The sequence below is a fragment of the Spermophilus citellus genome, assembly GCF_964194105.1.
Source record: "Spermophilus citellus genome assembly, chromosome: 17".
In the NCBI taxonomy this organism is placed as follows: Eukaryota; Metazoa; Chordata; class Mammalia; order Rodentia; family Sciuridae; genus Spermophilus; species Spermophilus citellus.
The window spans coordinates 5,926,350-6,194,586 of NC_138199.1; the positions used below are offsets into that span (position 1 = coordinate 5,926,350).

A 268,237-nucleotide genomic window follows, 5' to 3' on the forward strand; every position below is an offset into this window, starting at 1 on the left:
CACCAGATTGGCTCCTTTGCTTGGTGGCAATCCTATCCCTGGGCCTATGATGATGGTCCTAGTGTGTGCAATGCTCACTGCTAACAGTAAAGCCTCCCATGAGTTAAATTGTGCTTTGGTCACTAGACCACTTTACCAGTGGCTAATTGGAAAGGGGCTTTCCCCAAGCCCTTCTCTAATAATTCTAACCTTATTGATCCTGAGTTATCCATCCAAGAGGTAACCATACCCTGGAATATCAGCATTTCCATACCTACTCTGTCCTTTTGTTTCTCTGTAGAAGATAATGAAACCTACAATCCGGGCAGTCCCCTCTGTTTTGCTCTTGCCAATAAAACTATAGTAGATAACTCTAAGAAGTCATATGTTGGGCTATCTCTCACTGACCTTAGAGTTATAGTTAATGCCACCTATAGTCATAGACTCCCCCATGGCAAATGCAAGAACACCTTGCTGCCAACATGCCCAACAATGCTTTTTGGAAAGCCCCCTCAGATAATGATGGCATCCCATGGAATCAGTGTGTCACTGCCATACCTTATCTCCTTGATAAGAGGAATTTCTCTGGAGAAACAACATTTATGTGCCTGAGTGGGTGCAGCTCCCTGGAATGTAACTGATGTGCCCCAAAACCATATGGGCTACTGTAGTACCTGCTACATGGGACAAGCCATTACCAACTGGTTTGCAGGAAATCAGTATGGGATGATGGATATCACGCCAATGTTGCTAGCTACTAGACCCATCAAATGGCCAGCAGCTGGCTGGATGAATAGTTGTATATTGAGTCCAGTCTCTGACCATGGGTTTGCCTTTGGGCCAAATTATACTCATACCCACTATGCACAAGCTTGTGTTACACCACCCTTTGCCATGCTAACAATCAGTGATACTGATGGCATAAATATCACTCATACAGAGATCCCTTGTGCAGTCAATACATCCTGCTGGCTCACAAATTGTCTAACCCCTGCTGTGAAAGCCAAACATCCTTAGAGTGCCCCCAGCAATCTGGCTTCTAATGAACCTGTCCAGAGAGTGGAGGAGTCCATGGGACATGGAGATGATGAATCTTCTGAATGAGATCCTTCACCAGATAAGGTGTGCAATTAGTCTCATCATTGCTGGGAGTATTGTCCTGTTAGCTGCCATCACTGCCACAGCCACTGCGCTGCTCTTCTCACTCAGAGTATCCAGACTGCTCAGACTGCAAACAATTTGTCTACTGCCATGGCAGAAGCCTTTGCTGTTTAAAATGACTTAAATAAACTACCCTGAGCTGCTATTTTAGTCATTCAGCAAGAACTAGACCTCCACCAGGAATAACTAGATATTCTGTTTATGTTGCAGAGGCCCATTTATTCCATAGTATTTGTGTCACCCAATATGCTGTATCTAAAAATGTAACCTTACACTTCTCCAATTTTTCTCAGTATATTAAGTGTTTTTTGGATGCAAACTATGTTATGACTATGCATAGCCTTACTAAGGCAATTGCCAAAAATCAATGACTAAGGTGTCTATCTTTTTTTTAAAGAGAGAGAGAGAGAGAGAGAGAGAGAGAGAGAGAGAGAGAGAGAGAATTTTAATATTTAATTTTTAGTTTTCGGCAGACACAACATCTTTGTTTGTATGTGGTGCTGAGGATCGAACCCTGGCCGCACGCATGCCAGGCGAGCACGCTACCGCTTGAGCCACATCCCCAGCCCAACTGAGGTGTCTATCTTGACAACCTCTTCTTTCTTCCAGGGATTGACTGACCATTGGAAAAAAATGATATCCAAATTAACTAATCCTTATAATGCTATTACCCTGGTCTTACTGTTTATAATAGTGATAATATTTTCTTGTGTTGTGAGATGCTTATGTAAAGGCCACTGAATGAAAAACAGCAATGCTGGCTGAAGTCCTTGCAGCACAGTCAGAGGGGGGAGATGTGGGAACAAGTGCATGGAGTACTGCATACATCGCATACACTAAGGGTGTCTGAGTGGCAGGCCACTCCCCTTGTGGTAGGCATGTGAGCGGCAAACCACTTACTCCATAGGCACAGCCCTGGGCATGAGGCCATGTGTTGCAGTCCCTGCAATTGCTCCCTGTCCCACTCCTCGATTGGTTGCTGCAAGGGTAATTAGCAGAAATTGCATTGGTGGCTGCCTATAACCTACTTAGCTACTGCCTGAGTATATATACATGGTAGCTGCTCAATAAAATCAGACCTGCTTCCTGCTTGGTCTCCGGAGGTCTTGATTAGCAACTCTGCAGCCACACTCTCCTCTACCCTGGTCCATGGACCTCCTCACTGGATGAGAGCTCACACAGGGAGGCTGAGGCAGGAGGATAACAAGTTCCAGTACAGCCTGAGAAACTCAGCAGGATCCTGTCTTAAAAGAAGAAAAATTGAAAAGGACTGGGAATGTAGCTCAATGGTAAATCACCCATGGTTTCAATTCCCAATAGCACACCCATGCACAAAATCATATAGAATTATAATTTGTACATCATAAAATGTTATCATTTTACATGGAACACTGCCATGCTTTATGAGAAATAGAATTTTTCCATAACTGTGAAAAGTTCTTTCCCTCATTTTCTCAGGTCCCAGGCAAACCATTGATTGGCTTTCTGTCACTGTAGATTGATTTTAATCTTAATTTTATGAGAATCTCACAGAAAGGGTCTCATACAGTGTTGCAGTCTTTCCTGTCTCACATGGTCTTTCCTGTATTCTGTCACTCACACTATTTTCTTTGAATGCTGGCGATCAAATCCCAGGCCTTGAGCTTTCTATGCAAGCACCCACCACTGAACGACATCCCCAATCCAGTCCTCACACAATGTTTTTCAGAAGCATCCACAATCAGGATTTAATTTTATGAATATATCACACTTTGTTTATTCATTCTTTGACCAAGGGACATTTTAAATATTTGAAAATCACCCAAGAGACATATGTGCTATTCCCAATTTTGGAGACTATGTTTAAAGCTGCTATAAACATTCACATACAAGCTTCATGATGTACGTTTGTTTTCATTTCTCTTGGATAAGTATGTAAAAGAGGGATTGCTGGGTTTTAATGTTTGTATGATTTTATAGGAAACCAAGACATAATTTTACAAAGCATTGAACCATTTTAGATCCCTGCTGGCCATGTGTGAGGAGTTCCTCCACAGCCTCACCAACAGGATTGTCAGTCTTTGTGGCAGTCAGCTTTCTGTCACTGTCATAAAATACCTGAGACATAAAGATCACTGAGGTAGAACTTAAAAAGAGGAAAGGTTTGTTTTGGCTCAGGGTTTCAGAGGTTTCAGTGCTTGTCCCTTGGGCCTGTGACTGCACAGCATGTCACAGTGGGAGCACATGGTCAGGAAGCTGTTCACCTCATGGCAGCCAGGAATCCAAGTGACAGACAGGAAGAAAGGGCTGGTTTCCCAATGTCCATTTTTAGGGCACATTCCTGATAACCTAACCTCCTCCCACTTGGGCTCATACACTGAAGATCTCACTCCTCCTAATAGCACCAGGGATTGGAGACCAAGGCTTCAAAACATGGGCCTTCGGGGGAGACTTCAGATCCAAACTACAGCAGTCTTATTTTTAGTCATTCTGTTGCCTAATGGTGTGTCATTGTGCTTTAAACTTATATTTTGCTTAAGGCTACTGACCCTGAGCATCTTTCCAGGTCCTTTTTATTTATTTTTATTTATTTTTTATTTCTTAGAAATATTTTAATAACAGCATGCAAATCCTTGGGCTATACTGGGGCATTAGTACACTACAGGATTAATTTCAACCATTGCTACTGAGCATAAGAAAATTAATCTCTTTTGTGGTCAAGGTCAAAATTTGCTTTCTTGGAAATGTTATTTTTTTTCTAATTGTTTTTTTTATTGGTTGTTCAAAACATTACATAGTTCTTGATATATCATATTTCACACTTTGATTCAAGTGGGTTATGAACTCCCATTTTTACCCCATATACAGATTGCAGAGTCACATCAGTTACACTTCCACTGATTTACATATTGACATACTCATGTCTGTTGTATTCTGCTGCCTTTCCTATCCTCTACTATCCCCCCTCCCCTCCCCTCCCCTCCCCTCTTCTCTCTCTACCCCCTCTACTGAATTCATTTCTCCCCCTTGTATTATTTTTCCCTTTCCCCTCACTTCCTCTTGTATGTAATTTTGTATAACCCTAAGGGTCTCCTTCCATTTCCAAGCAATTTCCCTTCTCTCTCCCTGTCCCTCCCACCTCTCATCCCTGTTTAATGTTATTCATCTTCTCATGCTCTTCTTCCCTACTCTGTTCTTAGTTACTCTCCTTATATCAAAGAAGACATTTGGCATTTGTTTTTTAAGGATTGGCTAGCTTCACTCAGCATAATCTGCTCTAATGCCATCCATTTCCCTCCAAATTCTATGATTTTGTCATTTCTTAATGCAGAGTAATACTCCATTGTGTATAAATGCCACATTTTTTTTTATCCATTCGTCTATTGAAGGGCATCTAGGTTGCTTCCACAGTCTTGCTATTGTGAATTGTACTGCTATGAACATCGATGTAGCAGTGTCCCTGTAGCATGCTGTTTTTAGGTCTTTAGGGAATAGACCCAGAAGGGGAATAGCTGGATCAAATGGTGGTTCCATTCCCAGCCTTCCAAGAAATCTCCATACTGCTTTCCAAATTGGTTGCACCAATTTGCAGTCCCACCAACAATGTACAAGTGTACCCTTTTCCCCACATCCTCGCCAGCACTTGTTGTTGTTTGACTTCATAATGGCTGCCAATTTTACTGGAGTGAGATGATATCTTAGGGTGGTTTTGATTTGCATTTCTCTGACTGCTAGCGATGCTGAGCATTTTTTCATGTACTTGTTGATTGATTGTATATCCTCCTCTGAGAAGTGTCTGTTCAGGTCCTTGGCCCATTTATTGATTGGGTTATTTGTTATCTTATTGTCTAATTTTTTGAGTTCTTTATATACTCTGGATATTAGGGCTCTATCTGAAGTGTGAGGAGTAAAGATTTGTTCCCATGATGTAGGCTCCCTATTTACCTCTCTTATTGTTTCTTTTGCTGAGAAAAAACTTTTTAGTTTGAGCAAGTCCCATTTGTTGATTCTAGATATTAATTCTTGTGCTATGGGTGTCCTATTGAGGAATTTGGAGCCCGACCCCACAGTGTGTAGATCGTAGCCAACTTTTTCTTCTATCAGACGGAGAGTCTCTGATTTGATATCAAGCTCCTTGATCCATTTTGAGTTAACTTTTGTGCATGGCGAGAGAAAGGGATTCAGTTTCATTTTGTTGCATATGGATTTCCAGTTTTCCCAGCACCATTTGTTGAAGATGCTATCCTTCCTCCATTGCATGCTTTTAGCCCCTTTATCAAATATAAGATCCAGGTCCTTTTTAAATATTACAACTCATACATCTTATTTTGTTAAGCCCCCGCTTAAATCTTTTGTTATTTTTGAAGATTGGGCTATTTGCTTTCTTACTATTGATTTTTAAAGGGAAATTCAAATAACTGGTCTTTAGTCATTATCTATTTTATTATTATTTTTCTTTATTTATTCAGAGGTACTCAGGATTGAATCCAGTTGTCCTTTGCCACTGAACTATATCAGCTCATTTTTTTCCATTTTTTAATTTTTTTCTACTTAGTTATATATGACAGAAGAATGCATTTCAATTCATTGTACACAAATATAGTACAACATTTCAATTTTCTGTTTTTACATGATACAGAGTCACACTATTCATGCAATCATACATATACCTAGGGTAATGATGTCCATCTCATTCCACCATCTTTGTTGGCCCATATGTCCTCCCCTCCTCACCTTCCCCCTTGCCCAATCCAAAGTTTCTCCATTCTTCCCATCCCTGCCCCCCATTATGGATTAGCATCAACTAATCAGATAAAACCTTCGGCCTTTGTTTTTTTGGGATTGGCTTACTTAGCATGATATTCTCCAACTCCATCCACTCATCTGCAAATGCCATAATTTTATTCTCACTGAGTAATATTCCACTGTGTATATATATTACAGTTTCTTTACCCATTCATCTATTGATGGGCATCTGTTGTTTCCACCGTTTAGTTATTATGAATTGAGCTGCTATAAACATTGATGTGGCTGCATCATTATAGAATGCTGATTTTAAGTTCTTTGGGTATAGGCCAAGTAGTGGGATAGCCAGTACAGAAGTGGGATAACATGGTCAGGAAGCCATTCACCTCATGGCAGCCAGGAATCCAAGTGAGAGACAGGAAGGGCTGGTTTCCCAATGTCCATTTTTAGCTGGGTCAAATGGTAGTTCCATTCCAAGTTTTCTGAGGAATCTCCAAAGTGCTTTCAAAAACAGTTGCACCAATTTGCTGTTCCACCAGCAATGTACAAGTGTACATTTTTCCCCACATCCTCACCAACACTTATTATTGCTTGTATGCTTGATAATTGTCTTTGTGACTGGAGTGAGATGAAATCTTAAGAGTAGTTTTGACTTGTATGCTTATATATCTTCTTCTGAGAAGTGTCTGTACAGTTCCTCAGTCAATTTATTAATTGCATTGTTCATTTTTTTGGTGTTAAGTTTTTTATATGCCCTGGAGATTAATGCTTTATCTGATATGCATACAGTGAAGATATTCTCCCATTCTGTAGGCTCTCTCTTCACATCATTGATTGTTTCTTTTGCTGAGAAGAAGCTTTTTAGTTTGAATCCATCCCATTTATTGATTCTTAATTTTACTTCTTTCACTTTAGGATCTTGTTAGGAAGCAGGGGCCAAATCCAACATGATAAAGATTTGGGCCTACTTTTTCTTCTATTAGGTGCAGGGTCTTTGGTCTAATTCCTAGGTCCTTTATCCACTTTGAGTTGAGTTTTGTGCATGGTTAGAGATAGGTGTCTAATAACATTTTCCTGTATATAAATTTCCAGTTTTCCCAGCACCATTCGTTGAAGTGGCTCTCTTTTCTCCAATGACTGTACATTTATTGATTTCTGTATGCACTATATTTTTTGGGGCACCTTTGTCTAGTATGAGATAACTGTATTTATGTTGGTTTATCTCTGTGTCTTCTATTTTGTATCATTGGTCTACATGTCTATTTTGGTGCCAATACCATGCCATTTTTGTTACTATTGCTCTGTAGTATAGTTTAAGGTCTGGTATTGTGCTACCTCCTGCTTGACTTTTCTTGCTAAGGATTGTTTTGTCTACTCTGGGTTTCTTATTTTTCAATAGTGCTTGTTATGATATTTTCTTTTTCAACATTAATTTTAGTAATTTGTGTTTTCCCTCTTCTCTTCATTAGCATGATTAAGGGTTTAACAGTTTCATTCACTTTGTCAAGGAACCAACTTTTCATTTTGTCATTTTTTTGAATTGTTTCAAGTTCATCTTTTTTTTAAAGAGAGAGTGAGAGAGGGAGAGAGAGAGAGAGAGAGAGAGAGAGAGAGAGAGAGAGAGAGAGAATTTTTAATATTTATTTATTTATTTATTTTTTAGTTCTCGGCAGACACAACATCTTTGTTTGTATGTGGTGCTGAGGATCGAACCCCGGCCGCACACATGCCAGGCGAGCGCGCTACCGCTTGAGCCACATCCCCAGCCCTCAAAGTTCATCTTTGATTTTAATTATTTCCTGTCTTCTACTACTTTTGGTGTTGATTTTTTTCTTCTTTTTCTAGGGCTTTGAGATGTAATGTTAGATCATTTATTTGTTAATGATCTAATGGTAAGGAGCCCCCACAGGAGGGCAGAGAAGACCGGTGTAACTTCAGGAACCAGATCAAGGAAGGTTCCTTGCCACCACAGATCCATGATGATGTCCGTCCATTCGGCATAGGTAAGTAGGTGTATAATGGGCCCATCAGCATGTGGTGAGGTGTTCTCTAGAAGAGCTGGCTGGTTCATCAGTAACCAGGAGTTGGTAATTCCTGAGGAGAAGCTGGTTAAAAGCTTGATTAGAAATTTTACCCATCTGAGTCTGAATGAACTTTATGATAAAGGGAAGGAATAGGCATATATGGAGGACGACACACAACGGACCCACTACCGACCAGATCCAAGGAAGTGTGGGGGGGGTCTGGCTGGAGGGGACCCTTAGGGTAGCCACCAAGTCAGTGAGTTTGACAATGTTTTCTTTCACAAGGCCTGATTCATTAACATAACAGCATTCTTCCCTAAGAAACATATAGGTTCCTCTTTTTTTCGGCCGTGAGTTTGGAGGTTAACCTGGGCCAGAGAGGTGTTCTTCTTTTGTAGGGAGGCCAGGGATTCAGCAGTATAATGTAAGTGCACCTTCAAGAGTTTTGGGGGATACAGAACAAGCAATGCCATTAATAAAACAACTGGCTTATGAGCAAGCAAATCGTTGCTGCAGAGAGGTCATTAGACCATGGAAACATGAAGATTTAAACACATATATTCAATTATGTAGAGACATTAATGAACAAGGGCAAGTCTTGGCAGCTGCAGTACAACAGGCTTTAGATGCCAGGCCAAAAACATGCTACAATTGTGAACAAATAGGACATTTTAAAAGGAATTGCCCCATAGGAGGAGGGTTTAACAAAACTAGGTATCAAAGCAGTAGAATACTGGGTATTTGCTCACGATGCCATAAAGGGAGACATTGGGCTAATGAATGCCATTCTCAAACCACCATAGAGGGTACTCCATTGTCAAAAAACAGACAAGGACCAGGTGTTTACCCACGATATCATGGAGAAAAGCATCAGGCTCCATTGCCAAAAAATGGACTGGGGGGCCCAATGCTCTGGGGCCCATGACCACAAATATACGGGGCACTGGAAAAATCCAGCAACCCCATCAGGGTAGTGCCCAGGACACATTATCCATCAGATCTCTCATCAGAGGAACCAGAGGGAGCACAGGGTTGGACATCTGCGCCTCCGCCAGAGCAGTACTAACTCCAGAGATGGGAGTTCAAATCATTCCCACAGGAGTAAAAGGACCTCTTCCCCAAGGAACAGTAGGCTTATTATTGGAATGCAGTTCTTCTACTCTAAAAGGACTTATGATAAGTCCTGGGTAATTGATCCTGATTATGAAGGTGAAATAAAAATTATAGCTAGTTCTCCAGAGGGTATATCAGTAATTTATCCCGATTATGAAGGTGAAATAAAAATTATAGCTAGTTCTCCAAAGGGTATATCAGTAATTTCACCAGGAGATAGAATAGCACAGTTATTAATAATACCCAGCCTACATGATAAATTTTCCAGTAGTAGTATAGAAAGAGGTTCCAGGGGATTAGGCTCCACAGGTGTAGATTGGGCTATGCTTTCTTTAAATTTAGATTCTTGCCCAATGCTAAAACTAAATATTCAAGGACATGAATTTAATGGGCTACTGGATACAGGTGCAGACCTTAGCATCATATCTCGTCAAGAATGGCCAAAACATTGGCCATTACAACAAGCCACTCAAACGCTTCGAGGCCTAGGAGTGGTGACTAATCCCCATAGAAGTGCAATGGTATTAGATTGGAAGGATCCTGAAGGATGTGAAGGAACTATACAGCCATATGTATTGGATCATCTTCCTATACATTTATGGGGACGAGATGTCCTAGATCAATTAGGTTTGACATTAACAAATAACATCAATCCAAATGCGCCCACTATTAGGGCTAGACAAGGTTTCAGAAAGAAAAAAGATTAGGAGAGCAATAACAAGGTATAGCAGCACCAATTCAAATAGATCAAGGAATAAATAGACATGGATTGGGTTTTCAGAAGGGGTCACTGAGACAATAAAAATTACTTGGAAATCAGAAAGACCAGTATGGGTTCCTCAGTGGCCCCTGACTAAAGAAAAGATACAAGCAGCCCATGACCTGGTCAAACAACAATTAGCAGAGGGACATATACAACCTTTCATATCTCCCCATAATACCCCCATTTTTGTCATCAAAAAGAAATCTGGTAAATGGAGATTATTGCAAGATTTAAGAGCCATTAATAATGTGATGGTTATTATGGGACCTGCTCAATTGGGGATTCCTCAATTGTCTGCTTTGCCAAAAACCTGGTATGTTTTAGCTATAGATATTAAAGATTGTTTTTTTTTTTCAATTCCAATTCATCCTGAGGATAGTCCACGTTTTGCATTTACTATTCCTGCACTGAATCATGAAGGTCCTTATCAGAGATATGAATGGAAAGTACTCCCTCAAGGGATGGCTAACAGCCCAACTATGTGTCAAATTTATGTTAACAAAGCAATCCAGCCACTTAGAAATCAAAATCCTGAACTACAAATATTTCACTATATGGATGATGTATTATTAGCACACAAAGATAAAAACACATTGCTAGAATGTTATGCCACACTTACAAATTTATTAAAAAATTATAATCTAGAGATAGCAATAGATAAAGTACAATTAAATCTTCCAATTAATTATTTAGGAGTTCTATTATCCTCAACCATGGTCCGTCCACCAAAAATTCAAATACTAGTAGATCAACTCAAATCACTTAACGACTTTCAAAAGTTATTAGGAGACATAAATTGGATAAGGCCTTATCTAGGCATACCAACAGGAGAGTTGGGACCTTTATTTGATATCCTAAAAGGTCCATCAGATCCAAATTCACCCCGAATGTTAACGCCTGAAGCAAGAAAGGCATTAAAAATTATTTTTTTTATTTTTTTTTTAAAGAGAGAGTAATAGAGGGAGAGAGAGAGAGAATTTTTTAAATATTTACTTTTTTTTTTTTTTTTTAGTTATCGGCGGACACAACATTGTCGTCTGTATGTGGTGCTGAGGATCGAACCCGGGCCGCACGCATGCCAGACGAGCGCACCACCACCTGAGCCACATCCCCAGCCCGGCATTAAAAATTATTGAAACATATATGGAAAATATGCATTTGGATAGAATTGATATAAGTTTGCCTTTATAATTTATTGTAATACCAACAAAAAATATTCCTACAGGAGTATTTTGGCAAGAAGGTCCATTATTGTGGATACATTTATCTTATTCTCCTAACACTATTCTTACTAGGTATCCTGAGGCTGTAGGACAATTAATATTCAAAGGAATAAAAGCAGCAAAGGGAGTGTTTGGAATTTCTCCCAATAAAATTATTACTCCATATAGTATGGATCAAATTGATGAGTTAGCTAATGAGTTAAATACTTGGGAAATAATCATGTGTATCACTTACCATCTAATGCTTTGTTGTCTTTTTGGTCTTTGCATCCTGTAGTTTTTCCCAAAATGACAAGAAAAACCCCTATCATGAATGCTCCAAATGTATTCACTGATGGATCAAATAATGGTACAGCAGCAGTAGTTACACCTGATCAAACTTTTACATTTTTAGTACCCAAACAATCAGCTCAAAAGGTAGAGATTAATGCAGTTTTACAAGCTTTCATGATGTTTAAAGATTCTGTATTTAATTTATTTTCTGATAGTCAGTATATAGTTAATGCTATAGTATCCCTTGAGAATGCTGGTAGGATTTCCCCTTCCTCTACTGTTTTCTCTTTGTTTTCCACTATACAAAGTTTAATCTGGGACAGAAAAGATCCATTCTTTATAGGACATATCAGAGCACATACAGGATTGCCTGGAGCCCTTAGTTTGGGCAATGATTTAGCAGATAAAACTACACATGTCATACATATTTTCTCTACACTAGAAGAAGCTACAAATTTTCATAAAATGTTCCATGTCAATGCTAATACTTTACAAAAGCATTTTAAAATAACTAAGGAACAAGCTAGACAAATAATAAAACAATGTCAAAATTGTGTGACATTTTTACCACAAGTTAATCTTGGAGTCAATCCTAGAGGACTGATACCTAACCATATTTGGCAGGTGGACGTCACACACTTGCCAGAATTTGGAAAGTTAAAATATTTCATGTTACAGTTGATACTTCTTCCGGATTTTTGATGGGCTCCCTTCTTGCTGGAGAAAAAACTAAAGATATTATAGCTCATTGCTTACAAAATTTTGCCACTGCGGGTGTTCCAAAACAGTTAAAAACAGATAATGGTCCTGGCTATACCTCTACCTCTTTTAAACAATTTTGCTCATCATTTGGCATTACTCATATAACAGGAATCCCATACAATCCACAGGGACAAGGCATAGTTGAAAGAGCTCATCAAACTATTAAGCAAAAAGAGGGAATTGGGAAGGGGTATATATTCTCCAAAGATAAACTTAAAATAACACTTTTTACTCTAAACTTTTAAAATTTGGATTCATCAGGGCTTAGTGCTGCGAAAAGACATATGTATCCAAAAAACATACATAAGCCTAAGGAACTTTGGAAGGATATTCTAACAGGACAATGGAAAGGTCCTGACCCAGTGATTGTCTGGAGTCGGGGGTCTGTTTGTGTGTTTCCACAGGGAGAACAGCAGCCGATTTGGATTCCAGAGAGACTAACCAAAGCGATTTCTAAAGACCAAAAAGAAGATGATTTGACTCAAATCCATAACCGCTTATATCCAGAGCTCCAGCTTGGCTATTCTTACATCTGCGACAGTAATTAACAAGGATGCTTTTGTCAATATCTATTTTATTTTTGCCTTTTCCCACATCATAAAGTTCTACTTTATTTTTTGAGCTCATACAGACCTAGGTTAATGTTTTTCTGATCAGTTTTATTTTTTGACTGTGGCGTTTTTAAACATTGCAATGGAGATTTCACCTGTGAAAAACTAAAAGGCCTTTACTATTATGTTATGTGTTGTATATATTATGTTATGTGTGCACACTACTATTTGTGTTGTATGTCTGTATGTGCGTATGTTCATATATTCATATATGAGGAGCGCTCATGAAAAAATGGATCTGAATTTTTTTTATTCACGTGATTTAAATGGTTTAATTTAAATTGGGTAAACAGCTGTTGAGGATTGTTTTAATATGTGAACAAGTAAGGAGGTTTACAGATCTGTTTGTCTACTTTCACCTTTCCTTTTCATTATATTTAATAATTCTGTTCAGGATAATGTAAATTTTTCAGAAAATTGTTTTCTTAGTGTCTGGTAGAATGTTACATTTTTTTTTTAGCCATCATTGCCAGAATTCCTATCTTCATCCTAGTGCCAGTGAAGACAAAGATAAAACCAAACTACAGCTTCTTTGATAACTATCACAGTAAACTGTATAAACTGATGCATCAATGAATAATAAGTCAACAAGTAATGCTCAATCAAGGAGTCGGTTTACTTTGGGAGGAAATGGACATATTGATAGATTCCTCCGCTTTGAACTGCTTGCAGAACTTGCCTGGACTATGTATCCCTTGTATATATTGTGAACTATCTGTTGGTGCAGCGAATTGTGGTAATGCTGGAGTATCTTTGCTGATGGTGTCACCGGTGGTACAATTTTTCAAAGGAGCCGTCAATTGGCTTAGTGTCATGGCATTTCTTATATCCTCCTCCCTTCTGCTAGTGATGGTCTAAAATTTGGGGCCAACAGAGGTGAGGCAAAGAACCTCACCCCCCCACTGGCACCAAGGCCAAATTTGGGGGGCAACAGAGGTGAGGCAAAGAACCTCACCCCCCCACTGGTGCAAAGGCCTATCCACAAGTATGGCTGTATGCTGGACCGGTAGTCAGTGATGGGTATGATCCAATTGCAGCGGTACCAACCTAAGACAGGAAGCTGACGCCTAGAGGTCAGCTCATCCGAAGACGGGTAAGGACCATATGTTGTATTGGACAACCTAACAGGCACGGTCCCTAAGCCACATTGCTTGTTGTTTAATTAAACAGAAGGGGGGAGATGCTTAGAGCCACAGCTGAGTCGGAATGGCCCTGGCATTTTGCCAATAGTATTGATTGACAGGTGAGGCATTACTATCCACCTAGGCCGCTACTTTGCAGTTCTCACGCTACTTTGGAGTTCTCCTGGGGATTCCTGGGGATTCCCGGAGAGTTCCCATTGGCTGGGGAAGTGCAGGAGGAGGGATTTCCAGAGGATATTTCTGGCTGCTGGTTTCTGGACGAGCCATGTGGTGTTAGGGAGGAGTTCCCGGGAGCATGTGTGGAGCGTGCTGGTGGAGTTCAGAAATAAAGTTTGTTCCTGCTTTAGTGGCTCGTGATTTGTGCCCAGCCAGAGTGCAGCAGCCACCAGGAAGTTAAAGTTCAGACAGCTGCACTTAGAGCAGTGGGCAACATTGTTACTGGAACTGATGAACAAACACAAATAGTTTTGAACTGTGATGCCCTCTCACACTTCCCAGCACTCCTGACACATCCCAAAGAGAAAATTAATAAATAAGCAGTTTGGTTCCTCTCTAACATCACTGCAGGAAATCAACAGCAGGTACAGGCAGTAATTGATGCCAATCTTGTACCAATGATAATATACCTTTTGGATAAGGGGGATTTTGGCACTCAGAAAGAAGCTGCTTGGGCCATAAGTAACTTAACAATTAGTGGAAGGAAAGATCAAGTGGCCTACCTTATTCAACAAAATGTTATCCCACCCTTTTGGAACTTACTGACTGGAAAAGATGTACAGGTTGTGTAAGTAGTACTCGATGGATTAAGTAATATATTAAAAATGGCTGAAGATGAGGCAGAAACCATAGCCAATCTTAAAGAAGAATGTGGAGGACTGGAGAAAATTGAAAAACTTCAAAATCATGAAAATGAAGACACCTACAAATTGGCCTATGAGATCATTGATCAATTCTTCTCTTCAGATGATATTGATGAAGATCCTAGCCTTGTTCCAGAGGCAATTCAAGGTGGAACATTTGGTTTCAATTCATTAGCCAATGTACCAACAGAAGGGTTCCAGTTTTAGAGAGATATTGTGGAAGTTAGGTACAATGCAGCGCGCGCATGCGCGCGCACACACACACACACACACACACACACACATATATATATATATTTAATCCATTAAGCTTGGCTCATGGGATCTGCTTCTGCATTAAATCGGGAAAGAAAATGTGAAGATTTCATTTTGGAATCACAGGAAATGCCCAAATTAGTTCAAGATGGCGAGTGGGTGCAAGTGAGAATAAGTGGCAAAATGTAATGAAAACTTTACATGGATGCTTATTTAGGTTGTTCAAAGTAAAAAGGGCTACGGGTCACAGATCTTCAGTGCCTGAGAAGGAACATTGACTTACTCTATATCAATTGAGGGGAAAGTGAAATACTGTCATCTTCAAGCCTTGTAAGAATAAAAGAGAATAGAGTGCCCATATAAGTCAAGGAAAATGAGCCCAGGCTTTGCTATAAAGCAATGTGTGAATGGACAATGTTGAATGAATGTCTGGCTCGGTGATGGAGAGCCAGTTTCATCTTTCAGATCTAGGGCTCTTCACTCATGAAGCAGATTCCTAGTCCTGGAGTGACTGTGTATGAGAGTGTGGTTGTGCTGCTGTATGTGAATGCATGCAAGCTTGATTTGCCTTCAGGGGGCTGATAACAAACATAGCAAATCATCAAAGTGAGATCATAAGTGTTAATGTACACTGGACATGAAAACAAAGACTGGTTTAGCAGCAGACATTGGTTTATTCTGCAGCCTGTGTTTTCTATTTCCTCTCTCCCCCAAAACCCCCACCCCCATTTTTTTTGTTTTGTCATCCCCCCACCCATTTTTATTTACTTTATCTAGTATGGCTCTTTTAGTTGCTTTTCAAGTCAGAAAACTTTTCAGGAAGGTTTCCCTATGCATTTGCACCAGATGAATTGTTTGATGCTATGAAAAGCTTTCCATATCATCAAAACTAATTTGTGTAGATAGATTTTTGCATGTAAAAAAATCATAAATTTCCCTCAAAATAGACTGTTGCAGTACACAAGTTACCATAATAGTAAAAAACAATGTGCTTAAAAGGCCATTCTTTTCATTTTCAGAGATAACATAAAGACCTTTGCATGAGGTAAATCTACAGCATAATTCATCTTTAGATTTTGTTGAGTCCTGTAAAGAAGAAGAAGAAAAAAGTTTCAGTTGTGATAGAATACCTTGCTGTGTTTAAATGTTACTTGTTTTCAATGAAAATGATATGGAAACTTCTAAAATGGAATTTGGTGCATATGTACTGCTGAATAAAGATCGATGAAGAGGAAAAAAAAATCTAAGTCAGAAGTTGAGCCCTCTTTTTACCAAGTCCTGAGATGAATTATCATATTGAATTGCAAATTCAGAGGAGCAGCTGGGGCTTCTCCCACCTTTTTTTTTTTTTTTCTGAAGACAGTTGAATTAGACATTTAGCTATTAAGTAGATTTTTATGGGTTAAAATCCCATCAGTCTAGAGAAATGGGTTAATGAAGGGCTTAGCTTAATAAAAGTAATTGATTTGCACTCAGTTGATATAAGATAAAGTCTTGCAGTCCTTAGGGCAGGAATTAAGTATACTTGGAGCTCTGAAGGCTCTTGTTCTAAGTTTAACCTAAATTGCTAGCTTAAGATTGATAATAGAGATGTAAGGGGGAGGGAGAGGGTAGATAGAATTATAGGATGGGTATAAAGGGGGTTGTTTTTGTACTTTCGAATTGTCATTTTATTTTAATATTATTGGAGGGTGGAAATAATATTAGGAATGTTGAGTAAGTAAATTATATGTAGAACTATAGGTTTAGCAGAGCTGTTATTGCTCTTTATGGGTATAATAAAGTTATTATTTGATAAAAGTTCCTAAATAATAACTCATTTTGAGGCGAACCCAGCTAATAGAGGAAGTCCACCTAGGGATATAAGTACAATAAGAATTATGGAAATTTATTTCATATATTGGAGAGTGAGAGGGTGGTGGGTTTTTTATTGTAATGGAATAACATGAATATGTTGCTTAAAGCATAATATAAGTAATTAGATTAAACATATTTAGTGTGGGGTTGAATGTGATGATTGCTATTATTCAGCCTATGTGAGTGAGTGATGAGTGTGCTAAGATGTTTTTGTAGTTGGGTCTGGTTTACTTGTCCTTATCCTCCTAATATAAGGATAGTATCACTATTGTTATTACTAAGGAAAAGTTGATTGAGGGAGCAATTTGAAACATACTAGAAATTGGGACAATATTTTGTCACGTCAGTAGAATTAATCCTGAATGTACATGTTTTTTCCACAGTTTACAAAATAAATTTTAAAATAAGGTAATTTTAGTAAGTAAAGGTCTTAGAACATGGACTTGATCCTGAAAGCTCTGAAGTTTTAGAGTTGACCCAAGTGTTTGGTTTTAGCATAAGCCCATTCTCCATATGCTTAAAAGCTTTGCACCTTGCAACAGTATCTCCTTGTCTTCATGTTCAAAGAGCCACACATCTTCTGAGCTCTGTATTTTGTGGTTGAATTGTGAGGTTTTAGAAACACAGGTGTCATCACTTTCCTTCTTTTGAGAGCCTGCTCCCTTTACCTCCATGTGCAGTCAGAAGCCTCGAGAAGCCAGCAGACATGGAAATCAGGGGCTGCCTGCAGCTCAGATGTTTGTAATGAGAGAGGCTTATGTATATGAAATCATGTCATCTGCAGACAGGGGTAATTAGACCTCCTTCTAACTAGTTATACATGACAGCAGAATGCATTTTGATTCATTATGCACAAATGAAGCACAGCATTGCATTTCTATGGTTGTCCCCGAAGTAGAATCACACCATTTGTGCAGTACACTATTCGTGCACTTGTACATGTACCTAGGATAATGATATCCATCTCATTCCACTATCTTTCCTACCCATGCCCCTTCCCGTCCCCTCACTGTCCTCTGCCCAATCCAAAGTTCCTCAGTTCTTCCTATACCCCCACCCCCAACTGTTATGGATCAGCATCCACATATCAGAGAAAACATTTACCCTTTGGTTTTGGGGGATTGGCTTATGTCGCTTAACATGAAATTCTCCAGCTTCATCCATTTACTTGCAAATGTATGGCCAGTACTTCTAATAGTGTATTGAACAAGAGTTTTGTCTTGTTCCTGATCTTTTTTAAAAATATTTTTTAGTTGTAGTTAGACACAATATCTTTATTTTATTTATTTATCTTTATGTGGTGCTGAGGATCGAACCCAGGGCCTGGCACATGCTAGGCAAGCGCTCTACCACTGAGCCACAACCCCAGCCCTTGTTCCTGATCTTACAGGGAATGGTTTCCCCTCTTCACCTTTCAGTGTGATATTGTTTTGGGTTTGTCATCCATTGCCTTTATTTGGTTGAGACACATTTCTCTTATTTCTAATTTTTGAGGGTTTTCATTATAAAGGGAAGTAGAATTTTACCGAATGGTTATTCTCTAATGATTTAAATGGGAATTGTGATTTTTAGTTTTGATGCCTTTAATTTTTTTTTTTTTTTTTTTGGTGGACACAATATCTTTATTTTATTTTTATGTGGTATAGCCTGTTAGGAAGTCCAGCAAGAAGACTGTTGTCCCTTCAAAGCCTAAGGCAAAATAGTACAGGGAGGAGAAAAACTGGTGCATTTTCCTGAAACAAAATACAGGCCTATGCCAGCCCTCAGAACCTACATCTCCTCAGGTTCCAGGCCTCAGGCACATGAGACAGAGAATTACATCTGGGCTTCTTGCCCTTTCCTTAGCTCCAAACAAGGGCAGCAGTGTAAATGTGGGTGGGAGAGAAGGGATCATGAGACACAGCCATTAGCACCTGAACCACATCTCTTCCTAAACCAGTAATGCCAAGAGCAGTAAGAAATAAGTAAATAAGAGTGAGGGGTTGTCCTTCTGTCACATTAAGTAGGAGACAGTGGGGGTGGGGAAAGGTGTTTTCACATCAGGACATCTATCCCTCAGGCCAAAGAGAGGGGTTATGGTCAGCACAGCTTCACATGTTTTCCCTCTCTTCATTTACCCTGCTTCCGCTTAGGCTTTTCTGGGGTTTCGGGACGACTCTTGGCTTTGCACAGAGGGCATATAGGTGCATTCCGGTGAATTTGCTGATGACAAGCAGGCCTTCATAGGTGGACCGCTGCGGGTGCCCGGAGGTCTCCCGGGGCAGCTACCTCCCTCCGAGTACCTCCGCGGTAACTGGGGCTGACAAGCGGAGACCGCCTTCCAATCAGCGTCTTCCTGCCTGCTGCTCCCGGTGATGCTGCATTTGCCCTCCCACGGGTTCCTGGAGGTTTTTTCCCCTGGCAGCTGCAACCACTTGCTGCAGCCACAGTAGATACCTCTGCCCCGGACCACGTGACCGGGAGATCGCCTGGTGACGCGGTCCCTACAACTGCGCCACCGCTGGAGCCATAGCCGCCTGCAGCTGCTGGCAAGCTGCCTGCTGCGGGGGAGACTCCAGGTTTGGTTCACGTGGCTGCACCAATTTTGGGACACCAAGCAGGGCCTGAGGCCCAAGTGCCCGCATGTTTACCACCACAAGAGCCTCAGGTGTCTATTTTGTCGATATCCCTGAGGCACAGGTGGTTTCAGAGGTGGATGACCCTTGCACGTTATGTGTATTCCAGGCTCCCTCACTGAGGAGCCTGGTGGAGACTCTGGAGACAGCCTTAGTCTCTGACAGCCTCTCTTCTGGGTCTACCATCTCCAGTTTCTCCACCCAACAGGAGACAGACGCAGTGTTGGGAAGGTAAGCCCACCCAGGGTGACAGGGTCCTGTATAGCTCTGAGTCCAGGAACTGGCCCTGGGCCTCTCTGAGCCTCAGCCTGCTCCTCTGAATTGTGGGGTGCCAAGATCACTGGCCTCATAGTAGGAAAGGCCAGGCCTCTCATACTGCTGCCCCCTTCCCTCCTGGGTGGTCTCCTCACTCCCTCACTTGCCTCACTATCCACTTGGTAATATCCACAGCCAGGTCATGGTCACAGGCCCTGATGCGGAGGACCAAGGATACCAGGTCCCAGCCCTGACAGAAAACCCGGAGCTCATGGAGGAACAGGCCGAAGGTGAGGAGGACTGAGGTGGGGTCTGAGTATGTAGGAATGGGATGGGGCTTGAGATGCAGAGCATTCCTTCCAGAAACTGGGGCAGGGCAGGCACAATGAGAAGCAGAGCTGTCACTGTCTGCATGCATTCTGGGGACACTGCCAGGGTTGGGCTCGTGTGTGGAACTGTGTGAAAGGCAGTGGGAAATATTTTTTCGCTGGAAGGTGTAAAGCCAGACATGTGGAACCCCAATAGGCCTCCAGGAGCCAAATCCGATGAAGTCACTCAAGAGTCTTTTCTGCAAGCTCCAGCCTGGACTCACAACTGTTTCTGACACAGCAATCCCAAGGAGTGAGTCCCAACCTTTAGTTCAATGAGGATTTATAGGTTATTTTGGGGTACTATATGCAGCACAACATCACACAGCAAATCATTTCATACCTCAGGAAAATCAAACAACAACTCTTAACATTGATTAGCACATTCACTGGCGGGAACGAGTTGGGTAAGGGTGTTTGGTTAGTTCAAGTGGTGGATACATTTGAACTGATTGGTTTAGGCCACAATGGGTGTACGCGCTAAATTTGCAGGGTTACCCAATCATGTTCTGAATCACCGACCCTGGGAGGGTCACCTGGCATTTCAGATATTTTCCCTGTCTCACTCTGATTGGTTGTTGCTATGGTTCAACATCATGTCTTTGGGTCTTGCATTGCTGAGTCAATGCTACCTGGTCATTGCAGTTAGGGGTATCTGGTTCCACAGGCCATTCCTGGAATTTAAGAAGCTGGGTCATCCCCACTTGGACAGGCCTTGCTCTGAAGTAGAGGCTGGTTTTTTAAAAAATGGAGTCACATCAGTTTCTCAGAAGGAACATGGACAGTTTCTTGACCTTTACTCCTCTTGTAGCTGCAGGGCCACCTCCGGTGCTTGGGGACGCTCCAGCTGAAATTCCACCACCTCCACCACCTGAGATGGAGCTGGAGCTGGAAAGGCCTGTAATGGCAGATCCTGGCCAAGAACTCCTGCTGGACCCTGAGGCAGTGCCTCTTACTGAGAACAATCCAGAGCCTCCATTCCTCGCCCCTAATTTTCTTTTTTTCGTTTTGTTTATTTTAATGTTTTATATTTTATGTATAGTTTGCTTGCTTTAAAATCAAACATTATACTTGTTTGTGAAAAGATCCAGGTTATTGGCATTAAGTGCATTCTCTAAACTGTTCACTAGTCACCACTATGTCATTCCACTGGCCCTTTGGGGAACATTTCAGATTCAAATTATAGCATTCACTGTCCTGATTGTGGTGATGATCTTACAGGTGTGAACACTGTGAATACTTGCCAAGTCATAGGCTTTAAGTGTGTGCAGTGCTTTGTGTGGCAATCTGCTCATTCAGGGGTGTTTACACAAGGAATAAATCAAATAAAAACTCTCAAATGAAAAGCTTTACAAGAGGAAGACGGGGAATTGTATAAGATGCTGGCAATCTGGGCCCTCTTCCAAGTCCAGGTCCAAGACTGGGAAGAGGGATGGACACTGCTGGGCCCTCTGCAGTTTCAGCTCCCTCCCCATGTGTGTCATCCTCAATGAAAAGGAGCACGGTGAGACACTGGGCAGGCCCACCTGTCCAGCCTGGAAAGCACCTGTCCAGCTCAGCACCTCTCCTTCATAAGCATTGCCCAATAAATCTTATGTAAAGATATGAACTTTAGGGGCTGGGGCTGTAGCTCAGTGGTAGAGCACTTGCCTAGCATACGGGAGGCACTGGGTTGGATCCTCAGCACGACATAAAAATAAACAAATAAAATAAAGGCGTTCTGTCCATTTACATTTTTTAAATTATTAAAACAAAGATATGAACTTTATATCTCATACCCCATCTCCAGGTGTCTTCTTGGGTGTCTCAGCAAACTATCCTGCTGCCCTAGCACAACAGGGCCTCCCAAAACTTCAGATCCCTCTGTCAATCTCACACACACAAGTCCCTGAATTAATTCCCCAGCACTGCCATGCGAGGATGAATGGTATAATCTGTTTAGCTCATAGTTTGGGAGGCTGAGAGCCCAAGATTGGATAGCTCCATCTGTCTGGCCTCTCGTGAAGTCCTCCTGGCAGGCAGCATTGCAGGGGTTGGAGCATATTGCAGACGAGATCACAGGACAAGATAGGAAGCTGCCAGCGCTTGATATGTGGCTCAAGTGGTAGCACGCTCTCCTACAATGCGTGAGGCACTGGGTTTGATTCTCAGCACCACATTAAAAAAATAAAATAAAATGATATTATGTCCACCTAAAACTAAAAAAATAAATATTAAAAAAATAGGAAGCTGCCAGAGCTAGCTATATATATTTTTAGTTATACATGAACACAATATCATTATTTTTTTTATTCTTTTATTTCTGTGTGATGCTGAGGATGGAACCTAGGATCTCACACATGCCAGAGAAGCACTCTGCCGCTGAGCCACAATCCCAGCCCAGGCTTGCTCTTTTTATAAGAACCTGTTCTCTGGAAACTAGCGAGTCTCCCACAATACCTACATTAATCTGTGCCCCCAATAACCTAACCACCTTCTACAAGGTGCCAACTCTTAAAGACCCCAGCACATCTCAATGATCACCTTGCTGTGGGCCAAGATTCCAGCACAGAAACTTTTGGTGAGGACGGGCAGAGGAATGAAGCTGCCACACCAGTCTACTAAAGACTCGTGGCACTGATAAGCCAATGCACCCCAACAGTTTGGTTTCCAAGTTTTCTTTGAAAAGCACAGGAAAAGAAAGAAAGAAAGTACAAAAATGTTTTCTTTTTCAGATCCCAGCAGAACGGTGTGGAGAACACTCTTGGAAGCTCCGTTTTTCCTGAGCTCCATGTCCCTTCTCCAGTGCTGACCAGGTTCCTGGGAGCAATAATGACACACAGAACTGTAGTCAGGCCCAGAACCAGGGGTACAGGGCAGGAAGAGGTCTCGGGCGACCTGGGGCTCCCAGCCTGCTGCCAGTTCCCCTCAGCAGCCTCAGGCAGGCAGAGGAGGGGCTTCTGCCCACACCAGCTGCAGCCCCTCACGCCCTGAACCCAGGGCAGGAGATAAAGACAAGGCACCCACAGGGAGGACAGGACAGGAGCCTGTGGGCAGAGAAGCCTGCTCTCCACAGGCACCGCAGACGCAGGTCTCTGCTGTGGTGACGGCTGGGAAATTGCACAGGCACCTTGACTCCTTCAAGCCCACTAACTAGGGATCCTGGGAATCCAGTAAACCTGCCCTTTGTTGGTCCACAGGCAAAGAACTGGGATCACTACATATGAACCTGTACTCTCCAACATGGCACATTATTTGGATGGAGGACTTCTTATGATACACCATCTTTACTACCCTGTAATTCATTTTCAAATAAAGAATGGTCACCTGGTCAGTAGATTTCCCCCCCCCCAAAAAAAAACCCATAAATTTTACACAAACATAGTACCAAGGAGCTAATAAAATCTATGAAATGTTAGAACAATGTTTGGGATCACTCAAGCCAGCTTTCTCTCAATACTCAAATACAGTCAGGGTTGGGAGTTCAAGTGTGAACTCAGCAGGGGAAGAGGCAGGGAGGAACTGGACCAGGACCCTGCCCTGCAAGCTGGTGGAGGAGACGCAACCACCTCTGCACACAGGGAGGTGAGAAATCAGCACAGGGCATCACAGGACAGCAGAAAGGGACCTAATTTGGACTGAGAGAGGGGAAAATACAAGGCAAATTTCACTGAGGAAGGGAGACAAAGTGAGCCTGGAAGGAGGATTGGAAATATGTCCACCCTACAAGGAGAAGATGAGGACACACAGAGGGGTGATGGTTGATTTTAGTGTCTGTGTGGCTGGATGAAGGAATACCTAGAGAAGTGGGAAAGCGTATCTGTGGGTGTGTGTCCCTGAGGATGCTTCCAGAGGAGATGGCCTGTGAGTCAAAGTGGAAGAGGTGGGGAAGTCCACCCTCCATGTGGGTGGGCACCTGACAATTGACTGGGGAAGTTCCACCCTCCACGTGGAACCTTGCAATCGATGGGGGCCCAGACAGAGCAGAAACAGAGAAAAGGGTTTTTGTCTCTCTGCTGGAGCCAAATACTCTCCTCCTGCAGCCTTGGACATCAGAACTCTCTGGCTTTGGGATCCCAGGACTTACACCAGCAGAACCGCAGGCTCTCAGGCCTTCACCTCAGTCTGAGAATTACATCACTGTCTTCCCTGTTTTAAGACCTTTGAACTTGGACTGAGCCACAATACCAGCATCCCAGGGTTTCCAGCCCAAAGACAGCTTGTTGCAGGACACTGTGCCTCCAAAAATCACATGAGCCAATTCCACCAAAAAACTCTCTTTTTTCCCTATCTATCTATCTATCTATCTATCTATCCATCCATCCATACCAAGAGTTCTGTCTCTGATTTATTACAAAAAGAAATAGCCTCAGGGTAAGGATGTGGCTCAGTGGTTAAGCACCCCTGGGTTCAATCTCTGGTACCAAAAAAAAAAAAAAGAAGAAGAAGAAAGAAAGAGCCTGAGACAAGCTTAGAAGACTCTGGATGCTCACATGACAAACAAATGAAGTTACTAATCAAGGGCCCCAGTATGCCATGAAAAGTTCATTTTTTTTTTTGTTGTAGATGGACACAATAAATTTAATTTATATATTTTACAGTTTTAGTTGTAGATGGATACAATACATTTAGTTTATTTATTTATTATATGTGGTGCTGAGGATCAAACCCAGGGCTTCACACAGGCTAGGAAAGCACTCTACCACTGAGCCACAACCCCAGACATTGTTAACTTAACCACATATTTCAGGCAACAGGCAGAGGCACCTCAATGACTGATGCTAATTAAAACATACAGTGGAGGCTCACTTCGCTGCTTTACAGTCTCAGGAAAATGGTATCCTCCTCCTCAGAATAAAGAACTCAGCTGTAGGGGCTGGGATGTGGCTCAGTGGTAGAGTGCTCGCATAGCACACGTGAGGCACTGGGTTCAAACCTCAGCACCACATAAAAATGAAATAAAGATATTGTGTTCACTTACAACTGAAAAAAAATAAATATTAAAAAAAAGAACTCAGCTGTAGATGAGCCAGGACCTCAGGGGGAAAAGCAATATGGTCAATTTCTGAGAAAGAAAGGAAGGACAGTAGCAACCCTGTTTATAAATTAACTCCACAGGCTGTAATCCCAGATGCACAGGAAGATAACAAGTTCAAAGTCAGCCTCAGCAACTCAGAAATTTCTGTCTCAAAATAAAATACAAAAAAGGCAGGGAATGTGATTCAGTGTTAAACACCCCTGGGTTAAAACCCCAGTACCTAAATAAATAAATAACTTCTACAGGTACAGAAACATGGGCATTTATGGTCATGGAAGTGATTTAAAATACTCCATTTATTTTCAGCACTACAGAAACCAGCCAAAAATCCTTTCACGAAAAAGCAAGAAAATGAAAGCGCATTAGGGCAGTTCCATCTACCCAGGCACCCCAGAATTGGGACAGTTACAATGTTTCCCTGGGATCCTTGCACAGGAACCCCATTTTTACAAATCTTTTCACCCCATTCCAACCCTTCCAAATTCTTGTCCTCAGCTTGTGCCAAAATTAATCCCCTTTGCTTTAGGTGAGGTCACAGGGTGCTTCACAGGCTCTGGGATTTCCTCAAAGAGCAATTGAGGGCCAAGCATCTGTGTGAATGTCACACACCTGTGTGGAGACCTGTTGGAATAACTTTCAGTTTACAGCTAGCAGCTAGCAGCTATGAGCGGTTGGGAGTGCTTGAAGAATCTACACTCATTCAGGCCTGATAGGAACGCCTGCAGGATGGGATGCTCTGCTGTAGGGAGCCATTAGTGAAACCAAATCCTTAGCACTTGTGGTTAGCATTGCCAAGCTGCCAGGTCAGGAAACTGAAAGCCAGGTGCTTCAGACATGGAACTCCTAACTTAGAAACCCCCTCCCCTAGGGACAAAGACCCTTCCTGATGATAGCAATATTTAGAGCATCCTCATAGTGCGGTTACATTAGGCATAAGATGATTGGCTTATAGATGTTAAGGTGCTTATGTGTGATTGAGGGGCATGCCCCACTGGAACACTATAACAATTGTATGCATTCCAAAAATAAACGGAGCTACTGGACGATGACCTGGGGTGGGTCTCCAGCCAGTTCTCTCACCAGCTCCTGGAGTCTGTGTGTTGGTTCCCCATCTCTACCCACCCCCCTGCTCCACGACAAGGTAGTGGAGTGACTAATTGACTACATCAGTGACCAGAACCACAGCAATTTGGTGCCACAATGTGTTTGCTCACACCCTCGCACCTCGGGACTGGCCATCCCATTGATTTCATGTAGGATTTCGGGTAGTAGACCCGGTTTGTGTTCTGTGTGCTGTTGGTTCCTTGAAGGTGAGCAAGGAACCCCCTCTTCTATCCCCTTTCCTTGTCCTTGTCATACCGTTGGTACCCCGAGTTGAGGCACACACCATCATAAGCTTTGGTGTCACCTTATGACCCTGATTCACCCAGCGAATTCACATAAGGCATAAGGGACTTACCAGAATTTGGAACCTTGGTTTTCTCTGTTAAAGGGAACTCTGTTCCGGAGACACCATTTGGGCACATGGCCTTGATCTAACAAGTCAAGGAAGTCCCCACTAAGCACAAGACATTGGACCCTACACACATCTTTTGTTTGTCTTAGTCAGGGCCCTCCATGTCAACCTCTTGGGCCCCTATATTAGGCATCTTGTCAAGTCAAATGATAGACCCAACCTGATCTTTTCTTAAAATTGGGAGCCATCTCACCACAAAGCCATGAAAAGATAATTTTGGCTTTACTATAAATTACTTCAAATTCTGAACCTGCTTGGAATGCCTGCCCGTGCCTTGAACTCACGCATGCCTGGCTCTGACCAGATAGCAGCCCTCTCAGAAACTTTAGTGACACCTCATAAATATTGGCCTTCCCTGGCCAGGCAACAACCCTCTCTGAGGCTCTAATGGTCCTCATAAATTCTGATGTTGGGGCCAGCAAAAAATGTAAACTACTATTAGTGTGATGCTTGTCAGAGTTCTGTTATCTGTAACCCCCCTTTGTGTAACTTTCTGGGCTATAAAGCTGGGCTGCAGGAAAGCTGGGGCTGCTGTCTTATTCCGGTGGTTTTGGAAGGGAGAGGCAGCCCGGCCAGTCGAAATAATAAGCTTGCTTTAATTTGATTTTAATTGGAGTCAGTGGTCTTTTCTTTCATTCTGGTCTAACACAAAGACATTGTTTTAAGAACTCTTAAAAAATATGAGGAATTGTTCAGAAAAATGATTCAAGGCCCCCATGAATGGTTTCCTGACTTATCTAGAGTAATCCAGGCACTTGGGAAGCTCATTCAACTGGCCCTACTCAAGGCTCATTAGTTAAACAATTGGCATGGGAAGGAGCCACTGCAGGAGCTAAGGCTGCAATTGCCCCAGTGTGCAGCGAATCCCTTTTGAAATGGATCTCTGCTGAAAAGGAAATAGCCCCCTCTTCAGGGCCCATTCAGGCATTAACAACTTCCTTTAACAAATTATCAGTTAACAAAAATGATGGGTCTTCCCAACCAAGATCTGATCCCATTTGCTAGGGCTGTAATCAGCCAGGCTGATTTAATGTTTTAAAATTGCGGATGTTCCCATGTCTGTTAAAATTGACAAAGGGCCAACCTATACTAACAAGACATTTCAAGCAATTTGCAATGGTTGGCATATACATTACTTAGCTGGAATTCCCTATAGCCCTTAGACTCAAGGCATTATAGAAAGAACACACAAGAAACTATACCAACTCTCCTCATGATGCCTTGAAAAGAATCTTATCTGATTTAAATTTTCTTTCAATTTCAAAATTTTCTATGAAAATAGCAGCCCATAAGCATTGGGCCCCCCTCTCAGGGTCCTCCCATCTACCTATGGTCCCATGAAAGGATCCCATAACAAGTGCATGGGATGGTCTGGAGCTCCTCTTAACCATGGGTGGAGGGTTTACATATGTTAACAGGAGCCTCACCCCATTTGGGTACCAGCAAGAAATGTCAGACCAGCCACCAACATCCAGGCTTTGGAAACCAAGCCAAAAGTAGAAGAAGATATCATTATGACCTCCCCACTGGACGGCTCACAGATAACCTGGGGTGATATCAAAGCCCTATCATATCAGGTTCAGACCATGTCATCTGCCGGAGACCAGAGCCCTGGTACTCTCTTCTTATGTGTGCAATTGTAACCCGCAACCCACAGGTAAGTGCAAAACAGGTAATATGGTGTATGAAAGGCCTCTGCCTAATAGCCTGATAACTCAAGGCCCTCTGCTGGCCTGTCCAAGCAAAACAGACACACTTCAAAGTATGTCCCATGAGGGAAAAATTGCTTTGCAGATAGTTGTCACTCATGAATGGCTGTCTGGGGGACAGTCCTCCTCTAGTGGAGAGCCTCTAGCACCATCTAATAGCAAAAACCCTTCAGTGAGAAAAATACTCATTCCACTGCAATTAAAAAACTTTTAGAGCAATTAATCAATTAATCATGATCAGGATGTGGTACATACTCTCTCTCAAATCTTGCAGAATGCATCCCAAGGGCAAAAATCAGGAGGACAACAGGAGCCTCCTGGATCCATATCATCATAAGGCTCTCGGTCCTCACAGCCACAATTGCAACTGTGACTCTTGCAGCTCCCCTGCACCTGACCAGAAGGACCACACTCAACCGATTGGAAACAACTTATGCTGTTTCTGGGACTTTAATTGGACTTTCCCTTCCTTTGCATCAATGCAGAAAAGGACCCCCTTTATGCTATTGTGCATCATTCTGTCATTTAGCCCTTAAGTATATGCTTGGTGGGTGGGGGCTCCATCTCCTGGGATTCTTTTATCTGTTGGTTTGGATGATACTGTATTGCCTTTCTTGTTTTCTACTAATGTTTCCTCACAATGCCCGGTTACATCTGACCCAATAGCGAGGCACCCTTGGAATATGTCACTCTCACTTGATCATTCATGGGCCTTTACTATATTAAGGGATGTGTCTAGGGCACAGAGGTTGTGTCAGTCTACAATTTGCCTTCACAATGATATTCTTTGGGATCCAGGAATAGGAGGCATTACAGGTTTTCGGCCACTCTCCTTAGAAGGAGAAGCAAAAGTAGTTTCTGTCAGTGATCTGCCTAGTGGCATGACCATGCCCCCTCATGCTAAAGACTCATGTTATTGGCCCCAACCCTTTCTGCAGAGATGTCCATGGAGAAAATTTAAGGACATCAATGAAGGTATACCTCTAAGAGCTATATCTTGGAGAGATTGTCTCTCCCTTTCCAGACCTATTTCACTTCTGATGAGCTTATTAGTTGGTCCAGACCCTATACAAAAGGATAATAGAATTTTTAACAGAAACATTACATTAATATTTAAATATCATACAGATTGGATAACAAATGCTCAAAATACAAAAGAAAGACAGTTAGGAGACTTTTTGCAATTAGGCAAACAATTGTTATGTGGTGCTTACAAAAGTACAGATATCAGTCCTATTGTCACCATGGATGCCATTTGGTTTAAGGGCTTACCAAAAAAAAGTAACATTATTCTGAATCCTGGCTGTCTATGGAAATATCACAGAAGACCAGGACTACCCATATTCAGATTTTTATGTTTAAATGATATAAATTTCTGTCTTGCTTAAGCCACTTCTATTAATTTCCTTTGGCTGCTATAACAAATTACAGTCATCCCTCTGTACCCACAGTTTCCACATCTACCATTTCAACCAACCCTGTATCAAAAATATTTGGGAACAAAGTTACATTGTTGCTGATGTGTATAATATAGTAGGCCTTTGATGGTGGCATCTGCACTAAGTATGTATAGACCTTTTTCTTGTCATTATTCCTTACACAATACAGTATAAGAAATATTTATACATCATTTATACTGTATTAGGTATTATAAGTATTCTAAAGTTGGTTTAAAGTATACTGGACAATGTGTGTAGAAAAAACACCAACTTATAAAAAGAACTTGAGCATTCTTGGACTTTGGTATACATGGGGCAAAACCCATCCCTTGTGGATACCAAGGGATGACTCAACTAAAAATCACTGAATTATATGCTTTCAAATTATGATGTATGAATTATATCTCAATTTTTAAAATAACAAAACCTGTCCTCCCCCACAAAAAGCCCTATGCTGGCCTCTCCAAGCAAAATGGACACACTTCAAAGTATGTCCCATGAGGGAAAAATTGCTTTGCAGATAGCTATCACAGAAGTACTCAGGTGCAAGTAGCCAGAAAGTAAAACACCAAAAACAGAGTGCCTTCAACAAAATCTGCCATAATAATAAAATTAATGTGAACCAATATTTATTGAGCACTTTCTGTGTTCTAGTGAATTTTTAAATAGGGGAGACCTCAGGGAGATTGTTCATTTTTAACACAGATTTGACAAAGATGAGACCCTGGGATATTGGGGGGAAGAATACTCCAAGAAGAGGGTACAGAGGTATAAGGGACAGGGTGCTTGTTGTATTTAAGGCATATGGGAGACATAGAAGAACACGAGGCACACAGGGAGCAGGGCTTAGTCTTCTCCTCTTTGCTGGAACTGTCACCAGACTTACTGCCAAAGTGTCCCTATCATTTTCATTATCTGAGCATATTTCCCAGAACAATGACTTGAGGGTCAAGTTGTAGTGTGCATTCTGATTCTGAAGATCCAGCGCAGGCCCTGAGCATGTGAATTTCTAACAGTCTCCCAGGTGATGCTGATGCTGCCAGTTCTGACCCCACGCTTCCTGCAGCAAGGTGGATCTGGTTACCTACTGCTATGTAACAAGCCTTTCCAAACTTGGAGGCAGGGGCTGGGTGTGTAGCTCAGTGACACACTTTCCTAGCAGTCATTAGGCCCTGGGTCCAGTCTCCTGCACCAGATTGGGAGTGGACATGCCAATTTATAGGCACAAGCCATGACTTAGTGTCATGGTGCTGTGAGTTGACTGAACTCAGCTGGGTGGCTCTCCTGCGGGGCCTCCAGTGCAGTTGCCATCAGATGCTGGCTGTGGCTACCTGACTTGGCTTACCTTGGCACTCCTGGCCTGGGATGGCTGAAACTACTGGAGATGGTCAAGCCTAGATCTATGTCCATGCAGCCTTTCCAGGTGACCAGCTTGGGCTTCCTCAGGGTGGCCTGACACCCGACATTGGTAGTTATCTTTTTTCAGAATGAGCTTTGTAAAAGATAGTGAAAATGCAAGGTGTTTAATGCTGTGCTTAGAAATGGGCTCGTTATCACTTCCTTGGTTTTCTAAGGGGCCCACCAAGATTTAAGGAAAGAACATAACTACTAGATGGGAGAAATTTCAAAAAAAATTGGGGCCATATCAATCCTCAAAAAGATTCTAGTAGATTTCTCTCAGGAAAGGCTCATGGGGACACCACTGCATCCTTGAGCTTTACCTACTTGGGTCCTTGCCATCTGGTTTCCTTGTAGATCTAGTCGGTGGGAGACGGTATGCTACCCTAGTTGCATTTTCTGGGGTGGATGGATGAATGGATGGGTGGATGGGTTTTTTGTTTGTTTAGGGAGTCTCATTATGTTAACCAGGCTGGTCTCAAACTGCTGGGCTCAAGCAATGCTCCCACCTCAACCTCTTGAGTAGCTGGGACTACAGATACACACCACCTTGCCTGGCTCTCTCCATGTTTTTGTGATAGAATCCAGGGATATTCAAGTGCAGTACAACCACTGCCACCATCATCCAGGACTCCTTGCCTCTGGGGTTTAATTTGGATCTATGGCTTTTTGCTTTTTGTTTTAATTCCTGAAGTGATACAAGTAATCACAGTTTGCAAGCCCCTGGGCTCTAGAAACTGAAGGAATGGTCTGCCACTTAGCTGTCATGTGCCTTTTCGCCCTGTGACTTCAAGAGCTTTGAACTTTCTGATGTTTTTCATCTGCAAATCAAAATACTCACTTTGAAGACATGCACTAAGAATAGCAGACAAAGATATTTGGCACATACTAGATGAGTAGGCATGAAAAAAATAAAAATAAACCAGTTGCTGGAAGACAGAAAAGAAAACCAATGTTAGAGTTATAGATGGGATGGTTAGTCAGGTCATTTCTTCTAGAGCAATTGATATTATTTAACAAAAGTTGTATCACTGTTCCTTTTCTTTGTCCTGGAATTTCCCCATCTGAGAATAAATTCCAAGGAAATTATTTCCAAGGGGAAAAGATGCAATTTTTCTGCAGCTGTTTTGAACAGTGCTGTTCATGAGGGAGGTGACTGGAAGTAAAACAAGGAGCTCAACAAAAAGCAGAGGAAGAGATGGAGACAGTGGCAAAAATGGAGTGTACAGGACCTTCAGTTTCTTCACTGAAGCAGCCACCAAACCGTCAAAACCAGACAGAATCAACTCTTTTCTCCTTTTCAATGCTGGGGATTGAACCCAGGGCCTCAGTGCATGCTAGGCAAGTGCTCTACCCCTGAGCCACATCCCCAGCCTCAGAGTCAACTATCTTTGGAACTCTGGAATCTAATCAAGAGTTTCCAGCAACCAGGGAAGAGGATAATGATGAACAACTTCCAAATCTCAGTTAAGAAGGCCTTTTGGTGTTTTTCCTCCCCACCTGCCACCCCTCCATTCCCCAGTATGATGGTGACTGTAGGGATGACAGCCCAGTGTTCCTGGTGTGACTTGCCAGTGCCAAGGGTCAGTATAAACTTTGTTCTTAAAAACTACTTGCACAAGCTGAGGATGTGGCTTAGTGGTAAAGCACTTGCCTAGCATGTTTGAAGCCCTAAGTTCTATCTCCAGCACTGCAAAAAAAATATGTGCTTGTGTGTTTTGTGCTACTGGGGTTGAACCCAAAGACACACTCTACCCCTGAGTCACATCCATTGTTTGTGCATTTTGAATAATCTGGCAGCCCCCTGAGGTCCCTGTGCAGGGCTTGTCTTTGATTTGCTCCCCTTGGGTTCCTTTAGCTTACTAGTCAGCATCTGTTGAGAGCATCTGAAGACAGGAAAAGCAATAGACAAAGAAGCTGCAGACAGACTGAAGAGCCTGAGAAGGAAGAGACAAGGAGACAAATATTGGAGGCAATTTCTCCACCACACACACCAGGGGATATAGAGTAAAACCAGCTTGCCAAGGGCAGATGAACACTCCAAAAGGAACTGGGGGAATCTTAGGCTTGCAACTCCAACCCATCCTCGGGCTCCACACAAGCAGGAGGTGAAGGCTAACCCAGAAGTTTAGGCAAATAACTAAATCAGATATGAAAATAATGACTGTTGAACACCTATCCATAAATAAATAGGAGAATATTATGCACAGCTGCAAGCCAACAAACCAGAAAAACTAGATCAAATGGGAAAATCCTTGAAACACACACTTAACAAAACTGACTCAAGAAGAAGAAAATCTGAACACACCTATAAAAATGAAATAGATGAAGTCCAAAATCAAAAACCTCCCAACAAAGAAAAGTCTAGAACCAGAGGGCTTCACAGGAGAATTGTACCAAATATTTAAGCTTTTCAAACTCTTCCAAAACAAACAAACAAACAAACAAAACAACAACAACAAAACAAAGGGATAGCAAAAGAGGGTATACTTCCTAACTAATTTTATGAAATCAATGTCAATGTGACACCAAAGCCAAAAGAGACATGAAAAGGATAGAAAACTACAGGTCAACAGTCCTTATGAATATAAATGTAAAAGTCCTGGGAAATTCCTAGCAAACTAAACCTTACATCACATTAAAGGATTATACACCAGGATCAAGAGGAATTTACCCCAGGAATTCAAGGGTGATCCAACATAAGTAAATCAGTGTAATACATGGCATTAGTAGAACAGAGTGGGGAAAACGTCTCAATTAGCAAAGAGAAAGCTTTTGACAAAATTAGGATTAAAAAAAAACAGGATATATATATATATTAAAAATATTACTAGGAATGGAAGGGAATTTCTTCAATATGATAAAGATTATTTAAGAAAAACCCACAGCTACTCAAATGTTAAAGACCAAAAGTTTCCCCCTTAAGATCAGGACAAGACCCAAACATCCACTTTCATCACTGTTATTCAATGTCATATTAGGGAGAGCATTTAAATAACTAAAATAAATAAGAAGCACAAAATTGGAAAAGAAGTAAATCTATCTCTGTTTGCAGATGGTATATCACATATAGAAAATCTCAAAGAGCCCATCAATAATTACTGCAGCTAATAAACAAAATCACGAAAGTTGCCGGGCACAAAACCAACTCACAAAAATCAGTTGTAATTGTATTATAGAAAATAATTCCATTTACAACGGTATCCAGAAGAATAATATTCCTTCTCTTAAAATTCCTAGGAGTATAATATAAGAAGTCAGCATTCTTTAGATGTCCCATCAGGGGTGTGTGAAGGTCACAGGTGGACAGGGAAGATCTTTAATATTTTCCTAAGCCCTTGAACACCAGGCTGGCACAACCAAGAACACAGGACTGATTCTCTTTCCGCCATCCCCCACCTCCCAGTCAGCGGGCTGTCTTATCAGGAAAGCAGAAATCCTGAATTTCTCATCATGTCTTCAACTACCAGTTTCTGAGGCTGAGTGCAGTAGGTAGGGCCTCCTTTCCTCCACCCCGTGTCCACTGGTGAGAGCAAGGCTCTACCTTAGGCACAGCACCACTGAGAATACTGGGCCTGACTGACCTTGCCTTGGCTCCTGGAGCTGTGCTTCCATGCTGGCAGAGGCGAGGAGACCCAGGGCTGTGTTCCCCTCCACTTGTAATGCCAGATTCGTGGGACCCCAATAGACCTCCAGGAGCCGAATCCAATGCAATCACACAAGAGTCTTTATTGCAAGCTCGAGCCTGAACTCAAAACCGTCCCCAGTGCAGCAGTCCCAGGGAGTGAGTCCTGACCCTTAGTTCAGTGAAGATTTATAAGTTTTTTGGGGGGCTAATCTATGCATCACAACATCACACAGCAAATCATTTCATACTGCGGGAAAATCAAACAACAACTTTTAACATTAGCACATTTACTGGCGGGAATAAGTTGGGTAAGGGTGATTGGTTAGTTCAAGAGGTGGATACATTTGAACTGATTGGTTTAAGCTGTGAGGGGGGTGTAAGCACTAAACTACAGGGTTTCCTAAAATATTATCAATCCCAGAAATTACTGGGAGGGTCACCTGGCATTTCAGGTATTTTCCCTGTCTCACACTGATTGGTGGTTGCTAGGGGGTTGCTATGGGTCCTCACCTAGCCTGAGTCAGGGACGCCTGACTCCGCGGATCTCTTCTGTTATTTACAAACAACTCAGCAGGGTGGGTATGTGCCTAGGAGTGCTCTGTGGGTTTTTCCAAGGGCAAGGGTCACACCCCCTCCCTCTGGACAGGCCTTGAGGTAGAAGCTGGTTTCTCAAAAATGGAGTCACATCAGTTTCTCATTCCCCTCTTTGTCTGGAAACTTGGGGACTAATCATGGTTCCCTCAGTTGGGGGGTCTATTTGGACAGGCCCTATATCTTAGTAGGATTCTACTTCTGGGTCTAGGGTTTGATAGTGGGTATGCGGAACCATCATCTGAACTGTGTTTACTCTGTCCTTGATGAAAGCCACTAGTAGTCCTACTAAGGTTGACACTAGGGTAATTTTAGAGTAAAGAGTAACCCTCAGGGGACAGTCTTCAACTTCCCAGACTTACTCAAAATTGGCCTCCTAGATCTGACCTGACTTGATTTACCTATCTACACTGACTGCCTGTCTAATTCTAGCTTCAATAATATGTTAGGAAACCATGTAGTTTAGCATGTACACCCCTCACGGCTTAAACCAATCAGTTTAAGTATCCCCCTCTTGTACTAACCAATCACCCCTACCCAAATTGTTCCTACCAGTGAATGTGCTAATCAATGTTAAGAGTTGTTTGATTTTCCCACGGTGTGAAATGATTTGCTGTGTGATGTTGTGATGCATAGAGTATCCCCCCAAAACCTATAAATCCTCACTGAAATAAGGGTCGGGACACACTCCCTGGGACCACTGCATCTGAAACAGTTGTGAGTCCAGGCTTGAGTTTCCAATGAAGACTCTCATGTGATTGCATTGGATTTGGCTCCTGGTGGTCTATTGGGGTCCCATGAATCTGGCATTACATCACTCAGTCAGAAACACACCCATTGTCTCTGCCCTCAGGACAGCTGGAGTCAGAGATTTTGCCCATGGAAAGAGGCAAGCTATAGAAGACAGAGGTCCAAATCTTTCTCCAAAGGATCTACCTTCATTTGCAATGGAGAGAGATTCAAATATAAATAATGTCAAAAACAGTGAAGGTGGGGTGAAAGTCAGTTGGGAAGAGATTGACAGATTTATTGGAGATATAGATAAATTGAAGGACTGCTACATAGCTGGAAGAGACATCTAAGAGGATCACTCCTGGGCAGAAGAAACCTCAAGTGCTTACCATAAGAGTTATCCCTTTAAATCTGGTTGGATCAGCATGTGGAACAATTTATGCCACAGTCCATTGTTGAAAACAACAGAGCAATCAGCCAGCAATTGGTTGAGCTCCATTTCTATAAGTGCTCAGGGAAAGAGAGCCAGAGAGCAATCCTCTAAAACCACTCCCAAGGCTACTATAAGGAAGTCTCCACCCCCATCCCAAGAATCAGCATCAGTGGCTTCACACTGCAAGGGGGTGATGGGGAATAGACTTCCCTAAAATAATCCATCATTCACTAAATAATTAAAAAATGGCCAACAATAGTAAGCCCTGCAAGAGGATAGGTGACCAGTACCTAGGGTTACTACAGTGTATTACACATAATGTCTATTTTCCAAAAAAAAAAAAAAAAAAAAAACCCCACAAAACCCCCCCAAATTCCAACCCATGCAAAGAAGCAGGAAAGAATAACCCAAACACTGAAGACAACTGGGCAACAGAAATTGTCTCAGAGGACCAGATGTCAAATTTCATAGGTCAGAATTTCAAAGGTTTTAGAAATAAGTTTAGGGCTGGGGCTGGGGCTCAGTGGTAGAGCGCTTGCCTAGAATGTTTGAGGCCCTGGGTTCGATTCTCAGCACTGCATATATAAATAAAGTTTTTAAAAAAGTCCATCAACAACTAAAAAATAAAAATAAATAAATAAATGTTTCAAGAACTAAACAAAACCATGATTAAAGGTGTAAAGGAAAGCATAGAATCAATGGTTCATCACATAAAGACAATTAATAAAGTGTGAAGTTGAAGTTCTATAAAGAAGCCATATTTATATTAAAGACCCACTGCCTGATCTCAGTTGGGTAGAACATCCTGATGGTGGAAACATGGAAGCTGCAGGTCTAGAGTCAAAGCTCTTAAAGTATCTTAGGCTCTTTAGAAAAAAGTCTACTTACTTTTGTAAACAACTCATAATGTATTGTTAAGCTGAACAGATCTCTACCTTCCACCAACCCTAAAGCTAAGGATGCTATAGCATCTGAAACCTATAGATTTTCCCACTTTACTATAGCCCACCTAGGTAATACTCACACTAATATATTTGTTGGATGTATTGATTTCTTTCTTTCTTCAGTGCTTTGGAAGTTCATGTGAGATCTAGGGGTGTAGCTCAGTGGTAGAGTACTTGCCTGGCATGTGCAAAGCCCTGGATCTGATCCCCAGTACTGTAAAAATAGCTCATGTAACTTCTTCCACTTTAGAGTAGCTTATTCAAAGTAACTTAAATCTGTGTTCCCAGACCTCAGCCACTCACATTTGGCTCAGAGTAAATTATTTCTTCTTTTCTTTTTTTTTTCTTATTTTCTTTAAATCATAGTTGTTGTTTTACATCAAATAAAGATAATTTATCAAAGAAAGATAAATCATTAGAAAGAACCAAGTGGAAATTCAGTATAATAGCTGAGATGAAAAACTTATTAATGGGGTTCAATAGAACAGTTGAACTGGGTGCAGTGGCACATGCCTGTAATCCCAGATGCTTAGGAGTCTGAGGCAGGAGGATCATGAGTTCAAAGCCAGCCTCAGCAACAGTGAGGTGCTAAGAAACTCAGTGAGACCCTGTCTCTAAATAAAATACAAAATAGGACTGGGGATGGGGCTCAGTGGTTGAGTACTCCTGAGTTCAATTCCTGGTACAAAAAAAAAGAAAAGAAAAGAAAAAGAAATAGTACAGTTGAACTGGTGGAAGAATTAGTGCACTTAACTACAGCTTCACAGCTTGAAAGTATGCAGTCAGTTGCTGAAACATCTTTTCCTTTAAGGAAGAGGAGCAAAGAATGAAGTTCAGGGAGGGAGAAATTTGGTGAATTGTAGGGATAAAAATAACAGGATGGTGTAGAACTAAAAATTAGGTGAGATATGTAAAGATAAGTTTCTCCTAAATCATTTTGTTTTCTTCATTTATTTTATTATTAATTCTTTCCCAGATGATGCTAAAGCCTTTAAGGAAGATTTGTTCTGTCCCTTAAAGTGTTACAGGAGTCTTCATAATTTGCTTATTTGGGTTATAGTCGACTTCTGAGAGCAAATACGAATCTGTAATAGTGTTTTTTCTCTTTAGGAGATTAGGGCTTTGATCAGAGCAAAATTTTAAAACAGAATGTCCAAGTGTCCAGCATCTGTTTTCTTTTCATAAGGTTTACAACATCATTTAGAAGGAAAGTAACCGGCAGAGGGTTGGATTGGAGCTGATCGCCTTGGAGAATTTCACCAGCCGAGCAGTTTTAGAGGCCCTGGGCTCTTGCTTAAATAACAAATACTCTGAGGGGTTCCCAGGCCAGAGGTAAGTGAGTGTTTCCAAGTCCTGTTTCTGACATAGTGATGTGAAGTACTGAATCGGTGTAGAATCTAAACAACATGTAAACTTCATAAAATGGCTTCCCAGCTGGATGGAGTGGCACACACCTGTAATCCCAGTGACTCAGGAGGCTGAGGCAGGAGGACTGCAAGTTCAAACCCAGCCTCAGCAACTTAGTGAGGCCCTAAAGCACTCATATAGACCCTGTCTCTAACAAAATATAAAAACGGGCTGGGGATGTGGCTCGGTGGTTAAGTACCTCTGGGTTCAATTCCTGGTACCAAAGAAAAAGAAAACAGGCTTCCCAATTGTGGAATCTGTTCTCTTCCACTCCTGCCCTCCTGCATAGCTCTTGTATGATTTCTAGCCTGTGATACCACTGCTGTTCCTGGAGCAGGTATATTCAGGGTTGCATTTAACAGTCTCTTTGGTAGCTTTCTAGAATAGGAGGCCAGGCTAATAAGGAGTATCATCCAACCCTGAGAAAAGATTGGTGTCCTTTGAGGGTTGCCACAGAAGATGACTGTGGCTATGATCTGTATCAGAAGTGGCTGAGAAGTGAAAGGGAACTTGTGGTGCAGGCTGAGTGTCTCTTATCTGAAATTCTTGGGATCCAAAGAATTTCAGATTTCAGAGTTTTTTCAGATTTTGGAATATTTGCATAGACTTTACTGGTTCAGTATCCAAAATGCTCCAAATTTGATTTTTTTTTTTTGTGTGTGTGTGTGATGCTGGGTTGGAAGGTAAGTCCTAATGCATTCCAGGCTCTACCAATGAACTATATCCCCCACTCCCTTTGAAACTTTTTTTAAAATGTTCCTTGTGATTTTTCTCAACCATGTTCAAGTTTTCTGAATGCATAAATTATTAGATTTGTGCTTAAGTACTTCAGTTTTGGAGGTGCTATTGTAAATGGTATGTATTTTTTTAAATTTTAAATCCTGATTATTCCTATGTTGCTGATATACGGGACATGAGTAGCCTTTTGTCTATTGGCCATCTACTTTACTTCTTCTATCTCCAACTTTCTTTGTTTTCTGTTTGTATAGCTGAATTGCTGAGACAGAGTAATTTGTAAATTGAGTAACTTATTTTTATAGTTTTGGAGTCTAGGAAGTCCAAGGTCTAGGAACTGCCTCTGATGAGTGCCTTCTTTCCAGTGGGGTCAGTGCAGAGTCCCAGAGCAGTGCTGGGCATCACACGGCGAGACCTTGGAAACTTTTTGGATGCCATGTTGATACACAAGAAGCTTCAGATTTGGGAGCATTTGAGTTTCATATTTTCAGTTAGAGATGCTCAACCTGTATAGGAAATTTATTGTTATAAATGTTGAATTTACATATGCAGTGATTATTTTCTCAACTTTTTTGAACCAGTATAAGCCATATAAATATGTGTATGTGGTTTGTACATCCATATATACTAGGTATACATATATATGAAATACATGTGTGTGTGTGTGTGTGTGTGTGTGTGTGTGTGTATATATATATATATATATATATATATATATATAGAGAGAGAGAGAGAGAGAGAGAGAGAGAGAATCTTTCTATGTTGCTGGACTGAGTGATCCTCCTTCCTCAACCTCCAAAGTACTGGGACTATAGACAGTGCCACTATGTCTAGCTTCATTTTTGTTTTGGAGGGGTGGTTTGTGGTACTGGAAATTGAACTCAAGGATGCTCCACACTGAGTTACAGCCCAAGCTCTTTTTATTTCTTATATTGAGACAGGATCTCTCTAAATCATGCTTCACTCCTAAATTGTTGGGATTACAGGCATGCATCACCACATCTGGCCATCTGTTGTTTGTTTCTTACAGTCATTATCAGACAAAGAATTTACAGAATAAGACATGATCTTCCTGAATGTTAGCATTACTATTCCAATGGACAGAGAAAAACAAGGGTCACCTTTGGAGAATGAACTGTCATTCTATCCTGAGATGCCCCTGAAGTTCTCTGTAGAAGTCTGAGGGTCAAATTGAAGGCTTTGTCTTTCTCCTACTGTAAATAACTACCTTTGCCCTGTACTTTGGTAGATTTACTGAGTACCAACTAATATATCTCATTGGATCCTCCTAGCAACCTTATAGGACAAGATGGTGCAGCTGAGACTTGCTTACTTCTCTTCACTGTATTCTTCCCACTCCTGAGTTTTGGCCTCTGAGTTTTGGCCTGTCCACGATGGAGGTGTTCACATCCCTGTGACCCAGGCACAGAAAATCCCATTGAGGGGTGTGAGACTAAAGATTTTCCTCTTGCCGGGTGGGTTGGCACACACCTGTAATCCCAGCAGCTCTTTCGAGGTTGACACAGGAGAATCATGAATTTAAAGCCAGCCTCGGCAACAGCAAGGCACTAAGAAACTCAGTGAGACCCTATCTCTAAATAAAATACAAACTAGGGGTGGGGATGTGACTCAGTGATCGAGTGCCCCAGAGTTCAATCCCCAGTACCAAAACAAAACAAAACAAAACAAAACAAACAAACAAACAAACAAAAAAGCAACAACAACAAAGATTTCCCTCCTGACCTGGGGAGCATGCTTAACATGCTTGAGGCCCTGGGTTCCATCCCCAACACCAAAATAATAACATTATTGTCTTCATGTTCCAAGACTAAGGTGCAAGATGCAGAAACCAGTGATGTCTTCTCTTCTTGTATCTCCATGAGCCCTCCCCACATTTCCTCTCAACTAATAACTCTAGTTTCTTTTTCACTGAGACCAGCGTTGTTCAGCAGGCAAGAGACAATGGGGATTAGAGTCAATTTTGGAGTATTTCAGGTGTGCAAAGTTCCTCTCTGATTAATGGCTGAGCACAGGCTGAATGCAGGGTGCAGATGCACCTGGTGGTAGGATTCCATGGCAGCTGTCTTTTCACAGAGTACTGGTCTCAGAGATAACTCCAAAGTTACACACTACTCCCCACCCACTCCTGGCTCCTGGAAGATCTTGCTCCAGCAATCCTCCCTCCCTGCTTACACCATCATCTGTCACACTCCCCTGCTCATACTCATCAGCTTGTAAATATTCAGCTCCTTCTTCCATTAAAAATGACAACTCATAACCACTTTCTCTGAAGTCCCATCTCTTTGCTCCCCTTTGCAGAACATCTCAGGAGAGTTGTCTACACTCACTATTTCTGAATCAGACATTCTCATTCTCTCCCAAACATATTCTAAAGAAATTTTGGCCCCCCCAAACACTCCCAAGACTGTTCTCACCAAAGGCCTCTAAGTGGTTAAATGCACCAGTCAACACTCAGTCCTATTTCTCGGCTCCTCAGCAGCATCTGCTGCAGCTGCTCATCCCTGTCCCTTCAGACGCTTAATGCACACCACTTCCAGGGCACCCCTCTCTGGCCTCCCCATGCCTTCCTTGTTTCTTCTGCTGGTTTCCCTTTGCCTGACCTCCACCTAAGACTTTCTTTTGTCTTTTCCTGTCTCCCCTCATCCCTTGAGCTTCCCATCCAATTTTATGGCTTTGTAAATGTTGGTGACTCTCACATTCCTACCTCCAGCCATGCACCTCTGAACTCGGATCTCAAAGGCCCACAGGTGCTTGATGGTTCCACTGGAATGTGTATCAAGGCATCTCAGGACTTAACCTACCTAAGCCACAAATCTCCACCATTGTCGACTTCCTTAACCAGACTCCTAAAGCCTAAGTAGTACAACCAAGAATCAATAAATGGGATAGAATCAAACTTAAAAGCTGCTTCTCAGCAAATGAAACAATCAATAATGTGAAGAGAGAGCCTACAGAATGGGAGAAAATCTTCATCACACGCATGTACCGCAGATAGAGCACTAATCTTGGGATATATAAATAACTCAAAAAACTTAACACCAAAAAAAACCCCAAAACCCAATAACCTAACCAATAAATGGGCTAAAGAACTGAACAGACACTTCACAGAAGAAGAAATACAATTGATCAACAAACATATGAAAAATGTTCATCTCTATCTATTAGAGAAATGGAAATCAAGACTTCTCTAAGATTTTATCTCACTCCAATCAGGGTGGCAATTATCAAATATATAAGCTACAGTGTTAGCAAGGATGTGGGGGAAAAGGTACACTCATACATTGCTGGTGGGACTGCAGATTGGTGCAATCACTATGGAAAGTAGTATGGGATTCCTCAGAGAACTTGGAATGGAACCACCATTTGACCCAGCTATCCCATTCCTCAGTTTATAACCAAAGGACTTAAAATCAGCATACTAGAGTGATGCTGCTACATCAATGTTTATAGCAGCTCAATTAATGACAGCTAAACTTGGAACCAACCTAGATGCCCTCCAACAGAGGAATGGATAAAGAAAATGTAGTATGTAAACACAATGGAATATTACTCAGCCTTAAAGATGAATGAAATTATGGCATTAGCAGGTAAATGGATGGAGTGGAGAATATCATGGTTGGCAAAATAAGCCAATTCCAAAAAACCCAAAGTGAATTGTTTTCTCTGATATTTGGATAGTAATTTAGAATAAGGGGGAAGGGCTAGGGAAGAATAGAGGTACAGTTGATTAGGCAGAGGGGAATGAAGGGAGTGGAGGGAGTATAAGGGTAGTAAGGATAGTAGTGTGAATCAGACATTATTACTCTATGTACATATATGATTACATGACCGGTATGATTCTGCACCATGTGCAACCAGAAGAAAGAGAAGTTTTACTCCGTGTGTGTGTGTGTGTGTGTGTGTGTGTGTGTAAACATGCATTCTACTGTCATGTATAACTAATTAGAAAAAAAAACTATAGCAAAGATCTTTCTCCTTCCACCAGCCCCCTCCCCCAGTACTTGGGATTGAATTCATAGCTTCTTACTTTCTAGGCAACTGCTATACCACCAAGCTGTATAATTCAGCCCTTAATTATTTTTATTGTGTATAATTTTTCAGATAGGGTTGGCTGTGTTGCTCAGGGTGGGCTCAAACTTACAATACTGCCTCAGCTTCTTGACTAGGTGGGATTATAGGCATGCACAACATGCCCTGCTTTCTTCTTGAGTTGAACAAAAGTGTCTTTGATTTGGGCATCTTGATTCATATTCTATAGGTAGCAGTTTGCCCTTGAATGTGAACAATGATGTGCACTGGCAAGCTGGGCATTTCCATGCTATGCATAAGCCCATTGCAAACCCCCAAATGGGCAAAGGATTAACAAGATTAACAACAAATTAACCAAAGATAGCTTCAGCATGTAACTGCCAACTGGCTTTAAATTGGGGTCTTGTTCCTTTCCTGCTTATTACCCATTATGTAACAAAGAGACCCCAAACACAGTGCCTTAACACAAGATTTTATAATTATCTCTCAATTTTCTCTGCATTGACTGGACTTACCTGAATGGTTATTGTTTAGGGCCTACACTGTTGCAGTCATCCTGTGGGTCATCTGGGCTGGACATCCCTCATGGCTCACTCCTGTGTCTTATATCCCCAAAATAAAGAGGTGGGGAGATTTGACATCAGCCTACGAAAGATTTCCAGAAATTTTGGAGAATTGAAAGCAAACAGAGAAGTTGTATCTGCTGTAAGAGATCAAAGGAAACACAAGCTTAGTGCCTGCAGGGAGGGGAACCAATGAGAAAAAAGCCACGTCACTGTGGACCCCTTCGAGCAGTGATAACCTGCAGCCAGCTCAGCATCATTCTTTGCTGCTGCTCATCTCCTTTCCACCAAGCAAAGAGCACTCACTTAACAGACATTTCCTGAGTACCATACTTGTGCCAGGCACACTGCTGGGTACCATCAAACAGCAAGAGAAGCAAAAAGCCTGCCATTGTGGTGCTTACAGTCTTTAAGGGTTGGGTTAGGGATATTTACCAAATCATTAGCCCAAATATAGGTTAAACATTCCTAATTCAAAAATCTGAAACCCAAATTACTCCAAAATATGAAATGTTTTGCCTCTGACACAATGCCATGAGTGGAATATTCCACACCTGTGTCTCATCCACAGCCCAGTTGTGCAAGGGCAGTGGAGTAGGTTGCAGGAAAGACAAAGTGCCCAGAAATGGCATGGGAGACATGGTTTATGGACAAAAGCTTGCAAGAGATCAGTAACTGCTCCAAGAAGAGTTCAGGGATGACAGACCAACAGCACCTCCATCCCTCAAGGTGCTTCACCAAGTAGCACCTCCTCTCCCTCACAGCATTTTGTCCAGTGGAAACTGGCCGGACAAGTGACACACTTTCCACAGTGACTTCAGTTCTGTACCAGTCCCCACTGAGAGAGAAGTTTTATATGTTAGGCTGCAGAAGCAGTGACGTCAGCATTAGCTTGCTTTGTTTATCTGTATGAACAGCAGTCCAAGTAGCAACTGTTCTGAAATGTATGCAAGAAATAGCTTTTGACAGATAACAGTAACTTGCCCCAGTTGCCAGTGTTCACAAGACAAAGCCAATTTCCTTCAAGATAATCTGTCTACTGCCCGGGCTTGCTTTCATTATTCCCTTAACTTGGCTAGGGTTTGGGGAACAGAGAGAAGATATCCAGTAACATGGTGTTTTACTGTTCCCATTTTCTTTAGGAATGATACAAAATGAAAGTTTGCTTTATACACAAAATTGTTTAAAATGTTAGCGAAGCCCTGAACAACTTAGGGAGACCCTGTCTCAAAACAAAACATAAAAAGGGCTGGGGATGTGGCTCAATGGTAAAGCACACTGGGTGTAATCCCTAGTACAAAAATTATTTTAAATGTTTTGTAAAATTATCTTCAGGAAATGTGTATAAGGTGTATGTGAAACAAATGTATCTCATGTTTATAGTTAGTCCCATACCCAAGATATTTCATTATATACATGCAAATATTCCAAAATCCAAGAAAAAATCAGAAATCCAAAACACTTCTGGTCCCAAATATTTCTGATAAGGGATACTCAAAGTGTAAATGCTTAATTAGCAACTGTGATAAGTTCAAGGAAGAAATAGTTTTATTTGGTGAGGGGTGGGTTTAAAGAAGGCTTGGCAGACATAGTTGGCTGAGATATAAAGTTGAAGTCAGAGTTAATGGAAGATGCAGGACAAGCATTGGAGTCAGCAAAGAAAGAACATCAAAGAGACTCTGTAAATGGCAGAAACTCAATCTACACTGCTTTCAGAGGAGGCAAGGGAGGGATTTGGTGGATTCCATCACTAAATAGTCCAGGGACTGACTGACTTCAGGATTCAGCTAAAACTCATTGGTCCTGGTCTATATCGCCGGCTTTCCTTTAGTACCTTCTTTGGGTAGTTTTCCTCCTGGCAGAACAGCAACAATGGTGGCAACAGCAGAGAGAGAGAGAGAGAGAGAGAGAGAGAGAACGAGAACACATAGTGAGTGTAGAACGAAGACCTTCTCTGATTGGCCAGTTCTGACCACAGGTCAACATGCGAAGGGTGGAGTCAACACCACCTGTTGCAGATGGTAGGGCTGTGTAGAGAATTCTGCCAGAGCACAGAAAAGAAGAAAGCCTTACAAAGGTTCTCTGAAAGTGAATCAGTTTTGTCATGAAGATATATCAGTGGGCTCACAGACCTTGCAAAGAGGCACGTCTCAGTAAAGTCAGACAAAGGAAACATCTCAAACAACTACATTCCATGAAGTGTCACAGAATTTATAATCCATAATTTGAGATGCTTGTATCCCTTGTCTGTAAAATAAGATGTTGGATTATAAAGACCAGCTACCTCCAGTTCCCCGTGCAACCTCCAATGAATGATTTCATTCCGCACTGTTGTGAAAAATTCAAAGCAGAATTGGAGAGGTAGTGCGGTGTGGGGATTAGATACATGCAGAATTTCTACAGGGCCTCCAGAGTTAAAATTCGTCCATTACTTTGTTATTGGAAAAGTAAATAATGTCAGTATCTCAGTTACCAGAACTATTAAAATCACAAAATAATAATACCTACTTCATACTCTTGTAAGGATTGAATAAATTTCTGCCAATATATGCAAAATCTTTAAAGAGGACCTGGTCTGACACTTGGTAAGTGCTCTGTATATATTTGTTATGATTGTTTTATATACAAATTATAAAGAATAAACATACTTAAGTTATAAAGAATTGAAGCAATGGATTCCCAATGGATTCTTAATAATAAGAAAAGGGCAGCAAAGCAAATAATAATAATGATAATAACAGCATTGATGAGATGCCAGGAACCTGAGAGCTCTGCAAGAATCTCATTCCTCTAAACAATCCCATGAAATGAGATCATAAGATCATCTGTTTTATCTTTTCTTTTTCTTTCTCTCTTTAATTTTTTTTTTTTTTTTTTTTTTTGTAGTGCTGGGGATTGAACCCAGGGCCTTGAGCATGCAAAGCAAGCACTCTACCGACTCAGTTATATCCCTAGCCCTGTGATCATCTGCTTTTTACAGAAGGAAACTGAGAGTCAGAAAGATGAAGTGGCTTGATTGAGGTTGCAGGCCAGTAAAGACTTGAACTCAGACACCTATAACTCCAAGCCCCACTCTCTCTTCCACATAATCCTTGAGACCCGCACTCTCCCAGGGATAGACAAAGCCCTGCCTTCTGCCACGCCCCTCATGTCAGCTGGACTACACTCTAGCCACGTCCACTGTCTCCTTCTCCCTTGGGAGGGCCACGCCCAGAAAATCAATCCAGCCATCTCATTGGTCCCAGCTCCTGGTGGTCCCACCCCTATAAGCTGGACCCTAAGATCCACTCCTCCCTCTGTGGTTGGCCACGCCCATAGCCCGAGCCGCGTGCTTCCTCTGGCCCCGTCCCGCTACATCCTGGCCCCTCAGGCGCTGCCATTGCGGTTTTTGAGCGCGGATGCGCTGATCTGCCGTTTTGCTTCTAGAGACTGGCCTGGGAGAGCCGAGATTTCTTCTTTCCACAGCGGAGGGTGAATTGGAGTCGGGGCTGGGGTCGGGGGCTGGTAGGCGGGCGGGAGCCAGCGTCGAGGGGCGGTGCGGGTTGGCGGGCTCTGGCGGTACCGGCAGGTGCACGGGGCGGGGCGCACCGCGGCTCCCCGGGTTCGGGTCCCGCGGGGGAGGCTGCAGGTACCGAGGGAGACTCCAGCCTCGCGCCCCCAGGGAGCCCCTCACTCTCTCCCTCCTTCCTTCTCGAGTGGGTGGCGGGGACTGGGACCTACCGCGTGGCCCAGGGGTCCCCCGCCCCCTCTAGGCGCCTTGCGGGGGGCAACTCCTGATCGTGGGACCTGAGGCAGAGCCCTTCAGAGAGCAGGTCCCCAGCCAGCAGGGGATCTCATCTCCCATCCCTAATGTAGCTTAGCTTGAGTTTTAATTTGCTTGGTCTTGCTAGTCGCGGAGGTTTGCCTACAAAAGAGTGGTTTTATTCCACCCCGTACTCAACCCCGCAGAGGATGAGGGAGCACCTAGATGTGCTTTCTAAGCTACTGTTCTACTTGTTTTACCCCCGAATGTTGTATATTGATGATAAGGATTTAATTTTCTTATTTTTTTAAATATTTTTATTTTTTTAGTTTGCGGAGGACACAACATCTTTGTTTGTATGTGGTGCTGAGGATGGAACCCGGGCTGCATGCATGCCAGGTGAGCCTGCTACTGCTTGAGCCACATCCCCAGCCCTAGTTTTCTTATTTTAATGTTGGCTCAATTGGGGTAATTAGGGTGTGTAAGGCATATGGAAATGTGGAGAGGGGCTTTGATGCAATAGGAAGTATGATCTCTAATTATTATTATTATTTTTTAAATTTAAATACCCAAATACATTCAGAGAAATGAAGAGGTGTGCAGCAGTTGTGTACAATGAGTCAAAATGCATTCTGCTGTCATATATACCTAATTAAAACAAATTAATTAATTGAATAATTTGCCGACATTATTGATTCCCCACCCCCCAATACCTTTCTTGTCCATATTCATTCTCTGCCCTGGAATGTACCTTTATTACCCAGTTCTGCCTCATTCCTAAGCAACTTTGCTTATATAGTATTGAACATTTATTTTATCGAAGTATAGTCTCAGTTGTACTTGATAACCCCACTGTGAAACTTTTGCATATCTCTGGAATTTCTGCTCTTAAAAAAAAAATCTTGTAGTTTCCATTATTAAGCGTAATGTTTTGTCTTTCTTTCCTTGGGGTAAATTTCAAGAGTTGAAATAAGGATTCTTTATTTAGCACTCGATATGAATTGTTTTCTAAACAAGGCATGTTTGCAATAGACATTTTTCCAAATCAGGATATTTGTCTAGTTCTGTTTACCATATGTGGTATTCAGCAGGGTGGCAAATCATTTTCTGTGTAAGTTGAGACAGTTTGTGCAGCTAGTACTGTATACTAACAACTCCTAGAAATCAGACCAAGACCAAGTTCTGTCTGCTACTGAGAAACCATGTAGCCTTGAGTAAGGTTTTTCATCTCTAAACTTCCCCATTTCTAAAATTAAATTCTGATATTTATTTATTTGATGCAGTGCTGGGGATGAACCCTAGGACCTCACATATGCCAGACAAGTATACTCCACTGAATTACACCCCAGCCCTTTTCAACATTTTTAATAAAATTTTTTAAACACACATGAAAGTTAAAAAAAATGGTACCCTAAGCACCCACCCATATGTATATCTACAACATAGAGTCAACAGTTAACATTTTGCCATCTGAATATTTATGTGTGAAATCATTTGAAGGTAAATTGTAGACATTGAGACACTTGGTGCTAGATATCTGACCACAAATCTTCTGAGAATAAATTCTTTCTTCTGAATAAATATAATACCATTGTCACATTTAAGGAATTAATGGTATTCCTTTAATCATGTAATATCATTCTATATTCAGATTTCCACAGTTTTCCTAAAGAACCTGGTGCTGAGGATGGAGCTCAGGGTCTCATATCTGCCAGCATGTTCTCTACCACTGATCTACACTACCATCCCAACAGCTGTCATACCCACCACACACCAGGACTCTTAGTTCAAGTGATGTGTTTTATATATCTTTAGTCTCTTCTAATCTAAAATAGTCTCCTCATGTTTTCTTTATTTCTTCCTGTGACATTGTCTGATGAAGAAGTTATAGAGATTTATCCAATTATTCCCTTGCAGCTGATCACAAATGTTTTGATATCAGATCTCATTTCTCTTTGCTGTCACAGTGTACAACATCTTGTTCCTGAGTTCTGAGTTGTTAGGATCAAATGAATGAATGTGTCATTTCCTGTACAAAAAAATATTCTCAGCCTAGCACAGCTCTTATTGCTCATGTGTAAAGGCTGAGAAGCCTAGATTTACTTGTTTCAAGTCAGAAAGGTAATTCCCATTTAAGGCTTTCATGTAGCTGAGCCTGTATAAAAAGTACAATTAATAGCATTCTGTTTATTATCTGGCATAGCTTCTAAAGCCTAGTGAGTTTTATAATAGTTCCAATTTCCATAGATTATAAATAGTGATATGATGGTGGCACTTTTTAAAAAAATTTAAATTTTAATTTATTATATATGACAGTGGCATACATTACAATTCATATTACATATATAGAGCACAGTTTTTCATATTTCTGGTTGTATACAAAGTATATTCACACTATTCATATCTTCATATATGTATTTTGGATAATGACGTCCATCTCATTTTTAACCCCTTACCCCCTCCCTTCCCTCCTACCCCTCTGCCTTATCTATAGTTCATCTATTCCTCCCATGCTCCCCCTCCCTACCCAACTATGAATCAGCCTACTTATACAGAGAAAACATTCCACATTTGTTTTTTTGGGACTGGCTAACTTCACTTAGCATTATCTTCTCCAACTCCATCCATTTACCTGCAAGTGTCATGACTATACTTCTTTATTGCTGAGTAGTGTTCCATTGTGTATATATACACATTTGTTTTTATCCATTCATCTACTGAAGGGCATCTAGGTTGACTCCACAATTTAGTTATTGTGAATTGTGCTGGTATAAACATTGATATGGCTGTGTCCCTGTAGTATGTTTTTAAGTTCTTTGGGTAAAGACCAAAGAGTGGGATAGCTGGGTCAAAGGGGGGTTCCATTCCAAGTTTTCCAAGGAATCTCCATACTACTTTCCATGTTGGCTGCACCATTTTGCAGTCCCACCAGCAGTGTATGAGTGTGCCTTTTCCCCCACATTCTTGTTGCTTGTATTCTTGATAATTGCCATTCTGACAGGAGTGAGGTGAAATCTTCAGAGCATTTTTTGATGTGCATTTCTCTAATTGCTAGTGGTGATGAATATCTTTACATATATTTGTTGATTGATTGTATATCCTCTTCTGAGAAGTGTCTGTTCAGGTCCTTGGCCCATTTATAGATTGGGTTATTTGTGTTTTTTTTGTGTGTTTAGCTTTCTGAGGTCTTTATATACTCTAGAGATTAGTGCTCTACCTGATGTGTGAAGGGTGAAAATTTTTTCCCATTCTGTAGGCTCTCTATTCACCTCACTGATTGTTTCTGTTTCTGAGAAGAAACTTTTTAGTTTAAATTCATCCCATTTATCGGTTCTTGATTTTAATTCTTACACTATAGGAGTCTTATTAAGGAAGTTGGGGCCCAATTCGACATGATGGAGATTAGGGCCTACTGTTTCTTCTATTAGATACAGGATCTCTGGTTTAATTCCTAGGTTCTTGATTCACTTTTAGTTGAGTTTTGTGTATGGTGAGAGATAGAGGCTTAATTTCATTTTGTTGCATGTGGATTTCCAGTTTTCTCAGCACCATTTGTTGAAGAGGCTATCCTTTCCCCAAAATATGTTTTTGGCACCTTTGTCTAACATGAGATAACTGTATTTGTGTGGGTTTGTCTCTGTGTCCTCTATTCTGTACCATTGGTCAACAAGTCTATTTTGGTGTCAATACCATGCTGTCTTTGTTACTATTGCTCTGAGGTATAGTTTAAGGTCTGGTATAGTGATGCCACCTGCTTCACTCTTCTGCTAAAGATTGCTTTGGCTCTTCTGGGTTTCTTATTTTTCCAGGTGAATTTCAGGATTGCTTTTTTTCTATTTCTATGAAGAATGTCATTGGGATTTTGATTGGAATTGCATTAAATTTGCATAGGGCTTTTGGTAGTATAGTCTTTTGGACAATATTAATTCTGCCTATCCAAGAACAAGGTAGATCTTTTCATCTTCTAAGTTCTTTTTAAATTTCTTTCTCTAGTGTCCTGTAATTTTCATTGTATATGTTTTGTTAGGTTGATTCCCAAGTATTTTAAATTTTTTGAGGTATTGTAAATGTGCTAGTTTTTCTTGTTTCCCTTTCAGAGGATTTGTCAGTGATGTACAGAAATGCCTTTGATTTATGGGTGTTGAGTTTATATCCTGCTACTTTGCTGAATTTATTTATTAGTTCTAGAAGTTTTCTGGTGGAATTTTTTGGATCTCCTAAGGTGTAGAATCATATTGTAGGCAAATAGTGATAACTCAAGTTCTTCTTTTCCTATCTGTATCCCTCTAATTTCTTTCATTTGTCTATTTGCTCTGGTTAGAGTTTCAGGGACTATGTTAAATAAAAGTGGTGAAAGAGGGCATCCCTGTCTTGTTCCAGTTTTTAGAGGGAATGCCTCCAATTTTTCTCCATTTAAAATGATGTTGATCTTAGGCCTAGCATAGATAGCCTTTATGATGTTGAGATATGTTCCTGTTATCCCTAGTTTTTCTAGTGTTTTGAACATGAAGTGGTTCTGTATTTTATCGAATACTTTTTCTGCATCTATTGAGATGATCATATGATTCTTATCTTTAAGTCTATTAATGTGATGAATTTATTGATTTCTGTTTTTTTTTCTTTCTTTTTTTTATTGGTTGTTCAAAACATTACAAAGCTCATGGCATATCATCTTCCATACATTTGATTCAAGTGGGTTATGAACTCCCATTTTTTACCCCAAATAGAAGTTGCAGAATCACATCGGTTACACATCCACATTTTTACATAATACCATATTAATGACTGTTGTATTCTGCTACCTTTCCTATCCCCTATTATCCCCCCTCCCCTTCCCTCTCATCTTCCCTCTCTGCCCCATCTGCTGTTGTTTAATTCTCTCCCTTGTTTTTTTTTTCCCCTTTCCCCTCACAAACTCTTATATGTAATTTTGTGTAACAATGAGGGTCTCCTTCCATTTCCATACAGTTTCCCTTCTCTCTCCCAACTTTTTCTTCTATCAGACGCCGTGTCTCTAATTTGATATCAAGCTCCTTGATCCATTTTGAGTTAACTTTTGTGCATGGCGAGAGAAAGGGATTCAGTTTCATTTTGTTGCATATGGACTTTGTTTTCCCAGAAACATTTGTTGAAGATGCTATCCTTCCTCCATTGCATGCTTTTAGCACCTTTATCAACTATAAGATAGTTGTAATTTTGTGGATTGGTCTCTGTGTCCTCATTCTGTACTATTGGTCCACCCGCCTGATAGGTACCAGTACCATGCTGTTTTTGTTATTATTGCTCTGTAGTATAGTTTGAAGTCTGGTATCGCTATACCGCCTGATTCATCTTTCTTGCTTAGAATTGCTTTTGCTATTCTGGGTATTTTGTTTTTCCATATGAATTTCATGATTGCTTTCTCTATTTCTACAAGAAATGCCGTTGGGATTTTGATTGGCATTGCGTTGAACCTGTAGAGAACTTTGGGTAATATCGCCATTTTGATGATGTTGTTTCTGCCTATCCATGAACAGGGTACATTTTTCCATCTTCTAAGATCTTCTTCTATCTCTCTCTTTAGGGTTCTGTAGTTTTCATTGTATAAATCTTTCACCTCTTTTTTTAGGTTGATTCCCAAGTATTTTATTTTTTTTGAGGATATTGTGAATGGGGTGGTTTTCCTCATTTCCGTTTCAGAAGTTTTTTTTTTTTTTAAAAGAGAGAGTGAGAGAAACAGAGAGAATTTTTAATATTTATTTTTCAGTTCTCGGCGGACACAACATCTTTGTTGGTATGTGGTGCTGAGGATCGAACCCGGGCCGCATGCATGCCAGGCGAGCGCGCTACCACTTGAGCCACATCCCCAGCCCCCATTTCAGAAGTTTTGTTGCTGATATACAGGAATGCCTTGATTTTATATGCGTGTTGATTTTATATCCTGCCACTTTGCTGAATTCATTTATTAGTTCTAGTAGTTTCTTTGTAGACCCTTTTGGGTCTTCTAGGTATAGGATCATATCGTCCGCAAATAGTGATATTTTAAGTTCTTCTTTTCCTGTTTTTATGCCTTTAATTTCTTTTGTCTGTCTATTTGCTCTGGCTAGTATTTCAAGGACTAAATTAAATAGAAGTGGTGAGAGAGGGCATCCCTGTTTTGTTCCAGATTTTAGCGGGAATGCCTTCAGTTTTTCTCCATTTAGAATGATGCTAGCCTGAGGCTTAGCATATATAGCTTTTACAATGTTGAGGTAAGTTCCTGTTATCCCCAGTTTTTCTAGTGTTTTGAACATAAAAGGATGCTGTACTTTGTCGAATGCTTTTTCTGCATCTATTGAGACGATCATATGGTTCTTATCTTTAAGTCTATTGATGTGGTGAATAATATTTATTGATTTCCGTATATTGAACCAACCTTGCATCTCAGGGATGAATCCTACTTGATCATGGTGCACAATTTTTTTGATATGCTTTTGTATTCGATTTGCCAGGATTTTATTGAGAATTTTTGCATCTATGTTCATTAGAGATATTGGTCTGTAGTTTTCTTTCTTTGAAGTGTCTTTGTCTAGTTTCGGGATCAGGGTGATGTTGGCCTCATAGAATGAATTTGGAAGCGCTCCTTCTTTTTCTATTTCTTGAAATAGCTTGAAAAGTATTGGTATTAATTCTTCTTTGAAGGTTTTATAAAACTCTGCTGTATACCCATCCAGTCCAGGGCTTTTCTTGGTTGGAAGTCTTTTGATGGCTTCTTCTATTTCTTCCTTTGTTATTGGTTTGTTTAAATTGTGTGTGTCTTCCTGACTCAATCTGGGCAGCTCATATGACTTAAGAAATTTATCGATGTCTTCACTGTCTTTTATTTTATTAGAATATAGGGTTTCAAAATACTTTCTAATTATCTTCTGTATTTCTGTAGTGTCTGCTGTGATATTGCCTTTTTCATCCCGTAATTTAGTAATTTGAGTTCTCTCTCTTCTTCTCTTCGTTAGCATGGCTAAGGGTCTGTCGATCTTATTTATTTTTTCAAAGAACCAACTTTTAGTTTTGTCAATTTTTTCAATGGTTTATTTTGTTTCAATTTCGTTGATTTCCACTCTGATTTTAATTATTTCTTGTCTTCTGCTATATTTGCTGTTGTTTTGCTCTTCCTTTTCTAGGGTTTTGAGATGTAGTGTGAGTTCGTTTATTTGTTGGTTTTTTCTTTTTTTGAGGAAGGAACTCCAGGAAATGAATTTCCCTCTTAAAACTGCTTTCATTGTGTCCCATAGATTCCGGTATGTTGTGTCTGAATTGTCGTTTATCTCTAAGAATTTTTTTATTTCCTCCTTTATGTCTTCTGTAACCCATTGATCATTTAGTAACATATTGTTTATTTTCCATGTGATGCAGGATTTTTCCTTCCTTCTTTTATCATTGATTTCCAGTTTCATTCCATTATGATCAGATATGGTGCATGGTATTATCTCCACACCTTTATATTTATTAAGAGTTGCCCTATGGCATAATATATGATCTATCTTTGAGTAAGATCCATGTGCTGCTGAGAAGAACGTGTATCCACTTGATGATGGTTGATATATTCTATATATGTCGGTTAAGTCTAGGTTATTGATTGTGTCATTGAGTTCTATAGTTTCTTTATTCAGCTTTTGTCTGGAGGATCTGTCTAATGGCGAGAGTGGTGTGTTGAAGTCACCCATAATTATTGTGTGTGGTCAATTTGACTCTTGAACTTGAGGAGAGTTTGTTTTATGAATGTTGCTGCACCATTATTTGGTGCATATAAATTGATAATTGTTATGTCTTGTTGGTGGATAGTTCCTTTTTACAGGATATAGTGTCCTTCTTTATCCCTTTTGATTAACTTAGGTTTGAAGTTGATTTTATTCGATATGAGTATGGCCACTCCTGCTTGCTTCCGAGGGCCATGTGAGTGGTATGATTTTTCCCAACCTTTCACCTTCAGCCTGTGTATGTCTTTTCCTATCATATGAGTCTCCTGAAGGCAGCATATTGTTGGATTTGATTTTTTGATCCAGGTTACTAGCCTGTGTCTCGTGATTGGTGAGTTTAGTCCATTAACACTTAAGGTTACAATTGAAATATGATTTGTACTTCCAGTCATGTTTATTTATTTATTTATATTAGTTTGGCTAGTTTTTACTTTTTTGGTTGTTTTCCTCCCCCTTTACTGAGATACCTCCTGCTGTTGGTTTTGGGAACTATTTTTCCATTCCTCTTCTTGTAGAATTTTGCCCAAAATGCTTTGCAGTGCTGGTTTTCTAGCTGTGAATTCTTTTAGCTTTTGTTTTTCGTGAAAGATTTTAATTTAATTGTCAAATCTGAAGCTTAATTTTGCTGGATACAGTATTCTTGGTTGGAATCCATTATTTTTCAGCGTTTGAAATACATTGTTCCAGGATCTTCTCGCTTTCAAAGTCTGTGATGAAAAATCAGCTGTTAACCTAATTGGTTTACCCCTGAATGTAATCTGCCTCCTTTCTCTCGTAGCTTTTAATATTCTCTCCTTGTTCTGTACGTTGGCTATCTTCATAATTATATGTCTTGGAGTTGGTCTATTACAGTTTTGGATGTTTGGGGTCCTGTAAGCTTCTAGGATTTGGCCATCCATTCCATCTTTCATCTCTGGGAAGTTTTCTAGGATTATTTCATTTAATAGGTTGTCCATTCCTTTGGTTTGAACCTTTGTGCCTTCTTCTATTCCAATAACTCTCAAATTTGGTTTTTTGATGAGATCCCATATCTCTTGGATAGATTGCTCGTGAGAGTTAAGCATCTTTTCAGTGTTGACTATATTCTTTTCAAGTTGATAAACTTTGTCTTCATTATCTGATGTTCTGACTTCTACTTGATCTAGTCTATTTGTAATATTCTCGTTAGTGTTTTTAATCTGGTTTATGGTTTCTTGCATTTCTAAAATTACTGTTTGTTTTTTTTTAACATCTCTATCTCCTGGTAAAGCTCGTTCTTTGCAGTTTGAATTTGTTTAGTTCGTTTTCAAAATATACTTTCAATTCTTGGACTTGATGTCTCATGTCTTCTCTAAAATTCCGTTCCATCTGAGTTAGGTATGCCTTGATTTCTTTCCCTGTCCATGTTTCTGATGCTTCTAGGTCCTCCTGTAGATTTATGTTGTCCTGCATTATCTGTAATCCTTTTTTCCCTTGTTTTTTCATGTTGTTCACGTTACTTTCCAGCTCTGTTTGACTGCTTTGTAATTGCTTTCTCCTATACATTTGTTTTGGCTTTGTTTATTTCTGTTGTCTCTCCTTTGTGGTGGGAGATTATGCCTATAGATGTTGGGCTTTATTGTACTTTAGAGCTGATTCATTCAATTTATAAAGGGCTTCTGGATTTTGTATGCATATAGTGATTTGTTTTTTGTTCTTAGGACTTTAGGTTAGGTGCTATGAAGATATAAGGGTTAGTATGTCTTGGCTACTTTAGAAGATTGCTCTACTGAAGGGGGATACTAACCGTCGATTGGATCAAGGTGTTGGTAGTAGCTAGGTATTTAGGAGCACTATAGATGGCCTCGAAACATTCACCTATTTGCATTTAGACAGTTACACGAAATGGAGGACGTAATGCTTGGGATGAAAGTTGGGGGGAAGGGGAAGGAAGGTGCTCTTGAAAAGAAAGAAGGAGAGGGAGATAGATAGCATAGAGGAGAATGGAAAGAACAATAAAACTTGGAAGGGGAGAGAAAGAGGGAAAAAGAGAGAGAAAAAATAAAATAAAATAAGAAATAAAATTAGGTCTTAGAGATCCATTTTCTTCTCTTCCCGTAGGCAAAGCTGTGCCCTCCGGGCTGAGTTTTGTCCTCAATGTGTCAACAGCAATCCCTGTAAGGCGGTTCCTGGGAGTCTCTCAATCCTGTTGGTCCAGAGCCGTTTCACTTCTACGGCCCCTCCTCCCCTTCCTCCTGCCAGCCAGCCAGGTCCTGCTCACCGGAGGCAGTTCCCCAAGGATTTGGATATACTTTCAGCCCCACTGAGTGCTCTATTTCGCTAACGACTGAGCACTCTCTCTGTCATTCATCTAAGCCCCAGTGCTGTGGAGCTGTGCTCTGGGAGTCAATAGTTTAATTTTTCCGGACCCCTTTGGTGGGCATACCTTCGGAATCTGGCGGCTTAGACTTTTGGTGTCGCCGCTGGTGGTAATGGGAGTTCGGGGTCGAGGATCCCCTCTGCTTCCCTCAGCCCCTACAATCACGACCACTCCGCTGGCGGTAGGAGGAGTTGGGGGTCTGGAGTGTCCTCTGTTTCCCTCCGCCCCTACCGTCACGCCCTCTCAGTTGGCGGTTGGGGGAGTTGGGGGTGGGAAGTCTTCTCTGCTTCCCTCCGCCCGTACAGTCACGCCCTCGTCACTGGCAGTAGGGGGAGTTGGGGGTCGAGAGTCCTTTGGACCTTACGGTCACGCCCACGGAGAGATTTTGAAGTTTCCCGGTTGTATCTGATGCGGGTGGGAGTCACACACCTGCTAAAGTAGATTCCGCTGGGAAGGAATCTCTTTGGCTGAACTTTGGTGACTTCCCCTCTCTGCTATTGCGGGCCCCTGGCTCCTTGCCGGAATGTCCGAAGGGAGGGGTGGAACTGGCTTGTCTCTGGTCTGACACAATCTCTGGTTTTAGTTCCCAGTTCGCTATTTCGTAAAGGGTTGGTTAGATTCCCTTCACGTCGTCTGGGGGGGGGGCCGTTTTCCGTGCGGGCGGGTGCGGGCCCTCTGCTGGGCCGGGCGGGGACCCTTCTCGCCGTGCCGCGCTGCGCCGCTGGGGGCTGCTTGCAGAGCCGGGCGGGCGGTGGCCGCCGGATTGGACCTCTGTGCCCGCGTGGCCGGCCAAGATTCACTTGTCTGGGACAAACTGTCACCTCTAATAAACTTACTAATTCCCGGCAGGTCTCCTTTCAGCGGAATTTTGCTAGAAGTTCCTCAGTAGGTAGAATGTAGCTGTTTTAATGGGTCTTTCTGATCCCGTTAATGTGGAGATACTGAAAGTGCTGCTTCCTCGCCAGCTGCCATGTTGGATCCCCTGATTTCTGTTTGTTGAACCAACCTTGCATCCCTGGAATGAACCCCAGTTGATCGTGGTGCACTCTCTTTTTGATATGTTTCTGTATTTGTTTTGCCAGAATTTTATTGAGAATTTTTGTATCTATTTTCATTAGAGATATTAGTCTGAAGTTTTCTTTCTTTGATGTGTCTTTGTCTTGTTTTTGTATCGAGATGATATTGGTCTCATAGAATGAGTTTGGAAGTATTCCCTCTTTTTCTATTTCATGAATTATTTTGAGTATTATTGGTATTACTACTTTTTTGAAGGTCTTGAAGAACTCTTCTGTGTATCCATCTGGTCCTGGGCTTTTCTTAGTTGGTAGGCTTCTGATGGCATTTTTTTAAGCTTGAAACTGATCTGTTTAACTTGTGTAGATCATCCTGATTCAATGTGGGCAAATATATGACTCAAGAAAATTGTTGATGCCTTCAGTATTTTCTATTTTATTAGAGTGCAAATTTTCAAAACAATTTCTAATTATCTTCTGTATTTCTGTAGTATCTATCGTGATATTTCCTTTTTCATCATTGATGTTAGTAAGTTGAGATTTCTCTCTCCTTTTCTTCATTAGCATGGCTAAGGGCTTACCAATTTTATTTATTTTTTTAAAGAACCAACTTTGTTTTGTCAATTTTTTCAATTGTTTCTTTTGTTTCAATTTCATTGATTTCAGTCAGATTTTAATTATTTCCTGTCTTTTATCTACTGCTTTTGGTATGTTAATTTGTTCTCTTTCTAGGGCTTTGAGATGTACTGTTAGGTCATTTATTTGTTGACTTTTTCCTTCTTTTAAGGAATGAACTCAATGCAATGAAATTTTCTCTTAGTACTGCCTTCATTGTGTCCCAGAGATTTTGATATGTCGTATCAGTGTTCTCATTTACCTCTAAGAATCTTTTAATCTCCTCTTTGATGTCTTTTGCAACCCATTGTTAATTCAGTAGTATATTATTTAGTCTCCAGGTGTTGGAGTAGCTTCTATTCTTTATTTTATCATTGATTTCTAATTTCATTCCATTATGATCTGATAGAATGCAGGGTAGTATCTATTTGTTTGTGTTTAGTCAGAGTTGCTTTGTGGCATAATATATGGTCTGTTTTAGAGAAGGATCCATGTTCTGCTGAGAAGAAAGTGTATTTGCTCATTGATGGATGAAATACTCTATATGTGTCTGTTAAGTCTAAGTTATTGATTTTATTATGGAGTTCTATAGTTTCTTTGTTTAGCATTTGTTTGGAAGATCTATCCAGGGTGAAAGAGGTGTGTTAAAGTCACCCAGAATTATTGTGTTGTGTTTTTTTTGACTCTTGAATTTGAGAAGAGTTTGTTTGATGAACGTAGATGCTCCAAGTGTTTATAACAATTATAAACATATATATTTATAATTGTTATGCCTTGTTGGTGTATGATTCCCTTAAGCAGTGTGAAATGTCCTTTTTTTATCCCTTTTGATTATCTTTGGCTTAAAGCCTACTTTATTTGATCTGAGAATGAAAAACCCCTGCTTGCTTCTGCAGTCCATGTGCGTGGTATGTTTTTTCCCAATATTTTACCTTCAGTCTGTGGATGTCTTTTCCTATGAAATGAGCCTCTTGAAGGCAGCATGTTGTAGGGTATTTTTTAAAATCCTATCTGCCAGTTTATGTCTTTTGATTGGTTTAGGCCATTAAGATTCAGGGTTATTATTGAGACGTGATTAGTATTCCCAGTCATATTTGTTTATTTTTGGTATTTAACTAGATTTGGTTTCTCCTTTGATTAGTATTTCCTTTAGTGCAATACCTCCCTTTGCTGATTTTCATTGTTGTTTTTTGTTTCCTCCTCTTGGAATATTTTGCTGAGGATGTTCTGTAGTGCAGGCTTTCTAGCTGTAAATTCTTTTAACTTTTGCTTATCATGGAAGGTTTTTATTTTGTCATCAAGTCTAAAGCTTAATTTTGCTGGATATAAGATTCCTGGTTGCCATCTATTTTCTTTTGGAGCTTAGTATATGTTATTCAAGGATCTCCTGGCTTTGAGGGTCTGGGTTGAAAAATCTGCAGAGATCCTAATTGGTTCCCCGTATATGTGATCTAATTTCTTTCTTCTGTGGATTTTAAAATTCTCTCCTTATTCTGTATGAACATTAGAGAAACATGCTGAGGCATGCATATAAAGCAGGGTTTATTTAAAAAGGGTTAACATGGACTTCTCCCAGGAGGGGGAAGGGGGCCATAGCTGGTATCCTGGTAAACCAAGAGGCTAGGTATTCTGCCCTTTTTATATGTCCTAGGCTTCCTTTGTTCTCCTGCCTTTCCCCCCTTATCTTTCTCATTCCATGTAGGTGACTAGGCCCAGGAATGTTCTGTGGGAGGGCCCAAAGGTGGGAAACTGTGGGCTGAAGGGGGAAGGGCAGGATGCAGTAGCCAAGAACACAGTAACAACCTTATAGCTCCCTGTAGGGAGGGGCAATTTCTGGGATGGGTTATCTTGGCAACAGGTTAGGGCAGGGGAAGGTTCTTGATGAGGGTGTGGGAAGGGCTCTGAAGGAATTAACATTTCAATCCCTCAGGGTCAGTCTCCAACTTCCCAGACTCACTCAAAATTGGCCTCCTTGATCTGACCTGACTTGATTTACCTATCTACACTGACTGCTTGTCTAATTCTGGCTTCAGTAGGCATTTTCATTATAAAGTGTGTTGGTGTGGATCTGTTGTGACTTTGTACATTGGGTGTTCTGTAAGTCTTTTGTATTTGATTTTCCAGTTAATACTTTGTGTTTGGAAAATTTTTGATTTTCATTAAATTGGTTGTTCTTTCCTTTGGTTTGGAACTCTGTGCCTTCCCCTACCCCAATAATTCTTAAATTTGTTCTTTTTATGTTATCTCATAATTCTTGAATGTTCTGCTCATGGTTTCTTACCATCTTTACTATGTTGTGAACCTTCTTTTCAGGATTGTATATTTTGTCTTCATTGTCTGAGATCCTGTCTTCCAAGTGATGTAATCTGTTGGTGATACTTTCTGTTGAGATTTTTTTAAAGCATTTATTTTTTAGTTTTAAGTATATATCTTTATTTTATATTTATGTTGTGCTGAGGATTGAACCCTGTGCCTCACGCATGTTAGGCAAGCATTCTACCTCTGAGCCACAACCCCAGCCCCTTCTGTTGAGCTTTTAACTTGGTTTATTGTTTCCTTAATTTCAAGAATTTCTGTATTTTTTTCAGAACCTCTATCTCCTTATTGAAGTAGTGTTTTGCTTCTTATATTTGCTTACGTAGCTTTTTATCGAAATGATCTTTTGCTGCTTGTATTTGCTCTTTTATATCATCCTTTAATTCACAGAACATTTTAATTATGTACATCCTGAACTCCTTCTCTGTCATTTCTTCTGTTGTGCTGGCCATGCATTTGAATAATGTAGTATCTTGGTTTGTTTGGGGCACTTTCTTCCTTTTTTTTCCATGTTGTTTGTGTGTCTTCCCTTATAGCTCTGTGGATCTGAGGTGTTATAGTTTTTACCCTACAGCCTTATAGTGTCCCTGCAGTTTTACAATACCTCTCTCCTTTAAGGGGGGGGGGGAACAATGTGAACAGATCCCATTACAAGCAATATACAACCTTAAACCAAATATCTGCTATGAAGACGTTTACGGTTTTGTCACAATATACAGCAATGGAAAGTTCAACTATCATCTACCATATAAACATTTTTGCAAAAGGGTCTGTAGTTTCTGATGGTGGACAAAGATCCTGGGATGAGGTGTAGGATAGATGTTGAGGGGATAGGAAGTGAGGAAATAGAGTTATTAGGTTTAAGAAAGCGTGAAAAAGGAATCTAAAGAAGTTTGTTAGTAGCAGGAGAAGAGAGAGAGAGAGAGTGATTTTGAGGAGGCAAGTTGTAAGACAGTAGATACAGAAAACAAACCAACATATTAAGTAAAAAACGTAAAAAATAGGAGATAAAAGAATGTACAACATCCCTGTAATATACTACTCAGACATCCCTGTCCTCAGAAGCCTAATTCATGAAAATACTTGGTTTCACAAATGTTGAGGATGTGATGGTGGGAAAAGAGAGAGAGAGAAAAAAATCTTGAAGGAAGATGCACGAGATCAGTATCTTTCCAACTCCCCTTCTCATTCAGTAGGTGGGTTGTCTATTGTTTTCTGGCATCTCCACCCTCAGGATGGTGAAGATTATAGGGTGAGAGGGTTGGTCCAAGGATCTCCTTGGGGGCCTGCTCATGTGATGTGGGCGCCTGGTCTTATCTCCTTATATCGCCTTTGACCTCGTAATTTCTGGTCTCTAATTTAGTCTCTAAACAGTGTCTCACTCACCCCCTCCCTTTCTGCTTCCCAATCAGGAACCCTTCACTCTGGAGGTCTTGTGGGCTGCACACTGAGAGCTGTGCACCTGTCATGGAGAGCTGTTTTATATCGGGCAGCTCAGGACGTGGCACTGTGCTGGGTTAGTGGCTGCTGTGGAGAGGAGGGAGCTGGGGCATCCAGGAGTCCTGCACAGGTCTTTTGTTTGCAGAGCCAGTCTTGAAAGTGAAGGAGGAGCTAATCTGTGTGGTGCCAAACTCTCCTGCAGAGGCTGCCGTTGTTTTTGGCTGAACTTTTTTTCTCTTAAGAATTTCTTTTAAAACTGTTTTGAGTGTTTTTGGTAGGAAAATGTTAGGTCAGTTTGAGGTGCTAAGGGAAGAAAGCACCAGGCAACCTGCACGTGGTAAAGAACATCTCATTAGGCACTAACAGACAAACAGTGATGGTGCCTCCTAACCACCTGTCAATCAGTGGGGTCTCCTAACCAATCCTGAAAAGACACTGGATCTCAGCAAGATCCCTCAACCAAACCCAGGAGGACAAGGGACTCTAAAAACCTCCCTTTCCTGTCCCAAGCACTCCCTTCCTGCCCTAAGCCCAGAAAGATTCCAATCTGGCTGAGCCTGGGTGTGATTCTCCCAGACCTGCTCTGTTGGACTGGAGGGTCTTGCCTGGGAGCGAATCTCAATAAAGCCTTGTTCATCTGCTTTTCATCTGCCTCCTTTTGATCACTGGTGCCTGACCTTACAGCTGGTGCTGAAAACCCACAGGGAGGGACTTAAACCCATCATAGATCGGTTACTTGCCCAGGGACTCCTCATCCCTATTGACTCTCCCTGCAAACTCCCATATTGCCAGTCCACAAACCCTCAAGAGCCTATAGCTTAATCCAGGATCTCTGCCTAATTAATGAGGCAGTTATTCCCATCCACTGGATAGTTCCCAATCCTTACACTCTTTCTCATATTCCCCATTTGACCACTCACTTAACTGACCTGGATCTTAAAGGTGCCTTCTTTATAGTGTCTCTCCATCCTGACCCTTATTACCTCTTTACCTTCACATGGGAATACCTTACATCCTTTACGTCTCAACAGCTGACATGGACAGTCCTACCCCAAGGCTTCAGGGACAGTCCCTACCTCTTTGAGCAAGCCTTGGCACAGGATCTAACTGCTCGTGACTTGGGGGATTGCACTCTCTTGTAGTATGTGGATGACCTTCTCCTATATAGTTCATCCCTCAAGACTTCCCAGACTCAAAGTGTTCAGCTTCTCAATTTCCTGGGGGTTCTGGGGCTATCAGGTCTCTCCAGCCAGGGCCCAGCTTACTACCCCTTCAGTCACCTATTTAGGTATACTCCTCACTCCAACCTCTAAAAGCCTGACAACAGACAGAATTCAAGCTCTCCGTGACTTATAGCCACCTGAAACTGCGTTCTAAATCCTCTTCTTCCTGGGTCTGCCTGGGCTTTTTTAGGCATTGGGCCCCCAACTTTGCATTCCTTGCCAAGTCCTTATACCAGGAAGCTAAGGAGACCCCTTATGGGCTCCTCACCTCCCCTAACCTAGTAGCCAACTCCTTTTACAAGTTCAGGGATGCTCTTAAATCTTCTCCCACTCTCTGTCCTCCTAACCCTAACCATCCTTTCCACCTCTTTACGGATGAAAGACAAGGTATCTCCACTGGCCTCCTTGCTCAACCAACTGGGCCCTCCTATAAGCAGCTGGCACACCTCTCCAAGCAGCTTGATTCTGTGGTTCGTGGATGGCTACCATGTCTCTGAGCACTGGCAGCAGCAGCAGAACTAACTAAGGAAGCCCTAAAACTTACCTTGGTCCAACCAGTAACTGTATTCTCTACCCATTGACTACAAGACCTCTTAAATAATGAATCTCTTCCCCTTCTGAGCCCTTTAAGAATTCAACAATTCCACCTTCTCTTTATGGAAAATTCCACTATTACCCCCTGTTCTTTTTCTTCCCTCAATCCTGCCACACTCCTCCCACTATCCCCACCCCCTTTGAGTGCTAACCATTCCTGTCCACAGGTGCTGGAGGCCCTGTGATCACCCTGCGAGGACCTCTTTGATTACCCACTTCCTCACCTGACTTAACCATTTTTGTGGATGGCAGTTCAGTGATGGATTGTGACAGACCCTGTAGAGCTGCATATGTGGTAGTCACCACTGCCTCAGTTCTAGAAGCCAGCAGCCTTCCTGAAGGAACCACCTTCCAGTAGGCTGAAGTTTTTGTGATTATCAGAGCTCTCACTCTATCCAAAGACAAACAGGTTAACATCCACACAGACTCCAAATATGCCTTCCTAATTGCTCATTCATATTCGGGTATTTGGAAGGAATTTGGATTCTTGACCAGAAAAGGATCACCAGTGGTCAATGCCAAACTCTTAGCGGCACAACTGCCATCATGAGTGGCCATCATACACTGCAGACGACATCAAAATTCCTCTGACCATATAGCTATGGGCAACAACAAAGCAGACTAGCACAAGAACGAATGGCAAAATTCTCAGCAGCCCCTATCCTATTTCTATCCACCACAATTAAACCTAACTATTCCCCACAGGAACGATGGGACCTAGTGACCCAGGATGACCATTTCGGGGATGATGGCTGGATCTTCCTGAGGGATCAAATTGCCCTCCCTAAACAGCAAACTTACAGTTTATTGATGGACATTCATAAATATCTTTATATTGGCCCCAAACCACTTTTTCAGTTTTTACAACCCCGCTTTTACTTCCCAGGAATGAGAACTATTCTCCAGCAGGTCCATGCCACTTGTTCTGTCTGCTCTACAGTATTCCCACAAGAAGGGCATGCATCAGATGAGTGGCCACCAGCCAGCTGAAGACTAGAAGATGGGATTCACTCACATGCCTAGGCACAAAAAGCTTTACTACCTACTTACTTTGGCTGATACTTTTTCAGGTTGGAAAGAAGCCTTCCCTACCGCCAGGCAAACTGCCGACACCAGTTGTCTCCATCCTCATCGAGCAGATCGTTCCCAGGTTTGGACTTCCCACCTCCATTTAGTCAGAAAACAGTTCCGGTCTTTACTTCTCAGATTGTTCAACTAGACTCCAAAGGCCTCAACATCACTTGGAGCTCCACATCCCCTACCGACCCCAATCCTTGGGTAAGATTGAGAGGGCTAATGGTATTCTCAAGGATCATTTCACTTAACTTGCTGTTGAACTCAGGCTGTCCTGGCCCAATCTCCTGCCATTGGCACTCACCTGAATTCAGGCACCCCCTGGAACTCCCTCAGGCATTAGCCCCTGTGAGCTACTCTGTGGGCACCCTTTCTTAATCAACCAAAGCTTTCCAATCACTCCTTCTCCCCTTGTGTCCTTTCTGCCCTATCTCACACTTCTACACAAACTCCTAAGGGAACACAGAGACCGGTGCTTTCTTGTGTCATCCGTTGCCTCAATCCCAGCACAACTACAAACCGAATTGGATCCTCTTCAACTGGGTGACACATCCTTACTTTGGGAACTGCATCCTCAATTGTTGGAACCTCACAGGACGGGACACCATACAGTCATACTTACTACCCCACGATGGCCAAGCTCTTGGGCCACTCCCCCTGGTACCATGTCTCCCACCTTAAAAAGGTGCCTGTTCCAAATGTCCAGTCCTGGACTTTCACCACACTGGGGCTCACCAAACTCAAGATTACTAGCCAACCCTCTTTTTCTTTTATTAATTATTAATTTCTCTCAAGCTTCTCTTCCAACTCACAGATGGCGCTTCTACATCCAAGTGACATCACACGAAGATGGCACCACTGACTCTCAGTTTATGGATCTCAGTTTATGGATCCACTGGCTGCAATCGAGCAGTCACCATTACCATTACTGGATTCAACCAAGCCACCTCTCCCACCTGTGTTCAGCAATGCTATGCTTCATATCAGACCAAACTGAGGAATCTTGTAAGTGCTGGCCTAACACCTATGGCGGGTGCCCTTACAGTTCATGGAAGAAATGCTTTTCAGACAAGCCTTGCTATGAGAAACGCACATACACCAAGTTAACTATTTGGGGCCCATGGGACCCAAAATGGGCTTCTGGTGTTGATGATAAATTTTATTTTTGGGGTTTTGCCAAGCTCCCCTCAGCCTCTATGAGAATCTGAAGAACTTATGTACAAGTATTCCCTCAAATTCTCATAACCATCCAGCAGCAAGAGAAAGAACTCCAACACCAGCTGGATGCCGCTGCCCATCCTAAAGCTGACCCTTTCTCATGGGTGGCTCTAATATGTCAGGGACTTCAGCTTCTCAATTTATCCAAAGTTTTAACATTTCAGACTGTTTCCTCTGTGCAGGTTTGGATTGTACTCCTTTAACTGCAATTCTCATTGACCTTCTTCTCAATACCTCAACCATACTCCAAGGGCCCTCCTCTCCATCCTTTGAGGAAGTACTTCTTTTTTTGTAACTCATCAGGGAATTTCCCCTGCTGCTACACTGCCTCTGGCTCAGCACTATTCAAAACTCTTCCTTAACCTTTGCGCCCTGGGGTTCTTTTTCTGGTGCAATGGTTCCCTATCAAAAAATCTAAGCTTCAGCATGCTGTTCACTTTTTGTGTTCCTTCCACCTTGGTTCCTCAATGAACTCTGTACAGTGAGGCTGAGTTAACATGGCTTATTACCACCTCCCTTTCCAGGGCAACACAGGCCGTCTTTCTACAAGTAGTAGTTGGACTCTATCTGTCCTCCTCACTTGCTGCCTCCAGGCTGGGGGAAGGAGGACTTGGTTATATAGTAACTGCTACTCAGAAGCTTGAACAACAACTTCAGGAAGTGGTAGAGGCATCGGCTACCTCTGTCACTTCCCTACAGAGGCAAATAACATCTCTTGCCCAAGTTTCATCAGAGAACTTTGAGTCCTAGATCTCCTGATGGCAGACAAAGGAGGAACCTCTCTGTTCCTGAAAGAAGAATGTTGCTACTATATCAATGAAACTGGATTCATCAAAAAGAATGTTGACGCCCTCTGTCGTTTGGGCGAAAGACTTAAACAGCAACAATCAAATGCCCCTTGGCCAGGCTGGCTAAACTCTGCCCTCATTATGTGGCTGACTTGCATTCTAACTCCTGTTAGTAATAGGACTTCTATTAATGATTGCTCCCTGCCTCCTCAGGTTCACCCGAAAGTGCATGGGTGAAATTTCCAGAGTGACTTACAACCAGATGCTCCTATACCCCTATAGTCGCCTCCCTACTGAACCGGACACCGGAGCTATCCCATTCCCCCAGTACCCCTAGCCAGCAGGAAATAGCCAGATGGAATTCAGACCCTATATCTCATCAAAAAGGCCGGGATGTTAGGTTGGTTTGAGGTGGCTAAGGGAACAAAGCACCAGGCAACCTGCCTGTGCGAAAGAACAACCCATCAGGTGCTGACAGACAAGCAGTGATGGTGCCTCCTAACCACCTGTCAATCATTGGGGTCTTCTGACTAATCCTGGAAGGACATGGATCTCAGCAAGATCCCCCCGACCAAACCCAGGAGGACAAGGGACTCTAAAAGCCTCCCTTTCCTGCCCCAACCCCTCCCTTGCCTGGGCAAGATTCTCCTGGACCTGCTCTGTTGGACTGGAGGGTCTTGTACGGGAGTGAATCTCAATAAAACCTTGTTTAGCTGCTTTTCACCTGTCTCCTTTGATCACTGGAGCCTGATCTTATAGTTTCAGCTCTTCTCCATTCAGTGTGATGTTGTTTTGCATTTTTCATCCATTGCCTTTATTTGGTTGAGGCACAGTTCTCCAATTTCTAATTTTTGAGGGTTTTCATATAAAGTAATGTAAAATTTTACCCAATGATTTTTCTGTAATGATTTAAATGGAGCTGTGAGTTTTGTTTTTGATTTCTTTACTGCAGCATAACATCTTTATGTATTTACACAGCTTGAAACATGGATGAATCTCATTTGATAGTGGTGAATGATATCTTTGGTGTGCTATTGGATTAGGTTCAGTAGCATTTTGTAAATATATGCATCTGTGTTCATCAGGTATATTGGTCTGTAGTAGTTTTTTGTTTGCTTTTGTAGTGTCTCTGCATGGCTGTGGCATCAGAATAGTTCTGTCCTTAGAAGATGAATTTGGAAGGATTTCCTCTTCTTCAGTATTTTAGAAGAATTTGAGAAGGATTGATGCTCTTTGTTTAATTTTTCTTTTTTCTCCCCCCACCCCCAGATGTAGGAATTGAACCTTGGCCTTAGCCATGCAAGGCAAGCACATTACCACTGAGCTACTGCCGTTGCCCTGAGAACTCCTTTAAAGGTTTGGTAGAATTCAGGTCAGAAGCCATCAAGTCTTGACCTCCTTTTTACTAGGAGACTCTTCATTATTTGTTCAGCATCTTTACTCACTGTTACACTAAGGTATTCCATTTTTTTCACAATTTCCTCTTGGTAGATTGCATGTGTCAAGGTATGTGTCCTGCTAGATTATTGACCTTGCTGGCATATGGTAGCGGTCTCTTCATAAGAGTTTCTTATGATTCTCTGTATTTCTGTTGTGTCAGTTGCAGTGTCTCTTTTTCCATTTCTGATTTCATTTGAGTCTCCCTTTTTTTTCATCTAGCTAAATGTTTGCTAATTTTTTTCTAAACACCTGCTTTTTGTTTTGTTGATTTTTTTCTGTTGTCTCCATAGATTTTATTCCATTTATTTTTGCTCTGATATTTATTATTTGCTTCCTTTAATCAACTTTTGATTTAGTTTGTTCTTCTTTTTCTAGTTCCTTGAGGTGTGGCATTAGCTTTTTATCTTTGATCTGTTCTGATGTGGGTGTTCACTGCTATAAACAGTCTCTCTTTGACTTTTTTTTGCTGCATATCATAGGTTTTCATGCAGGGCCAAGGATCCAGGTAGGAGGCTGAGTACTGGGGCCTGCCCTTCCTTGGTGGATTTCTCAATTGGTGGATCTTTTGTGGGAACCAGCAGGTTGGGTGAGGCCAAACCCACAGAAAGGTATTATACTGAGTTTTCTGATAAGGTTTCTGTTTCCAGTCTGAGAAATAGCATTCTGTACCCATTTTGGCTCAGCTTTGAACAGCCCAGGCTTAAATATTTTTGAATTAATTGAAGGTTGGAATCTAGTTCTGTGGTCCTACATGTAGACCAGCAGAAACTTGAGAATGCCTTCCTCCATCATGGGTACAACTGGACCCATGTGAGAGGTTCATGTTTTCCCTTGGTCAATTCTAAGTAGGAGTGTCATTAAAATAAAGATCCTCCTGTTGGTGTTAGAAGGTAGGACTTTCAAAATATTAGAATCTATGGAGGTAAAGTGTAATGACAGGATATAATTTACAAAACAGCATTGACATTGACAATAGGAAATGGTTGTATGTCTCTCCTTTTCTGTTTCTTTTTTGAGAAAAGGTCTCACTAATGTCCTCAGGTCTTCCTAAGTTGCCCAGTTTGACTTTGAAGTTGTGATCCTCCTATCTCAGCCTCCTGAGTCACTGGGATTACAGGTGTGCACCACCATATTGAAATGTATGGCTATATCTTAGTGGTACTATTTTCACCAAAGATTTTGTATTAAAGTAAAATGACCTGAAATAATTATGTTTTCCAGAAAAATGAGCATACTTGGTTAATATTATCCTTTTCATGAGATGTAATCAAAATCTTGATCTTCTTGAAGATAGAAAATAAGTTATATACTTAAATAAGAGATGTAAACGTAGATTAGCTGATAATTCTGAAAACTGTGATTCTTTTATTTTGCTATACTGGAATAAGCAGGTGTAGCTATTTGTCTTTCAAAATTTCCTTTACTTTGGAAAAGATGGTATGTGTTTCAAAAGGTGGTATATGTTATCTGTATACATTCTGAAATGATTACATAATCAGACTAATTTATATACACATCCCCTCAAATACCTACCACTTTTTGTATGCGTTAGGAAAATTGCGGACATTCTCTTTTAGCCATGTCAGTTGCACTCTACATTAATATTAACTATAATAACTTCTCTGTTTGATCTGTTATTGAATTGTATAAGTTGCTTATATATATGTTTGGTATTATAGGCTTTGCAGTGCCTCTCCCACTGTATATGTGGCTTTTTCATTTTATTGCTTGTTTTCCGTGTTGTGCAGAAGCTTTTGGTGTGATGTCGTATCACTTGGTTTTTCTTGCTTTTCTGCATGTGCTTTCAGAATCACAGTTTTAAACTCATTGCAAAGAGCAATATTATGGAGCTTTCCCCTAATTTTCTCTTAGGATTTTTAAACTTATAGGTTGTATGCTTAGTGTCTCATTTACTATTTATTTATTCATTTATTTTTGAATTGATGCATTATAATTACATATGAAATTGAAATACATTATGATATATTCATAAATGCATGTCAGCTTATCCCCTAGTTCTTCCTGTTTGCCTCCTGTCCTCCCTGATCCTCGATTTCCTGCTTCAACTCTTCCACTCTCCATTCTCTTTTTGCAAGTTTCCCTCCCTTTTTCCTTCTTTTCTCTCTAGATTCCACTTATGAGAGAAAACATTTGATGTTTGACCTTCTGAGACTGGCTTATTTTACTTGGCATGACGTTCTCCAGTTCCATCCCTTTACCAGCAAATGACAAAACTTCATTTTTCTTCATGGCTTACCAGAACTACATTGTGTTTATATACCACATCTTCTTTATCCTTTCATCTGTTGGTGGGCACCTAGGTGGTTCCATAACTTGTCTGTTGTGTATTGTGCTAATATATACTTTGTTATGCATGTATCACTTTAGTATGTTGATTTTAAATCTTAGTCATAACTACCAAAGAGTGGGATAGCTGGGCCATATAGTGGATCCATTTGTAGTCTTTTGAGGAATCACCATACTGCTTTCCAAGTAGTAGTAGTAGTAATTTGCAGTCCAATCAACAATGTATAAATGTACATTTCCCCCCATAACTTCATCAAAAATTATCATTTGTATTCTTGATGATTGTCATTCTGACCAGGGTGAGATGAAATCTCAATGCAGGGTTTTGTTTGTTTTTGTACTAGAGATTAAACCCAGGAGTTCTTAACCACTTAGCTACATACCCAGCCTCTTTTTAAATTTTTTATTTTGTGACAGTGTCTCACCATGTTTCTGAGGCTGGCCTTGAACTTGCAATCCTCCTGTCAACTTGGGAGGCAACTGGGATTATAGGTGTGTGGTTCTGTGCCTGGTTTCTATTTGGTTTGATTTGCATATCTCCGAAGGCTAAGGATGTTTTTTTTTTTTCTTTTTTTTTATTGGTTGTTCGGCTAAGGATGTTGAACAAGTTTTTGTTTGTTGGCCTTTGAATTTTGTTTGTGAAAAGTCTCCCGTTAGATTTTTTTTGTCCATTTACTGGGTTCATTGAGATTTTTTAATTGTCAATAAATAATATTTACATAATATTTCTGCTTATGAATCCCCTGTTGGAAGGATATTTGACAAACATTTTCTCCCATTCTGTAGGCTCTCTTAAACTCTTAATTGTTTTCTTTGCTGTGCAGAATCTTTTTAATTGGATGCTGGCACATTTATTAATTCTCACTTTTATTTTTTGAGTTTTAGAATCTTTTTAAGGAAGTCAGTACCTCTGCCAATGTGTTGGAGTGTTTCACTATTTTCTTGTATTAGTTTGGTGTTTTTGGACTAATTCCTCAGACTTTGATCCACTTTGAGGTGATTTTTTTTTTGTTGTTGTTCAGAGTAAAAGGTAGGGATCTAGTTTCATTCTTCTTTATATAACTATTCAGTTTTCTCTGCAGCATTTGTTAAAGAGGGTGTTGTTTGTCTAGTATGTGTTTTGGCACCTTTGTCAGGAATCAGATTTATGTGGATTTGGTCTCTGTGTCTTTAGTTCATTTTTAGTTCACTTTTATATACTGTTTAAGGTCCAGGTCCAGCTTCATCCCTTTGCATGTAAATGTCTTCCTTTCTCAGCACCATACATGGATGAGACTGTTCCTTCTCTATTGTAAGCTCCTTGGTGCCTTTTTGGTAATTGACTCTGTGTGTGTGGGTTTGTATCTGAGCTCTCTCCTTGTTCCACATACATGTGGTATCCTCTTTCTCTTATTTGTGACAGCTTTCATGTCAGTATCTGAGTGGAGTTTGTTAAGTCCTACAGTATACTCATAATCACGTACTGTGATGCCTCTCATTTGTCCTTTTTCATCAGGAGAAGATGACTATTCATGATCTTTTGTGGTCTTATTGAATTAAAGGGCTTTCTTTCTATATCAAGTAAGATTGTCATTGATCGATCGACAGGCTATGTCACTGAATCTCTTGCTTTGGGTAATCTGGACATTTTAACAATATTTATTCTTCAGTCCATAAGCACACTATATCTTTCCTTGCACGTATGTCTTCATTTTCTTTCATCTGATTTTAATAATTTTCAGTATGCAGATGAATTTGCTTTCTTTGAATACATTTAGCTCAGTGTGATCCTAAGTATTTTGTTCTTTGTGATGCCATCATAAATGGAATATTATTATTAGTGTTCTTTTTGTTAGATGATTATTAAGGATATAGAAATGCATCTGATTTTCTCAGGTGGATTTTGTCTCCTGATCCTTGAATGAACTTGATAGTTAGTTCTAACAGTTTTTATTGGAGAAGGTTGTAGCATGTTCTGTGAAGAGGACTTGTCCTCTGCCAACGGAGGCAGCCCTTCCTTCTTCCTTCCTGGTATGGGTGCCTGTGATTTCTTTTTCCTTGCTGATTGCTGTGGCTGGGACCTCCAGTACTACGTGGAATACTGATGTGTGGGCAACCTCATCTTGGTCCTGATCTTAAAGGAAAAAGCTTTCCATTTTTTAGCCACTGCATACAATGTTTCACGTGGCAGATCCTGTATGACCTTTATTGTCTGTGGTGCATTCCTTTTGTACCTAATTTTTGGAGGACATCGTTGACTTTTTTCAGAACCAATCTTCTGTACCTATTGAGATAATGACTTTATCTTTCATTCTATCACTATGGTTTATCACGTTGAATTATTTGTGTGTTTTGAAGCATTCTTGCACCCTGGGATAAATCTCACTTGGTCCTAGTGTATGGTTTAGTGAATGTTCTGTTGAATTTGTTCTACCAGCATTTGTTAAGGATTTTTTTTTTTTGTCTATGTACGTGAGATACATTGCCCTGTACCTATAGGTTTTGCTGTGGTTTTTATAATATTATAGTAACTTTACAGTGTGGCCTATTCGAAGCTTATCCAAGTTGTGTTTAGAATGCTGCTTCTCAGACAAGAAAGAGAAAGCTAAATAGAAACCCAGCATAATTCCTTTCTGTGAACCTGAACTCACACTTCTTTGTGGCTACAGGGATGGACCCCACACATTGAGCAATCACTGTGGGAGAGCAGGCCTTAGCACTCAGCCTGTCACCTGGTGCCTTTAGTCCTGCACCAAATCCTGTGGAAAAAAGCCAAAGCAGTTCTCACTTGCATTCATTTATCTATGTGTTCATGCAGATTTTATATCACTGATGTGTCCTTTAACAAATGAGGTCCTCTTTAGAGAACATGTCAATGTGTTTCTTCATGTAACAGCTTCCTTGACTTCTTGTGGGCACAGACTGACCCACTTCCACAGCCACAGTATTTCCTGGTGCGTGGGGAGAAGATTTGGCCATCCACCCCCTCTACATGGCATTGCTGAAGGCCCCAGTTCTGAATGTGAGAATGTACGTAATGCCAATAAACAAAATCTTTTAGAAATGAATAAAACTTTTAATTGGTTAATTTTAAAAGTAACCAATTATACAAAAAAATCACATAAAATAAAGGAAGGAATAAAGTAAGAGCAGTGCAGAGGCATGGAGGCTGTGGGTTGGTCTCAGTAAGAGGTGCTGGCTGAATGGCCTCCAGTGGTGGTTGACCCGGCGCTGCCTCCTCAGGCCTCACCAGGTCCAGCTCTCTCTCAGATGGTGGATCTCCTCAAGCACTAGAGGTGGCCCTGCAGCTGCAAGCAGAGTAAAGGTCAAAAATCTATCCATGTTCCTTTCAGGGACAAAATATTTCCCACTGCCTTTCACAGAGCTCCACACAAACCCAACCCTGGCAGTGTCCCTAGAATGCATGCAAACGGTGACAGCTCCGCTTCTCATTGTGCCTGCCCTGCCCCAGTTTCTGGAAGGTATGCTCTGCATTTCAAGCCCCATCCCATTCCTACATACTCATACCCCCACCTCAGTCCTCCTCACCTTCGGCCTCTTCCTGCTGGGCTCTGGGCTTTGTATCCAGTCTAGGATCTGGTGGCTTTGGTCATCCATGTTGGGGCCTGTTATAGTTTCTGCCCATTTTTAGTTTGTTTTGTTTTTTGGCACTGGTGATTGAACCCTGGAGTACTGTACCAAAGAGCCAAATTGCCAGCACCTTTTCTTTGTAATTTTGAGTCAGGGTCTCACTGAGTTGCTTTTGGCCTAGGTACTTTCCTGGGGCTGGTCCTGAACCAGCCATCCTCTTGCCTCAGCCTCTGGAGTTGCTGGGATCACAGGTGTGCAACACCAATACAGGCCTGCAGTTTACTCTTGAGAAATATTACTTTTTTTTTGAGTAAATGCCCTTAACTCTGAAACCCCAGAACTTATCGTGTTTGTGGGTGGAAAGGGATAAAATTTAACGAATGCAGTTTAATTTAATTAAATATTATTTTATTGTATAATTATTTATCAATTAATTAAGAAATAAAAAATTCCCCACTTTTTGCCCATGAGAGCATCATTGATGACTGGGCAGATCACTCAAGGTCTCTGTCATGAGTCTCTCTGTGGCCCTTTCAGTCTGTCTCACATTCTCCCACACAGGTTCATTTACATATGTTTCTGTGGATGTTTACACCATAGAAAAATGGTGACCTGGGCACAGACATCATGAATGCATTTTTCCCCACACGTAACAGTTCCTTAACCCCTTTGCTTGTGGGCACAGACAGACCCACCTCAGCTGCTGCACAGCATGTCTGCAGCAGATTTCTCCACATGGATGATAGTGAGGACTCTAATTCCTTGCTGCCAGAGTCTCTGCCTCCACATTTTCACTAGTTTTGGATATCAACCAGTCAGTCTGAAGGAGGCAACTGCTACATCTGTATCATGTATTTTGTATGGGTTCACTGGGAGATTGAATGTGTCTGACATTCTCTGCCCAATGTGGTGATTTTGTTTTGAATTGCAGGAGTTTGTTTTTGTCCTAGAAGGAAAGTTGACTCAGGAGGTTTGGGTATCCCTAGGAGCAGTAGTCATTTCCTTTGTGGCATGTGACACTTATGTCACAGAAAGGCAGTTCCCCCCCAATGTTATCAAAGCATTTACTCTGGGGCTTTACTTTTTATATAACTTTGACATATCTGGTTTTTCCACTTCTAACAGAACAAAAATGTACCCAATCCCTCAATAGTATGTGGCCAATAGAAATCTTAGTGCACTGATGTGAAAAATTCAGAATAGGCATCTCACAGGGACAGAAGGATGAATGATCACCCAGGACCAGAGGAGGGGAAGGGAGAGGGACTGCTTATGGGTAGAGGATGAGGAAATGAATGTGGACCTAGACAGGGGTGATGGCTGCTTGACATTGAAAATGGACTTCTCGGCACTGAACTAAGCATTTCAAAGTGAGTAAAATGTCAAATTTTGTTTAAAATTAATGATAAAATGAAAAGAAACTAGTCAAATAAAAAGAAAAAGGAATAAAAGGTCAAGGGAGGTGAAGCGTCACTGTGAGATGGGAGCAGGTTCAAGATGCAGCTCAGAAACTGGCACTAGCTTCTGGAGGGTCTGCACTAGTTGGCCAGGTCTAGTCCATCACCCAATCTCAGGCCCCCATCTTCCTCACCTTCGGGCTCTGCCTCAGTGGTTTCTAGATACTCCAGCAGGTGTGGGAATCAGTGGCCTCCGTGTTGCTCATGTGGGCCTGGCATGGGGACCAGGCTGTTGACTCTGCTGCTGGACAGTGATCCAGAAGGAACCAGGAGGATGTGGGTGGGCCACAGCAGGAGAGGCCTCAAAAGAGGCAACAGCTCCCTGCATTAGGAGAGTTATCCCAGGAGTAACTGAAACCGTCCATTCTAGAGGAGTAGATGGAAGTTTACCTTCAGCAAGAGGGTCCTGTGTGAGTCACCCAGGCTGTCATCACACAGCCCTGAGCGTCTGGATGATGGTGGTAACTGGTTCCCTTCTGGAATGTGGGGCAGCTCAGGGAGGCCAGCCCCTGTCCACCCAGCCTGCGGTGTGTTCTTATTGGACAGAGTAGCAAGAGTCCCCTGATGTTTTGGCTCAATACAGCTAACCTTGTAATATTTGGAGAGAATGTGGCAGGACAGCCAGGCCACTGCCACGTGGACAACTGGCACTGGAGTTAAAATGAAGTGGAATGTCAGAATGGAGAGGAAGTGAAGTGAAACGATGACAATGTGGCTTTCCGGAGGTTTCCACCAATATGTGGACAGTGACCTTGCACTTGGTGAAGGCCAGGGCTGGGCACAGAGTATGGGGATGGATGATGAGTTGAAGCCTAGTTCCAGAGGGTACAGGTTGTGGTCCTTCCATCCCTCAAGCACTGTAGGGAGGTGGCCTTTTGGCTCCAGATACCCCTCTGTTCTTCTGTGCCCTGCATGTGGAGTCCCATTTGTACCCATTGTCACCCTGAGGTTAAGCTGGTGCCTCCTCCTCACTGAGCCAAACTTGCACTCTACATCTCCTCAGTGGTAATCTGCAGTCCCTTCCCTGTGAGTGCTTGAGTGTGGACTGGCTTTAGTGACACACTTGTAACCTGTAGAATATGACAAATGGCACGTGGTATCATTTCAGCATGATTTACTTGAGCTTTTGTGCTCTGTCTCTGTTATTTTCTTCATTTTCCCCCCTCTGCCTCCCTTGGATCTCTGGCTCTGGGGAAGCTGCTGTTCTTTCATGGTGCCCTAAGAGAGGCTTATGAGTCCTAGGACAGAGTCCTAAGATAGTGCCTGGCAGCTGGCAGGAAGCCCCCAGCCCTACCTGAATGTTGTTCAGGCCATTTCTGCCCCTGATGAACTCTGCTCCCCACATCAGTACAGACCCTCTATCACACAGGCTTCTGTCCTGGGAGAACAGTGGATGACACTGGGGGCCTAGGCTTCACCTGTATACTCCCTTTCCCCACCTGTCACCTTTGTCCTTGGGTGACCATGACAAGACACCAGGCTCATAATCTCCCACCACCTATTCCTGCCTCATGTTGCCCACACTCAAAAGGAAAGGTGTGGGGCTACTCAGGGGCCTTTACTGTGTGGATTGGCCTGGATGGACCTGCCCTTGGCTGATTGGCATCATCCATTGGTTCCTCCTCATAGATACCCTGATGTCTAGAGCAGAGTCAGAACCAGCATAGGACCCTTTGTGGAATCTGTCTTTGTGATCATCCTGAGTCTGGTCCTTGAGAGGTGGGATACAGCCCCCAATGCAGCTCTCATTCTGGGGCCTCCTGAAGACACCCATGACTATGGGAAGTCAGGATACAACAGAGCATGTCACTCCCTTCACTATATGTTGGTTTCTTTCTATTAAAACCCTGATGTTTCCTGGGTAGCTGCTGAACCAGGGTAGTACTTTGTGCCTTAGGTTGTGGCTTTGAGACGTCCTGAGGCTGAGTCCTGGGATAGGGGAATGTAGCACCAGAGACTGCTTGGCTATGGGGTATCCTGAGGCTTTGGCCTTAGAAATTGAGAGGTAACATCCTTCTGCATCCCCGATGTCTGGCTGAGTGAGCTAGGGAGAGGACTGTTGCTGTAATGTATGTGCCTGGATACTGGGGTTTCTTGTGCTACTTGGATCTGTCACCATTGAAGTGAAGTCATGTCTTTGGGACCCTAACCTGACTCCCGCTTCTGATGAGACCACATATGTCCCTCTGGGCCACTGTCTGCTCTTCTCATGCCCCTGTATATTTTTGTATGCACACACAGTATCTCCATCCTTGGCCCTTGAATTTCTGTGACAGACCTGGGTACCTGCAGTGTCCCAGCTCCAAGGAATAGACCTGGATTAGCTCCACCTTCTCTTCCTGACCTCTCCTGTGACCCTGGACAAGGCATCATATCTTTAGGGCTTCCCTAGTCTCCCTGTACACTGGTGGTCATCTTAGCATCTGTTTCCTAGTGACATCATCAGACATGTGTGAGAAACACTGTGGGCTGCTGTCACATGTAGGTAATGCACAACGTTGGAGATGAAATAGTGGAAGGTTTTGGATGTGGCATAGAATATAGCTAAAAATAAGTCTGGGCTCCTACCTTGTGACCTTGGAAATGTTGCTTCCCTTCTTGGCCTTCCCCTGTTTGCATCATGAGAGGGTTGAAATTCAGTTAATTCGGATATCTTCATGGTCCATAAGCCTTCTGAATGCTTCCCATTATAGTTAGATTCAGACCTAAGGGCTTCAACTTGGCCTTTGTGGCTTGACCTTGTGCTTAACAGCTCCCAGTTACCCTCACCCCTGGTGTGCACATCCTAAGCAATCCCCTCCCTTTGAGTGCTTGAGGGTGGACTGGATTTAGTTGTTCAGTCCTTAGCTATGGGACATGACCAGTGGCATATGGTGTCACTTCACCATGATTTACTTAACATTTTTGCTCTGTCTCTATTATTTTCTTCTCTGCGTCCCTTGGAACTCTGGCTCTGGGGAAGCTGCTGTTCTCTCGTGGTGCCCAAAGAGAGGCTTATGAGTCTTAGGACAGAGAGAGCAACCCATGAGGAGATATTAGGTCTCTGTCTTGAGTCCTTCCAGTAACCGTGGGACTCAGTGTGGAAGCAGATCTTGCAATAACTGAACCTCAGGTGAGTCCATAGACCAGGCCTCCTGAGAGACATCAGGAGCCTCCAGCTGAGTCCTAAATTTCTGTTTCGTAGAACTGTGAGACCATAAATGTTTGTTGCATCCTTTAAGTTTGGGGTAGCATTTTCCCAGAGTAGTGGGTCAACGGTAGAGTCTAGAAGGCCCTAGAATGTGTCCTTCCATCCGCTCCTCCTGGGCTTTGTCCAGCCCCACTGGTTGCCCTTGTAACTTCCTCTTTGTCTGAACTCACTTTTGACTTTGATTCCTGAACAGTTGATCCTTCCCTCTGACACACTGTGCCCAGGGTTGTGCAGGGCTGCATCCCTCTCAAGTCTATGCTTGAGTGATTTCAATGCCTCAGTTTTATGAAGGAGCCAAGGGCACAAAGGAGCAGGACATCAGTGTCCTGGGGCATTAGGAGGGACTGCAGGAGCTCCCCGTTCCCCTGCTTATAAGTCTTTTTTACTATGGCCACTTCCAGGGTCTTACCCTCCAACAAGGTGGTCCTTGACTTGTCCAAGGATGAGTGGGTCAGTGCTCTGCTACCTTGTGTCCTTGCCAAGTTTTTGGCTGGCTCTGAAGGACTTCCAGGAGGCTGACAGCATATTTCAAGGACCTGAGTGCACCAGGGGCTAGAGGTTGGTGAGTCTTGTGATTCTTGGAGTGAACAACGGCAAACTCCATGTTATGTCAGGAAGGAAACTGTGGCTTCTCATGAATCCCCTCCACAATAAGCAGGTGTTCCTACAGAAACATTCCCATACTGGTGGTAGAGGAGCCAGGAATAGGCATACCCCTTGTTTTCCTTAGGGATTTCCCAGCCCTGAAATCCTGCCATCTCTCCTCCTTCCACACTGTGGATCCTGGATATGCTACCTGGATATGGCTGGTCATGTCCCCTGGAGGAACTGCCTTCAGTGTCTTTCTCCTTTTCCTTTGTTACTTCCCAGGGTCCATCCCCACTGTTGAATGCCACTCTGACCCCTACTTGTGGTGTTATTGTGTGTGTGTGTGTGTGTGTGTGTGTGTATGTGTGCTTGTGAGTGTGCATACACATTTGTTCACACATCCTTGGAATGTTAGCAGTTCTCTTGATAAAGCGAATCCTGTAGAAGATGGAAGAGCCCTGGTCTAGAGGTCAGAACCCTCCTTACTGTCATTTGGGGTTTTAAATTTTGCTCTTTGGTTTGTTTTTTAAAGTTTGATCTTCATTTACTTGAGACTACTCATTGAGTTTATCAATATTACACTTTAAAATGCAAAAATGTTAATCAGTGGTTAGAGCTGAGGATGGTGGGTGGGTAGGGGTTACATGAGGTGATTTCTTTTTGGTCAGAGGAGGCAGATTGACATACAATGCACTGCACATATTTAAAATATAAAAATGTACAAATATATAAAGAGCCTGGAAACCATCACCTGAACATGAACTCATACATGCATAATAATGAACTCACGTTTATATCCCCTTAAGTTTCCTTGTGGCCACTTGTCATCACTTTCTGTGCTCCCATCCCTTGCAACCACTCATCTGGTTGATGTTCTGGCCCTGTAGTCATTCAGTGTGTGCTTCTTGTAGGGCTTATTCATTCAGTGTAATGAGTTTCAGTTTCGTGTGTGGTGTCCTTTGTATGTACCACAGATTGATTCTCCATTCTTCTGCTGGTGGACATTTGTGTTGACTGCAGTTTTTGACCTTTACAAATAAAGCTGTTGTGATCATTTTTGTACAAGTCCTTGTGTGCATATATGCTTTCATTTTCTTGGGGAAAACATAAGTATGAATTGCTGGATCATACAGTCGATGTGTTCAAAGTGGAGTTTCAGGTTTTTTGAGTGAATTCTTAATCCCTATTCTTGTATATTCACCATTTTCTCATTTGGTTTTGGACAGAGAGCCTGAGGCAAGGCTATTTCTTTTTCATAAACCTCAAGTTCTTTTACCTAGGAGTTAATTTAACAGAAAAAAAATCAACTCTAATCATACCACGCTAAAGTTTTGCAGTTTTTTTTTTTTTGCATGTAGGTTAAGTCCGTGTATCACACAGAATTTTACCATAATTCAGCCATTACTGTACTGTGAGATATTTGTGTTGTTTTCATTTTTTTATGTTAGCTTACAAAATGAGATGACTTCCAATATATAGCTGAATGTATTCCTTTAGGAATTGAGTGTTTTAGTACTGGGGAATTGGAAAATTATTCTTTTCCTTCAATGTATTTACTTACTTTTTAATTGACAGTATTTTAGTAACATTTATGGCACACAATGTAGTTTTGGACCTCTGTATACATTGTAAATGATGCAGTTCATTTACATACCCACTACTTCCATGATTTAACTTTTTGTCTGTGTGGTGAGAACATTTAAATCCCTTAGAAATTTTTACATATACAATTTTGACATCATAGAGCACAGTTGGTCAATAAATTTTCTTCCTCATTCTGAGACCTTGAACTCTTTGACTGACCTTCTTTCTCTCTCTGCTTCCTGGAAGTAGGTGTCTAATTTTGTTTGTTTCTTTCTCTCTCTCTTTTTTTCAGTATCTAGGGTTTTAAATATGCTCAGCAAACATCCACCACTAATTACACACCCAGATTTTATGTTTTGAGGCATGTTTGCACTAAGTTGCCCGAACTTGCCATCCTTCTCCCTTAGTCACCCAGGTAGCTGGTATATGTTCCAGTGACTGCCTAGAAGCAGATATTGTTGAATTTGCCCATAAAGGGTTCAAGTCCCTTGGACTACAGTGCCACATTAATTTTCCTGAAAATCAGGGCAACCTGTTCACCCACTAGCAAAATATGCTGCTTATAAATATGTCGTAGGCAAAAATGGGCCCTGGACACAATGGTGAGGAGCTGTTCCATAGCCTGCAGCCCCTGCTGATCTCTGTGCTTAGTGACAGCTCAGCTAGCTGAGCTCCACTGTGTTTCCACTCTCGGCTTGGGTTGCTGTGTGGCTGCTGCTGATGTCCAGGAGGACATCGTTTATGAGGACATGGAGACACTCTGTGGTACCCCGCGCACTCTGGCCACTGACAGCAACAAGTACCATGCTAAGGCCAATGCTCTACTTTCCGTGCTGTGCTGAACTTTGTTGAGGGCAGTGAATGCCAGGAAGAGACAATCCGCTTTGGACTGAAGTGCTCTATGTGGACAGCTGGGCTTGGCACCAGATCTATGCTGCCTTCAAGGATGTGCTGGGTTCTGGCATGCACCACCACCTTCAGAACAGTGAGCTTCTTCATGACATCTTTGGCCTGGGCCCAGTGCTGGTGCTGGATGACACTGCCCTGAAGGCCTGCAAAATTTCATGCTTTTGAGAAGCACCTGTACAATGCTGCCGCCTTCAAAGGCCTGACCAAGGCTCGTAGCCGTGTAAGGGACAAGTGGGCAGACATTCTGTGAGGCGGACCAGCTGAAGAGAAGACTTTCCACATTGTTGCCCATATTTTTAACAGAAGAGAGTGCAAGAACTGGTCTCTGCCAGTGATTGTCACTTTATTTTTTTAATGGCAAAACCAAAAACAGATATAGGGCGGATGAATGAAGAGTCAGGACTTTTGGGACCCTGACCTTTGTCCCTGCACTCAACCCTATGGCCTCTTCCTGCCCTTTCTCAGGTAAGGCCAAATGTGTGCCTCTCCCAGGGTAGTCAGTAGGGAAGCTACTGTTTGGCCCCTCTGTGATTATGTAATGATATAATGTGAGAGTGTATTGGCACCAATTTGTGTAGTGCATTGTGACTCTGGTAGTAGCAATAACAGTGAGCTGAGGCTCCACAAGTCGAAGGGCAGAGTCCCCAGCAAGGCTACCTTTACTTCAGATGCTGGCTGCATTACAGGGATACTCAGGAGCCCTACATTTCTGACCAACTGATACTAATTTGGGGATTCATGTGACTCCTGCATAGAACTCATGGAATACTGGTGATTAAAGTGCTGCTATAAAGGGTGTAAACAAGGACAAACCAAATAATGAGATATACAAAGTGAAGTCTAGGAGAGTCTGAGCAAGGACCTTCTCCCTGTGGGATCCAGTACACCTTTCTCTTGGCCCATCACTGTATTCACCAAAAGCAGGAATATCCACTGAGATTCAGTGTCCAGAACTTTTTTTTTGGGTTTCATTATGTAGATGTGATTGATTAAATCAATGGATGTGGGATTGAATTCAGTCTCCATCTCCCTTCACTGCCCTGAGGTTGGGCTGGCTCAAAGCCCTAACCCTCTATTCACAGAAGTGGTGAACAACCTTCCCTCTCTTGCATCAGATCCAACCTGTTAGCAGAATCACAATTATGATACAAATAATGATAGTTGTATTATTTGTGAAATTTTAAGGATTTAGACTCATCCCAGAATCCAGGAGCAAAAGCCATTCATTTCTGCTTATTTAACACTTGTCATTTGAGATTGATTCATCTTTTCACTCAGGTGCTTACGATCATTCCAGTGGACACATGTGTCAGCAGTGCATTCCTTTTTATTGCTGTGTGGTATTCTGTGGTATAGAGATACCACAGTTTGTTCCACCATTCAACATTCCTTCAGGAACATAAGTATTCCATAAAAATCCCTTCTGGACCTTAGATAAGGTGCATGTCAGTGGTTGAAGTACTAGTTGAAATATAATATAAGCTTATCTGCATTCTTCATGTTCTTTGGGGAGAGTCTGTCCCCTGCCTTAGCCTAACTGAGAAAATCACTATACATGGTCATAATCAGAAGGGGGAAAGCAACACAATAGACTGGTCATGACTAAAAAGAAAGACTTTTTTTTTGCATTAAATTTACTAAATTGCTCTAGTATGTAAAAACTTGTGCACAATCTGGTTTAAAGGAACTGACAGAACATTCTGTTCTGCTTGGGAATGTGGCTACTGACCTAAAGTTCTAACTTATGGATAGGACGACGATGAAGGCAGTAAATGAGGGAGTCAATTTAATAAGGTGTGTTAGGATCTGAATAAATTACTCCCTATGATTTCATGAGAAGCTTGTGATAGATAAATTGTGCTCCACGATTCCTATTCCTCTATCCTGAGTTCTGGCCTTTCTTTGTGAACACATACTAATAATGTCCTGTGAATTTCTCAGGAGAAAAAATTTTAAGTTATGTTCGGTAGAGAAGTGTAAGAAGCCATGGAAATGTTGGGAGGTAGAGGTGGGAAGTGCTAGTTTACACACCTTCATTTGTGTGTGTTCTCATTCAACATGAGGGGGCCAAGCAGTGGTTCCACTGAGGGGGTCTTATATGGGAGATTCAGTGAGGAGTGTTTGGGGAATAATTTCATATGCATATGGGATTTTTTCATGAGGAGATTCTGGTAAAATGAGTCATTCTTTCCATGTGGAGACCAAGGTGGTCTCATTGTACTTATATTCTATTGATTTTTAAACCTTGACGTTACAATTTCATAGGGTCTGATCCAGTGGGTTTTGCTTTCACCCTATCTGGAAAAATTGGGGTTTGTAGTCAATATGGTGGTTACATAGTGGCTGAGCTAGCCCACTTGCTTTGCTCCCACATATTCCCACACTGAATAAACGGCTGAACTAGAATTCTGATGCTAGGAATAGAGGCCAGCAAAGTGTTTTCCCTTTACATCTCTCACAAGGATGGAAAATTTTTTATTTAATGTGGTGGAGAATATCTAATAGCTGAGAGCAAAGGGATGAATGAGTGGGTTATACCATCCGAGAGATCCAATATTATGTTAACATTTTGAATAAATCTCAAAGCAAGATATACTGTTGTCTCTTAGTTGAGTCATACCAGTTACCCAAAATGTGAGGCCACATATGGCTGGACAACTTCTATTTTAAAACCCAAATCCAGTGGAAGCCAGAAAATCTGGTGGTCTTGCCCTGGGAGACATTTTATACATTTGATGTGATAATGAACTGGACTGATCAGTAATGACCAAGTGGGAGCCTATAATGTGCCCATGTCTTCTGACTCTTATTATCAGGCCACCCCTGCCATACTGAGAGGTACCATAGCCCTGGCCATGTTTGTGACGTCTTAATATACTGATAATGCAATCATGTTTACAGGGTGGTAGAGTTGAAAGCCTCTTGGCACAGTTCCCAACCTCTTCCCTGCAGTGTTTGACAAGAAAAAGAAACATAGCCAAAGGCCTGTTGTATTCAAAAGAATTAAGTGGACTTTTCCCAACTGCTAGGGGATGTTCTCTACATACTTGAACTTTCCCTAATGATGGGGTGTCACTGTGATTCAGCATGGTTGCTCTGAGCACTCGACTCTATGCTAGTGGAATGACTCAGGATGGTGTTGTGGGAGGATGACCAACTTATTTTAAAATTAATTGTTAAAACCAGGTATGCTGTTCACCCCTGTAACCCCAGTAGTTTGGAAGACTAAACTTGAGGTCAGCCTGAGCAACACAGAGAAACCCATCCCCAAAATAAATGAATAAATAAATATATGAATAAATTTTCAGTGTAAAGAAAATCATTAAATAACCATTATTTGTGCTACTGTTAGAGGTGTATACTGAGGGTGTGTGTGTGTGTGTGTGTGTATGTGTGTGTTGAGATGGGGTCTTGTTATGTTGCCTAGTCTCTTACTCTTAGGTCTTAATAATCCTCAAATTTCAGCATTCTGAGTATCTGGGATTACAGACATCCCTTACCTCATTTGACTCTCATTGTGATTTTTTAAAAAATTTTAATATATTTTTTAGTTGTAGATGGATACAATACCTTTATTTTGTTTATTTATTTTTATGTGGTGCTGAGGATCCAACCCAGTGCCTCACAGGTGCAAAGCAGTTGCTCTACCACTGAGGCCCAGCCCCAGCCCCTCTCATTGGGATTTTAAGTTGCATTGTTATAATGGCTAAAGATGTTGTGCATCTTTACCTTTGCATGTTGGACTCTGCATTTTCTTCATGACCTAGAAAAATTCCAAACTAAACACTATCTTAGAAGAAGGAAGAAAACAAAAAAGATTATAACTGGAAATAATGTCCAGGTGCAGTGGCATATACTTGAAATCTCAGAAGCTTAGGGGACTGAGGCAGAAGGATTGTGGGTTCAAAGCCACTCTCAGCAATTTAGTGAGGTCCTAAGAAATTTAGCAAAACCCTGCCTCTAAATAAAAATATTAAAAAAGGGATGAGGATGTGTCTAGGTTTAATGTTTAGTACCAAAAAAAGAAAAAAGAAAATAGAAAAGAATAATGAAATAGAGAATAGGAAAACATTGATAGAATCCATGAAATCCAAATTTGATTTTTTTAAAAGATCAGCAAAATTAACCAACCTTCACCTTGAAGCAACAAGAACAAAAGGTATGACCCAAAATATAAGATTTGAACATGGGGTCATTCTGCCTATCAGAAAGAAAAGGCATCCCAATAGAGGACTGTGAATAATTTAGATGAAAACATTCAATTTTCTGCCAGTTAATCAGCAGGATGCCACAAGGGAGCACAAGGTCACCTTGCACAATGAAGGCAATGATTCTGCCCTGAGCTCCTATGGCCACTAGAGGGTGCTGAATCCAAATTTCTGCCCTCCAGGTGGTGCACAGGCCTGTGGAACCCAACCCTGGAAGCTTGTCCTCCACTTGGGTGGAGGGAACCTCATCTTTGCCAAGGAGGTGGTATTTTGGAGGTCTGATGCCCGAGGAAGGCGCTTTTGTTCGCTGCTGCTCGTGGATGATTTCTTAAGTTGGCCTTTCCCAAAGGTTTGTTCTTTTCTTCCTCACATTGCATTTCAGCAGGATTTGGGCGAAATGACCCATTTATTGCAGGTGGAGGCTTGTCATAGCAGAGGAGGGAGGTGAGGTGGTTTTTGGGGAGAAATCTCCAGGACACAAACAGAAAAAGGGACACCTTCAATTGGGGACAGAATGGACCTATTCTCCTAGCTGTATCTGGCGAGCTGGGGACATAGGACTTTCCAGGGCCAGGGGTGAGGAAGGCCAGGGAGAAGTGTCAGTGGGTGGTGACCCACTTATTTTTATAATTAATTAGAGTTTATCTTGTCCCCCAGGTGAAAGCAGTTGAAAAACAAGTGGCGAATTTAAAGGGGGTCAAGTAAATCTCATGACATTTTTTTTTGTTTCAATATTGCATTTATATCAAAACTATAATTCAATACAATTTTACTTTCCTGGCTTTTATGAAAGTAAATAATATGTTTTAAAAGGATACTTATTAGTTCTTCTCCTTTTCTTCTTCTTTTTTTTTTACTTGGCATTCATTACTTTATTTTTTTTAAATTTTTATTGATGGTCGTTCAAAACATTACATAGTTCTTAATATATCATATTTCACAGTTTGATTCAAGTGGGTTATGAACTCCCATTTTTACCCCATATACAGATTGCTGTATCACATCAGTTACACTTCCATTGATTTACATATTGCCATTCTAGTGTCTGATGTATTCTGCTGTCTATCCTATTCTCTACTATCCACCCTCCCCTCCTCTTCCCTCCCCTCCCCTTTTCTCTCTCTACCCCCTCTACTGTAAATCATTTATTCCACTTGTATTATTCTTCTCTTACCCCTCATTTCCTCTTATATGTAATTTTGTAAAACCCTGAGGATCACCTTCCATTTCCACGCGATTTCCCTTCTCACTCCCTTTCCCTCCCACCTCTCATCCCTGTTTAATGTTAATCTTCTTCTCAAGCTCATCGTCCCTACCCTGTCCTTGGTTACTCCCCTTATATCAAAGCAGTCATTTGGCATTTGTTTTTTAAGGATTGGCTAGCTTCACTTAGCATAATCTGCTCTAATGCCATCCATTTCCCTCCAAATTCTATGATTTTGTCCTTTTTTAATGCAGAGTAATACTCCATTGTGTATAAATGCCACATATTTTTATCCATTCATCTATTGAAGGGCATCTAGGTTGGTTCCACAATCTTGCTATCGTGAATTGTGCTGCTATGAACATCGATGTAGCAGTGTCCCTGTAGCATGCTCTTATTAGGTCTTTAGGGAATAGACCAAGAAGGGTAATAGCTGGGTCAAATGGTGGTTCCATTCCCAGCTTTCCAAGAAATCTCCATACTGCTTTCCAAATTGGCTGCACCAATTTGCAGTTTCACCAACGATGAACAAGTGTACCCTTTTCCCTGCATCCTCTCCAGCACTTGTTGTTGTTGGACTTCATAATGGCTGCCAATCTTACTGGAGTGAGATGGTATCTTAGGGTGGTTTTGATTTGCATTTCTCTGACTGCTAGCGATGGTGAGCATTTTTTCATGTACTTGTTGATTGATTGTATGTCCTCTTCTGAGAAGTGTCTGTTCAGGTCCTTGGCCCATTTGTTGATTGGGTTATTTGTTATCTTATTCTCTAATTTTTTGAGTTCTTTGTATACTCTGGATATTAGGGCTCTATCTGAAGTGTGTGGAGTAAAGATCTGTTCCCAGGATGTAGGCTCCCTGTTTACCTCTCTTATTGTTTCTTTTGCTGAGAAAAAACTTTTTAGTTTGAGTAAGTCCCATTTGTTGATTCTAGTTGTTAACTCTTGCGCTATGGCTGTCCTATTGAGGAATTTGGAGCCCGACCCCACAGTATGTAGATCATAGCCAACTTTTTCTTCTATCAGACGCCATGTCTCTGATTTAATATCAAGCTCCTTGATCCATTTTGAGTTAACTTTTGTGCATGGCGAGAGAAAGGGATTCAGTTTCATTTTGATGCAAATGGATTTCCAGTTTTCCCAGCACCATTTGTTGAAGATGCTATCCTTCCTCCATTCCATGCTTTTAGCCCCTTTATCAAATATAAGATAGTTGTAGTTTTGTGGATTGGTTACTGTGTCCTCTATTCTGTACCATTGGTCTACCCGCCTGTTTTGGTACCAGTACCATGCTGTTTTTGTTACTATTGCTCTGTAGTATAGTTTGAAGTCTGGTATCGCTATACCGCCTGATTCACACTTCCTGCTTAGCATTGTTTTTGCTATTCTAGGTCTTTTATTATTCCATATGAATTTCATGATTGTTTTATCTATTTCTACAAGAAATGCTGTTGAGATTTTGATTGGCATTGCATTAAACCTATAGAGAACTTTTGGTAATATCGCCATTTTGATGATGTTAGTTCTGCCTATCCATGAACAGGGTATATATTTCCATCTTCTAAGGTCTTCTTCTACTTCTCTCTTTAGGGTTCTGTAGTTTTCATTCTATAAGTCTTTCACCTCTTTTGTTAAGTTGATTCCCAAGTATTTTATTTTTGGGGGGGATATTGTGAATGGAGTAGTTGTCCTCATTTCCGTTTCAGAGGATTTGTCGCTGATATACAGGAATGCATTTGATTTATGCGTGTTGATTTTATATCCTGCCACTTTGCTGAATTCATTTATTAGCTCTAATAGTTTCTTTGTAGACCCTTTTGGGTCTGCTAGGTATAGAATCATGTCATTCGCAAATAGTGATAATTTAAGTTCTTCTTTTCCTATTTTTATGCCTTTAATTTCTTTCGTCTGTCTAATTGCTCTGGCCAGTGTTTCGAGGACTATGTTGAACAGAAGTGGTGAGAGAGGGCATCCCTGTCTTGTACCAGATCTTAGAGGGAATGCCTTCAATTTTTCTCCATTCAGAATGATGCTGGCCTGTGGCTTATCATAGATTGCTTTTACAATGTTGAGGTATGATCCTGTTATCCCTACTTTTTCTAGAGTTTTGAACATAAAGGGATGCTGTACTTTGTCTAATGCTTTTTCTGCATCTATCGAGATGATCATATGGTTCTTATTTTTAAGTTTATTGATGTGGTGAATAACATTTATTGATTTCCGTATATTGAACCAGCCTTGCATCCCAGGGATGAATCCTACCTGATCATGGTGTATAATTTTTTTGATATGTTTTTGAATCTGATTCGCCAGAATTTTATTGAGGATTTTTGCATCTAGGTTCATTAGAGATATTGGTCTGTAGTTTTCTTTCTTTGAAGTGTCTTTGTCTGGTTTAGGCATCAGGGTGATGTTGGCCTCGTAGAATGTATTTGGAAGTTCTCCCTCTTTTTCTATTTCCTGAAATAGCTTGAAAAGTATTGGTGTTAGTTCCTCTTTAAAGGTTTTGTAAAACTCTGCTGTATACCCATTCGGTCCTGGGCTTTTCTTAGTTGGTAGTCTTTGATGGTTTCTTCTATTTCCTCTATTGTTATTGGTCTGTTTAGGTTGTCTATATCCTCCTGGCTCAATCTGGGCAGATTATATGACTTAAGAAATTTATCTATGCCTTCACTATCTTCTATTTTATTGGAGTATAAGGATTCAAAATAATTTCTGATTATCTTCTGTATTTCTGAAGTGTCTGTTGTGATGTTGCCTTTTTCATCCCGTCTGCTAGTAATTTGAGTTCTCTCTCTTCTTCTCTTCGTTAGCATGGCTAAGGGTCTGTCGATTTTATTTATTTTTTCAAAGAACCAACTTTTAGTTTTGTCAATTTTTTCAATTGTTTCTTTTGTTTCCATTTCATTAATTTCAGCTCTGATTTTAATTATTTCTTGCCTTCTACTTCTTTTGCTGTTGTTTTCTTCTTCTTTTCCTAGGATTTTGAGATGAAGTATGAGATCATTTATTTGTTGGTTTTTTCTTTTTTTAAGGAATGAACTCCAAGCAATGAATTTTCCTCTTAGAACTGCTTTCAATGTGTCCCATAGATTTCGATATGTTGTGTCTGTGTTTTCATTTAACTCTAAGAATTTTTTAATTTCCTCCTTGATGTCTTCTAAAACCCATTGATCATTCAGTAACCTATTGTTCATTCTCCAAGTGATGCATGATTTTTCCTTCCTTCTTTTATCGTTGATTTTCAGTTTCATTCCATTATGATCAGATAAGATGCATGGTATTATCTCTACTCCTTTATATTGTCTAAGAGTTGCCCTGTGACATAATATATGATCTATTTTTGAGAAGGATCCATGTGCTGCTGAGAAAAAAGTGTAACAGCTTGATGTTGGGTGGTATATTCTATATATGTCAATTAAGTCTAGGTTGTTAATTGTTTTATTGAGTTCTATAGTTTCCTTATTTAACTTTTGTTTGGAAGATCTGTCCAGTGGTGAGAGAGGTGTGTTGAAGTCTCCCATGATTTTTGTATGGTGGTCTATTAGACTCTTGAACTTGAGGAGAGTTTGCTTGAGGAACATAGCTGCACCATTGTTTGGGGCATATATATTTATGGTTGTTATGTCTTGTTGGTGTATGGTTCCCTTGAGCAGTATGTAATGTCCCTCTTTATCCATTATGATTAACTTTGGCTTGAAATATATTTTATTAGATAGCAGTATGGACACTCCTGCTTGTTTCCGCAGTCCATATGAGTGGTATGATTTTTCCCAACCTTTCACCTTCAGTCTATGTATATCTTTTCCTATCAAATGCGTCTCCTGTAGGCAGCATATTGTTGGGTCTTGTTTTGTGATCCATTCAACTAGCCTGTGTCTCTTAATTGGTGAGTTTAAGCCATTAACATTTAGGGTTATTATTGGGATATGGTTTGTTCTTCCAGCCATATTTGTTTATTAATGTTACTAAACCTGATTTGTTTTCCTCTTTGATTACTTTCCCCGCTTTACTGTCCTACCTCCCACTGTTGGTTTTCATTGTTATTTTCCATTTCCTCTTCCTGTAATGTTTTGCCAAGGATTTTTTGAAGAGATGGTTTTCTAGCTGCAAATTCTTTTAACTTTTGTTTATCGTGGAAGGTATGAATTTCATCTTCCATCCTGAAGGTTAATTTCGCCGGATACACGATTCTTGGTTGGAACCCATTTTCTTTCAGTGTTTGAAATATGTTATTCCAGGATCTTCTAGCTTTCAGAGTCTGTGTTGAGAGATCAGCTGTTATCCTGATTGGTTTACCCCTAAATGTAATCTGCTTCCTTTCTCTTGTCCCTTTTAAAATTCTCTCCTTATTCTGTATGTTGGGCATCTTCATTATAATGTGTCTAGGTGTGGATCTCTTATGGTTTTGCACATTCGGCGTCCTGTAGGCTTCTAGGATTTGGGATTCTGTCTCATTCTTCAAGTCTGGGAAGTTTTCTCGTATTATTTCATTGAATAGATTGTTTATTCCTTTGGTTTGGAGCTCTGTGCCTTCCTGTATCCCAATGACTCTTAAGTTTGGTCTTTTAATGTTATCCCATATTTCTTGGATGTTCTGCTCATGGTTTCTTAGCAGACTTGCTGAGCTGTCTATGTTCTTTTCAAGTTGAAATACTTTGTCTTCATTGTCTGATGTTCTATCTTCTAAGTGATCTACTCTGCTGGTAGTATTGTCAATTGAGGTTTTAAGTTGGTTTATTGCTTCCTGCATTTCTAGGATTTCTATTTGTTTGTTTTTTATTACCTCTATCTCCCTGTGAAATTGATCTTTTACTTCCTGGATTTGTTTATGTAGTTCCTTGTCAAAGTGATCTTTCATTGTCTGATTTTGCTGTCTCATGTCTTCCTTGAGACTCCAGATCATCTGAAGCATGTATATCCTGAACTCTTTATCTGACATTCCATCTGTTGCAGCTATTACCTCTTCTAAAGTTGAGTTGACCTGCATTGCTTGTGGTCCTTTCTTTCCTTGTCTTTTCATACTGCTCGCGTTTCTTTCTGCTTGGTGAAACTGTTGTGTTTTTGAAATTTTCCCCCTATTTATTTATATTGCTCTTGTATAGTTGGAAAATCTCCCTTGCAGGGCGGGTAGTGGCTGTGCTCCTCCTCTAATTAGGGTGATCTGTCTACCACGCTGGTCGGTCACAGGTCTGCCCATCCTGCGGGCGCGGGTGGCAGCTCTGCTCTGCCGGCACTCCAATTGTGGTGACGTAACTACCACGCCCTCGGGTCGTTGGTCCTGATCCGGATGTGGGCGGCGGCTCTGCTTGGCCCCTACTCCAATTGGTGTGACATGTCTACCACGCTGGCAGGCCTCTAGGCCTGTTCCGCCGGTGGGTCGCAGGTCTGCCTACCTTGCGGGCTCGGGCGGCAGTTCTGTTCAGCCCCCACTCCCAATGGGGGTACCTGAATGCCTCTCCAATGGGTCGCTGGGCCTTTTCCGGACACAGGCGGTGGCTCTGCTCCACCCCCACTCCAACCAGTATGACGTGACTGCCTCAGTGCTACGTGTCCACCACGCTGGCAGGCTACCGGGCCTGTCCTGCCCGTGGGTCGCAGGTCTGCCTACCTTGCAGGCTCAGACAGCGGCTCTGCACAGCCCCTACTCCAAATGGGGTGACTTGGCTACCATGCCATCGGGTCGCTGGTCCTGTTCTAGGCGTGGGCGGCTACTCTCTTCAGCCCGAGCTGCAGTTGGGGTGTCGTGATACCACGCCGGCGGGTCACTTGGCCTGCTCTGGGCGCAGGCGGCAGCTCCACTCTGCCCCCCTGGCCCCCACAGCACCCAGCAGGACCCGGACCGAGAAGCAGTCACCCAGGTTCCCCAACCCTGGGCCAAAGCAGCTTCAGGAGCCAGAACCCGGCCTCTCCGATCCTGGCTCACGCTCCGCTAGGAGCAGGCTCCAACGAGCGACCCCTGCGGGTTCCCCTGCCCCAGGCCAAAGCAGCTCCGGGAGCCAGAGCCCGGCCGCTCCAAGCTCTCCGAGCTCGGTGCACGCTCTGCTGGGAGCAGGCTCAAAGGCCCAGTCCCCGCGGGCTCCCCAGCCCCAGGCCAAAACTGTTCCGGGAGTCAGAACCCAGCCGCCCCGAGCTCAGCGCACACTCCACTTGGAACTGGCCTTAACACGCAGTCTCCACAGGTTCCCCAGCCCTGGGCCAAAGCAGCCCCGGGAACCAGAATCTGGCTGCTCAGAGCCCGGCGCACGCCTTGCCAGGAGCGAGCCCCTAGGAGTATTCTCCGCTGGTTCTCCAGCCCCGAGCCTGAGCGATCTTCTGCGAGATGCAGGCAAATACCAGCCTGAAATCACCTGTTCCGTAGCTGAATGAGCTGAGATCAGTAGAAAACAGGGATGATTACATCAGCTCTCCAAGATGACGGCTGCTGTCTTCCTCTGTGGTCCGACCGGTGTCGAGAACCGAACTGGACCGCTTCTCTCCTCTGTCTCAAAGCCGGAACTCAGCACTAAGCACGGCCATTGCACCACTGGCAGGAGCCCCCAGAATCCACATTGCTGCACCCCCGCTCTGGCACCTCACCGCTTCCCAGTGCGCGCCGCAGACTCCAGCTGCGGGGCAATCCGCCGATCAGGCAATGCGACCCTCCGTGCGGAGAAATCGCCTGCGTCCGAGCCCCCGCAGCCGATCCTCGCGCGATGGAAATCCGTCCACTAGATTCTGGAGCACCTCAATTTCACTGGAAATTCCCAACAAGATAGCCTTCAGCTGTTTCACCTCGTCTTTCTCCCGCACAATGACGTGGCGCACTGGGGTGATGCACTCCCTTCGCCGCCATCTTCCTGGATCGCAGTTCTTCTCCTTTTCAATGGAGAGAATTATCATGTTTGACAATTGCTCATGACCCTGTGATGACCTTAAATAATTTTATATTAATTGGAATTGGCTAAAAAGCATCTTTCTCAGGACACTGCTGTGACTGTGATGCTCAAAAATAATATGTCAAAGTGACTTCCAAGTGTGAAATGTATTGCACTAAGCAAAATTTGTCAATCACTTTTAGAAGATTCCCAAAATGATGGTGACACTTTAATAACAACTATTGATATTTTGTGTCAATAAAGGCCATTCATATGAAATGCCTACAGAATTTAATACAAAATCCAGTGATGGAGTATTTTGCATGAGATATTTTTTGAATTAATTTTTTAATTATTCAATATCTGAAGATACTTTAATTTTATGTATCTCCAATGCAATGGGGGAAATTAGGATGCCTTAACATTCTTTAAAAATTTTCCGTATGCAAAAAAAAATTGTTAGCTGTGGTTGTGGCTCAGGGATAGAATGCTTCCTAGCATGTGTGAGGCACTGGGTTCTATCCTTGCACTACATTAAAAATAAATAAGTAAATAAATAAAGTTATTGTGTCCATCAACAACTGACAGACCACCCCAATTGGAGGAGGGAAGGGGCCCAGCAGCCCGCCTTCACGATGGACAGACCACCCCAATTGGAGGAGGGGCCCAGCCGCCGCCTGCAGAGTAGGCAGACCACTGGACCTGGAGAAGGGGCCCAGCGGCTCGCCTGCGCGGTAGATAGACCACCCCAATTGGAGGAGCGGCCCAGCCGCCGCCTGCAGAGTAGGCAGACCACTGGACCTGGAGAAGGGGCCCAGCGGCCCGCCGGAGTGGTAGGCAGACAACCCCAGCTGGAGGAGGAGCCTAGCCTCCCGCCTCCTGTCTGCATGGTAGGCAGACCACGCGACCCGGAGAAGGGGCTCAGTGGCCCGCCTGTGCGGTAGACAGATCTCCCTAGTTGAAGGAGCCCAGCCTCCCGCCTGTGCGGTAGACAGACCACCTCAACTGGAGGAGGGGCCCTGCCGCCCATCCGTACGGTCACCTGACTGAGCTCTTGACAAACATAAGGTTTCCCCAACACCCTCACTCATCAAACACCTTACGAGAAAAACTGATGGAACTCATCTTGGAAAATCCCACCAACCCTTAAAACCACCAACCGGTTGGCCTGGCTAACAGCGTGGTTCTGCAGCGGATCAGGTACCTGGTTTACATCTCAGTGAATAAGAGCAGAGAGGCCACAGGTGCAAGCTCAAGTCCTCTCACACTGACGACCACCACCACCCTGAACCCAGAGACTCAAGCTAGGAATAGACAATGCCACCAACTGGAAAAATAAAAACAGAGTTCGGAGAGACATTTTTTCTTTGTATTTTTCTCTTCTCTCTCTCTTTTCATCCATTCATCCAGTCTCCTCTACCCTTCCCCCTCTGGTCCTCGCAACCTCAACATATGTGAAACCAAAAATTGTGCATGAAAAAGGTCTTTTAACAACTGAATCACCAGAATAATATACTATAGAGTAATTGCATATGGCCCACCTCCCTCCCCCCTTTTTATTTCTTTTCTTTTTTTCTCTTATTTTCTTTTCCCTCTCTCTTTTTTCTCTTCCTTTCCTTGTTATTTGTTTTCCTCCCTCTTACTCCCTCTATCCCACTTGCAACCCCCTAAATTTTACTATTCATAAGTAGGGTAATCTTATAAATACAGATAGGAATTTGAATCTACACATTCTTCCATAAATTACCCATCTATTGGTTAGAGCTTTCCAAAGTTAGTAAGTTAGATTAACCCCATACCCTCACTCCTTCCCCCCTAAACATAACATCCTACACCTGAAATTCAGTTTTCTTCAAGCTAACAGAAATGGTATGCCTTTCATGAAACTAATGACTATATTTGTAAACGATAATCGAAACCAACATTTGTAGACATATAGTCTAGCTATAAATGTAGTAATAAGGCAAACGTGTGCTTAGATGATGTACTATTGATATTGAGAACTGTTAACATTGTGTTTCTCCACAAAAGGGAGACTTTGCAACTATACAAGAGCAATATAAATATATAGGGGGAAAATTCAATAACACAACAGTTTCACAACGCAGAAAGAAACGTGAGCAGTATGAAAAGACAAGGAAAGAAAGGACCACAAGCAATGCAGGTCGACTCAAATTTAGAAGCGATAATATCTGCAGAAGATGGAATATCAGATAAAGAATTCAGGATATACATGCTTCAGATGATCTGGAGTCTCAAGGAAGACATTAGACATCAAAATCAGACAATGAAAGATCACTTTGACAGTGAATTACATAAACAAATCCAAGAAGCAAAAGATCAACTATACAAGGAGATAGAGGTTATAAAAAACAAACAGAAATCCTAGAAATGCAGGAAGCAAAAAACCAAATTAAAAACTCAAATGAGAGTACTACCAGCAGAGTAGAACACTTAGAAGATAGAACATCAGACAATGAAAACAAAGTATTTCAACTTGAAAAGAACATAGACAGCTCAGTGAGACTGTTAAGAAACCATGAGCAGAACATCCAAGAAATATGGGATAACATAAAGAGACCAAACTTAAGAGTTATTGGGATACAGGAAGGTATAGAGGTCCAAACCAAAGGAAGGAGCAATCTGTTCAACGAAATAATACGAGAAAACTTCACAGACTTGAAGAATGAAACAGAATTCCAAATCCTAGAAGCCTCCAGGACGCCGAATGTGCAAAACCATAAGAGATCCACACCTAGACACACCATAACGAAGATGCCCAACATACAGAATAAGGAGAGAATTTTAAAAGCTACAAGAGAAAGGAAGCAGATTACATTTAGAGGTAAACTAATGAGGATAACAGCTGATCTTTCAATATAGACTCTGAAAGCTAGAAGATCCTGGAACAACACATTTCAAACGCTGAAAGAAAATGGGTTCCAACCAAGAATTGTGTATCCAGCGAAATTAAGCTTCAGGATGGAAGATGAAATTAAAACCTTCCACGATAAACAAAAGTTAAAAGAATTTACAGCTAGAAAACTAGCTCTTCAAAACATCCTCGGCAAAACATTACAGGAAGAGGAAATGGAAAACAACAATGAAAACCAACAGGGGGAGGTAGTACAGTAAAGGGAAAAAATAATCAAAGAGGAAAAACAAACCATGTTAAGTATCATAAATAAACAAATATGGCTTGAAGTACAATCCATATCTCAATAATAACCCTAAATGTTAATGGCTTAAACTCACCAATCAAGAGACACAGGCTAGTAGAATGGATCAAAAGAAAAAAAGATCCAACAATATGCTGCCTACAGGAGACACATTTGATAGGAAAAGACATACATACACTGAAGGTGAACCGTTGGGAAAAATCATATCACTCATATGGACTGCTGAAACAAGCAGGACTGTCCATACTCATATCAAATAAAATAGACTTCAAGCCAAAGTTAATCAAAAGGGATAAAGAATGACACTACATACTGCTCAAGGGAAGCATACACCAACAAGACATAACAATCATAAATATATATGCCCTAAACAATGGTGCAGCTATGTTCATCAAGCAAACTCTTCTCAAGTTCAAGAGTCTAATAGACCACTGTACAATAATTATGGGAGACTTCAACACACCTCTATCACCACTGGACAGATCTTCCAAACAAAGGTTGAATAAAGAAACTATAGAACTCAATAATACAATTAATAACCTAGACTTAATCGACATATATATAATCTACCACCCAACATCAAGCAGTTACATTTTTTTCTCAGCAGCACATGGATCCTTCTCAAAAACAGATCATATATTATGTCACAGGGCAACTCTTAGAAATTATAAAGGAGTAGAGATAATACCATGCATCCTATCTGATCATAATGGAACAAAACTGGAAATCAACGATAAAAGGAGGAAGGAAAAATCATGCATCACTTGGAGAATGAACAGTAGGTTACTGAATGATCAGTGGGTTACAGAAGACATTAAGGAGGAAATTAAAAAATTCTTAGAGACAAATGAAAACACAGACACATCATATTGGAATCTATGGGACACATTGAAAGCAGTTCTAAGAGGAAAATTGATTGCTTGGAGTTCATTCCTTAAAAAAAGAAAAAAACCAACAGATAAATAATCTCACAGTTCATCTCAAAACCCTAGAAAAAGAAGAGCCAAACAACAGCAAAAGAAGTAGAGGGCAAGAAATAATTAAAATCAGAGCTGAAATCAATGAAATTGAAACAAAAGAAACAATTGAAAAAATTGACAAAACTAAAAGTTGGTTCTTTGAAAAAATAAATAAAATCAACAGACCCTTAGCCATGCAAATGAAGAGAAGAGAGAGAACTCAAATTACTAGCAGACGGGATGAAAAAGGCAATATCACAACAGACACTTCAGAAATACAGAAGATAATTAGAAATTATTTTGAATCCTTATACTCCAATAAAATAGAAGATACTGAAGGCATCGATAAATTTCTTAAGTCATATGATCTGCCCAGATTGAGTCAGGAGGATATAGACAACCTAAACAGACCAATATCAATTGAGGAAATAGAAGAAGCCATCAAAAGACTACCAACTAAGAAAATCCCAGGACCGAATGGGTATATAGCAGAGTTTTACAAAACCTTTAAAGAAGAACTAATACCAATAATTTTCAAGCTATTTCAGGAAATAGAAAAAGAGGGAGAACTTTCAGATTCATTCTATTAGGCCAACATCACCCTGATTCCTAAACCAGACAAAGACACGTCAAAGAAAGTAAACTACAGACCAATATCTCTAATGAACATAGATGCAAAAATCCTCAATAAAATTTCGGCAAATTGGATACAGAAATGTATCAAAAAGATCGTGCATCATGATCAAGTAGGATTCATCCCTGGGATGCAAGGCTGGTTCAATATACGGAAATCAATAAATGTTATTCACCACACAAATAGACTTAAAGATAAGAACCATATGATCATCTCGATAGATGCAGAAAAAGCATTAGACAAAGTACAGCATCCCTTTATGTTCAAAACTCTAGAAAAACTAGGGATAACAGGAACATACCTCAATATTGTAAAAGCTATCTATGCTAAGCCTCATGCTAGCATCATTCTGAATGGAGAAAAGTTGAAGGCATTCCCTCTAAAATCTGGAACAAGACAGGGATGCCCTCTCTCACCACTTCTGTTCAACATAGTTCTCGAAACACTGTCCAGAGCAATTAGACGAAAGAAATTAAAGGCATAAAAATAGGAAAAGAAGAACTTAAATTATCACTATTTGCGAATGACATGATTCTATACCTAGCAGACCCAAAAGGGTCTACAAAAAACTACTAGAACTAATAAATGAATTCAGCAAAGTGGCAGGATATAAAATCAACATGCATAAATCAAAGGCATTCCTGTATATCAGCGACAAATCTTCTGAAATGGAAATGAGGACAACCACTCCATTCACAATATCCTCAAAAATAATAAAATACTTGGGAATCAACCTAACAAAAGAGGTGAAAGATTTATACAATGAAAACTACAGAACTGTAAAGAGAGAAATAGAAGAAGATCTTAGAAGATAAAAAAATATACCCTCTTCATGGATAGGCAGAACTAACATCATCAAAATGGCAATATTACCAAAAGTTCTCTATAGGTTTAATGCAATGCCAATCAAAATCCCAATGGCATTTCTTGTAGAAATAGATAAAGCAATCATGAAATTCATATGGAAAACCAAAATAACCAGAATAGCAAAAGCAATTCTAATCAGGAAAGATGAATCCAGTGGTATAGCGATACCAGACTTCAAACTATACTACAGAGCAATAGTAACAAAAACAGCATGGTACTGGTACCTATCAGGCGGGTGGACCAATAGTACAGAATGAGGACACAGAGACCAATCCACAAAATTACAACTATCTTATAGTTGATAAAGGTGCTAAAAGCATGCAATGAAGGAAGGATAGCATCTTCAACAAACAGTGCTGGGAAAACTGGAAATCCATTTGCATCAAAATGAAACTGAATCCCTTTCTCTCGCCATGCACAAAAGTTAACTCAAAATGGATCAAGGAGCTTGATATCAAAACAGAGACATGGCATCTGATAGAAGAAAACGTTGGCTATGATCTACATACTGTGGGGTCGGGCTCCAAATTCATCAATAGGACACCCATAGCACAAGAGTTAATAACTAGAATCAACAAATGGGACTTACTCAAACTAAAAAGTTTTTTTCTCAGCAAAAGAAACAATAAGAGAGGTAAATAGGGAGCCTACATCCTGGGAACAAATCTTTACTCCTCACACTTCAGATAGAGCCCTAATATCCAGAGTATACAAAGAACTCAAAAAATTAGAGAATAAGATAACAAATAACCCAATCAACAAATGGGCCAAGGACCTGAACAGACACTTCTCAGAGGAGGACATACAATCAATCAACAAGTACATGAAAAAATGCTCAGCATCGCTAGCAGTCAGAGAAATGCAAATCAAAACCACCCTAAGATACCATCTCACTCCATTAAGATTGGCAGCCCTTATGAAGTCAAACAACAACAAGTGGTGGCAAGGTTGTGGGGAAAAGGGTACACTTGTACATTGCTGGTGGGACTGCAAATTGGTGCAGCCAACTTGGAAAGCAGTATGGAGATTCCTTGGAAAGCTGGGAATGGAACCACCATTTGACCCAGCTATTCCCCTTCTCGGTCTATTCCCTAAAGACCTAAAAAGAGCATGCTACAGGGACACTGCTACATCGATGTTCATAGCAGCACAATTCACAATAGCTAGACTGGAACCAACCTAGATGCCCTTCAATAGATGAATGGATAAAAAAATGTGGCATTTATACACAATGGAGTGTTACTCTGCATTAAAAAATGACAAAATCATGGAATTTGCAGGGAAATGGATGGCATCAGAGCAGAATGTGCTAAGTGAAGCTAGCCAATCCCTAAAAAACAAATGCCAAATGTCTTCTTTGATATAAGGAGAGTAACTAAGAACAGAGTAGGGATGAAGAGCATGAGAAGAAGATTAACATTAAACAGGGATGAGAGGTGGGAGGGAAAGGGAGAGAGAAGGGCATTGCATGGAAATGGAAGGAGACCCTCAGGGTTATACAAAATTACATACAAGAGGAAGTGAGGGGAAAGGAAAAAATAATCCAAGGGGGAGAAATGAATTACAGTAGAGGGGGTAGAGAGAGAAGAGGGGAGGGGAGGGGAGGGGAGGGGAGGGGAGGGGGGATAGTAGAGGATAGAAAAGGCAGCAGAATACAACAGACACTAGTATGGCAATATGTAAATCAATGGAAGTGTAACTGATATGATTCTGCAATCTGTATACAGGGTAAAAATGGGAGTTCATAACCCACTTGAATCAAAGTGTGAAATATGATATATCAAGCACTATGTAATATTTTGAACAACCAACAATAAAACAAAAAGAAATGGCAGGAAGCTCAATAAAAACACATCAACAGGGAGGTGCTTCAGTTTGTGTCTTGAGCATTAGATCAAGTTAAAAACAAGAATCAACAAATGGGACTTACTCAAACTAAAAATTTTTTTCTCAGCAAGAGAAACAATAAGAGAGGTAAATAGGGAGCCTACATCTTGGGAACAAATTTTTACTCCTCACACTTCAGATAGAGCCCTAATATCCAGAGTATACAAAGACCTCACAAAATTAAACAATAAGATAACAAATAACCCAATCAACAAATGGGCCAAGGACCTGAACAGACACTTCTCAGAGGAGGACATACAATCAATCAATAAGTACATGAACAAAATGCTCACCATCGCTAGCAGTCAGAGAAATGCAAATCAAAACCACCCTAAGATACCATCTCACTCCATTAAGATTGGCAGCCCTTATGAAGTCAAACAACAACAAGTTCTGGCAAGGTTGTGGGGAAAAGGGTACACTTGTACATTGCTGGTGGGACTGCAAATTGGTGCAGCCAACTTGGAAAGCAGTATGGAGATTCCTTGGAAAGCTGGGAATGGAACCACCATTTGACCCAGCTATTCCCCTTCTCGGTCTATTCCCTAAAGACCTAAAAAGAGCATGCTACAGGGACACTGCTACATCGATGTTCATAGCAGCACAATTCACAATAGCTAGACTGGAACCAACCTAGATGCCCTTCAATAGATGAATGGATAAAAAAATGTGGCATTTATACACAATGGAGTGTTACTCTGCATTAAAAAATGACAAAATCATGGAATTTGCAGGGAAATGGATGGCATCAGAGCAGAATGTGCTAAGTGAAGCTAGCCAATTCCTAAAAAACAAATGTCAAATGTCTTCTTTGATATAAGGAGAACAACTAAGAATAGAGCAGGGATGAAGAGCATGAGAAGAAGATTAACATTAAACAGGGATGAGAGGTTGGAGGGAAAGGGAGAGAGAAGGGAAATTGCATGGAAATGGAAGGAGAACCCTCAGGGTTATACAAAATTACATATGAGAGGATGTGAGGGGAAAGGGAAAAAAACAAAGGGGAGAAATGAATTACAGTAGATGGGGTAGAGAGAGAAGATGGGAGGGGACGGAGGGCAGGGGAGGGGGGATAGTAGAGGATAGGAAAGGCAGCAGAACACATCAGACACTAGTATGGCAATATGTAAAACAGTGGATGTGTAACCGATGTGATTCTGCAATCTGTATATGGGGTAAAAATGGGAGTTCATAATCCACTTGAATCAAATGTATGAAATATGATATGTCAAGAACTATGTAATGTTTTGAACAACGAATAATAAAAATTAAAAAAAATTAAGTTTATCTAATTTCACCATCTTTCCTGTCCCCATGCCCCCTCCCATCATTACCCTAGGTACATGTATGACTGAACATATGGTGCGACTCTATGTTGTGTACAATGAATCAAAAATTCATTCTGTGTCATGTATAACTAAATAGAACAAATTTTTGAAAAGAAAAAATCATGTTTATCTCCCTAAATAATTGGAACTTTGAGCCTTGGATCCTACATTATCAATTTTTATTTGCATTTGTCTTTGTTCATTTTCTAATTTGGAAAGTATATTTATGTCTTGTAAGTTCTTCTTCAAACATTCTTGAAGATACTTTCTTTTCCTGTTAGCAAAAGCCTTCTAATAGGAATGCAGATTTATTTTTTGGAAATTATTTTGTTGTTATTAGAAAGCCTATTTGACTTTCTCTACTTTTCCCCTAAAATACCAGCCCATATTGATGAATCACAGAAATTATTAATTTTCCCAAAGAAGGATTGGATTTAGTGTAGGGAATTTCTTCAATTGATATGTCTAATGTTATTCCATACAATTAGATGGGATTTAATATATATTTCAGATGTTTAATATATATTTCATGTATATGAGCATGGATCAGTGTTGTTAATTTTGGGGAAAACGTTTTGATTACAGTGACTGTCTCCTGGTGCCACACAGTTGGGTAAATCCCATCCTCTCATAATCCCTGAGCACTCTCCATCCTGTAAATCTCTGCCAGATCAAGTGATTTCCTTGCACCTCCAGTCACTAAAACATGCCAGTAGAATCCCATAGAGCAGAGATCTGAGAATGAACACACAAACTCTGTCCAGTTATCATCTCTGCTGTCCTCTGATGAACACAGGTGTGAAGAGTCTCAATCAAATGAAGCCCAGGATGAAAGTCAGAACCGATGCTGAGCCATCTTCTGGGGTCATGGACAGGGAACTGAAGGAGACATTCCAGTGTGGTGTGCAGCTCATCAGGAAGAGGGAGAGATGTGAGTGAATGCCCTTCTCCACAGAGTTGGGAATGGGGCAAAAGGCAGACAGTGTCAGGGTACCCAGAAGAAGTGGTTTATGTGGAAAAGTAGAAATGAGATAACCCTGTGTCTCCACAGCTGAGAAATCAGGGAAGTATAGGGAAAAAAATTTCCTCCAAGAAAGTCATGTTCCAATATTGTTTTTGTTCCAAAAGAAAAACTTCAAATACTAATTAAAGTATGAAGAGGTCATTGTTAATTTTAGGAACACAGTCACCCCTTATGCTGGAGGATCTGTTCCAACAACCTCAGTGGATGCATGAAACAGTGTAATTCCCCCCAGTTTATCTCATGGCCTAATGGTTGTCAAGGTACTGATGGGTGGGTAGCCTATAGAGCATGAATCCATTGGGCAAACGTATGATTCACTTCATGGTCAGGATGGAGAGTGATATTGCCTGATTTCATCATATTCTATTCAGAATGGTGAGTAATTTTAAAAGTATACATTGTTTATTTCTACAATCTTGAATTACATAGGTAATTCATGGATAAGTGAAAGAATAGAAAGTGAAATCACTTTTTATTTTATTTGATCTTAGGTATACATGATGGTAGCTTATATTTTAATATATTGTATGCTCATGGAAAAGCAAAATCTTTGATAAGAGGGAACTGGTGCATTTTAGGCTTTTCCTTGCTATGACCAAAAGACATGACATGAAAAATTAAAAAGGACCAGGGATATGGCTCAGTGGTAAAAAGTACCCCTGGGTTCAACACCCAGCAACAGAAAATAAAAAATCCAATAAACATAGACCTGTATGGAATTTACCCTGCTAAATAAAATTCATCAGTCCCTTCCAACATTATGTGACCAAAGAGAAATGAGACTGCATTGATTTGAAAAATGCCGACTAGACATATCCCAGGGCTAGAATGATGAGGGGTTGCTGGAGGGGAGATGGGAGTGGTTGTGGATACCAGATTCAGGAAAATGTTCTGGAACTACATAGTGGAGATAGGTACAGTGTTCTGAAAATGTACTTCATGCCAATAAATTGAATCTTTAACAAATAAATATTTAATTTTAAAAAGCTAATATTAATAAAAATATAAGTAAATACATACAATAAAAAGAATTAGAAAATAAATGCCAGGAGAGGGCAAGAGCACCTCTGGTGTGGGAATAGGTATAAGGGAGAGCTCAGTGGGTTTCACTGGCTGAGGGGCCACCAGGAGCTGCTGGCCTGGAGATGACATTTCAGGCGTTTCCAGATGTAGTGCTCTCCCAGATGGTGGAAATTGGCCCGTTGTCTCCTCAGTCACCAGAAGTGGCCCTGCATGTGCAAGCAGAGTAAAAGTCGCCAACTATCCATGTTCCTTCCAGGGACAAAATGCTTTCCACTGCCTTCCTCAGAGATCCACACACAAACCCAGTCCTTGAGAGTGTCCCCAGAATGCATGCAGAGAATGACAGCTGTGCTTCTCATTGTTTCTGCCCCGCCCATGTTTCTGGAAGATGTGCTCTGCATGTCCAGCCCCGTCCCATCCCCATATGCTCACAGCCACCACCCAGACCTTCTCACATTTGGCCTCTTTCTCCATGGGCTCTGGGTTTTCTATAAAGCCCAGGATGTGGTGGTCTTCATCCTCCAAGTCAGGGCCTGTCACATAGACATGACAATGGATGTTCTCAGCAGGATTATGAAGCCGCTGTAACCCAATGAGTGAGGACACCACCCTAGAGGAATGGGGGGAGAACAGCAGCCTGAGAGGCCTGGCCTTTCTGACCATGAGGTTGATACTCTTGTCACCCCACTGTTCAAAGGAGCAGGCTGGGCTCAGAGAGGTGCAGGGCCAGTTCCAGGACTCAGAGCTGTATATGACCGTGTCACCCTGCGCAGGGCCTACCTTCTCCACATTACGTCCGTCTCCTCTTTGGTGGAGGATCTGGAACATGTGCTGGATTGAAAGAGGAGTCATCACCTAGGCAGTCTGTCTCTAGGGTGTCCTCCAAGCTCTCTGGGGACTGTGCCTGGAACATATATAACATGCTGCTATCATCCACCTCTGTAGCCACCTCTCCCTTCTGGAATGGGACATGGAGGAGATGGAGAGTCAATGGCTGAAGTGTGACCCACCAGATGTATCTGGGGATGGTGTTCAGTGCAAAATCCAAAGCCCTAAGGGATTTGTCCCAGAGGGGGACAGGAGAGCCCCAGCACCACAATGGCTGGCAGAGTTCAAGTGGAATTGCTGAGGGCATAGTTGGCTACCTCAGCAGCTTCAGGCCAGTTTGTTATATGACAAGAGGTGGCAGCTCTGTGCATTAGGAGCATTATCCCCTGAGTCCCACCAGCACATCACCTTCTGGAGGTGAGAAAACAGGCTCATCCCAGACAGTTCTGTGTGAGGACACCCAGGACATCATTCTCTGAGGTGCTGTCAAAGTGGCTCAGGAGGGAATGAGGTCAGGTCCCAATGCTGGGAAAGGCTGAATGGCTGTGGAAACTGAGTCCACCTGGAAGGTGGTAAAGAGCTGGGGCCCCCAACACCTCTTCTGAGACTGTGGGGTGTGTTCCTTGAGACAGCAAGTGACATAGAAATGGACCAAGTAGCAAAGTTCCCTGGATATTTTGGCTAAATGTCCCCCTACTAAACCTGTTAATGTGTAAGACTTGGAGAGTGTGTGGAAGACAGGCAGTCCACTGCCTCCCGGACACCTGGGTCTAGGAGTTATAATCAGCTGAAGGGTGGAATGCAAAATCTTCAGAGAAAGGAAGTGAGAGTGTCAGTGTTGCTGTTGTGATGTTGTCTCTAATATGGGGACAGTGACCTTGCATGTGGCCAAGGCCAAGGCTGGCAGAGAAGGTGGGGATGGGTGAGGAGTTGGTGCTCAGATTCCTTCTGGTTCAGGACTCTGCCCCTCCACCTTCCAGCCCCACAAGGAATGTGTTCAGGGTGGTGTCTGGGCTCAGTGTTGCCTTCTGTTCTTCTCTAGGCCTGGGCTGTGGAGGCCTCCCTGCTCCCACACTCACCCTGAGGCCAAGCTCGTTCCCACAGGTGCTTGGCCCTGGCACTTCCAGCACAGCTCTTGATTGGAAGCCCCTCTTGCTGTCCTCCATGAGAACCTGTGGAGAGCAGGTAAACAGAGAGCCTGGTAGCTGGCAGGGAGGCCCTGGTCCTGCCTAGCCTCTGTTCCGGGTGTTTCTGCCCTAGTGGTGATCTCCCCAAATCTCACGTAGACCCTGTGACCCAGAGTTCTACCCTAGGAAGACAGGAGATGGCACTGGGGGCCAGAATGAGGCCTAGGCACTCCCAATCCCCACCTCCAGCCCTGTCCTGGGGATGACCATGACAGGACACCTGGCTCACAATCTCCCAGTAGCTGCTCCTGCCTCAGCTCCCTGTTCCCCCAAACTCAGGAGGAAGGCATTTCAGGGTTACTCACGGTGGTGGATGATCTCTGCTTCAGTGGCCCTCGATTGTTGCGTGTGGGCCTGCCTTGTCTCAAGGAAGGGCAGAGGTGGTGGGAGCAGGATTCCCACCAGCACCCCATTCTCACCATGATGTTTTGTCTGTGGGGTGTCCTGGGGTTGGAGTCTGGGAAAGGGGCTGTGCAGCCATAGGGAGAGCTCTGGCAGCGTGGCCTCTTAAATAGTTGGCCTCCACAGGGGAAGCAAGAACACATGCTTTGGCACCCAAAGTATTTCACCAAATAAGCTGGGGAGGAGGCTGTTGCTAGAATGTGGGTGCCTGGTTACTAGGTTCCATGTTCTGTTTGCATCTGTCACCAAGGAAGGGAGGACATGTCTTGGGGTCTGTGGTCTGACCCCTCCTCCAGAGAAGCCCACATGTGTCCCCCTGGGCTATCGTTGTCCCTCCTCCAGCCCCATGACATTTCCATATGTGTCCATAGCCATCCCCAATACTGTCCCCCACATCCCTTGGAAGTTTTACTCCCACCACTCCCGCCAGCCCCTGCTTTTCACTCCCCTCTGCCATGGACCAGCATCCATTTAACAGACAAAAGATTCAGACTTTGTTTTTTTTGGGATTGGTTTGGTTTACTTAGCGTGATATTCTCCAACTCTAACCATTTACTTGCAAATGCCATGATTTTATTCTCTTTTAATGCTGAGTATTATTTCATTGTGTATATTTACCACAATTTTTTTATCCATTTATCTATTAAAGGGCATTTAAGTTGGTTTTGTGAATTGTGCTGCTATAAACCTTAATGTGATTGCTGTTTTTAAGTCCTTTTCATATAAACCAAGCATTGTGATAGCTGGGTCAAATGGTGGTTCCATTCCAAGTTTTCTAAGGAATCTCCATATTGCTTTCCAGATTGTTTGCACTAATTTGCAGTCTTACCTGCAATGTAAGAGTGTGCCTTTTCCCCCACACCCTCAGCAACACTTATTTTTGTTTGTCTCCTTAATAACTGCCATTCTGATTGGAGATGAAATCTTAAAGACTAGTTTTGATTTGCATTTCTCTATTTGCTAGAGATGTTGAACATTTTTTTCATGTATTTATTGATAGATTACATATATTCTTCTGGGAAGTGTCTGTTCAGCTCAATAAAGAGAACATTTATTGGTCGGTTTATTTGTTTGTTTGTTTTTTTTTTTAGTGTTTTTTGAATTCTTTATATGTCCTGGAGATTAGTGCTCTATCTGATGTGCATGTGGTAAAATTTTTCTCCCATTCTTAAGGCTCTATTTACCTTAGTGATTGTTTATTTTGTTGAGAAGAAGTTTTTCAGTTTGAAACCATCTCATTTATTGATTCTTGATTTTATTTCTTGAACTTTAGGAGTCTTGTTAAGGTAGTAGGGGCCTAATCTAACATGATGAAGATTTGGGCCTATTTTTTTTTCTAGTAGGCGTAGGGTCTCTTGTCTAATACCTAGGTTCTTGATCCACTTTGAGTAGAGTTTTGTGCATGGTGAGAGATAGGGGCTAATTTCATTTTGATGCATGTGGATTTCCAGTTTTCTCAGCACCATTTGTTGAAGAAGCTGTCTTTTCTCCAATACATGTTTTTGGCTCTTTTGTCTACTATGAGGTAACTGTGTTAATGTGTGTTTATCTCTGTATCCTCTACTCTGTACTATTGTGTACAAGCCTATTTTGATGCCAATACTATGGCATTACTGTTACTATTGTTATGTAGTATACATAGTTTAAGGTCTGGTATTATGAAGGAACCAGCTTCAGTCTTCTTTCTAAGGATTGCTTTGGCTATTCTGGGTCCCTCATTTTTCCAGATGAATTTTCTAACAGCTTTTTCTATTTCTATGAGGAATGTCATTGGTATTTTGATTGGAATTGCATTAAATCTGTATAGTGCTTTTGGTAGTATGGTCATTTTGACAATATTAATTCTGTCTAAAGAACAAGGGAGATCTTTCTATCTTCTAAGATCTTCTTTAATTTCTTTCTTTAGTGTTCTTTAGTTTTCATTGTAGAGGTCTTTCACCTCTTTCATTAAGTTGATTTCCAAGTATTTTATTTTTTTTGAAGCTATTATAAATGGGATAGTTCTCATTAGTGATATACAGAAATGCATTTGATTTATGGGTATTGATTTTATACTTTGCTAATTTGCTGAATTTATTTATTAGTTCTAGAAGTTTTCTCGTGGAACTTTTCAAATTGTCTAATTATAAAATCATGTAAATAGCAAATAGTGATTTAATTTTAATTTTAATTTACTTTTTAGTTTAATTTTAATTTCTTTTATCTGTCTAATTGCTCTGGCTAGCGTTTCAAGGGCTATATTAAATAGAAGTGGTGGATGAGGGCATCCCTGTCTTTTTCCAATTTTTAGAGAGAATGCTTTCAATTTTTTTTCCATTTGGAATGGTGTTGACCTTAAGCCTATTATAGGCTAATAGTGTCCCTGCAGGTTTCCAATACCTCTCATTTAAGGGGGAGAACAATATTAACAGATCCCAATACAAACAATATATAGACTTAAATAGCTCCTATCAAGATTTTTATGGTTTTGTCACAATATACAGAAATGGTGAGTTCAATTATTAGCTAGAATATAAACAGTAGGTTTGCAAAAAGATCTACAGTTTCTGATGCTGGGCAGAGAGAGAACTGGGGGTGAGGTGTAGGATCAGATGTTAAGGGGGTAGGAGATGAGGATACAGAGTTATTTATTAGTTATTTTTAAAGCATTATTAGTTATTTATTAGATCTTAGAAAGAGGAATCGAAAGAAGTTGGTTAATAGCAGAAGAGAGAGAAAGTGATTTGGGGGAGACAAGTAAGTGGGAAGACAATAGAGAGAGTAAAAAAACCAAACATAAATGTTAGAAAAAATAAAAAATGTAAAAATAAAAAATAAACATATATAACCCAACTGTAATATACTATTCAGACATCTCAGTCCTCAGTAACCTAATCCATGAAAAATAACTGGTTTTGCAAGTGTTGGGGATGTGAGGGCAGGAGAAGAGAGAAAAAGAAAAGAACAAACAAAAAAAAGAAAAGAAAAGAAATGAAAGAAAGAAAACAAAAAACATCTAGAAAGGAAATCTCAGGACTGTTTCTGTTGGAGTTCACTATCTTTCTTGCTTCCCTTCTCATCCACTAGGTGGGGTTGTCTGTTGTTTGCTGGTATCTCCACCCTCAGGGTGGTGAAGGTTACTAGGGTGGGAGGGTTAGTTTTGGTGGTGGAACTCCTGGAGGTGGAGTACAGCACTTGCTGGTCCTCATTGGGAGACTGATGTGGGCGCCTGGTCTGACCTCTTTATATCACCTGTGGACCTCACAATTCCTGGCCTTTACTTTACCCTCTAAACTGTAACACTCACCCTCTCCCTATCTACTTCCCAATCAGGAGCTGATCTTTCCAGAGGTCTTGTGGGCTGTGCTCTGAGGCCTTCACACCTGTCGCACTAGTCACAGAGAGCTGTCTTATATTGGACATATCTGGACCAGTCTTTGGGAGCTACTGACCAGCCACATAGCTGCAAGCACTGTTCCCAATTAGTGGCTGCAGGGGAGCGGGAGAGTTGGGGACTAGAGTTAACTTGATATTGCTTCTACCACCCTGCCAGTGTTCCAAGCTGAGTGTTGCCCCTATTAAATATCGTGACAAAGGTGTCCCAAGTTGGAGGTGGCTGGTTTCAGAGATGGGGTGTCAGGTTGGGCTGGGTGGTGGCATTGAGTGGCATTGAAGATGCAGCTCCGGGTGTGCAGTGTTGTGGCTGGAAGCTATTTCCAGACCCTGTCCAGTGTCCCCAAGTGCAGGGAACTATGGCAGCAGTTGCTGTGTCCCAAAATGGAGGCTATTGGGGGAGCCCCATGCTAGTAGATGGGGTCCATGCAGAAGTGGCTGCCAGGGGTCCTGCGTGAGAGTGGCAGAGGGGGTCCTGAATGGGAGAGGTGGCCAAATGTATTCTCTAATATGCAGATGCTAATTCACAATAAGTGGTTGGGGGCTCTAGAGAAGAATACCATACCTTAGGTTAGGTAGAGGGAAGTGAAGGGAGGGGAGGGGAGAGAACGTGGGGATAGGAAAGATAGTAGAACAAAACTCACATTTTTACTGTATGCATATATGTGGCCGCATGACAAATATGATTCTACAACATGTACACTGAGAAAAATGAGAAATTGTATCACATCTATGTATGATATATCAAGTGCATAAATGCATTCTACTCTCATGTATAACTAGTTAAAACAAATTTAAAAACCTTGGAAATCAATATAACCAAAGAAGTGAAAGACCTCTACAATGTAAACTATAGAACACTAAGAAAAAGTATTGAATAATACCTTAGAAGATGGAAAGACCTCTCATGTTCTTGGACAGAAAGAATTAATATTGTCAAAATAGCCATACTTCCCAAAGCTTTATACAGATTCAGTGTAATTTCCATCAAAATTCCAATGATGTTCTTCATACAACTGGAAATATCAGTTATGAAATTCATTTAGAAAAATAAGAAACCCAGAATAGCCAAAGTAATCCTTAGTGAGAACAGCATAGCAGGAAGCATCACAATACAGGACCTCAAATTATGCTACAGAGCTATTATGGTACAGAGTGAGAAAGAGAGACTGTCACCAAAAAAGGCACGAAGACCAATGGAGTAATGAGAAACCCACATAAATACTATTATCGCATACTAGACAAAGATGCCAAAAACATACATTGGAAAAAAGATAGCCTTTTTAACGAAAGGTACTGGAAACCCTGGAAATCCATATGTAGTGGAATGAAATCTAACCCCTGTCCTTCACCCTGCACAAAACTCAAAGTGGATCAAAGACCTAGGATTTTGACCACAAATCCTGCAACTCCTTGAAGATATTATAGTCCCAATACTCCAAAATGTATGTTTGTTCAGGAACCGAGTTCCCTAAAAGACTCTTAAAGTGAAAAAAGTAAAATAAATAAATAAACAAATGGGATGTCATCAAATGAAATTTTTTTTTCATGGAGTTGCCAGTGTAGCTCAGTGGTAGAGTGCTTTCCTAGCCCATATGAAGCACTGGGTTCAATCCCCAGCACCACAAGGTCTTGTGGCCAGCTATTCAGACATGTCAGTCCTCAGTAACCTAATCCATGAAACACCTAAGTGTGTGAAAAGAGAGCCAACTGGATGGGAGAAAAATTGTGCCACCTGCTCCTCAGATGGAGCAATAATATTTAGTTCATACAAAGAACTCAAAAAAGTTAACACCAAAATAAAACAACAGCAGCAGCAGCAACAGGCAAATAATCCAATCAATAAATGGGCAAAGGAAGAAATGCAAAGGTCAACAAATTTATGAAAAAGTGTTCAACTTTTGTAGTAATTAGAGCATTGAAAATTAAAACTACACTGAGATACCATCTCACTCCAGTCAGAATGGCAATTATCAAGAAAACAAACAACAACAAATGTTGGCGAATATGTGGGGAAAATGGTACACATTGTTCATGGGGACTGCAAAGTAGCACAATCTCTCGAAAGCAGTAAGAAAAAAAAATGGAACCCCTCATATGACCCAGTTACCCTACTCCTCAGTATATATATATATATGCAAAAATTTAAAATCAGCATCCTACAGGGAGGCAGCCACACTAATGTTTATAGCAACACAATTTACAACAGCCAAGGTATGGAGCCAACCTAGGTGCCCTTCAACAGATGAATGGATAAAGAAAACATGGCGTATACACACAATGGAGTTTTATTCAGACATAAAGAAAAATGACTTTGTGGTCTTTGCCAAGTTAATTGATGGAACTGGAGACTATCATACCAAGGGAAATAAGTCAGTCCCCAAAAATAAGAGGTAAAATATTTTTTTCTGATATGCAGAAGCTAATCCAAAATAAGGAGGGCTGAAGAAAAAAAAAGAATAGAAGAAAGAGCAGTGGAGTAGACAAAGGGGACTGAAGGGGAGGGCTGGGATAGGGAAAGACAGTGCAGTGAATCTGACCTAGCTTTCCTGTGTACATGTGTGACTGTACCACAGTGAACCTCATTATCATGCACATGCACAGGACACTAATTTAAAAACTATAAATAAATAGCAGAAATATCAGTCAAGTAGAAGGAAGGGAACATGGGGAGGGAGGAGGAGAGGAGAAGAGGAAGTACTGGGGACTGAATTAGAACAAATTATATTCCATTGCTTTTGTTATTATGTCAAAATGAATTCTATAATCACAGATAACTGAAAATAACTAAGAAAAAAGTAATATGTATTTTGAACATTTTTGGGGTATTATATTAACACTTCCAGTGAGATTTGGCATAGCACCCATAGTCAAATTGATTTTATAGTAAAATATCTTAAATATGTTTATACAAAGCTGTCAGTTTAGGTTAGGTTTTGCTGCCAAGTCAATTCAGACCACGTCAATGTTTTCCATCAAATGAGTCCCGCCCACAATTCACCCCACAAATGGATTTTAACACTTCTGAGATTTCAAATTAGAATTTAGAGTGTATGGGTCTGCAGTTAGTCACTCCACATCATGTGAAAGAATCATCTTAGGCTCTGCTGACACTGAGTCCTGGGAAGAGAATTCAGCATCACCTGTTTTAGGCCTCAGAGTTAGCCGGTTTGTTGAAATTCAAGTTAGGGAGAACCAGAACCAAGGATTTGGCCTTGGAGCAGAAGCGTGTGGGAGCAAAGAGAAAGAAGAGGAAAGTGTGTCTGCCACAGAGATGCAGGAGTGGGCCTCCTTGAGCCATGGCTCTGAGCACTTCAACACTGGCGCTTCAGCCACAGAGGAGAAGCTGGAAGATGCAGGTCCTCTTTCAAATATGTTAGCTCCAAATGAGGCAGCTTAGAGTGAGTCTTGCTTCTCTGACTGTGAAATTTCTTCAAGAAGAGAAAGTGCCATTCTGCAGTTATCAGCAAGTCCCTGATTTGAAGTTATTAGTGGAGATTCAGACTCGAGCTCTAGCTTTCAGTCCCAGAATTGTGCAGTGGGTGCCGCAGTCTCTGCATGCATCTCTTTTCTAAAAAGTGATTTTCTCAGTCAGTCATATTGGTGCTGCTGACAGAAAGACCCTTCCCAGCTTCATGGGGTTGAAGTGGTTTCCAGAGCTCTATCCTGGTTCTCTTGGACTAGGGGTGTTGCCGGGGAAGCCTAAGTATTGGAATTCAGTAGTCCACAGGCCTCAGCTCTCCAGTCCTCAGGGGCAAAGCCTCTCACAAGTTCCTTTGTTAGGAAAAAGTTTGACTGGTTTAAGCAATTTGTAACCCCTGGTCATGTTTACCACCTCCATCTTTCCTCTGAGGAGACTCTTGGGAGCTGTGTGCAGAGGCTGGATTTGGTGCAACACCACGGTGAGGCAGAGCCGGGTTGATGGCATTACCATGCTCTTCACAGGTACTTCACCCTCTGCTGTAGCCGAAGCTTCTGGCCTCTGAAGGTGCAGCACTGGCATAAGTAAACTTGGCCTGGATACCACTGAAGCCAAAGCTTTGGAGCCTTGGGACCCAGGGTGATGCCTGCACAGATGGGAGAGGGACTCAAAGAATCCTGTTAGTTACTGAAATCTTAAAAAAAAGTCATTTCCCTTGCCCACCTTCCACCAAAGCACAAATAAAAATCATATCAGAAACATTTTATTCTCATTAAAGATCATATATTGATATTTGGAGGAGTGTTGGGGACTGGACCAGCATTTCATGCTCTGTCACTGGGCTACACTCCCATCCCTGAAACTGCCTTTTAAGTTTTCTGTAAAATTTCATTGCATTACTACAAATGAAGATCGTTTGTTTGAATTTTCTTCAAAGAATCTTATCCCTTGTGGGGGTTTTCTAATATAACCTATTATTCAAGACAGCTGTCCCAATGATATCTTTTCCCCCTATAAAATGCATTTTAAAAAGAAGAATAAAGTACACACACTATACTAATCTATACAACAGTCTTTTAGGTTTAACAGTAAGATTCTATTTCAAACTCAAAAATGAGGGGAAGAACACAGAGATAGTAGTGAATTTTAGATAGGATAGAGCACCGGCTCCTAGGGGAATTGCTATTCCTATTCCTGGCTCTAGTGAAGAGTCAATTTAATTTTCGGGGGGGGGGGGAGGTATCTGGATTTTTTATTGACTTTTTCTATAATAAAATTATGTATTCTTAGTTTTCTCAGTATTTCTAGTTGTAATTTTTAAAAATGTTTTGTAGTGCTGGTGATGGAATGTGAAGACTTATGCTTTCTAACCAAGCACTCTAGCCCAGTGATGGAAAAAATATCTGCTATAAACGTATTTAGCATGGTCTAAGATGTATTCTCTCAGCTGGTTTAATGATTTGAAAAACAAAATCTCATGAATGATCATAAATTATGAATAATTTAGGAATAGTCATTAAGGAAGTCTTGTAGATAGTATTTCATGAAAGAATCACTAAAAGAAGTATTCAATTATTAGAAATAGTTTCAAAATGTTGTGTTTACAATAATTATAATCATTAGTGCATATTAATTATGCCAAATAATGAGATTCACTATGAGATTTCCACATATGCATATAACATGCTTTGATCACATCCTCCTTCCCTATTATCTTCTGTAACCCCTTCACTATAACCGTGGTCCTCTTCCCCTTCCCTGAAGGTCCACCTACTACTTTCATATTGTCTTCCCCGGTGCTCAGAGTCCACATGAGAGAACATCAACACTTGACTTTCTGAGTGTGACTTCGTTTGACCTGATGATGACCAGTTCCATTCACTTTCCTGCAAATGACCTTTCATCTTCTTAATGGATGGGGCTGGGGATATAGCTCAGTTGGTAGAGTGCTTGCCTTGCATTCACAAGGCCCTGGGTTTGATTCCCAGCACCAAACCCACAACAAAATAAAATCAAAAACACACAAAACAACTTACAAAATCCAGCCAGGCATAACCTTGGTTCCAGCTCCAGGTCCCACCTCTGCCCCAAGTGTCTTTCCTGACAGTTCCTCTATGTGACCCCTATGTGCTGGACCAGAAGATCTGGCTCCTCCCTTACGCCCAGGCCACGCCCAAAGCCCCAGCTATGTGCCTCTAGCCCCGCCTCCCCATCCAGGCCTCTGTGTTGCTGCAAATGTGGTTCTTGTGATTCTGCCTGTGGAACTGCTGTTTTGCTGTTGGAGACACCGCCTGGAGAGCTGGGAGTTTCTTCCTTCGACAGCTGAGGGTGAGTTGGGGCCGGGGCCTGGGCTGGGGCCATGGTTGGAGTCAGGGGCAGGTAGGCGGGCAGGTGAGTCAGCCATGACTCACCAGTGCAGACTTGGGGGTTCTGGCCTTAGGGAGCGCAGGTGTACCTGGCAGGGAGCTGCAGGTACCAAGGGAGACTCCAGTCTCCTGCTGCCAGTCAGCATGAGGCTTGCTCCCTCCTTCCTTCTCCACTGGGTTGGCAGGGACCAGGGTCTACCACTCGGGCCTCTCTAGGAGCCTTATGGGAGGCAATTCCTCATTATGGGACCTGTAGCAGAGCAGGTCCCAAGCCAGCATGGGATCCAAACTAATCTCCCATCCCTAATGTATGAACTGGCTCCTAGGGGAATTGCTATTCCTAGATGTATTGAGAGTTGGGTGATGGGTGTAAAAGAGTGAGGCAATAGTCCAAGTAAGTTTGTTGGTCCAGTGAATATAATTAATGAGATGACTATTAAATTAGGCACATCCCTTTGGATTATGTATCATCATCATTTGCCTTAGTAAGAGCTGAATTAATCATTGCTGAAATGAGACTAGTTGATTATTGACAAGGCAATTAGGTAAAGGCAGTAAAATATTGGCGAGTAAGCTAATGAGGATATCAATATATAATTTTATTATTGTAGGGGTAATGAAAGAGGCAAAAAAATTTTGTTCATTTTTTTCCTCAAGGGGTCTTATGTTTAATCAATTTCAAATCTTTGGTGAGGGGTTAAACTAGGGGTATGAATGGTTTGAGATTTTAGGTTGAAATAAGATAAATAGGGTGAAAATTATAGAAATAATGGTAATAAGTCATGTTGATGTATTTAAGAGATTTAAGCTTCTAATCTTGAAATTAAAAGGTTAATGGTTTATGAAGAATTTAGAATATTGATGAAGATCTGTTTTCAATGTGTTTCAGTGGAAGTAATACAAAGACAATTGGCATGAAGCTGAGATTAGGTTCACAGATCTCTGAGCCTTGTCTGTAATGTAATCTGGGTCATGTTGATGTTAGGGAAGCTTGGGTAAGTCAATCTGGAAGGTTTTTAGTCCAAGGGATGGAACTGCTCAAGAGTGAAGAACATCTTCTGATGAAATTAACATGCGAATTGGTAATTCTATAGGTAGAACTATTTGATTATCAACTGCTCGAAGTTGTAGTTCTTCAGGTTTTAAGTAAGAGGTGGAACCCAGGTAAGAATCAAAATTTAAGTCTTTGTAATCTGTATACTCATAGCTTCAATATCATTGGTGGCCTGTTGTTTTTACTGTTAAGGAAAGGTCATTCATTTCATCCATTCTACATAAAATTTGTAATGAGGGAAGCACAATTATAATGAGGCTAATGTGAGTGTAATAGTTCAGATGGTCTCAACTTCTTGAGCATCCATGGTGCCTGTGTGAGTGAGTTTTGAGGTAAGTATAAGGGAGATAATATCAGGAACTACGGAGCTGATCGAGAATAGGATTATAAGTGTCTGGTTGTGAAAGTGTAATAGTTCTTCTATAATAGATGATGTAGCATCTTGAAATCCTAGTTCAATTTGGTAAGCCATGAAGATAAAAAGGATTCTAACCTATAAATTAACTTTGACAAAGTTATGTAAAATTTCACTAACATCTTATAAAGAAAGTTATAATGGTTATGGGGCTGGCTTGAAACTAGTCATAGGAGTTTGGATTCTTCTCTTTCTTGAATTATGTTTTAACATAGGTTGGTTCTTCAAATGTGGTAAGGTGGAGGGATCCATGTAGTCACTCCGGGTTAGTTGTTGTCAGTCTACAATTAGGACTTCTCGTTTTGATGTGATGCCCCTCACATTATAACAATTATAATTATTACAGCTGTAAGAGAATATTTAAGGCTTCATAAACCAGACCAAAGTAACATTTATACTATTAGGACTTTCCATTTTCATTTAAGGAGTTTGTTTTTTATTAAACTGATGGTTGGGGAAATAAGTGGAATAAGAGTGAAATAGAAGACAGATGCTAGTTGACCCAGAATGATAAATGGATGTTCTACTGGTTGGCCTCCAGTCCAAGTCAGAGTAAAGAGGTTGGCAACTAGGACTCAGAAGAAATGTTGACTTAAGGGTCGGAATATTATGCTTTGTTGTTTAGATACACGGAGGACGAGAAATAGTATGAGGATTAGGACAGAGAATACTAGTGCCAGGACTCTGCCTGGTTTATTAGAATAGATCCGAGGATAGCATCAGCAAATAGGAAACATCACTGTGGCTTAATGTGGGGAGGAGCATTTAGGGAATTAGCAGGGGTATAATTGTCAGGGTCTCCCAGGAGGTCGGGGGAGAACACGACTAGGACTGTGAAGACTAATCCTAGAGTGAGTAGGCCTGGGGCATCTGTAATTGTGTAATATGGGTGGAAGGGATTTTATCGGAGTCAGAGATGAGTCCAGATGGGTTGTTGGATCCTGCTTCAAGGAGAAAGAGTAAGTGGATTCTTGCTAGGAATTTGATAAGAAATGGTGGAACAAAGTGGAATGTAAGAGTCGTGTAGAGTGGCTTTGTCAACTGAGAATCCCCCTCAGATTCATTGGACTAAGCTGGTTCCAGTATAGGGGATAGATGGGAGGTTTGAGTGGCACCTCAGAAAGTTGTTTGTCTGTAGTGTAAAATGTAGCCATGAACACTGCAGCTGTGACTGCAAACAGGAGAGGGACTCCAGTAGTCCATGTTTCAAAGTAAGCGTATGATCCAGAGTAAAGACCTTGGCCTGCAGGAAGGAATAAGCAAATGAAGAATGTGCCATTTGCATGTATGTATTGAATTAGCCTCTCCAGTTATGAGTTGCAGAGGAAAAAGCTGTTATTGTGTCCGATGTAGAGTGTATGGCTAGAAAATGTCCAGTGAGAATTTGGATAATAAGGAAGAGCCTTGAAGGAAGCCAAAATTTCATCATGCTGAGATGTTGGATGGTGTTGGGAGATTGATGAATGAGTGGTTAACAGTTTTGATTAAGGGATGCGTTTTGTGGATATTCTTTTTATAGCTGAATTCCAACGATGATTTTTCATGTTATTTGTCATGGTTAAATTCCATGTAAAAATAATGACACATATTACATATTTATTAAGTATACTATTTGTTTTGGGATTGTTATCCCTAATAAAGTAATAATCCTTTGTTTTTTGATGCCTTTTTGTTGACAGACTACTTAAGTTCCATATGTCAATCATTACAACTCAGTGAGGTGAGGGTTTATTCAATGCACTTTAAAATATATATATATACACACATATATATGTGTATATATATATTAGTTATATATTATATATATATATATTAGTTATTTTATTTTTTATGTGGTGCAGAGTATTGAACAAGTGCCTCACGCCTGCTAGATGAGTGCTCTACCACTGAGCCACAGCCCAGCCCTTCAACGCACTTTTGATGAGCCTCTGTCAAGTGCTAGGTGCTGTTCTAGGCACTGAGTATATTGCAGAAAATAGTAAAAACTCTTCTGTCTGGAGTTTAGATTCTGATGGGGGAGCTTTATACCAGGTTTCTCTCCCTGTTTTCTGGAAGATAAAGACTTTGACCTAGGGATATGCCACAGGCCTGTCAGCTAGTAATAGTGGAAGGCAATCCCAAGCCTTCATCCACCTTCACTAATCATCTGCAGATAGAAGAGTATTACACAGTAGGAAAATGATATAATTCTGTGCCAGTCTTGTTCATCTCCAATATGAATCATCACACAGGGTCACCAATTTTTTAATAAAGGTAGTTTTTAAATTATTTTCCTGTGATTCTAGGGATCTAACCCAGAGCCTCACATGTGCTAAGCAAGCATTCTACCACTGAGTTACACCCCTGGGCTTTCGGATGGTTGGTGTTGAAATGACTGCTAGTCTGTCCATGGCAGATGATCTCTTGTAATGTGGTTTAATTCAGGAAACTTAGCAGATTGTCAAAGCTTATTCAGAGAGGAGTGTGATTTGTACTTTAAAAGGTGCAAAGATTCTCTGGAAAGGATGGTTTTTCACACATGTTATAAATAATTATTATACATTCTAGAGTAGATTTAGGATAAATGTAAAAGGAACTGTAGCTTATGGGGAAAAGTGGGAATGTTTTTATAATCTCCATTTCACACTAAAACCTGTGCTGATAAGTCTCCTACCAGCCCGTACTGTCATGTTTTTGAGGATATCCTTTAAAACTCACTTTTCTTGAGAGGTGGTAAAGAACACAACTTGAATTTTCAATAGGAGAAAGGAGAATTAAAACTAGAAAATGAATTATTCTATGTGAGTAATTTGTGCAATGAATAGTCACAGTGTGTGACTGTATTGATAGTCATTTCCAAATGGATGCCTCACCCCCACACTGTGCCATTTTGAAAATGGTTTTACATTAGGATTTTTTTTAAAGTACTGCCCCAACCCAGAGTGGTACATACTCTCTCTACTAGGTAGCAACTCCCCCAACCCTTACATTAGAATTTGATTATAGTCTAAAAGTTGAAGACTGGAACTTAAGGGACCATAGTTGAGATGATATAGGGCATTTGAGCCATTGAGCTGAGGAAACGCTTCAGGAAATATCCCAAAGAAGGGAATACACAGGGCCAAGAGAACTGTCTTGAGTAGGGTGAGGGCTGTCCTGTGAAAAAGGAATCTGATGTTTTCTATAAATTTTTCGAAGGACAAGAAGCAATGGATAGAGGGTGCAGGGAAAGGAGTCTCAGCATGTTCTAAGGAAGAATTTGAAATGATGAGCCCTTGATGTGGGCTTCAGACTGTTCAAGCGCCTTGTGTAGCAGTTCCTTGGCAAGAATCTTGCAGGTAGGCGGGAGTAAGGAAAGATGGGCTGAATGATTTCTATGGTATTTTTATATCTAGGAAATATTTTCATTCTGTTCCAAATACTCTTGAGAACTCTGTTGTACTATTAGGAGCTTATTTGAAGGTGAGAGGGTACAGAAAGATGGCTGCCCCATAACTATTACTGTATTTAATAGATATCCAAGGTGTTGGAAGTGGATTTGCATATGAATGTGTCCAATGTCCATGTGTTAAATGCTTGGCAGAAATTTTACAGTAACCTTGTGGGACCAGTTTTCCAATTTGCATGGATGAGGGAACTCAAGCTAAGAGATCTTAAAAAACTTAGGAAGGCCTTGCTGTTAATTAAGGGGAAGTGGAAGTGAAGATGCAAACAAGAGTTTTGACTCAGAAGCCTAAATTTTTTTTTAAAGTTTTTTTTTTAAGAGAGAGAGAGAGAGAGAGAATTTTTAATATTTATTTCTTAGTTCTCGGCAGACACAACATCTTTGTTGGTATGTGGTGCTGAGGATCGAACCCGGGCTGCACGCATGCCAGGCGAGCGCGCTACCACTTGAGCCACATTCCCAGCCCCACAGAAGCCTAAATTTGTGACTTTTGAAGAAAGTCTGCTTTCTTCCTGAACCTCTACCCTTTTTGTAAACACATTGATAGATGGTGTTATATCCCTTCCCACCCAGTGTTGGTGATGATGCAGTATTTCTTTCATTTATACTGACCTGTCTACCAGATTCTCCTCCTTTGCAGATGCTGTGCTCTCTTGTAAAGCAGGGGTCAACACCCTTTTGTGTAAAAGGCCAGGTAATATTTTTGGCTTTGTGGTAATGCCCAGTCTGCAGTTGCATCCAGGATCAATTTTTAAACAAAGGAGCGTGGCTGCAATTTTATAAAATGTGGCTTTGGAGGGACTTGATTTGGCTTGTGGCTGTATTTGCTGATCCCTGCTTCAAAGCCATGGTAGACATCAGTGTTCCTCCTTGGTCTCTTCAGGACTTTGATCGTCCCATATACATTTCTGTTTAGGGTCAAGGTTAATTGCATTGTAGTTCCACATGTTTTCTGGTTTGAAATCATGGACTGTCCTAATTGGAAAGCCTCTTGAGGCACTTGGCTGGAGGTGTACTTTCCTAGCCCTCTGGTGGGACTATCCACTGAGCTACCTGAGACCAGATGGTTCCATGGCATGTGTGCACTTTGAGAACTCTTGCAGATAGTGACCTGTCTAAAAGTGGCGTGTTCACAGAATGTAAGACTTGGCAGCAGCTAGGAAGAACTTAGTAACTTAGCAAGGCTGTGTTTTCTAACCCTGCTTGTCAAAATATATTGTTTGGTGAAAAAACAAAGGATGGATTTGTGAAGTGATACCTTTTTGTGATGGAAACATTGAACGTATGTTTTGTCTATATATTTTGTAAGGGTCAGGCCTGTGAGTGCATGGAGAAGGCCTGAGGTATCCAGGAGCCCTCACTTCTGGGGGAAAAGTATGGTGTTGGGGCTGGTGATTTTTGCCTAACTATGGTGTTGAAGATCTTGACAAGGAGGATGTGTTTGCATGTTACTTGCTTAATTAAAATTTAAGAATATCAAAAAGGATCAGCTGAGTTTCAGCCTGTTTATAATCACTATGGGCCCCAAGCAAACATTGAATGGAAGAAGTGCAATAGGCTTTCTGGGAGAGGGTCCCCTCATGGCCTGCTGGATTATTGATAACTGCATGCAATGCGGCATCCTCATTACATAATAGGGACACGAGCCCAGAGTAAATGGGATGAGAAGCTCAGCTCTAATGACCTCTATCTAGTCTTTTGTCCTGCTGCCTGTCAGTTGGGTGGTCAAGTAACATTCCTTAAGGTTATTTTCTATTCAGCCTCATGTTCCAGATGAGGAAAAGGAAGATGACAAGATCAGTTTTATGCTTGACTCAGGCATCTGTGAGGCAGCTGAAAGGTCACAGGGAGGTTTATGGGAAACAGTTTTTACAGGAAAAGCTGGGTGTAGATGCGTCATTTATTTTTTTGTTCAAGGATCGATGAGTGCACATCCTTGCTCATGGCTTGGCCATTTTTCTGTGTGTTAATCCAAGATAAATTTGATGTCAGAGAATAAAAGGAGGTCTTTTCCACAATTGACTTTAAGCAGCAAACAGTAAAGCATTGGGCTCTTGAGCTCCCCCTTTCTTGTAAGTTCATCATTATTTTCCCAGTGATTGTGACAATTAATTTAACTCCTTTGACTTATTTCCATCAATTTGGAACCCTAAAACCCAATGAACTTTCTGTTTACCCACATAAGTATGTATCCCCCTCTAACATAAAAGACACCATTGTGGTGAAAACTGATTTCCTTCAGCTGAAGTTATTTACTATTTATAAAAAATTCTTTGAGGTATATTTTATATCATTGGCAATTCTTAACATATATTGTCCTTCTAGGCTCTGAGAATTGGAAAACCAAAAGGTTTTGAAGTTTTGTGTGATGCTACCTGAATTGGAAACCAAGATGAACATAACTGAAGGAGGTGTGTTGCTGTTTTCAGCAAATTCTAATTCATCATGTATGGAGTTTTCAAAGAAAATTGCCGAGTGAGTTATAACTTTATTCATTAAATTCTAGATGGATTATGTGATATAAATTTGACAATCAGATATGCAGTGATTGTCAAGCTTGAACACAGTTAAGTTGTAGTTCATTTCTGTATGATTCACATAAATTAAAGGCTAACCTTTAGATAAACTGTCCCACCTCCCTACATATTCATCCAGCACACATTGATAAGTGCCAGAGATTGTGTTAGGTGCTGTGTGTTCATAGAATGATTTTAGTATGATGAAAAGTGAAGTGTATTAGTAAAAAGAAGAGTTCACAGTTTGCACTTCAGCATAATTTTAGATATCTATTAAATGAATATTAAACCTCTGCTCTGTACAAGACCTTGATCTAGACATTGGGGGTTAGCAGGGAGCAGGCCAATCAACTTTCTTCTTTCTTACAAAGTTTACATTTACATTTTAGCTGCCTCCCAGATGCCTGAGTTATGCATAAAACATAAGTGTACAGTTTTTTTACATCTTTTTTATTGGTTGTTCACAACATTACAAAGCTCTTGACATATCATATTTCATACATTAGATTGAAGTGGGTTATGAACTCCCAATTTTACCCCAAATGCAGATTACAGAATCACGTCGGTTACACATCCACAATTTTACATAATGCCTTATTAGTAATTGTTGTATTCTGTTACCTTTCCTATCCCCTACTATCCCCCCTCCCCTTCCCTCACATCTTCTCTCTCTACCCCATCTACTGTAATTCATTTCTCTCCTTGTTAATTTTCCCATTCCCCTCACAACCTCTTATATGTAATTTTGTATAGCAATGAGGGTCTCCCTTCATTTCCATGCAATTTCCCTTTTCTCTCTCTTTCCCTCCCATCTCATGTCTCTGTTTAAAGTTAATCTTTTCTTCCTGCTCTTCCTCCCTACTCTGTTCATAGTTGCTCTCATTATATCAAAGAAGACATTTGGTATTTGTTTTTTAGGGATTGGCTAGCTTCACTAAGCATAATCTGCTCTAGTGCCATCCATTTCCCTGCAAATTCCATGATTTTGTCATTTTTTAGTGCTGCGTAATAGTCCATGGTATATAAATGCCACATTTTTTTTATCCATTCATCTATTGAAGGGCATCTGGGTTGGTTCCACAGTCTAGCTATTGTGAATTGTGCTGCTATGAACATCGATGTGGCAGTATCTCTGTAGCATGCTCTTTTAAGATCTTCAGGGAATAGTCTGAGAAGGGCAATAGCAGGGTCAAATGGTGGTTCCATTCCCAGCGTTCCCAGGAATCTCGAAACTGCTTTCCAAATTGGCCGCACCAATTTGCAGTCCCACCAGCAATGTACAAGTGTACCCTTTTCTCCACATCCTCGCCAGCACTTGTTGTTTGACTTCATAGTGGCTGCCAATCTTACTGGAGTGAGATGGTATCTTAGGGTGGTTTTGATTTGCATTTCTCTGACTGCTAGAGATGGTGAGCATTTTTTCATGTACTTGTTGATTGATTGTATATCCTCCTCTGAGAAGTGTCTGTTCAGGTCCTTGGCCCATTTGTTGATTGGGTTATTTGTTATCTTATTGTCTAATTTTTTGAGTTCTTTGTATACTCTGGATACTAGGGCTCTATCTGAAGTGTGAGGAGTAAAAATTTGTTCCCATGATATAGGCTCCCTATTTACCTCTCTTATTGTTTCTCTTGCTGAGAAAAAACTTTTTAGTTTACGTAAGTCCCATTTGTTGATTCTTGTTATTAACTCTTGTGCTATGGGTGTCCTATTAAGGAATTTGGAGCCCGACCCCACAATATGTAGATCGGAGCCAACTTTTTCTTCTATCAGGTGCAGAGTCTCTGATTTGATATCTAGCTCCTTGATCCATTTTGAGTTAACTTTTGTGCATGGCGAGAGAAAGGGATTCAGTTTCATTTTGTTACATATGGATTTCCAGTTTTCCCAACACCATTTGTTGAAGATGCTATCCTTCCTCCATTGCATGCTTTTAGCCCCTTTATCAAATATAAGATAGTTGTAACTTTGTGGATTAGTCTCTGTGTCCTCTATTCTATACCATTGGTCTACCCGCCTGTTTTGGTACCAGTACCATGCTGTTTTTGTCACTATTGCTCTGTAATATAGTTTGAAATCTGGTATCGCTATACTGCCTGATTCACACTTCCTGCTTAGAATTGCTTTTGCTATTCTGGGTCTTTTATTTTTCCATATGAATTTCATGATTGCTTTCTCTATTTCCACAAGAAATGCCGTTGGGATTTTGATTGGCATTGCATTAAACCTATAGAGAACTTTTGGTAATATCGCCATTTTGATAATGTTAGTTCTGCCTATCCATGAACAGGGTATATTTTTCCATCTTCTAAGATCTTCTACTTCTCTCTTTATGGTTCTGTAGTTTTCATTGTATAAATCTTTCACCTCTTTTGTTAGGTTGATTCCCAAGTATTTTATTTTTTTTGAGGATATTGTGAATGGAGTGTTTTTCCTCATTTCCGTTTCAGAAGTTTTGTAGCTGATATACAGGAATGCCTTTGATTTATGCGTGTTGATTTTATATCCTGCCACTTTGCTGAATTCATTTATTAGTTCTAGTAGTTTCTTTGTAGATCTTTTTGGGTCTTCTAGGTATAGAATCATGTCATCTGCAAATAATGATAATTTAAGTTCTTCTTTTCCTATTTTTATGCCTTTAATTTCTTTTGTCTGTCTAATTGCTCTGGCCAGTATTTCAAGGACTAAATTAAATAGAAGTGGTGAGAGAGGGCATCCCTGTCTTGTTCCGGATTTTAGAGGGAATGCCTTCAACTTTTGTCCATTCAGAATGATGCTAGCCTGAGGCTTAGCATAGATAGCTTTTACAATGTCAAGGTAAGTTCCTGTTATCCCTAGTTTTTCTAATGTTTTGAACATAAAGGGATGCTGTACTTTGTCGAATGCTTTCTCTGCGTCTATCGAGATGATCATATGGTTCTTATCTTTAAGTCTATTGATGTGGTGAATAACATTTATTGATTTCCGTATATTGAACCATCCTCGCATCCCAGGGATGAATCCTACTTGATCATGGTGCACAATTTTTTTTGATGTGTTTTTGTATTCGATTCGCCAGAATTTTATTGAGGATTTTTGCATCTAGGTTCATTAGAGATATTGGTCTGTAGTTTTCTTTCTTTGAGGTGTCTTTGTCTGGTTTCGGAATCAGGGTGATGTTGGCCTCATAGAATGAATTTGGAAGAGCTCCCTCTTTTTCTATTTCCTGAAATAACTTGAAAAGTATTGGTATTAATTCTTCTTTAAAGGTTTTGTAAAACTCCGCTGTATACCCATCCGGTCCTGGGCTTTTCTTGGTTGGTAGTCTTTTGATGGCTTCTTCAATTTCATCCATTGATATTGGTCTGTTCAAGTTGTGTGTATCCTCCTGACTCAGTCTGGGCAAATCATATACTTAAGAAATTTATCGATGTCTTCACTATCTTCTATTTTATTGGAATATAGGTTTTCAAAATAATTTCTAATTGTCTTCTGTATTTCTGTAGCATCTGTTGTGATATTGCCTTTTTCGTCCCATATGTTAGTAATTTGAGTTCTCTCTCTTCTTCTCTTCATTAGCACGGCTAAAGGTCTGTCGATCTTATTTATTTTTTCGAAGAACCAACTTTTAGTTTTGTTAATTTTTTTCAATAGTTTCTTTTGTTTCAATTTCATTGATTTCCACTCTGATTTTAATTATTTCTTGCCTTCTGCTACATTTGCTGTTGTTTTGCTCTTCCTTTTCTAGGGCTTTGAGATGAAGTGTGAGCTCATTTATTTGTTGGTTTTTTCTTTCTTTGAGGAATGACCACCAGGTGATGAATTTCCCTCTTAAAACTGCTTTTATTGTGTCCCATAGATTCCAAAATGTTGTGTCTGTATTTTCATTTATCTCTAAGAATTTTTTGATTTCCTCCTTTATGTCTTCTGTAACCCATTGATCATTCAGTAACATATTGTTCATTTTCCATGTGATGTAGGATTTTTCCTTCCTTCTTTTATCATTGATTTCCAGTTTCATTCCATTATGATCAGATAAAATGCATGGTATTATCTCCACCCCTTTATATTTACTGAGGGTTGCCCTATGGCATAATATATGGTCTATTTTTGAGAAGGATCCATGTGCTGCTGAGAAAAAAGTATATCCATTTGATGATGGTTGATATATTCTATATATGTCAGTTAAGTCTAGGTTATTGATTGTGGTATTGAGTTCTATAGTTTCTTTATTCAACTTTTGTTTGGAGGATCTGTCCAATGGTGAGAGAGGTGTGTTGAAGTCACCCATAATTATTGTGTTGTGGTCTATTTGATTCTTGAACTTGAGGAGAATTTGTTTTATGAATGTCGCAGCACCATTATTTGGTGCATAAATATTGATAATTGTTATGTCTTGTTGGTGAATGGTTCCTTTTATCAGTATATAATGACCTTCTTTATCCCTTTTGATTAACTTAGTCTTGAAGTCGATTTTATTCGATATGAGGATGGCCACCCCTGCTTGCTTACGAGGACCGTGTGCGTGGTATATTTTTTCCCATCCTTTCACCTTCAGCCTGTGTATGTCTTTTCCAATCAGATGTGTCTCCTGGAGGCAGCATATTGTTGGAATTGTTTTTTTAATCCATGATACCAGCCTATGTCGTTTTATTGGAGAGTTTAAGCCATTAACATTCAGAGTTACTATTGATATATGGTTTGTACTTCCATCCATGTTTGATTATTTATCCTTTTTTAAAAAAATTTATTTTGTTTCTCCATGATTATCTTTCCCCTCGCCCTCTGTCTTTACCGAGGCACTTCCCACTGATGGTTTTGGTTATTGTTTTTCATTTCTTCCTCGTGTAGTGTTTTGCTCAAAATGCTTTGCAATGCTGGTTTTCTGGGTGAAAATTCTTTTAACTTTTGTTTATCATGAAATATTTTTATTTCGTTGTCATACCTGAAGCTTAATTTTGCTGGATACAGAATTCTTGGTTGGTATCCATTGTCTTTCAGTGTTTGAAATACGTTGTTCCAGGATCTTCTCGCTTTCAGCGTCTGTGATAAAAAATCCGTTGTTAACCTTATTGGTTTACCCCTGAATGTAATCTGTCTCCTTTCTCTTGTAGCTTTTAATATTTTCTCTTTGTTCTGTATATTGGATATCTTCATAACAATGTGTCTTGGCGTTGGTCTACTGTGATTTTGTGTGCTTGGTGTCCTGTGTGCATCTTCAATTTGTATATCTGTTTCCTTTTTTATTTCTGGAAAGTTTTCTGTAATTATTTCATTCAGCAGGTTACTCATTCCCTTGATTTGAATCTCTGTACCTTCTTCTATCCCGATGACTCGTAAGTTTGTTTTTTTTATGTTATCCCATAACTCTTGGATGTTTTTCTCATGATTTTTTACCAGCCTTTCTGAGTTGGCTAGACTCTTTTCAAGATGATATATTTTGTCTTCATTATCTGATGTTCTGGCTTCTACTTGCTCCACTCTGTTAGTGATACTCTCAATTGAGTTTTTAATTTGGTTTATCGTTTCCTTCATTTCTAGAATTATTGTTTGATTATTTTTTATAATCTCTATCTCCTGATAAAGATGCTTAACTTCTTCTTTTATCTGTTTATGTAATTCATTCTCAATGTGTTCTTTCGCTGCTTGAATTTGCTGTCTCATATCCTCTTTAAGGTTCCATTCCATCTGTCTAAGGTGTTCCTTGAGTTCTTTATATGACCATTTTTCTGATGACTCTAGGTCCTCCTGAATATTTAGGCTGTCCTGCATTGTTTGTACTCCTTTTCTTACTTGCTTTTTCAAGTTGCTCATGTTACTTCTTGTTCTGTTTGACTGGTGAATTACTGTTTACTCCTATAAATTTATTTGATCCTGTAGCCGCAGGTTTCAATGAAGTTATCTCCTCCGCCGCAGTCTGGTGACGTCAGTTCTCTCAAGTGTACAGTTTTGAGAATGCACTTAATGCCTATAAACGGAATCTTTTAAAATTGAAGAAAATCTTCAGTTTTAAAAGAAGCTCATTTTAACAAAATATAAATTTTAAGATAAAAAGAAAAATAAAAGAAATGTCAGTAGAGGGTAAAAGCAGCTCTGGGGTGCAAACAATTGTAAAGGTGTGCTTTACGGTTGTTGCTGGAGAGGGGCCCCTAGGAGCTGCTGGCCTGGAGCTGCCATTGGAGGTGTTTCCAGCTCTAGCTCTCTCTCAGGTGGTGGAGGTGGTGGAAGTGGAGTAAGAGTCTCCAGAAGCACCAGAGGTGGCCCTGCTCGTGCCACAGTAAAGGTCGCCAACTATCCCTGTTCCTCCCAGGGACAAAATACTTCCCACTGCCTTTCACAGAGCTCCACCTAGGAACCCAATCTTGGAAGTGTTCCCAGAATGCATGCAGACAATTCTAGCTCTGCTTCTCATTGTTCTTGCCCTCCTGTGTTTCTGGAAGATCTGCTCTGCAAGTCCAGCCCTGTTCCATCCCTATATGCTCATATCCCCCAACTGCAGACCTCCTCACCTTTGACCTCTTCCTCCTTCACTCTGGTTTTTCTGGTGGGACCCCCTGGCCTTTGTTGTTCATGTGGGGGCCTGTGACACTGACTTGGCTGTGGATATTACCAGATGAATGTTGAAGCAAATGCATATCAAGGAGGGAGGAGACCACCCTAGAAGGAGGGGTACAGTAGCATGAGAGGTCTGGTCTTTTCTATCATGAGTTCGGTTTTCTTGGCACCCCACTGTTCAGACTGACGCTCAGAGTGGTACAGGGCTGGTTCCAGGACTCACAGCTGTATGTAACTCAGAGTTACATACAGGTAGGCATGGCTAACCTACCCAACACTAGGTCCAGCTCCTGTTGGGTGGAGGATCTCGAGATGGTAGACATGGAAGAGGGGGAGTCATAGAGGAAGGATAACTCGAGGGTCTCTAGCACGCTGTCTAGTGAGTTTACTTGGCACACAAATTACTGGTATCATCCTCCTGTGTAGCCACCTCTCCCTTCTTGGGTACGATACTGAGGAGATACAGAGTCAGTGCCAAACTGTGACCCACCTGAAGTGTCTCGGGATGGAATCCTGGGCAATATTGACAGCTCACAGGGGCTTGTCCCACAGAGGGACAGGAGAGGCCAGCAGAACAACCTTGGGCAAGTCATTATGTCTCTCAAGTCTTCCCCATTCTCCATTACACAGTGTGGTCATCCTAGCCTTTGTTTCCTAGTGATGTCACCAGGCGAATGTGAGACAGCACTTAGAAAACCTGCTGCCTTGTGTGTGTAATGCACAGAAGTAGAGATCAAATATAGGAACAGTTGGGATGTCACATGGTAGAGCTAAAAACAGACCTAACCTCCTTCCTTATGACACGAGTTCTCTTCATGATCTCTTAACATCTTTTCTTCATTTTGCTTTTACCTTTAGCATCAGGAATTTTTAACATGTCATGGAATGATGTGAAAGAAAAACTCCATTAAATGTATATTTGGGCATTCATTTCAAAGTATATCTGGAGAGCAGATGTAAAGGAATTATAATTTATTTCATTTTGATGTATGGATATAGTGCCACAGTCTATAGCACATAAATATTTCCAGGGGGCTTGGTTCACATTTGGAATTTCTATGCTAGTATATGCTATTCCTGTATTTTATGATGACATAAGGGACAAATTAATGTATTTATATTCTGCCAGGATTCCTAGAATTTTATTAGAGCCTAGCACTTTTAAAATACCATGTCTCGATCATGGTGCACAATTTTTTTGATGTGCCTTTGTATCCGATTCGCCAGAATTTTATTGAGGATTTTTGCATCTAGGTTCATTAGAGATATTGGTCTGTAGTTTTCTTTCTTTGAGGTGTCTTTGTCTGGTTTCGGAATCAGGGTGATGTTGGCCTCATAGAATGAATTTGGAAGAGCTCCCTCTTTTTCTATTTCCTGAAATAATTTGAAAAGTATTGGTATTAATTCTTCTTTAAAGGTTTTGTAGAACTCCGCTGTATACCCATCCGGTCCTGGGCTTTTCTTGGTAGGAAGTCTTTTGATTGCTTCTTCTATTTCGTCTATTGATATTGGTCTGTTTAAGTTGTGAGTTTTCTCCTGACTCAGTCTGGGCAAATCATATGACTTAAGGAATTTATCGATGTCTTCACTATCTTCTATTTTATTGGAATATAGGTTTTCAAAATAATTTCTAATTGTTTTCTGTATTTATGAAGCGTCTGTTGTAATATTGCCTTTTTCATCCCGTATATTAGTAATTTGAGTTCTCTCTCTTCTTCTCTTCGTTAGTATGGCTAGGGGTCTGTCGATCTTATTTATTTTTTCAAAGAACCAACTTTTTGTTTTGTTAATTTTTTCAGTAGTTTCTTTTGTTTCAATTTCATTGATTTCTGCTCTGATTTTAATTAATTCTTGCCTTCTGCTACATTTGCTATTGTTTTGCTCTTCCTTTTCTGGGATGCAAGGATGGTTCAATATACGGAAATCAATAAATGTTATTCACCACATCAATAGACTTAAAGATAAGAACCATATGATCATCTCAATAGATGCAGAAAAAGCATTTGACAAAGTACAGCATCCCTTTATGTTCAAAACATTAGAAAAACTAGGGATAACAGGAACTTACCTTGACATTGTAAAAGCTATCTATGCTAAGCCTCAGGCTAGCATCATTCTGAATGGAGAAAAATTGAAGGCATTCCCTCTAAAATCTGGAACAAGACAGGGATGCCCCCTGTCACCACTTCTATTCAATATAGTTCTCGAAACACTGGCCAGAGCAATTAGACAGACGAAAGAAATTAAAGGCATAAAAATAGGAAAAGAAGAACTTAAATTATCACTATTTGCAGATGACATGATTCTATACCTAGAAGACCCAAAAGGGTCTACAAAAAAAATACTAGAACTAATAAATGAATTCAGCAAAGTGGCAGGATATAAAATCAACATGCATAAATCAAAGGCATTCCTGTATATCAGCGACAAATCTTCTGAAATGGAAATGAGGACAACCACTCCATTCACAATATCCTCAAAAAAAAAAAATACTTGGGAATCAACCTAACAAAAGAGGTGAAAGACCTATACAATGAAAACTACAGAACCCTAAAGAACGAAATAGAAGAGGATCTTAGAAGATGGAAAAATATACCTTGTTCATGGATAGGCAGAACTAACATCATGAAAATGGCGATATTACCAAAAGTTCTCTATAGGTTCAATGCAATGCCAATCAAAATCCCAACGGCATTTCTTGTAGAAATAGAGAAAGCAATCATGAAATTCATATGGAAAAATAAAAGACCCAGAATAGCAAAAACAATTCTAAGCAGGAAGTGTGAATCAGGTGGTATAGCGATACCAGATTTCAAACTATATTACAGAGCAATAGTAATAAAAACAGCATGGTACTGGTACCAGAACAGGCGGGTGGACCAATGGTACAGAATAGAGGACACAGAGACTAATCCACAAAGCTACAACTATCTTATATTTGATAAAGGAGCTAAAAACATGCAATGGAGAAAGGATAGCATCTTCAACAAATGGTGTTGGGAAAACTGGAAATCCATATGCAACAAAATGAAACTGAATCCCCTACTCTCGCCATGCACAAAAGTCAACTCAAAGTGGATAAAGGAGCTAGATATCAAATCAGAGACTCTCCGTCTGATAGAAGAAAAAGTTGGCTCCGATCTGCAGATTGTGGGGACGGGCTCAAAATTCCTTAACAGGACACCCATAGCACAAGAGTTAATAACAAGAATCAACAAATGGGACTTTCTTAAACTGAAAAGTTTTTTCTCAGCAAGAGAAACAATAAGAGAGGTAAATAGGGAGCCCACAGCATGGGAACAAATTTTTACTCCTCACACTTCAGATAGAGCCCTAATATCCAGAGTATACAAAGAACTCAAAAAATTAGACAATAAGAAAACAAACAACCCAATAAACAAATGGGCCAAGGACATGAACAAACACTTCACAGAGGAGGACATACAATCAATCAACAAGTACATGAAAAAATGCTCACCATCTCTAGCAGTCAAGGAAATGCAAATCAAAACCACCCTAAGATACCACCTCACCCCAGTAAGATTGGCAGCCATGACGAAGTCAAACAACAACGAGTGCTGGCGAGGATGTGGGGAAAAGGGTACTCTTGTACACTGCTGGTGGGACTGCAAACAGGTGCGGCCAATTTGGAATGCAGTTTGGAGATTCCTGGGAAAGCTGGGAATGGAACCACCATTTGACCCAGCTATTGCCCTTCTCGGACTATTTCCTGAAGACCTTAAAAGAGCACACTACAGGGATACTGCCACATCGATGTTCATAGCAGCACAATTCACAATTGCCAGACTGTGGAATCAACCCAGATGCCCTTCAATAGATGAATGGATAAAAAAAAAGGTGGCATTTATACACCATAGAGTATTACGCAGCACTAAAAAATGACAAAATCACGGAATTTGCAGGGAAATGGATGGCACTAGAGCAGATTATTCTTAGTGAAGCTAGCCAATCCCTAAAAAACAAATACCAAATGTCTTCTTTGATATAATGAGAGCAACTAAGAACAGAACAGGGAGGAAGAGCAGGAAGAAAAGTTTAACATTAAACAGAGACATGAGGCGGGAGGGAAAGGGAGAAAAAAAGGGAAATCACATGGAAATGGAGGGAGACCCTCATTGTTTTACAAAATTATATATAAGAGGTTATGAGGGGAATGGGATAACAAACATGGAGGGAAATGAATTACAGTAGATGGGGTAGAGAGAGAAGATGGGAGGGGAGGGGAGGGGGGATAGTAGAGGATAGGAAAGGTAGCAGAATACAACAGTCACTAGTATGGCAGTATGTAAAAATGTGATGCGTAACCGATGTGATTCTGCAATCTGTATTTGGGGTAAAAATGGGAGTTCATAACCCACTTGATTCTAATGTATGAAATATGATTTGTCAAGAGCTTTGTAATGTTGTGAACATCCAATAAAAAAAAAAGAAAAATAGTCGCAATAGTTCAGGAGGCATTCCTCCCTGTGATATTCTCTACTGCAAAGCACATTCAGACCTCAGGCATTAAGCTGAATATTTAGCAAGGGCTAAGAATAAACTCCAGAGCCAGCAACCACAAGGAAAATTCCAACAACCTCAGTGGCTGACACTAATTTATTGAGATGTATCAGGAACTCTTGGGAATGAAGTGTCTGCTAATTAGGCCACCACAAACAGGCTCCCAAACCTTGACAAAGTTTTTCCAAACATCTGATGAAGAACTGTGATTTATGGGCTGCCTAGGTTAAACCTGAACAGATGGTATCTTTTAATAATAATTGACACATGAGTTTGTTAAGGGTTTCAATCTCTTGCAAACATGCATCTCCATAGAGGAAAACAAAGAGCAACATTTTTAGAATCATCTACCTTATCTTTGTCTTCAACAACATCTGCCAAGACATCATCTGGATCCAGGATGCCTCCATCTGTGTATTCTAAGTGATGAATCTTCACCCAGTAACCAGGATCCTATGGTAGAAAAAAAATGTTTCATGACTCCATCTTCTTTTAAAAAATGATACAATGTAATTTTAAGAGAAATAAATTGACTCATTAATAATAAAAAAAATAAAATAAAATAAAATACCATGTCTCTTTGAGTACATAATAATATGTGTAAATAAAGCTACTTCAAAGAGATAAACAAAATTGAAATTTTGTTATCTGGGTGAATAATAAAAAAGACTCAGATTACTAAAATCAGAAATGAAAATATTAATTTTAATGTAAATATTAATGTAAAGCTGTCAGTTTTACATCAATCATAAAATGTAATCAGGCACAATGGTGCACACCTGTAGTCATGGTCACTCCAGAATCAAAGGCAGGAAGATCAGTTGAGCCAGGAGTTCAAGGTCAGTGTATTTAATATCACTGAACTGCACCCTTAGAAATGGTAATGCTGGTTAAATTTTCAAATAAGAAAATTTTGGTAAGAAAAAGTCTTGGAACATAGACTTGATCCTGAAAGCGCTGCAGTTTTAGAGTCGACCCCAAGTGTTTGGTTTTAGCATAAGCCCATTCTCCATATGCTTAAAAGCTTTGCACCTTGCAATAGTGTCCCCTTGTCATCATGTTGAAAGAGCCACACATCTTCTGAGCTCTGTATTTTGTGGTTGAATTGTGAGGTTTTAGAAACACAGGTGTCATCACTTTCCTTCTTTTGAGAGCCTGTTCCCTGTCGTCCATGTGCAGTCAGCTTGATGGGAGCCTGGAGAAGCCAGCAGACATGGAAATGTTGTAATGAGAGAGGCTTATGTATATGAAATCATGTCATCTGCAGACACGGGTAATTAGACCTCCTTCTAACTAGTTATACATGACAAGAGAATGCATTTTGATTCATTGTGCACAAATGAAGCACAGCAGTGCATTTCTCTGGTTGTCCATGAAGTAGAATCACACCATTTGTGCAGTACACCATTCCTGAACTTGTACATGTACCTAGGATAGTTATATCCATCTCTTTCCACTATCTTTCCTACCATGCCCCTTCCCGTCCCCTCACTGTCCTCTGCCCAATCCAAAGTTCCTCAGTTCTTCCCATATCCACCCCCACCATTATGGATCAGCATCCACATATCAGAGAAAACATTTACCCTTTGGTTTTGGGGGGTTGGCTTATTTTGCTTAACATGAAATTCTCCAGCTTCATCCATTAGCTGTAGATGTATGGCCAGTACTTCTAATAGTATATTGAGCAAGAGTTTTTTTCTTGTTCCTGATCTTACAGAAAATGGTCTCACCTCTTCACCTTTCAGTGTGATGTTGTTTGGGGTTTGTGATCCATTGCCTTTATTTGGTTGAGGCACATTTCTCTTGTTTCTAATTTTTGAGGGTTTTCATTATAAAGGGAAGTTTAATTTTACCGAATGATTATTCTCTAATGATTTAAATGGAGATGTGATTTTTAGTTTGGATTCCTTTACTGCAGCATATCACCTTTTTGTATTTACAAAGGTTGAAACATCGTTGCCTCCCTGGGATGAATCTCCTTTGATGGTGGTGAATGATCTTTTTGGTGTGCTATTGGATTAGGTTTGGGAGCGTTCCGTTGAATATTTATGCAACTGTGTTCATCAGGTATATTAGGTCTGTTGTAGTTTTTGCCTGTGGCATCAGAATAGTTCTGTGCTCAGAAGATGAATTTGGATAGATTTCCTCTTCTTCAGTATTTTAGAAGAATTTGAAAAGGCTTTGTGCTCTTTGTTTCCTTTTTAGTTTTTTTCACACATAGGGATTAAACCTTGGCCTTAGCCATGCAAGGCCAGCACATTACCACTGAGCACTGCCCCTGCCCTGAATACTTCTTTAAAGGGTTGTTAGAATTCAGCACAGAAACCACCAAGTCTTGACTTCCTCTTTACTAGGAGACTCTTCATCATTTATTCAGCATCTTTACTCACCATTGCACTAAGATTTTCCATTTCTTCATAATTTCTTCTTGGTAGATTGCATGTGTCAAGGTATGTATCCTGCTAGATTATTGAACTTGCTGGCATATGGTAGTGGTCTCTTCATAGGAGTTTCTTATGATTCTATTTCTTTTGTGTCAGTTGCAGTGTCTCCTATTTCAATTCTCATGTCATTTGAGTCTTCCTCTTTTCCCCTTTATTTAGCTAAGCATTTGCTGATTTTACTTCTAACCACCTGGTCTGAGTTTTGTTGATCTTTTTTTATTATTCCTGTAGTTTAATTTCACTTATTTCTGCTCTGATATTTACTATTATTGTTTAAAATCAATCTTGGTTTAGTTTGTTCCTCTTTAGTTCCTAGAGGTATTGCTTTAGCTTTTGTCATCTTTGATCTGTTCTTATGTGGGTGCTCACTGCTATAAACATCTCTCATTGAATTTCTTTTGCTGCACACTACAGGTTTTCATGCAGGGCAAAGGCACCAGATAGGAGGCTAAGTGCTGGAGCCTGCCCTTCCTTGGTGGGTTTCTCAATTGTTGGGGCTTTTGGGGGGACCAACAGGTTGGGTGAGGCCAGGGCCACAGAAAGGAATTATGTTGAGCTTTCTGACAATGTTTCTGTTTTCTGTCTGAGAAATAACATTCTGAACCCATCTTGGCCTGGCTTTGAACAGCCCAGGATTTAATATTTTGAATTAATTGAAGGTGGAATCTAGATCTGTTTTTCAACATATGCACCAGCAGAAACTCCAGAATGCCTTCCTCTATCACCAGAGCAGCTGGCCCCAGATGGTCTCAGGTGTTCATGTTTCCTCTTGATCAATTCTAAGTATTAGAGTTATTAACTTAAAGACTCTAACATGGATGTTAGGAAGTAGGACTTTCAAAATATTAGAATCTATTTAAGTAAAGCTTAATGACAGAAAATAGTTTGCAAAACACTTACATCGACAAGTACAATAACAAATGCCTGTCTGTCTGTCTTGTTTGAGATGAGGTCTCACTAAGTTCCTCAGGTCTTGCTAAGTTGTCCAGGTTGACTTTGAGCTTGTGATTCTTCTATCTCAGCCTCCTGAGTCCCTGGTATTACAGGTGTGTACAAGCATATCTAAATATATGTCTATGTCTTAGTGGTACTATTTTCATTGAACAATTTGTTTTAAATTAAAATGTCCTGAAATAATTACATTCTCCAGAAAATTGGGCATGCTTGGTGAATTTTATCCTTTTTTTGAGGTGTAATCAAAACCTTGATCTTGTAGAAGAAGAGAAATGAGTTGTAAAATTATATATTAGTTAATAGAGGTGAACATAGATTACCTGATAATTCTGAAAACTGATTATCTTATTTTGCTATACTGAAATAAGAAGGTCAATCTATTTGTCTTACAATTTCTTTTACTTAGGAAAAGATGGTGTATGTTTAAAATGTACAACTTAATATTCTGTTATCCATGTACATTGTGAAATGATTACACTGTCAGTCTAATTTACATACATATCCCCTCTGATACCTAAACAGTTTTTTGTGTGTTATGAAAATTGCAGATACACACTTTTAGCAATGTTAGTTGCACCGTACATCATTCTTAAGCATATTAACTTCATACTTATGATCTGTTATTGAATTGTATGAGCTCCTTATATAGTTTTGGTGTTAGCCCCTGTTATATACATGCTTTGCAGATGTGACTCCCACTGTATCTGTGGCCTTCTCATCTTGGTGCTTGTTTTCCTTGCTGTGCAGAAGCTTGTCAGTGTGATGTCCTGTCACTTGGTTATTCTTGCTCTCCTGCATGTGCTTTCAGAGTCACAGTCATAAAGTCATTGCTAAGAGCTATATTATGGAGCTTTCCCCTAGTGTTTCTCTTAGGATTTTTATACTTACAGGTTATATGCTTGGTGTCTCATCCATCTATTTGTTTATACATTTATTATTGAATTGATGCCTTATAATTAAATATATAATTAAAATACATTGTGGTATATTCATAAATGTGTGTCAATTTATTCCCCAGTTCTTCCCATTTGCCTCTTGCCCTCCATGTTCCTTGATTTCCTGCTTCTACTCTATTCCTCTCCATTGTAGTTTTGCAAGATTCCCCCCCATTTTTTCCTTTTTTTTCCTTTAGATTCCAGTTATGAAAGAAACCATTTCACCCTTGACCTTCTGAGACAGGCTGATTTCACTTGGCGTGATGTTCTCTAGTTCAATCCATGGAACCAGCAAAATGACAAAATTTCATTTTTCTTCATGGCTGAGTAGAACTGCATTGTGTTTATAAACCACATCTTCTTTATCTTTTCATCTATTGGTGGGCACCTAGGCTGGTTCCATAACTTGTCTGTTGTGTACTGTGATACTTTATACTTTGCTATGCATATATCACTTTAGTATGTTGGATTTTAAATCTTTGGCATATTACCAAGGAGTGGGATAGCTGGGCCACATAGTGGATCCATTTGTAGTTTTTTGAGGAATCCCCATAGTGCTTTTTAAAGTGGTAGTAGTAATTTGCAGTCCCATCAACAATGTATAAGTGTACATTTTTCTGTATATCTTCACCAACAATTATCATTTGTATTTTTTAAAAAAATTTTTAGTTGTCAGTGAACCTTTATTTTTATTTATTTATATGCTGTGCTGAGGATCGGACCCAGTACCTCATACATCCTATGTAAGTGCTCTACCACTGAGCTGTAATCCCAATGCATCATTGTATTCTTGATAATTGTCATTCTGACCAGGAGGAGATGAATCTCAGTGTATGTTTTTATTTGTTTGTTTTTGTCCCAGAGATTAAACCCATGGGTTCTTAACCACTTAGCTACAAACCCAGCCTCTTTTTTCATTTTTTAATTTTGAGACAGTATCTCACCAAGTTTCTGAGGCTGGTGTTGAACTTGCAATCCTCTTGTCAGCCTCTAAAGCTGGGATTATAAGTGTGTGCCTCTGTGCCTGGTATCAATTTGGATAGATTTGCATCTCCCTGATGGCTACGGATGCTTAACGTGTTTTTATATGTTTTATGGCCATTTGATTTTTTTGGAGAAATATCCCTTTAGATTTTTAGCCCATTTATTGGGCTCCTTAAGATTTTCCAATTTTCAATGTATAATATTTAATTAATATTTCTGGCTATTAATTCCTTTTTGGAAGGGTATATGACAAACATTTTCTTTCATCCATGTAGGCTCCTTTTACACTCTTAATTGTTTTCTTTCCTGTTCAGAATTTTTTAGTTTGATGCTTTCACGCTTACTAATTCTCACTTTTATTTCATGAGTTTTAAGAATCTTATCAAGGAAGTCAATACCCTTGTGTTGGAATGTTCCCTATATTCCTGTAGCAATTTGGTGTTTCTGGCCTAATTCCTAGGACTTTCATCCACTTTGAGTTGATTTTTTTTGTGTTCTCTTCTTTGTGTTAGCTTTCATGTCAGTATCTGAGTGGATTTTATTAGAGTCCTACAGTATACTCATAATCACATACTGTGATGCCTCTCGTTTGTCCTTTTTTTGTCAGGACGAGATGACTATTCATGACCTTTTGTGGTTTTATTGAATTTAAGGATTTTCTTTCTATATCAAGTAAGATTTTCATTGCTAGATCGACAGGAATGTCACTGAATCTCTTGCTTTGAGTAAGCTGGACATTTTAACAATATTTATTCTTCTACCCATAAGTGCACTATATCTTTCCATCCATGTCTGAGTTCATTTTCTTTCATCAGTGTTTAAAAATTTTCAGTATGTAGATCAATTTGCTTTCTTTGAATAATTTGGCTCAGTTTGTTCCTAAGTATTTTATTCCTTTGGATGCCATTGTAAATGGATTATTATTATTATTATTATTATCTTGTATTTATTTTTATTTATTTCTTACATACATGACGATAGTGGAATGCATTACATTCATTATTATCCATTTACAGCACAATTTTTGTAACTCTGTATATAAAGTATGTTCATGCCAAATTATGCCATTATACGTGTACTCTCTTTTTTTGCATTACAATTCTTAATATCCATTTATACCACAGTTTATCATGTCTCTCTTTGTATATAAGTTATATTGACACCAAATTCACATCTTCATACATGTATTTTGTATAATGATGACCATCACCTTCCACCATCCTTGCTATTCTTATCCCTCCCTTTCCCTCCCACCCCTCTTCCCTATCTAGAGGTAATCTTCCTCCCATGTTCTCCCTCCCTACCCCACTTTGAGTCACCCCCTTAAATCAGAGAAATATATTTTTTGGGGGATTGGCTAACTTAGCATAATCTTCTCTAATGCCATCCATTTACTTGTAAATGGCATGATCTTGTTCTTTTTTAGTGCTGAGTAAAATTCCATTGTGTATAAATGCCACATTTTTTTTAAACCATTCATCCACTGAAGGACATCTAGGTTGGCTCCACAGGTTAGCTATTGTGAATTGTGCTTCTATAAACATTGATGTGGCTGTGTCCCTGTAGTATGCTGTTTTTAGGTCCTTTGGGTACAGTCCGAGAAGAGGAATAATTGGGTCAAATGGTGGTTCCATTCCCAGCTTTCCAAGGAATCTCGATACTGCTTTCCAAATTGGCTGCACCATTTTGCAGTCCCACCAGCAATGTATGAGTGTACCTTTTTCCCCACATCCTCGCCAACACTTGTTTTTTTTTTTTTGTCTTCATAATAGCTGCCGTTCTTAATGGAGTGAGATGGTATCTTAGAGTAGTTTTGATTTGCATTTCTCTGATTGCTAGAGATGATGAGCATTTTTTCGTACATTTGTTGATTGATTGTATATCCTCTTCTGAGAAGTGTCTGTTCAGGTCCTTGGCCCATTTATTGATTGGATTATTTGTGGGGGTTTTTTTTTGGTGCTTATCTTGTTGACCTCTTTATATACCCTAGAGATTAGAGCTCTGTCTAACATGTGAGGGGTAAAAATTTGCTCCCAGGATGTAGGCTCCCTGTTCACCTCACAGATTATTTCTTTTGCTGAGAAAAAACTTTTTAGTTTGAATCCATCCCATTTGTTAATTCTTGGTTTTAATTCTTGTGCTAAGGAAGTTGGGGCCTAGCCCCATGTGATGAAGATTAGGGCCTACTTTTTCTTCTATTAGACACAGAGTCTCTGGTTTGATTCCTAGATCCTTGATCCATTTTGAATTAACTTTTGTGCATGGTGAGAGATAGGGATTCAATTTCATTTTGTTGCATATGGATTTTCAGTTTTTCCAGTACCATTTGTTGAAGATGCTATCTTTTCTCCAGTGCATGCTTTTGGCACCTTTCTCTAATATAAGATAGTTGTAATTTTGTGGGTTAGTCTCTATGTCCTCTATTCTGTACCATTGGTCTACCAGCCTGGTTTGGTGCCAGTACCATGCTGGTTTTGTTACTATTGCTCTGGGTAGTATAGTTTAAGGTCTGGTGTAGTGATACCACCTGTTTTACTCTTCCTGCTTAGAGTTGCTTTAGCTATTCTGGGTCTCTTATTTTTCCAGACGAATTTCATAATTGCTTTTTCTATTTCTATGAGGAATGCCATTGGGATTTTGATTAGAATTGCATTGAACCTATATAGTACTTTTGGTAGTTTGGTCATTTTAATAATATTAATTCTGCCTATCCATGAGCAAGGTAGATCTTTCCATCTTCTAAGGTCTTCTTCTATTTCTCTATTTAGGGTTCTGTAGTTTTCATTGTATAGATCTTTCACCTCTTTTGTTAAGTTGATCCCCAAGTATTTTATTTTTTTGAGGATATTGTGAATGGGGTAGTTTCCTCATTTCCTTTTCAGAGGATTTGTTACTGATATACAGAAATGCCTTTGATTTATGGGTGTTGATTTTATATCCTGCCATTTTGCTGAATTCCTATACTAATTCTAGAAGTTTTCTGGTGGAGTTTTTTGGGTCTTCTTTGTATCGAATCATATTGTTAGCAAATAGTGCTAGTTTAAGTTCTTCTTTTCCTATAGTTATTCCTTTAATTTCTTGCATCTGTCTAATTTCTCTGGCCAGAGTTTCAAGAACTATGTGGAATAGAAGTGGTGGGAGAGGGCATCCCTGTCTTATTCCAGATTTTAAAAGGAATGCCTTCAGTTTTTGTCCATTTAGAATGATATTGGCCTGAGGCTTAGCATAGACTTTACAATGTTGAGATAAGTTCCTGTTTTCCCTAATTTTAAAAATTAGGGATAACAGGAACTTATTTAACTTGACTTGATTTTCCTCTTTGATTAGTTATTCTTTTAGTGTACTACCTCCTACTGTTGGTTTTCATTGTTATTTTTCATTTCCTCTTCATGAAATGTTTTGCCAAGGATGTTTTTTTTTTTTAAAGAGAGAGTGAGAGAGGAGAGAGAGAGAGAGAGAGAGAGAGAGAGAGAGAGAGAGAGAGAGAATTTTTAATATTTATTTTTTACTTCTCGGCGGACACAACATCTTTTTTGTTGGTATGTGGTGCTGAGGATCGAACCCGGGCCGCACGCATGCCAGGCGAGCGCGCTACCGCTTGAGCCACATCCCCAGCCCGCCAAGGATGTTTTGATGTGCCAGTTTTCTAGCTGCAAATTCTTTTACCTTTTGTTTACCATGGAAGGTTTTTATTTCATCTTCAAACCTGAAGCTTAATATTGTGGATACAAGATTCTTGGTTTGAACTCATTGTCTTTGTGTTTTAAACATAAAGTGGTGTTGTATTTTGTAAAATGCTTTTTCTGCATCTATCGAGATGATCATATGGTTCTTTTCTTTAAGTCTATTGATGTGATGAATTATATTTATTGATTTCCATATGTTGAACCAACCTGGCATCCCTGGGATGAATCTCACTGGGTCATGGTGATTCATCTTTTTGATATGTTTTTGTATTCAATTTGCCCAGAATTAGAATTGCTATAGTATATTATGTAAAAAAATGTCTGGTTTCCAATATTATCCCCCCCCAAAAAAAGAAAAAGAAAAAAAAACCCCAGGAAAACATGACCTATACCCTGGGGGTCGGGGGTGGGGAGAAGGTAATAGAAACTGCCTTTGAGAGAGACTAAAGATTTAGCAGGAAAAGACTTTAGTAGCCCATTATCCAGGTACAGTGGCATGGGACTATCATCCAGCTACTCAGGAGGCTGGGAATCTCAAGTTCAAAGCCAACCTGGGAAACATAGTGAGATCTTGTCTCAACAAAATAAAATACAAGCAAGTAGCCATCGTATGCATGATCTCAGAACTAAACCTATAAATAAATAAGTAAAGGAATTTACAATGACAATGTTGCACTGAATAGCAAAGAGACATATATGAAAGCTAAGCCGTTGAGATGTGCAACAACTAAAATTTAAAAATTCACCAGGAGGGCCAAGCGTGCTGGCACATGCCTATAATCCCAGCAATTTAGCAAGTAGGGGGACAAAGGTAGAAGAAACACAAATTCAAGGCCAGACTCAGCAACTTAGCAAGAACTTACCTCAAAATAAAAGATAAAGATAAAGTAGTTCAATGGAGCATCCCTGGGTTCAATCCCCAGTACAAGAAAAAAAAAAAAAAAATATATATATATATATATATTTTCTTTCCCTATAAGGGTTGGAAAGTAAATTTGTCAGGCAGGAGAAAGAATAAGTAGACTGAAGGCAGATTGATGAGCCAGGTGCACACATCTATAGTCCCAGCATGGAGGGGAAGGCTGAGGCAGGAGGATTCCTTGATCCCAAGGATTCAAGACCCCTAGCAAGATCTTGCAAGAAAGAAAGGGGGAAAAAAAAGAGCAAAGAAGGAAGGAAGAAAGAAAAAATGTAGAGATCATGTAAGTTGAAAAACAGAAAAACATGATCAAAAATAAAAAGAGCTTCAGAGCAATATGGGACACCAAAACACAACATAGGATTTCTAATAGAACTCCTAGACGGAGAAAGGGGGGGGGGAATTCAAAGAAATGATGGCAGAAAACTGTTGGAAAAACTGTAACTTCCACATCCAGGAAGATCAACAAACTCCAAATAAGATAAACAGGAAGCAAGCCCCAAACAGACATGACAATCAAAATGTGCAAAGAAAAAATTGAAAGTAGCAAGAGGAAAAAAAAGGCTTCTTACTAACCAAGGAACCTGAGTAAGACAAACATTTGACTTTTCCACCGAAACTCTGAAGGAGAATGCAGTGACATGACATATTTCAAGTGCTAATCTGGTGGGTGGCAAATGGCTGTGGGAGATGGGGGGACATCAAGAAGCCTATGTCCGATGAAGCTGTCCCTTGGGAATGAAGATGAAATAAAGACATTTACAGACAAACAAAAAGCGAGAGAATCTGCTGCTTTCAGACTGACTCTACAGGAAATACCGAAGGAAGCACTTCAGGCTCAAAGCAAGTGATCTTAAATGTGAGGGTGAATTCACATCAAAAAGTTAAGAAGAAGCAAAGAACACTGGTAAAGGAAATTGTACAATTATAAAATGCAATGGAAGTGTATATTTTTCTTCCTTCTTCTACTGATTCACACAGCAAATATGTAAAATTAAATACATATCTTATTATCTATCATACTTATTTATATTCATACACACTCACATTGTTGGGCCTTTAACAGGTAAAACTGTAATACATTTGCCAATAACGGCACAAAGGAAATAGGAGAAAGCAAATAGGGCTAAGAAAATGAATGCGGAGGGGAAATAACAATTATCACAATGTCTTGTTAGGTTTGTAACAATGTACTTGTTGGTTTCTATCTATCTGTAGACAGAACAATGCATGCAATAATACCACAAAAAGAAGTAGAAGGGACACAGCTACACAGAAGAGTGATTTCTTTGTGTCACTGGAGTTGGGCTAATACAAATCAGAAGCTGTTTCAAGGGCTGGGGTTGTGGCTCAGTAGTAGAGTGCTTGCTTAGTATATGTGAGGTACTGAGTTCAACCCTCAGTACCACATTAAAATAATAATAATAATAATAATAAATAAAAAGTTATTTTTTAAAAAAACTAACATTAAAAAAGAGGTGTTTCAGGGGCTGGGGATGTGGCTCAAGCGGTAGCGCGCTCGCCTGGCATGCGTGCGGCCCGGGTTCGATCCTCAGCACCACATACCAACAAAGATGTTGTGTCCTCCGAGAACTAAAAAATAAATATTAAAAAAAAAAATTCTCTCTCTCTCTCTCTCTCTCTCCCTCTCTCACTCTCTCTTTAAAAAAAAAAAAAAAGAGGTGTTTCAGATAAGATATAAAAGCAACCAGAGCAGGAGTTTAAAAAAAGAAAAAGTAATAATAAAAAAAAAAAACTAACAGAGTCAAAATGCTACATTGAAAAATATTCACTTAAGAAGTTAGCGGGGGGGGGGGGGGGATAGTAGAGGATAGGAAAGGTAGCAGAATACAACAGTTACTAATAGGGCATTATGTAAAAATGTGGATGTGTAACCGATGTGATTCTGCAATCTGCATTTGGGGCAAAATTGGGAGTTCATAACCAACTTGAATCTAATGTATGAAATATGATATGTCAAGAGCGTTGTAATGTTTTGAACAACCAATAAAAAAAAATAAAAAATAAATAAAGTTAGCCGGGCTGGGATTGTGGCTCAGCAGTAGAGCGCTCGCCTAGCGCGGGCGGGACCCGGGTTCAATCCTCAGCACCACATAAAAATAAAGGCATTGTGTTGTGTCCATCTACACCTAAAATCAAACAAACAAACAAGTAAACAAACTATATATATATATATATATATATATATATATATATATATATATATATTTAACTGTGGATTTAAGTAAAAAATATTTAAAAAATAAAGAAGAAGCTAGCCAATCCCAAATACCAAATATTTTCTCTGATATAAGGAGGCTGATTCATAGTGGGGTAAGGAGTGGAAGCATGGGAGGAATAGACGAACTCTAGATAGGGCAGAGGGGTGGGAAGGAAAGGGAGGGGGCAGGGGATTAGCAAGGATGGTGGAATGTGATGGACATCATTATCCAAAGTACATGTATGAAGACACGAATTGGTGTCAACATACTTTATATATATGAAAAATTGTGCTGTATATGTGTAATAAGAATTGTAATGCATTCCGCTGCCATTTTTTTTAAAAAAATCAATTAAAAAATTAAAGAAAAACACTATACTTTTTAATTGCTGCACAAAATAGAAAAAAATTGATCTTAATAAATATTATAGAATTAAAAAAAGAAAAGAGGGCTGGGGATGTGGCTCAAGTGGTATTGCGCTCGCCTGGCATGCGTGCGGCCCGGGTTCGATCCTCAGCACCACATACCAACAAAGATGTTGTGTCCGCCGAGAACTAATAAATAAATATTAAAAATCCTCTCTCTCTCTCTCTCTCTCTCTCTCTCTCTCTCTCTCTCTCTCTCTCCCCCCCCCCTCTCGCTCTCTCTTTAAAAAAAAAATATTCACTTAATGCAAAACAAAGCCATAAAGGAAGAATCGAAAAACAAAAAGGACATGAGACATTGAAAGAAGGAAGTAAAGTGCTAACTACATCAATAATAACATTAAATGTTAATGGATTAAGTAATACATTCAAAAGGCAGAAACTATTCAGACTAGATTTTTTTTTTTTTTTGTACCAGGGATTGAACTCAGTGACTCAGGGGTACTTAACCACTGAGTCACATCCCAAATCCTTTTTTGTATTTTATTCAGAGACAGAGTCTCACTAAGTTGCTTAGTGCCTTGATAAGTTGCTGAAGCTGGCTTTGAACTTTAGATCCTCTTGCCTCAGTTTCCTAAGCCACTGGGATGACAGTCATGTGCCACTGTGCTCGGCTCAGACTGGAATTTTTAAAAAGATCAAACTGTTCTCTATGTGAGATACACGTTAGATTCAAGGATACAAATAAATGGAATATTACAACACCACAAGAGAACTGGACTGGCAATAGTGATATCACACAAAATAGATATTCAACAACAACAAAAAATGTTTCTCATGATAAGTAGGGATAGTTTATAATGATTAAAGGGCCAGTCTGTTATGAATACATACAATTTTAAATAAATATCCACCTAAGAGCAGAGCACAAATATTCATGAAGTAAAACTGAAAAGAATGAAGGAAGAAATAAGACAATTCAACAAAAAGAGTTGGAGACATCAGTAACTCATTTACAACATGGTTAGGACAATTATATCAAAAATCAATTAAGAGATAGAAGACTTAACACTGTAAACCAATTAGATTTAACAGACTCTATGGAACTTCCAACAATAGCAGAATTCTTCTCAAGGGCACATGGAACATTTTCTACAATAGATAATATGCTAGTCCATAAAACAAATCTTTACCAAAAAATTCAGGGGTACCATATCATTGAGCTTCCCCTCACCACCACCACTACCCTGCAATTTTTTTTTTAAATTCTGAGACAGTGTCTTGCTAAATTGCTGAGACTAGTCTTAGACTTATGATCCTTGTATCTCAGCCTCCAGAGTAGATGGGATTACGGGCATGCACCACTCTGTCTATAAAACCTTAACAAACTAAAAAGACAAAAATAATACAAAATGCGTTCTCCAATCACAATGAAATGAAATAAAAAATCAATGGCGGGTCTGGGGATGTGGCTCAAGCGGTAGCGCGCTCATCTGGCATGTGCGGGGTGCTGGGTTCCATCCTCAGCACCACACAAAAATAAAGATGTGTCCACCAAAAACTGAAAAATAAATATTAAAAAATTCTCTCTCTCTCTTCTCTCTCTCTCTCTCTCTCTCTCTCTTTTAAAAAAAATAAAAAATCAATGGCAGGAAAACATTTAGGAAACTCACAAATACATGGAAATTAAATAACACAGTCCTAGATAATCAATATATCATAGAAGAAATTAAAAGAGAAATCATACAAGACTTGGAGGTAAATAAAAATGAAGATAGAAGAAGCCCAAAATGATTGGATGCAGTTAAAGTGGTACTTGGAGGGCAATTCATATCTGTGAATGCCTACATTAGGAAAAAAGAAAACAATCAAATCAATAACCTAGTTTTCCACTAGGAAAAGAGCAAGCAAAAAAATAAAAGCAAGAAGAATAAAAGAAAGAGTAAAGAGTAGGCCAGAAATTAAGAAGTCGAGAGTAGAAAATAAAGAAAATAATTAAGCAGGGCACGGTAGCACACGCCTGTAATCCCAGTGGCTCTGGAGGCTGAGGTAGGAGGTTCAGGAATTCAGAGTCAGTGGTCTCAGCAAAAGAGAGGTGCTAAGCAACTCAGTGAAATCCTGTCTCTAAATAAAATACAAAATAGGGGCTGGGGTTGTAGCTCAGCGATAGAGCACTTGCCTAGAATGTGCGAGGCCCTGGGTTCGATCCTCAGCACCACATAAAAAAAATAAGTAAATACGACAAAGGTATTGTGTCCAACTACAATTTTAAAAAATAAATATTAAAAAATAAAATACAAAATAGAGGTGGGGGATGTGGCTCCATGGTTGAGTGTCCCTGAGTTCAATCCCTAGCACACACCCCCTCCAAAAAAAGAAAAAATAATAATTGAAACAAAAAATCAGTTTTTTGAAAGGATCGACAAAAATGTATCTGCATTAATCAAGGAAAAAAATAAAGAAAAAGATTAAATATGGAGAATCAGATTCTTCCAGGGCTGAGAGAGCCTGCTAGAAGAGCCCCACCCTGTCCCAGACCTAAGGTCCTGAGTGCTGCCCAGGTAAGTGTCCTGAGCAAAAGCAGAAGAGGCCACTTGTACCCAAGCCTGCTATTTTGGGGGTGTGGGTTGGGGACATGGTAAAGCTCAGGAACCACCTCCACTGTCCTGACAGCCACGGACACCCCTACAAATCTGCTGTAGAGCTTCCTAGGAGGCACCCCCTGGACAGTCCTCAGATCTACTGAAGCCCAGATAAAATTCACTCTCCCTCCATCTCCTTAAGGGTTCCTCACCTGTCCAGTTGCTCCAGCAGGGTCCTGGCCCATCTCTGCAATCCCTGCAACTGCTACTTCATGTGATTGCTAAAACCTGAAATCTCCCCTAACTGAACACAATTTGGGCTATGTTTTCTTTTCAACACTCTGACACTCTTAACTTAAGAAGGGCCTTAGCCTAAGTAACTCCATTTTAAAATAAAACTGCAGTCCCCACCAGGCACGCCTATGGAGCCCTCCGATATTGTCATCAGGCTTAGCCTGAAAAAAATAAGTCATTTTCCACAACCCTGATAAAACTCAGAGTGAAGTCACTGCCACTTGCCTTCATCCTGATAAAGGCAGAGGTGACGGATCAGGGCGGAAACCACCAGACCAGATGTCCTGACCCCAGAATTAAAGACGTCACTGAGAAACCCAGAAACGGCTGATAGGGATTGAAAGGGTGAGTAGAAGATCCAAGATTAAGCATAAATGATAGAGCCAATGAACGGACATTCAGCCAGCCGACACTGATGGCCACGTGCCGGAGAGCCTGATGAGGACCTAGATTGACCTTCCAGCTCTTCTCATCATCCGCCTGATCCTCTGCGTGATCCTCACCACTCTCAAACTCTAGAGTCACATCTTGACCCTAGTGAGAACGGTGACGTTTCTCTCTCCTCCACTGGCCGTCAGCTCCACCCCAGGAGAAGCCTCCGTTGGTCCCTGACCTGATCACCAGGGTCTGAGTGAATGTGCATCTGCTGGCCTTAGAACCCAAGGCTTGAGACTTGAGATTGACACTTGAGCTTCGCACGCAGGGGGAATGTCTGTCATGAGCCCGTCATGATGAAGAGTGTTTGCAGTGCTTAGAATTAACTTAGAATTGTTTGCTGTGGATTGATGATGTCTATGGCAGTGCCTAGCATTAAGGATTGTCATTTTCTTGATGAAGAACCTATAGAGTGAAATTGTATTGGGTGATTTGAGTGAATAAAGCATTGAAAAGGGCAGAAGCACGTGGACATTCTTTATTTCTCCCCCTCGACTGCATAAGTCGCACGTTTGCCCATCGAAACACTTCCCAGAGGGAAGCCAGTCCCTTTGAATCCCCTCAGGGAAGTTTCCGAGGCTCAAAGCTAGAAGGGACGCTCTGATTGACCTATGAATCTCGTGTAGGAGCTTATGATAGGAATCTACAGGGGACGAAGGTCGGGGCTCACTATATTTGGATCTGGAATATTCCAAAGGCCCATGTGTTAAAAGCTTTGTCCCCAGAGTGGTGCTATGGGGAGGTATGGAATCTTTTAAGAGATGGGGGCTTAGTGGCAGATCTTCAGGTCCCTGGAGGTATGCTTGTTGGAACCCCAGCCCCTTCCTCTTTCTCTCTTTTGTTTCCTGGTCATGGGGTAAGAGGTTTTGCTCTACCCCACACTCTCTGCCATGATACCACACCACAGATGGAAACCAATGGGCCTTGAACTGAAACCTCTAGAACTGGGAGCCAAAAAACCTTTTCTCTTTATAAGTTTATTATCTTAGGTATTTGTTACAGTGACGAACGGCTAAATAACCCAGGATTTCAGGGGCATAAATGGGAGAAGTGGGGGAGAGAGAGAGGAAGACTTCCTATATGAGGGAGGCACAGAAGTTTGAGGTTCCATGAGGAAGCAGGATTACAGCCGTCCCTCTCAGGGCTCAAGATGCTGAAAGAATCTCCCCCTCATGTGGAAGGAAAGGGGATGTGGCAGGAGGCCCCAGGAGAGATGAATTGGAAAATTGGCCAAAGTAACTTAGAGCAAGATAAAGAGAAATGGCTCAGCCACACAGTCCCGGGGCTTGTGTATGATTAGGCTCAAACCTCAAAATTCAAACAAACAAAACAAACACAAAACCTACTTGTTCTGGAAGAAAAACCAATGAAGAGCAGAAAATTCCCCAAAAGTGCTCTGACTAGAAAAAAGCCAGGCACAGTGGCCCATACCTCTGACCCCAGTGACTCAGGAGGCTAAGGCAGGAGGATCAGAAGTTCAAAGCCAGCCTCAGCAACTTAGGGAGACTGTGTCTCAAAATAAAAAGGGCTGTGCTCAGTGACGTATTGAGGCTGAGGCAAGAGGATCACAAGTTCAAAACGAGCCTCAGCATTTTAGCAATAACTTCAGCAATTTAGGAAGATCCTGTCTCAAAATAAAAAATAAAAAGGATTGGGGATGTAGCTCAATGGCAAAGTGCCCTTGGGTTCAATTTGCAGTACCAATAAATAAACAAACAAACAAACAAACAAACAAACTTAATTTAATTTTAAAAAGGACTGTGGATATAGTTCAATGATATAGGGTACTTGTCTAGCACGTGCCAAGCCCTGGTTCCATTCCCAGTAAGTATAAATAAATAAATGAGGGCTGGGGATGTAGCTCAGTTGGTAGAGTGTCTGCCTCACATGCACAAAGCCCTGGGTTCAATCCCCAGCATTGCCAAAAAATAAATAAATTTTAAAAATAAAAAGAGAATATGACAAGGGATCAAGTGACAGGAAGAACAGAAAAGGAGATGAATGGATATAATTGACATCCAAAGAACTCCATTACAGTCAGTCACAGTGGTACATACCTGTAATCTCAGCAACTCAGGAAGCTGAGATAGAAAGAGTGCAAGTTCAAGGCCAGCCTCAGCAATTTAGTAAGGCCTTAAGCAACTTAGTGAGACCCCCATGTCAAAAATAAAAAGTAAAAATGGCTGGGGACATGGCTCAGTGGTTAAGCACCTCTGAGTTCAATCCCTGATAGAGAGAGAGAGAGAGAGAGAGAGAGAGAGAGAGAGAGAAGAAAAAGAACTCCACTGTAGTCCTGATAAATGACCAAGAAATAGGATGAACAAGTGTAGAATAAAAATAGAATTAAAAACGTGAAGGAATGACTTGAAAATATCACAATGAATGCAAAGGTTTTAAAAAAAAGATATTAATGAAACCTGCAAGAAGTGATAGGTAAGGAATAAAGATAAGGATGATCTAAATAAGGACAATTGGTGTCTCTGAAAAAGAGAAGCTCCAGTGGGTATGAAAAATTATTTTTCCATGAAAAAGTCCTCGAAACAAATGAATTATGGATGGGAAGGGCAGACCACACACCAGAAAGATTTAGAATAGAAAATTTGTACATAACAACAGGAACAGAGCCTGGTAAAATTTCTTCACCTATTGTTATGATTTGGATATGAGGTGTCCCCTGCATGCTCCTGTGTTAATGTGGGAATGTTTGGAAGTGAAATGATTAAATCCCGGAAGCTGGGACCTAATCAGTCCACCCTGGTTTGATGGACTGACTGGGTAGTAACTGCAGGCAAGTGAACATGGCTGTAGGGTGTGTCACTAGAGGCCTGCCCTAGAAGGATTCATCTTCCCAGCAGAGCCTTCCCCTCTCAGCCTCTGCTTCAGAGTCACCATGAACCAAGCCCCTTCCCTCTGCCACACCTTTCCTCCATGATGTTCTGCCTCACCTTGGGCCCAAAGTCAGCCCCGGGGACAAGTGTGAAAATGTGTGCCAAAATAAACTTTTCCTCCTCCGAGTGGCTCTTGTCAGGTATTTTGATCACAGGAATAAAAAAAGCTGACAACACACCTCTCCAAACTAAACATTCAGTACAAAGGGAGGAAAAAAACAGGCTTCTCTTGGCCCTCTTCATAGCCACATTTCATGTCACGAGGTCCTACCACAAAGCCAGAGTGTTCTGAGGACTAGGGTGGACCAAGAATGTTAGGGTGAGAAACTCAGCTGAGCTGGGAGAGACGTGAGCTGCTAGGTGTCCGAGTTCCTGATTTAAAGCAGCAAACCACAAACAGGAGAGGGAAGCCCATAATCCGTTGCTCCAACCGTGTAAACAAGTGGCTAAAACCAGAGAAAGCTTTGGCTCCCACTTCTTCCATGTCCTTAAAGGAATGATACGTGATCAAGGGTCAGGTAGATCAAAATGGTCGTGGGGTGTCTCGCTGGGGAAGGAGCCCTAACCAAAGGCTCCAGTAGTTTTATGAACCCAGGGATGCAGAGTATAGGAAGGAAAACTCAAGAGTGAAAAAGTCCTGGGTAGTAAGTCAGAGAAGGGAATGTGTTTCCAAAGTTTCTTCCTCCTCTCCTCAATAAAGAGGAAGAGACCAAGGAATGATGCTCTTGTGTAGAGAGCATGGCTGACCAAGTGGGGCACCTGAGTCCTGACCACAAGTGTGTATGCAGAGGGCAGAACGCCCTTGAGGTCCCCCAGGGAAAGCCTGCCATTGGCCATGGTCAGGGATCAAAGGTCACACATAGGTTTTTAACCGGAAGCCATACTCCTCAGTTATAACCAGAGGTTATATTCCAAAGGCCAATGAAGCATTCACATGGCACCCAAGGTCCCAAACATGAAGGAACCTCCTGTGGTTTGGATATTGAATAGCCCCCAAAGGCTCATGGGCTAAAAACTTGATCCCCAGAATTGGTAGAACCCTGAAGAGGTAAGGCCTAGGGGGAGGTCTTCAGGTCATTGGGAACGTGTCCTCAAAGGGCACAACAGGACTTGAACACCTTCTTCTTTCTCTCTTTGCTTCCTGGCCATAAGGTGAGCAGTTTACTCCACCATGTGCTCCTCCATCATTGCCACCCAGCACCCCACCCAGGTCTAAAAGCAATGGGTCTACCTGATCATGAACTGGACCCTCCAAAACCATGAGTCAAAATATACCTTCTCTCTTTATAAGTTGACTGTCTCAAGTATAGTGACAGAAAACGGACTAACAGAATCTCCGTGTGTGACTCCATTTATTGAGTCACATCTCCAAATACACCCTTCATTCAATACAGGCTCTCTGAGAACCAAAAGAATTCTTTTAAGCATTTTTTTTCTCCTTTGAAATGACGGCAATACTAAGCCTTCCCAGGAGGGAGGTCTGAAGGGGCACTGCCGAAGGTAGAAGTTTCTTGCAATTTCTGGCACAAGAAAAAGAGCTATGTGGGTATGAGGACTTGCTATGGAACTTGCCCAGAACACAATCTTGCTGTGACCCTACTGTAGCTTCATCCTGGTGAACTCTCTGCAGCATCTCAAACATGGAAACTAAAGCCCCTTTGCTGGTCTGTACTTGGTTGCCTGTGGCCTGGAGGGTCACACACATCAAGAAGCCATGTCCTCCCCACAGGAGAACCACATCCTGTGAGGGAGATCATCTGCCTTTCACTTGCAATTACTAATCACCTGACCCTGACCTGCCCTTGGAACATCGGCCCCCGCAGTTTGATGCCAGCTCCCGCCTGGCTAAACTAGAGAATTTCTAGAGAACTAGAACTTCCAACACTTTCCCCAAAGAGATCTGAACATGTTCCAGGTTTGCCCTTCCTTGGGTTCTCTCCTTCAGCACCATAGAGAATTCCCTTATATCTTTTGCTCCTTTTATTTTTTTGGCTTTTAAACAGTATCTTGCTAAGTTGCCCAGGCTGGCCTTCAATTTGCAATCCTCCTGCCTCAGCCTCCTGAGTCTCCAGGATTACAGGCATGTACCACGAGAGTTCTCTTATGTCTTATAGCTAGTCACTCTTTTACCATAGCTGGTCATTCTCAGCCCCTACCACCACCAGGGGAATGGCAGGGTGCTAGGAACTGAACCCAGGTCTCACACATACGGACATGCTCTACCAGTGAGCTACACAGGCAGTCGGTCATTCTTTTTTTTTTAATATTTATTTTTTAGTTCTAGGTGGACACAATGTCTTTATTTATGTGGTGTTGAGGATCAAACCCAGTGCCTCATGCATGCCAGGTGAGCACTCTACCTCTGAGCCACAACCCCAGCCCCATTCTTAATAATAATATATAATTATTCCCATTAACATATTGTGCTCCATCTAGACCAGCCAATAGCTGGAGGCACTGGGCAGTCCTGAAAGCAGAAAAATAAAGCCTTTCTTTTGCACCCACTTTCCCAATAATTAAAGAATATCGATCCACCTCCTTTCTTTTGCAGGTTCTTCAGTTTGTTAAAGGGTGATGCCTACTACTAAGGACTCCAACTGAGGCCTGCCTGGGCACAAGTGGGGCCACTTGGGCCCACAACAGCATGCTCTGTCAGGGGCATTTGGTGACCAGAAAGAGAAGCTGTTCTTTGAATGGGTCGCCCACTGCAGACTTGACAACACAGCCTTGTGCTGAACTCAGTTCAATTTGTTCCTCTTTTTTCTATTATCAAATGTGCTTTGGTGAAGCAGTCCAGAGACCCCCACCCAGAAGACTCTTACCATAATTAAGCAGAAACCCACATCATATTTGTCACATGAAAGTCTCTCTTCTTATCAGAGAGCTTTTTGCATAGCACATTAGCTATCTGCAAAAAATCTGCAGAAGACTTGTAATTTCCTCTTTTTGTTAATTGCCAGTTTTGCAGGAAAACAAACACACGTGTGAAACCTCTATTTAGAGGATGGAAAGAAAGGCACTTGTTATGTGAACCCCCTAGCTCCCCCACCCACTCCCCACACTGGATATAAAATTCAAAGAATTTCTCTACTCATGGTCCAGGGGAGAATTTTTAGGCAAGAGCTCCTATGGACCCTGCAATTAATAAACGTGCTTCTTGAAAATTCCTCAGATGTCCAGCCTCTTCTGTCCTATTTCACTGAGTACTCATGAAGGATCTGGCTACACCCAGCCCCACCCTCTGAACTTGCTGGCAGATGTGACTAATGTTGCTTCCTGGTGGTGTCTCAGGCTGGGAACCCAAGATCCAAAAGGGTACCCACCGCAGCTCAGGGGGCCCAAGGGAACTAGGAGTGGACTTCCTGGGGGCTGATTTGAGCTGAACCTTCAAAGGTTAAAGGAGCACTTGGGTTTCCTGGAGCATTCAGTCCATCCTGACTCCAAGTGCTCCTCTTCCTGCCCTTCCTCAGCCTTCTTAAAATTCCAGTTGGCAGATGATTCTCCATCTTCTCTCTTTTCAACTCCAGGGCCCAGGGTTCCTAGGACCCCTGGAACCAGCTCAGAAGACCCTCTCTCCCCCCATGCACCTGGTTCAGGAGACAGTGATCTATGGAACCTTGCTCAGAAAGACTCTCCAAAGAATCAGGCCCAACCAGATCTTGTGAGGCTGAAGAGAATGTGGAGCTTTGAACTAATGGGAAGGGAGCTGGGTTTAAATGGGTCTTTGTAGAACTCCACAGGTCTCTGGGGAGGCTCATAGCTGCTCAAGCACATGCAAATCCCTGCCCTGAGAGGAGGGTATTGCAGACCTGCTTATTTCTGGCACTCAGGCAGTCACTTCCAGACATCCTGGGAAGACAAGAGCTCTGGCCAATTACTCAAGGCAGAGGGGAACAATGCATTTAAAAATTGAACCTCAGCCTTCTATAGTCATTTGAGGGGATTAGGGATCAATTTTTTTTTTTTTTTAGTGGTCAGTGGACTTTTGTTTTTTTTATTATATGCGGTGCTGAGAATCGAACCCAGTACCTCAAACATGCGAGGCAAATGCACTACCACTGAGCCACAGCCCCATAGGGATCAGTTTTTAAATGCATTATCAAATAGTTAAGGTGTACAGAGAGCACAAAAATAATAAATTAATCACTCATGTATCACGAGTAGTTTATAAATCATTGCTGTGAGCTATGTGAAAACCTGGAATTTGGTGCTGCTTCTTGGAACCCTTCTGGGTACCTTGCAAATGGGGCATGACTCATTCAATGGGTCATCAATGAAAGATGACTCCTGTTCCTAGGGGAAATTTCATGCTTGTCATAGAATTCACGAGTTCTTTTAGCCATGATTTTAAATCTCAGGTGCCCAGAGATGGGTGTAACCTGATAAGTCCCAACCGTGTAAGTTTTCCCCTTTTTGTTATTCACACTGAAACCCTGTGATGTTCCTACTTATAAAATAAACACGCAGGATTTTGTTCCTTTGTTACATCCAGTTTCTACCAGAACTGGTCACCCACCAGACCTCCCTATTTCATCTATGTTTGTGTCTTTTGTCCTATTACTTAATAATACTCTGGGGGCTAGGGCAGCGGTACAGTGAATGCCTAGCACGTGTGAGATGCTGTGTTCCAACCTCAGCACCACATAAAAATAAATAAAATAAAGGTATTGTGCCCAACTACAACTAAAAAAAACCCCTCTGGACTTTCATTTTCTCAGCCAGCCCACAGCCTGTGTTTGGAGGACTGTTTGGTGCTGTGTGGGTCATAGCACCCAGGCATTCCCTATTCAGCTTAAACAAGAAAACCTTAGCAATACATTTGTGTCTACCCTGCTGGTCTCAGATCCTCATCCCCCACTGTCCTCCGCTCACTATAATCACTGCAGCGTTCCAAATTTGAACTTTCTGTTCTCATGCAGTTCTTTGTACTTTTAGTATATGTGTACCTGTTCCTCATCGATACACAACTTTGTTTCACACATTTAAATATATTTAAATGGTAAATAGTACCATGTATGTAGTCAATAGAACTTGCTCCTGTTCCTTAACATTTTGCTTCTAAGATTTATTTGTGTATGTAGATAATTTTTTGGCACTATTGTATGAGCTGGGTCCTTCCTGCTCATCATCCCCTTGGATTCCCAGAGTATCCAGGTCTCCCAGATTCTCTGCAAAAGAATAGTAGCTTCCAGGTCACCAGTGGGCCAATATAACATTTCTGTTTCCATCCTCAATCCTACTCTCCTGCACCCTCTTCCTGTAGTGGCACCCCCTTTCTCCACAGAAAAGTCTTAATTAGGCTTCTCCAGAAATCTTCACCATGGCTGATTTTAGGACTGTCAGCAAAAAGAGTCTCTGCAAAAGAGTTCAATGTAGATAAACTTCCTATTTTTGTGTGGTACTGTCTTAATTGGCCACTGGCTGGGAAGATATCAGCACTTCAGGTGCTAGACACCCTCTTACTAGTTTTTCAAAAATGTATTCAGTATAGTAGTTTGTGGAAATGTTCAAACAAGGCCTCTGGCCTTGAGCTGGGCTTCACAGAGATGTCTACATTTTTAAGAGAAGTTACCAATTGGGCTCCATGGTAACAGCTGGCAGGGGGAGGAAAGAAAGGGGAGAAGAAGCTCTCCCCTTCTTAGGTGTTGTCCTTGAAGAGTTAATTTGCCCAGAACGGTGAAAGAAAAAGCTGCTTTTATGTGAACTTCTGCAGACTGTGAACTTCTGAGCCCCTCCCCTGACATGCTGGGTATAAAATTCTGAAACTCCCTGAACTCGGGGTTCAGGGGATTGATTGATTACAGCAAAAGCTGTGCCCTCTGAACCTGGCTGTGTTATGCCAGATTCGTGGGACCCCAATAGACCTCTAGGAGCCGAATCCGATGCAATCACACAAGAGTCTTTATTGCAAGCTCGAGCCTGGACTCACAACTGTTCCCGACGCAGCGGTCCCAGGGAGTGAGCCCTGGTCCTTTGTTCAGTGAGATTTTATAGGTTTTGGGGAGATACTCTATGCGTCACAACATCACACAGCAAATCATTCCATACCGAGGGAAAATCAAACAACTCTTAACATTGATTAGCACATTCACTGGCGGGAACAAGTTGGGTAGGGGAGATTGGTTAGTACAATAGGGGAATTCATTTGAACTGATTGGTTTAGGCCATGAGGGGTGTACGTGCTAAACTACATGGTTTCCCAACATGTCATCAACCACCATAAACTACTGGGGGGTCATCTGGCATTCCAGGTATTTCCCTGTCTCATGCTGATTGGAGGTTGCTAGGGGGTTGCTATGGGTCCCCACCTAGCCTGACTGAGTCAGGGACACCTGGCGCCACAGACCTTTCCTGTTATTTACAGACAAACAACTCAGCAGGGTGGGGATGTGCTTAGGAGTGCTCTGTGGGTTTTTCCAAGGACAAGGGTCATGCCCCCTTCCTTGGACAGGCTTTGCTCTGAGATAGAGGCTGGTTTCTCAAAAATGGAGTTACATTAGTTTCTCAGCTGCAAAACTGTTTCCTGCTATGTTCCGTGCCTTGCCTCATCTGTCCCTACAACATTTTTGGTGATCCAGATGGGATGGAGGAGGCAAGGATGGCTGTTCTGTCTCTCTTGTCTCTGGGGACCGGCTTCCCCCCGGCAGTGGGGGACAGTGTTTCCCCTTAGCACACACAGTCAAATCTTGGCCTGAAGGAGAGGCCACTCACCCAGTGCCCTGGAGCTGCCACCTTGGAGCACAACGGAACCCACAGGCAGCAGGAACCAGAATTAGGTTTTTGGAGCACCACCCAGCTGAACAGGTAGGATCCGGGTCCATTTGGTCTTGTAGCCCACCTGACTTCCCCTTTGAGGCCTAAGCGGGTGGAAGAAAGGCTTGATCACCCTCTGTTGGGTCCCGAGTACCCTCCAAAGTGGTTGGAGCTGAAACGGACCCGGACCCGGGGAGTCGCCCGAGTAGTGTCTGTTCGGGGTCAGCGAGCAGAGGGGAAACCGTGACTCCCTTTTTGTTTGGTTTGCAATTGTTGGAATTTGGGCGGTATAGAAATTCTGTCCTGGCCATGTCTGTGTGAAAGTGTGTGAAAGTGTGTGAATGAGACGGACAAAGGGAAGGGTTCTGACCCAGCCCGAGGGCCGAAGCGAGTGCAGAGTCCTGATCCGCGGTTCCCTGGCATCTCATACAGTCTGTGGCGGAATTTCACCAACCAACGTCTAGGTGAAAGCTGCAGGTCGGGGGGTTGATACCGACCCGCAAGACTAAGAGGGCCCTAAATCCCCGCGAGGGGAGGGGCCAGAGTAGACTAAGTGGGAGATTTGTCCCAAGACCAGAGCCACAACCCAGATGAGGGCTCTCCAGATGCCCCTGCAAGGGACTAAAGGACCTGCCCATATGGACAGAGGGAAACACCTGAGGGATACAAGGCAGTTTTGTGTGCCAGCCTTTCCCCACCACTGAGCTCATAAGCTGGAAGAAATCATACTCCCTCCCCTACATGGAGAAACCCTGCAGCCCATTATCCAGACCTAGGATGGGGTCCCAATGAAGAAGAAGGTCTAAAGATCAAGAGATATCAAGAAGCCTTTGTAGGAAACCTAAGAGAAGGGAAAAGAGAGCAAAATTTCCCTCCACATGCATATGAGCGAAGGTTCCCAGCAATGTTGTGTGTGCTGACTGTTTCCCTCCCAGGTTGTAAATACGACATGCCATTTCCCACTGTGTCCCTCCTGGTCCTTTGGAGGGAATAACAAATGGTAAACAGGAAAGAGAAAACAAAATGAACTGTCTGTGCCCAAGAGCTAGAAAGAATCGGAGCCAGCCCTAAGCCTGAGCCTAAGCCGGAGCCCATCTGCAGACAAACAGAGCAGAGCTAAGCCCCCCACTGCTCCAGCATCTCCCCTCTCACACCCTCAATAGCCCTGAACATTTCTCTCAGCCCCACCTCTGTCTGAGGCCCCTCTGCCCTATGAAATGGGCAACAATGATCAAAAGAGATGTGCCCAACTGACTCAGAGCTAAGTGTCTGGTCCACCACCGCTGCTGTCCCTCTCCCTGCTCAGAGGTGCTGGGGAGAGGAGGGGTACCTATAAGCAGAGCAGCCACAATGCAAATTTGTCAGCGAGGAGATGCAGAGGCTCAAGCAACAGGTGATCAATGCAGCCTTTGTGGGAAAAACTCAGAGTGACATTGGCCCAAAATTACAAAAACTAGAGGGCTTTACTGAGAAGTGTGCCAGACAGCTGATTAAGGTGGCCACCACAGTTATCATCAATGAAGACCCAGAGGCTCAAAGATGGACAGACCAAAAAGATAAAAAGGAGGATGGATCTCCTTACAGCTGCTCTCACCACAAAACCAGAGGTCACTCAAAGCGGGGGTCTTACTAGAACAAAGCCAATGGCCCAAATGTTTATAAGGGGGAAAAAACATGGTCAGACAAAAAGGGAAGCCTCCAGTGCCCTGCTGGGCAAGCACCCACTGCCACGCTCAAAAGCTGAGCCCTGAACAGAGAAGGAGCAAATGTTTCCCCCAGCCTTTGGCCCCAGCCCCTCCTTTTAGTTCTCCCCACCTGCTTGGAAGGTGATGATTGATGAAAATGACAGGGGTCTGATAGACACACAGCTGTACCTGATGCATGGGCCCCAGGGCCCCAGGAGGGCTCAGCTGCTGCAAGCCCAAGAATATACTGGGGATAAGTTCATGTTAACAGGCAATAGTGGGCCATAGGGTGCGCACTCCAAAAGGACATGCCACCCCAGCTCCGAGCCACATGCTGTGAGCCACCAGCAGGAAGGGCCACAGAGCCCCATGCACCCAGGCATATGGAACAAAAACACAAGAGGGGCAGCTACTATATACAATTAGAGCAGGCCCCTACCTGGCAGCAGGAGGAAGCCAAGAAGACAAAGAGCAACACCTAGGTGGGCACAATGTGGCTGCCACACCAGGACCTGCACCGGACCTGCCCTCCAACCTCAGCAAACAGCCCACAGTGAGATTTACATAGGTGCCTTTTATACAAATGATGTCCCAGGTCATTCAATCTCTGCTGAGATTTACATTAGATTTAAGAGTTGGAGAATTTCAGAAGTCAAGATCCTGCACCTGAAGATAACAAAAAAATAAAAAAATAAAAAAAAATCCTGCATCTAAAAGCGCCAGAGGCTCTGTGTATGCTTCCCTTCCCTAAATGACAGTTCCTCCTAGGTGCTTGAGTACACCATCTTTGGGACAGCCCTGGTCTCTGAATTATCAAGAAAAAGTCACATAACTTGGTTACCATCTGACCCGGCAATAGAACAGACAACAGCAACTGGTGGTTCTCAGGAGTAAACACACATTCCAGATGTGTTTGGAGAGCAGCAACACGGCCACCTGCCAACCAGCACGTTCTCCACCCACCAGGTGTCGCTTGCCTCGGGTGTGTGTTCAGAACGGCCAATTGCTGTTTTATCAAGAATATTCAGCGAATTTAATCTTCATGGAGTCTGAGAGGATTTGAAACAACAGATGGTCACAAATGCCATCCAGACGAGAGAAAATTCGAGTCCCTGGGTGAGGGGAACCCAGCTGGCCGCAGCTGGCGAAATTGAATGCTGCAGAGTTCTGGCAGCGCAGAGAAGCAGAGTTTCAGATCCTGTGGACATCTGCCACCCGCGCCTCCACAGGGCACCAGACGGAGGACTGAAGTTGGGACTTAGTAAAGAAACGGTGCAGGTCCCTCCTTCTCACTGGACATCCCACTCGGAAATGGGCGGTCACCATCTTGGAGCATCGACTTCATCAGCTTTGGGGGGATCGCACAGCAGTGAGTGTGGCGACAGATCAGGTATGTGACCCCCAGCCCCCCCTCCACCCAGCTGGGATAACTCAAAACCTTTCTTGCCAGCTCTGGATGGGTGTGGCTATCAGAGGGAATAAGTCAGAACCAGTTGCCGGTTTCCAGCTCCCTCTCTCCACAGCCATGATGACTGGGTGACTAACAAACAAAGAGAGCGCCCAGGTGTTCAAGGGTGCAGGGCGGCCAGGGCACCGCATTGCCCAGAGTGAAACTAGAGCTGTGGAGAGGAGGCCCAGTAAGTGGGGCCTGGCGCCAGAAATGAGGGGGCTAGAGACCAGAAGCAACCCAAAGAGACTGGGATTGGAGAGACACCCAGCAGGGGAGGGAGAGCCACCCCACACAGATTGCTTCCTACATCCTGAGGGCACCTCCTGGAAGAGAAGAGAACTCTAATAAGAGTGCATTTTTATCTTCCCTTTTTCTTTTCTCTTTCTTCTTTTCTTTGTACTTTTCTCCCTCCTTCTCTTCCCCTCCCAACCTCCCAAGCATTACTACTTGTACTACATATAATTTACTAAATGCAAATAGGTGAATGTTTCTAGGCTTATCATAGTCCTCCTAAGTACTTACCTACCCCCCAATACTCCTGTCTACTCTCCTGTTAATATTAGAGCTCTCCTCCAAAGTAGCTAAGGTATACTAACCGCCAGATCCTCACATCTTTCCCCCTAAACACAAAGTCCTACTACCAAATGTAAATGTTCTTTCCCTATTCATAAAGCTTCTGCTACTATCACCACTCATGGACGCATAGGATGCCTTGTTTATTGCCATAAAACTTTAGCTCCAAATAAGAGACTCTTCTTACTGCAATGGTACACCAAGATGCAGGTCGCTAGGGTTGACAAGGGACTCCAGGAGAGTGGGGAGTGGAAGCTCCAAACCTCAATGCTTGTGTTCCAAAGAAAGAAAGATCACAGACTCAAAAAGCCATGCAGGAGAGCTTCACTATAAGTAGAGTAAGGCTCAAACAAAGAGCACTCCTGAGAGAGTGGGTCCTCTCCCAGCCAAGAACGACAAATGGAACAGTGCTGTCTCCAAATGGATTGGTGTTTTAGGGCTGCCCTGAGAACTGGGGCCCACCTTCAGCACTCTTTGCCAATCAGGGTTCAACTCCTTCATGTCAGGTGGTAGAGTTTTGGGCCCTAGTTGGTCCTTTCCAGAACTGTCATGGTGTCCACCTAGGGAGGGGAGTGTTATTTACAAGTCAGTCCTATGCTAATGTGAGAATTGGGACACCTGTGGCCATCAATTCTAGCTTTACAATACCTCAACTGACCCTGTCAAGAGTTAGGAATAGCCCCCATTAAACCTTTGATGTATTTCTTAATTGGCTCCTTTTGTTCTCTTTATTTGTATACTTGTTTTCCTGCATTATCTGAGTACCTACTTGCCTTAAAATTAATTTAAAGAAAACCTTAAAAGTAACTTAAGGACAACCCATGACCTTGCCCTGATATTGGTTTGCATTTCATTTCTCACTACTCACTGCTACCTAACATCTCCAGCTCTTTGAAACTGGCAGGCTGCATGGCAGATGAACAGCAGTCCCCCCTGCCTTCCACAGGGACCACACAGGAAAGCAGGTAGAGGGTGGGGGCAGTCACATAGGCAGCTTTGGCAGGGTGCCCCACTCCTCAGCTATAGACCAGCCATACTTAGTTAAACTTCATAAATTTCATCACAGATCTTCAATAGCCCCATGGCACATTGGGCAAATATTCTCACAGATGAGAGATTAAAGCAGAGCACAGCAGTCAAGGTGCCCCAGTATGAGCAAGTAAGGGGGCTGGAATGCAGGTCCCACCCCCCTGGGTCAGGGCTCCTATCTACTGGGTGGCAAAGAACCAGGCACACATTGGCACTTCCCTGGTCAGGCACCATTCTGTGGCTTCACCAGACTGAGGTTCTAATGGAGTTGATGTCTGCTGCAAAGCTTTAATTCAACATGTGAACTTTTAAAAACAGGAAAGCATGAATTCTAATCACCAAAATATCCCCTTTACTAACAATGTTACTGTACAAAATTCTGATGTCTTTTTCAGATTTTAAAAAAAATCATTAAATATTATTACAGCATAATATTAGAAACAACCCCAAATGCAAACATGACATTCAATTTCTCACAAAACATGTTTATTCAGATGTATCATTTCTATATCTTTACAGGGTATATCATAGCAATTCAATATATGTATACAAGTTTCATCGTGCAACACTGAATCTCCCCCCAGGAGGTCACTATAGTGTAATCTCCCTTTAGTTTTTTTGTGATTAATATTTTTGGATAGAATTCATACTGTGGCAGAGTCAGAGAGACCATCTCTGAGTGTCCTTCAAGAATGGGGACATTCTAGCATTTCAAGCAGGTATTGATGTAGGACAGAGGAGGCTGGACACTTGAGAAATGTGCAGGAACAAGGTTTATTTAAGCTGGTGTAATCCAGAGGGGCTAATGCCAAAAAATCCCTGGACCCCAGGTATGGAAGTTATCTGGGATTTATATTCAGTGAGTGGTTACACAACACAATGGTTAACATAATAGTTACTTTTTATTCCATGTTTTTAGATTGGACAGAGGTTTCACAAGATTTTACTAAGAAAAGAGAAAGAGTAACTTTTGTACATCAACAAGCTTGATTGCAGACATAACCTTTTTTTTTTTTTTTAGTTGTAGATGGGCACAATACCTTATTTTATTTTTATGTGGTGTAAGAATCAAACCCAGTGCCTCACACCTGCTAGGTAAGTGTTCTACCACTGAGCCACAACCCCAGCCCTGCAGACCTAACTTTTACAAGAAACCTGACCTTTACAATAAAGAGGAGCTAAACCACAATGAGCTCCTTAGAAATCCTGTTGACTTAAAAAAAAATCTTGTTAACTAGGAGAAAGGCTTATATGTTACAATTAAGGTGGGGATCTTTTGGACACTACATCATTTGGAGTATTTATGGTACATAAATATGTACATAAATATATGCTCATTATTTAACCCTTTAAATCAAAAAACATCATCTTCTAGGCTTAAAATTTTATATAATGCCATAATCTTAATTTCTCCTTCCGTGTTTCCCTCCCCCTGCGCCTCTCTCTTTCTCTCTCTCTCTCTCTAACAGCTTCTTCTATAGTTGACACAATAGTTTCATTGTAAAGGGGAGACAAACATGAAAGCAATAAACAATAGCATAATCCATACTATGTCAATTAAACTTTTGAATCCACCAAGAATAGAAAAACCATCCTCCAAATAGTGAACTTGGTTCCCAAGCCTTAATGCCCTTTCAGGTTTGAACTAGTACATGTGCTAGCTGTTTTTTTTAAATTTAATTAATAAGTTTAAATTTTATATAAGAAAAGTGTACATATTTTTATGACCATTAAAGTGTCTAAACTTCCTTTTAAGCCTTAGACCTTTATGAATTTTTTTCAATTAGTTATATATAACAGCAGAATGCATTTTGACTATTAAACACAAATGGAGGCAACTTTTCATTTCTCTGGTTAGACACAATGCACAGTCACCCCATTCCTGCAATCATACATGTACATAGATTAATAGAATCCACCTCATTCCACCATCCTTCCCACTCCCATATGCCCTCCCCTCCCACACTCCCCTGTGCCCAATCCAAAGTCCCTCCAATCTTCCCTTGCCCCCCCCCCCCATTATGGGTCAGCTGTGTGTCTGGTTGTTGTCAGTCCTGTAGGAAAGACCAGAAGGAAGGGGTGGCAATGCACCACAGTATGAGAGCCCTCTTACAGGATGAAACGCTCCATTTGTCCTGTTGCTTAGTTTATTTTCCTCCTTGCATTGATCAGCCAGCCCTCAAGTGGCTGAAGCAGGGCTGCTGTTTCCTCAACTTTGGTGTGTGCAGGCTAGCCAGCTTCCAGAGTGACCAGAGCAGGGCTGGTGTCCTTCTGATCCTCAAGCTTCTCTGGTGTTTCCTTCTTCCTGATGGTCAGCTGAAGGGAGCAAAAGAATGTATATGAGATTCTATTTCAGACAGTCTAAAAACAAACCAAAAAGAACAAAATATTGAATAATACATGACGTATATGTGTGCAAGTATATGTGTGTGTGTGTGTGTGTGTGTGTGTACACACACACACACATACATACCTTTGGTGATACTGTAAAGAGGAGTAAAAAAATTGTGGACACTGCTCCCTGTGTGTGCAACAGAGGTGGGGGATATCCTGGAAGGTTTGAACTACATAGATTTATCTCAATGTAACTTTAAACAAATTTGAAAACAGCTTTTAATTCCATGAGCCGGACCCAACATTTCATGCTTTGGTTTATGATCTTCCATATATTATTACTTCATCTAAAAACATGATGTAAATTTCAACTCCCTACCTCACAGGTCAGTTGCCATCCAAAGGTGCACTTCTAGGTGTGTCACCTTTAGTCTGAGAATATATTTCTGCATGGAAATATTGCTGAATGCCTACCTGGCTCCCAAGGTGAGGTAGTGCAGAACAACTTGATTTGCCCATGGCTTATTGTCGGGAGCTACCTTGGATGAGGACGCCTTTAAGTCCTGATGCACTGGGTTCTGAACAATTATTGCATTCAGTCTGGCAGGGCATTGCCAGGTTGCAGTAATGTGGGCGTCACCCCAGCTCAGGTAACAAGGCTTGGCTCCAGGTGTAGGCATCACCCACTGGGGTTGAGTTACACTCATCTGTTCCCTTGTATTCCCACCCCTTTGCCCTTTTTGGGATAAAATGTTCTATGGAAACTCCCCTTGTGTGTCTCCTATGTAAGAATAAAGAATTCCAGTGGCTCTATGTCTTTCCATGGGACCTTACGTTCACAGAGCCACCCTTCTGTGTGGTTGTGTGCCTTCTTTGTCATTTTCTTAAGTTATTGGAATAGTCAGATTTATGAACCACGCATTAGGTCTCCAGCTACGACAGATGGTGATAGCTTATCATCCTCACCATCTTTGTTTTACCAGATGCAAAACCAAGGTTGTACCTAGTTCTGGACCCTGGACAAGGTCACCCAGTTAAAAGGGATGTGAATTCAGCTCTACCAACTCTGATGCCTTTGCCTCTCCCCACACTACCCTTTGCAAGACAAAACTAGGCAACTTACTTTTCCTTTCTTGATAATCTCATGGAAGAAGCCAATGTCAGGCTAAGTTTGGTAGATCTAGGAGGGTATTTTCCCAAGAGGGGGCTTTTCCCCAAGTCCAGGTGGGTGGAGTCTGTCCAGTCTGGCTCATACCACTGCCCAGAGCCCAAGAGCCCAGATGGCTTTCTCTGGAATCCAGAGTCCCCTTCAGAGAGGAGTGTGAGGGTGAGGTAGGAAGCTGCTTCCAGGCTGGGCTCCCAGAGCAGCCAGAGATCCCTCTCCAGCTTGCCCCACAGGGTCAAGGTCCAGAGGAGGCCAGTAGCTCCACCCCTGCCCCCTCACCAGCAGGCTGGACCCACCTAGCCCCGCCCACTGCCTGCTCTGAGGACTGTAGCCTTTGTTTAAAGTACTCACTTGTTTTCCTTGGATGAGTTCCCTGAGTTAGCACAACTCCTGCTCAAGGGCCCAGAAGGACTGGTGGGAGGTCCTGGGGGAGGAAAGGCAGGCGGCAAGCGGTGGGCACTGATGAGGCGACTGGGATGGAGACTGCTCAACTTCCCAGCTTCTGTGGTCTTGGGCAGCACAGCAGCATCTTTGGGATGGAGTCGCTGAGAGGCATCATGGAGTGGTAGCATCTGGTGGAAGCAGCAGCAACATGTAGCTGCTTCAGGCGTAGGGCATCAGGCGAGGGAGGTCCGGAGTTGACAGCTGGCGTGGGGGTGGCATATGCCGAGGTGTTGGCATCCAGCTGCAGTTTGGGAGATCCCTTGCTGCATACTCACAGTGGCGGTGGCAGCAGAAGAGTCCAGAAGCAGCTGTGGTGACAACAGAGGGATGTTGCCATGATCATTTCTGTCCTGCAGTGCCACAGGAGTCTGGCTGCAGTGGGTGAAGTGGGCATCCAGTGCCGAGTATCGCTGTCTTGCGTCCATGATGGAGTCTGGTGGTGGCGGCAGCAACATGCAGCTTCATCCGGGATCGGGCATGGGGCACTGGAGTCAGGCATCACGGCGGGGGGTGAAGGGCATTGACCTTGGGCCCTTGGTGGGCAGCACCACAGTCCAGCTGGGGTTTGACAGTTTGGTTGCTGGACTGTGGCGGAGGCACCAGTAGAGTCCGGAAGCGGGGCTGAGGACACAGAGGCGTCCTGTGGAGAGCATCTTCATCTTGCTGGGGTAACAGGAATCCTGCTGCAGTGGCATCTGGCGACCATGAGGGGAGTCCGGTGGCTACAGTGAAGAGCTCCAGGCCGGGGCGGCAGCGAGGGCGCAGGGCAGTGAGCCTCAGAGTGGAAGGGCGACGAGAGGCTGGAATGGCCTCTGCAGTGGCCGCTCCAGGCCCTGGGTCTTGGTCCAGGCTGAGCGGCCTGTTCAGGAAGCAGCAGGTGGGAGGTGGCAATACCCAGGCAGCTGCTGAGGACCTTAGGCTGCCCACACCTGCCTCGCCTGGCACTGGCCATGAGCCCACAGGGTGGCTGCTCGCCCCATCCCCGATGTGGCCTCTGCAGGGGAACTAGGCCATCTGGCAGGTGGGGCAGCCTTGGGAGAGGACCCCCACCTTCCCAAGAGACATCCCACCTGGGCTGTGGGGGGAGAGAGCAGAGGAACTAGGACCTCTTCATCCTCAAAGTGCATTTCTGATTGGAAGCGTTTCCTCTCAGAACTGGAACAGGACAAGGATGCCCTCTCTCACCTTCTACTCTACATAGTCCCTGAAACTCTAGCCAGAGTTTAAACTGTACTGCTGTCTAAACTCCACTGCAGCTTAGACTGCACGACAGAGCTGTAGATGAAAGAAATTAAAGGGATAGCAATAGGGGAAGAAGAACTCAAACTATCCCTATTTGCTGATGACGTGATTCTACACATAGAGGATGCCAAAAAACTCCACCAGAAAACTTCTAATATTAACAAATTCAGCAATGTCACAGGATATGAAATCAAGATCCATAAATCAAATGCATTTCTATATATTAGTGATGAACCCTCTGAAAGAGAATTAGGAAAACTATCCAATTCACAATAGCCTCAAAAATGAAATATTTGGGAATCAATTTAACAAAAGAGATGAAAGACCTATACAATGAAAACTAAAGAAATTGAAAAGAGTTTCAGGATGGCGGACCAGAGGGAAGCAGCATCTGTGTTGCTCTGTGATCCAGATCTCTCCAGTAGGAATTCTGCATCTCTGAGAGTGTTAGAGGCCCCTGTACACTTCTCTCTACAGAAATGACCAGCGCTGTGACCCCGCACAGGGCTCCGAGCCTCAGTGTCCCAGCAGGACCCAAAGCCAAAGTTGCAGTTCACTTAAGACGCGGCCAGAGCCTTAGCAGAACCACCTACCAACACATCTGCAGACCGCTGAGACTCCGCTCCCCTCCCCCGCAGGTCACTCAGGCTACCTCCCCACAGCACAAGGCCATCGGTTCCCCCGACATCACCAGACACCCCGACTCTGGAAGCACACCGACTACATCTAGGAAAGCATTCCTCACCATTTTGGGTGGGCATGGCTATCGGATCCGTCGCCTTTTGAGCAGGTACCTGATTTCCAATTCCTCCGTCATGGAATAAATATTGTCAAAATGGCCACACTACCAAAAGCCTTATACAGATTTAATGCGATTCCAATTAAAATCCCAATAACCTTCCTCATTGAAATAGAAAAAGTAATCATGAAATTCATTTGGTAAAATAGACACAGAGAAATCCTTATTGACAAAGCAATCCTTAGCAAGAAGACTGAAGTAGGAGACATCACAATAGCAAACCTTAAACTCTACTGCAGATCTGTAGTAACAAAAACGGCATGCTATTGGCACCAAAACAGACACGTAGAGCAATGGTACAAAATAGAAGATAGAGAAAAACCCACATAAATGTAGTTTCTCATTCTTGACAAAGGTGCCGAAAACATACATTAGCTAAACGATAGCCTCTTCAACAAATGGTGCTGGGGAAACTGTAAATCCATATGAAGCAGACTGAAATTAAACCATGACCTCTCACCTTGCACAAAACTCAAAGTAGATCAAGGACCGAGGAATTAGACCAGAGACCCTGTACTCAATAGAAGAAAAAGCAGGCCCAAATCTTCATGTTGGATTGGGTCTTGACTTCCTTAACAAGACTCGTAAAGAGCAAGAAATAAAATAAAGAATTAATAATGGGATGGATTCAAACTTAAAAGCTTCTTCTCAGCAAAGGAAACAATAATATGAAGAGAGAGCTCACAGAGTGGGAGACTATCTTTACTACACGCACACTAGATAAAACACTAATTTCCAGGATATATAAAAAACTCAAAAACTTCAACACCCAAAGAATAAAGAACCCAATCAATAAATGGGCTAAGGAACTGAACAGACACTTCACAGAAGAAGATACACAGTCGATCAACAAATATATGAAAATATGTTCAACTTCACCAGAAATTAGATAAATGCAAATCAAAACTACTCTAAGACCATCTTACTCCAGCCAGAATGGCAGTTAACAAGAATACAACAACAATAAATGTTGGTGAGGATGTGGGGGGAAGAGGTATACTCATACATTGCTAGTGGCATTGCAAATTGGTGCAACCACTCTGGAAAGCAGTATGGAGCTTCCTCAAAAAACATGCAATGGAACCTCCATTTGACCCAGCAATTCCACTCCTCAGTCTATACCCAAAAGACTTAAAATCAGCACAGAGTGATGCAGCCACATTGATGGTTATAGCAGCTCATGTCACAGTAGGTAAACTGTGGAACCAACCTAGAAGTCCTTCAAGAGCTAAGTCGATAAAGAAAATGTGGTATATGTACACAATGGAATCTTAGCTTTAAAAGAGAATAAAATTATGACACTTGCAGGTAAGTGGATGGAATTGGAGAATATTATGTAAGTGAAAAAAGCTAATCCCCCCAAACAAGAGGCTGAATGTTCTCCCTGATAAGTGGATGCTGATCCATAATAGAGGGGGCAAGGGAAGAATGGAGGAACTTGGGGTGAAGGGGAAGGATAGGAGGGACCAGCATGGGGAAGGAAAGAGGGTGGAATGAGACGGATATCATTACCCTGGGTACGTGCAGGACTGCACATAGGGTGCAGCTCTACCTCCTGTCCTACCAGAGAAATGAAAAGCTGTGCTCCATTTCTGTACAATGAACCCAAGTGAATTCTGCTGTTATGTACAACTAATTAGAGCTGATTAATTTTTTTTAAAGTACATTTCTGTGTCTAAGGGCGGCAGAAGACCAAGACCAAGGGCGGCACGTCTTGGGGTTCCTCTGCCATCTCTGCCCTCCACCCTTGTCCCGCCCCAGGGGTGCGCTTTGAGGGGGAGGATTTGTAGCCCCACCCCCACCGCCTCTGCTCTCAGTGGCCACAGCCCGGGGGCGATGTGGCTGGGGAGGGTGGGTGTCCTCTCCAAAGGCTGCCCCCGCTGGCAGCGGGCCTACCCCCCGCAGAGGCCGCAGCCCAGGGAGGGGCAGGGCGAACCCGGGGCGGGGCGAGCAGCCGCCCGGTGGGCCCAGGGCGCGTGCCAGGCGCCGCCTGCGTGGGCACCGTAAGGTCCTCAGGGGCTGTGTGGGCACCGCCGCCTGCCACGTCCTGCATCCCGAGCAGACAGGCCCTGCCAGGAGCAAGACCAGTGGCCGGGGACAGCCACAGCACAGGGCACCCCAGCCTCTGTCGCCCTCTGACTCTGAGGCCCGCTACCCTACGCCGTCGCCGTCGCCACAGCCAGGGCTCCACACTGTGGCCACTGGAGTCCCGACCTGGCCACCAGAAATGCTGGCAACACCTCCACTGCCCTGGAAGCAGAGTCCCGCCACCGCCCAGGGATGAGGATGCTCCTATTTGGACGCCGCTTTCCCTGCAGCCTCCGATTCATCTGGACTCCACAAAGTGCCTCAGGGCGCCTGGGCTCCACGACCAACGCCCTGCCCGCAGCCGGATGCCGCTGGTTGCTGGGAACCTCCAATGTGGAACCCTCATGTGGAACGTGGAGGATGGCTGCTGCTGGCTTCCACCCTGCACCTGGACTCCTCCCCAGGTGCGGCCTACACCTCCAGGCTTGGGGAGGGTGTGGGCACCCCATTTTATCTGTGCCCCCTGTTCATCCTGCCAGGGGATTAATTCACTCATTGGCTTTAGCTCTCCTAACAGGATCATTCCCCTCTAAACCTTCTTGCATTATTGTCTCACCCATGAGCTTTTGGGGGACACCAAGAAACTCAACCAAATCACTTCTTCATCAGATAGCTTAGCAAGATCTTCTTCATGACTTGCTGTAGCTTCTACATCAGCACTTGCTGCTTCACCTTGCACCTGTCATATGGAGATGGGCCTCTTGCCTCGAACATCATGAACCAAATTCTGGCACCTTCAGACTTCTTCTGGAGCTTTCTCCCTTCTCTTGGCATCAGAAAAATCTAATGTTGTGGCCTTATCTGGATGCGGTTTTGGCTTAAGGGAAAGTGGCTCCTTTCATCTGTTCTCCAGACTATGAAAACTTTATCCCTCCCTCTCAGCTGTTTTGCTTTCTTATCATTCACGTATGCCCTGGAGCAGCACTTTCATTTTCTTTATGAACATTTCCCTTGCATTCTCATTGGGACTAACTATTCAAGAAGCACAGCTTTTTTTTTTTTTTTTCTTTTCTTAATAGTTTTAGATCAACAGCATGCCTTTCTTAGTTGTTTTTTTTTTTTTTTTTTTTTTTTTTTTTTTTTTTTTTAGCTCTAGGGATTGAACTCAGTGCCTCATACATTCTAGGCAAGCACTCTGCCACTGAGCTACAGCCCAGCCCAAGGCACAGCTTTCTATTTGGAATGCAAAACATGGGACTCAACTGTTCAGTCCATTACAGAGTTATTATCTGGTCTAACTTCAATATTGTTTCTTAGGGAATAAGAAGAAGGTGAGACATGATCTGTGGAGCAATAAGAAGACACATATTAAGTTTGCTGTCTTATATGAACAGGGTTTGTAGTGTCACATGACATCTAACCTAGTTAACGTCAGAACAGTAGGGGATAAAATGCCCTGAAATCCTCACCACCTTTAGGCAGTCATCTCTGCTCCGTGCACAGGGGACTCTATCTCACCTCCTCTAAGATGGCCTGTGTGTGTCCTCCCCCCAGGACCCATGTGCTCTAAGGGGGCTCCATCTTCAGCTACTCAGTGCTGGGGGTGGCACAGCCTGGTGAATGGATGGAGCACTATTGTGTCAACATAAATGTTTGTTACTAAAATACTTACAATGCCATCCCAGACATTTAAAAAAAAAACACCATCACAAAAAATAAAATAGACAGTATTAGTGGGAGGAGGAGGATCGCTGTGGTGGGGCATCTGGCACAAGTGCAGGTGCTCACATGTGGGAGGCGCCCTCAAGGACTTTAGAACTAGGGCAGCGAGAAAACATTCTGGGAGAAGTGGAGGCTTCTGGTCTAATCGTTTGTTGACCCCCTGCCTCTGGCATTTGTGTGTGTGTGAATTTTATGTAGCTGCCCGGGAAGGTGGCTGACTTTGAAAGAACGGGATGGCAGCTTGGCTCACCACCTGTACCAACTGGAAGATAATGTTGTGAAGGGCCTCTCCTTCAGCTGGAACCTCCCAAGGCCCCCTGCATGGGGGGCTTCCCAGAGAGTGTCCAAGCAGGTCACAAGCAGCAGAGCAAAGGGGCAAAACTGCGAGGCACATGTGTAGGTAGGAGTCTCCCCTTCACTTGCTGTCCAGTCTCTATACAAAAAAGCATGGGCAATCCAGGCTGGGATTGGCTGTGCTGGACAGGGATCCTCACAGGGCCTGGCTCTGAGGCTCCAGCCATGCCTCTCTTCCTTGGGTACCCAGAATCCCACCCACAGCTTGCTTTGTTCCTTCTAGAGAGTCAGCCCCAGACCTCTGTCCTCTGCTGGGACACAACAGGGTAGACCCTGAGGTCTGCCCAGCCATCCTCGACAACAGCCCCCCAAGTGACCACTCTCGAGACAGGAGCCCTCCCTCTTGGCCCAAAGACCACTCACTTCTTGTCTTGAAGGTACTTCTCCTCAACATCTGGCTGGAGGCATCCATACCTAGAGAAGACCAGGAGGCTGTGACCTCTAATATCCTGTGTCCCTCATCTGTCAAGATGCCTGGTGGACTTGACTAACTTCCTGACAATAACGGGAGCTCAGGAGGGCTGGGGGAGTTTGTCTGCACTGATTCCTAAATGATAGGCCAATGCCTGCCAAAGGTAGGTGCTTCATATATGTTTGAGCCATGAATGAACCCAACCACCTGCTGCCTGGCTACCTCAGGGCCAGGACCCTCTCAGTTGACCCCAGGGGTCCCTGTTCTGTCTACAGGCAGGTGGGAACCCTCCCAGATGCAACCCACAGACTCCTTCCCAAATGTGGAAACTGCTTTACCTGAGGCCTCAGAAGAGTGAGGTCTGAGGCAGAGAACTTCCTCTCAGGGAGGGGACAGGCCCCCAGGGAAAGGCCAGAGCCATCACCAGCCTGTGTCCCAGGACCACTCTGAGGCAAACACTCCTAGGGCTCATCCTACTTGGATTTCTAAACACCCAGGCAGAGTTCTCCTCCGAAAAAGCTCTGTGGAAAGTAGGGAGGTTCAGAGTGATGCCCGGCATTCCCAACAGCAGGCCAGGAGATGGCCATGGGCCAGGGCTTGGAGGTGATACACACCTTTTAGACAGCAGCTCCAGAGCCTTCTGGGTACTGGCCAAATCTTGGTACAAATACAAACCCCCATGGACATAGGGGGTGTTCCCCTGCTGCAGTGCAGGCACCAGGCCTTCCTCGAGCTCCCAGAGAAGTGCTGTGAGGGTTTCCACAAGACAGGACGCATCCACTGATGAACCTCGGTCATCTTCTCCCTAGGATGGGCAATCAAAGAGGGACAGTTCAACAGGAAATCGGTAGCCATTTGCAAAAGGAATCACTGCCATACGTCAGGGGAAAACAAAATATTTTCCCACCATATTCTCAGGAGACATCACACACACACACACACACACACACACACACACACACACACACACACACACACGAACCTGGTGAGATCTGGCACTATTGAAAGGGGAATCTGAATGTGGGTTAAACTGTGGACACCTGTGGTGCCCTGTCCTGTCACTTCTGGTCTCCTTGGGAAAAATTGCCAGAGTCTTGGGACACAGCGCTGACCCAGCACCTCCACACTCAGGAAAAGCCCTGAGGCTTAAGCACCCACAGATCTGTAGACAACAAGAACTCATGGCTCTGGGCTTGCTGTCTCAACACCAGTGAGCAGACTGGGACCGTTTGTGGACTGTGGGTGCCTAGCTACCAGGTAGGTTCCAACTTCTGTGAGTTCCAAGGAAGTGAGGTCACTGTCCCAGGAAGTCCTTTCCTGAGCCCCTTTCTCACACAAGATGGTTCCAATGGCCCACTGGGCTGCAGTCTTCCCATGACATAGGCACAGGTGGACCCAGTTACATCAACACACCCTGGATCAGGCCCTCAGACAGGCCCGGGTGTAGCCAGCTCCCTTGGTTTGGGGAGACAGAGCTTGGTTGAGACCCTTCCCCTTCTGGTGGGTATGTGTGTGGCCCTGAGAAAGTCATTGTGCCTTGCAGGGCCTCCATAGTTTGTCAACATGTTCCCCAGGGGTCATTCTAACATCGGCTTTAGAGGTTGCCATGCATCTCTAATGCACAAACATACAGAGTACATGACATAGGAAGGTAAGGGACAAAGGATGACCTTACCATGACCTGAGTCCCACAGTGACAGAGGGAAAGTCAGCTCCTCTCTTGGCCATGGTCCCCACTCTCACCACTGGAGGGTTATTTTCAGAGATAGCCTCCCCTTTGCCATAGAATTCTAATTCCTGTGAGAAATCAAATTGCCCCAATGTCTCTTCTGATCGTATGATGGGGTACACTACAGGGGATTTCAAACACCACAGCATCCTGTGCCCAAAGCCTGTAGCTCCCTCCTCTCTCAGTGGATCCACATCAGCATCTGGTTTCTAAGAAACAGAAATCAACAAGCCTCATGGGGTATCACTTCCAAGTTTGAGTCGCGGGAAGTCTAACTTAGTCTGGCTCCAGAGGCCCACAGCAGAGGGCACTGCTGAAATTCCAGAGGTTTGTGGGGAAAGTTGGTGGGGCAGCAGGCAGAGACCTGAGGACCCCATGAAATGGCAAGGAGCTGGCATCTCTGTGCCTCCGTTTCTACATGCCTCCCATAGGTGAAAATGCTAGCTAAAAAATTCACTGATGCACAAAACATATAAGAAGCAAGGATGGTGTGGAGTGGCCAAGAATTTGTTCCATAGCATGGCCACGACCACGGGAACAGACTTCTCTTTCTCCATGTCTTTAGGGAAAGGCGAAGCCACTTCCTTTTGTTTTGTGTGCAGTTTAAAGCAACAGTTTCCTCCTATTCTTCCAACTAAACTTTGGAGGCAAGATCCCAGTAGTATGAACAAAGAAGCATCTCAGAGGCAATAGTACTCAATAGCTGAGGCTACTGGAGCAGAGAGAAGGACAGACAATTCAGCTTTGAGGTCTGGAAAGGGAATAGGAGACCAGTCCCTGCAGGGGACACTCACTATCCTAATGCATGTTCACTGAGCGCCCTGTGCTCACTGTTGAATGGAACACGAGGAGCTGATGTCTTTCCATCTCCTAAGGAACTTCCAGATTTAGCTAGCCATCCCAGGAGACTCAGGACCATCGTCCTGGTGCACACAGAGCTAAGTGGCTGCTCATTGCCTTCCCACCAAAGGTGAGAGGCAGGTGATGCTAAGTTCTTTGAACTGATACTGAATTTAAAAATATTTTAATTGTATATGCTCTCCTGAGAATACCAGTAAATTCATCAGCTTCAAATTACTGTAAGAAAGAACTAAAGGGGAGAAGATATGTTAAGCACAGTAAAGATATGACAAGAATTCAACTTCCAAATGACCTAAATGCACGTGCAGCTTCTGTGCTATTTCCTGTTGCTTATAATACACAGCAGGTTTCACATGTGCTGATGGTGCCTTACAGGCTCCTGGCCTAACAGGAGAGGCTTGCCTCACACCACAGCAGCTTCACCAAGCATCTGGATTTGCACAGCTGCAAATTTTGAAAAAGTAACACTGAATGATATCTCTCAAGATAAAGATGTCTGCTCAAAAACAAATATTAAAACTAGATAAAATTCTACTAGAATACAAAAATGTAGAAACTACGATGACATAACAAAATATTTATTAAACTCTAAGCATGTTATTTATTGACCCCCAAACAAATATTCCTATAGCATTTTTTTTAGAGAGAGTGAGAGAGGGGGGGACACACACAGAGAGAGAATTTTAATATTTATTTATTTTTTCTTAGTTCTTGGCAGACACAACATCTTCGTTTGTATGTGGTGCTGAGGATCGAACCCGGGCCGCACGCACGCTAGGCGAGCGTGCTACCGCTTGAGCCACATCCCCAGCCCCCTATAGCATTTCTAAAAGACATCATCCTTATTCTTCCTTGAATTGCTTCTATCCATCAGAAAGATGTCATTTTAAGGCTGGTTGATTTATTCCCTTCAAATGTGCATTTATTCAAATAGAAATGAAATGTCTTAAAATAAAAACCCATATCTCAAAATTCCACAAAACCATTTATAAGAAGGGAAAATGTCCTCCTTCATCCAATTCACAATGCAGCTGAAAAAAAAAAATCCCAATAAAACCAGAAACAGCCTATGAGAAAGTTTCATAAGAATTGCAATTGGCTATACAATGATATACAAAACCCAGCTTTTTAAACACTTGAAAGTGCTCCTCAGCCACATCAGAAGCAACTAAGATATTTATTTACCACCTATTAACTCAATTTCCACAAGGAAAAAAAAAACATCTTCCTCATGCTAAACACGATAGATGAAGGAAATGCAGTGTCAAAGAACAGCTCTCTTTGGTCATCAGCTCTGCGCTTCCCAGTTCACACTGAGGTTGACTTTCATCCTGCCCACATGGACCAGGACACTTAATTAACACACAGTCAGGGAGCCTGCCCTAGAAGGCTACTACTCCCCAGAGACTAGTACAGGTGCTCCTTTGGCTTTCCTGACACTAACAGGTTATGAACATCCTTTCTTCTTAAAGAATAGGCTGATGGGGCTGGGGTGTGGGTCACTGGTAGAGTGCTTGCCTAGCATGTGTGAGGCACTGGGCTCAATTTTCAGCACCACATATAAATAAATAAAATAAAGGTCCATTGACAACTAAAAAACAGTATTAAAAACAAAAAAGGATAGAGTGGTGAACACAGCACATTAGCTGTTTCATGTGAGTACTGATACCTGTTAGTTCTTGATCGCTGTCCCATTCCCAGGGTTTCCTGCTGTTAAAAGGCAAGCTCACTGGGGAAGCACTGAGGACTCCTATCATAGCCTCCTGCTGAAAACCTCAACTGAACTCCTGCTTCAATCCTAAGCCTGCTGCTTCCCCAAACACAGTCTATTGCATGATTTTACAAAGAGGGGGAACTGATGGAAATCACTGAAGGGCTGGAACACCTGAAGAAGGTCAGCCTGGCAAGTGACTAGGTCCTCTTCCAGTCTGACCTCTTTGGAACATTGGAAGAAAATGATTTCTAGACAAGTCACTTGATAACAAATTTATAGTTTCCTATTTGAAAGCACCACCAAGGAAAGCTTTAGTTACCAGTCAAGGTGTGCAGTTCCTGGGTGTGTCATCATGAGAAGTAACCAAGAAAAGGGTTGAGGCTGAACTTGGACCACAGAGAACCCTCGGTGATCCACAGTGGCATTGGGCAGGGGGAGAGGTAGGGTCAATATGGGTAAATTAAATGCTCAGGACAATATTAAGAAGACTGTTACGTTATTTCAAACTATAATCCCCAGCCCTTTACAATAACAAACCATCCATTTAAGATCCACTCTCCCTCCTCCTGGCCATTTCCTAACAAAAGTACTAAGAGGCTCAGATCTGGCCAAAATGAAAGGCCCAGTAGGGCTTGGAGGCACACACCCATAGTCCAAGCATTGGGGAAGATGGGACAGGAAAATATGGAGTTCAAAACTAGCCTCAGCAAATTAGAGAGGTCTTAAGCAACTTAGCTAGACTCTGTCTCTAAATAAACATATTTTTTAAAAAAAGTCTGAGGATGTGTCTTAGTTGTTAAGATCCCCCAGGTTCAATATCTGGTATAAAAATAAATAAATGAATGACTCATCAAATTTTCAGTCCTCCAGATGGTTCTGTATTTTCAGCAGTGCCCATCAGGAACCATGGCAATGAGGTTACCTTCTAGAAAGCCAGTCACATTATATATCTCCACATCCAATACTGCTCAAAAACCTGCTCCCCTGGTTTGGATTCATCTCAATGAAATGCCTGACTGTGCCAGCAATGCTCCTGGGAAATGACTGTGAAGCACTTGACAACTACTACCCTCAAGGCAGGCAAGGCTGGCATCCGGCACCTTTGGGTTCAAAGGCTGGAGAGTCCAGGTTCTGGCAGGGACTGCCCTGGCTTACTCTCCCCTGTGGGTCTTTCCAGGCCTTGGGCACCGTGGGTCCAGCTTTGGACCTGCTATGACACCCTGGCTATGGGTGCTTCTAATTTCAGTGCCATCTCCAAAGTCATCCCAAGCAGAAACCCCTCAGATCAATGCAGGGGACCAACACCATCTCCAGAAAGGCCACCTGCACTTGAAAGTCCATGCTGTGGCATCACTGGCTTCTAGGACTGCAGACCTCCCTCCAGATGTGATACTGGCCTTTGGAGCACTGAGCATCTGCTCCAAAAGAAGAGGGACCCCAAGCACCAGACAGCAAGCCTGGAGCATGAAAACCTGCAGCACCTCTAACCAGAGCACCTCCAGTGACCAAGGGACAAAAGACAAGCAGCAAACATGAGCAGGGGGTCACCGGTGCCCCTCCATTTAGTGCTTGACACAAAGGCCACCCAAGCAGAAATCCCCAAGTTCAACTCAGGGGCCAGCACCACCCCAGAAAGACCAACTTGCATGACTAAGCCCTTGGCAATGTCCTCAGTGGAACCTGGGAGCAGAGAACCTGGGAGCAGCCTGTGGGTAATGAGCATCTCCTTTCTGAGAGGAGGGACCCTCGAGCCCCAGACAGACCTATGAGGCAAGCTTGGGCCTGACTCTCTGTGGCCCCCACCACCAGAGTATTTCCATGGTGACCGAGTTACACAGGACAAACAGCAACCATGATCTTGGAGCCACCTAGGCCTCTCCTTTCAGTGCCATCCCCAAAGGGCCCACCCAAGCAGAAATGCCCAAGTTCGCCTCTGGGCACCAGCATGAGCAAGGCTGCGTCTAGGTGCACATCTGTGCTGGCCTCTCACCCTGGCAGCTCTGCTGGACCAGCCACCAGACCATCCTCTTCCAGGGCAGGACCCACTCCTGTGGCTCCAAGAGAAAACTCTTTTGCTAAGATGACATCCACCTTCTCCCACATGGACCTGGTGGCAGCCTGTTTAGATGCACAGCACAGGTCTCACCTTGATCTCCATAATCCTGGGGCAAAGTGGAGTCTCAGAGACAGGACGTCCCCTTCCCTCCCACTCCCTGGCAGCTTTGCCCTCAGAGTTGGGTAGCAGGAGGCTCTCATTTTACTTGGCTCTCTGCTCAGGTCCTCACTACCACAGAGGCCCTGGCCTGCTCTCTTTGGTTTCCTTGTTGTTTGAGCACCTTGGAGTTCTCTGTCCTTAGGCCATTTGCTTGGATGGGGAAACTGGAAATTGACCTGTGGTCCAGATAATGAGAAGGGATATGCGGTGCACAGAGGAACCACAATGTTTGGAAGGTCTCCTTCGTAATTTGTTAAGTATGGGGAATATTAAGCCCAGACTACTCACTGGAAAGAATTTTCACGGAGTGCTGTGCTTGTAGCTATAAACCTGTGACCAAGAAAAAATTAATTTCCCACTCTAACAGAGCATGGCCTCTGTATGGGCCAGAATCAAGAGAAAAATGGCCTTTAAGGAGGTCACTGAATTATTACAGTCTTATGCAAATAGAAAATGGGATGAAATACATAATTTTTCTATTCTACATAAATAAGCCTGTTCTAGACTCCTGGTGGGAAGACCTCCAGCCACCTGGTGAGGGAGAGTGGAGAGCCACAGGGTGGGGTGGGTGAGCTGAGCCAGTGAGGTGCATGGGCTGCAGCCCTCCAGGGACCCTGAGTGGACCTTCACAAGAGAATCACACAGGACAGGGTGGCTGAATCAGGAAGGCTGGAGGGATTTTTGGGTGACTTAAAAATAAATCTCACTGTGGGGAAGTGGGGCAAAGAGGAGGTGAGTCAGATGCCCCTGGGCTACCACTGGACAAAGGGGAGTGAGCAGAGGAAGGGCATGCCACCCTGCCTGCCTCAAGGTCACCTGGGGTTATGGAGCTCGGGGCAGAGGCCTTCACAGGCCCACATTCCCAGCTACCTAGACCACTGGACCTTGAACCCAGATTTCTGAAGGTGACAGGAGCCAGGGGCTCACCTCCTGCCAGGTACCATTCTGCATGTTCCAGCTGATACCAGCAACTCAGGTTTCAAGCTCCAACCAGGTCATCACCCCTTATAGAAGCTTCCTAGAAGTATTATACCCCAAGTGAGGACCATGTGGTGCCCCATCCACATTCTACCAACACCTCTTCTTGTTACTTGTCACAAGAACCCAAACTGTCATTCAGTCGCTCAGTGTCTCTCCAGTGTCTCCTGCATGCCAAGTGAGATAGAAAGACTAACTAATCCATGTGGAGGAATAGACAGTGGCAACCTGAGGCCAGTTCTCTACAGCAAAGATCCTTGGTCCTCTGAGAACAAATAACCCAAAACCAGGCCTGACAGGGCAGTAGAGAGTGCAGGGAGGGCTTCGTGGAGGTGGTGATGCCCAGGATCTGAAATAGAAGTAGAAATTACTTCTCTGGGCCTCAGTTTCTCCAGCTCTAAAGCAGGGAGATCCTGTGTGTCACCCACCACTGCCCCTACAGAGCCACCTGGAGTTCAAGTTAAGACAGATGAGGGGACAAGGTGCAGGGAAAAGAGCTACATGGAAATGGCCTGCAGCTTTGAGCTTTTTGACTTGTTATGGGCGAGGCTGGGAGGAGGTGAGAGCTGGGAGGGGTGGAATAGGGCCAGTGGAGGCGGTGAGAAGGGAGGATTTGGGGAAGTTCAAGACAGAGACTCAAAGACAGTTGGAGGATGGAACAGGGAGGTGTCTGCAGGTGGGTGGAGTCAGTCCTGGGCTGAGCCTGAGCTCAGCCTGAGTCTCCCTGCCAGACCTGGCTCTTTCCATGGTGTGGCCCAACCTTTTTTTCTTCTGAATCCCGTCCCCCTCTGTCTCTGCACCCCCAGCTGCTCACAGGTCATTCCTCTGCCTGACCCACAGACTCCCGCTGCCTGGCCTTGCTCCTACAGTCCCCTCACTTGATCCCCTCCCTCTCCTATTGGTCTCCCCCTCTGGATGGATTCCCCAGCCACACCCATCTCTTCATTCTTCTCTGAGACCCCCACCCCAACTTGATGGGTCCCCCCCTTCCAAGTTCCCGGCATCAGGCCTCCACTGCAGGGTGATGCACATGAGGCTCTGGAGCCAGATTTCCAGAATTCCATTCCCAGCTCTTCCAGGCAGGACCTTGGCTAACTCATAATTCATGTCCTTTCCCAGAGCCTCACCTTTACCACCAGGGAAATGGGAGATATGATTCCCTCTGTAAATATATGCAGCCTGGTCCATGGAGGTATTGATGCTCCCAGGTGGAATTCAGGGTTTCTGTAAGGGGGTGCCTTTTGGCACTTAAAGGAGTGGCCCTCAAGGCTCCAAGAACAGAGTTGGTTTTTGTCCCCTGTAAAGTGATCACTCTAGGGATGGTCTAGTTAGTGGCGCTGAATATGTCGAAGCCCCAGTTACCCTGTAAGTGCTGTCTCATGCTTCTCTTTCCTTCACTTGGGGAGGAGATGAACAGAACCCCACAGACAGATATGAGATCCGGGAGCTAGTTGGGGCTCCCAGGTTCCTGGATTACATGGGGACCAACTTACACGTTGAGGTGGCCTTTCCGAAGGTGGTGATGGTTTCCCCCAGGAGAGCTTCAGGGGTTCTGCATGGTCAGGCTTTGGGGGATGGCATGAATTGCACAAACATCAGTGGTTGCTTGCCCTGGTTTGATTTTTCCCTTCTCTCCCTTGGTCCTCATGGTGGTGCTCTGCTTAGGGGCAGGCCCTGGAGCTGTTCTGTCCCAAGCTTGCTCCATGGTGTCTCTGGTTTTGGGGGTCCCTCTACTTCTTTAGCAGATTCCCATTTCTGCCATGGGAGATGAAAGAACTGGGGACAAATCTGTCCTCCAAGTTGCCATTGAGGCAACTGACACTGGCAGCATTAAGGGGATGAAACTTGGTTGTCCCATGCTGACTGGGGCTGCCTGTTCTTGGGACAAACACTGATCGCAGGCCCTGGCCTCTGAGTAGCAGCTGCAGAGGCTGAAGGACTAGATGCTGCAGTGGGCCTTGCAGCCTGGCTGCCAGCAGAATGTGTACAGGTGCTGGCACAGGCCCCCACGGTGGGATTTCTACGTCTGTCACCACCAAGGGCTGAGTGGCTTGGGCTGCCCCAGGCTGGGGGGGCCTGATATCAATGGTGGGAATGCAACTACCCCTGGACCTGGAGCTCCCAGGTGTCCAAACTACTGACAGCTGGTGGGGGGGGGCGCTCTGGGCTTCCTCCTGTCAGAAACCCCAGGTGGGATGGTGGCTCCAGGAGTGAGGGGCTGCTTCCCACGGGGAGCGTGTTTCTGCACCTTTCAAGATGGCAGACTGAGGAACAGGACCAGAGACTCTGCGTCTAATAGAAGATAAAAGTTGGCCCTCCTCTTCATCTCCTGGGGGCAGGCCACAAATTCCTTAATGAGACACCTAGAGCACAAGAGTTAAAACCAAGAATCAACAAATGGGACGAATTCAAACTGAAAAATGTTTTCTCACCAAGAGAAATAATATGCGAGGTGAATAGGGAGCCTACATCCTGGGAACAAATTTTTACCCCTTACACATCAGATAGAGCTCTGATCTCTAGAGTATACAAAGAACTCAAAAAGTTAAACAACAAAAAAGCAAATAACACAATCAACAAATGGGCCAAGGACTTGAACAGAAACTTCTCTGAAGAGGATATACAATCAATTAACAAATACATGAAAAAATGCTCACCATCTCTAGCAATCAGAGAAATGCAAATTAAAACCACCCTCAGATACCATCTCACTCCAGTCAGAAAGGCAGCCATGATGAAATCAAATAACAATAAGTGCTGGCGAGGATGGGGGGGTGGGGGGAAAAGGTACACTCATACATTGCTGGTGGGACTGCAAATTGGTGCAGTCAATTTGGAAAGCAGTATGGAGATTCCTTGGAGAGCTGGGAATGGAACCACCATTTGATCCAGCTATTCCCCTTCTCGGACTATACCCAAAAGACCTAAGGGACACAGCCACATCAATGTTTATAGCAGCACAATTCACAATAGCTTAGAATGTGGAACCAACCTAGATGCCCTTCAATAGACGAATGGATTAAAAAATGTGGCATGTATACACAATGAAATATTACTCAGCACTAAAAAATAACAAGATCATGGCATTTGCAGGGAAATGGATGGCAAAGAAGGCCCAGTGTGAGAAGGTGGCTGTAGGCAGAGCGGGACAGCCATTGCCAAGGAAGAAATGCTCATCCATGGGGAATAGGGGTAGGCCACAGAAATGAAAGTTTCCTTTGCTGTCACATCAATAGGGGGACCTCTGAGGCTGCCACCACTTCTAGAACTGGCCTGTCCAGTCACCACTGAGGACCTCAACTGGGAGAAAGAGAAAGCTCCGCAGCACATCAACTGCCTTCTGATGGGTGAGTCCCAGGCCAAATGGGACAGCTATACCATGCCCCCCAACCCCAGCCCATGTGTGGGCCCCCTCTACCTGGGGAGGGGCCAGGCCTCTGCCATCAGTGGGCCTCAGCCAGACCTTGCCTTACCACCCCAGCACTGCCTCCCCGCCCAACGTGGGTGGGCGCTGCTCTCTCCTCCCAGAGACACCCTCTCACCTCCAAACTCTGTGTCCCCTTCTTCCACAGCCTACCAACTGCTGCTTGGCCCTTCCTCCTAGGCCCTCTCCCAGAACCTTGGCAGCTTGGCTCTGCAGCCAGTGGCTCCCTTGGGGGCCATCCTCATGACCACCATTATGACTTCACAGTCCCCCTTCCCCCACATCTGGGGCCTGCATCTGACTCCAGTAGGAACTTCCTACTCTCTCACCAGGGCCCAAAGCCCAACAGTACTCACAGACCTCACCTGTAGAAAGCTCCAGTCTGCCATCTTTTTTTTAATTTTTATTTATTTTTTTAGAATAAATAAAATGACAGTAGAATGCAATTTGATATATAATACATACATGGAATGTACATACATCAATCATATTGTCTAGTCTACTCTGTTGCTCTTCCTATCCCCCCTTCTCCTCCCCTCCTCTCCCATCCTTTCTCTCTATCCAATCTAATGTGACACACTTTTTTTTCTTTTTCTCATCACAACATCAGATATGTATTCTGTATAACAATGAGGTTCTCCTTCCCTCTTCTGTGCAACTCCCCTTCTCCCTCTTTTTCCCTCCCACCTCTCTTCCCTATTTAGTGGTAGTCTTCTTCTCATGCTCTTCCTCCCTATCCCATTTTGAGTCACCCCCCTTATATCAGAGAAGACATTCAGCATTTGTTTTTTAGGGATTGGCTAACTTCACTTAGCATCATCTGCTCTAATGCCATCCATTTGCCTGTGAATGCCATGATTTTATTATTTTTTAGTGCTGAGTAATATTTCATTGAGTGTACCTTTTTCCCCGCCTCCTCGGCAGCACTTATTGTTGTTTGACTTCATAATGGCTGCCATCCCTGGGGATGAAGAGTACCCTGGGGCAGCTTGCTGTTGGGTGGGCCTGGAGCCCTCCTCTCCAGGGCTTGGAGACCTCTAGTGGAGCTCTAGGAGCTCTGGTGGCCTTTCTCTTGGAGCAGGAGCTCACACAGAAGGCCCAGGATATCTCAGCTCTGACTTGGGAACTCTGGGTGCGGAGGATTCCCTGCCTGGGCACAAAGGCAGGCAGGCGGCTATGGGCCACCAGGAGCCTAAAGTCCTATTGTGCTCCTCCAGTGATATGGGCTCCCCCTCTGATGTTCTCCATATGCAGGGCCTTCCACTTGCTCGTCCACCCTTGGCCACTGTCTCCGAGGGCACTGAGCACAATCTTCCCTGGGCAGGGCTCTCGGCTATACCACGGTGCTACAAGCTGGCAAGGAGTGGCTCTCTGCTCCTGTGCCATACAAGGCATCTGTTTGCTGAGTGGGTGGTCTAGGCTGCAGGAGTTAGTGAAAGGTGCAGCTGACAACATCATCTTCAGGAGACCAGGCATGTGGAGGGGGGAGGTAATGTCCAGGTCTCCCAGGACCTGGGACCAGCAGCCAGGAGGCACTTTGCTCAACTGCTGAGGTGCAGTTCCAGGATGATCTTGACATATCATACATTTGAATCAAATGGGGTATAATTTTTAATTTTTCTGATTGTACAGGTTGCAGAATCACATTGGTCATACAGTCACCTATATACATACAGCAATACTAGTGTCTATTTTATTCTGCTGCCCTTCCTATCCCCCCTTCCCCCCCTCCCCTCCCATAACTTCTCTCTACCCAATCTAATGTGACACATTTCTGTTTTCTTTTTTTCCCCCTCACATCATCCTACATGTATTCCGTATAATGATGAGGGTCTCCTTCCATCTTCCGTGCAATTCCCCTTCTCCTCCCTTTCCCTCCCACCTCTCTTCCCTATCTAGAGGTAATCTTCTTCTCATGTTCTTCCTCCGTATCCCATTTTGAGTCACCCCCCTTATAACAGAGAAGACAGTCAGCATTTGTTTTTTAGGGATTGGCTAACTTAACTTAGCATCATCTGCTCTAATGCCATCCATTTCTCTGCAAATGCCATGATCTTGTTTTTTTTAGTGCTGCCATGCTCCCCCTTCTTACCCCACTATGAGTCAGCCTTCTTATATCAGAGAAAACATTTGGCATTTTTTTGGGGGGGTTGGCTAACTTCACCTAGCATTATCTTTTGAATGCCATTCATTTACCTGAAAATGCCATGATTTTATTCTCTTTTATTGCTGAATGAGCAGTATACACACACACACACACACACACACACACACACACACACACAGCGTTTTACAAGTCTCCTAGCTAATGTATGAGGGTTCTGATTTCTCCACATCCATGCCAACACTAGTTATCTTATGGTTTTTATTTTTTAAAATTACATCCATCTTATTGGGTGAGAGGTGATATTTCATGGTGATTTTGATGAGCATTTCTATACTAACTTATGTTACCGAACATCCTTTCATGTGTTGTTGGCCATTGTATATCTTGTTTGCAAAATGACCACTACAGTCATTTTCCACTTTTAGTTATTTGTCTCTTGTTTGTTGAGTTATGAGTTTTCAATATCTCTGAATACTAGACCCTGAGAAATATGATTTGTAGTATTTTCACCCATACTGTAGGTTGTCTCCTCACATTCTCGTCTGTTTCACTTAGGTTCTCTAATTTCTTGCACACCGTTCACAGTTTGGTCTTATCACCCTTTCTATATTGGTAAGGTTGGTAGTAATGCTCACTCTTTCTCCTAACAGGCTAGCAAACACCTTTTCAACTTTTGATCCTACTGACAGGAGTTTTAATTCTCTACTTCTTTTACCTCTGCTTTAACTTTTACTACATTCATTCTTCCTCGTGGTTTGGGGTTTAGTTCACTTTCTCTTTTTGAGTTCCTTAATGTGTAAAGTTAAATTGTTGACTTAAGACCGTTCTAAAATAAGGGCTGGAGTCGTGAATACCCCAGCTCTCAATAATTGGTGAAACAGCATGAAGACACGAGGTGTGACTCTACCTTCTCCACAACCAGAGATATGAACCGTAATCATTCTGCTATCATACATGACAAATTGTTAGAGTTAAAAAAAAAAGAGTGAAAAAAAAGTGGTGGAACAACTAGACGAAATGTCAAAACAGAAATAGAGGACTCGGCACAGAGCCGCTGCCAGTGCCCAGAGGTCTCCCGGCCATGGAAACCTCCGGCTCCCCCCGCGGTAACTGCGCTGAGCAGCCCAGACCTCCTGTCCCATCAGCACCCTGCTGTCCCTCTGCTCTGCTCTGATGTCGCATCCTGGATCTCCCCCCCACGCCCCAGCAACCACTGGCTGCAGCCACAGAAGATACCGCTATCCCGGACCCCGTGACTGCAGACGCCTGCTGCTGACCGCAGGAGATGCCTGGTGACAGGGTCCCTACAGCTGCGCCACCGCGGTAGCCAGGCCGTGTGCTGCTGCCACCGCTGCTGGCCAGCTGCCTGCTGCAGGGGAGGCTCCAGGTTTGGTACCCCGTGGCTGCACCTATTTTGGGCAGGGCCTGGGGCAGGGGTGCCAGCATGTTTACCACCACAAGAACCTCAGGTGTCTATTTTGTCGATATCCCTGAGGCACAGGTGGTTTCAGAGGTGGATGACACTAGCATGTTATGTGTGTTCCAGGCACACTCCCTGAGGAGCCTGGTGGAGACAGCCTTCATCTCTGATACCCTCTCTTCCCTGTCTACCATCTCCAGTTTTTCCATCCAACAGGAGATGCACCTAATGTCAGAAAGGTAAGCCCACCCAGGGTGACAGGGTCCTGTATAGCTCTGAATCCAGGAACTGGCCCTGTGCCTCTCAGCCTCAGCCCTCTCCTCTGAACTGTGCGGTGCCAAGATCACTGACCTCATGGTAGGAAAGGCCAGGCCTCTCATACTGCTGCCCCCTTCCCTCCTGGGTGGTCTCCTCACTCCCTCACTTGCCTCACTACCCACTTGGTAATGTCCACAGCCAGGTCATGGTCACAGGTGCTGAAATGGAGGACCAAGGCCACCATGTCCCAGCCCTGACAGAAAACCCGGAGCTCATGGAGGAAAGGCTGAAGGTGAGGAGGACTGAGGTGGGGGTATGAGTATGTAGGAATGGGATGGGGCTTGAGATGCAGAGCATTTCTTCCAGAAACTGGGGTTGGGCAGGCACAATGAGAAGCAGAGCTGTCACTGTCTGCATGCATTCTGGGGACACTGCCAGGGTTGGGTTTGTGTGTGGAACCGTGTGAAAGGCAGTGAGAAATATTTTGTCCCATGGAAGGAACATGGACAGTTTCTTGACCTTTGCTCCTCTTGCAGCTGCAGGGCCACCTCCGGTGCTTGGGGACACTCCAGCTCAAATTCCACCACCTCTACCACCTGAGAGAGAGCTGGACCTGGAAAGGCCTGCAATGGCAGATCCTGACCAAGAACTCCTGCTGGACCCTCAGGCAGCGCCTCTTACCGAGACCAATCCAGAGCCTCCATTCCTTGCCCCTACTTTTGTTTTCTTCCTTCTTTTTATTTTATGTTTTTATTTTTTATGTATGCTTTGCTTCTTTTAAAATGAAACATTCTATTTGTTTTTGAAAAGATTCAGTTAATTGGCATTAAGGGCATTCTCTAAACTGTGCACTAGTCACCACTATGTCCTTCCAGAACATTTTTCTGAATTTGGTGGATATTGAACCACTCCCTCCCCCACCCTCCTGCTAGTCCCCAGCAACCCCTCAGCTTTCTAGTCCCGTGATACGCCTAGTCTGCATTTTTCAAACCAGCGCAGCCTCATTTCTCCTGGGGCACATAATGTGGAAAGAGACTATTTAATAAAGTTTCTTTAGAATGGTAAACGCCATACAGGTCTAAGTTTTCTTTCTTTCTTTTTCTTTTTCTTTTTTTTTTTTTGTGTGTGTGTATGCTGGGGGTTGAACCCAGGAGTACTTTACCAATGAGCTACATCCATAGTCATTTTCCTTTTTCATTTTGAGACAGGGTCTCCTCAATTACTGAGGCTGGCCTCCAACTTGAACCCTTTTGCTCAAGGCAGTGTAATTTGGAAATAGGAAAAAAACTCTTATGTTCAAATTTTTGGAGTACAAATAAATCACCTGTGTAACAGCTGCACCAGGCAATGCCATCCAGCAGGGAATACAACAATGTCCACCTCCTTGTCATTAGGCAAGTAAATCTCCACCCAGTGCTGAACAAAAGAGTATGCAGAGATGTCATTTATGGTAATATCAACAACAAGTCAAACAAATTAATAAAGCACATAGAAACATACATACTCAGAGTAGAGTGTAAGGATATGTAAGTTAAGATACAGGAAAAGGTAAGAAACCCCAGCTCAACTTCCATTACCACCTCTGCCACCTGAGAGAGCACCAGGGTCAGAAACACCTTCAACAGCAGCTTCAGGCCTGTGGCTCCTAGAGGCCCCACAGCCAGCCCCACCCACTGAGGGCCCCATGCACCTGCTCCCACCCCAGAGCTCCCTTTCCCCCTTCTCTCATTTTTTCTCCTTTTCATTTTATGTATTTATTTTTTTTACAACTAGTTTATTTCATAATTTAAGGTTGTATTTTTTAAAACATTCAGCTTATTGGCTTCAAGTGCATCCCATTGTCCTGTACCTGGTACCCGCACCCACTCCTTCCCCCTCTTTCTCTTGCTAGTCTCCAAGGAACACTCATTATTCTCTCCCTTTGATTTGCCTCTACTGGGTTTTTTTCACATCAGTGCAGGGTGACTTCTGTTTGGCCACATAATATTGGAAGGGACTGTTTAAGTTTGAATTTTCTTTGAATGGTAGATCCCATATTGGTCTAAAAGGTTTTATTTTTCATTATTTGATTTTTGTTTGTTTATTTATTTATTTATTGGTACTAGGGATTGAACCCAGGGGTGCTTTACCACTGAGCCACATCCCCCGTTCTTTTTCTTTCTAATTTTGATATGAAGTCTCACCAAGTTGTTGAGGCTCTCCCTAAGTTGGGGAAACCGGCCTCCAATTGGCAATTGTCCTGCCTCATCCTCCCGAGTCACTGGGATACAAGTATGCACTACCTGCAGCAGGCCTATGTTTATATGTAAAAAAGTAAAGCTCCTTAGAAAATACTTTCATCATATTGAAGTTGAAAATGTTTTTCTGTGACTGAAGAGTCAGAAGTCACAAAGGAAATACTGGCTTCTTGTGGAAAAACAAAAAGAAGATAGATACTTATAAAGACCAACCATAACCAGCAAAGTGTTCCTTTAAAACCCAGGCTGAAAAAAAAAAAAAACACAACAAAGCCTAGACGGATAAAATATTAGTTATTAGGTGTCCCCCAAAAGCTCATGTGTGAGACAATGCAAGAAGGTTTAGAGGTAAACTGATGATTAGTAAATTAGTCACCTGTCAGGGGTGTGTGTGAGTGTGTGTGTGTGTGTGTATGCTGGGGTTAAACCTAGGGACACTATGGACTGGTAAGGTGTGAATGGAGGAGGTGGGTCAGTGGGGGCTGTGCCTTTGGAGTCTATATTGTTGTTTGTATTCTTGATAATTGCCATTCTGACTGGAGTGAGATGAAATAGTTTTGATTTGCATTTCTCTAATTGCTAGACATGAAAGATTAACATTTTTTCATATATTTGTCCTCTTCTGAGAAGTGTCTGTTCAGGTCCTTGGCCCATTTACTGATTGGGTTATTTGGTTTTTTCCGGTGCTTAGCTTTTTGAGTTCTTTATATACCCTAGAGACCCTATCTGATGTGTGAGGGGAAAAGATTTGCTCCCAGCATGTAGGCTGCCTGTTCACCTCACAGATTGTTTCTTTTGCTGAGAAGAAACTTGTTAGTTTAAATCCATCCCATTTATTGATTCTTTTTACCAAAAAATTCCACCAGAAAACTTCTAGAACTAGTAAATGAATTCAGGAAAGTAGCAGGATATAAAATCAACACCCATAAATCAAAGGCATTTCTGTATATCAGTGCCAAATCCTCTGAGAGGGAAATGAGAAAAACTACCCCATTTTCAATATCCTGAAAAAAAAATACTTGGGAATCAACTTAACAAAAGAGGTGAAAGATCTATACAATGAAAACTAAAGAACCCTAAAGAAAGAAATCAAAGAAGACTTTAGAAGATGGAAAGATCTCCCTTGCTCTTGGATACACAGAATTAATATTGTCAAAATGACCATACTACCAAAGGCCCTTTACAAATTTAATGCAATTCCAATCAAAACCCCAATGGCATTCCTCATAATAGAAAAAGCAATCATGAAATTCATCTGGAAAAATAAAAGACCCAGAATAGCTAAAGCAATCCTTAGCAGGAAGAGTGAAGCAGGTGGCATACCAGACCTTAAAACTATACTATAGTAACAAAACCAGAATGGTATTGACATCAAAACAGACTGGCAGACCAATGGTACAAATAGAGGACACAGAGAGTAACCCACAAAATTACAATTATCTTATATTAGACAAAGATGCCAAAAACATGCATTGGAAAAAAGATAGCCTCTTCAACAAATGGTGCTGGGAAAACTAGAAATCCATATGCAACAAAATGAAATTAAACCCCTATCTTTCCCCATACAAAAAACTCAACTCAAAGTGGATCAAGAATCTAGGAATAAAACCAGAGACTCTGCATCTAACAGAAGAAAAAGTAGGGGGGCTGGGGTTTGGCTCAGCAGTAGAGCACTTGCCTAGTGCGTGTGAGGCCCTGGGTTTGATCCTCAGCACCCCATATAAAAATAAATAGATAAAGATATTGTGTCCAACTAGAACTAAAAAAATAATTTTTTAAAAAATAAAGAAGAAAAAGTAGGCCCTAATCTCCATCACGTGGGATTAGGCCCCAACTTCCTTAATAAGACTCCTATAGCACAAGAATTGAAACCAAGAATGTTCCTTTTTTTTCCTTGATCTCTCTAGGTGATGTTTTGTTAGTTTTGATGATCTTTTCAAAGAAACAACTTTAGATTTTATGGAAATTCTATCTACAGTATTTTTTGTTCTCTCACTTATCCTCATCTTTAATCTGTGTTATTTCCTTCCTTCATTTAACTTGGGTTTAGATCATAATTATTTTTCTAGGCTGTTAATATGTAAATTAAGGTATGGAAATTAAATTAAGTCAACAGACAGTTGCCTTGAAGACAATACACAGAGTTCAACTTAAACCACAATGAAATATCACTGCACAGCTATTAACATAAAAAATAGTCACCACACCAAAAGCTGTAAAGAGGCAGGGAAGCTGGTTCACTCACATGTTGCTGGTAGGAATTTAAAATAGCATAGCCACTGTGGAAAACAGTTTTTTAAAAAACAAATATCATTTGATGTATCAAATGTATGTCTGAGAATTTATGCAGAGCCATGAGGATATTAATATTCACACCTCTCAAAATACCCTTATATTCAATCTTTTCTAGCTTTGTTATTTGTAAGAGCCCAAACTGGAATCAACCCAAATGTCCATTTCTAGATGACTGTACACCCAAACTGTGCTACATCCATAACACGGAAAACTGCTCAGCAGTAAAGAGGAATAAAAGCAGATACATGCAATGACCTGTATGAATCTAAGGAAAATTGTCCTGAATGAATTAAAAAAACAATCACAAAAGAACACATACGGAGGGTCTATTTGATCTATGTAAAATTCATAAAATGATAAAATCATAGAAATGGGAGAAATGGAGGGTGGGGACAGGATAAAAACATGGTGTGGCTTTAAAGGACAAGGTGTGGGCTGTCTGCAGAGATGGAGATGCTCTGCATCCTGACTGTATCTGTGTTATCCTTGGTAATATTGAACTATAATTTTTCAAGCTATTACCTCTGGGCAAAAGTGAATAAAAGGTACACAGGATCTGTTATTTTTATGCTTATAAATGAAAATGTTTATTTAAAAACAGAAACAACCCAGGGACTGGGGGTGTGACTGTGGGAGAGCACTTGCTTAGCACACATAAGGCCGTGGGTTCATCCCCAGCACCCATTGGCCCAACAGTAGAGTATTTTTTTTTTAAAGAGAGAGTGAGGAGAGAGAGAGAGAGAGAGAGAGAGAGAGAGAGAGAGAGAGAGAGAGAGAGAGAGAGAATTTTAATATTTATTTTTTAGTTCTCGGCGGACACAACATCTTTGTTGTTATGTGGTGCTGAGGATCGAACCCGGGCCGCACGCATGCCAAGCGAGCGCGCTACCGCTTGAGCCACATCCCCAGCCCCGAGTATTTGTTTTTAATGGTATCTCCTAAAGTCAGGTGTTTGCAGTTTTGTGCACATGTCTGATATTTTCTGAAAAAAAAATTGGGTGATATGATTATAGATGATGTTAAGCTTTTATTTCACATTTTAAAAGATCAGTGCAAGCTTCATTAGTTTTATGTAATGCAAACAGCCTTTATTCATTGTGATTCTGCAAAAACAAATAAAAGGCTGAAAACCAAACAGCAGAAAGTAGGAATCCCAACTGGAGGAACTAGAAATCTCCTACATTATGAAATGAAAATTTTACAGATGGGAATGTAAAGTGATTTGACCACTTTGGAAAACAGATTGAAAATGTCTTTACAAGTTGGATATACAGGGGAAGATACCAGGGTGGGGATGTAGCTCAATGTTGGAACGATTTCCTCACACACACAAGTCCTGAATTCAATCCCCAGCACTTTTTTTTTTTTAAGTTGGATATAAGCTATCACATAATCTAAACCAAGTGCAGTAAAACTGTAAGTCCATAAAGTGACTTTTGGAGGAAGGTACATATGAACGTGTTTCTAGTAATTCCTGAAGACTTGGAAACAATGCAGATGTCCATTAGCAGATGAAGGTCGGAACAAACCACAAGTATCTACACACTGCCATGCGAGGATGAACGGTGGACACAAGAATACCATAGACAAATCTGAAAATTATTATGTTGAAAGAGGCTAGACACACTAGAGGCTAGGCACATTTATTTTTTAAAAAACTGTAGAGAATGCAAACTAATCAAGAGAGTGACAGAAAGCAGATGAGTGACTGCTTGGGTTAGAGGGAGTAGGAATAGCAGGCAGAAAGTGACTGCAGAGGACCAGTACATGTCAAGATGATGAATGCATATGTTCACTTTGATGGTTAGTTTTCCATTACTGCAGCAAACTACCTGAGATAATCAACATATAAAGAGGAAAAGTTTATTGTGGCTTACAGGTGTGGAGGTTTCAATCCATAGCTGAGTGGACCCTTTGCTTTTAGGGCTGTGGTGAGGCAGCTTATCCTGGCAAGAGGAGTTAGGAGATCAAACCATTTGCCCCTAGGCCCCAATTCCTAAAGGTCCCATCACCTAATTGTGCCATAGGTGGGAACCAAGCCTGTAAATGGCCCTTTGGGGAACATTTCAGATTCAAATTATTGCATTCACTGTCCTAATTGTGGTGATGGTCTTACAGGTGTGCACACATGTGAATGCTTGCCAAGTTGTAGGCTTTAAGTGTGTGCAGTGCTTTGTGTGGCGATCTGCTCATGCAGATGTGTTTACATAGGAATAAATCAAATAAAAACTCTCATATGAAAAGCTTTACAAGAGGAAGAGGGGGAATTGTATAAGATGCTGGCAGTCTGGGCCCTCTTCCATGCCCAGGTCCAAGCTTGGGAAGAGGGACAAACACTGCCGGGCCCTCTGCAGTTTCAGCTCCCTCCACGTGAGTGTCATCCTCAATGAAAAGGAGCACAGTGAAACACTGGGCAGGCCCACCTGTCCAGCCAGTCACCCTAGGCCTTCTGGAAAGCACCTGTCCAGCACAGCACCTCTCCTTCATAAGCATTGCCCAATAAATCTTATGTAAAGATATGAACTTTAGGGGCTGGGGCTGTAGCTCAGTGGTAGAGCACTTGCCTAGCATACGGGAGGCACTGGGTCGGATCCTCAGCACCACATAAAAATAAACAAATAAAATAAAGGCATTCTGTCCATCTACAACTACAAAACTTTTTAGTTATTTAAAAAAGAAGATATATCTCATCCATCTCCAGGTGTCTTCTTGGGTGTCTCAGCAACCTATCCTGCTGCCCTAGCACAACAGGGCCTCCCAAAACTTCAGATCCCTCTTCACCAGAGTGTGTGCTCTGAGGCATTCTGTAAAGTACATGTGACTGGGGACCTGCACTTTTTTTAATATTTATTTTTTAGTTTTAGGTGGACACAATATCTTTATTTTGTTTTTATGTGGTGCTGAGAATGAAACCCAGTGCCTCATGCATGCTAGGCGAGCGTGCTATCACTTAAGTCACATCCCCAGCCCCAGGACTGTGCTTTTATAACGAAGCCTAACATGACTTATCAGAGCAAAGGAAAGTGCACTGCAGCCCCAGAGGCCAGCTGCGGTGCTCCAGGTGGTATTAGGACTGATGACATTTCCACCTCTCTCCCTTATCTGTAAAGGTGGACTGTGTTAGCCCGGGTCCTGGTGATGCAGAACCCAGCAGAGGCTGCACATGGCCACCCATCCTCAAGCTCTCACAGCAAGTGTGGAGCATGAATGTCTGCCTGAATTAGTCAGTTTTCTGTTGCTCTAAGATAATATGTGAGCACTGTCAATCTCACACACACAAGTCCCTGAATTCAATCCGCAGCACTGCCATGCGAGGATGAATGGTATAATCTGTTTAACTCACAGTTTGGGAGGCTGAGAGCCCAAGATTGGACAGCCCATCTATTTGGCCTCTCCTGAAGTCCTCCTGGCAGGCAGCATTGCAGGGTCGGAGCATATTGCAGACGAGATCACAGGACAAGATAGGAAGCTGCCAGAGCTAGGCTTGCTCTTTTTATAAGAACCTGTTCTCTGGAAACTAGCGAGTCTCCCACAATACCTACATTAATCTGTGCCCCCAATAACCTAACCACCTTCTACAAGGTGCCAACTCTTAAAGACCCCAGCACATCTCAATGATCACCTTGCGGTGGGCCAAGATTCCAGCACAGAAACTTTTGGTGAGGACGGGCAGAGGAATGAAGCTGCCACACCAGTCTACTAAAGACTCGTGGCACTGATAAGCCAATGCACCCCAACAGTTTGGTTTCCAAGTTTTCTTTGAAAAGCACAGGAAAAGAAAGAAAGAAAGTACAAAAATGTTTTCTTTTCCAGATCCCAGCAGAACGGTGTGGAGAACACTCTTGGAAGCTCCGTTTTTCCTGAGCTCCATGTCCCTTCTCCAGCGCTGACCAGGTTCCTGGGAGCAATAATGACACACAGAACTGTAGTCAGGCCCAGAACCAGGGGTACAGGGCAGGAAGAGGTCTCGGGCGACCTGGGGCTCCCAGCCTGCTGCCAGTTCCCCTCAGCAGCCTCAGGCAGGCAGAGGAGGGGCTTCTGCCCACACCAGCTGCAGCCCCTCACGCCCTGAACCCAGGGCAGGAGATAAAGACAAGGCACCCACAGGGAGGACAGGACAGGAGCCTGTGGGCAGAGAAGCCTGCTCTCCACAGGCACCGCAGACGCAGGTCTCTGCTGTGGTGACGGCTGGGAAATTGCACAGGCACCTTGACTCCTTCAAGCCCACTAACTAGGGATCCTGGGAATCCAGTAAACCTGCCCTTTGTTGGTCCACAGGCAAAGAACTGGGATCTCTACATATGAACCTGTACTCTCCAACATGGCACATTATTTGGATGGAGGACTTCTTATGATACACCATCTTTACTACCCTGTAATTCATTTCCAAATAAAGAATGGTCACCTGGTCAGTAGATTTCCCCCCCCCCCCAAAAAAAAACCCATAAATTTTACACAAACATAGTACCAAGGAGCTAATAAAATCTATGAAATGTTAGAACAATGTTTGGGATCACTCAAGCCAGCTTTCTCTCAATACTCAAATACAGTCAGGGTTGGGAGTTCAAGTGTGAACTCAGCAGGGGAAGAGGCAGGGAGGAACTGGACCAGGACCCTGCCCTGCAAGCTGGTGGAGGAGACGTGAACTCCTCTGCACACAGGGAGGTGAGGATTGTAGAAATCAGCACAGGGCATCACAGGACAGCAGAAAGGGACCTAATTTGGACTGAGAGAGGGGAAAATACAAGGAAAATTTCACTGAGGAAGGGAGACAAAGTGAGCCTGGAAGGAGGATTGGAAATATGTCCACCCTACAAGGAGAAGATGAGGACACACAGAGGGGTGATGGTTAATTTTAGTGTCTGTGTGGGTGGATTAAGGAATACCTAGAGAAGTGGGAAAGCGTATCTGTGGGTGTGTGTCCCCGAGGAGATGGCCTGCGAGTCAAAGTGGAAGAGGTGGGGAAGTCCACCCTCCATGTGGGTGGGCACCTGACAATTGACTGGGGAAGTTCCACCCTCCACGTGGAACCATGCAATCGATGGGGGCCCAGACAGAGCAGAAACAGAGAAAAGGGTTTTTGTCTCTCTGCTGGAGCCAAACACTCTCCTCCTGCAGCCTTGGACATCAGAACTCTCTGGCTTTGGGATCCCAGGATTACACCAGCAGAACCGCAGGCTCTCAGGCCTTCACCTCAGTCTGAGAATTACATCACTGTCTTCCCTGGTTTTAAGACCTTTGAACTTGGACTGAGCCACACTACCAGCATCCCAGGGTTTCCAGCCCAAAGACAGCTTGTCGCAGGACACTGTGCCTCCAAAAATCACATGAGCCAATTCCACCAAAAAAACTCTCTCTCTCTTTTTCCCCTCTGTCTGTCTGTCTATCTATCTATCCATTCATACCATGAGTTCTGTCTCTGATTTATACAAAAAGAAATAGCCTCAGAGTGGGGATGTGGCTCAGTGGGTAAGCACCTCTGGGTTCAATCCCTGGTGGCAAAAAAATAAAAATAAAATTTAAAAAGTAAAGGAGGAAAGACAGAAAGAGCCTGAGACAAGCTTAAAACACTCTGGATGCTCGCATGACAAACAAATGAAGTGATTAATAGCGAACCAGCAGGCCAAGGGCCCTTATGCCATGAAAAGGTCAATTTTTTTTAACATTTTTACTGTAAGTGGACACAATAAACTTATTTTACTTATTTATTTTACACTTTTAGTTGTAGATGGACACGATACGTTTAGTTTATTTATTTACTTTATGTGGTGCTGAGGATCAAACCCAGGGCCTCACACGGGCTAGGACAGTTACAATGTTTTCCTGGGTTTCTTGCACAGGAACCCCATTTTTACAAATCTTTTCACCCCATCCCAATCCTTACCAAGTTCTGCAGCCCTTATCTGTCAGCTTGTGCCCAAATTAAACTCCTTTGCTTTAGGTGAGCTACAGGGTGCTTCACAGGCCCTGGGATTTCCTCAAAGGGCAATAGAGGGCCAAGCATCTATGTGAATGTCACATACCTGTGTGGAGGCCCAGGCAGAGGCAGCTTTCAGACTGTGACAAGGCAACTGACACTCAGCAGGTAGTAAACACAGGTTGGTGGAGGGATGGACACACACACACATTCCATAAAAGCTGTGAGGGCTCCAGCAGCAGCCATGTGCACAGCACTCAGGAGAGAAACTCCCACCTGCACCATGTGCAGGTCCAAGACAGCCCCAGCTGGAGCAAAAGAGGAGGCTGAAGAAGAACAGGGGCAGCCCCCAACCAAGCAGCTGACACCCCAAATCTGGTCCTGGACCATTATAGTGGCCTCTTCCCTCTAACAGTTTCCCAAATTTTCTTTCCTGGGTAAATGGATTCCTTCAGGATGCTCCAACCAATGACATAATTCATAAATATGTAAATAGTGTATGGACTCAAGACTTTGTTTTTATGTGGTGGTAGCATCTTACCCAGTGCCTCAAGGTGCTCTACCCTGAGCCATAACTCCAGCCAACATAATTCTTAAGCTAATTAAGCTTCTGTCTCAACCAGTTACCTGGGCCAGAGACTTTCCACCCTTTTCTTTCCACTTAACCACTTTCTCAGGAGTCATCATTCAAGTCCTGACCATATGATATTCCAGGAAGAGGAAATCAGCCTCTGACCTCCAGCAGCTGGCCTGGGTCTACTCCACAGTGGCCTCATTTTAACTAATTACATCTGCCAAGACATCATTTCCAAATCAGGTCATATTTTGGAATTCTAGGTGGACTTGAGATTTTGGCGGATGCTTGCCAAACCTGTATCAGTGCTCACCAGGAGATTGCTGGACAGTACCCCCTACAGCTCCCCACGCCCTGAGCTGGTGCTCACCCTGGGGCCTGCTGCCACCTTTGTGCAACAGTCACTTTGATTACCTGGGAGTGCTGGGGGGGGGGGAGGATGGAGTGGGAGGTTCTTGAAGGTCTGTTAATCATGTCTGCTGCTCACAATGGTCTCCTGGGTGTTTGGACTGGGATTTCTCCTAGAATCATCTTCCCTTGGAGCCCTTCTAGACCAGCTTTCCGGAAAGGGCCAGGCCCTGACAAGCAAACTACTACATTTCAGTGTTGCTCTCCTTTTCATTTCATTTCATTTTTTTTTTGTGCCAGTGCCTGTGCACAGTAGGCAAGTGATCTACCATCAAAGTACATCCCCCAGACCTTAAGTTGATTTGTGTGTTTATTTTTTGATTATTACATTTGTTTGTTTGTTTGTTTGTTTATGTTGGAGGTTGAACCCAGCGCCCACACATGCAAATCACATGTTTTACCACTTAGCTACAACCTCAGGACCACAAACATTGTTTCTACAAATACATGAATAATACATGGTGAATTTTATAAAATTTTAGAAAGGTTTTTTTTTTCCTTTTCATTTCAAGCATTTAAAAATATACCAGTAATGCACAGTGATTTATTTTGTTATGTTTATATACTGAAGACCCTAAGGCTTTGTGCATACTAAGTCAGTGCTGTTCCACTGAGCTATATCCCTAGCCACTGCTGGTGAATTTTTGAAAGCATTTTTCAAATGTGTAAAATGAAGACAAGCCCAAGGAGGGTTAGGGATGTGGCTTAGTGGTAGGGTGCTTTCCTAGCAATAGCTGGGCCCTGGGTTGAATCTCTACCATTACAAAAAAAAAAAAAAAAAAAGAATTAAAGCCCAAGAAAATATAATAATAATAACCCTGATAATCCATTCTCTCCATCTTGAATCCTCTGATTTTTAGCAAGTCATGTGGGCACCTGGATAGAGACTATAATAATGTCCATTTCCCAGTTTCCCTTGTGAAGAGGTGACCAGGTAGGATTAAAGAAAAGTGTCAAATGACAATTTCTAGGCAATGACTCGAGAGAGAGCTCACCGATATCCTTTGTCCTTTCTTCCTTTTTGTTCATTCTGTTACTTATAAATGGGATGCTGTGTTGGAGCAGGAGAGCAGGGCCACACCCTACAGATAGGAGAGAGGAAAAAAGTGAAATTAAGCCACCAGGGTGGTGCACATCTGGAATCCCAGAGGCTTGGGAGGCTGAGGCAGGAGATCTTGTCTCTAAATAAAATACAAAATAGGGCTGGGGATGTGGCTCAGTGGTTGACTGCCCCTGAGTTCAATCCCTAGTACCCCCTACCAAAAAAAAGTGAATTTATTCTGAATCCTGGCTGTCTATGGAAATATCAGAGAAGACCAGGACTACCCACATTCACATTTTTATGTGAAAACTATATAAATTTCTGTCTTGCTTAAGCCACTTCTATTAATTTTCTTTGGCTGCTATAACAAATTACAATCATCTCTCTGTATCCACAGTTTCCACATCCACCATTTCAACCAACCCTGTATCAAAAATATTTGGGAAAAAGGTTATATTTTTGCTGATGTGTACCATATAGTAGGCCTTTCATGGTGGTGTCTGCACTAAATATGTATAGACCTTTTTCTTGTCATTATTCCTTACACAATACAGTATAAGAAATATTAATACAACATTTATACTGTATTAGGTATTATAAGTATTCTAAAGATAGTTTAAAGTATACTGGACAATGTGTGTAGAAAAAAAACCAACTTATAAAAAGAACTTGAGCATTCTTGGACTTTGGTATACATGGGGCAAAACCCATCCCTTGTGGATACCAAGGGATGACTCTAATAAAATTCACTGAATTATATGCTTTCAAATTGTGATGTATGAGTTATATCTCAATTTTTAAAATAACAAAATCTGTCAACCCAAATGTAGCAACCAGGAAGTACTCCGGTGCCAAACAACAGAGTGCCTTCCACAAAACCCACTATAATAATAAAATTAATGTGAACCATTAGTTATTGAGCACTTTCTGGGTTCTAGTGAATTTTTAAATAGGGGAGACCTCAGGGAGATTGTTAATTTTTAACACAGATTTGACACAGATGAGACCCTGGGATATTGGGGGGAAGAATATTCCAAGAAGAGGGTGCAGGGGCATAAGGGACAGAGTGCTTGTTGTATTTAAGGCATATGGGAGACATAGAGGAACAGGAGGCACACAGGGAGCAGGGCCTAGTCCTCTCCTCTTTGCTGGGACTGTCACCAGACCTACTGCCAAAGTGTCCCCATCATTTTCATTATCTGAGCATATTTCCCAGAACAATGACTTGAGGGTCAAGTTGTAGTGTGCATTCTGATTCTGAAGATCCAGCGCAGGCCCTGAGCATGTGAATTTCTAACAGTCTCCCAGGTGATGCTGATGCTGCCAGTTCTGACCCCACGCTTCCTGCAGCAAGGTGGATCTGGTTACCCACTGCTATGTAACAAGCCTTTCCAAACTTGGAGGCAGGGGCTGGGTGTGTAGCTCAGTGACACACTTTCCTAGCAGTCATTAGGCCCTGGGTCCAGTCCCCTGCACCAGATTGGGAGTGGACATGCCAATTTATAGGCACAAGCCATGACTTAGTGTCATGGTGCTGTGAGTTGACTGAACTCAGCTGGGTGGCTCTCCTGCGGGGCCTCCAGTGCAGTTGCCATCAGATGCTGGCTGTGGCTACCTGACTTGGCTTACCTTGGCACTCCTGGCCTGGGATGGCTGAAACTACTGGAGATGGTCAAGCCTAGATCTATGTCCATGCAGCCTTTCCAGGTGACCAGCTTGGGCTTCTTCAGGGTGGCCTGACACCCGACATTGGTAGTTATCTTTTTTCAGAATGAGCTTTGTAAAAGATAGTGAAAACTGCAAGGTGTTTAACACTGTGCTTAGAAATGGGCTCGTTATCACTTCCTTGGTCTTCTAAGGGGCCCACCAAGATTTAAGGAAAGAGCATAACTTCTAGATGGGAGAAATTTCAAAAAAATTGGGGCCATATTTAATCCTTGAAAAAGATTCTAGTAGATTTCTCTCAGGAAAGGCTCATGGGGACACCACTGCATTCTTGAGCTTTACCTACTTGGGTCCTTGCCATCTGGTTTCCTTGTAGATCTAGTCTGTGGGAGACAGTATGCTACCCTAGTTGCATTTTCTGGGGTGGATGGATGAATGGATGGGTAGATGGTTTTTTTGTTTGTTTAGGGAGTCTCATTATGTTAACCAGGCTGGTCTCAAACTGCTGGGCTCAAGCAATACTCCCACCTCAACCTCTTGAGTAGCTGGGACTACAGATACACACCACCTTGCCTGGCTCTCTCCATGTTTTTGTGATAGATTCCAGGGATATTCAAGTGCAGTACAACCACTGCCACCATCATCCAGGACTCCTTGCCTCTGGGGTTTAATTTGGATCTATGTTTTTTTGCTTTTTGTTTTAATTCCTGAAGTGATACAAGTAATCACAGTTTGCAAGTCCCTGGGCTCTGGAAACTGAAGGAATGGTCTGCCACTTAGCTGTCATCTGCCTTTTCGCCCTGTGACTTCAAGAGCTTTGAACTTTCTGATGTTCTTCATCTACAAATCAAAATACTCAGTTTGAAGAGATGCACTAAGGAATAGCAGACAGAGACATCTGGCACATACTAGATGAGTAGGCATGAAAAAAATAAAAATATATCAGTTGTCGGCAGACAGAAAAGAAAAGAAATATTATAGAAGGGATGGTTAGTCAGGTCATTTCTTCTAGAGCAACTGATATGATTTAACAAGAGTTGTGTCACTGTTCCTTTTCTTTGTCCTGGAATTTCCCCATCTGAGTATGAATTCCAAGGAAATCACCTGTCTCAGCTTCTCGAGCCACTGGGATTGCAAGTCCAAAGCCAGCCTTGGCAAAGGTGAAGCGCTAAGCAACTCAGTGAGACCCTGCCTCTAAATAAAATAGAAAATAGGGCTGGGGTGTGGCTCAGTGGTCGAGTGCCCCTGAGTTCAATCCTTGGTATCCCCCCCCTCAAAAAAAAAAAAAAACCTTCTCATTGTCTGATTGGCACCAGGAAGAAAGACCAAACTTTCAGTATCATGATGACCAAGGATGCTGAGCTTCTTTTCATGTGCTGTTGGCTATTTCTATACATTCTTTGGAGAAATGACTTCTTAACACATTTGCCCATTTTCTTTTTTTAAACATTTTTTATTTTTTAGTTGTCAGTGGACCTTTATTTGTGCCTCACACATGCTAGGCAATGCTCTGCCACTGAGCCACTGCCCAGCCCCAGGCCTGTTTTCTAATTCAATTATTTTTTCTTGTTTGTTTTTGAGTTATAGAAGATCTTTAAGTCTTCTAAGATACAACTCATTTATTAGATTAGGTATTGAAAATATTTTCTCTCATTCTATTGTTAGTCTTTTCATTTTCTTCAAGGGAGACCCCAGAGAGAGAGAGAGAGAGAGAGAGAGAGAGAGAGAGAGGGAAGAAGGGGCCACAGGGAAAATGAACCCATGCCAGGGCACATCCCCAGTGAACCACTTCCTCCAGCCGTGTTCCACCTGGCTCCAGTGACCCCCTGGTCAGTCCATTCAAACTAGGATGGACCGGTCAGGTTAAAAGTAGAAAACTAAACCTTTTTCATCAATATACAATATTCGGGGGTAAAACATTTTAAAGTGGAAGAGTAGCTTGGAAAGCTCATCTCGGTGCTCCCTCAACCTCCGCGGGGCTGAAGACGGAGTGGAATAAAACCACGTCCACGACTAGCAAGACCAAGCAAACTCAAACTCAGGGCTGCGCGTACCTTAGGGATGCGAGATGAGATCCCCTGCTGCCTCGGGACCTGCTTTCGGAACGGTTCGGCCGCAGGTCTCAGATCAGGAATTGCCCCCCTCCCCCAAGGCGCCTAGAGCGGGCGGGGGACCCCGGGGTCAGGCGGTAGGTCCCAGTCCCCGCCACCCACCCACTCGAGAAGGAGGGAGAGAGCGGGGGGCTCTCTGGGGGCGCGAGGCTGGAGTCTCCCTCGGTACCCGCAGCCTCCCCCGCGGGACCCGACCCTTCAAGCCGCGGCGCTCCCCGCCCCGGGCACCTGCCGGTACCGCCAGAGCCCGCCAACCCGCACCGCCCCTCACGCTGGCTCCCGCCCGCCTACCAGCCCCCGACCCCGGCCCCAACCCCAACTCACCCTCCGTTGGGGAAAGAAGAAGAAATAGCGGCTCTCCGGGGGCGGCGTCTCTAGGAGCAAAACCACGGATCCGCGCTCAAAAACCGCAACCGCCGCGCCTCAGAGGCCAGGATGGCGCGGGGCGGGGCCAGAGGACGCACGTGGCTGGGGCTTGGGGCGTGGCCTACCCCGAGGGAGGAGGATCTTAGGGTCCTAGGGGTGGGACCAGGGGGCGGGGACCAAGAACTATGATCTGAGCTGGGACCAATGAGATGGCTGGCTTGATTTTGTGGGCGTGGCCCTCCCCAAGGGAGAAGAGGCAGTGGGCGTGGCCAGAGTGGAGGGGCGTGGCGAAAGACAGGGCTATGCCTGTTTGACCCTGGGAGAGAGTTTCTCAAGGATTATGTGGGAAGAGAGAGTGGGGCTTGGAGTTATAGGTGTCTGAGTTCAAGTCTTTACTGGCCTGCAACCTCAAGCAAGCCACTTCATCTCTCTGACCCTCAGTTTCCTTCTGTGAAAAGCAGATGATCACAGGGCTAGGGATATAACTGAGTTGGTAGAGTGCTTGCCTTGCATGCTCAAGGCCCTGGGTTCAATCCCCAGCACTACAAAAAAAATAAATAAATAAATAAATAAATAAAAATTAAAGAGAGAGAAAGAAAAAAACAGATGATCTTATGATCTCATTTCATGGGATTGTTTAGAGGAATGAGATACTCGCAGAGCTCTCAGCAAGGTTCCTGGCATATCATAAATGCTAAGTTATTATCATTATTATTATTTGCTTTGCTGCCCTCTTCTTATTATTAAGAATCCATTGGGAATCCATTGCTTCAATTCTTTATAACTTAAGTATGTTTATTCTTTATCATATGTATATCAAAGAATCATAACAAATATATACATAGCACTTACCAGGTCCTCTTTAAAGGTTTTGCATATTTTTGCAGCAATTTCTTCATGATTAAAGTGTCTGGTAGCTGAGACACTGACATTATTTACTTTTCCAATAACAGAGTAATGGATGAATTTTAACTCGGGAGGCCCTGTAAAACTTCTGCATGTAGCTAATCCCCACACAACATTACCTCTCCAATTCGACTTTGAATTTTTCACAACAGTATGACATGAAATCATTCATTGGAAGTTGCATGGGGAACTGGAGGTAGCTGGTCTTTATAATCCAACATCTTATTTTACAGACAAAGGATACAAGCATCTCAAATTATGGATTATAAATTCCGTGACAATTCATGGAATGTGGTTGTTTGAGATGTTTCCTTTGTCTGACTTTACTGAGACGTGCCTCTTTGCAAGGTCTGTGAGCCCACTGATATATCTTCATGAAAAAACTGATTCTCTTTCAGAGAACCTTTGTAGGGCTTTCTTCTTTTCTGTGCTCTGACAGAATTCTCTACACAGCCCTACCATCTGCAACAGGTGGTGTTGACTCCACCCTTCGCATGTTGACCTCTGGTCAGAACTGGCCAATCAGAGAAGGTCTTCGTTCTGCACTCACTGTGTTCTCTCTCTGTCTCTCTCTCTCTCTCTCTCTATCTATCTATCTCTCTGCTGTTGCCACCATTGTTGCTGTTCTGCCAGGAGGAAAACTACCCAAAGAAGGTACTAAAGGAAAGCAGGCGATATAGACCAGGACCAATGAGTTTTAGCTGAATCCTGAAGTCAGTCAGTCCCTGGATTATTTAGTGATGGAATCCACCAAATCCCTCCCTTACCTCCTCTGAAAGCAGTGTAGATTGAGTTTCTGCCATTTACAGAGTCTCTTTGATGTTCTTTCTTTGCTGACTCCAATGCTTGTCCTGCATCTTCCATTAACTCTGACTTCAACTTTATATCTCAGCCAACTATGTCTGCCAAGCCTTCTTTAAACCCACCCCTCACCAAATAACACTATTTCTGCCTTGAACTTATCACAGTTGCTAATTAAGCTTTTACACTTTGAGTATCCCTTATCAGAAATATTTGGGACCAGAAGTGTTTTGGATTTCTGATTTTTTTCTTGGATTTTGGAATATTCACATGTATATAATTAAATATCTTGGGTATGGGACCAACTATAAACATGAAATATGTTTGTTCCACATACACCTTATACACATATCCTGAAGATAATTTTACAAAACATTTTAAATATTTTTTGTACCAGGGATTAAACCCAGGGGTGCTTTACCATTGAGCCACACTCCAGCCCTTTTCATGTTTTGTTTTGAGACAGGGTCTCCCTAAGTTGTTTAGGGCTTCGCTAACATTTTAAACAATTCTGTGCATAAAGCAAAGTATCATTCCTAAAGATAATGGGGACAGTAAAACACCATGTTACTGGATATCTTCTCTCTGTTCCCCAAACCCTAGTCAAGTTAAGGGAATGATGAAAGCAAGCCTGGGCAGTAGATTATCTTGAAGGAAATTGTCTTTGTCTTGTGAACACCGGCAACTGGGGCAAGTTACTGTTATCTGTCAAAAGATATTTCAGAACAGTTGCTACTTGAACTGCTGCTTATACAGGTAATCAAAGTAAGCTAATTCTGGTGTCACTGCTTCTGCAGCCTAACATATAAAACTTCTCTCTCAGTGGGGACTGGTACAGAACTGAAGTCACTGTGGAAAGTGTGTCACTCATCCGGCCAGTTTCCACTGGACAAAATGCTGTGAGGGAGAGGAGGTGCTACTTGGTAAAGCACCTTGATGGATGGAGGTGCTGTTGGTCTGTAATCCCTGAACTCTTCTTGGAGCAGTTACTGATCTCTTGCAGGCTTTTGGCCGTAAACCACGTCTCTCATGCCATTTCTGGGTACTTTCTTTGTCTTTGCTGCAACCTACTCCACTGCCGCCCAGGGAATCAGTGTCAACTGTGGTCTGTGGCATGTTCCGGGTCCTCCGGGGAGAGGGAACCCTGGAGGGCTCCCTGGAGGCAGCATCCTAAGCACTCAGAGCACTTGATAAATATCCGATGGGAAAAGGGCCTAAGCCCCTGGGAACCACCATTCTTATTTTCTTCCCATCCCCCTCCCCTCCCTTTGTCTAATCCAGTGAACTTCTACCCCTACCCTGGCCATTGTGAGTCAGTATCCACTTATCAGAGACAACATTCGGCCTTTGGTTTTTTGGGGATTGGCTTATTTTGCTTAGCTTGATAGTCTCCAGCTCTGTCCATTTGCCTGCAAATGCATGATTCCCTTCATCTTCATGGCTGAGTAATATTCCATTGAATATATATACCACATTTTCTTTATCCATTCATCTATGGAGGGGCACCTAGGTCGCTTCCATAGCTTAGCTGTTGTGAATTGAGCTACTATAGACATTGACGTGGCTGCCTCACTGTAGTGTGCTGATTGTAAGTCCTTTGGGTGTAGACCAAGGACCGGGATAGCTGGGTCAAACAGAACCACCTTTCTTTTTGTGGCCATGACCTCCATCACTCCCGGGGCCTCCTGCACGCGGACCCCTAACAGCGGTCATGTCCTGTGGCCGGCTCTCTCCGCTGAGGCCCATCTGTGTGGTGACAGGCGTCCGGTTGCTCCTTCCTCAGTGCCATTCTGTGTGTGGGGGGGGGCACGGCTGGGTCAGGCACTCACCCCTCAAGGGACGCTTGGTCCTTTCCACATGTGGCCCTTGTAGTAATGGCTGCCACAAACGTGGGCACGCCCGTGTGGCCTCGCTCAGCGCACCTTGGTCCTGAGGATGGGGACGCTTGGTGGATTTGGGGCACTCTTGGGGAGCAGGAGGTTTGGGGCAATAGATTTCGAGGCCACCGAGGACAGAGGAGGCACCTGCCAGGGGCAGGGCGGGGAGCGGGGAGGACCGGGCCAGGGATCCAGGGGCTCCTCGGAGTCGCCTGGCGGAGGAGGCCGTGGGAGACCCTGCCACGGAGCAGGCGTCCGTCCAGCAGGACAGCGTGCCTGTCGGCTGCCCCGGAGGGGACGGTCACTGCAGCTTTCCTGGGGGTGACGGCGCCAGCAGCCAGGCACCTCCCACAGCCTCAGCCATGGCACCAGGGCCACCCTCTGCCCATGAGGACCCTGGGGCAGAGAGGATGTCCGTGGCAGGGCCAGGCCCCTTTGTCCACCGCCACCCGTGGACAGCAGGTGGGTTGCTGCCCTCCCGCCGCAGCCTGAAGGGGCTCTGTGGGTCCCGCAGGTCAGCCGCCCCGTGATGGAGAAGGTGTCCTACGCGCTCAAGATGGAGGTGCCCGAGTGCTGCCTGCTGCTGTCGGCCAGGTAGGGGCGGGGCTGCGGGAGGGGCGGGGCCTTGAGGGAGGGGCGGGGCTATGGGGTGGGTGGGGCCTAAAGGTATGGAGTGGGCCAGGGAGGGGCGTGGCCTCGAGGTACAGGGTGGGGCTGCTGGAGGGGCGGGGCCTCAGAGGAGGGCAGGAACACGGGAGGGGTGTGGCCTCGACCTGGGGCAGGGCTGTGGGGTGGGCGGGGCCCCAAGGTATGGGGCGGGGCTGGGTAGGGGTGTGGCCTTCAGGGACAGGGTGGGGCTGCAGGAGGGGCGGGGCGTCGGGGTCTGGGCAGGAACACAGGAGGGGTGTGGCCTCGAGGTGTGGGGCCAGGCTGTGGGATGGACCGGGCCTCAAGGTATGGGTCATGGGACTCAGGGCAGGACTTCAGGGGGTGGGAGTGTCTGGAATGTCACAGTCTATATCCTGGGTCCCTTTGGATCAAAGGACCTTTGGCCATCTCAGTGCTTCTTGACTGTCCTGTGGTCACAGCCCCTGGGGAATCTCATATTTAAAACAAACAAACAACCCCCCCCCCAAACCCGAGGCTTCACTCCCCAGAAAGACGCCATACTCATAAAATAGAGGACCTCGGGGGACAGTGACAATGTGTTCACAAGGCCCTTTGTGAAGGGTGGGTCGCACAGTGTTGCCGCCTCGCACTGGGGGCCGGGAGAAGGCGGAGAGTGAGGGTCCCCAGGTCCTCTCCTCCCATCCAGGGTGTCCCCTCGGGGCGGCTCATGGACAGGAGCCTGTCTCCCGGGTCTCGAGGCCAGGAAATGCAGCGTTCGACTGCTGCTGGCGCCAGGGTCTGGCGGTCCCCTTCATCGGGACCAGGGCTGCTCTCTAGGACCTGGAGGGGGGAGGGCCGGGTCCCTCTGGGGCCTCTGGTAAGGACACCGATCTGGTCCCTGAGGGCTCCGCCCTCCTGACCTGGCCATCTCCCATCACGTGGGCGGGGATCTCAGCATATGACTTTCCGATGGCAGCAGGCCACGTGGCCTGTCCCGCAGGAGACCTGGGTTGATCCCCTGGGGACTTAAGGGGTGGCTGTCCCTTCTGGGGGAGGAGGGGAAGGAGGGGGGGTGCCTGGGCAGGGATCCGTGCCCCCCTTGATCAAATCAGTGACGGGGGGGGGTAGTCTGTGGTCCAGCCTTGGCTGAGGGTGCTGATAGGCCGCGCTGGGGCCTCAGGTGGGGACGCCCATCTCCCCCAGGGCTGGGCCCTGCGCTCTGGCCTGTGGCATCCAGGAGCCTGCCAGTGACAGGCCCGTCCCCTCCTGCCAGCCCAGACTCTCCACACTGGATCAGTGGGGGCGGAGGGGCCGTGGAACCCGTGGATTTCCTCCTACCCACACGGCAGCTGGCTGCCCCCCACGCCCACACCCAGCGCCCGGTCCCTCCCAGCCAGGGCGTCCCTTCCGCCTGCTCGGGAGCGGGCTTTCTGCGCGGGCCGTGCGCGCCACCTGGTGGGCACTGTGGGAACCCCACCCTGCGCTGGTTCCGAGGGACCCTAGCCCTGGGGTGGCCCTGTCCACTCAGGACGCGGTGCTCCGCAGAGAGGGGGCTGGCGAAGTCTGTCTGTGGGGTGCGTGAGCCTCTAGGGAGCCCTGTAGGACATCAGGGGAAAGATGGAAAGATGGGGTGCTCACCCGTGCCAGCTTCCACCCACCTTCCACGAGGACCCTGGCCTTCTGTGCCCTCCTAAATCGTGGGACCCTCTAGGCTTCCCTGGGGCCTCTTGCTTTGGAAAGGTGTTTTGCCAGGGACAGAGGGACAGGACAGAGGACACCCCCTATTTCATTTCACCCTCACAACGGCCCTGGGAGCTGGAGTTGGAGAAGCAGACCCAGAGGCACCCCAGCAGCCATGGCCCCTGGTACAGGCCAGGAGCTAAACTGACTGATTCCTTCCTCCACACACACACCCCAGGGCTAGAACCAGGGGCGCTCAACCTGACCCCAGCCCCAGCCCCAGCCCTTGTTGTATTCTGTTGAGAGAAGGGTCTCCCTCAGTGACTTAGGGCCTGGCTAAATTGCTGAGGCTGGCCTCCAATTTGCAATCCTCCTGCCTCAGCCTCCCAAGCTTCTGGGATGACAGGGGTGCACCATGGTCCCATGAGGAACTGGGATCTAACCCTAGTCTGGGGGGACTATCCAAATAAACAAATGACAAACGTAGCCCTGCAGGCCGAGGCTGCTCTGGTGGTGGGTGAGGGGCTCTGGTGTAGTGCCGCGCAGCCGCGTGGATCCCCAGAGAGGGGCGGGAGGTGGAGGCCGCAGCTGCCCGGCTCACCGAGGCCGGTGCCCGCAGCTCCTGCGCGAGAGGGACGAGTGGTACAGCTGCCTGAGCAGAGCTCTCCCTGACGACTACAAGGCCCAGGCGCTGGCCGCCTTCCACCACAGCGTGGAGGTGAGTGGGGAGCAGCTCCCAGCCTCAGCGGGTACCAGGGAGGTGCCCCCGCCCTGACCTGGGGACACTGGCCTTCCACGCCCCTACCCTGCTGTGACCCCCGACCTGCGCCCCAGGGACACAGTACCCCCTGCCCACGCCTCAGGGTCCAGCTGTTCCCAGCCCAGGCCAGCAGTCCCCTGCGCCCCACACCCTGGGAGGGGAGGGCAGGGGAGGGACCGCCTGACCCGCTGCTGGCCGCTTCTGTCCCCGCAGATTCGGGAGCGGCTGGGCGTCAGCCTGGGGAGAGGCCCCCCACCCTGGTGCCCGTCACCCACGTCATGATGGGCATGAACTGCGGCTGCGACTTCTCCCTCACCCTGAGGCGACATCACTGCCACGCCTGCGGCAAGGTGAGTGCCACAGGGTGGGGACAGGGCCTCCCTGCCCAGCCAGGGTCCAGGGCCCAGAGCAAGGCACGTCCACCTGGCCGGGGGGGGGGGGGCAGTCTTATTTTATTTTTAATGTTACTTTATAATTTTTATTTGTTCGTTTTAGACACACATGACCCAGAGTGCATTTTGACATATGAAACACACGGGGAGTGGGACGTCCCTTTCTTGAACATGATGTGGCCTGTCACTGGTCGCGTGTCCATGTGTGAACGCAGGAAAGTCATATCCGATTCATCCCCCCCCTTTGGTTCCCTTTGTGTAATGCAGTGAACTTCTACACACACACACACACACACACACACACACACACACATATCAGAGAGAACGCTCGGCCTTTGTTTTGGGGGATTGGCTTATTTTACTCGGCATGATAGTCTTGAGTTCCATCCGTTTACCAGCAAACACCGTAATTTCACTCTTCTTTATGGGTGAGTAATATTCCATTGTGTCTATAGACCACATTTTCTTTATCTGTTCATCTGTTGAAGAGCATCTGGGTTGGTTCCACGTTTAGCTGTTGTGAATTGTGCTGCTGTAAATATTGATGTGGCCGCGTCCCTGTCGGGTGCTGACTTTAAGTCCTCCGGGTATCAGCCAAGGAGTGGGACAGGTGGGTCACAGGGTGGTTCCATTCCCAGTTTCCTGAGGAGTCTCCATCCTGCTTTCCCCTGAGGCTGGCCTTGCAGTGTCACCGGCCGTGCAGGGGGGTGCCTTTCCCCACGTCCTCGCCAACACTTAGGGTCACTCGTAACCATGCTCCAAATCCCGAGGTGGCTCCATACTTACCATGTTTAGTCTTTCAGTTACTTTTGGGGTGCATTGTGACCCCACACGACGGTGGGGCTGGTTCCCCAGTTGTGTGTGCGTCACAGACCTGAGTCAGCAGCACTCCGCGGTGACCTGCCCCCTGCCTCCCCCTGGTCCCCTCCTGTCCCGGTGTCCCCTCTGTTTCCAGGAGATACCCCAAAACACAGTTGTGAAGGACACATGGCAGGTCCCTGGAGGAGGGAGGAGTAGATCCCCCCCCACCCCGGGGACAGGCTCCTCAGGAGGCCTGAGGGGACTTGCTCAGGAGCAGTAGCACGTGGCCCGGGAAGCAGGGGTCGCGACACCTGGGGACAGTCAGCATTCAGGGCTCCCTGGAGGAGAGGCCAGCGGGGCCAGCCGGGCAGGGGCCCTGGTCAGCCTCACTGGTGCGTGTCCCCACGTGTCCCGCAGATCGTGTGGCGGAACTGCTCGCGGAACAAGTACCCGCTGAGGCACCTCGAAGAGCGCGTGGCCAAGGTGTGCGACGGCTGCTACGGGGAGCTCAAGAAGAGGGGCAGCGCCGGCCCCGGCCCCGTGAGAGGTGGGTGGCCCGGGTCTCCTCCTCTGCCTCACTGTCCCCGCCTGAAACCACGTCCCCCACCAGGGAGCGAGTGGACGAAAGTGGCCCTGGGGGACCCGGAGGTCCAAGCTCACCCCAGGGCACCCGGGAGCCACAGAGGCCACCAGAGGGGGTAGCCCAGCCCCTGCCCCATGGCCTCTGTCTGTTCTGGTGGGAGGGACTGTGCCCGCCTTCCTGGTGCCACCTCACCGGGGGAGGGACAGCCTGAGCCATCGGTGGCCTCTGTCCCCTGCAGAGCGGCCCCTGAGCATGAGCTTCCCCCTGACCTCTGCCCGCTTCTCCTCCGGGAGCGCCCTCGCCGCCGTCTTCCCCTCCACCTTCAAGAAGCAAAAGAAGGTCCCTTCAGCCCTCACGGAGGTCAGGCGGGACGGGCCGCCTCGCAGGAGATGGGGACTTGGAGTGTCCACTGTCCCCTGGGAGACAGGCCTCCCTGCCCAGCCTGACTGGTCCCCACTCTCCCTCCGCGGCGCAGACCCAGTGCCCACCACAGTGCAGACGGGGCCTTGGGTCTGCGCGAGCCCCAGTCTAGGACAGCCCGTCCCAAAGCCACACACCCCAAGAAAGTGTCACCCGTGGATTCCACGTTGCTCCTTGAATATTCGTCTCAGGTAGCAGGTGGCAGGTGGCAGGATTTAGGGTGTCAGAGGATGACGTTTAGAAACAGGCAACGTTCTGCCCACTGACCCGCTCCTTCTGCAAGTCACAAATGTGGGCAACAGGGCTGGCTGTCCCTCAGCGGTCAGAGTCCTGCTGGCCGTGCCCGAGGCCCGGGCTCCACCCCCAGCACCGTGACACTCATGTTAACAAACGTGGAAAGAGGAGATGTGAAAAGTGAGCTCCTCTCCATCCCCAGCCTCTTTCTGTCCCCAGAGAGGACAACCAGCCCGTTACTTTCTTTTCTTGGTCGAGAGCAGAGGGTATCAGAGACGGACCTCGGGGACACTTGGTCACTGAGCCCCGTCCCCAGCCCTGTTTGGTACTTTATCTAGAGACAGGGTCTCCCTGAGCTGCTTAGGGCCTCGCTGTGGCTGAGGCTGGCCTTGAACTGGAGATCCTCCTGCCTCAGCCTCCGGTGAGCACCACTACGCACGGCTCCAAGGCAGGTTTTGACGGCAGGTCCCCTGGGTCCCCTAAATCCTGTCTGTCACACCCTGAAGTCTGCTGTGCTGACCTTGATGCTAACTAGATCCCGATCTCGGGTTTCAGGCAGGCAGGCGGCTTGCTGCAGCTTCTCCCCTTGGTGTTTGAACTGTGTCCCCCCCGCCTGTCGCCCTGACTGCTGTGGTCCCTTCTGCCAGGTGACGGCCTCTGGAGAGGGCTCTGCCATCAGCGGCTACCTGAGCCGGTGTAAGAGGGGCAAGCGGCACTGGAAGAAGCTCTGGTTTGTCATCAAAGGCAAGGTGCTCTACACCTACGTGGCCAGCGAGGTAACGGTGGCATTTCGAGGCCCCCCTGGGGTCTGCCCACGCGATTTCCCCCGCAGGGCCCTGTGGATCCCTGTGTAGGGGCCACTCCTCCCGGCAGGGAGCCTTTGTAGAGCAGTGGCCTGCTGGGTGTGGACGTCCAGTTCCCCCTGGTCCCCACCAAAGGGACCTGCAGTCTCTCTGCAGAGACAAGAGGGTCCTGTATGTGGAAGGACACAAGGAAGTCTTCAGTTGTCACAGGCCCTGCATCAGGGTACGCCAGCCGTGCCCCAGGAGAAAACTCCTTTGTGCCCTCTGTGGGGGTGATTTGGGACAAAATTCTGCAGCTTAGAAGCCACCCCCTTTTGTCCATCCATTTCTTTTACTGGGGTATCTGATGGCTGCAGGATATCAGACGCCCCAGTAAAAAGTGAAACAGCTGGACGCGGTGGCTCGCTCCTGTCATCCCAGCGGCTCAGGAGGCTGAGGCAGGAGGATCTCCAGTTCAAAGCCATCCTCAGCCAAAACGAGGCCCTGAGGCACTCAGGGAGACCCTGTCTCTGAATAAAATGCAAAATAGGGCTGGGGAGGGGGCTCAGGGGTCAAGTGCCCCTGAGTTCAATCCCTGGTACCAAAAAGAAAAAAAAGAGTGTGACATTTTTAAAGCTCGTCTTACATCCTCTACAATAGAGGCTAGAGAACCCTCAAAACCGGCAGCCAGCTCCCAAGGTGGACAGCTGTGGGGCTGTGGTCACAGGCTGGGGACTGCTCCAAGGGAAACCTGTTGGATCATGTGAAAGGGTCACACCCTCCGGTTGGCAGCCTCCTCAGGCCAAGCCCCCTTTCAACACGGGTCTTCGCTGCGTTCTGTCCCCCTCAGGAAGAGCACAACGCTGGCCACTCCCTGGTGACCACAGCGGGGCTCGGCTGATGTCCCCAGGTCACTTCCTTAGGGTGCAATGCTTTCCTCTCAGGCCCCTCCTCGGGGTCACGGGGGCCTGCAGGGAAGCAGGCAGACAGGTGGGGGGCTCTTCCAGAGCCTGAGGGCCCAGGCACCGGGGACCGAGGTGACCTTTACTCACGGTCACCCAGGTGGGGCTTTCTGTGCTGGGGGCAGTTTTGATCCCACAACAAACTGAAATGTGGCCCAGCAGCCTTCCAGGGCCCAGAGAGGCCTCCGGCTAAGGAGGCACACCAGGGGACACTCACAGAGTGTCTGTCACCACTGACCGGCTGGCTGGACTTCCTCTCCACGGCCTCTCGGAGGCTCCACTGTCCTGTAAGGTGTGTGAGGAGCTTTCCAGATGTGGTGGCTCCCCACACCACCCTGCCACAGCCGGGTCCTCAAGCAACGTCGCAGGACACGCGTGGGGGACATTAGCAGTTTAGATGGGTGAAGGGGGTGGCATGACAATGGACTCCCTAGAGTCCTGAGGACACAAGGCCCAGCCTCTATAGGTGCTACCTGTTCCTTCTCTTGGTGAAGAGCAGTTCATAACTTTGCTGAAGTCTATTTATCAATATTTTCTTTTTTTGGTACCAGGGATTGAACCCAAGGGCACTTACCCACTGAGCCCCGTCCCCAGCCCTTTTTATATTTTATTTAGAGATAGGGTCTCCCTGAGTTGCTCAGGGCCTCACTAAGTGGCTGAGGCTGACCTTGAACTCGTGATCCTCCTGCCTCAGCCCCCAGAGCCACTGGGATTCCAGGAAATAGTTTGACTTCTGTGTGACCTTCATCATTTCTCATCTTTTTGTTTATTTTTCCTGCCCTAGTGCAGTGGCCAGCACCTCTAGTGCGTATCAGGTTAGGCTCATGAGTGAGCACCCTCTTTCCCTGTTCCCAATTTTAGGGGAAAAGCACTTAGGATTTTACTTCTGAGTACGATGTTGGCTGTTGATTTTTTATAGATGTCCTGGGTCAGGTTAAGGCCATTCCCTTCAACTCCTACTTTACTGAGAGTTCAAATCACGGATGAATGTTGCATCTTGTCAAACACTTTTCCTAATCTAGAGATTTTTAAAGATTGGTTCAAAATATTTTTTTTTTTTTTTTTTGTGCTGGGGATTGAACCCAGGGGCACTTAACCACTGAGCCACATCCCCAGCCCATATATATATATTTGATTAGAGACAGGGTCTCACTGAGTTGCTGAGGCTGGCCTTGAACTCACGATACTCCTGCCTCAGCCTCCCAAGCTGCTGGGATAACAGGCATGACCACTGCTCCTGGCCAAAGATACTTATATTTCCTGTGTGGATGGGGCTGTGGCTCGGTGGCTGGGTGCTGGCCTAACATGGAAAGCAGCCCTGGGTTCAGTCCCCAGTAGATTAAAAAAAAAAAAATCTATACAGAGATTTTCCTCGGAGCCTTGTTTTTAAGATCCATCTGCGCCCTCTGGGTATATCTCATGGAATTGCTAGCGACTTCTTAGCAGGGACATCCGAGGTCTTCATCCTGGAAATGAGGGTGTGGAGGGATGAACACATCAGAGGTTGTCATTAGCCACCTGGGCACCGAGTCTTTGGTCAGGCGCTGACGGAGGCCGGGTCAGAAGGCATGGCAGGTCCAGATCCACAGTCCGGGTGACCCTGGGAGACTCTCTGAGCCTCAGTTTCTTCTTTTGAATGGGGACAGCATTCAAAATGATCCTAGTGACGACTGAACAAGGGAATGAAGGAGAAAATGCTTGGCTCCTCCTGATCGGCTGTTCTAGAATGTTCCTTCCCCCTTGGGGTGCCCCGGGTGGAGGCGAGGGTGGGAGGTGAGTGTGGGTGGCCCCCAGACGCCCCTCCTTGTCCACCCCCCATGGTCCCCACAGGACAAGGTGGCCCTGGAGAGCATGCCGCTGCTGGGCTTCACCATCGCCCCCGAAAAGGAGGAGGGCGGCGAGGCGGGCCCCGTGTTCCACCTTTACCACAAGAAAACCCTGTTCTACAGCTTCAAGGCGGAGAGCGCGGGTGTCGCTCAGAGGGACCAGGAACGTCCTTCCCCAGTCCCCCGCCTGTCCCCCAGGTGCCACCCGGAGCCCAGGCGTGTTGGCCTGCTCCTTGCCCGGGGCCACCCCTGTCCTCCTGGGGAGGGGCTCAGCCCTCGGATCCAGGTGGACCTCTGCACCTCCCCAGGCCCTGGGTGCGACATGGCCCCTTGCCTGGGGTGACAGTGATCTGTGCGGTCACCCGGGGTTTCTGTGGCAGGGCCGTGGGGACAGTGCTGTCTTGTTCGCAGGTGGATGCAGGCCATGGAGGACGCCAGCGTGCTATAGCAGTGGCCACTGGGACTCGGGACTCGAGAGACTCTTGGGGGACACTGAGCCCTTGTGCAGGCCACCTGGGTTGCGACTGGTCATGAGCACGTCTCGACCTTCCCGCTGGGGCCCACCCCACCCAGCACCTCTGCAAGTGGAATATTTATGGCCCCCATGTCCCCTGTGTCCCAGCCCCAGCCACGAGCCACTCCCTCATCCGGCAGTGAGGTGACAACTTGGCGCCTGAAGATGGTGAGCCACGTGCTCAAGCGGGGGCTCGGCGCCCGCGTGTCGCTTTGGGATCCTGGAAGCAGCAACCGGTCCCTCCTGTCCCGGGGGCCTTGGTGGGAAGAGAACCCGCAGGAGAGCTTGTCACCTCCAAAGCACTTTATTTGGCTGAGTCGCCACCGCCATCTCCAAGTGACTAAGGGAAGTCACTTCAGAGTCCTGGGGACTCATTGGCCACCAGCCAGGTGTCCCCTGGATGCGGGCACAGGCACCTGACCCCTGCAGCTGGCCGCAACCGTGTCCTGCTGTGAGCCCCAAAGGCCTCCTCCTCTCCAGGCAAATCTGGAAACACAGCGGGTGACAGACCCCCACCCTGGGGACCAGCTCGGACCCTCGGGAGACTAATTTATTGTGCGCCTTCCCGTGTCCACCCCCCAGGGGCCACCTGTTCACGGGAGCCTGACCGTAGACACACGGTGGCCCTGGGATCCCTGGGTCCCACCACCGAAGCCTTTTTCATGTTTCAAAAGAAGCTAAACAGAAAGAAGAGGAGGTGGGTCAGCAGGTGGATCCCTGATCCTGGCGGGTGGCCCTGGTCCCGCAAGGGTGCGGGAAGTCGGGGCTTGAAGATCTCTCACCTCCTGGGACCGTCCACGTTGCTCATGATGCTGGAAATTTCTTCTTTTTTTTTTTTTCTTGATGGAAAGCAGAGAGGGGCTGAGGGGCAGGGCTCCTTGTTGCTTAGAGTCAGGATCAGCCTTGTCATTTCCTGCTCTCCTGCCCCCTTCTCCTGCTGCCCTGCCCCCTAGGGAAGGGCCTTGGTGACAAACCGTTTGTAAAAAGCACCCTCATCTCCAGGACCTTATTTACATTAAATATTTTCAGGGAATTTCTTTTCCTAGGTGGCAGTTTTTCCTTTTAAATGTTTGCATTAAACGGGATGGAGGGTTCCAACCGGGTTACGGGGCAGACCTGTTTGCTCATGGTGGAAGGATTCACTCCAGTGGAATCATTTTAGTGGCAAGATGCACATAAATGGGCTTCCTAATAACCCGCTGAGCCAGGCACCGTGACGCATGTCTGTCATCCCAGCGGCTCGGGAGGCTGAGGCAGGAGGATCGAAAGTTGGAGGCTGGCCTCAGCAACTTAGTGAGGCCCTGTCTGAAAATAAAAAGGGGGCTGGGGGTGTGGCTCAGCGGTTAAGCACCCCTGAGTTCAATCCCTGGTACCAAAAAATGAAAAAGGCTCAGAGTTTTTCTGGTCATGCTGATGAAGTAACTGGGGACACCCTGTGGCCCAGCTTGGCATTGGGTGGGGGTGTAGAGGAAGAGGACCATGCTCCGTGTCCCCTTTGGGAATGTGCCGAGGGCAGGCAGCTGCTGCGGTCACCAGGGTGGTTGCTTTGTCTGCACCTAGTGCAACTTCTTCCTCTGATCCTCAGTGTAAAAGTTGTCCCCAAACAGAAGCCTGACATGGGGACTCTGGCCACCAAGGCCAAGGGAGGTAGGAAGAGGCCCAGATGCTACAGAAACACGGTGGAATCTTCTGTTAATTGATTCAGGCTGCGTTCAGTGGCTTCTGCGATCATGGAACATTCTCTGCCTCCTGCACTCCGTTGGTGGCGAGGCCAGATGTGCCCACACTGAGAAGATGCCTCTTTTTAGCAGCGAGTAAGAGGAAGCTGACAGAATGGAGCAGTGAGGAGGTCGGTTCTGCAGGAGGAGGCCCAAGAGCAGAGGATCTGGTAAACCCCAAATCGGTGGGCTTTTCCGACCTGCTGTCCCAGGGTCAGCTGAATTCCAGGGGCGCTTCCCGAGGCTGCTGGCTGCCACTGAGAGCCAGGGCTCCTGTCCCTGTCCACAGCCCCCAGGGAAGGATGGCTGGGCTTCCTGGGGCTACTTCTTGCTTAGAAGCTGCCTACAGGCCCTCTGCCCTCTGGTCCATGCTAATGTGCCTTCCTGCTCCAGAGCTGGTCATGGAGGGCGGCCACCAGGACTGGTGCAGACAGTCAGTGGTCCTCCAAGGCCCGAGTACTAAAGGCTTGGTCACCAGGGGCGTGCTCTTGTGGCAATGGTGGGACCTTGAAGACGGGAGGCCTGGTGGGAGGACATTAGGTCCTCTAAGAGAATGTGACCTCCTCCTTGCTCTCTCTTGCCTCCTGCCTTTCGAGGTGAACAGTCTGCTCTGCCATGTGCCCCCCACCATTGCCATCTGGCGCCCCCACCAGAGGCCCAAAGCAACAGGTTCCCCCCAGTCTTGGACTAGAACCTCTGGGACTGTGAGTTCAGCAAACCTTTTCTCTTTTTAAGTTAACTATGTCAGGTATTTTGTTGTAGTGACAGAAAGCTGATTAATATGTCAGCAGCAGGCTGGGAGGGGTGGCCGCTGTGGATTCATGCAGGGCCCACTCTCTGGACCAAATCTTCTAGAAGAAAACTAGGGTTTGGATTAGTGACATGCAAGGGCTTCACCTTGCCATGGATTTTGGGGATGATCTGTGATAGAATACTCAGAGGGCCATTATTTGTGCCATCCATCATCCATGTTTTGCTAGGTATTCGAGTCAGTGGTATTGGGGAAGGTGATTTGACATTATTGATCTTGGAAGTTCCCAGACAGAATTGTTAATCAGTAGCTAAACAGTACCAACCTCTACGAGCTCCTAAGAAACTCTTTCCATGGTTCTTAGCAACAACTAAGCACTGAGCACTCCGTAACCTTATTATTAAATTGAATTCTCCCCCAGAGGCCTGCCCAGATGAGTTCTGTCGTTATGCCCATTTTGCAGATGAGGAAGCTGGGGACGAGAAGCATTAGGTCATTTTTCTGGGGTCACAATTGGCAAAGCTGGGCCTAGCTAAGAGCAACGCCGACATGGGGGCTGCTCCCCAGGGTGTCTCTTGAGCTGCTCACGTGAGCAGTCTTCGTATTCTAAGCAATTTTCTGACACCTACAATGTGAATTCCTTCCCCGGAGTGAGAGACCTGTGGCTGCCAAGGACCACGCATCAGGACCTTCCCCTCCAAAGTCATGATAAACATGGCCCTAGGCCTAAATTGTGCATTTATTTCATTACCAACCCCAAACCATAGTACATTTTATTGTGTAATATATAATTAGTGCAATGCTACTTGAATATATTATGAAATATAATACTATTTTGGGCTGGGGTTGGGGGTCAGTGGTAGAACACTTGCCTCGCATGTGTGAGGCCCTGGGTTCGATCCTCAGCACCACATAAAAATAAACAGAATAAAGGTGTTGTGTCCATCTACAACTAAAAATATATACATAATACTATTTCAATATATTATAAAAAAATAAAGCTCTATTTTTACATATTTATATATGCCAGACCTACCTGCATTGCTCCTGGGCAGCTGGAAATTTAAAACCCGAAGCACATATATTTTATTTATTTATTTTTAAAGAGATGGGGTCCCGCTGGGTATGGTGGTGCTCGGTGGTGTAATCCCAGCAACTGAGCCCCGTCCCCAGCCCTATCTTGCTGAGTTGCTTAGGGCCTCGCTGTTGCTGAGGCCGGTCTTGAACTCACGATCCTCCTGCCTCAGCCTCCAGAGCCCCAGCGGCTCAGGAGCTTCTGAAGGATGGGCACAGGGGTGGGGGAGTATCTACAGTGCTCTCTGCTTGTCACCAAATGGATCCGGGAGTTGTACTGCCTGTCAGCAGTACCTGGGGACGGTGTGGATGTGTCAAGACAGCCATGGTCCCCGCCACACAGCTGCCACCCTCCTTGTCTGAAAGGCTATTCATGGTCAGGTATTCCAGGAACTGACTCCCCCAGCTGACACAGACACACGGTGACATAAACACTGAGTTTCCTGGTCCCAGGCAGCGCTGATTACCTAAGCCCAAGCTGAAACCTCTGTGTAGGAATCACCTTGATGTGGGAACCCGGATGCTGCCCTCCAGGAGGGCCAGGGGCCTGCCTCCTGGGCTGGGAGTCCCTGGGCAGCTCTGCAGGAAGAGGGTGGCCGGTGGCTGAGTGCCGCGTGCCTACTCTGAGAATTCTAGGGCACCGTGGGACACTGTGTAACCAGGTGCATTCTAACAGTGACGCCAGGCTCCACGTCGTGCCAAGCACCGGCTTGTGATCGGTGGCCTGCAGCAGCTTTCGTGGGAAGTCTGGTCTGCACACTGTCACGGCTGGAAGCTCAGGGAGAGGGCAGGGGGACAGTGACTGGGGGGACCTGAGGCAGGTCAGGAGCAGTCCTCAGGGTGACTTCTGAGCTGGGCCTGAACTCACAGCGAAAGGGGACTGCAGTGGTTCAGAATGGCCAGACGCAGATGTCACGACAGTGGTGACACCGGAAAGGCCATCTGGGGCCACTGACCTTATCCTCCAGTTAATAGCAGTCTCCGGGGGCCTTAAGATGCTTTCAAGTTGGGGACAAGATCAGGTCTGAGTGTTAGGAAGCCCCTTGCTCTTCCATTTACAGACTGTCCCCGGGTACAGGCTGTCAACGCTGCCACTCAGATGCCCTCCTGCATGTTCCGTGTGGCACTGTCACTCCTGCTTAGTGTGGCATATACATTCCCTTCCCTTGGGCCCCGCCAAGCGGGGGTCTTACTAGAACAAAGCCAATGGCCCAAATGTTTATAAGGGGGAAAAAACATGGCCAGACAAAAAGGGGCTTCCCTTTCCAGTGCCCTGCTGGGCAAGCACCCACTGCCACGCTCAAAAGCTGAGCCCTGAACAGAGAAGGAGCAAATGTTTCCCCCAGCCTTTGGCCCCAGCCCCTCCTTTTAGTTCTCCCCACCTGCTTGGAAGGTGATGATTGATGAAAATGACAGGGGTCTGATAGACACACAGCTGTACCTGATGCATGGGCCCCAGGGCCCCAGGAGGGCTCAGCTGCTGCAAGCCCAAGAATATACTGGGGATAAGTTCATGTTAACAGGCAATAGTGGGCCATAGGGTGCGCACTCCAAAAGGACATGCCACCCCAGCTCCGAGCCACATGCTGTGAGCCACCAGCAGGAAGGGCCACAGAGCCCCATGCACCCAGGCATATGGAACAAAAACACAAGAGGGGCAGCTACTATATACAATTAGAGCAGGCCCCTACCTGGCAGCAGGAGGAAGCCAAGAAGACAAAGAGCAACACCTAGGTGGGCACAATGTGGCTGCCACACCAGGACCTGCACCGGACCTGCCCTCCAACCTCAGCAAACAGCCCACAGTGAGATTTACATAGGTGCCTTTTATACAAATGATGTCCCAGGTCATTCAATCTCTGCTGAGATTTACATTAGATTTAAGAGTTGGAGAATTTCAGAAGTCAAGATCCTGCACCTGAAGATAACAAAAAAATAAAAAAATAAAAAAAAATCCTGCATCTAAAAGCGCCAGAGGCTCTGTGTATGCTTCCCTTCCCTAAATGACAGTTCCTCCTAGGTGCTTGAGTACACCATCTTTGGGACAGCCCTGGTCTCTGAATTATCAAGAAAAAGTCACATAACTTGGTTACCATCTGACCCGGCAATAGAACAGACAACAGCAACTGGTGGTTCTCAGGAGTAAACACACATTCCAGATGTAAGTGTTTGGAGAGCAGCAACACGGCCACCTGCCAACCAGCACGTTCTCCACCCACCAGGTGTCGCTTGCCTCGGGTGTGTGTTCAGAACGGCCAATTGCTGTTTTATCAAGAATATTCAGCGAATTTAATCTTCATGGAGTCTGAGAGGATTTGAAACAACAGATGGTCACAAATGCCATCCAGACGAGAGAAAATTCGAGTCCCTGGGTGAGGGGAACCCAGCTGGCCGCAGCTGGCGAAATTGAATGCTGCAGAGTTCTGGCAGCGCAGAGAAGCAGAGTTTCAGATCCTGTGGACATCTGCCACCCGCGCCTCCACAGGGCACCAGACGGAGGACTGAAGTTGGGACTTAGTAAAGAAACGGTGCAGGTCCCTCCTTCTCACTGGACATCCCACTCGGAAATGGGCGGTCACCATCTTGGAGCATCGACTTCATCAGCTTTGGGGGGATCGCACAGCAGTGAGTGTGGCGACAGATCAGGTATGTGACCCCCAGCCCCCCCTCCACCCAGCTGGGATAACTCAAAACCTTTCTTGCCAGCTCTGGATGGGTGTGGCTATCAGAGGGAATAAGTCAGAACCAGTTGCCGGTTTCCAGCTCCCTCTCTCCACAGCCATGATGACTGGGTGACTAACAAACAAAGAGAGCGCCCAGGTGTTCAAGGGTGCAGGGCGGCCAGGGCACCGCATTGCCCAGAGTGAAACTAGAGCTGTGGAGAGGAGGCCCAGTAAGTGGGGCCTGGCGCCAGAAATGAGGGGGCTAGAGACCAGAAGCAACCCAAAGAGACTGGGATTGGAGAGACACCCAGCAGGGGAGGGAGAGCCACCCCACACAGATTGCTTCCTACATCCTGAGGGCACCTCCTGGAAGAGAAGAGAACTCTAATAAGAGTGCATTTTTATCTTCCCTTTTTCTTTTCTCTTTCTTCTTTTCTTTGTACTTTTCTCCCTCCTTCTCTTCCCCTCCCAACCTCCCAAGCATTACTACTTGTACTACATATAATTTACTAAATGCAAATAGGTGAATGTTTCTAGGCTTATCATAGTCCTCCTAAGTACTTACCTACCCCCCAATACTCCTGTCTACTCTCCTGTTAATATTAGAGCTCTCCTCCAAAGTAGCTAAGGTATACTAACCGCCAGATCCTCACATCTTTCCCCCTAAACACAAAGTCCTACTACCAAATGTAAATGTTCTTTCCCTATTCATAAAGCTTCTGCTACTATCACCACTCATGGACGCATAGGATGCCTTGTTTATTGCCATAAAACTTTAGCTCCAAATAAGAGACTCTTCTTACTGCAATGGTACACCAAGATGCAGGTCGCTAGGGTTGACAAGGGACTCCAGGAGAGTGGGGAGTGGAAGCTCCAAACCTCAATGCTTGTGTTCCAAAGAAAGAAAGATCACAGACTCAAAAAGCCATGCAGGAGAGCTTCACTATAAGTAGAGTAAGGCTCAAACAAAGAGCACTCCTGAGAGAGTGGGTCCTCTCCCAGCCAAGAACGACAAATGGAACAGTGCTGTCTCCAAATGGATTGGTGTTTTAGGGCTGCCCTGAGAACTGGGGCCCACCTTCAGCACTCTTTGCCAATCAGGGTTCAACTCCTTCATGTCAGGTGGTAGAGTTTTGGGCCCTAGTTGGTCCTTTCCAGAACTGTCATGGTGTCCACCTAGGGAGGGGAGTGTTATTTACAAGTCAGTCCTATGCTAATGTGAGAATTGGGACACCTGTGGCCATCAATTCTAGCTTTACAATACCTCAACTGACCCTGTCAAGAGTTAGGAATAGCCCCCATTAAACCTTTGATGTATTTCTTAATTGGCTCCTTTTGTTCTCTTTATTTGTATACTTGTTTTCCTGCATTATCTGAGTACCTACTTGCCTTAAAATTAATTTAAAGAAAACCTTAAAAGTAACTTAAGGACAACCCATGACCTTGCCCTGATATTGGTTTGCATTTCATTTCTCACTACTCACTGCTACCTAATATCTCCAGCTCTTTGAAACTGGCAGGCTGCATGGCAGATGAACAGCAGTCCCCCCTGCCTTCCACAGGGACCACACAGGAAAGCAGGTAGAGGGTGGGGGCAGTCACATAGGCAGCTTTGGCAGGGTGCCCCACTCCTCAGCTATAGACCAGCCATACTTAGTTAAACTTCATAAATTTCATCACAGATCTTCAATAGCCCCATGGCACATTGGGCAAATATTCTCACAGATGAGAGATTAAAGCAGAGCACAGCAGTCAAGGTGCCCCAGTATGAGCAAGTAAGGGGGCTGGAATGCAGGTCCCACCCCCCTGGGTCAGGGCTCCTATCTACTGGGTATCAAAGAACCAGGCACACATGGGCACTTCCCTGGTCAGGCACCATTCTGTGGCTTCACCAGACTGAGGTTCTAATGGAGTTGATGTCTGCTGCAAAGCTTTAATTCAACATGTGAACTTTTAAAAACAGGAAAGCATGAATTCTAATCACCAAAATATCCCCTTTACTAACAATGTTACTGTACAAAATTCTGATGTCTTTTTCAGATTTTAAAAAAAATCATTAAATATTATTACAGCATAATATTAGAAACAACCCCAAATGCAAACATGACATTCAATTTCTCACAAAACATGTTTATTCAGATGTATCATTTCTATATCTTTACAGGGTATATCATAGCAATTCAATATATGTATACAAGTTTCATCGTGCAACACTGAATCTCCCCCCAGGAGGTCACTATAGTGTAATCTCCCTTTAGTTTTTTTGTGATTAATATTTTTGGATAGAATTCATACTGTGGCAGAGTCAGAGAGACCATCTCTGAGTGTCCTTCAAGAATGGGGACATTCTAGCATTTCAAGCAGGTATTGATGTAGGACAGAGGAGGCTGGACACTTGAGAAATGTGCAGGAACAAGGTTTATTTAAGCTGGTGTAATCCAGAGGGGCTAATGCCAAAAAATCCCTGGACCCCAGGTATGGAAGTTATCTGGGATTTATATTCAGTGAGTGGTTACACAACACAATGGTTAACATAATAGTTACTTTTTATTCCATGTTTTTAGATTGGACAGAGGTTTCACAAGATTTTACTAAGAAAAGAGAAAGAGTAACTTTTGTACATCAACAAGCTTGATTGCAGACATAACCTTTTTTTTTTTTTTTTAGTTGTAGATGGGCACAATACCTTATTTTATTTTTATGTGGTGTAAGAATCAAACCCAGTGCCTCACACCTGCTAGGTAAGTGTTCTACCACTGAGCCACAACCCCAGCCCTGCAGACCTAACTTTTACAAGAAACCTGACCTTTACAATAAAGAGGAGCTAAACCACAATGAGCTCCTTAGAAATCCTGTTGACTTAAAAAAAAATCTTGTTAACTAGGAGAAAGGCTTATATGTTACAATTAAGGTGGGGATCTTTTGGACACTACATCATTTGGAGTATTTATGGTACATAAATATGTACATAAATATATGCTCATTATTTAACCCTTTAAATCAAAAAACATCATCTTCTAGGCTTAAAATTTTATATAATGCCATAATCTTAATTTCTCCTTCCGTGTTTCCCTCCCCCTGCGCCTCTCTCTTTCTCTCTCTCTCTCTCTAACAGCTTCTTCTATAGTTGACACAATAGTTTCATTGTAAAGGGGAGACAAACATGAAAGCAATAAACAATAGCATAATCCATACAATGTCAATTAAACTTTTGAATCCACCAAGAATAGAAAAACCATCCTCCAAATAGTGAACTTGGTTCCCAAGCCTTAATGCCCTTTCAGGTTTGAACTAGTACATGTGCTAGCTGTTTTTTTTAAATTTAATTAATAAGTTTAAATTTTATATAAGAAAAGTGTACATATTTTTATGACCATTAAAGTGTCTAAACTTCCTTTTAAGCCTTAGACCTTTATGAATTTTTTTCAATTAGTTATATATAACAGCAGAATGCATTTTGACTATTAAACACAAATGGAGGCAACTTTTCATTTCTCTGGTTAGACACAATGCACAGTCACCCCATTCCTGCAATCATACATGTACATAGATTAATAGAATCCACCTCATTCCACCATCCTTCCCACTCCCATATGCCCTCCCCTCCCACACTCCCCTGTGCCCAATCCAAAGTCCCTCCAATCTTCCCTTGCCCCCCCCCATTATGGGTTAGCTGTGTGTCTGGTTGTTGTCAGTCCTGTAGGAAAGACCAGAAGGAAGGGGTGGCAATGCACCACAGTATGAGAGCCCTCTTACAGGATGAAACGCTCCATTTGTCCTGTTGCTTAGTTTATTTTCCTCCTTGCATTGATCAGCCAGCCCTCAAGTGGCTGAAGCAGGGCTGCTGTTTCCTCAACTTTGGTGTGTGCAGGCTAGCCAGCTTCCAGAGTGACCAGAGCAGGGCTGGTGTCCTTCTGATCCTCAAGCTTCTCTGGTGTTTCCTTCTTCCTGATGGTCAGCTGAAGGGAGCAAAAGAATGTATATGAGATTCTATTTCAGACAGTCTAAAAACAAACCAAAAAGAACAAAATATTGAATAATACACGACGTATATGTGTGCAAGTATATGTGTGTGTGTGTGTGTGTGTGTGTGTACACACACACACACATACATACCTTTGGTGATACTGTAAAGAGGAGTAAAAAAATTGTGGACACTGCTCCCTGTGTGTGCAACAGAGGTGGGGGATATCCTGGAAGGTTTGAACTACATAGATTTATCTCAATGTAACTTTAAACAAATTTGAAAACAGCTTTTAATTCCATGAGCCGGACCCAACATTTCATGCTTTGGTTTATGATCTTCCATATATTATTACTTCATCTAAAAACATGATGTAAATTTCAACTCCCTACCTCACAGGTCAGTTGCCATCCAAAGGTGCACTTCTAGGTGTGTCACCTTTAGTCTGAGAATATATTTCTGCATGGAAATATTGCTGAATGCCTACCTGGCTCCCAAGGTGAGGTAGTGCAGAACAACTTGATTTGCCCATGGCTTATTGTCGGGAGCTACCTTGGATGAGGACGCCTTTAAGTCCTGATGCACTGGGTTCTGAACAATTATTGCATTCAGTCTGGCAGGGCATTGCCAGGTTGCAGTAATGTGGGCGTCACCCCAGCTCAGGTAACAAGGCTTGGCTCCAGGTGTAGGCATCACCCACTGGGGTTGAGTTACACTCATCTGTTCCCTTGTATTCCCACCCCTTTGCCCTTTTTGGGATAAAATGTTCTATGGAAACTCCCCTTGTGTGTCTCCTATGTAAGAATAAAGAATTCCAGTGGCTCTATGTCTTTCCATGGGACCTTACATTCACAGAGCCACCCTTCTGTGTGGTTGTGTGCCTTCTTTGTCATTTTCTTAAGTTATTGGAATAGTCAGATTTATGAACCACGCATTAGGTCTCCAGCTACGACAGATGGTGATAGCTTATCATCCTCACCATCTTTGTTTTACCAGATGCAAAACCAAGGTTGTACCTAGTTCTGGACCCTGGACAAGGTCACCCAGTTAAAAGGGATGTGAATTCAGCTCTACCAACTCTGATGCCTTTGCCTCTCCCCACACTACCCTTTGCAAGACAAAACTAGGCAACTTACTTTTCCTTTCTTGATAATCTCATGGAAGAAGCCAATGTCAGGCTAAGTTTGGTAGATCTAGGAGGGTATTTTCCCAAGAGGGGGCTTTTCCCCAAGTCCAGGTGGGTGGAGTCTGTCCAGTCTGGCTCATACCACTGCCCAGAGCCCAAGAGCCCAGATGGCTTTCTCTGGAATCCAGAGTCCCCTTCAGAGAGGAGTGTGAGGGTGAGGTAGGAAGCTGCTTCCAGGCTGGGCTCCCAGAGCAGCCAGAGATCCCTCTCCAGCTTGCCCCACAGGGTCAAGGTCCAGAGGAGGCCAGTAGCTCCACCCCTGCCCCCTCACCAGCAGGCTGGACCCACCTAGCCCCGCCCACTGCCTGCTCTGAGGACTGTAGCCTTTGTTTAAAGTACTCACTTGTTTTCCTTGGATGAGTTCCCTGAGTTAGCACAACTCCTGCTCAAGGGCCCAGAAGGACTGGTGGGAGGTCCTGGGGGAGGAAAGGCAGGCGGCAAGCGGTGGGCACTGATGAGGCGACTGGGATGGAGACTGCTCAACTTCCCAGCTTCTGTGGTCTTGGGCAGCACAGCAGCATCTTTGGGATGGAGTCGCTGAGAGGCATCATGGAGTGGTAGCATCTGGTGGAAGCAGCAGCAACATGTAGCTGCTTCAGGCGTAGGGCATCAGGCGAGGGAGGTCCGGAGTTGACAGCTGGCGTGGGGGTGGCATATGCCGAGGTGTTGGCATCCAGCTGCAGTTTGGGAGATCCCTTGCTGCATACTCACAGTGGCGGTGGCAGCAGAAGAGTCCAGAAGCAGCTGTGGTGACAACAGAGGGATGTTGCCATGATCATTTCTGTCCTGCAGTGCCACAGGAGTCTGGCTGCAGTGGGTGAAGTGGGCATCCAGTGCCGAGTATCGCTGTCTTGCGTCCATGATGGAGTCTGGTGGTGGCGGCAGCAACATGCAGCTTCATCCGGGATCGGGCATGGGGCACTGGAGTCAGGCATCACGGCGGGGGGTGAAGGGCATTGACCTTGGGCCCTTGGTGGGCAGCACCACAGTCCAGCTGGGGTTTGACAGTTTGGTTGCTGGACTGTGGCGGAGGCACCAGTAGAGTCCGGAAGCGGGGCTGAGGACACAGAGGCGTCCTGTGGAGAGCATCTTCATCTTGCTGGGGTAACAGGAATCCTGCTGCAGTGGCATCTGGCGACCATGAGGGGAGTCCGGTGGCTACAGTGAAGAGCTCCAGGCCGGGGCGGCAGCGAGGGCGCAGGGCAGTGAGCCTCAGAGTGGAAGGGCGACGAGAGGCTGGAATGGCCTCTGCAGTGGCCGCTCCAGGCCCTGGGTCTTGGTCCAGGCTGAGCGGCCTGTTCAGGAAGCAGCAGGTGGGAGGTGGCAATACCCAGGCAGCTGCTGAGGACCTTAGGCTGCCCACACCTGCCTCGCCTGGCACTGGCCATGAGCCCGCTGGGTGGCTGCTCACCCCATCCCCGATGTGGCCTCTGCAGGGGAACTAGGCCATCTGGCAGGTGGGGCAGCCTTGGGAGAGGACCCCCACCTTCCCAAGAGACATCCCACCTGGGCTGTGGGGGAGAGAGCAGAGGAACTAGGACCTCTTCATCCTCAAAGTGCATTTCTGATTGGAAGCGTTTCCTCTCAGAACTGGAACAGGACAAGGATGCCCTCTCTCACCTTCTACTCTACATAGTCCCTGAAACTCTAGCCAGAGTTTAAACTGTACTGCTGTCTAAACTCCACTGCAGCTTAGACTGCACGACAGAGCTGTAGATGAAAGAAATTAAAGGGATAGCAATAGGGGAAGAAGAACTCAAACTATCCCTATTTGCTGATGACGTGATTCTACACATAGAGGATGCCAAAAAACTCCACCAGAAAACTTCTAATATTAACAAATTCAGCAATGTCACAGGATATGAAATCAAGATCCATAAATCAAATGCATTTCTATATATTAGTGATGAACCCTCTGAAAGAGAATTAGGAAAACTATCCAATTCACAATAGCCTCAAAAATGAAATATTTGGGAATCAATTTAACAAAAGAGATGAAAGACCTATACAATGAAAACTAAAGAAATTGAAAAGAGTTTCAGGATGGCGGACCAGAGGGAAGCAGCATCTGTGTTGCTCTGTGATCCAGATCTCTCCAGTAGGAATTCTGCATCTCTGAGAGTGTTAGAGGCCCCTGTACACTTCTCTCTACAGAAATGACCAGCGCTGTGACCCCGCACAGGGCTCCGAGCCTCAGTGTCCCAGCAGGACCCAAAGCCAAAGTTGCAGTTCACTTAAGACGCGGCCAGAGCCTTAGCAGAACCACCTACCAACACATCTGCAGACCGCTGAGACTCCGCTCCCCTCCCCCGCAGGTCACTCAGGCTACCTCCCCACAGAACAAGGCCATCGGTTCCCCCGACATCACCAGACACCCCGACTCTGGAAGCACACCGACTACATCTAGGAAAGCATTCCTCACCATTTTGGGTGGGCATGGCTATCGGATCCGTCGCCTTTTGAGCAGGTACCTGATTTCCAATTCCTCCGTCATGGAATAAATATTGTCAAAATGGCCACACTACCAAAAGCCTTATACAGATTTAATGCGATTCCAATTAAAATCCCAATAACCTTCCTCATTGAAATAGAAAAAGTAATCATGAAATTCATTTGGTAAAATAGACACAGAGAAATCCTTATTGACAAAGCAATCCTTAGCAAGAAGACTGAAGTAGGAGACATCACAATAGCAAACCTTAAACTCTACTGCAGATCTGTAGTAACAAAAACGGCATGCTATTGGCACCAAAACAGACACGTAGAGCAATGGTACAAAATAGAAGATAGAGAAAAACCCACATAAATGTAGTTTCTCATTCTTGACAAAGGTGCCGAAAACATACATTAGCTAAACGATAGCCTCTTCAACAAATGGTGCTGGGGAAACTGTAAATCCATATGAAGCAGACTGAAATTAAACCATGACCTCTCACCTTGCACAAAACTCAAAGTAGATCAAGGACCGAGGAATTAGACCAGAGACCCTGTACTCAATAGAAGAAAAAGCAGGCCCAAATCTTCATGTTGGATTGGGTCTTGACTTCCTTAACAAGACTCGTAAAGAGCAAGAAATAAAATAAAGAATTAATAATGGGATGGATTCAAACTTAAAAGCTTCTTCTCAGCAAAGGAAACAATAATATGAAGAGAGAGCTCACAGAGTGGGAGACTATCTTTACTACACGCACACTAGATAAAACACTAATTTCCAGGATATATAAAAAACTCAAAAACTTCAACACCCAAAGAATAAAGAACCCAATCAATAAATGGGCTAAGGAACTGAACAGACACTTCACAGAAGAAGATACACAGTCGATCAACAAATATATGAAAATATGTTCAACTTCACCAGAAATTAGATAAATGCAAATCAAAACTACTCTAAGACCATCTTACTCCAGCCAGAATGGCAGTTAACAAGAATACAACAACAATAAATGTTGGTGAGGATGTGGGGGGAAGAGGTATACTCATACATTGCTAGTGGCATTGCAAATTGGTGCAACCACTCTGGAAAGCAGTATGGAGCTTCCTCAAAAAACATGCAATGGAACCTCCATTTGACCCAGCAATTCCACTCCTCAGTCTATACCCAAAAGACTTAAAATCAGCACAGAGTGATGCAGCCACATTGATGGTTATAGCAGCTCATGTCACAGTAGGTAAACTGTGGAACCAACCTAGAAGTCCTTCAAGAGCTAAGTCGATAAAGAAAATGTGGTATATGTACACAATGGAATCTTAGCTTTAAAAGAGAATAAAATTATGACACTTGCAGGTAAGTGGATGGAATTGGAGAATATTATGTAAGTGAAAAAAGCTAATCCCCCCAAACAAGAGGCTGAATGTTCTCCCTGATAAGTGGATGCTGATCCATAATAGAGGGGGCAAGGGAAGAATGGAGGAACTTGGGGTGAAGGGGAAGGATAGGAGGGACCAGCATGGGGAAGGAAAGAGGGTGGAATGAGACGGATATCATTACCCTGGGTACGTGCAGGACTGCACATAGGGTGCAGCTCTACCTCCTGTCCTACCAGAGAAATGAAAAGCTGTGCTCCATTTCTGTACAATGAACCCAAGTGAATTCTGCTGTTATGTACAACTAATTAGAGCTGATTAATTTTTTTTAAAGTACATTTCTGTGTCTAAGGGCGGCAGAAGACCAAGACCAAGGGCGGCACGTCTTGGGGTTCCTCTGCCATCTCTGCCCTCCACCCTTGTCCCGCCCCAGGGGTGCGCTTTGAGGGGGAGGATTTGTAGCCCCACCCCCACCGCCTCTGCTCTCAGTGGCCACAGCCCGGGGGCGATGTGGCTGGGGAGGGTGGGTGTCCTCTCCAAAGGCTGCCCCCGCTGGCAGCGGGCCTACCCCCCGCAGAGGCCGCAGCCCAGGGAGGGGCAGGGCGAACCCGGGGCGGGGCGAGCAGCCGCCCGGTGGGCCCAGGGCGCGTGCCAGGCGCCGCCTGCGTGGGCACCGTAAGGTCCTCAGGGGCTGTGTGGGCACCGCCGCCTGCCACGTCCTGCATCCCGAGCAGACAGGCCCTGCCAGGAGCAAGACCAGTGGCCGGGGACAGCCACAGCACAGGGCACCCCAGCCTCTGTCGCCCTCTGACTCTGAGGCCCGCTACCCTACGCCGTCGCCGTCGCCACAGCCAGGGCTCCACACTGTGGCCACTGGAGTCCCGACCTGGCCACCAGAAATGCTGGCAACACCTCCACTGCCCTGGAAGCAGAGTCCCGCCACCGCCCAGGGATGAGGATGCTCCTATTTGGACGCCGCTTTCCCTGCAGCCTCCGATTCATCTGGACTCCACAAAGTGCCTCAGGGCGCCTGGGCTCCACGACCAACGCCCTGCCCGCAGCCGGATGCCGCTGGTTGCTGGGAACCTCCAATGTGGAACCCTCATGTGGAACGTGGAGGATGGCTGCTGCTGGCTTCCACCCTGCACCTGGACTCCTCCCCAGGTGCGGCCTACACCTCCAGGCTTGGGGAGGGTGTGGGCACCCCATTTTATCTGTGCCCCCTGTTCATCCTGCCAGGGGATTAATTCACTCATTGGCTTTAGCTCTCCTAACAGGATCATTCCCCTCTAAACCTTCTTGCATTATTGTCTCACCCATGAGCTTTTGGGGGACACCAAGAAACTCAACCAAATCACTTCTTCATCAGATAGCTTAGCAAGATCTTCTTCATGACTTGCTGTAGCTTCTACATCAGCACTTGCTGCTTCACCTTGCACCTGTCATATGGAGATGGGCCTCTTGCCTCGAACATCATGAACCAAATTCTGGCACCTTCAGACTTCTTCTGGAGCTTTCTCCCTTCTCTTGGCATCAGAAAAATCTAATGTTGTGGCCTTATCTGGATGCGGTTTTGGCTTAAGGGAAAGTGGCTCCTTTCATCTGTTCTCCAGACTATGAAAACTTTATCCCTCCCTCTCAGCTGTTTTGCTTTCTTATCATTCACGTATGCCCTGGAGCAGCACTTTCATTTTCTTTATGAACATTTCCCTTGCATTCTCATTGGGACTAACTATTCAAGAAGCACAGCTTTTTTTTTTTTTTTCTTTTCTTAATAGTTTTAGATCAACAGCATGCCTTTCTTAGTTGTTTTTTTTTTTTTTTTTTTTTTTTTTTTTTTAGCTCTAGGGATTGAACTCAGTGCCTCATACATTCTAGGCAAGCACTCTGCCACTGAGCTACAGCCCAGCCCAAGGCACAGCTTTCTATTTGGAATGCAAAACATGGGACTCAACTGTTCAGTCCATTACAGAGTTATTATCTGGTCTAACTTCAATATTGTTTCTTAGGGAATAAGAAGAAGGTGAGACATGATCTGTGGAGCAATAAGAAGACACATATTAAGTTTGCTGTCTTATATGAACAGGGTTTGTAGTGTCACATGACATCTAACCTAGTTAACGTCAGAACAGTAGGGGATAAAATGCCCTGAAATCCTCACCACCTTTAGGCAGTCATCTCTGCTCCGTGCACAGGGGACTCTATCTCACCTCCTCTAAGATGGCCTGTGTGTGTCCTCCCCCCAGGACCCATGTGCTCTAAGGGGGCTCCATCTTCAGCTACTCAGTGCTGGGGGTGGCACAGCCTGGTGAATGGATGGAGCACTATTGTGTCAACATAAATGTTTGTTACTAAAATACTTACAATGCCATCCCAGACATTTAAAAAAAAAACACCATCACAAAAAATAAAATAGACAGTATTAGTGGGAGGAGGAGGATCGCTGTGGTGGGGCATCTGGCACAAGTGCAGGTGCTCACATGTGGGAGGCACCCTCAAGGACTTTAGAACTAGGGCAGCGAGAAAACATTCTGGGAGAAGTGGAGGCTTCTGGTCTAATCGTTTGTTGACCCCCTGCCTCTGGCATTTGTGTGTGTGTGAATTTTATGTAGCTGCCCGGGAAGGTGGCTGACTTTGAAAGAACGGGATGGCAGCTTGGCTCACCACCTGTACCAACTGGAAGATAATGTTGTGAAGGGCCTCTCCTTCAGCTGGAACCTCCCAAGGCCCCCTGCATGGGGGGCTTCCCAGAGAGTGTCCAAGCAGGTCACAAGCAGCAGAGCAAAGGGGCAAAACTGCGAGGCACATGTGTAGGTAGGAGTCTCCCCTTCACTTGCTGTCCAGTCTCTATACAAAAAAGCATGGGCAATCCAGGCTGGGATTGGCTGTGCTGGACAGGGATCCTCACAGGGCCTGGCTCTGAGGCTCCAGCCATGCCTCTCTTCCTTGGGTACCCAGAATCCCACCACAGCTTGCTTTGTTCCTTCTAGAGAGTCAGCCCCAGACCTCTGTCCTCTGCTGGGACACAACAGGGTAGACCCTGAGGTCTGCCCAGCCATCCTCGACAACAGCCCCCCAAGTGACCACTCTCGAGACAGGAGCCCTCCCTCTTGGCCCAAAGACCACTCACTTCTTGTCTTGAAGGTACTTCTCCTCAACATCTGGCTGGAGGCATCCATACCTAGAGAAGACCAGGAGGCTGTGACCTCTAATATCCTGTGTCCCTCATCTGTCAAGATGCCTGGTGGACTTGACTAACTTCCTGACAACAACGGGAGCTCGGGAGGGCTGGGGGAGTTTGTCTGCACTGATTCCTAAATGATAGGCCAATGCCTGCCAAAGGTAGGTGCTTCATATATGTTTGAGCCATGAATGAACCCAACCACCTGCTGCCTGGCTACCTCAGGGCCAGGACCCTCTCAGTTGACCCCAGGGGTCCCTGTTCTGTCTACAGGCAGGTGGGAACCCTCCCAGATGCAACCCACAGACTCCTTCCCAAATGTGGAAACTGCTTTACCTGAGGCCTCAGAAGAGTGAGGTCTGAGGCAGAGAACTTCCTCTCAGGGAGGGGACAGGCCCCCAGGGAAAGGCCAGAGCCATCACCAGCCTGTGTCCCAGGACCACTCTGAGGCAAACACTCCTAGGGCTCATCCTACTTGGATTTCTAAACACCCAGGCAGAGTTCTCCTCCGAAAAAGCTCTGTGGAAAGTAGGGAGGTTCAGAGTGATGCCCGGCATTCCCAACAGCAGGCCAGGAGATGGCCATGGGCCAGGGCTTGGAGGTGATACACACCTTTTAGACAGCAGCTCCAGAGCCTTCTGGGTACTGGCCAAATCTTGGTACAAATACAAACCCCCATGGACATAGGGGGTGTTCCCCTGCTGCAGTGCAGGCACCAGGCCTTCCTCGAGCTCCCAGAGAAGTGCTGTGAGGGTTTCCACAAGACAGGACGCATCCACTGATGAACCTCGGTCATCTTCTCCCTAGGATGGGCAATCAAAGAGGGACAGTTCAACAGGAAATCGGTAGCCATTTGCAAAAGGAATCACTGCCATACGTCAGGGGAAAACAAAATATTTTCCCACCATATTCTCAGGAGACATCACACACACACACACACACACACACACACACACACACACACACACACACGAACCTGGTGAGATCTGGCACTATTGAAAGGGGAATCTGAATGTGGGTTAAACTGTGGACACCTGTGGTGCCCTGTCCTGTCACTTCTGGTCTCCTTGGGAAAAATTGCCAGAGTCTTGGGACACAGCGCTGACCCAGCACCTCCACACTCAGGAAAAGCCCTGAGGCTTAAGCACCCACAGATCTGTAGACAACAAGAACTCATGGCTCTGGGCTTGCTGTCTCAACACCAGTGAGCAGACTGGGACCGTTTGTGGACTGTGGGTGCCTAGCTACCAGGTAGGTTCCAACTTCTGTGAGTTCCAAGGAAGTGAGGTCACTGTCCCAGGAAGTCCTTTCCTGAGCCCCTTTCTCACACAAGATGGTTCCAATGGCCCACTGGGCTGCAGTCTTCCCATGACATAGGCACAGGTGGACCCAGTTACATCAACACACCCTGGATCAGGCCCTCAGACAGGCCCGGGTGTAGCCAGCTCCCTTGGTTTGGGGAGACAGAGCTTGGTTGAGACCCTTCCCCTTCTGGTGGGTATGTGTGTGGCCCTGAGAAAGTCATTGTGCCTTGCAGGGCCTCCATAGTTTGTCAACATGTTCCCCAGGGGTCATTCTAACATCGGCTTTAGAGGTTGCCATGCATCTCTAATGCACAAACATACAGAGTACATGACATAGGAAGGTAAGGGACAAAGGATGACCTTACCATGACCTGAGTCCCACAGTGACAGAGGGAAAGTCAGCTCCTCTCTTGGCCATGGTCCCCACTCTCACCACTGGAGGGTTATTTTCAGAGATAGCCTCCCCTTTGCCATAGAATTCTAATTCCTGTGAGAAATCAAATTGCCCCAATGTCTCTTCTGATCGTATGATGGGGTACACTACAGGGGATTTCAAACACCACAGCATCCTGTGCCCAAAGCCTGTAGCTCCCTCCTCTCTCAGTGGATCCACATCAGCATCTGGTTTCTAAGAAACAGAAATCAACAAGCCTCATGGGGTATCACTTCCAAGTTTGAGTCGCGGGAAGTCTAACTTAGTCTGGCTCCAGAGGCCCACAGCAGAGGGCACTGCTGAAATTCCAGAGGTTTGTGGGGAAAGTTGGTGGGGCAGCAGGCAGAGACCTGAGGACCCCATGAAATGGCAAGGAGCTGGCATCTCTGTGCCTCCGTTTCTACATGCCTCCCATAGGTGAAAATGCTAGCTAAAAAATTCACTGATGCACAAAACATATAAGAAGCAAGGATGGTGTGGAGTGGCCAAGAATTTGTTCCATAGCATGGCCACGACCACGGGAACAGACTTCTCTTTCTCCATGTCTTTAGGGAAAGGCGAAGCCACTTCCTTTTGTTTTGTGTGCAGTTTAAAGCAACAGTTTCCTCCTATTCTTCCAACTAAACTTTGGAGGCAAGATCCCAGTAGTATGAACAAAGAAGCATCTCAGAGGCAATAGTACTCAATAGCTGAGGCTACTGGAGCAGAGAGAAGGACAGACAATTCAGCTTTGAGGTCTGGAAAGGGAATAGGAGACCAGTCCCTGCAGGGGACACTCACTATCCTAATGCATGTTCACTGAGCGCCCTGTGCTCACTGTTGAATGGAACACGAGGAGCTGATGTCTTTCCATCTCCTAAGGAACTTCCAGATTTAGCTAGCCATCCCAGGAGACTCAGGACCATCGTCCTGGTGCACACAGAGCTAAGTGGCTGCTCATTGCCTTCCCACCAAAGGTGAGAGGCAGGTGATGCTAAGTTCTTTGAACTGATACTGAATTTAAAAATATTTTAATTGTATATGCTCTCCTGAGAATACCAGTAAATTCATCAGCTTCAAATTACTGTAAGAAAGAACTAAAGGGGAGAAGATATGTTAAGCACAGTAAAGATATGACAAGAATTCAACTTCCAAATGACCTAAATGCACGTGCAGCTTCTGTGCTATTTCCTGTTGCTTATAATACACAGCAGGTTTCACATGTGCTGATGGTGCCTTACAGGCTCCTGGCCTAACAGGAGAGGCTTGCCTCACACCACAGCAGCTTCACCAAGCATCTGGATTTGCACAGCTGCAAATTTTGAAAAAGTAACACTGAATGATATCTCTCAAGATAAAGATGTCTGCTCAAAAACAAATATTAAAACTAGATAAAATTCTACTAGAATACAAAAATGTAGAAACTACGATGACATAACAAAATATTTATTAAACTCTAAGCATGTTATTTATTGACCCCCAAACAAATATTCCTATAGCATTTTTTTTAGAGAGAGTGAGAGAGGGGGGGACACACACAGAGAGAGAATTTTAATATTTATTTATTTTTTCTTAGTTCTTGGCAGACACAACATCTTCGTTTGTATGTGGTGCTGAGGATCGAACCCGGGCCGCACGCACGCTAGGCGAGCGTGCTACCGCTTGAGCCACATCCCCAGCCCCCTATAGCATTTCTAAAAGACATCATCCTTATTCTTCCTTGAATTGCTTCTATCCATCAGAAAGATGTCATTTTAAGGCTGGTTGATTTATTCCCTTCAAATGTGCATTTATTCAAATAGAAATGAAATGTCTTAAAATAAAAACCCATATCTCAAAATTCCACAAAACCATTTATAAGAAGGGAAAATGTCCTCCTTCATCCAATTCACAATGCAGCTGAAAAAAAAAAATCCCAATAAAACCAGAAACAGCCTATGAGAAAGTTTCATAAGAATTGCAATTGGCTATACAATGATATACAAAAACCAGCTTTTTAAACACTTGAAAGTGCTCCTCAGCCACATCAGAAGCAACTAAGATATTTATTTACCACCTATTAACTCAATTTCCACAAGGAAAAAAAAAACATCTTCCTCATGCTAAACACGATAGATGAAGGAAATGCAGTGTCAAAGAACAGCTCTCTTTGGTCATCAGCTCTGCGCTTCCCAGTTCACACTGAGGTTGACTTTCATCCTGCCCACATGGACCAGGACACTTAATTAACACACAGTCAGGGAGCCTGCCCTAGAAGGCTACTACTCCCCAGAGACTAGTACAGGTGCTCCTTTGGCTTTCCTGACACTAACAGGTTATGAACATCCTTTCTTCTTAAAGAATAGGCTGATGGGGCTGGGGTGTGGGTCACTGGTAGAGTGCTTGCCTAGCATGTGTGAGGCACTGGGCTCAATTTTCAGCACCACATATAAATAAATAAAATAAAGGTCCATTGACAACTAAAAAACAGTATTAAAAACAAAAAAGGATAGAGTGGTGAACACAGCACATCAGCTGTTTCATGTGAGTACTGATACCTGTTAGTTCTTGATCGCTGTCCCATTCCCAGGGTTTCCTGCTGTTAAAAGGCAAGCTCACTGGGGAAGCACTGAGGACTCCTATCATAGCCTCCTGCTGAAAACCTCAACTGAACTCCTGCTTCAATCCTAAGCCTGCTGCTTCCCCAAACACAGTCTATTGCATGATTTTACAAAGAGGGGGAACTGATGGAAATCACTGAAGGGCTGGAACACCTGAAGAAGGTCAGCCTGGCAAGTGACTAGGTCCTCTTCCAGTCTGACCTCTTTGGAACATTGGAAGAAAATGATTTCTAGACAAGTCACTTGATAACAAATTTATAGTTTCCTATTTGAAAGCACCACCAAGGAAAGCTTTAGTTACCAGTCAAGGTGTGCAGTTCCTGGGTGTGTCATCATGAGAAGTAACCAAGAAAAGGGTTGAGGCTGAACTTGGACCACAGAGAACCCTCGGTGATCCACAGTGGCATTGGGCAGGGGGAGAGGTAGGGTCAATATGGGTAAATTAAATGCTCAGGACAATATTAAGAAGACTGTTACGTTATTTCAAACTATAATCCCCAGCCCTTTACAATAACAAACCATCCATTTAAGATCCACTCTCCCTCCTCCTGGCCATTTCCTAACAAAAGTACTAAGAGGCTCAGATCTGGCCAAAATGAAAGGCCCAGTAGGGCTTGGAGGCACACACCCATAGTCCAAGCATTGGGGAAGATGGGACAGGAAAATATGGAGTTCAAAACTAGCCTCAGCAAATTAGAGAGGTCTTAAGCAACTTAGCTAGACTCTGTCTCTAAATAAACATATTTTTTAAAAAAAGTCTGAGGATGTGTCTTAGTTGTTAAGATCCCCCAGGTTCAATATCTGGTATAAAAATAAATAAATGAATGACTCATCAAATTTTCAGTCCTCCAGATGGTTCTGTATTTTCAGCAGTGCCCATCAGGAACCATGGCAATGAGGTTACCTTCTAGAAAGCCAGTCACATTATATATCTCCACATCCAATACTGCTCAAAAACCTGCTCCCCTGGTTTGGATTCATCTCAATGAAATGCCTGACTGTGCCAGCAATGCTCCTGGGAAATGACTGTGAAGCACTTGACAACTACTACCCTCAAGGCAGGCAAGGCTGGCATCCGGCACCTTTGGGTTCAAAGGCTGGAGAGTCCAGGTTCTGGCAGGGACTGCCCTGGCTTACTCTCCCCTGTGGGTCTTTCCAGGCCTTGGGCACCGTGGGTCCAGCTTTGGACCTGCTATGACACCCTGGCTATGGGTGCTTCTAATTTCAGTGCCATCTCCAAAGTCATCCCAAGCAGAAACCCCTCAGATCAATGCAGGGGACCAACACCATCTCCAGAAAGGCCACCTGCACTTGAAAGTCCATGCTGTGGCATCACTGGCTTCTAGGACTGCAGACCTCCCTCCAGATGTGATACTGGCCTTTGGAGCACTGAGCATCTGCTCCAAAAGAAGAGGGACCCCAAGCACCAGACAGCAAGCCTGGAGCATGAAAACCTGCAGCACCTCTAACCAGAGCACCTCCAGTGACCAAGGGACAAAAGACAAGCAGCAAACATGAGCAGGGGGTCACCGGTGCCCCTCCATTTAGTGCTTGACACAAAGGCCACCCAAGCAGAAATCCCCAAGTTCAACTCAGGGGCCAGCACCACCCCAGAAAGACCAACTTGCATGACTAAGCCCTTGGCAATGTCCTCAGTGGAACCTGGGAGCAGAGAACCTGGGAGCAGCCTGTGGGTAATGAGCATCTCCTTTCTGAGAGGAGGGACCCTCGAGCCCCAGACAGACCTATGAGGCAAGCTTGGGCCTGACTCTCTGTGGCCCCCACCACCAGAGTATTTCCATGGTGACCGAGTTACACAGGACAAACAGCAACCATGATCTTGGAGCCACCTAGGCCTCTCCTTTCAGTGCCATCCCCAAAGGGCCCACCCAAGCAGAAATGCCCAAGTTCGCCTCTGGGCACCAGCATGAGCAAGGCTGCGTCTAGGTGCACATCTGTGCTGGCCTCTCACCCTGGCAGCTCTGCTGGACCAGCCACCAGACCATCCTCTTCCAGGGCAGGACCCACTCCTGTGGCTCCAAGAGAAAACTCTTTTGCTAAGATGACATCCACCTTCTCCCACATGGACCTGGTGGCAGCCTGTTTAGATGCACAGCACAGGTCTCACCTTGATCTCCATAATCCTGGGGCAAAGTGGAGTCTCAGAGACAGGACGTCCCCTTCCCTCCCACTCCCTGGCAGCTTTGCCCTCAGAGTTGGGTAGCAGGAGGCTCTCATTTTACTTGGCTCTCTGCTCAGGTCCTCACTACCACAGAGGCCCTGGCCTGCTCTCTTTGGTTTCCTTGTTGTTTGAGCACCTTGGAGTTCTCTGTCCTTAGGCCATTTGCTTGGATGGGGAAACTGGAAATTGACCTGTGGTCCAGATAATGAGAAGGGATATGCGGTGCACAGAGGAACCACAATGTTTGGAAGGTCTCCTTCGTAATTTGTTAAGTATGGGGAATATTAAGCCCAGACTACTCACTGGAAAGAATTTTCACGGAGTGCTGTGCTTGTAGCTATAAACCTGTGACCAAGAAAAAATTAATTTCCCACTCTAACAGAGCATGGCCTCTGTATGGGCCAGAATCAAGAGAAAAATGGCCTTTAAGGAGGTCACTGAATTATTACAGTCTTATGCAAATAGAAAATGGGATGAAATACATAATTTTTCTATTCTACATAAATAAGCCTGTTCTAGACTCCTGGTGGGAAGACCTCCAGCCACCTGGTGAGGGAGAGTGGAGAGCCACAGGGTGGGGTGGGTGAGCTGAGCCAGTGAGGTGCATGGGCTGCAGCCCTCCAGGGACCCTGAGTGGACCTTCACAAGAGAATCACACAGGACAGGGTGGCTGAATCAGGAAGGCTGGAGGGATTTTTGGGTGACTTAAAAATAAATCTCACTGTGGGGAAGTGGGGCAAAGAGGAGGTGAGTCAGATGCCCCTGGGCTACCACTGGACAAAGGGGAGTGAGCAGAGGAAGGGCATGCCACCCTGCCTGCCTCAAGGTCACCTGGGGTTATGGAGCTCGGGGCAGAGGCCTTCACAGGCCCACATTCCCAGCTACCTAGACCACTGGACCTTGAACCCAGATTTCTGAAGGTGACAGGAGCCAGGGGCTCACCTCCTGCCAGGTACCATTCTGCATGTTCCAGCTGATACCAGCAACTCAGGTTTCAAGCTCCAACCAGGTCATCACCCCTTATAGAAGCTTCCTAGAAGTATTATACCCCAAGTGAGGACCATGTGGTGCCCCATCCACATTCTACCAACACCTCTTCTTGTTACTTGTCACAAGAACCCAAACTGTCATTCAGTCGCTCAGTGTCTCTCCAGTGTCTCCTGCATGCCAAGTGAGATAGAAAGACTAACTAATCCATGTGGAGGAATAGACAGTGGCAACCTGAGGCCAGTTCTCTACAGCAAAGATCCTTGGTCCTCTGAGAACAAATAACCCAAAACCAGGCCTGACAGGGCAGTAGAGAGTGCAGGGAGGGCTTCGTGGAGGTGGTGATGCCCAGGATCTGAAATAGAAGTAGAAATTACTTCTCTGGGCCTCAGTTTCTCCAGCTCTAAAGCAGGGAGATCCTGTGTGTCACCCACCACTGCCCCTACAGAGCCACCTGGAGTTCAAGTTAAGACAGATGAGGGGACAAGGTGCAGGGAAAAGAGCTACATGGAAATGGCCTGCAGCTTTGAGCTTTTTGACTTGTTATGGGCGAGGCTGGGAGGAGGTGAGAGCTGGGAGGGGTGGAATAGGGCCAGTGGAGGCGGTGAGAAGGGAGGATTTGGGGAAGTTCAAGACAGAGACTCAAAGACAGTTGGAGGATGGAACAGGGAGGTGTCTGCAGGTGGGTGGAGTCAGTCCTGGGCTGAGCCTGAGCTCAGCCTGAGTCTCCCTGCCAGACCTGGCTCTTTCCATGGTGTGGCCCAACCTTTTTTTCTTCTGAATCCCGTCCCCCTCTGTCTCTGCACCCCCAGCTGCTCACAGGTCATTCCTCTGCCTGACCCACAGACTCCCGCTGCCTGGCCTTGCTCCTACAGTCCCCTCACTTGATCCCCTCCCTCTCCTATTGGTCTCCCCCTCTGGATGGATTCCCCAGCCACACCCATCTCTTCATTCTTCTCTGAGACCCCCACCCCAACTTGATGGGTCCCCCCCTTCCAAGTTCCCGGCATCAGGCCTCCACTGCAGGGTGATGCACATGAGGCTCTGGAGCCAGATTTCCAGAATTCCATTCCCAGCTCTTCCAGGCAGGACCTTGGCTAACTCATAATTCATGTCCTTTCCCAGAGCCTCACCTTTACCACCAGGGAAATGGGAGATATGATTCCCTCTGTAAATATATGCAGCCTGGTCCATGGAGGTATTGATGCTCCCAGGTGGAATTCAGGGTTTCTGTAAGGGGGTGCCTTTTGGCACTTAAAGGAGTGGCCCTCAAGGCTCCAAGAACAGAGTTGGTTTTTGTCCCCTGTAAAGTGATCACTCTAGGGATGGTCTAGTTAGTGGCGCTGAATATGTCGAAGCCCCAGTTACCCTGTAAGTGCTGTCTCATGCTTCTCTTTCCTTCACTTGGGGAGGAGATGAACAGAACCCCACAGACAGATATGAGATCCGGGAGCTAGTTGGGGCTCCCAGGTTCCTGGATTACATGGGGACCAACTTACACGTTGAGGTGGCCTTTCCGAAGGTGGTGATGGTTTCCCCCAGGAGAGCTTCAGGGGTTCTGCATGGTCAGGCTTTGGGGGATGGCATGAATTGCACAAACATCAGTGGTTGCTTGCCCTGGTTTGATTTTTCCCTTCTCTCCCTTGGTCCTCATGGTGGTGCTCTGCTTAGGGGCAGGCCCTGGAGCTGTTCTGTCCCAAGCTTGCTCCATGGTGTCTCTGGTTTTGGGGGTCCCTCTACTTCTTTAGCAGATTCCCATTTCTGCCATGGGAGATGAAAGAACTGGGGACAAATCTGTCCTCCAAGTTGCCATTGAGGCAACTGACACTGGCAGCATTAAGGGGATGAAACTTGGTTGTCCCATGCTGACTGGGGCTGCCTGTTCTTGGGACAAACACTGATCGCAGGCCCTGGCCTCTGAGTAGCAGCTGCAGAGGCTGAAGGACTAGATGCTGCAGTGGGCCTTGCAGCCTGGCTGCCAGCAGAATGTGTACAGGTGCTGGCACAGGCCCCCACGGTGGGATTTCTACGTCTGTCACCACCAAGGGCTGAGTGGCTTGGGCTGCCCCAGGCTGGGGGGCCTGATATCAATGGTGGGAATGCAACTACCCCTGGACCTGGAGCTCCCAGGTGTCCAAACTACTGACAGCTGGTGGGGGGGGGGCGCTCTGGGCTTCCTCCTGTCAGAAACCCCAGGTGGGATGGTGGCTCCAGGAGTGAGGGGCTGCTTCCCACGGGGAGCGTGTTTCTGCACCTTTCAAGATGGCAGACTGAGGAACAGGACCAGAGACTCTGCGTCTAATAGAAGATAAAAGTTGGCCCTCCTCTTCATCTCCTGGGGGCAGGCCACAAATTCCTTAATGAGACACCTAGAGCACAAGAGTTAAAACCAAGAATCAACAAATGGGACGAATTCAAACTGAAAAATGTTTTCTCACCAAGAGAAATAATATGCGAGGTGAATAGGGAGCCTACATCCTGGGAACAAATTTTTACCCCTTACACATCAGATAGAGCTCTGATCTCTAGAGTATACAAAGAACTCAAAAAGTTAAACAACAAAAAAGCAAATAACACAATCAACAAATGGGCCAAGGACTTGAACAGAAACTTCTCTGAAGAGGATATACAATCAATTAACAAATACATGAAAAAATGCTCACCATCTCTAGCAATCAGAGAAATGCAAATTAAAACCACCCTCAGATACCATCTCACTCCAGTCAGAAAGGCAGCCATGATGAAATCAAATAACAATAAGTGCTGGCGAGGATGGGGGGGTGGGGGGAAAAGGTACACTCATACATTGCTGGTGGGACTGCAAATTGGTGCAGTCAATTTGGAAAGCAGTATGGAGATTCCTTGGAGAGCTGGGAATGGAACCACCATTTGATCCAGCTATTCCCCTTCTCGGACTATACCCAAAAGACCTAAGGGACACAGCCACATCAATGTTTATAGCAGCACAATTCACAATAGCTTAGAATGTGGAACCAACCTAGATGCCCTTCAATAGACGAATGGATTAAAAAATGTGGCATGTATACACAATGAAATATTACTCAGCACTAAAAAATAACAAGATCATGGCATTTGCAGGGAAATGGATGGCAAAGAAGGCCCAGTGTGAGAAGGTGGCTGTAGGCAGAGCGGGACAGCCATTGCCAAGGAAGAAATGCTCATCCATGGGGAATAGGGGTAGGCCACAGAAATGAAAGTTTCCTTTGCTGTCACATCAATAGGGGGACCTCTGAGGCTGCCACCACTTCTAGAACTGGCCTGTCCAGTCACCACTGAGGACCTCAACTGGGAGAAAGAGAAAGCTCCGCAGCACATCAACTGCCTTCTGATGGGTGAGTCCCAGGCCAAATGGGACAGCTATACCATGCCCCCCAACCCCAGCCCATGTGTGGGCCCCCTCTACCTGGGGAGGGGCCAGGCCTCTGCCATCAGTGGGCCTCAGCCAGACCTTGCCTTACCACCCCAGCACTGCCTCCCCGCCCAACGTGGGTGGGCGCTGCTCTCTCCTCCCAGAGACACCCTCTCACCTCCAAACTCTGTGTCCCCTTCTTCCACAGCCTACCAACTGCTGCTTGGCCCTTCCTCCTAGGCCCTCTCCCAGAACCTTGGCAGCTTGGCTCTGCAGCCAGTGGCTCCCTTGGGGGCCATCCTCATGACCACCATTATGACTTCACAGTCCCCCTTCCCCCACATCTGGGGCCTGCATCTGACTCCAGTAGGAACTTCCTACTCTCTCACCAGGGCCCAAAGCCCAACAGTACTCACAGACCTCACCTGTAGAAAGCTCCAGTCTGCCATCTTTTTTTTAATTTTTATTTATTTTTTTAGAATAAATAAAATGACAGTAGAATGCAATTTGATATATAATACATACATGGAATGTACATACATCAATCATATTGTCTAGTCTACTCTGTTGCTCTTCCTATCCCCCCTTCTCCTCCCCTCCTCTCCCATCCTTTCTCTCTATCCAATCTAATGTGACACACTTTTTTTTCTTTTTCTCATCACAACATCAGATATGTATTCTGTATAACAATGAGGTTCTCCTTCCCTCTTCTGTGCAACTCCCCTTCTCCCTCTTTTTCCCTCCCACCTCTCTTCCCTATTTAGTGGTAGTCTTCTTCTCATGCTCTTCCTCCCTATCCCATTTTGAGTCACCCCCCTTATATCAGAGAAGACATTCAGCATTTGTTTTTTAGGGATTGGCTAACTTCACTTAGCATCATCTGCTCTAATGCCATCCATTTGCCTGTGAATGCCATGATTTTATTATTTTTTAGTGCTGAGTAATATTTCATTGAGTGTACCTTTTTCCCCGCCTCCTCGGCAGCACTTATTGTTGTTTGACTTCATAATGGCTGCCATCCCTGGGGATGAAGAGTACCCTGGGGCAGCTTGCTGTTGGGTGGGCCTGGAGCCCTCCTCTCCAGGGCTTGGAGACCTCTAGTGGAGCTCTAGGAGCTCTGGTGGCCTTTCTCTTGGAGCAGGAGCTCACACAGAAGGCCCAGGATATCTCAGCTCTGACTTGGGAACTCTGGGTGCGGAGGATTCCCTGCCTGGGCACAAAGGCAGGCAGGCGGCTATGGGCCACCAGGAGCCTAAAGTCCTATTGTGCTCCTCCAGTGATATGGGCTCCCCCTCTGATGTTCTCCATATGCAGGGCCTTCCACTTGCTCGTCCACCCTTGGCCACTGTCTCCGAGGGCACTGAGCACAATCTTCCCTGGGCAGGGCTCTCGGCTATACCACGGTGCTACAAGCTGGCAAGGAGTGGCTCTCTGCTCCTGTGCCATACAAGGCATCTGTTTGCTGAGTGGGTGGTCTAGGCTGCAGGAGTTAGTGAAAGGTGCAGCTGACAACATCATCTTCAGGAGACCAGGCATGTGGAGGGGGGAGGTAATGTCCAGGTCTCCCAGGACCTGGGACCAGCAGCCAGGAGGCACTTTGCTCAACTGCTGAGGTGCAGTTCCAGGATGATCTTGACATATCATACATTTGAATCAAATGGGGTATAATTTTTAATTTTTCTGATTGTACAGGTTGCAGAATCACATTGGTCATACAGTCACCTATATACATACAGCAATACTAGTGTCTATTTTATTCTGCTGCCCTTCCTATCCCCCCTTCCCCCCCTCCCCTCCCATAACTTCTCTCTACCCAATCTAATGTGACACATTTCTGTTTTCTTTTTTTCCCCCTCACATCATCCTACATGTATTCCGTATAATGATGAGGGTCTCCTTCCATCTTCCGTGCAATTCCCCTTCTCCTCCCTTTCCCTCCCACCTCTCTTCCCTATCTAGAGGTAATCTTCTTCTCATGTTCTTCCTCCGTATCCCATTTTGAGTCACCCCCCTTATAACAGAGAAGACAGTCAGCATTTGTTTTTTAGGGATTGGCTAACTTAACTTAGCATCATCTGCTCTAATGCCATCCATTTCTCTGCAAATGCCATGATCTTGTTTTTTTTAGTGCTGCCATGCTCCCCCTTCTTACCCCACTATGAGTCAGCCTTCTTATATCAGAGAAAACATTTGGCATTTTTTTGGGGGGGTTGGCTAACTTCACCTAGCATTATCTTTTGAATGCCATTCATTTACCTGAAAATGCCATGATTTTATTCTCTTTTATTGCTGAATGAGCAGTATACACACACACACACACACACACACACACACACACACAGCGTTTTACAAGTCTCCTAGCTAATGTATGAGGGTTCTGATTTCTCCACATCCATGCCAACACTAGTTATCTTATGGTTTTTATTTTTTAAAATTACATCCATCTTATTGGGTGAGAGGTGATATTTCATGGTGATTTTGATGAGCATTTCTATACTAACTTATGTTACCGAACATCCTTTCATGTGTTGTTGGCCATTGTATATCTTGTTTGCAAAATGACCACTACAGTCATTTTCCACTTTTAGTTATTTGTCTCTTGTTTGTTATGAGTTTTCAATATCTCTGAATACTAGACCCTGAGAAATATGATTTGTAGTATTTTCACCCATACTGTAGGTTGTCTCCTCACATTCTCGTCTGTTTCACTTAGGTTCTCTAATTTCTTGCACACCGTTCACAGTTTGGTCTTATCACCCTTTCTATATTGGTAAGGTTGGTAGTAATGCTCACTCTTTCTCCTAACAGGCTAGCAAACACCTTTTCAACTTTTGATCCTACTGACAGGAGTTTTAATTCTCTACTTCTTTTACCTCTGCTTTAACTTTTACTACATTCATTCTTCCTCGTGGTTTGGGGTTTAGTTCACTTTCTCTTTTTGAGTTCCTTAATGTGTAAAGTTAAATTGTTGACTTAAGACCGTTCTAAAATAAGGGCTGGAGTCGTGAATACCCCAGCTCTCAATAATTGGTGAAACAGCATGAAGACACGAGGTGTGACTCTACCTTCTCCAAAACCAGAGATATGAACCGAAATCATTCTGCTATCATACATGACAAATTGTTAGAGTTAAAAAAAAAAGAGTGAAAAAAAAGTGGTGGAACAACTAGACGAAATGTCAAAACAGAAATAGAGGACTCGGCACAGAGCCGCTGCCAGTGCCCAGAGGTCTCCCGGCCATGGAAACCTCCGGCTCCCCCCGCGGTAACTGCGCTGAGCAGCCCAGACCTCCTGTCCCATCAGCACCCTGCTGTCCCTCTGCTCTGCTCTGATGTCGCATCCTGGATCTCCCCCCCACGCCCCAGCAACCACTGGCTGCAGCCACAGAAGATACCGCTATCCCGGACCCCGTGACTGCAGACGCCTGCTGCTGACCGCAGGAGATGCCTGGTGACAGGGTCCCTACAGCTGCGCCACCGCGGTAGCCAGGCCGTGTGCTGCTGCCACCGCTGCTGGCCAGCTGCCTGCTGCAGGGGAGGCTCCAGGTTTGGTACCCCGTGGCTGCACCTATTTTGGGCAGGGCCTGGGGCAGGGGTGCCAGCATGTTTACCACCACAAGAACCTCAGGTGTCTATTTTGTCGATATCCCTGAGGCACAGGTGGTTTCAGAGGTGGATGACACTAGCATGTTATGTGTGTTCCAGGCACACTCCCTGAGGAGCCTGGTGGAGACAGCCTTCATCTCTGATACCCTCTCTTCCCTGTCTACCATCTCCAGTTTTTCCATCCAACAGGAGATGCACCTAATGTCAGAAAGGTAAGCCCACCCAGGGTGACAGGGTCCTGTATAGCTCTGAATCCAGGAACTGGCCCTGTGCCTCTCAGCCTCAGCCCTCTCCTCTGAACTGTGCGGTGCCAAGATCACTGACCTCATGGTAGGAAAGGCCAGGCCTCTCATACTGCTGCCCCCTTCCCTCCTGGGTGGTCTCCTCACTCCCTCACTTGCCTCACTACCCACTTGGTAATGTCCACAGCCAGGTCATGGTCACAGGTGCTGAAATGGAGGACCAAGGCCACCATGTCCCAGCCCTGACAGAAAACCCGGAGCTCATGGAGGAAAGGCTGAAGGTGAGGAGGACTGAGGTGGGGGTATGAGTATGTAGGAATGGGATGGGGCTTGAGATGCAGAGCATTTCTTCCAGAAACTGGGGTTGGGCAGGCACAATGAGAAGCAGAGCTGTCACTGTCTGCATGCATTCTGGGGACACTGCCAGGGTTGGGTTTGTGTGTGGAACCGTGTGAAAGGCAGTGAGAAATATTTTGTCCCATGGAAGGAACATGGACAGTTTCTTGACCTTTGCTCCTCTTGCAGCTGCAGGGCCACCTCCGGTGCTTGGGGACACTCCAGCTCAAATTCCACCACCTCTACCACCTGAGAGAGAGCTGGACCTGGAAAGGCCTGCAATGGCAGATCCTGACCAAGAACTCCTGCTGGACCCTCAGGCAGCGCCTCTTACCGAGACCAATCCAGAGCCTCCATTCCTTGCCCCTACTTTTGTTTTCTTCCTTCTTTTTATTTTATGTTTTTATTTTTTATGTATGCTTTGCTTCTTTTAAAATGAAACATTCTATTTGTTTTTGAAAAGATTCAGTTAATTGGCATTAAGGGCATTCTCTAAACTGTGCACTAGTCACCACTATGTCCTTCCAGAACATTTTTCTGAATTTGGTGGATATTGAACCACTCCCTCCCCCACCCTCCTGCTAGTCCCCAGCAACCCCTCAGCTTTCTAGTCCCGTGATACGCCTAGTCTGCATTTTTCAAACCAGCGCAGCCTCATTTCTCCTGGGGCACATAATGTGGAAAGAGACTATTTAATAAAGTTTCTTTAGAATGGTAAACGCCATACAGGTCTAAGTTTTCTTTCTTTCTTTTTCTTTTTCTTTTTTTTTTTTTGTGTGTGTGTATGCTGGGGGTTGAACCCAGGAGTACTTTACCAATGAGCTACATCCATAGTCATTTTCCTTTTTCATTTTGAGACAGGGTCTCCTCAATTACTGAGGCTGGCCTCCAACTTGAACCCTTTTGCTCAAGGCAGTGTAATTTGGAAATAGGAAAAAAACTCTTATGTTCAAATTTTTGGAGTACAAATAAATCACCTGTGTAACAGCTGCACCAGGCAATGCCATCCAGCAGGGAATACAACAATGTCCACCTCCTTGTCATTAGGCAAGTAAATCTCCACCCAGTGCTGAACAAAAGAGTATGCAGAGATGTCATTTATGGTAATATCAACAACAAGTCAAACAAATTAATAAAGCACATAGAAACATACATACTCAGAGTAGAGTGTAAGGATATGTAAGTTAAGATACAGGAAAAGGTAAGAAACCCCAGCTCAACTTCCATTACCACCTCTGCCACCTGAGAGAGCACCAGGGTCAGAAACACCTTCAACAGCAGCTTCAGGCCTGTGGCTCCTAGAGGCCCCACAGCCAGCCCCACCCACTGAGGGCCCCATGCACCTGCTCCCACCCCAGAGCTCCCTTTCCCCCTTCTCTCATTTTTTCTCCTTTTCATTTTATGTATTTATTTTTTTTACAACTAGTTTATTTCATAATTTAAGGTTGTATTTTTTAAAACATTCAGCTTATTGGCTTCAAGTGCATCCCATTGTCCTGTACCTGGTACCCGCACCCACTCCTTCCCCCTCTTTCTCTTGCTAGTCTCCAAGGAACACTCATTATTCTCTCCCTTTGATTTGCCTCTACTGGGTTTTTTTCACATCAGTGCAGGGTGACTTCTGTTTGGCCACATAATATTGGAAGGGACTGTTTAAGTTTGAATTTTCTTTGAATGGTAGATCCCATATTGGTCTAAAAGGTTTTATTTTTCATTATTTGATTTTTGTTTGTTTATTTATTTATTTATTGGTACTAGGGATTGAACCCAGGGGTGCTTTACCACTGAGCCACATCCCCCGTTCTTTTTCTTTCTAATTTTGATATGAAGTCTCACCAAGTTGTTGAGGCTCTCCCTAAGTTGGGGAAACCGGCCTCCAATTGGCAATTGTCCTGCCTCATCCTCCCGAGTCACTGGGATACAAGTATGCACTACCTGCAGCAGGCCTATGTTTATATGTAAAAAAGTAAAGCTCCTTAGAAAATACTTTCATCATATTGAAGTTGAAAATGTTTTTCTGTGACTGAAGAGTCAGAAGTCACAAAGGAAATACTGGCTTCTTGTGGAAAAACAAAAAGAAGATAGATACTTATAAAGACCAACCATAACCAGCAAAGTGTTCCTTTAAAACCCAGGCTGAAAAAAAAAAAAAACACAACAAAGCCTAGACGGATAAAATATTAGTTATTAGGTGTCCCCCAAAAGCTCATGTGTGAGACAATGCAAGAAGGTTTAGAGGTAAACTGATGATTAGTAAATTAGTCACCTGTCAGGGGTGTGTGTGAGTGTGTGTGTGTGTGTGTATGCTGGGGTTAAACCTAGGGACACTATGGACTGGTAAGGTGTGAATGGAGGAGGTGGGTCAGTGGGGGCTGTGCCTTTGGAGTCTATATTGTTGTTTGTATTCTTGATAATTGCCATTCTGACTGGAGTGAGATGAAATAGTTTTGATTTGCATTTCTCTAATTGCTAGACATGAAAGATTAACATTTTTTCATATATTTGTCCTCTTCTGAGAAGTGTCTGTTCAGGTCCTTGGCCCATTTACTGATTGGGTTATTTGGTTTTTTCCGGTGCTTAGCTTTTTGAGTTCTTTATATACCCTAGAGATTAGTGCTCTATCTGATGTGTGAGGGGAAAAGATTTGCTCCCAGCATGTAGGCTGCCTGTTCACCTCACAGATTGTTTCTTTTGCTGAGAAGAAACTTGTTAGTTTAAATCCATCCCATTTATTGATTCTTTTTACCAAAAAATTCCACCAGAAAACTTCTAGAACTAGTAAATGAATTCAGGAAAGTAGCAGGATATAAAATCAACACCCATAAATCAAAGGCATTTCTGTATATCAGTGCCAAATCCTCTGAGAGGGAAATGAGAAAAACTACCCCATTTTCAATATCCTGAAAAAAAAATACTTGGGAATCAACTTAACAAAAGAGGTGAAAGATCTATACAATGAAAACTAAAGAACCCTAAAGAAAGAAATCAAAGAAGACTTTAGAAGATGGAAAGATCTCCCTTGCTCTTGGATACACAGAATTAATATTGTCAAAATGACCATACTACCAAAGGCCCTTTACAAATTTAATGCAATTCCAATCAAAACCCCAATGGCATTCCTCATAATAGAAAAAGCAATCATGAAATTCATCTGGAAAAATAAAAGACCCAGAATAGCTAAAGCAATCCTTAGCAGGAAGAGTGAAGCAGGTGGCATACCAGACCTTAAAACTATACTATAGTAACAAAACCAGAATGGTATTGACATCAAAACAGACTGGCAGACCAATGGTACAAATAGAGGACACAGAGAGTAACCCACAAAATTACAATTATCTTATATTAGACAAAGATGCCAAAAACATGCATTGGAAAAAAGATAGCCTCTTCAACAAATGGTGCTGGGAAAACTAGAAATCCATATGCAACAAAATGAAATTAAACCCCTATCTTTCCCCATACAAAAAACTCAACTCAAAGTGGATCAAGAATCTAGGAATAAAACCAGAGACTCTGCATCTAACAGAAGAAAAAGTAGGGGGGCTGGGGTTTGGCTCAGCAGTAGAGCACTTGCCTAGTGCGTGTGAGGCCCTGGGTTTGATCCTCAGCACCCCATAAAAATAAATAGATAAAGATATTGTGTCCAACTAGAACTAAAAAAATAATTTTTTAAAAAATAAAGAAGAAAAAGTAGGCCCTAATCTCCATCACGTGGGATTAGGCCCCAACTTCCTTAATAAGACTCCTATAGCACAAGAATTGAAACCAAGAATGTTCCTTTTTTTTCCTTGATCTCTCTAGGTGATGTTTTGTTAGTTTTGATGATCTTTTCAAAGAAACAACTTTAGATTTTATGGAAATTCTATCTACAGTATTTTTTGTTCTCTCACTTATCCTCATCTTTAATCTGTGTTATTTCCTTCCTTCATTTAACTTGGGTTTAGATCATAATTATTTTTCTAGGCTGTTAATATGTAAATTAAGGTATGGAAATTAAATTAAGTCAACAGACAGTTGCCTTGAAGACAATACACAGAGTTCAACTTAAACCACAATGAAATATCACTGCACAGCTATTAACATAAAAAATAGTCACCACACCAAAAGCTGTAAAGAGGCAGGGAAGCTGGTTCACTCACATGTTGCTGGTAGGAATTTAAAATAGCATAGCCACTGTGGAAAACAGTTTTTTAAAAAACAAATATCATTTGATGTATCAAATGTATGTCTGAGAATTTATGCAGAGCCATGAGGATATTAATATTCACACCTCTCAAAATACCCTTATATTCAATCTTTTCTAGCTTTGTTATTTGTAAGAGCCCAAACTGGAATCAACCCAAATGTCCATTTCTAGATGACTGTACACCCAAACTGTGCTACATCCATAACACGGAAAACTGCTCAGCAGTAAAGAGGAATAAAAGCAGATACATGCAATGACCTGTATGAATCTAAGGAAAATTGTCCTGAATGAATTAAAAAAACAATCACAAAAGAACACATACGGAGGGTCTATTTGATCTATGTAAAATTCATAAAATGATAAAATCATAGAAATGGGAGAAATGGAGGGTGGGGACAGGATAAAAACATGGTGTGGCTTTAAAGGACAAGGTGTGGGCTGTCTGCAGAGATGGAGATGCTCTGCATCCTGACTGTATCTGTGTTATCCTTGGTAATATTGAACTATAATTTTTCAAGCTATTACCTCTGGGCAAAAGTGAATAAAAGGTACACAGGATCTGTTATTTTTATGCTTATAAATGAAAATGTTTATTTAAAAACAGAAACAACCCAGGGACTGGGGGTGTGACTGTGGGAGAGCACTTGCTTAGCACACATAAGGCCGTGGGTTCATCCCCAGCACCCATTGGCCCAACAGTAGAGTATTTTTTTTTTAAAGAGAGAGTGAGGAGAGAGAGAGAGAGAGAGAGAGAGAGAGAGAGAGAGAGAGAGAGAGAGAGAGAGAGAATTTTAATATTTATTTTTTAGTTCTCGGCGGACACAACATCTTTGTTGTTATGTGGTGCTGAGGATCGAACCCGGGCCGCACGCATGCCAAGCGAGCGCGCTACCGCTTGAGCCACATCCCCAGCCCCGAGTATTTGTTTTTAATGGTATCTCCTAAAGTCAGGTGTTTGCAGTTTTGTGCACATGTCTGATATTTTCTGAAAAAAAAATTGGGTGATATGATTATAGATGATGTTAAGCTTTTATTTCACATTTTAAAAGATCAGTGCAAGCTTCATTAGTTTTATGTAATGCAAACAGCCTTTATTCATTGTGATTCTGCAAAAACAAATAAAAGGCTGAAAACCAAACAGCAGAAAGTAGGAATCCCAACTGGAGGAACTAGAAATCTCCTACATTATGAAATGAAAATTTTACAGATGGGAATGTAAAGTGATTTGACCACTTTGGAAAACAGATTGAAAATGTCTTTACAAGTTGGATATACAGGGGAAGATACCAGGGTGGGGATGTAGCTCAATGTTGGAACGATTTCCTCACACACACAAGTCCTGAATTCAATCCCCAGCACTTTTTTTTTTTTAAGTTGGATATAAGCTATCACATAATCTAAACCAAGTGCAGTAAAACTGTAAGTCCATAAAGTGACTTTTGGAGGAAGGTACATATGAACGTGTTTCTAGTAATTCCTGAAGACTTGGAAACAATGCAGATGTCCATTAGCAGATGAAGGTCGGAACAAACCACAAGTATCTACACACTGCCATGCGAGGATGAACGGTGGACACAAGAATACCATAGACAAATCTGAAAATTATTATGTTGAAAGAGGCTAGACACACTAGAGGCTAGGCACATTTATTTTTTAAAAAACTGTAGAGAATGCAAACTAATCAAGAGAGTGACAGAAAGCAGATGAGTGACTGCTTGGGTTAGAGGGAGTAGGAATAGCAGGCAGAAAGTGACTGCAGAGGACCAGTACATGTCAAGATGATGAATGCATATGTTCACTTTGATGGTTAGTTTTCCATTACTGCAGCAAACTACCTGAGATAATCAACATATAAAGAGGAAAAGTTTATTGTGGCTTACAGGTGTGGAGGTTTCAATCCATAGCTGAGTGGACCCTTTGCTTTTAGGGCTGTGGTGAGGCAGCTTATCCTGGCAAGAGGAGTTAGGAGATCAAACCATTTGCCCCTAGGCCCCAATTCCTAAAGGTCCCATCACCTAATTGTGCCATAGGTGGGAACCAAGCCTGTAAATGGCCCTTTGGGGAACATTTCAGATTCAAATTATTGCATTCACTGTCCTAATTGTGGTGATGGTCTTACAGGTGTGCACACATGTGAATGCTTGCCAAGTTGTAGGCTTTAAGTGTGTGCAGTGCTTTGTGTGGCGATCTGCTCATGCAGATGTGTTTACATAGGAATAAATCAAATAAAAACTCTCATATGAAAAGCTTTACAAGAGGAAGAGGGGGAATTGTATAAGATGCTGGCAGTCTGGGCCCTCTTCCATGCCCAGGTCCAAGCTTGGGAAGAGGGACAAACACTGCCGGGCCCTCTGCAGTTTCAGCTCCCTCCACGTGAGTGTCATCCTCAATGAAAAGGAGCACAGTGAAACACTGGGCAGGCCCACCTGTCCAGCCAGTCACCCTAGGCCTTCTGGAAAGCACCTGTCCAGCACAGCACCTCTCCTTCATAAGCATTGCCCAATAAATCTTATGTAAAGATATGAACTTTAGGGGCTGGGGCTGTAGCTCAGTGGTAGAGCACTTGCCTAGCATACGGGAGGCACTGGGTCGGATCCTCAGCACCACATAAAAATAAACAAATAAAATAAAGGCATTCTGTCCATCTACAACTACAAAACTTTTTAGTTATTTAAAAAAGAAGATATATCTCATCCATCTCCAGGTGTCTTCTTGGGTGTCTCAGCAACCTATCCTGCTGCCCTAGCACAACAGGGCCTCCCAAAACTTCAGATCCCTCTTCACCAGAGTGTGTGCTCTGAGGCATTCTGTAAAGTACATGTGACTGGGGACCTGCACTTTTTTTAATATTTATTTTTTAGTTTTAGGTGGACACAATATCTTTATTTTGTTTTTATGTGGTGCTGAGAATGAAACCCAGTGCCTCATGCATGCTAGGCGAGCGTGCTATCACTTAAGTCACATCCCCAGCCCCAGGACTGTGCTTTTATAACGAAGCCTAACATGACTTATCAGAGCAAAGGAAAGTGCACTGCAGCCCCAGAGGCCAGCTGCGGTGCTCCAGGTGGTATTAGGACTGATGACATTTCCACCTCTCTCCCTTATCTGTAAAGGTGGACTGTGTTAGCCCGGGTCCTGGTGATGCAGAACCCAGCAGAGGCTGCACATGGCCACCCATCCTCAAGCTCTCACAGCAAGTGTGGAGCATGAATGTCTGCCTGAATTAGTCAGTTTTCTGTTGCTCTAAGATAATATGTGAGCACTGTCAATCTCACACACACAAGTCCCTGAATTCAATCCGCAGCACTGCCATGCGAGGATGAATGGTATAATCTGTTTAACTCACAGTTTGGGAGGCTGAGAGCCCAAGATTGGACAGCCCATCTATTTGGCCTCTCCTGAAGTCCTCCTGGCAGGCAGCATTGCAGGGTCGGAGCATATTGCAGACGAGATCACAGGACAAGATAGGAAGCTGCCAGAGCTAGGCTTGCTCTTTTTATAAGAACCTGTTCTCTGGAAACTAGCGAGTCTCCCACAATACCTACATTAATCTGTGCCCCCAATAACCTAACCACCTTCTACAAGGTGCCAACTCTTAAAGACCCCAGCACATCTCAATGATCACCTTGCGGTGGGCCAAGATTCCAGCACAGAAACTTTTGGTGAGGACGGGCAGAGGAATGAAGCTGCCACACCAGTCTACTAAAGACTCGTGGCACTGATAAGCCAATGCACCCCAACAGTTTGGTTTCCAAGTTTTCTTTGAAAAGCACAGGAAAAGAAAGAAAGAAAGTACAAAAATGTTTTCTTTTCCAGATCCCAGCAGAACGGTGTGGAGAACACTCTTGGAAGCTCCGTTTTTCCTGAGCTCCATGTCCCTTCTCCAGCGCTGACCAGGTTCCTGGGAGCAATAATGACACACAGAACTGTAGTCAGGCCCAGAACCAGGGGTACAGGGCAGGAAGAGGTCTCGGGCGACCTGGGGCTCCCAGCCTGCTGCCAGTTCCCCTCAGCAGCCTCAGGCAGGCAGAGGAGGGGCTTCTGCCCACACCAGCTGCAGCCCCTCACGCCCTGAACCCAGGGCAGGAGATAAAGACAAGGCACCCACAGGGAGGACAGGACAGGAGCCTGTGGGCAGAGAAGCCTGCTCTCCACAGGCACCGCAGACGCAGGTCTCTGCTGTGGTGACGGCTGGGAAATTGCACAGGCACCTTGACTCCTTCAAGCCCACTAACTAGGGATCCTGGGAATCCAGTAAACCTGCCCTTTGTTGGTCCACAGGCAAAGAACTGGGATCTCTACATATGAACCTGTACTCTCCAACATGGCACATTATTTGGATGGAGGACTTCTTATGATACACCATCTTTACTACCCTGTAATTCATTTCCAAATAAAGAATGGTCACCTGGTCAGTAGATTTCCCCCCCCCCCCAAAAAAAAACCCATAAATTTTACACAAACATAGTACCAAGGAGCTAATAAAATCTATGAAATGTTAGAACAATGTTTGGGATCACTCAAGCCAGCTTTCTCTCAATACTCAAATACAGTCAGGGTTGGGAGTTCAAGTGTGAACTCAGCAGGGGAAGAGGCAGGGAGGAACTGGACCAGGACCCTGCCCTGCAAGCTGGTGGAGGAGACGTGAACTCCTCTGCACACAGGGAGGTGAGGATTGTAGAAATCAGCACAGGGCATCACAGGACAGCAGAAAGGGACCTAATTTGGACTGAGAGAGGGGAAAATACAAGGAAAATTTCACTGAGGAAGGGAGACAAAGTGAGCCTGGAAGGAGGATTGGAAATATGTCCACCCTACAAGGAGAAGATGAGGACACACAGAGGGGTGATGGTTAATTTTAGTGTCTGTGTGGGTGGATTAAGGAATACCTAGAGAAGTGGGAAAGCGTATCTGTGGGTGTGTGTCCCCGAGGAGATGGCCTGCGAGTCAAAGTGGAAGAGGTGGGGAAGTCCACCCTCCATGTGGGTGGGCACCTGACAATTGACTGGGGAAGTTCCACCCTCCACGTGGAACCATGCAATCGATGGGGGCCCAGACAGAGCAGAAACAGAGAAAAGGGTTTTTGTCTCTCTGCTGGAGCCAAACACTCTCCTCCTGCAGCCTTGGACATCAGAACTCTCTGGCTTTGGGATCCCAGGATTACACCAGCAGAACCGCAGGCTCTCAGGCCTTCACCTCAGTCTGAGAATTACATCACTGTCTTCCCTGGTTTTAAGACCTTTGAACTTGGACTGAGCCACACTACCAGCATCCCAGGGTTTCCAGCCCAAAGACAGCTTGTCGCAGGACACTGTGCCTCCAAAAATCACATGAGCCAATTCCACCAAAAAAACTCTCTCTCTCTTTTTCCCCTCTGTCTGTCTGTCTATCTATCTATCCATTCATACCATGAGTTCTGTCTCTGATTTATACAAAAAGAAATAGCCTCAGAGTGGGGATGTGGCTCAGTGGGTAAGCACCTCTGGGTTCAATCCCTGGTGGCAAAAAAATAAAAATAAAATTTAAAAAGTAAAGGAGGAAAGACAGAAAGAGCCTGAGACAAGCTTAAAACACTCTGGATGCTCGCATGACAAACAAATGAAGTGATTAATAGCGAACCAGCAGGCCAAGGGCCCTTATGCCATGAAAAGGTCAATTTTTTTTAACATTTTTACTGTAAGTGGACACAATAAACTTATTTTACTTATTTATTTTACACTTTTAGTTGTAGATGGACACGATACGTTTAGTTTATTTATTTACTTTATGTGGTGCTGAGGATCAAACCCAGGGCCTCACACGGGCTAGGACAGTTACAATGTTTTCCTGGGTTTCTTGCACAGGAACCCCATTTTTACAAATCTTTTCACCCCATCCCAATCCTTACCAAGTTCTGCAGCCCTTATCTGTCAGCTTGTGCCCAAATTAAACTCCTTTGCTTTAGGTGAGCTACAGGGTGCTTCACAGGCCCTGGGATTTCCTCAAAGGGCAATAGAGGGCCAAGCATCTATGTGAATGTCACATACCTGTGTGGAGGCCCAGGCAGAGGCAGCTTTCAGACTGTGACAAGGCAACTGACACTCAGCAGGTAGTAAACACAGGTTGGTGGAGGGATGGACACACACACACATTCCATAAAAGCTGTGAGGGCTCCAGCAGCAGCCATGTGCACAGCACTCAGGAGAGAAACTCCCACCTGCACCATGTGCAGGTCCAAGACAGCCCCAGCTGGAGCAAAAGAGGAGGCTGAAGAAGAACAGGGGCAGCCCCCAACCAAGCAGCTGACACCCCAAATCTGGTCCTGGACCATTATAGTGGCCTCTTCCCTCTAACAGTTTCCCAAATTTTCTTTCCTGGGTAAATGGATTCCTTCAGGATGCTCCAACCAATGACATAATTCATAAATATGTAAATAGTGTATGGACTCAAGACTTTGTTTTTATGTGGTGGTAGCATCTTACCCAGTGCCTCAAGGTGCTCTACCCTGAGCCATAACTCCAGCCAACATAATTCTTAAGCTAATTAAGCTTCTGTCTCAACCAGTTACCTGGGCCAGAGACTTTCCACCCTTTTCTTTCCACTTAACCACTTTCTCAGGAGTCATCATTCAAGTCCTGACCATATGATATTCCAGGAAGAGGAAATCAGCCTCTGACCTCCAGCAGCTGGCCTGGGTCTACTCCACAGTGGCCTCATTTTAACTAATTACATCTGCCAAGACATCATTTCCAAATCAGGTCATATTTTGGAATTCTAGGTGGACTTGAGATTTTGGCGGATGCTTGCCAAACCTGTATCAGTGCTCACCAGGAGATTGCTGGACAGTACCCCCTACAGCTCCCCACGCCCTGAGCTGGTGCTCACCCTGGGGCCTGCTGCCACCTTTGTGCAACAGTCACTTTGATTACCTGGGAGTGCTGGGGGGGGGGGAGGATGGAGTGGGAGGTTCTTGAAGGTCTGTTAATCATGTCTGCTGCTCACAATGGTCTCCTGGGTGTTTGGACTGGGATTTCTCCTAGAATCATCTTCCCTTGGAGCCCTTCTAGACCAGCTTTCCGGAAAGGGCCAGGCCCTGACAAGCAAACTACTACATTTCAGTGTTGCTCTCCTTTTCATTTCATTTCATTTTTTTTTTGTGCCAGTGCCTGTGCACAGTAGGCAAGTGATCTACCATCAAAGTACATCCCCCAGACCTTAAGTTGATTTGTGTGTTTATTTTTTGATTATTACATTTGTTTGTTTGTTTGTTTGTTTATGTTGGAGGTTGAACCCAGCGCCCACACATGCAAATCACATGTTTTACCACTTAGCTACAACCTCAGGACCACAAACATTGTTTCTACAAATACATGAATAATACATGGTGAATTTTATAAAATTTTAGAAAGGTTTTTTTTTTCCTTTTCATTTCAAGCATTTAAAAATATACCAGTAATGCACAGTGATTTATTTTGTTATGTTTATATACTGAAGACCCTAAGGCTTTGTGCATACTAAGTCAGTGCTGTTCCACTGAGCTATATCCCTAGCCACTGCTGGTGAATTTTTGAAAGCATTTTTCAAATGTGTAAAATGAAGACAAGCCCAAGGAGGGTTAGGGATGTGGCTTAGTGGTAGGGTGCTTTCCTAGCAATAGCTGGGCCCTGGGTTGAATCTCTACCATTACAAAAAAAAAAAAAAAAAAAAGAATTAAAGCCCAAGAAAATATAATAATAATAACCCTGATAATCCATTCTCTCCATCTTGAATCCTCTGATTTTTAGCAAGTCATGTGGGCACCTGGATAGAGACTATAATAATGTCCATTTCCCAGTTTCCCTTGTGAAGAGGTGACCAGGTAGGATTAAAGAAAAGTGTCAAATGACAATTTCTAGGCAATGACTCGAGAGAGAGCTCACCGATATCCTTTGTCCTTTCTTCCTTTTTGTTCATTCTGTTACTTATAAATGGGATGCTGTGTTGGAGCAGGAGAGCAGGGCCACACCCTACAGATAGGAGAGAGGAAAAAAGTGAAATTAAGCCACCAGGGTGGTGCACATCTGGAATCCCAGAGGCTTGGGAGGCTGAGGCAGGAGATCTTGTCTCTAAATAAAATACAAAATAGGGCTGGGGATGTGGCTCAGTGGTTGACTGCCCCTGAGTTCAATCCCTAGTACCCCCTACCAAAAAAAAGTGAATTTATTCTGAATCCTGGCTGTCTATGGAAATATCAGAGAAGACCAGGACTACCCACATTCACATTTTTATGTGAAAACTATATAAATTTCTGTCTTGCTTAAGCCACTTCTATTAATTTTCTTTGGCTGCTATAACAAATTACAATCATCTCTCTGTATCCACAGTTTCCACATCCACCATTTCAACCAACCCTGTATCAAAAATATTTGGGAAAAAGGTTATATTTTTGCTGATGTGTACCATATAGTAGGCCTTTCATGGTGGTGTCTGCACTAAATATGTATAGACCTTTTTCTTGTCATTATTCCTTACACAATACAGTATAAGAAATATTAATACAACATTTATACTGTATTAGGTATTATAAGTATTCTAAAGATAGTTTAAAGTATACTGGACAATGTGTGTAGAAAAAAAACCAACTTATAAAAAGAACTTGAGCATTCTTGGACTTTGGTATACATGGGGCAAAACCCATCCCTTGTGGATACCAAGGGATGACTCTAATAAAATTCACTGAATTATATGCTTTCAAATTGTGATGTATGAGTTATATCTCAATTTTTAAAATAACAAAATCTGTCAACCCAAATGTAGCAACCAGGAAGTACTCCGGTGCCAAACAACAGAGTGCCTTCCACAAAACCCACTATAATAATAAAATTAATGTGAACCATTAGTTATTGAGCACTTTCTGGGTTCTAGTGAATTTTTAAATAGGGGAGACCTCAGGGAGATTGTTAATTTTTAACACAGATTTGACACAGATGAGACCCTGGGATATTGGGGGGAAGAATATTCCAAGAAGAGGGTGCAGGGGCATAAGGGACAGAGTGCTTGTTGTATTTAA

At 43.9% G+C, this 268,237-nt stretch overlaps 2 protein-coding genes across 2 annotated transcripts; both read left to right on the forward strand.

The window, feature by feature from the left end:
• Positions 1-19,301: 19,301 nt before the first annotated feature.
• LOC308635509 (uncharacterized protein) lies at positions 19,302-212,679 on the forward strand (the record flags this gene model as incomplete). The annotated part of the gene is made up of 6 exons (XM_081269934.1): positions 19,302-19,594; positions 19,814-19,908; positions 20,113-20,179; positions 161,084-161,144; positions 192,419-192,603; positions 212,544-212,679. Exons 1-6 carry the CDS (start codon positions 19,371-19,373, stop codon positions 212,677-212,679), a joined length of 768 nt encoding a protein of 255 aa, XP_081126060.1. The 5' UTR covers positions 19,302-19,370.
• A 3,210-nt stretch (positions 212,680-215,889) lies between these two features.
• On the forward strand, positions 215,890-224,016 carry LOC308635510 (FYVE, RhoGEF and PH domain-containing protein 5-like; the record flags this gene model as incomplete). The annotated part of the gene is made up of 5 exons (XM_081269935.1): positions 215,890-215,928; positions 216,741-216,870; positions 217,145-217,266; positions 218,208-218,336; positions 221,135-224,016. 5 exons carry the CDS (start codon positions 215,890-215,892, stop codon positions 221,471-221,473), a joined length of 759 nt encoding a protein of 252 aa, XP_081126061.1. The 3' UTR covers positions 221,474-224,016.
• Between the last annotated feature and the right edge of the window lie 44,221 nt (positions 224,017-268,237).